This window comes from Mustela lutreola, chromosome 3 (assembly GCF_030435805.1).
Source record: "Mustela lutreola isolate mMusLut2 chromosome 3, mMusLut2.pri, whole genome shotgun sequence".
Taxonomy (NCBI): Eukaryota; Metazoa; Chordata; class Mammalia; order Carnivora; family Mustelidae; genus Mustela; species Mustela lutreola.
The window spans coordinates 194,018,577-194,267,037 of record NC_081292.1 but is presented as its reverse complement, the minus strand read 5'-3'; the positions used below and the strand labels follow the sequence as shown (position 1 = coordinate 194,267,037).

Below are 248,461 nucleotides of genomic sequence, written 5' to 3'. Positions count from 1 at the left end.
GTTTAGTCTTTTTTTTTTTTTTTTTTTTTTTTGATTTAAAATAGAGTTGCATTACCAGGAATGAAGCAACCGCTGCTTTTAGACCTAAATGGTTGTTATTTACTGGACTTTAAGAGGTATCATTTTCTAAACTGCAATTTAGTTATGGCCGTCCTAAAAACAGACTGTCAAGCGGGGTTTGGCCATCTGCCGTCTCTTGTAAGCGAGCACCTTATACTGTTTGCAGTTTGCGCAAGGAGACCGAGGGCCTTGTGCCCTGCTCCCCCAGAGGTGGAGTGCAGGGGAGCCATGGGGCTTCTCCACGAGCTAAATGACACTTTCCCCTCAAACTAAATAAACTTTCCAGAAGAAAATGATGAAGTGAGGGAAAGGTAACGTGTTGGGGAGCATTAAAAATCAGCTCTTCGATCTGTTGCATAGTTTAACCAAACTTCTCCAGGCTATTGGATGTAGTCAAGCCAGAGTCTCCTTCTGGATTAAGTCCAAGTCCACACAAGGGGCAGCCAGAGGCAGTGTGAGAAAGGGAGATTTCTGTGCATGTCGGAGCAGGGGCTGTGGTAGGAAGAATGCCCATGTTTTCACCATGTGGCCACCTTGGGAGCACAGTCCCTCCAGCTTCCAGGCTCTGGGCAAGCCACTCGAAGTGTGATTTTGTGTTTATACAAAGTCAATAGAACACTTGTCAATCCTGAGGGGCAACCAGGGATGAGAAGGTACTGTTAAAGTGAATAAAAAGTAGGTTATAACCATCTTCTTTTCTTGCTTGACGTCTATAACGCATGCCCTACTTGACCCTGCCCAAAAGAAGCTACCTTATGTGTGACAGAGGCTGTGTCAGGCCATGCTATAACTGAGAGCAGGTAAGCTTTTTAAATGCCTGTGTCCCAACCTTCCTCGGTCACCACCCAGAAGTTGCAGAACTCTTGCCCAGTCTCGAGGAGAACAGGTTGTTTAGAATATTTAGAAGACCAGGCTGGAATCAGTAGCAGGAAGTAGTTCTCCGTTAATTTATAGCCTTGGAAAGACTCAACCAGGTGTTTGCTTGTCACTCAGAATATAATAACCCTAGGGAACAGAGTGACACAGTGAGCGGCAAGCCCAACAACACACACCCACTGGCTACTGATCTGACTGCTGGGTCATCGAGGCCTTGAAATGATGTTTTGGCCTGGAGTCACTAAATATTTTAAGGAGCTCTGTTTTATACCTTTCTGCAGGAGGAGAGATAGGAAAGGGAGCAGACCATTGAAAACTTTGAGGTGCAGGAGAATTCAGTCCTCTGCCAGGGAGGAAAACTCTGCATCTTGTTAACCCCATGCGCCATTGGACTGTGGCAATATCGCTCTTGGTAGAAAATTGCTTCCCCATGATATTACATCAGTGGATAAAAGCCAATCTCAAAGACAGGTGCATCTTCTTAAGTCATAATTGAGTAACAAACAAAAATTGGAAAATAAAATTACCACGAAGTTCATTATTCTTAGATTTGTATGTCAACGTGCATTGACCCCACAGGACAGCATGGAGCAAAGATCTTATAAGCATGAGCATGGTGAGACCCACAGATCAACTGTCACCCCACAGAGCAAACTGTGCCTGCTTCCCAATAAAGGATGTGTGCAACTTCCTTGTAGCTTTGCTTGTGCCACCAACTAAATAAAATCAAAATGTGGTTCACTATTTCCTTTAAAGACTACTGAACTTGTTGAACTGTCTTTATAAGGAAATGCACCTGATAAGGTGCATAGATTCTATATGCATAAGGACCCAGCCTTTAAAAATTATTTGTTCCTGTAACCTATAACCCCAGCATTTGCTTTCTTTGGAGAAACATTTCAGCCTTTCAGGGGGATGGAGAGATCTGCAGAGTTTGGATAAGAATGTGTGTCTATAAAATTCCCATAGGCATGAAACTCTGAAATCCGCAATGAACCGCCTTCAAATTGGTGCTAAATTGGGTAGACACCCTACTGCTTTCTGAGTCCAGGAGCAACAAAAAGTCCAGATTTCATGCAATTAGGTGGGAGGGAGTTGGATCTAGAAACAGCCACAGGAGTATTTCTCTGCACTCCCAGTTTGCACGGACTTAGTGGGAAATGATGCCACAATGAGACCAGAAAGAAGAGTCTCCATAAGGCATCCCTACAAAGTCACCTCTCTGAAAAAAAAAAAAAAAAAGGAGAATAAAAGGTAGATATCTAAAATAAGCCTAGAATCTGATATGCAGCTACTACTTCTAAGGGGAACTCTCTTCTCCCTCATGTCCTTAAATAGTAATAGAATCACACAGTGCCCGACTTTTAAAGATGGGCTTAACTCACCAGCCTGGAGTGCCGAGTGAACTAACCCCAAAGACTGTCTCCTGACTCAGCTCTGGGAGAGTGTTCTCTTCCCTCGGTGTGGACTGCCGTGCTGTTTACTACTGGAACATAAAAACAAGCCCTACTGTTTATACAGTCACTTCTTCTAGTGTTTTCCTGTGCTTTTATGACACCAAGTCTGTTCATAAGTTCTGAAGATAAATTATGTGAAATCGTATTTTGGCATACGGGGGCGGAGAATGAATTTCTTACAGACTTTTTAGGATGATCCCATTTGTACCACAGAAAACATTTTGGATGTTGTTATATATGAATATATAAATTTTTCTCGTTTTATTTTGCATTAAAATAAAGCTTTATTCAGTCAGTAAGACACCAGAATGTTGGTTTTCATTCCCCACCTGTTTGTTTTAGTATGGGATGAACAAATAGGTTGGTTTGGTTCTGATCACCCTTGAACAGCAACATCGTCGGACAGAGAATATGAGGAGAAAGCCTCTAGCACATGCCAGTCTCCCAAAAAACACACTCAAGTTGGAGACAAGCACACAGGCCATTTGTTTGAGAGGGCCCTTGGGCTCAGTACCCACAGAAGGCAGAGCAAGAAAGCAGGGCGGGTATTGGCTACCCTTGAGGAGAATGTGGGACCCAGGACCGGGCAGTTCTCTTCCAGTAAGGCAATCCCCAAAGGGGGCTGACAGCTGGGGACAATCTTTGAGAAGTATTCACAGAGGTTGGGAAAATAGTCCTTATCTATCTATCTATCTATCTATCTATCTATCTTTCTTTCTTTCTTTCTTTCTCTCTTAAGATTTATTTATTATTTGCGGTAGGGGAGGAGTAGAGAATCCCAAGCAGACTCTCCACTAAGCATGGAGTCCAACCCTGGGCTTGATCCTGCAACCCTGAGATCATGACCTGAGCTGAAATTAAGAGACGGGTGCTTAATTGACTGAGCACCCTGGGCCCCCCAAATTGTCCTTCATTCTTGAAGTGCGATGTAGGCATTTCATCACAGCATCCAACCCAGCTGACCCCTCCTTCTCATGCTGGCAATGTTCTCACCTTGCCTATGGAATCATGATTCTGAGTGGGTTCCCCTTGCGACCATCCCTGTGTCCCGAGCCTCTTTATTAGCTTGTCCTCAGACCTCCCCCGACGCTTGGACAAGTTCATTCACAGCCAAGATTTCAGCTACCATCTCCGGAGAGATTTGCTCATAATCTCCAGCTCAGAGCTATCTCCCAGGCACGTGCATTTCCACTTTCCCACCGATCGTCCCCGCTTGAACTTTTTACAGACCCTTTGGACTCAACATCCTCCAACTGGAAGCAAAAGCTTTCTCCTAAGAAACCTGCTTCTCATGATTCTGTCCTGGCCAATGGCCCCACCATGTTCACAGCTACAAAACAGAAACCTGGAAATGATCCATGCCTTCCCATTTACAACTCTGCCCCTTCCTCCCACCCATCTCCATCTGATACGCTGGAAGGCTCGCCACTGAACCCGACCTGTCCCTGCTTCCTGACACCCAGCCTTGGCTCAGCCCCTTGCTTCTCATCCAGCCTGTTCACTAGCCTTCTCAATGGTCTACCTCCGACCGTGCTTCCTTCCGAACCACCTCTATACTATACAGACCCAGCACCTGCGCTGGTGAATAAAACTTGATTGGCACACATACATACCCATTTGCCTATATATTGTCTAGAACTCTTTCCCATTACCGTACCAGCTACGGCTCTATCCTCCGAAGGATTTGAGCTGGAGTGGAGATCAGACGATGTATGCTACTCTTCCAGACGCAGCATAGTCTTGTTGAAAGACACTGGTTCTGAAAACAGGCAGACCTGGACCTAAGACCAGGTTTAAGCACTAATCGGTTGTGTAAATACTGATCTCTCTAGGCCTTGGCTTCACCATTTGTGAAATGGAACCACTCCACATCTTAGGGGCTTGTCTTGAGAATTAACTCCCATGACATATACAAGGGTTCCAGAGCCAGATTAAGCCAGCTCCCGAGGGCCCACCATCCACACCTCTCCCCGACGCCATGTCCAGTGATACCACTTGGTAGTTTGACAGAGGCCATAGGGGAGGCGTTTACAACACAGAAATCAGCATGGCTTACAGACAGAGACTTCTTCTTTCCCCTCTAAAGAGGCCGTTGTTCAACATTCACCAGCACTCCACTGTAGAAAACATATCCGGCAGTCAAAGAAAATTAACCCTTGCCTCCACGTTAGCACACATACTCATGCACACATATATGTGCACACACACACAGGTACACGCACACTCTTTAAAACCTTTTCGTGGCTCCCTCTTATTTAACAGCCTAAAGTCAAAAGCCCCGAGCCCCGAGAACCAGTCCCCTGTGCCCCTCCCCCTTCATGTCTTGCTGCTCCCAGCTTTCTATCCCGTGCTACTGTTATTTCCAAATTACTTTTACTTATTTGAGCCAGGTGTGCCTTTCCCAGTTCGGTCCCATGGTAACACACAATAAACAGAGCCACTCGAAGCGCCCTTCGTCTGTGGCTCCTCGTTCGTCCCTCCAGACCCAGATCTAGCAGCTCTTTATGAAGACTCCAAGGCGGGAACTGGAGATTGGCCGCCTCACATCCATCCCACCCTCCTGCGCATGCCCTACTGCACGGCAGTGCTCGCCCTGGAGACCACACTTCCTGCCGTCCCTCACAGCCGTGGTTCCTCAGCAGTTCCAGCGCCTACTGATCAGGCAGAACATTCCGCGGGGTGGAACCGAGGACCAGGCATGCTTCTGCTGGCAAACAAGGCAGCAGAGGCATTTGATTTCCTGCAAGAATGGCCCCTCGCTTCCTGGGTATGGAAAGGCTGTGTGAGGGTCATCCGTCCTGTGACCACGCATCGCAGCTGAGGCAACGTGATTCTGTGCCACAGGCCGGAGCGTCTTCCCATCTTCGAGTTCACAACTTCTTTGGGGAGCCCGTTCTGTGGCACTGTTCAGAGATGTCCTCCAAGAAGGCCTGCCTGGAGCTGGCTTCTCTAGCCCTTCGAAGAATTCTGTAAGCCCCTAACTTTCCACATCAAGTCCCTTTCGGTCTGCTGGAAGGGTTCAAGTCCCTTTTGGTCTGCTGGAAGGGTTTCAGTTATCGGCCACCAACCTCACCAAGATGCCTGCCGCAGCCCTCCTCCCCCCGAGCCCCGCGAGGTCGTTCCAACCTGAATGTTACCAAGATGCTTTCTGCAGATCCTCAGTAAAACTTTTATTGCCTCCATTACGATGATTAGTTTCCATGTCTGTGTGGCCTTCTGAAGAGTATCGTATTTGTAACACATTGCCTGGCTCTGACTCGATGCTCAAGAAATATTTGCTGAATTCATTTGAATGAAGAAATGAGGTGTGAGGGTCCTTTTTCTGAATTGCCGTGCACTGCTAACATTCCACCTTGCAGCCCAAACCATAAATCTCCAAGTCCTGTTGTTAAAGATGGCCCGGTATGGCTCCTGAGGTAAAAGGTGTTAGCTCATGTGGGCAGGCCAGACTCTAATTTAAAACACGAAGCAGGCTAGGAAATTGTAAATGCAATGGGTAATGCATTATTTAGAGAGTAAAGAGAGACTTAAGTAAAGAGAAAATGTATTACTACAACCTACTAAGATGGAAACACTTTTAGTGACAGATGATTACTATTATTATTGTATAATTCCTTGGATTTTAGGCAAGTGCTTTGCATTACTTGTTCCTTTCAGCAACTGTAGGTGGGGAACTGGAGGGCTCCTTGACTTCCTATAAGGAAACTGAGTCCTACAAACAATGGTACTAAAATAAAAATTTAATGAATGCTCTTTAGGTATATCCAAAGAAATCGGAGATTACTTTGTAAATGTCTTGACAATTGAGATTTCTTTGTCCACGGCCATGTTTGTTTTCAGTAATCATTGTTTACCGTGCGTGTGGAATGTTTCGTGATCACAGTCATTTTCGCTTCTCACGTAGTCAAAGAACATCAGTTCATACTGATTTTACACCCAGAGAAACTGAGGCATGAAGAAGCCAATCAGGTAACTGAAGGCCACCCAAAGGAGAAAGATGACTTTCTCTTTATTCATGAAGTATTTTTTGAGAACCTCCTATGTTCCTGGCACTTGGTGGCTACCTCCTGAGTGGGCTCTCTGCTTCGCAGTGTGGGTGGGTGTCTCTCCAGCTCCTTCCTGGGCCTGTGGCCCAGTTTTGTACATCATACCTGTTCCTCTCTAATCACCAGCCTCTCAGAGGTCATCAGGCATGGCCCCTGTCCTCTGGAAGAGGAGGAGAGATGCTTCTGCCTCAATGTTTAATGTTTAATTATCATCCTTTCCACTGAAGCCTTATCTGGCTGTTTGTGACCGTCCCTCCCCAAAGCAGCCCACATACCTAAGTTTGCTGCATGTTAATCGGTGTGCGACACCATAGAAAAAGAGCTTTAACAGAAACCTAACATCCCTGGACTTCATCGCTCTTCTGCCTCATCCATGAAACAAGAAGAACAAAAGTAAAGTGCAATTCAGCTGCAGCCCAACAGCTACTTCAGGTCAAACATTACAAAACACTGCAGGGAATCCCAGATGTGGACTAGGCTTGGACTCTGCCCTTGAGGTCCTGCATGTACACAAAACTCAGGGCTGACCGTGGTACGTGCTCGCGGGAGGCATACGCTTCCAGGGAAATCTGGATTCTGACTTTGGTGTGAACAGGATCATGTCAGTTATATGGAAGACGTGACATCCGACATGGCCTAAGAGGATGAGAAGACTGTCAACAGGCCTGGCAAGGAAGGCTATCAGCTTTCCAGCTACAGAAGAGAAAGCAAGCATCCACACAGAGACAGGAACCCTCTGACTACGTATGATTTGGGGGAGAGAAGGAATATAGGTTATGTAACAGGGCTGGGAGGTTAGTGCTGATAATAGCTAATGTATTCAGTGCCTAGCAAGTGCCAGATCCTGGTCAAAAGGATTTTCATAATTTATCTCATTTAATCCTCAAACTCCATGAGAAAACAGAGCCTTAAGTAAATCAGTAAATTGCCTTTGGGATTCCAGACCCTACAAGAATAAATGACTTAAGGACTCCAGGGATGTTGGCCCTTGGTGAGGGGAGGGGGAATCATTCCACGAAAGAGTATTTACAGAAAGCCAGCGCACATGAAAGTACTATGCAGACTGAACTGGAAAAATTCATCAAATCACCAGCTCTTACCAAAGAGGGGAGAGCTAATATTTACCAAGTGTTCAGGAGCTGTGATAGTGGCTTTCCCTACATTCATCTCATTTCTTCTTCGCATCAGCAAAGTGAACACACTCACCCCATTTTACAGATGAGAAAAGTGAAGCCTCAAGAGACTAAGAAGAGCTGTGGCTAGTAACGTGGCTAGTAAAGGCAGCTCTGGGCCCATGATTCTCCTTGCTACCCCCATGGAGATGAAAAGCCAATCTCAGCACAGTTTCTTTTAATTCTCCAAAACCTCCACGGTGATTACCATCAAAAGTGTGTGCAACATCGAAGAAAATTCAGAACTTGTAAACGCAGATTCTGACATTTGAGACTCAAGAAACAGGCAGCCTTGTGTTCGTTCCACTCTATATTAAATGATAATCTATGTAGACAGCAGTTTTGAAAGGTATCCAGGCAAATAAGTTGTACTTCTGGCTGAAGTCAGACAGGTAGATGAAACTTTGATGACTTAATTCCCCCAACTAGGAAAGGTATAAACAGAGCAGGACTCTGCGGTGGAAGAGGCTGCCAGGAAATTTATTAAGAGCAGTAAAGTGCAGGGCCATAATTTCAACAGGTTATCTGGCTTCTCTGGCTAATTGTTTTCCAAGGCTTCCCAGCTCAGAACTGCTCGGTGTTCTCATCACCTGGGAAATGTGCGGGTTCCTTACGGGATTTTCCTCCCAGGCAGCCACCTCCGTTCTGCAGTCACGACTGTATTTTCACTCAAAGCGCGGTCGATTCCATTAAAGAGCCGCCCCAGCCCCACGCGCACGGTCTTGCTGATCTTCAGAGAGATCTGGGGTGTCGCCCTCTGATTGATGGAGAGTGAAGCTCCGCCCCAGCCCTGAGCTTTATTAAAGCAGTTTCTGGTCATATTATACCTTTCCCCATTCCGCGCTCCCTGTGGCTTTACCACCCCGGAGTCCAAATCCCTTTGATTGGAAAGTGGAGCCTTGGCTTTGTCTCCTCCCACCATCCCGCCTCCCGACACCGCCCCCCACCCCCCCTCTGCTCCCCCCCCCACCGCTCTCCGCTCCCCCCCACCCCGCTCTCCGCACCCCCCCACCCCGCCCCCAGGTGCGCGATGGCAGGGTGGGGAGGGGTGATGGAGACGGACCCAGCTCTGCTCTCCAGGTGGCCTTTCAATATCCGTTTTTCTTCTGACCCTCTCTTGACCTTCACAGTGTGGCAGTGTTTGGCCTGGGGCTGTGCCTCTTCATGGTGGTTTTGGGTTTTTTGCTTTGTTTTCTTTTTCTTTCTTTTTTTTTTTTTTTTTTTTTGTTGTTGTTTTTTTGTTTTGTTTTGTTTTATTCCATCCTGGCTTTAAAAGGGAAGCCTCAGAGAGCTGCGGCCACGCCGCAGTGGGACCCACGTTCAAAGTCTCCTGCTCTCTGGGCTGTGTTCTGCAAAATCACAGGATGCAGGCCCCCAGCAGAGACCCCAAGAGAGCGATGGGCCTAGGACTATCTGCAGGTGTACTGACTGTGGTGCAGTCGCCGGATGTGTGAACCCTGGTTTTGTCTGAGACACGGAATTTGTCCTCCACGCATAGATCGCCCCCCCCCCACTCCCGCGCGCCCAACACACAAGCCAGGTCTGTGCCACGAAAGGCTTGGGGGGGTGGAGAATTTGAGTATTCGCAGCTGCCAGGTCCCACCATGCTGGGCTGAGAAGCAGTGAGGTCCCTCCTGAGCACCTGGCATTGGAGCATCTCGGTCCCTCCTTAGCAGCACATCCCCCAGCTCCCGGGGCTTTCGCTAAGACCTTACTGCTGTTTGTCACTCCGATCCGCCCCATCACCCTGCCTCAGGGAACTAACTGGAGTAGGGTTGATGACAGAGTCACGCTGAGCCAAGAGTGTGCTAACTGGCAGGTGCAGCGCCCCCTCCCCAGTTTTCCGTGGGAGGATATACCCCTCCCAGGGCCGGCACTGCAGTAGGTGAGCTACAAGTGGCTCCTGGCATGGGCCACCTGGGTGACCCACCTGGCTCCTGAGTCCTCAGCGGCCGCCTCAGAAGTGTGATGATCATGCCGACCTCCCAGGTGGTGGGCAGATGACATGAAACAATGCACATCAAGCACTTATGGTATCAGCAGAAGGAGGATCCATGTTATTTACCATTACTGGTCCTGATTTGCAAAGAATCTGTCTTTAAGTGGCAAAGAGCACACAATCGCCACAAGAAAGCATTTCGTTTCTAAACCTCTGCCTCCTACAAGGAGACCTGGTGAATTGCTGGTGGGTCTTCAGCACCCCTCTACAACTTGCTAATCTCTTATCAACAGAGAGCGGACCTCAGACTTCTGCAGGCTCTAGCTTGAGTTTAATAACTCGGTTTTGCTTTCATTGAATTAATGAAATGGTATTAATTTTATAATTTTCGGGGCGCCTGGGTGGCTCAGTGGGTTAAAGCCTCTGCCTTCAGCTCAGGTCATGATCCCAGGGTCCTGGGATTGAGCCCCACATAGGCTCCCTGCTCGGCGGGGAGCCTGCCCCCCCCCCCGCCTGCCTCTCTTCCTACTTGTGATCTCTGTCAAATACATAAATAAAATCTTTTAAGAATTTTATAATTTTCTTCTATTTAGGACAAAATTATCCTGGCTTTTTTTTTTTTTTCACTTACTGTAGTGAGGTAAGTTTTCATTAAAAATAAAATTATCTAAGGGGCGCCTGGGCAGCTCAGTCGGTGGCGCATCTGACTCTTGATTTTGACGCAGGTCATGATCTCGGGGTCATGAGATCAAGCACCACATGGCGCTCTTTCCCTCTCCCTCTGCCCCCCACCCCCACTCACACACTCTCCTTCTCTAAAAATAAATAAATTGTTAAAAATAAAATAAAATTATTTAGGTAGATACTAAGTAAATAATGGTACAAATTGATATAGTAAAAGCCATGGCGTGGCCAAAACATGAAGTTGGAAACACTGTGCTAAGCCAGCGAAGAGGTATCCCACGGGTCTCTGAGGCTTCCACAAGGTAGAGTAACTTCTAGAGGATGCAAGCTATTTGTCTGAACCCTAGGGTTCCAGGGTAACCTGTAGATGAATGAAAGAAGGCCGGAATGTTCTAAGAGTAGAGACTGTGCTGACGAGGTAGGTTCCCCCAAGGAGGATCTTGCCTGGCCTTTTGCCTTGCTCTGGTTGGAGTTCTGCCATGGGTCCCTGGGTTCTTTTTTTTTTTTTTTTTTTTTGCTCTCATCCCCTAGCAGTAGGTGACTGCAGGGACATTTGGCTTGGTCTCTTGCTGGAGCCAGAGTATGACAGGCACCAAATGAAAGCTTTCCTCTTCACTTTCCCCAAAGCCTTGGAATTGCTTTCGCTTTAGTACAGGCCTCAATCTGCTTCTATCATCCCATGGCATCTTACCTGTGGGTCTCTGGGTCCAAATTTCCCTCTTAGGAGGATGCCAAGCGCTGGACTAGGATCCAACCTAATCCAGTATGACCTCATTTTCATTCGATTGTATCTGCCAAGGACCTATTTCCAAAGAAGTCGCCGCTCTCAGGTATTAGGGTTTAGGATTTGAACATATCTTCTGAGGGGGACACAGTGCATCCCATAATAATCTCCATTGTCCAAGTCTCTCCCCCATCTCTGTTCCTCTAGCCAGCCTCTCATCAAAATCTCTGCCCTGTGTGCAGCCAAGACTCCTTCACACTGACCAATGTGTACCCACGACCAACCCAAGAGTCCCCGCTAGTCCCTTCTAGCACTTCTTTTCCTTCTTTACTGAAAAGGTCACCCTTTTCTTGGGAGACTGGGAAACAGTGACCAAAGGATGGGTCACTATTTGTGACTGAATGAATGTCTGCCCAACCAGATGATTTATTATATGAAAAAAAGAAAGAAAGAAAAGAAGAGAAAAAAGCTTGCTTTCTCAGATTTTCCTTTGATATAAGGAAGGTCATAAGGCTCACTTGCCTGGCCAATGAGTGGCCGGGGATTTCTGGGAAACTTTTGGTTTCCTGATACAAACAGCACATCACATCTCTCTCTCTTTCTCACTTGTTTCTTCCTTTTCCTTCCAGTCATAGCTGGAAGTACAACAATCATCTTGCTACCAGGAGGTGTTAAGCATAAAAATATGAAGCCAAAAGCCAACATGCTAAGTAACATCCAGCATGCAGAGATAATTTAAAATAGTCAGCACTTAGTGAGTATTTAATACGCTCCAGGCTTGGTTCTGAGCACATTAAATGTATTAACTCCCTTATTCCGCCAACCGCATGGTCCCAACCCATTCGTTGAGGAGGAAGCTTGCACAAAGCCATGCAGTGGGCTGCAAGGTCCATGCTAGAAATTTCTACAGCATTCTACCTCTCAACAAAGATAGAAAGAGATCCTGAAGGCATAATTGAACTGCTAGCTCCTTTTCCTATTTTAAAACAATAAAGTAGAAGTGATTGGGGCTTCCATTCCTTGCAGCTGATTGCAATGTTACCTCTCAGGGTCACTGAAAGGATTAAATGAGGAGATCTATGTCTATGGATGGAGAAAAGCAATAACATTTAATATTGTCTACAACACAGTAGGTTCTCAGTAAATAATTGGCTTTATTGTTTAACCAGCTGGAAAGGCCAAATAATTAAATCAGTAACATGGGAGGCAGAAGAATGGGCTCCAATGATAGCCTCATCCTCATCCAAGGACACCATGACTATGTTACGTTCCTTGGCAAAAGGGAGTTTACAGGTGTGATTAAGGTTGAGGACCCGGAGATGGGGGGATTGTGTTGCACTATCCAGGTGGGTGCAATCCAATCACATGCGTCCTTAAGCAGAGGACTGGGATGAGAGAGCCAGTCCATGCCAGAAGGCCAGAGGGACGGTGGCATGAGATGGGTTCGATGCTCTGTAACTGCCCTGTGGTATGGGAATCTACGTGTTAGGACCAGAAGAGGCGTCTAGGAGCAGACAGAATGAGAAAGGGCTGGGGCGAGATCTCATTCCTGTAACAGCATGGAACTCAGCTCTGCCAACACCTGAATGAGCAAGAAAATGGATTCTCCCTTGGAGCCAATGGAAAGGAACACAGCCAGCCTACCTTTTAGCCCGGTAAGACCCATCCTGGACTTATGACCTACAGGACTAGAAGATAATACATTTTCATTAAGCTATCAAGTTTGTGATCGGTTGTTATAGCAGCAATAGAAAACTAATACAATTCATTATGGCGTTTGGGGAAGCACCCAGAGGTGTAGCCTCAAGGTTTTTTATTTTTATTTTTATTTTTTTTAAGATTTTATTTATTTATTTATTTGACAGAGAGATCACAAGTAGGCAGAGAGGCAGGCAGAGAGAGAGAGAGAAAGAGAGAGGAGGAAGCAGGCTCCCCGCCGAGCAGAGAGCCCAATTTGGGACTCGATCCCAGGACCATGGGATCATGACCTGAGCCAAAGGAAGAGGCTTAACACACTGAGCCCCCCAGGTGCCCCAGCCTCAAGGTCTTTAGAGAAGAGTTGAGGACCTCCTTACGAAAGATAGTGAAACCCACCCCCCCCATGGCATAGAACCATTAAGATTTCTGGAAAGTTATCTTTTCCGATGTTGAGACTGACTTTGTTTTAATGTGACAAGTAGCACTACTCTGATACACAACTCGGGAGGCAACACTTGCATCAGCCCAGGAGTGCTGTTCCTACAGCACGATGGGAACAGTGCCTCCTACTGTTGTGCAGTGCAATAGCCCAGCTATTTAGAGGGGTTGTGTGGGATCTGTGAGGGTAGGGGCTAGAGCTTGGCAGGGCAATGTCTGTACAAGGTATTCTACAGCTCACCTCTCTCAAAAGCACCTGGCTGGAAGTCCTGGGATTTTTTATATTTGATGAGTGCAAAATGCTACTTCCTAATGTCAAAAATTCTACTTGAAAAGACAATAAAAAGGGAAGCTTTGGGTTTCCTCCTCTCAGTAGAACCTCTACAGTCAGGTGAGCTGAGGTCAGTGTGAGCTGGTGTGGTCTGGCCACGCTCCATCATAGCTAATGGGTAACACAGCTTTATCAAGAAAACAGGTTTAAACCTGAACGCTAAGTCAAGGTCAAAGATGACCTTTAGATGACAAGGGTCTATATTTTGAGTCCAAATCTGGTGAAGGAAATATTCAAGATCTTGAGAAAACCCTGTCCATTTTACATTCTTACCTTTCTTACCTATCCTCCCAATTAGAGATTGAGAAACACTGTAGCCCACTGCTTGCAAGGACAGATTACAGGACTGGTTTGTCAAACACAGTCACATTTGCTGACAAAAAAGCCAGTTATGTAAAGAAGTGCAAAATGGAAATGCTGCACCATTTTCCAGAACAAAATCTGCCTCTAAAAAGGTGTAACTCCTTGCAAAATATGCTTCATCATTTGAATAACAAAATAAGATATGCAAAAAAAAAATCAGACTTCTCAAAAGAGAGTCTGCATTCAGGTTGCAGGGAGTACAGCAATATGATGAATATTCTTTGTGCTATAAATGTTTTGTGAGAAAATAACGTGTTTTAGAAATGGAGCGGAGATAATACTGGAGACTTTGCTTTAGCGACTCTCAAATAAGTTTCAAGGCAGGTTTTCCTGTTTCTTACGGATTCCTGGAGTTCATGGTGAAAGCTGCCATTAAAATTCATTAGATGAAAAGTAAACTTCTATTACAATTGATGACATTCTCTTCTAAATTGTTAGCCCTATTAGTGAGAAGCCTCGTCTGCCAAACTCTATCTACGGTGTGCGCTCTTCTCTTGCATTTTAATCAAAGAAATGTGCCTTAAATGTTGATTTTTTTTTTTTTTAATTCAAGCACCACATATCACACAGGGCATTCCACAAACTATCCTGAGATACTTCTCGACTTTTAGAAACAGGAGGCTGAGGTTGCAAGGAAATTCTTCTAGTCCAGGCATCAAGATTGGAAAAATTACTTAAGGATGACTGGAAAAGATTTTTTTTTTTTTTTTTTTAAATGTGCCCCATTACTAAGGCCTGAAAGAGCACTTCATTCAGCTGGAAAAAATCCCTGCGAGCTTTTCTTAGAGACCCCTAAAAAGCATCTGTGAGGCCTATCCTTGGGTTGAAAGCAATTCAAGAGCATCAAAAGTAGAGGGGAAGCTCTGTCTCTGTCTGCTTGATCTCAGGCGCCAGTCCCCTCCCTGGCCTGCCTCCCACAGATTAGATCGGGAGAACAGAAAATGGCCGACCTCCTCTCATTGATGGCAAGACTGCATCCCCGGTATAGACTGAATGTCTGTGTTCCCTCCTCCCTGATGAAGCCCTCACACTCAATGGGACTGTGCTTGAAAGTGAGCCCTTTGGGAGCTAATTAGGTTTAGATGAGGTCATGAGTTAGGCCCCTCAGATTGGGCTTAGTCCTTACTCACCCTTAAAACTGCTTGTGCTTCTGAGAAGACCAGAGCTTGCTCTCCTTCTCTCTGTCCTCTGGGGACACTATGAGGAGGCGGCCAGGAAGAAAGTTCTCACCAAGGAGCCAAATCTGCCAGTGCCTTGATCTCAGAAGCTTAGATTCCAGAACTGTGAGAAATAAATATTGGTTCTTTAAGCCACTCAGTCTGTAGTGTTTTTGTTACAGCAGCGGGAGCTAAGATATCCCTTCATCCACAAAATAAGACATGACCATTTCTTCTTTATGATTTAGCGCCTCTATGGTCATTCCTCTTGAACATTTGTGCTAAGGATGACTGGCACACCTGAGGATTGCGGTTTGGCAGAAAAAAAAAATTTTGTGGGTCAGGATTTTTTCTCTGAAACACAAACCTGGCCCACAAAAAGGCATCATTCATCTTGGCAAGCTCTACACTAACCGGCTTCCCTCATGAAAAAGCCAATTTCAAGCTCTCCTGAGAGAGGCAGGTGACATGAGCTAAACCTCACTGTACTCCCCAAACCTCACTGTACCAAGTGCTGTAAGAACAGAAATGGAACAGAAAGATTCCCTGCATCCTTTGCCACCTGCCTTCTGGCTTCTCCCCTTGCCACAGTAGCTGGAGGTGATCACCTTCACAGGTACCAGTAGACGGCAGAAACCTGGGCTGCCCAGTCTGATAGGTCTGGGTTGGAAGCTCTCTGCTACCACCAACAAATTGTATGAACTTGAGTGGATCATCGAAACTCTTTGAGACACAGGGTCTTCATTTATGAGCAGTTAGCAATAATTCCTGCCTCACAGGATGTTTAAGAAGATGGGTAAGATACCTACGTAAACATTTTTAGCACAGCACCCCACCAATGTTGTTCCCCTGCCCCTCCCTCCCAGTCTCAATAGTAGATTAGCAACTCTCAGATGTAATGGGTCATCCCCACCTATATTACCAACCTCACTCTTCCAGGCTATATCTGACTGGGTCAGAGTTTGAGGCTGTGTTGCAGAAGTTCATGGTGGCAGAGCTAAACAGCCTTGATAGCCAGCCTTCCCCGACGAGGAACCTAATGTTCATGGTGGGACTGTCATGGGAGATCTACTAGTCTCCATTGTCCTTGGGTTTAGCTCCAGAGAAAGCAGCATGAACCTATATTGATGGAACAACAGTTGGTCAAACCAAATGACAAGGAAAAATCCTCCTGGGACACCTGGCTGGCTCAGTCAGTAGTGCATGCAGCTCTTGATCTTGGGGTTGTAAGTTCAAGCCCCATGCTGGGTATAGAGCTTACTTTAAAATCTTTAAAAAGAAGAAGAAGAAAAGAAAGAAAGAAAGAAAACCTCCTAAGCTCACATTTTTTTTTTCTATCTTCAAAAAACAAAGTTGAATATGGGTGAATCATGCCTGCAAATTAGAGCTTAAAGATAGTACTTTGCTTTCTTCCCACTGAGACTATTAGAAGTTTGGGCCCTTGGTATCAACTTCATCCTGGAAATGAACCTGACTCACAATCTATGCATAACCCAGCTCTGAATCTCTTCCCCTTAGAACTTTTGGCCATAAAAAAAATAATAACAATAAAACCAGGGAGGGAAGGATGAAGCAATTCAACTTATTTCATTATCTTGGATTTTACACTTCTTGTTTGCTAGCTTGATAAGGGATGTTATAATCTTTTATGATATCAACATCCTTTTTTATTGCACTAGATGGTAGGGGAATTGCCCCCAAATTAATAAAGACCATATGTTGGATTTGATTAAAAATCACTTTGGAATAATGATTGATCTAGCTTGGGAATGAAACTAAGCTCCACCACACCCTTCTTTCTTTTTTTAATCATTGCCTTTCAGAATTCCTTGGGCTCCTTTCCTTCCCCATACTTGTCTTTATCTGCAAAACCAGGGTAATGAAAAGGTCTTATAAATCTCTGGTGTATATATTTGTTACCAAGAATTGCAGTGCAACCTGAACTGTTGGTCTATCCAATGCCATCTTTATTGCAGTGGGGACAGTTGTAACAGCATTTCATGGTTGTGTCTCGATGTGTCAGGCAACTGGTATACGTGACAGGACCGGTCCTCTGACCAGGTGATGTGTGACTTTAGTAGGGTCCCATTTTGCAAAACTCTATGGGAAGTGGGAAATTCTGCATGAAGAGCAAACTTCCCTAGTTAGTATAACCTATTCTCTGAGCAATGGAAAGCCTTCCACCTGGGTAGCCCCAGCCCATCTAGAATGCTATTCTCCACATTTGACGGTGCTTCTTTTCAACAACATGAATAATTAAAACCTACCAACAGCTCAGATGATCCATCTTTGAAAATCCTTTCTTTTACTCCTACTGCAGAACTGCTCCAAACATGGAATACATAAAAATACCTGGGAAGCTTGTTTAAAATTAATGGATCCTATGCCTGTCTTTAGAGATGCAGTTTTACTAGGTATGGGGCTGGGCCAGAAATATGCATTTTTAACATGTACAGAAGAGCATTCTGATATAGATGGCCTACAGATCACCCTTGAAGAAACATTACAGTTATAGGAACCTTCAAAAATCTTAGTTGTGTTTAAGAGCATTGTCTTTGGAAGAAAATTGCACTTGGCACAGATACCAGCTTTGCCTTTCCTACTAGCTCGGTAATCTTGGACAATTTAGTCAACCACTCTAAGGTTCTGTTTCCCCACCCAGAGAATAGAGACAATAACACCTCTATCCTAGGGTTGCCGTGGGGATTAAACAAAATACTATGTAAATGATGTTAGGCACTGTCCCTGGTAACTGTAAGCTTTCCATGTGGAGAGCTATCCCTAAGGAAAAAATACTTCAAGGAAAGACATCAACAGGTTGGTTGCTATCTTATTGTTAAGTTGGCTTTCTGTCACAGAACCAGTAGAAATGAACAAAGAGGAATATTGGCCTTGGAAAGATCAGTGGTAAGGATTTAATGGAAGTGGAGATGAGCAAATTATGAAGGAATGATAGTAAGAGCGTGTACGGTGGTAGAATGGAAAGTGGAAGACACAGTGGGGGCAAATTTCACAATTGCCTTCAGTTGTGTGCTGGATAGTGGTACCATGTTGGATGGAAGTAAGAATCCTTTTATTTGGAGACTAAGTGGTATGAGAAGATGCTCATTGTGATAGCTCTTCGATATGTCAACTTGACTAGACGACAGCCCCCCACTCATTTAATCAAACACTAATCTAGATGCTGCTGGGAGGGATCTGGCAAATGTAATGACATTCTCTAGTCAGTTGACCTTAAATTAGAGAGACTGTCCTGGTGATCCTTGATCAATCAGTTGAGGGCCTTAAAGGCAGGCTGAGACTTTCTTCAGAGAAAAAAGACATTCCCACCTATGGACAACAGCTTCAGCCAATGTCTATGAAGTTCTAGCTTACCTGTGAGCTGCCCTTCCTGAAAGCCTACCCTAAAGACTTGTTTAGTCATTCCCACTGCATAAGCTAATACCTTGTATTGAATCTGTATCTATACATGCACATATATGTATGTGTATTTATGTATAAACACATACACATATTACATATACAGAAGCCTACATAGATACAATCCATGTATGTAAATAAATCCATATATATAAAATCTGTCTACCTACATACCAACCTACCTACGTACCATTCCCTACTGCCTCTTCCTCTCTGGTTGCACCTTAGTGATACAGCTTTATATCCTGCTCATGTTTTAGGAACTGGATTCAAAATAGAATTAAATGACATGGCTTATAAATAGGCCCCCTCTGTCTCCTGCCCCTCTGCAGCTAGTGCAATGCCCATGTCCAAAAGGAGAGCTGAGAAATGTATCTTTTGCCAAAGTGAAGACCTTTAAGGTGGCTTTTTTTTTTTTTTGAAATGTTCTATAGGACATCAGCTAGTAATTCTGTGATAAGTACTCAAGAAATCACAATAGTGCTTTAGATTTTCTTATCGTCCTCTCTCTCAGTAATCCAAAGGGATTTACAGATTTTATCATAATGAAACTCTGGAAATGTATCTGTGAGTGGGTTAAGGGTAAACATTATTAGTCTTATCTTAGAGATGCAGAAACTAGAGCACAGAGAAGGGATGAGCCTTTCTTGAAGTGGCTCAGCAAGTCAGCAGGTGAGACCCCACACAACCTGGAAAATTAATTTCCCAAAACTCTCAAACCTTGTTTGTCACCTGACCTGTAAGGTAGAGTTTAAGAAAAAAGATTTTTAAAAAGGTGGTAGGAAGGAGAGAGAAGAAGGAAGGAAAGAAAGATTCTTCACTTTGCTTAAGGAAACACTGTTTAAAAGAGATCATTCGTAGGGATGCCTGGCTGGCTTAACCGGTTAAGCATCTGCCTTTGGCTCATGTCATGATCTCAGGGTCCTGGGATTGAGTCCTGCATTGGGCTCCTTGCTCAGCAGGGAGTCTGCTTCTCCCTCTGGTGCAGTTCTCTCTGCTTGTGCTCTTTTGCTCTCTCTGACAAATAAATAAACAAGATCTTTAAAAAATAAATAAATAAAACTACAAGAGGTCACTCATAGACAATTTTTTTTTAAATACTTTATTTATATGAGACAGAGAGAGAGAGCACAAGCTAGGGAAGCAGCAGGCAGAGGGAGATCGAGAAGCAGACTCCCCACAGAGCAGGGAGCCCGACTTGGGACTCGATCCCAGGACCCCCTGGGATCATGACCTGAGCTGAGGGCAGACACCCAACCAAGTGAGCCACCCAGGTGCCCCTAGACAATGGATTTTAAAGAGTTAGATCCAATAGGGTATCATTAAAATATAGGGAAGGGGCACCTGGGTGGCTCAGTTGGCTAAGCAACTGCCTTCAGCTCAGGTCATGATCCTGGAGTCCCAAAATCAAGTCCCACATCCGGCCCTCTGGTCAGCAGGGAGTCGGCTTCTCCCTCTGCCCCTCGCCCATCTCATGCTCTTTCTGTCAAATAAATAAAATCTTAAGATTATATATATATATATATATATATATATATATATATATATGGAAGAAATGCAGTGACTTGAAGAGTTTTCCAATGCATTGTGGAGTTTTAAAAAAAAGTTAACATTTTATTACAACTATATTTCCATGTTTGTTTCTACAATGCATAGGGAAAGATGTCCAGAAGATCATGTACCAAAATGTTAACTATAATGTAGATGAATTTCATCTTGTCTTTGCTTCTCTGTCTTCTCTCAATCTCTCTATTGAACATGTATGTGTTACTTGTATTTTTTAGTTTCTTAAATGTTCTATTTTTCTGTGATGCTTATTACTCTATTGAGATTAAAAGAAATATTGGACATGGGGACCTAATACTTCAACTGCTTCCGTGTGCCCAAGAATCAGCTGGCAAACTTGATAAATGTCCATTCCTGGGTCCCCCAACAGCCCAGCCTTCCAGAGCTTCTGTCTGAAGAAGTCTGGGAAAAGCCACAGAAACTATAGTTTTAAGAAGCCCTTGAGGTGTGTCTATGACAGCCAATCCAGGGACAGCACTTTGTGAAACACTGTGAGACATATACTCTTTATTGGGAAGGAATCTCTTCTAGGTTCTAAAACACCCAGTGAATTAAATACAAGTAAATGTGGGAAAGCTAAGTGCCACCTTGGCCTGCCTTAGAGAACTAAAAACATTTCCAATACTTGTGAATATCCCTTGCCCTCGCTGCTGTGGCTTCAGGCCCCAACACCCCCTTGTGCACCTCCTACATCTGTGCCAAGGACGTTGGCTCTCCAGAGTATGGCCCACAGTCAACGGCATCATCGTGACCCCACAGCTTGTTAGAAAAGCAGCATCTGGGATCCCCCCCAACCCAGACCCACCAATTCAGAACCTACATTTTAACAAGTCTCAAAAGCACTGGATTAGACACATACAGACACCAGACCTGATGCCAACCCCCAGTTACACGTTCCCCTTCTCGAAATCCCCTGTGGACAGATTCTCAGTGCGCACATCTAATGCTTCTTGATCACCAAATGGCAACTCTGCTGGACCCGTCCCTTGGTCTGGGATGCAGAGGCCAGGTCAAGGCCCTCCTTCCTCTGTGGGACGTGCCTGTCATCTTTGTCTCAGGCCAGCCAACTTCCTCCAGCAATCTCCCTCACCCAGTCCACCAAGCCCCAGAGCCTAAGGACACCCTTCAAAGCACAGTCCTGTAAGTAAGCAAGGGGTAGGCTCAGTCCATTCATTTCCCAAGCCCCATCCCTCCCGTCTTCTAGAAAAATTCAGACAGTTTAAGTCATCCTGATTATCACCCTGTTAATAAATGTGGCAGTGCGAGGGCAGAGAGACAGGAAAAGACCAAGACAAAAAAAAAAAAAAAAAAAACAGAAAACCACACACACAGAGGATATTTCTTTTTCTTGCCTTGCAGGATATGGCATCGCCGGCATATTTTTTTTTTCTCCGACTTGTGCTCTTTTCTCTTTTCCTTTTTAAATAGACACATTTCAAATGTCAGTGGGTGATAGTGGGGCCAAGTCAGATAGGATTCTGGAGACTAAATAGCTAAAAGGTTTGATCTTTGCAGCTGCTTCTTCAAGGGAGGCTCCGGGAGCCAGACCAGTGGGGGAGAGCCAACCCCTGATAAGCTCAAGTGGGCATTTATTGTGCTCACCCCCGGCTCCCTCTCCGTTTAACCTTTATTTACAGACTGGAATCCAAATGGTTACGGGCTTGAAAAGAAAGTTCTCTTTCCCTTCTCCTCCCCCCCCTCCCCTCCTCCTGTCCCCAGAGGGGATGGAAAAGAAACCGGACAGAGGTTAAGTGAGAGAGACAATGAAAAAGGAGAGAGTCCTTATCTCGATGCAGTGACTGACGTTGAATGAGGCTCCACCGCCAGGCCTTTCCTTACACCTGCCTCCGAACATCCCAAGGGACCTAGTCAAATTGGTCCCCACCTTGGCAAGCCAGCCGAATGGAAATGACACTCGAAAACATCTCCCTGCCCCCAGACGGGCCAAGGCTAATCAGGTGTCCTCTCCGTGGGGCTGAGTGTCCAGGGACAGCCCATATTTTAGCTGAGTAATTCAGACTTACTGGCCTAATGCTTTACTGAATCTTGTCATCGCGGCAGCCAAGTAAAAATTATAACTGTACGCCGTGCGGAGCAGTAAATCCTGCGGCTGTATTCTCAGTCATTCCATATTTCAAGACCGGGAAGCTTATTTCTACAAGGCTGTTAATAACCAAAGTGACTAGACAAATGAGGGGAAAGTTGGCGTCTGCCTTCGGCCCCCCTCCCATGAGCCTCCCGGAGACCAGAGAGTTTCTGCGGAGCTTGTAGCCAGCCGGTGCAGGGCTGCGCTCCCCATGAATGCCCAGGAAAACAGGTGTGAGTGTCCCTTTCTGAGTGCAAATAAGAGGCACCTCTTTGTTCTCTGGGAAAGGCTGCATGGTCCTGGAGTTGAAAAGTCACCCTAGGAATCAAGGCAAGCTGACTGCAAGGGGAGGGTGGGGTGGAGAGCTGGGCAGGAGCGTTCCCAAAGCCACAAGTGAGAGATGACTGTTGGGGGCCGAGGGAGGCAGGGATTTCTTGGGCCGAGCAGTGAGGAAGCCCAGGGGAGCTCGGACCCAGGATGGAAGGAAATGTCTGCTGGGCCCAGAGGAGGCTGGTACCCAGTGATCCAAGGTGCAGGGCGACTCTCCCAGCGACCTGATGCTAAAGAGAGCAAGGAAGACTAGAAGAAGAAAAGGAGGGATGGAGGCAGGAGAGGGAAGGAGAGAGAAGCAGAGGAGGAAAATAAGGAGAAAAATCTGTTTAGCCCTGCTTCCCTGGTATTTTCCATCTTTATTAGATCATGAGATCATTTCCCCCTTCCTGAGATCTGTACTGAATTCTGTGGGGTTCCAAAGATCAGACTTTGGGAAATTCTGCATTGTATCAATGTTCTTTCCTTTTTCTTTTCTTTTTCTTTTTTTTTTCTCCACATCTGTTCTGAAAAGCATAGTGGAGAGCACCTGGGTGGCTCAGTCAGTTAAGTGTCTGTCCTTGGCTCAGGTCATGATCTCAGGGTCCTGGGACTGAGCCCCACCTCAGGCTCCCTGCTCAGCAGGAGAATCTGTTCCTCCCTCTCCTTCTGCAGCTCTGCCTGCTTATTTTTACTCTCTCTCTCTATCAAATAAACAAATAAATAACATCTTTAAAAAAAATAAAATAAGAAGTGTAGTGGAGTATATCACATTTATCTGAAGGAGGTATGTATGCACACTTCTGTGTATAGATTTCTCTCTTTTTTAAAGATTTTTATTTATTTATTTGACAGACAGAGATCACAAGTAGGCAGAGAGGCAGGCAGAGAGAGAGGAGGAAGCAGGCTCCCCACTGAGCAGAGCCCGATGCAGGGCTGGATCCCAGGACCCTGGGATCATGACCTGAGCTGAAGGCAGAGGCTTTATTTAACCCACTGAGCCACCCAGGCACCACAATGTATACATTTCTTTAGGTCACTTAGCTCCAATATCCTCAATAGCGTGTTAAACTTTCTCATAACTGCTCAGCTAAATAACAGTACTGACCAGTTTACATTAAAGTGTGAAACCCATAATTCACATTAAGGTATAGAACATATTAATTAATGTTTCTGCATGCCCCATTTATTCAGCGTGTAAGCTATTTTTGAGGTTAAATACTTAATTAAATCCTTCTATATTGACTATAGGCATTCCTCCTGAAAACGTTTGCAGAGCCTGGGATAGCCGACCTTGGCAGCTCAGGCCTAGCTTTTCCCATTTTCAAACTGTGTGACCTTTGACAAATTCGTTAGCTTCTCTGGGCCTCTGTTCCTTCAGTGATGGGATGTGAGTGTTGAACCAGATAAACTCTGAGGCCACTTCAGCATCAACATTTATATTTCGAAACCCTTGCCATATTACTGCCTCTCTATGATCTAAATATTAGACTTGTAAAATGTGAACAGATTTAATTTACTAAAAGCCTCTAATCAAGACCAAACCTTTTACTTAAACAATTAAAAAACAATTAGCTGGGGAAATAAAAACAATTTTAATTTACTAAATGGGCTTCCTCCCTCCTAATAGATATGGACAAGACCCTAACTAATGCTTCTGACCACACGGAAACCACACAGGCTTCGCTGAGTCTCCGGGAAGAGGCATGGGGAGGCTCCGTTTTCTAATAGGGAAGTGAAAGGCATTCGCATTAACCTCAGCCTTTTTGCAGTGACTCATGTTTAAACATATGTTTGCAATGCTCAGTGCCTCCCAATCAGAGATCTAGTCTCTTGCCCAAACACAGGTGGATCCTGCAAGAGCGCCAGACCCCACACTCCTTTGTCATCACCCTGTCGGACCACCGTGGACTTACGTGTCTCTCCTTGAGACTGAGCCCCTCAAACACAGTCCTGAGCACGTGTGAGACACCCAGAAAGAGCCTTTTCTGTTAATGAAATGTGTGGGCATCTGGCCCCAAATTCTGGTAGATTCAGCTAGAAAATTGCTCGATTTTACATGACACTCAAAGAGATCAATAGGCAAACCTTCCAATCTCACCATTACTCAATTGCAGTATGGACAGCATATTTAATATACTGCTCATATTTCATAATAATTTTTCTGTCAATTTATAACGTGCAAATGGAGAAATCACCATTCTAGAAGCTCATCCAGGCTGGTTCCTCACACTCTTTTGGTTCCTTTTCCCATCTACTCTGTGAAACGCACATAGTTTAACCATGAGCGAGCCATTTCTCCCTGTGGGCCTTGGTTTTCTATACATAAAGCCATACAAAGATTTGCACCATCTCCATTTTAGAAGTTCTTTTAGTTCCCTTATCCTCTCAGAATGGGGGTATTTTCATGTTGGGCAGATTTCTCACAGCTCTGGGTCTCCGCTTTCTCTCTCATAAAGTGAAGATGGATTCTCTGAGGTCCTTCCATGCCCTTGACAACACAGTGTGATGCAGTGACTGCTCGTGTAAGTCTTGGGAACTGGAGAACCTGCTTATTCCCCCCACCATTTTCATTTCTGCTTTCCTGCCCATCTCCAACTTTCTTTAAATCTTCTTCTCCTTGTTCTCCTCCTCTCTGGTATACATCACAGACGTGGTCCAAGGAGAGCTGGGAGGGAGGGGGGGTGACTTTGAACCCCAATGGCGTATTTTTTAAGAGTGGCTCTGTATCTGACCAGGCTTGTGATGCAGGGTAAGTCTCTGAGCCCCATGGAGCTAGTTTCTGTGTCTATAAAATGTAGACGATCATAAGAGCGCCTACCTCCTCCTCAACAGAGAGGATCCAGTGCTTACTTTCTGTAGACTGGTTAGAATCGGGTCTGGCTCAGTCCATGTTGACTTGTCATTCCGTTTGTCTGGACAGGACTGTTGGATCGGCTCTTGAAATGTTGGCTTGCATGAGTAGAGGTTCATGAGAACTTTGGGTAGAGAGAGTGTGGGATGGGGAAGTTAGCCAAGGGTCCACGTCAGGAATGAGCTCCTCAGTGGGGCCCTGTGGAGACCCATGGAAAGAGAGGAGGTAGCCAGCCATTGGAATGTGAGTATACGTATAATCACTCTGGGGCTTGACCAAACAAAACCCAGAGGGAGAAAGAAAGAAGTCTTCCTGATGCTTCTGCCCAGAACATAAAATGGGTTTTGTACAGTGAGGCCTGAAGAGAACCCAGCAGAGCTTAGTCACAACAAGGATGGGACATTGAGGGACATCTGAACAGAGGACCTTGAGGTTTAAGGTTTTAAGCACAGACATTAGCTTTCCTGGAGAGGACACCAGCCAGGGGTGCTGTTGAGGAACTACATGAGCAGCAGACATCGTCAGGTGGGTGGAAGCTCTGCATTCACATACCCTGAGTAAGAGCAAAAGAGATGCCCCCTAGGTCTCCCTGACTTTCAGGGAGGAAAGTTTTGCACAGGGCTGACGTCCTTCCCACACAAGTAAGTGAGCACAAGCCCGCGAAACAGGATCATCGTATTCTGTGAGTGCATGGGTGTACACATGTCCACAAGGCCTGGGAGATTTCAGGTAACACTTTGGGGTAAGAAGTGTGCTGATCCCTATCTAGATGCACATATTAGCACATATAAACTATATCCTTCACCTTCTGAACCAGATATCAACATCCCGGGTGGAAATGTCAGTTTGATAACTAGTGAAGTCAACAAAGCACCTGGCTTGAAACTGCATCCAAGTCGGCTTGCTAACATTTCACCCCTAAATTAGGTCAACGTGACCTCTTGTGATGTCCAGTGATGGACAACCTCGGTTGTCTCCTACAGAGAGAGCCCTTCTTCCAAACTTGCCAAGTGAAGGAAAAGAGAGAGGCCAGGAGTGATACTCAAATGAAACTTTCTCTGCATAGAATCATGAAAGGGGGGGGGAAACGCAGTGCTCCACCTATCAGCCCCAGCTGGGGTCACCAACTCAAATGCTTAACGGGGGATAATGCAGCCATGTGAAGTATGCAAGAGTGTAAGAAGTCCAAGAGCAGGCGTGGGAAGATGTAGGATCTGGGAGAAGATGAGGAGGGACAGAGGCTGTGCTTGAGAAACCAAGGGACCCAGGTCCCATCCAACGTGGCAGCCTCCACTCATCTCTGACCAAGCTTCAGAATTCGAATTCTCTTTGAAACATAAAATCTGATGGTTAAGTGATGACATGGAATTTGACCTCCCACAGCTCATCCAAGACTGGCTAGTTTGTGGCCTATTTCTACAGCCACCGAGGAATGACCTGGGGTGGGGTGTACTTTAGGGAAAATGGAAAGCCAAGTCGAAGGCCTTGGACTCTCAGGTAAGAGAAGAGGAAAAAGACATGGAGAGCTCCTCAAAAATAAACAAGGGGGAGTTCAGATGCTGGGGCAGGGAAAAGGGTCTTACAGAGACCCCAAAGCCAGGAGATCTGAGAGATTGCTTCATAACCCCAAAATGGGAGATGACAGCCTTTGATCCATAAATACAGGAGGATGAAAGGGCTCCCTTCTGAGAAAGAGGGAGATCTTGCCAGAATCTGCCTTGTTCTCCAAGCTCACACCCTCTACTGTCTCGTCCATTCAAATGCCTATGGAGAGGCAAACCCAGAAGCCAATGAGTCACCCAGTCTGGGAGGACTGTCCTTCCGTCCTCGCTTCCCTTCTGCTCCCCTCCTCTCACTAATTGTTTCCAGGGCTAGAGCTGGGGGCAGACGCCATCCAAAGGCCCGCTCTGTTCCTCCCTTCTCCTCTTGAACAGGCCTCACAGGCTGCCCTGTGTTGCTAGGACCCATTCAGCTGGAACTGGCTGTTCATAGCCACAGCTAAAAAGGCCTTTCATCCGCTCATTATCCCTCCACCGAAATTTCAGACGGAAAGAGACTTTAAAGTGCCACAACCAAGTTTGATTTCCAGTCTTCGGCAGCTCTCCCACAAGCAGAGGCAGAAAGGAAATGTAGCCCCACTGTCCCCAGGTTCTACCTCTGCCGGCGAAGGTGCCATCCACCCATAGTAATTCCCAGTCTGCTCTGTTCCTTCCCTTCCTGGAGCCTTCCATTACAGTATCTATTAGAAAAAGAAGGTCTTCAAAGGAAGGCCCTTCCACGGTTCCGAATTGCCTCCTTACTCTGGTAAGAATCCCCCACTAGCAGTATAAGCCAAACCGCGCCATCTTGGAGCTCCCAGTGCTTTGGGTCTTGAAACCAAGATGCCCCTGGCACAGTTCCTGGATTTCTCCAGCTTGTTCTCCTCCTCTTATTCCTGATTAGAACCACATTTCTAAAAGTAAATCTAAAGTGAGGCTCTGTCTGAGCAGCAACCAGAGTGGCAAAGTGGCCATTTCCCCATCTTGATCTTAAGGGTCATGGTAATGCCACCTGGTCCTTTGTGTTCATCTGGTTTCTAGGCTGAGGTTGGAATGAACTTCCACAGTTTATGGATCTTTGGAAATCTATAGTGGGGTCCTCAAGTCCTATCAGAACCAAATATAAACCAGGGTTTCCTCTTTTCCCCTCACCACCATCTCATTTTCTTGAGTGAGAGATGCCCAGGTTGGTTGGACAATATTCCCAAACAGAAATACATTCTTAGCCTATCATCTGCTTAGACCAAGTGGTTAGTGAAAAGTTTTGTGATGCTTTGCACACGTGTGTACAAGGGCACAACCTCAGGACTGCTAGAAGCCTACGCAATCATTTTCTGACCTTGTTTGGAACCATGCTTCCCAGCACAGGTAAAAGAAGACTTGAAGGTAGCTGGTTACTAAGAATTTACCATCAGCCCCAAAAGCCAACCAGAGCCTGGAAAACAGACTCTTGCCTTATTATGTGTATTTGTTGCCATCCGACATACCCTCAGCTCCCCACCTCCCCAAACCCTGCCCTCAATCTGCCCCTAACAATGTCTGCTTGGGAAAACCCACTAAACTTCAACCAAAGGATCTGGCTCTCTTTTGCCATACAACAGTTGCTATTTGCTTCTAAAAACCCTTCAAGTCCTAAGGGGATTCAGCACCATTGTTCTCAGCCCATGCCGTCAACCATTAGTGCTTCTCTATTTAAAGCAGTGGTTCTGTCCCCAGGAGCCCCACCAGGCCCAAGACGAAGGGAAGTTCCCGATGTCCCCATCTACAAGCACTACTTCATCTGTCATAGCAGCTTGAATGATCTGATATGCAGTGATTCTAGAAGTAAGAGGAAGAATTCATCTCTTAACTCTAAGACTTAGATTGACAAGAACATCTCATGCATTTCATGAGCCGGCAGTTGGTGCCTTTCTGCTTCCCAGTAGATTGTGTCCAAGCCCTGTCTAAACCATCATGTGATAAGTTCAGAGCTTACTTAGACTTATGAGTAGGTGGGCTAGAGTCTATGTTATTTAAATAAGTGTGGAAATTATGTGTTCAGCTGTAAGGTGGGTCTGGGGGACACTCAGGATCACCAGCTACACGTTGCATAATATTCTGCTAATCTTATTCAAAGATTTATTTTTTGAAAAAGCAATTCATTAACAGAGACATTATAGGTTTAGAATGCAAAAACGCTTCATGAATTTTTAAGCTAGAATTTGAGACTTGAAAGCCATTTTCTTGCTTGAGGCAGGAGATCTAGGCAAAGCACTTGAACCCTCAGGCCAGCTCAGCTACTTTGCTTTGCCCCCAGGGCTGGAAGTTCAGGAAACCTTGATGAGCAGGCTGATCATCAAGGTCTGTTCCAGCTTGTGGATTCTAAAAGTACATCCTCCCCTCTTTTCTCAGGCTCCTTCTTTCCAGAGGTGAGACAAAGACATTCCACTAGATGAAAATTACTTCTGATTTTCATGTTGCACCATCTAAAGAAAAGGAGCCACCCTGATGAGCACTGAGAATTTTGGATTCAAGGATACAAGAAGCCCCGAGTGGAGAGTGTCGAAGGGTTGCTGGAACCAAGAGTTTGGCTGTTTGAGATCATTGAACACCATCTCAAGAGGAGCTGCCATTTATAGCTGTATGACCTTGGGCATATCCCTTAACTTTGACTGTAGCTCAGTTTTCTCGTCTGTAAAATGGGGATAATAATCACTGAATGTGTTTCATGGGCTTGTTAGAAGGATTGAATGACCATGAAGTCCTTTGAATAGGCATCGTGTACCTCAAGTGTTATAAAATAAGTTTTGGACCTATTCCTTTCCCAAGACATTTGAACAGTCTTAGTTCCAGCGAGAGCCTGCCCTTACTGCCCTCCCACCCAGAATTCCATAGCCATTATTATATGGATAGGATTCTCTTTTCCCCTCCCCATTGGCATTTTTCCTTTCCTTAGCCTCAGTGGAGTGGAGAATTTGCATAATAGCTTATGGTATTAGTCTGCCCATATTAGCAAGAGAAAGGTGTATTTGAATTGTAGATACTTATGATAGGCTGAATAATGAATGGCCTCCTAAAACTGTCCACATCCTAATCCCCAGAACCTGTGAATACATTACCTTGGATGGCAAATGTGACTAAGTTAGAGAACTTGAGATCGGGAGATTATCCTGGTGGGCCCAGTGTGATCACAAGGATCTTTGTAAGAGGGAGGCAGGAGATCAGAGAGGTGAGAAGATATCACACTCCCTGCCTTCAAGATAGAGAAAGAGACTGCCAGCCAAGGAATATAGGCCTTCTTTGGGAGCTGGTAAAGGCAAGGAAACAGATCCTCCCTGAAACTTCCAGAAGGGACACAACCCTGCCAGCACCTTGACCCTAGACTCCTGACTGCCCAAACTGTAAAATAATACATTTGTGTTGTTTTAAGCCACTGACTTTGTGCCAGCTGGTCACAGCAGGAACAGCAAGGTAATACAATGCTCTCTACCAAAGTCTTTCTCCAGATGGCCCTTGGAATGTTCAGAGGACTTGCTGATCTTGCAGCAAGATGTCACAGCAAACCAAAGCCTGGTTCAAGAGAGAGGACACAACACTAAATATATATTTTAAAGAAATACTTAGCATGGCAAAGGATGGCATCATCCTCTGGACTCTGCTTTATGATCAACTAAGAACAAGATCACTTGCCATCTGGCCATGAATTGCACCTGCGTGAGTTTCCAGACATAGCAGGAAAGGTGTTCCTTAGAACGTTTTGAAAGTTCTCGTTTTTGTTTTGTGCCATTTCTTCCATCATTTTTCTTGACCGTTGTGATAATCTTTTATCTGTATTTTTACATGTTTAGATAATAGTACTGACAATGAACACTTGTCACAAGCCTTCTGTTTGTTAGGCATTGTCTAAAGTATTTATGTGCACTCATTCATTTAATCTTCATGACAACCCTTTGAAGCATATGCTGCCATTATGCCCATCTTAGAGATGGGGAAACTGAGGCACTGAGCAGCTAAGGAACACCCCCAACATGATGCAGTTCAGAAGAAGTTGAGCTGGACAGTGTGACTCCAGGGTCCAGGAGCCTAACTGCTGTTCCCTTGTTCTTCAGTCCCTCATGACCATGAACCTCCTAAGGGCAAAAGACCCAGTGTTATTCTTGTGTTCAACTCCCTAACTGCCACCCTACCATGCCTCCCACATTTTTTTTTATTAACATATAATGTATTATTTGTTTCAGGGGTACAGGTCTGTGAATCAGCAGTCTTACACAATTCACAGCACTCACCATAGCACATGCCCTCCCCAGTGTCCATCGCCCAGCCCCCGCATCCCTCCCCTCCCCCTCCTCTCCAGCAGCCCTCAGTTTGTTTCCTGAGATTAAGAGTCTCTTACGGACTGTCTCCCTCTCTGGTCCCATCTTGTTTCATTTTTTCCCTCCCTTCCCCCCACAACTGCCTCTCAAATTCCTGTTATCAGAGAGATCATATGACAGCCTCCCACATTTCTTGAGCCCTTGTTCCTGCTAGGGCAGAGGCAGACATTTCCACACGTAGTATTACTTTATGTAATCTCTGCTATGACCTCCAGTGCTTCATGGAAGGTCATATGAAGCTGGAAGAACCCACACCCCAAGCTCTTTCCAAACCACCACACTGATTTACGGAAACGACAGCATTGGAGTTGGAGCCAGAAGCCCTGATCGGAGCCTTCACTCCTCCACTTATCACCAGTGGTATATCTCGTGCCAATCTCTTCATTTGGACCTATAACTTCACCTCTACAATGCCCTGTAGAGATTTCAGGCTCCTGCTATATGGAGCTGGGAGACAGAGCTGACTTCCCCCAAAGCAGCAGCAGGCATCTGAGACTGACTGTTGGAGCGGAGCTGTGGTGGGTTCTCAACCCTTCTCCCACGGAGGGCTCTCTGGTCTACTCTCCATGCCTTCTCCAAGAGGAGCCATCATCCGACTGGAGAGGCTGGAGATTATTTCCTCCCTCGAAGCAGCACTGTATCACCTGCCCCAGCTCCTTCCTTTCCAGAGGTGTCAACACTGTTCTTCCTTCTGTCCAACCCCAACTGGGGTCTCACGGCTACAGGCCTTGGCAGCAGCTTAGAAAAACCCGCTGTCAAATTGGGATGGGGCAGGGGACTGAGGCCCTACCTGACTCCTTTCCTTCATCATGTTTCCAGACACCTATCCAGGCACTGAAGGAGATTTGAAGACTAAAGCGCTATGAGACCTTGTTGCTGGGGATGAGGGAGAGGATCCCGGTCGCTGGGAAATAAGCCTACCACGGGGTTTGACAACTTTCCCAACCGGAGGATAGGGAGGAAGGAGGCAGCCCAGGGCACGCTCCAACCCCAGCTCCAGGAGCCAGGGAAGCTTCTCAGTTCCCTACCAAGTTATCCAACACATAACTCAGGATTCTAAATTGTTTTGTTCTCTGGACACTAAAATATGAAAGTCTATGGCTTGCTTTGGGGACTTTTTTTTTACTTTCAAACGCATTTGATAAGCGAATGAAAATAAAAGATTGCCTCTCCTACATCAGATAGGTGATTCATAGCTCCTCACTGACTTCTCAAGGCCAACTGTGATCCCTCAGGGACAAGCTCTGGGGCAGGAGTCATGGCGTGCGGCTCCGTGTTCCCCGGGACGGCTGCACGTTGGACTGACTAGGGGAGACCAGGGAAATAGCAAAGGCCAGATCTCACCCAAAAGAGTCAGAATCCCAGATGGGGTGGGGAGACGGAAGCTGGCTTCTCCCAAGGCCTGGCTATTTTTTTTTTTTTTTAAAAGATTTTATTTATTTATTTGACAGACAGAGATCACAAGTAGGCAGAGAGGCAGGCAGAGAGAGAGAGAGGAGGAAGCAGGCTCCCCGCGGAGCAGAGAGCCCAACGTGGGGCTCGATCCCAGGCCCCTGAGATCATGACCTGAGCCGAAGGCAGAGGCTTTAACCCACTGAGCCACCCAGGCACCCGGCCTGGCTATTTTTTAAAGCTCCTCCACGGGTATTAAAAGGCAGCCAGGATTGGGACCTAGTGGTTGACAGTTTAGTGTTTGGAATCAGACAGACCATGTGTCTTACTCACTGTATAGTGATGGGTAAGTCACTTGAACATTCCTTGGCTCCGTTCCCTCATCCAGAAATTCCAGTAAGTAACACAGTGCTTTCATGTAGCAAAACCCAGAGAATATGAAAAATACTTACAAAGTAATCCCAAAAGGGAGAAGGCAACCTTCTCAGGTGCTCAACCTTCCCAAGGGCTGAGGGGATCAGTACCTGCCCGTACCACCTGCCTTTGAAGGCATGCTGGTGTGGGGCTTTGCGGAGGCATGCAAGGTGGGGAGCATTTTACCAAGTCATCCCACCATAGAATACTAGGGCTAAAAGGGACCTCAAAAAATGGTCATCAGGATTCAGGGATTGCCTTGGTCAAAATCCAACACATGGCCAGAATGTGCTTACCCTCCCTTTGATCAGAGGGCAGCCCGGAAACAACAGTCCCATCCTTTGTTGGGGGGAGTCACCCCTACATCACGTGGGATGACACGCAGATTCATGGTCCCCTGTTTTCCTTGCAGCCCGAGAGCGTGGCCAGAAAACAACTGCCTTAAAATGGGCTGCCTGTGCAGAATGACAGCCCGCAAGGTTCTTTGCACTTTTTCTTCTCCTCTGCTATCTGAGAAGCTGCAGTTGATGACTGTGTGCAGAATTAAAGCCAGGAGTGTGGGAACACGGGCCCGCTCGGAGAAGCACTCAAGACCGACAAGTCGACCACTCCGCATGTTGAAGTCATTTGTCTAGCCGGAGGACTGTTTTTCCTCTCCGGGTTTATTTCGTTTGCGGGGTGGTTGGGGTTTGGGAGAGCTGTTCGGGTCTTGACACTTGAGCTGCTTCTGCACCACTGATTTATAACAGATTCGTGATTCTAGAAAGGCTGGTTGCCCTGTTTGCATGCCGCCCAGAGCTCCCTCCCCCTCCCAGCTCCTCAATTCCACTTCCCCCTGCTGCATGGAGATGAAAAACCAGAACGTAAAATGTAAAATGTGCTGGTGACAAAGAAAGGCCAAGAAGCCACTGGTTACATGGGCTTGAGAGTGGAAGCCAGGTGCATTCTCTCCAGCATGGCTGCAGATCGTCTTTGAAACAGATGTCACCCACTCCTCCGCCATTCTCTTTCCGTGAGGGAGGCGCAGAGCTCCAGAATGGGAGACAATAGGCATTAATATCCATTGGAATGACAGCTGTTTATGACTCGCTTTGCACGGGACACGTGTCCCCCAAGCAGAATGATTAGCGCTCCGGCAGAATACGATATTTGTGGGTAATCAAAAGCGAATGGCAAACCGTTTGGACTAATGGGAAGCAGGGTCCACACCAGCCTTTCTGGAAGTTCCCACCAAGAATAAATAATAACGTGCGCTCAGAGCAATAGAGCGGTAGCCTCCCGCCTCCTCCTAACATGGTGGATTTGCTTAGCGTATCCTGGGAAAACTTACCTGCCTCGCCAGGGTGTTACAAGGTTTAATTAATGTTTGTAAAGTGCTTGGAATTCCACTGAAGAAATGTACCTTGTCGATGCAAATTATTATCATTCTATAGTGCCTTTCATCCCAGAATCTCAAAGTGCTTTCCCAACAATTAATTAAGCCTCACTACACCCCTGTGAGAGAGGAAAGCATCATTCTGCCCGCGTTAATACAGTAGAGTTTTTGCACCTGAGTCACAGAGTCTAATGTTCAAGTCGCCCTCCAGGAGGGAGAGAGACCCCATTAACAAGCATCCCTAAGTGCTTCATAATACATGAGTCGCTAACAATGCAAGGCAAAGCACTATACCCGATACCTATGGCCATAAGGACTTGTTTAATTTTGTTTGGTCCCTAATTGTCTGGGCTGCTTGTTTTATTTTCCTCCCTCCTCTGTAAGGCAATAAGGTGCTTGTCAGATAAGAGCCCAATTAGCAGCTGTAACGAGTTACAGTGTTCTGACTGCATCCTCGAATCCTATCCCTTACCATCTGTAATGCCAGAAACAGGTTGCACCCCTCTCCCACTATGTGCATCCCCAGAGAAGTTAACTTAGCTTTCACAAAAATTTTAATGGCATTATTAACAGGATGGGCATTTCGATGCTGCGTTAGCAACTAGAAGCTGTGCACTCATCTAACATGTGAGCATCTCAAGCACGTATTGTAATTCTTTTTTCATTCCAAGTGCAATAATTCATAAGCACAAATCTCTTGTATTGGCTCCTTTTAAAAGAAGCCTGGAAATCAAGCAAGCATGTGTAGCATTCCAGTGTGTGCTGGAGACAAATCAGCCCGCAGGGTTCTCACTACGTGTATTTGGAAACGGAACTTGTTGGCATCGTTTCTGGACAGGTTTAAGACAGGCTCGGGAGGCCAACATTCTAGTCATGAACACCTGGGAGGAAGATCTCGATTTCCAAATCTAATCCTATCTTGGGGGTTGAGTCACTGCGTGACCTCGGAAACACCCCCTCACCTAAAGCTTCCGATGGCTCTTGGGTTCATCTTGGAGGTGGAAGACCCCACTTTCCAATGGGATTGGCCACTTCCCTGGACAAGCCACTCGCCATGCTGAGGCCTCATTTCCTCATCTCTAAAATGGGAATAACAATGGCTACCCTACATACTGTCCTCGTTGCCATGTGGCTGGAGTGAGATCATTTGTAGTTGGGAGTGCTTTGTCAGCCATGACAGCTAAAGTGTAAGTGACTGCTAAGAGCGAGATGAGTCATCTTAAGAACCCTGCAACTGTAGGAAGATACGCTTGTTTGTAGTCATAAATCACACAGAGGTAGCCATCTCTAGGTGCGGCCTGCTTAGTTATGCTAAGTGGCATGGGTAAGAGAAACCGAAGAGCTCTAAGATTTTGAAATTCTTAGGCAATCTCAGATGGGTTGTAGTAGTTCGAGTTCTGTGGGTCTAGCTCCTTTACCGCTCCCTCGCCCTGTCCCCATCTCCTAGTCTCCTTGTTCTGGTGACAATTCCTCCCCCAACACCTTGTAGGCACGGTGGGGTTTTCTAGTACAGAGTCTCATCTGCACCCAGCTCTGAGAGTGGGCACGTGATCCAGGTCGGTCAATCAGAATACTCCACCCCCTGACCTAAGGGGTGGGCACCAACTGAAGCCTGGTCTGTTGGAGTCTTTTCAATGATGTTCAGATGTTGGGAGAGAGAAGTCCTATTCCCACTGAAGTGACTAAGCCAGGACAATGGACGCAAGTCGTATGCCCCTTGAACAAAGCCCGCCTGGGAAGGTCAGAGACATTCTGAGGCAAGAGGGAAGTGAATATTTGGGGCACATGTGTTAACATGGGGCAATGACTTAATGTCTCGACCACATGATTTGGGTTTTGAAATCTAGCTGTTCATAGAATTCTGATTTTCTAATTATATGAGCCAATAAATTCCCATTTTACCTGAGTTAATTTGGGTTGAATACCTATTCCTTGTAATAGTAAAAGATTTGGTTAATTCAGGCATAAACTTACCAATGGAGAATAGACAAGATTTATCCGTTCATCCTGGGGGGAAGATAAGTCACAAAACTCCAAACCCCATGATTGGATGAAACAGTTATTTTGCGAATCTCTTCATAGTATCTATACCACGGAGAGATAAGATGATATGATATAACTGTTTTTTAAAGAGAATATAGTCGGCTTCCTTATAAGTCGGTTGGGTGTCATTAGATGTTTGGTGTCTATTTTCTCTACCTGCTCCTAATAACACAAGGCACGTTGTCAACCAGTGACTGTTCTCCTGATACAAAGTCCTGTGTTTGGGCTTCCCCCTCTCTTCCGCACCTGCCCCATCAGAAGCCTTCGTTCTCATCTCTTCCTCTCCATTTATATCGTATTAATCTCAGCAGGGTTAGTGCTGTCCCGTGGGGGGATTGAAAGCTTCTTGGGGACAAATTTGGAACCTCTGAAAGTATAGCACACAGCTCGATACATAGTGAGATCTTTAATTTCCTCATTGAGATCGACTGTGACATACTGCTTATTAGCTTTAAGGGAAAGCCAAGGCACAGAAAGATGATATTTTTTTATTCTGAGAACAACCTGGTCAGGCACTTGAAACATTTCAGTGTAATTGACAGGTGTGCAAGTGTGTGTGCGTGTGTGTGTGTGTGTGTGTGTGTGTGTGTTTTAACTCGCAGGATTTTTGTTGACTGGGTTGGGGTATATGCATACTTGGGACCATGACGACGAGCTCCAGCTCTGGTTCCAGATGACCTGGGTAGGAATCCTGAAACACTGTGTGACTTTGGGCTAATTATGGTCTCTCTGTGTCTCATTCTCTTTATCTGTAAAATTGGGCAAAAAATAAGGTTACCTTGTTCTTGTGAAAATTCAATTGATTTGTGCCAGGAGAGCAGATAGTATAGTGCCCAGATCATGGCAAATACTCAAAAAACATAAACTAGTATTCTTAAGGGTACAATCTGCCTCAGAGTATGCATTCAACTCTGGGTGTGCGGACACAAAATCCATCCGTTCTACAAGGCACACTTCAGAGATTTTCTGATCGCTTTGCCTGTGGAATCAGGTGTTGCTTCACCACGCTGAATCACCGTCCTGCGGGGATGGGCAGCAGGTGTCACACTCGTGAAAGACCATGACGGTGTATCGCCACCACGGTGAGTCCCAGATGTTGTTCCAAGACGCGGTTATGAAAACCAGCGAGAAGAGCCCAGGGACACCCATCCAGCTTCAGTTAAGAATCACAGAGCTCTTCTCTTCGTTCTTGTCAATGTTTTTTCTGGCTTGTTACCTTCCCAAACGTTTATTTTTCTTTATCGTGTCCCAGCGGTAGGTTTTTCGCTGTCTCTGTTCGGACATAAACCTCCATGTTTTCGCCGACTTCCTTCCCCGCCGGCCCTCATCTGATCTTTATTTGCATCCCTTTGCTTGCGTGAGAAATGTCGTCGCTCATGAGTGTCAAGTGGATGAAACCATTCTCACGGTAAGGCAAGTTTATCTGTCCTCTGGGGCTCCCAGAAGGTAACTTCTGACCTACATGCGCTGCCTTCGTGGGGCTTTGAAATGCGTTCAACTTGCTAACGAGTCAGAGAGTATTTACAGAGGAGCGATGAGTCAAATGGGGAACAGGAACAGATGGAGAAGAGCCCGTTGTCATGCTTCAAGAGTCCATTTCCCACGCTGGAATGCATCAAAGCCTGGCGGTATATGCTGCGTCAGGTCACCCACATAGTATACAACTGATTTAATTTACTACCAAACGCTTTGTTTTGCCATTACATGATCACAAATGGGCCCCCAAAGAGGCAGTATTGGAACGTAAGCCAGGGCAAGGAGCCAGCCAGACATGAGTTCTAGTCCTCATTAGAAAACTCCTTCCACGCTTTACAAATCCTCTGAGGCCGTTCTGATCTGTGACAGAGACCCTGACACCATTCTGGTCTGCGGACTTGTCTTCCGTTTACCTCGCTGTGGTGTGCCACTTCCTGGGCAGATTCTAGAGCGTGCTGAGACCATAAAGGAAATTGACCTTGTGCCTTTGGGTGCTGAAGTGATGTCAGCTCCACCGCCCCATATCCTGCCTTCTCCATTGTGAAATCTCTGCTCTGAAAACGGAACTCGGTGCAGCTACAGAAGGGCCTGGAGAGGATGGCTCTCGACACGTTTCCCCACAAGGCCTTGCTGTTAAATCTCCCGCAAGCTCTCGGAGCAAATTGTCAGCGATCCACTTAGCTGGCCCTACACACCTCAGCTGCCTCTACTGGATGAGGGAAATTGCTTTCAGGGATAGATACATCTCAAGAAAGTTGGCTACAAAATGGATTTCTATAAAGAGAATTCCATTTTCCCCTGGCTTCCATTACAAAATTGGAAAATTTGTCACACTGGGCCGGGGGGGGGTGGGGGGAATCCTCTCAGGAGACTAAAATGAACATTTGGGATGAAAAAGAAATTAACGTAAAGCCACAGCAATGGCTCATCTCTTGTTGGAATGCACCAGTGCCTGCTGGGAACCACCTAATGGTTCACTTTTCTTTTGAACCATTTCCAGCATTTTGTAGAAGGGTTGGAACTCCTGAACCTTATACACACTGCCAGTCCTTCTCCCTCCTCACTCAAATCTATTAGAATTATCCCCATGATGGAAGGTTCCATTTCCGTGGGTCTTGAACCACTGAAAACTGGCTAGTGCTCACTCCTACTGCTCGAATATGGCGTCTGGCAGCAACGTAACATTTTATTCATTCATTCACTTATTCATACCCTGCTTTACCCCTATAAAGAATTTGATGGGGCGTATACGGGTAAAGATGATAAAATGGTATGTTTGCATTTCAGATTTAGTTCTATTTGTTTGCCCTAATTAAGTCAATTTTGACATTTTAATGTCATAAGTTATAGCACTGAATAATAAATATTAATCTGTTTGAGTTGGAAGAGTTTGAGAGGTCATCTAGTCCTACCTCCCACCGAATAGAGCTTCTGTCAAATCCTGTCCAGTGAAGTAGAGAGAAATTTCTACTTCAGCTCTATCACAGATTATTAAGAAACTGCACAAAAGTCTTTCACAAAATGGTTCATGAGAAGCCTGTATTGCTGACGTGAAACTTGGCGCTTTCCACTGAGTGGAGAAAAGTTTGAGTCTCTATGGGAAGACTCTGTCATGAGGAACCTGTTAAGTTCCCACTGCCACTATCAGACAACAGGGGTTTTTTTCTCTTAATAGGAATACCTGGGACATTTCTATCTTCTTTTTCAGTTTCTCTCCCTTTTAAAATTCCTGGAAAAGCAAGAGTTTTTGTTCTCTGAACCCGAGCCCCCTCTCCACCCACGCCCACCTCCAGATTGAAACTGCTCATCTCATGATCTACCCTGACTCAGTGGAATTTTCTGTACTCTGTCCATGGAATCCCTCTGCCCCAAACTTCCCCTTTTCTGGGTCAGTTCCCCCAGTTATTTCCTCTTTAAAGACTTTGTGAATAAGGCACAGAGTCCTTTGCTTGGCCCCACAAGATGTGACTACAGCTTTCCTGTGGGGAGAGGAACTATGGGCAGGAATATTGGTCTAACAGCTTAACGAGTCAGGTGATTGCCCGAGACCTCCCCTGATCTCCCTACCCAAGGCCAAGGACACGTCCTTCAGGCAAGAACACACCTCCCTCAGAATGTCTATGTCCCATTCCATCTATCACGTTGTCCCAGGATCACAGGGAGCACCCGTACAACCTAAAGAGAGTTTGAACAATCCACGTCCAAGAGATCATGCTGTCATAACCCCAGAGTCAGCGTGACTTACACGGGAAGATGTGGGTCTCGCTCTCAACACACATCGGCACAGCTAATCTACAGCTCAGCTCTGCCCTTTGTTTCTCCTCATGCTGGGACCCAGCTTCATGGGGCAGCCCAGGGCTGACACCTGCCATTCTCTTGCCAGAGGCAAAGGGCGACGGCTGAACCTCACGAGGGCTCTCCAAGAGTCGGCTTGCAGGTTACACTAGGTCACCTCCGCTCAGTTTCCAATGGCCAAAGCACGTTCATGGCCAAGTCTGATGTCAAAGGGGCAGAGATGTGCACTCTCCCTTAGAGAAGGCACTGCACCCCGCCGGGCAAAGGAAGACCGTATCATCCTTCTGCAGTTAGTGAGCTGAATAATTGCACCAATAACACGACCTATCTCAGCGACGCTCAAGTTTGGGGGAAAGTCCACAGAGGAGCTCACCTGCTCATTCCAACCACACATTGACATGGAGTTCCACTGTCCAGATTTTGGGGGCACCCCCTTGCTGCTATTTCTTCTGGTGGCACTGGGTGTCCTTCAGGGAATTTCTTATCCCTTCTTTACACTTCACTTCTTACTACCCTCCTCATCTCTCTCTCTCTCTCTCTCTCTCTCTCTCTCTCTCTCACACACACACACACACACACACACACACGGCAACGGGGTCTTCTCCGCTCTCTCAAATTCCCTACCCCCCCTTCAGTCCCAGACTGTCGTCCTTCCCAAAGCCTCCTCTTGTGTGCCTTGGAAATCGTTAGGGGCACGAGGGACAGATGTTCTTGCCTGTTCCTGTTTCCTTTGTTGGACGGGAAAGTTTCCAGTCCTTGTGGTGAGAGAAGGAAAAAAAGATATCGCCTGGGCTTGAGTCTAACCGACAGATTTCTGTCATTTGCTCCCTGGCTTCCTTCACTTGCGGTCACATTCTGAGCAGATCAGGAATCTCACACTGCAGAGGGTATCTTCTGCCCACAGGTTTCCCTGAGTTTATAGATGAGTTTCATATTCTCCCTGCTCACGGGGCTTTTGTATCTTCTTCGGCTAAAAGGGTATCTGCCTCCTTCACAACCTTTGGTTACATACGAATTACTTTTCTGTTTGAGTCATCCTTAAAAGATGTGCCCCAGGGTGACACGTTGAGGATGTGTCAGTGTGTGTGTTTGTGTGTGTGTACTCTGGTTTTCGGCTTTTTCTTTACTTGTTTTCAGCGCTAAGTAGAGTCACTTCTGCCACCCCATCACACAGAAGCCACAGGGCACGAGTCCCATCCACTGAGTCATCACACACACACACACCCCATCACCACATTTTCCTCTCTCGTCCACCAGTCCCGTTGTTTCTTTATATTCCTCGGGACCGTCCCCCCATCCAGAAGGAGCTCTGTCCAGAGGAGCATTTTCAAAGTGCTCTGTCTGCGTGTGCTGCTCCCAGAGTTGCAGGATTTCACAGCCCTGTTTAAGGGAAATAGTTCGAGTTTGTTACCGCACACTGATACGTTCAGATGATCTCCGAAACAACGCTGATGTGCCCCAGAACCTTCACTTTTCAGTTTGCCCAACTGCCTTTCTATAGTCCAGTCTATAGAAAGGCGTCCGTGCCCAGTCTCCCCTGAGCGATGCCACCCGGGGTCCATAACAGCGTCTCTGGGGGAAAAGCACCTTGTGACTGGCCCAAAGCCAGACTCTAATGCCATGCAGGTACACAACTGTCTTGGTTTTCACCCCGAAAGGTCATGACCTTTGACCTTCACGATGCTTGCATGGCTGCCCTTGTGCCTCACTCTGCTGCTTTGGGACAAAGGGCACTAACCTATAAATGGCCAGGCTCTTTTCTCTAAAGTATGGGTGACCACTGGACATCGTGTAACGCTAACCCGCGCTGAAAGGACACACATCGAGAGAGGGCTGTTGACACAAATGTCGGGTGAACGATGCTTCATAGACCCACGGAGTAGAAGAAAGCTTCGTCTTCCAGGGAGACCTATCTATTCCAACGCCCTCATTTTCCAGAGGAAGACACAGAAACCCAGAGCGCGGAGCACAACTTGCTTGCAGAGCTGCTGAATGACAGAATGTAGACTTCCTCTCCCTTAAAAGAATGTTCTTTCTGCTTTACCATGCCCCGTTCGTGGGCTAAGCATGGTGATTTTTTTCCAAGCACCAAAAAACCAACAAAAAGATACTTGAGCTATTCCTCTTTTTGAGAACGTTACGTGACCAGGAATGGCAACTTGTCCCCATTGAGATAGGAGTTGGTTTATTTAACTTCGTTCCCGTCAGAACTCAGTGGTTCTCCCTACCAAAGCACAGCCTATCTGCCTGGTCCTGGAGAGATTTTGTCACACCAACAATCAACAAGTTATCACTCAGGTGAGGAAAACTTACTATCCAGGAACATCATACCTGGGTCTTTCCACCTCTAGGACAGTCTGCCTATGTGATCTGCACTCCCAGAGAGGCCGAAGGAAGAGCTTTCTCTAGGCACGGTCCCATCTACCCCCAAAAGCAATGAGATGCTTAATAAATACTATTGTAAGGTGATACGTTTTTACTACAGCGGTGATAGCTAGGGTTGTTCTGTTTTGTTTTTTAAAAGATTTTATTTATTTATTTGACACAGAGAGAGATCACAAGTAGGCAGAGAGGCAGGCAGGGAAAGAGGGAAGCAGGCTTTCCACTGAGCAGAGAGCCCCATCCGGGGCTTGATTCCAGGAATCTGAGATCATAACCTGAGCCAAAGGCAGAGCCTTAACCTACACTGAGCCACCCAGTCACCTCTTGTTTTGTTTTTTTAATCAACATCCTCATGACAGACCCCAGTTGGACCAGCGGATGCTGATTTGTGGTCTCTTGTAAGATTTCTCTGTGGGATCTATTACCAAGTTCTTTTGTCGGTGCATGAGTAAACAGATCGTGTGGAGAGGCGGGGAGAGCAGGAGTTTGAAGTCTGAACATTGCCCTGTGGTGAAAGGACCGTACTTGGGTTAGAGTTTAATTTCCTCCTCAGCCAGCAACTCTTTGTGTGATAAATAAGTTACCATTCCTGTAAGCCTAGGCAGAAAGACAATCTACACAACTCTGGGGCAGGGGAAACCTGTTTATTTTGCAATTAGCAAACAGTGAAGAGTCTTGTCTGGACCACGTTGTGAGGGTCCCGGACTTTGACCCTCTCCACTGACAGTGGGCATCTCCCTCCTCGTTAAATAATCCTCCCGCCACCACATTTTAAGAGTCGGAGAATTTTTTTTTTTTTTTATTAACTCTAATAAACAGCATAGCAGCATTTGTTCAAATCGACGTTTTCAAATTCCTTTCAATGGATGTGGGGTTGCTCCCACATGTTACTCTTGAAAAGAAAGGATCAAAATACAAAAGCTATCATAACAGTATTTCTGCTGGAATTGCCCTGGTGAGCATTTTAAAAATAGCAGCAGAAGATGCTTTGATTTTTTTTTTCTCATCGTGATGTTGCAAAAGAACCTAAATACAGCTTTGCATTTGTTTAACTGAAAGCTGCCATTTCTCAGTGTCAGTGAGATGTCGAGTCCCAAAATGATGAGCACAGTTAACTTCAGTTACCAAAAAAAAAAAAAAAAAAAAAATATATGAGTCTTAGCATATTTTTACCAGAGTGTCTTTGTTAAAATGATTCTACGAGAGAGTCTGCAAAAAGAAAATCTACAAAAATTGGAATTAGGGAAATACGTGGGATGGGTTTGGATTTGATATAATTTCTATTTAGCAATGCAAAATGAATAAATAAATGTCAATACATTGAATTTCTCTGGCCGGGACAAATTTATCATTAGTCACAGAAGCAATAAAAACAAAAATAATAACACCAATAAAGACCATAAAATGGTGCAAAGGCCTTTCATGAGTTTTTATACATTTTATACATCTTGTTCTAAATAGTGGCTTCAGAACTGATCCCACACAAGTATGTTTTAGTTAGTTCCAGATCAATCTACACCTACAGGACACATCCTGGGATCTTTATTCACCTCAAAATATATGCTTTCCTCAAGCAGTGCCTTCTTTTAGATTATTTATAATATATTTCAGCTCACAAAAATGTGATTTTTTATGTCTTAGCTCAAGAGCACATTTTTGCCTGAACCACGGTGTCCTCAGTGGAGGCTCAGCCATACCCACCATGTTGTCCTATGCTAGGCAAGCTGTTGCAATGTGACTGGGGTACCAGGATGCTGATATTTCTTCTGTGTCTGCTTTGCTTTAGGGAAGACAGGAGGGGATGGATTCAGAAGGTTGGGTGTAGCAATCCTAAACTCTGAGTCAATTTGCCTGGCCGTGGATTTCAGGCAATTAAGGAAATGGACTTGAAAATTAACTCATGGGTATGTGCGTTGGGCCTTGAGCGGGGTCCATTGACTCTTGCCTTCCTTAAGGATGATGTATCATTGATTCCTCAATGGGATCGCCTCGGTCTGGCTCCCCTATCCCGATGGACGTCAACAAGGGATCCAGGCAGGGAAGGATGGAGGACTTGGATCATCTATTTCTAATCAAATGTATAATTTTTAAAAATGATTCTGAGACTCAGAAACTTACTATTTAAGCCATAACTAAGGGGAAAATCTGTGTTACAATAAGAACACTATGGCTTTGAAAAAGCTGTCTTAAGAAATGAAACCTCTTGTGATGAAATATAATTTGAATGAAATATAATTTCATTCATAAAACTTCCTCCAGTTTTAGGAAGACAGAATTATCTGGATCCCCCAAGAACAAGAAATAAAAAATTTTTCCCACTAATTCTTTTCTTTCTTTACACATTCTAAAACTTTATTGAATTACATTTATAAGTGAGAAGAAAGCAGTTTACCCTACTTGGGAGAAGAACATGTTAAGCTCTTTTTTTTAAATTTTTATTTTTTTGAAATCTTAACAGAGTTTCTGAGCATTCTAAGAAAAGACAGTTCTTAGCATCACAAGGGCAACAGAATTTTGAATTTGGTTTGTAAGGCTGGCATTTGGGAATATATAATAAATTATTTTGATATTTTGGTAAGTTATTTGGTAATTCATATTAAGTTGGTATATTTAAGACCCAGTACATAAATCTCATGCTTTCATTAATTCAAAAACATTCGTCATATACCTGAAACTGGGCTAAACACTCTGATGAAAATAGACAATAAGTAGTAGCAATGCTACTGTTTACTCAATAATGAGTAAAATCAAGCAAGAACCATGCTCCACTGAGCCCCTGCTATAAAAATATAATGTTTGGCTGTTTGGCTCAGTGGGTTAAGCCTCTGCCTTCCACTCAGGTCATGATCTCAGGGTCCTGGGATTGAGCTTCACGTTGGGCTCTCTGCTCGGAGGGGAGCCTGCTTCCTCCTCTCTCTCTCTCTCTCTCTCTATCTCTCTGCCTGCCTCTCTGCCTACTTGTGATCATTCTCTGTCAAATAAATAAATAAAATCCTTTTTAAAAAATGTAATGAAATCTTAGAATTTGAGAGCTTACAAATATTTTACAGATCACAGATGACAACCCTCAGAACAAAACATATTTTCTTGTGACCCAGAACACTTGTGTCTATATGTCTATGAAACATACATAAAGGGAAACCAGTTTCATGAACAATGTGTACTCTGATCTTATTCTGATCTATTGCATTTTTTTTAAAATGTTGATCACAAACTTCTAAGTTGATTTTGTAACTCACTAAGGGAGCTCATCCTGAACTTTGAAAGACATCAATATGGTACAATCCCCTATCTTAACAATGAGAGCCTGAGTTAGGTCACTTGCTCATGGCAGAGGCTTGGTTCATGGAAGGGCTAGCCCGGATTTCCTGTCTGTTGGCATACGGGTCTCTATCACATTATCTTATTTTGTTTTCTTCTTAGAAACTCACTATCACCTTCTGAAATGATCACGCTCATTGCTGACTTGAGTGTTACCGGCCTCTCTCACTAAGAGAACACCGTCTTCATTGATGATTCACTATTACTCCCCCCATGCAAAGCTTGGCATACAGTATGTGCTCAATAAATATTTTTTCTTTGAATCAGTGAGAGCCCTAAACTGACTCTGCTTTCTCTCACATGCAGACTCAGCAGAATGGTGGGGTAGGGCCAAGGTTTTGAAATAACAACGTGCCCTGGATGAGTAAGGAAGTAGCCTCACAAAGAGAGAATGGCTTTCATGACACAAGGCATACTCAGTGCCAGGGAAAAAGCTAGAACCAGGAACTAGGTCTCTGACCCCCGTTCGGGGGGCCCGGGTTAGTTCCCTCTGACATATCTGTCCTACATTGTCAACCTAATTATTCATGTTATCAGGCTGACTTGCCCTAGAATACGCCTCACCCCCGCCGTGCAACTTTCCCATTTTCTAAGAGCTGGGGGAGCTCAGGGCTTAGGAAGCCCCAGTCTTTGTGAGAATACTGCCAGTCGGGTATGGCTACAGGCACACTTCCAGATGTGTTGAAAGGTCAGAAATTACATTTACTTCTTCTAAATTATGATCAAATCAAATGGGAAATCAAATGGGAAGTGTTTTCACATCCTAGCTCCTGGCCAAATTCTAATAAAGAGACAAACTCGCTTTGTCATTTAACTTTGGGGGACTTGTTTAAAGGAAGCAAACTGCTTCTGGTCAGAGAGGTTTTTGTTTGGCCAGATATCCTGTTTGGATTTTTTAAACTTCTTAGAAACTAAACTCCAGGACTCCACGTCAAAGAAAGGAAGAATGAGAATGGGCTACAGAGAGCTTGCGACCGGAGGCTACAGAGGAAAGTTCAGTTCCGCAAGAATGACTCGTGTTTTCGATAATGCGCAACTCAAGCACAGTCTGTCAAAACTCCAGGGCCTGCTCAAGAAAGCCCCGGCTTCATCGGGCACATGGTTTAGCGGGTCCTAATGACAAGTGCTCCGTGGGCTTTTCCTTTCATAGCCCAGCTGGCCCGAAATGTCCCCTGCCCATCCCGAGCTTTAGTAAATACGGCAATCTAACAACTGTGATGGAAGGTTGAGAGGAAGTGCCTTTGATTCTAAAACAAAAGTTTTCACTGGATTTTGCCTCAGTGACGTTGGGTATTGTGTTTGTCAGTATTCTGTCCTCTGAATCAGATTTAGCCGATAATAAATACAGGATGGCCAGCCATTCCGAGCCTTGCCTAGTGACCCTCAACCGGGGCTAACTCACGTCTCTCCTGTCTCCTTTATAGGAAGTTTGGATTACAAAGAGAAAAGGAGACTAAACTAAAAGTGATCATATTTACTGTGCTCTAGAAACAATTTTCCATTTCGTATTATCCCAGCATAAATGTTGCCCCTGCATTCCATTCACAATGCAAAACATCAGGGTACAGAACTCCCATGAGGGCTTGTTTCTGCCTAATGTACCCAGGGGGAAAGCCTAGAAAACATTAAAGCAGTAGCTAGGAGCTTTAATGAAGTTAACCTGCTGAAACCAGGGGAGGTTTGCCTGAACTACACCTGAAAGCACTTTGATTATGGCATCAGCTTCAAAAGAAACCCATTCCCTCATTTCTGAGCTCTGCTGCATTGAGAAATAGAATTGCACCTTTATATTCCAGGCTAATTTTGCTGCCTTGCTGAGGGCTGAAAGCATTCTGAAGCATTCTGAAGATGTAAGGGAGGCAGACTTCTCCTTCCAGCCACCACCCCCCCCCGCCCCCGGCCCCACATCACAAGCCCAAATGGACAGAAGGTGCTGTCAACTCTCCAGGTCCTAAGAATGTAAAGTCTAGTATGATAAATGCCTTCCGGTCAGAAAAAGATAACCTCCCACTTTCTGTTAACATTGAGCCAATACAGGCTCTACAGGTTTGCCAAAAAAAAAAAAAAAAAAAAAAAAACCACCTTTGTTAATTTCCCCTCTTTACACTTAACCTTCTTTTAGCTTTTTAATGTAACTTCCTTCTCCATTTCCTTTCACTTTGTAATGCTCTGCTGTTGTGTATTTCCGCTTTCCTTTTCCTTTTTTTTTTTTTTTTTTTTACTTTTGCTGATGTCGCGCCTTAACGTTCCTTTTTCATTTCCTTGCGCATCTCTTCCTCTTGGATTTTAGTTCAGCCTGTGCTCCTGCGGTCTTCTTTTCTGGTCCCAGCTGCCCCCTAATGGTTTTCAAGATCATTACTGCTTAGGGGTAGGGAGGGAAGAAAAGAGAGCTGGAGAAAAACATAAAAGGTGTTTTTTCTCGTAACTTGGAACATAGTATCAATAACTCTGGAAGGATATTGACCGCCAAAGGGTATCAAAGGGGAGGTGAAATGGAGAGGTAAATTATAGAATTGGGGGTTCGGGTGGGAGGGCAGCTTGGGCTTTCATTGAGTACGTTTTGTGCTGTTCAAAATTTTTTTTTAATGATCTACATGTATCGCTTATTTTCTCTTTAATTTAGAAAACAATAGAATCCCAGCCTGGAGATGCCTCTGCAAATGATCTTTCCTTGCAGAAAGCAGGAATCATTCCAAGCCTCTTCCCCACCACCGCCCCACCCCCACAGGGATCCAGTCCTGATACTAAAGCTGATTGGCAGCTCAGTAAACTGCGTAGGAGTAAATATGAAGGAGGAGAGTGGGAACTAATGACTAGGGTGGGTGTGAATTAACCCACCCTGCAGTATCCTCAATCGCAAAAGGTCAGCTCCCTGACTCTTGCCTTTCCATCACGACTTTCATGCTCAAATTAGCAGCTATCTCCGTGATAATGTAACAGCCACCTGACATGTAGATGTCTAATTAAGGCACTATAAGTCACAGGTTATAAATTCAAAAACAGCAATAACCAAAAAAAAAAAAAAGAAGAAGAAGAAGAAGAAAGAAAGAAAGAAAGAGATCCCTTGTAAATCTACAGAGGTTTGATAGGGTAGGTCTGCACAGGAACTAAGGAAAAAGCATGTGCACACATGGGTGGAAGATTCAAGGTTCTAAGAATGTTAGTCTATACGTTTAGTGAGAGACTGGGAATTTTCAGTTCAGAGTAAGATTCACCTGAATGGTAGAAAATTTCAGATCATAACCCTAAAATGTCCAATCGCATCACCTATAAATGTCATGAAGTTATAAATAAGCTCTTGGCTTTTGTTTGTGATTGTCAAGTGGAATCTCTTTCTCATTTTGTTTTGGGTTTTTTGTTTTATTTTGGTTTGGTTTTCTTGAGGATCTAGAAAAGGACCTTTTCCAAAAAAAAAAATCTCTCATTTGAAAGCCCTGTCAGGATACCTAACATACTATTACTCACTCTTTGAGAAAAGGTACTCATATAAATACTGTGATAATGGAATATACAATTAAGCCCCATCCATGCATTAATGTCTTCCTGGGGGATAAATGGCTGTTAATTTTAATTACTTAGGGTGGCTATGAAATTTGAACTAAAACAGTTTTAAATTTATGAATGAGGAGGGAGTCAGGAAATATTCCTAGCCAAAATCCAAAACTGTAAAGGGATAGAAGTCATTCAAACTAACCCCTTCACTTCTACAGGTGAGGAAACTGGTCCCAAATGAGTTAACAGAATTTCAAGGACGCTCAAGGGCAGCAGAGACCTAAGGTCCATCTGTCCTGACCTCAGGTTTCTGCTGCCCCAACCTGCTTCTCAATACCGAGGCCCAGAGCTGAGGCCAGGAGCCCGGGGAGCTCTGTGGAGTGTCTGGTTCCCAGTGAGTGCTCTGGAAAAGTCATCCAAGAGAACACAGACGGAGCACAGGATGATAGATAATAACATGATCCAGCCCTTCTCTCCTTGCCAAACAGACACCAAACATTTTCAAATGATTCTTCTGTTCATACTGGGATTCCCTTTTTGGTGAACAAGCAAAATAGCCTCAGCGACTTGCATAGAGAGACTACATGCCTGTCCATGGGCTTCTGTGGGAAATCTCCAGTTCTGGTATTCGAGTATCTAGAGCTGAGCTGTCTCACATGGGAGCTGCTAAACACAAACGGAATCTGTATTTTTTTGAGGGGATCCGAAACATATTTAAGAAAGTTAAAAACAACTTAAAATTCAGCTCCTCAGTCACATGAGGCACATTTCAAAGGCTCGTTCGCCATGGGAAAAGCACAGATCGCTCCTTCGTTGCAGAAAGTTGTATCGGAGGATTCTGTTCTGAAGAGAAGGGTCGATGGGGTTCCTGATGCCTCAAATGTACAAAAATCAGTGTGGCCGAGGGAGATCTGCCTCACTAAGCCAAGCAGACTAGAAGGAGCTATGTTCCTCCTTTAGTTTCCTTTGCCAAGGATTCCGGGATATTTGAGTGAATTTTGCACATTTTGCTTACTTTTTTGTTTTTTGTTTTTCCCACTTGTAAGGTTCTGTCCTACCTGATCTAGTGTCCGTGTCCAAAAAAGAGATGAGAGATAGACACAATTTAGAGTAAAGGAGATTTTGATATTTTATGGAAGTCTGTAAGGATTCTGGGAATCCACCAAAGGTCAGATCAAGTAGAAACTACTAAGTAGTATTCAAATGTATTGAATCAAAGAAAAACGTTGTTTAAGGGGTGAGTGGAGGAAAAAAAAACAAAAAACCCAAAACCTATTGACCAGAAAAGCCTGGACTTCACTTCAAACAAAAGAGAGGATAAAAAATGAGGACTTATTTTTAACTTAACTGAGGCTTTGCCTCTGAGACAGATGTAGCTAAATATTAACCAGGGCAACGTAGTAAATTACAGATTAAGACGCAATTATGCCTGGTATCTCCCCCTTTCAGGGTGAGAGCTTATCAGCGGCGGTGCTCAGATAAGGGGAAGCACCATGTGACAGGTGGTGTCTATTGTGGGTGGAAGCACGAAACTTCTGGAGCCTTTGGGTTCTGTGTTCCCAGAAGGCAAGACCCAAATGTCTTAGTTGCCTGCACACCTCCTGCACAGTCATGCTTCCATGAGCGTTTAATACGTACAATGTGATGAACACAGATGGAAAATCATACCTGAAGCAAACCTCTAGTAACAACCAATTGGTTGAGTGGGTTGGTGCGGCTGGATTCAGCTCCATAAACCCCAGCAGCTAGCACTTTGAACATGTTCTTGCAAACCTCCCGCCCCCGAGATGTAGAGGCTCTTGGTGCTTTCAAAAAGCTCTTTGCTTTTGCTGCTAAATAAATGTCACAAGGTAAAGCTGGGAATACCACCGCTCTGGCATTTTAAGAGACATGTTCTTGGAGGCTTTTTCCAATGTTTTCCTTGAAACATCTACCCCCTATTTGAAAAGTGCCTGGAGAAAAAAATGTAGAGAAACACTTATCCAGGTATCCTTTGCTGGGAGTACATGCATGGAAGGCTTGTGTAAATATAACACCTCAGAATAGAGGTTTCCAATGTCTGGCCAGCTGTGCATTTGCATCAGAATCACCTAAAACGTGTCTTCAAATAGAGATTCCCAGACACCACCCTAGATCCAAGGAATCTGATTTGCAGGAAGATGGTGCCCAGAGATCTGAATTTTTAACAGTTGCCCTGGGTGATTCTGATGTGCCCTGGCCCTCAGGTGTGGGGTGTCTAGCTGGGAACACCCATCTTTCCACTGGGGTGTGGCCAGGTTACAGCTTTCTCTTAGCATCTTTTACAAATCTGTTTTATGTTCCCCACATCCCTTCCTGTCAAAGGAATGGAATGTAAGATGGGATTATCTATTATTATTTCACAATTAAGGATAATGATGTGAAATGTCCCAGGTGAGTCAGAGACCCTGCCAGGGAGCTCAGACTCACTGGTTAGCCGATTTCTGGTTGGTTCAGTGTTTTCTCTCAACAAGCCCATCATTTCTATCCACGCTACTGGTCCTTTAGAAGGCAGTGTTTGCGGACTCCCAAAATAATGAATAGTACAGAGCCTAGCTCCTCACCGCTGAACCTCTGGTCAAAACTAAACCAACTACAGCCAAACCCCTGAGATTCCAAGTCTAGACAAAAATGGGCTGGCAGGTCTGAGCCAGTCCCAGGCTGGAGAATTTCCCTGGAGATTTCTTTTTCATCAGGCCCACGTGAGATTTGTGTTTAGTCCTTGGAAGTCCTGGATTAAAGAAATTCTAAGTCCTCCCTGAGCCCGTGGGCTCTTGTTCAGCGTGGTCTGGGGGGAGATCCGATCTCTCTCTCTCTTTCCTGGTCTAATAAAGGTTTTTGAGCTCCGGGGAGTAAATGCACCACGGCCAGAAGCGCTATGGCAGGTAGAATTCGCATTATTTATTGAGTGCTGCCCCCTAGAGGATTAGGAGCGATCCGGCCGCCTGGAGTCCCCAGGGTTGGGAACCAGGCTCACCCTCTACCCAACTGCAGGAAATCAGGACTTCCCTCGCGTGGATGGATGAGAAATCTTGCAGCAGTCGCGCCGAGGACTGCCAGGAAGTAAGTAAGTTAGCTCCCTCTTTAGGACACCTCTGAAAAATTAAAACCCATAATTCTGGGAATCAGGTCCAGGAAGAACAGAACACCGAAAATGACCCTTCTCCCTACCAGACCAAGGACCCTTGAAGCTGCCTGAGTGGGACCCCCAAGGGCAGGAGCCCAGAGTTGCCATTCTTATGCTTTCCCAATGGGTTTCAGTGTACCTTTTCTCTCTCTCCTCCTCCTCCTCCTCCCTGTGCCATTCACCTAAACCCTGGCTGTAATGGTCTCAGAAACAGGATTCTTCCATGTGGGGCACTTGGTAGCACAAATGGCTTGGTACCCCTGGCGAGTCGTGGGAGGAGGTGATACTAAGTGACTTTCTTTATATAGGCTGTGTCTCTAGAGATAGTAGTGTTACTTGTCCTTAGGTTAGTGTCTTGGCAAGGATAGAAGCTGGGGTCTCTGCTGAAGGTTCAAAATCCAGACTGCCTCTTTCTCCTATTAAATACTGGGGAGGGGTGGTCTTTCTTGACAGTTGATGTTTAAACAGGGGGAAAAAAAGTAAATCTGGACTTTCTAATAACGTAGATGTGCTCTCAAGCCAAGGGAATAAGGAGGGCATGAAGGAAGAGAGAGGGTTGGGGGTGGGGGATGAAAGGAATGAAAGGTAGCCTTTGGGCCAGCCAGGGGTTATGTTCCCTGGAAGAACTCACTAGGCCTCTGTTAAATACCCTTTCAAGCCAGGCATCTGAGATTAACAGTGTGATACGGGGTCCGTGGATTTACACAGCACTGTAAAATCCCTCCGTGGCTTGGCTCAACTATTGCAAATCACTTCTGATTCAATTTTGTTTTGGTTATCTCAGTGTAAATAACAGTTAAGTGGGAGTTACAGATTTTTCAAACACTAAAAGTGATAAACAAAGCTAATGGCAAGTCCAGATAAGGAGGAAAACCACCCAGAAGAATCCACAAGTACAAGCAAAGGAATAAATGGGATCTTCAGATGTGTGTGTGTGCTTCTTGTCACCGAAACTTTATTTTTCTTCATCAGCCCAGTGGCAGAGAGGGTACACGCCAGTGTTATTTAGACTGTTCTTGTTGGAGTCTTTAGGATAATGCAGTAATAGGTGCTTAGTGAAGCAAGACAGTTTGGAATCCACAAAGCCATCCTCAGAAACAAAGATACAAGTGTTTCCCCAGCTGTTAGCTTACAACTCCCTTTAAACAGTTTTCACACCTCCATTTAAAAATAGTTGGCATAATGCTGTTTTCTTTCTCGGGCGCGCTGTGACCACATTTCCCTGGGGAAAAGGTGAATAGAAGTAGCTACAGTAGCATTCGGAGGAGAAGCCTTCACGTACCCGTACTTTGGAGGACGATTGGGGGGAATCCATTTTAATTACCTGAAAAATTCTTGGCAGAAAGTCTCTCTTCTTCTGATAGTTACGAGTTAGGCGCGCAGGGAGACCTGAACCCTTACCCTGCGAGCAGAGGAGTCTGTTTGGGACACAACAAAGGACCCTAGTAGTAAACGCACGAGTGTTTGGGGTCTTATTCAGCCGGGGCCGACCGTGTGTGTCGCCGCCACGCACTGCTGCCTGTGCGAACGCATGGCTGAGCCGCCGCCTGGTTCCCAACACTAAACACCGCACGCCACCCAACTCCTCTTGTAACGCCATTGCGCGTGGCATTGTGCTGCCTCCTACGTGTGTGGCCTCGGAGCTCGGGAATTTGGGTGGGGGGCAGGGATTGCCCGCATTTCCAGCGGAGTCTCCCGCGGGCGGGGACCGCGCGGCCAAGGGCAGTGCGCCCCGGAGGTGCCCCGGGGCGGTCCCTCTCCGGGGCATTGCGCGCGGGCGGCCGGGCGCAGCCGGGCGCGGAGGTGCCCGGGGTGGGCGAGGAGCGGCTGGATGGGAGCCGCCTCAACTTTGATCGGGCCGCCGCTGGGCGGGGGGGTGGGGGTGGGGGTGAGGGGAGAGGGAGCCGCCGCCGCCCCGCCCGAGCCGGGTGCCGCGGAGCTGAGCTGTGCGCCGCGCGTCTCCGCGGCTGCCTCTTTAATCAGGAACACAGAAGGGGCGGGCCCTGAGCCGGCGCGTAATCGGATAGCTCTGCCGCGGCTCTGACATCCACATGCGGCTCGGCCTGAAAAGGCTGGGGGGAGCCGGAGGGGAAGCAGAGAAGGCGAGCGAGGCACCAGCCCGCAGCCCGCCCCCGGCACATCCTCAGACGCGCAGACCTCGGCGAGGCGCTGGGCGAGGTGGAGGTGAGGGCGGGCGCGAGCGAACTCGGAGAGGGGCTCGCGCACTCCCAGGCGATCCCAGCCGCCGCCGCCGCCGCCCCGCCAGCAGCAGCCGCAGCCGCAGCAGCCACAGCCGCCGCCGCCGCCGCCGCCGCAGCAGCAGCAGCAGCAGCAGCTTCTTTCCTCTGACTCCCCTCGTCAGGCTGGCCGAGCGGGTGTAGCCGCTGGGGAGGCTCCCGCTCGGGGAACCCGGCGACGGCAGGAGCTGGGCGGCCGCCTCCCACTCCGGCCGTCCGGCGGTGGCTGCCTCCGCCCGCGTGTCGGTCCCGGGTGCCGGGGGATGTGTGTCAGTTTACGCCTCTGAGATCGCACAGCTGCCTGGGGACCGTGGGATGCCCAAGCCAAGTCTGGGCTTTTCTTTTTATCGTCATTATTATTATATATGTATTTTTTACGCTTGGCTTTCGGGAAATCTTCGTGATGTTGTAGGATAAAGGAAATGATACTTTGAGGAACTGGAGAGGACATAGATGCGTTTTGTTTTTAAGAGAGGAAACCCGTCCCCTCTTGCCAGCTTGCTCCCGCTTTGCTGATTTCAAGAGCTACCCTCTTAGTGAGGTGAGAATCCGGCAGGAATAAGGTGAAGACGGGCCGCCAGGACCCAGGAGGGAAACACTGACCATTAGAGACCTTTGCAGAAGACACTGTAAGGAAGAAAGCAAGAGAGAGGAAAACAAAAAGACTTAAAATTATACAAGAAATCTACAAATCCAGCTCTGGAGAAAGCCTCCTTCTCCAAAATGGATATGTTTCCTCTCACCTGGGTTTTCTTAGCTCTCTACTTTTCAGGACCCGAAGTGAGAGGCCAACCAGGTAAGCCCCTGAAAGTTTTTCTGGTCATTTCAACATGCTTTTCCCTTTAAAAGTAACGGCTTATACGGGCCCCACGGAATGGCATAGAAAGAGGCTTCCTCTATTCTAAATAATTTAAAGAGAGATCCCAGCCGGCCCTTCCTACACCACCACCACCGCTCCTAAAACCCAACTTTCTTCCCCTACTAGGAGAGTGTGAGTGTGTGTGTGTGTGTGTGTGTGTGTGTTTTGAAACATGGACAGAATTTGGCGGTGTTCAGATGTCACATATGGACTGAATCAAAGATTTAAAAATACTACAAAGCCTTTGCATTACAGTTTTGGGGATTTCCCCCCCCCCCCTGTCTTGAAGCAGAACACATCTCCCTTGAGTTTCTTCAACCTAGCCAGTGAAATATAAATCATTTGCATTCTCTCCACTTAGCTACATTGAGCAATGTTAACTGAAGGGCTTGGGAAACACAAGAGTCTAGTTTTGGTTTTCCAGTGCTGTGGATTCTTTGCAGAATGTGTGGATATGCCTGGAAATCACAGGGCACAGGCTGGTGGAGCGAGTGGGCCTGCAGCTGAGCTAGGGGCCTGGGGCTGGACGCTGCTGGCAACCAAGGCGGCTGGTCTTCCCCGCTCTCCCCCCCTGCATCCATGTGTTTTCTGGGAAAGTAAATCATGTTCTTTTCAAAATTATTATTAGATAAAACAGACTGCGTCGCCTTCGAAGGTCTCTTACTCTTGTGAAGTGGTTAGAAACTTTTGAGTGGAATTTGTTCTCAACCGCTGCCAAAAAGGGTGTGTGGACAGACTGCAGAGATAAGGACTGCAAGGCCCAGAACAGTCTGGGGCCAGTATCCGGCAGCGCGCAGGAGGGCTGGCATGGGGCACACGGCCTGAGAAGGGATCGCTGAGTGCAGGGAATCCAGGGGGGCTTGCCTTTCCTTCCCCACATCACTCTCCCGCGAGTGAGTCTCTCTCCCCTCTGAAAACAATCTGGGGAATCTGACAAAACTCTTGGAAGCTGCTACAGGTGATTGAGATTGGGGACACCGTCTATGGAGGAAACAGGGAAAAGAGAACGAGAAGATAAAGCCTTGGTGAAGTGCCTTTAGCGGAAGGCACTTCCAAGGCTACGGCCGGCGGGCGGCCGGGGTAGGGCTAACCCCCTGCGGCTTCCTGGGCCCCTCCCCTCCATCACCGCGGCATAGGGGGTCTTGCGGGAGCCCAGAGGGGAAGCTGTTCGCCTGGTGCTCTGGCTCTCGCCGCCAACACACCCATTTAAGCTCGAGTGTTTAGTTGAAGGGAAGCAAGACTGAGGATCGCCTTTGCTATCCAGATCCACACGTTCGCTGCTCCTTCTCTGCCATAGAGCCGGTCTTCAGGGCAGCTGCAAATCGGATCGAAGAGATGGGCGCAGGTCTCACTTGTCTCCCCATCCCCTCTTGCCTTAATTCTAAGTTCCCAGCTTGAAGCGAAATTAAATGACCTCCCACAGACCTAGATGCTGCATAAATTATGTATGTTTGTGTGATTCGCTGTGTGTGTGTGTGTGTGTGTGTGTGTGTGTGTGTTTGCGCGCGCGCACGCGGTGAAGATGCCCACGGTATATTATGTGTTCAGGCACGGACTCTAGTAGGCCCCGGCGAGCGCGCGCACACTGGGGCACACACCGGCGCGCGCGCGCTCTCATATACACACGCGCGCGCGCGCGCGGACACACACACCCAACTTCAGGTTCCGTGTGCTTTGCGGAGCGGGAGGGGTCGTAAAGACTCAGAGGCCATCTCCTACCCCAGATGTTCGCACATCTGTCCCCGAGCGCTGCGCGGAGTGTACGTGTGCGTGCGACGCCCGCTCGAACCCACTCCCGCTCTGCCACCTGCCTTTCGCGCTCTCCGCAGAGCCCCCTCCCACCCTAGCCCCGGGCCGCGCTGCGTCACTTCTAGAAAAGCCCAGAGGCGCGGAGCGCGGGGCAGTTCACCCACTAAGACGCCGCAGGCAGCCGGGCACCCGGGGTGGGACCTCCTTGTGGAACACGGGGCTGGGACCCGCCCTGGCTGGATATTCTCCAGCCCTTCAAAAAGGCGATCGCAAGCCGCGGGGAGCTCGGGCTTCCCGTCGGAGCACCCGACTGGCACCCGAGGAGCTGGCAGCCGCTGGCAAAGGGCGAGGCCCTACTAAACCTCTGACTCACTCGGTGCGCGCCTGCCGGGAGGGGGCTGAGCCCAGCCGGCGGCAGCGGTGGCGGGAACCCGTTCGGAGAAGGAGTCAGGGGAAAGGGAGGGCGGAAGGTGCAGGAGGGGGAGCGACTGAGCAAATAACCCCGCGGCCGCGGCGGCAGCCTCTGGGACTGGCGGGCGGTGGGTCGGGAGGCCGCATGGGCTGCGCGCTCCAGGCCCCCCCCCCCCCCACTCCCTGGCCCGCCGCCTGCCTGCCTGCCTCCTTCTGCCTGGGGTCGGGGGCTCGGGGCAGCCCGGCGGGCCCTACCCCGAGCGCCCCCTCCTGTCTCCCGCGCCCTGCTCAGCGCTGAATTCCCCCGGCCTCCCCTGGAGGGCCGGCTCCGAGGGGCTGAGGTCCGGGGCGGGCGGAGCTGGGGATCCGTGCGCTGACCGAACTGGGAGGCGAGAAGTCAGGGTGCGATTTCAGAACCGAGGACGGAGAGGGGCGGAGGGGAGCCGGCTCTAGCCTCGGGGATGCGCGCAACTCGCACGGCTCCTAGCAGCGCCCAGCGCCCGCCCCGGCGCCTGAGCAGGTGAGGAGCACGCGGCGCGCGGGCATCCACGTGGCGGGGACGTGGTGGCCCTCCAGCCTGCCCCACCCCTCAGCGCCGTCTCTAACACTGCATCGATTTGTTTGGGCTACGCAGCAGAAACAGAGCCGAACGATCCATAAACATTCTATTAAGCAAAAATATTACCAGCGAAAGCAAAACCGAGGCTCGAGACTGGGAGAAGTTGGCTGCCTCCGACAACTCCAGCCCTGTCCCCTCCTCCTCCTTGACTTAGGACACCCCCAGGGAGAGGCTTGCGGCATTTCCTCCACGCTGTCCACTGCCAGAAAGTTAAGTCGCCGCTGCGGTTCTCCGCTTGGGAGAAACCTCTGCAGTCGCCGGCGTGGTCAGCTTCCCCTCCCCCGCCTTCTCGCTCCTTGCTCTTCCACGTGAGAAAGAGAAATATTCACAGCCAACGCTTCATTTTCACTGATTGATTTCTTTTTAATATCAACACAAGTTAATGGAGGCGAGGCGAGCTGTGATTAAACGGCTGCCCCCCCACCCTTTGCCTCGGGCTGACTGCACCGCAGTTTTTCCAGCCGGGTCCCAGGAGCCCGGCGGCTGGGTGGGGGGCGCCCGCAGAGCAGAGGCTGTCCAGGGGCTGGCGGGGGTGGGGTGGGGTGGGGGGGTGGGCGGGGTGGTGGAATGAACCGGCCTCTCCTCTGGGAACCGTGGGGGTGGGGTGGGAATCAGCTTTCCTGGCAAGCTTAGGGGATCCGGCTCATCCGTGTCGCAGCTTCTGCGGCTCCGGTTGAATTTCTCTGAAAGGGGAGGGAATCCACGCTCTGGTGTACTGGCGTGTGCTCAGGGCTCGCCGCCCTCCCTCCTCCTCCTTTCCTTTCGGCTACAGACAGAGAGGAGAGCCCCCTGGCGCTAGCCACTCCTCGTCAGCGCCCGGCACGACTCACCCCTTTGCTCGAGTTAATCGTCGTGGAGTGAGGTGGGGGGGGGGGGGGCTGGGAGGGGGGGAGGCGGTCTGCGGTTTGCTCAGGAAATTGTTCAGGTCCTGACAATGGGTTTCTTCAGATGGTGGCAACTCCCAGCCCCAACGTCTCCACCCCCGGGACACGTCGCTTGTGGCCAAAAGAACCCAGACCCTATAACCAGCAACCTTCCCTCTCCCGCCCCCAGAGCTTTGATCTATGCCTGGGTTTAAACACCATTGCCATGGACACGGGCAGACGCGGTCAATCAACCTTGCTTCTGGAGTGGATGATCAGATAAGAGGTGTAAACTGTCTGTGGGAGACAGGTCTGGGTTCAGACAAATCCTAAAAGAGAAGCAATGACGTTCTAGGCGCCTGATGAGGATTTCTTTTTTAGCCCCTCTCCCCAAAATGCCCAATGACTATGAGCAGGTGTAATGATTTGCAAGCAAAACTCTGAACTCCTAGATTGTACACAGACAGCCGGCTCTAGGCTCTGGGGACTGGTCTCGTGCCCACGTTCAGTGCTGCCCAGTAAACTTTACCCCATAAGCTGCCACTGGAGGTAGTGAAGTTCTTACCAGCTGCCAACAGAGTACACAGTGCAAAACTGTGGAAAGAAGAGAAGCTCCCCATGAGTGCTCCAGGCAAGCACCTTCTTGTCCAGGATGTGCCTGGTAGGGTTGCGAATGCCCAGGCAGCACTGCGGGTTCGGACTTTGGTGTCTGCCTTCAGATTAAGTCACAGAGCACCCAACTGGCAAAATGTAAGGTTGGAAGACTGCGGGGACTTGGAAACCCGGGGCTATGTAGACAGCACTCCTGCTGTCTACCAAATGGCTCTCAAGCCCTGCTGTTGACTGTAAAATCCACATTTTGCCACGGGGAGGTCAGCTCCTACCTTCCTTAGTATAGAAAAAGAGGAGTCCGAATGCCAATTCATATGCAATGAGGCATGAATGTAAACAAGACCTGGGAGGGGCCTGGGGGCATCTGTGGGGAGAAACACCATTGGCTAGATGATTTTGAGGTCCCTGCCCGGTGCTGTGTGTTCATTTCATTCAGCTGCTTCTTAAAGCAATCAAGAGAATGAGCTGACCGGGTGGTCAGAGTGTGGGGCAATTCTTGGTTGATGGAATTCAGAGCCAGGTTTATCGGTAATCTGGGGAAGAGTAGGAAATAGAGATGAGAGTTTTCTGTTTTAGAAGTTGGAGGAGAAGCATGATACCTTTTAATTTCTTGCACTGTTGAGAAAGGACTTGAAACGTGACATCTGGGCAGTAGTTTATGTTGTCATTAACGTATTTGCACTATTTTATCATGTGACCATTATTTGCCACTCTGTGATCTTTGTGGCACCCTCCTTGAGAGGAGACATGAGTTTGAGCCCCAGAAGTAAGTCTTTGTCTTTACCTTGCCTTCCAGGTAAAGAAGTCACTTTTTTTTTTTTTTTTTTTAAATTAACCCATTCCTGGAAGATCCTACCTAAGTTTGTCCTAGAGAGCCTACAGCATTTTTCAAAGCTTTATCTGCCTTGATGAGAAATGGCCCAGGGGTTTAATGGTTTCATTACCTAACAGGACTCGGTGAGGCTGGATTCCGGGACACAGTGGCCCTGTAGCATGGCTGGCCCTCCAGGAGAAAGGATCTTCTGAAGCTTTAGGAAGCTGTCAAGTTTAGATAAGGCTGAGCTCCGATCCTATGGGACCTTGGTTGTATTAATAAGAAGAAATTAATTTTTAACCACTGGGAACGTTGCCAAATTATGTGACCTTTGGCAGACCAGCTGTGCTATAAAAATAAATCCCCCATTTCTGAAAATGCTTCCCCTATCCAGTAGAACAATAACAACATGGCATTTAGGATAGGGATGAGTGGGCTTGGGGTGACAGGAGAGAAATGGGAGTTGCCAGCAAAAAACCCTCAATGTTGTGACACATGGTTTCAGACTCCAACATCCTATGCACACCACCCTCCCACCCTGAAGACACACCTTGGTTTCCGGTACACGGGAAAGAGGGCTGAGATGACAAGGAGCTGGGTGCCAGTGTGTACAGCCCTCCCCACACCCAGCCTTGAACGGAGAGATTACTGGCAGGCAGAAAGAGCAAAGGGAGTTTTCCGCCCAGGCAAAACATTTGTCTTTCCCTAAATGCCACTAAATAAGTTTGTCACATAGAAGTTTTGGGGAGCCTTGCCTTGGGCTTTCCAGCTTCCAAAGCACTGCAGCCAGACTGCCCAGGCTGAAAAGCCAGCTCAGTCATTTGCCAGCTCTGGGGTCCAGAACACTCCATCTCTCTGTACCTCAATTTCTTTATCTGTAAAGTGTGTTTAATAGTACTTCTTCCCCCCCCATCGGGTGTTTTGTGCTATGGCAGAGTGCACAGGACACTGCTTGGTCCAGCTCTGAAGGCCTTTATCCTCAGAAGAGCTTCAGGAAGGTTAACTGGAGCTCATGATCGTCAAAAGTACATTATCACCATTGTGATAAGTTTATGTTATTTTTATGAGTTTTTGCAATAAAATAATTATCAATCTCAGCTCTTACCCACTGAACGCTGGTCTGTGTTTCATAAGCTTCAGATGATCTCTCTGCACACTGTTCTTCAGAGAGCAATATTCTTTGCTGGATTTTTATCTCAGATTTACATCGCCTCGTTGCATTTGTTTTTTCTTTCTCTCTCTCCTTGTTCTTCTGCTGGCGGTGTTCTCCTCTCTACTTTTTTTTTTTTTTAATCTCTCCCCCTTGCCTTTCCTTTTCTCCTCTGCCATCCGTCATCCCTGCAAGTGTGCTCAGCAGGGAGCATGTGCGGAGGGTGCTCCCCCCCAATGTGCAATAACTTCTACTCTGGCATTAAGGCCCCTCAGCAGCTGAACTCAAGAAAGTCATCATAAAGACAAAATAGCTTTTACCCAGCAAGACTCTTAATAATCCCATTTCCCTCTGGGTCTTCATAAAAGAGTCATGATCTAATCCAGGAAAAAGCGGGGTGGGGGGGGTGGGGGGGGCTGGGAATAACAAAAGGTAAGCTCTCCCCGGTAGCCCACAGTGGATGGGGCTTCTAGCCAGCTTAATGCACATATCCAGTGAGTCCCTGCTCTGGGCCTCAGAAGATCCTGATAACCAGTGATCTGGGCTCTGGCCAGTCTTTCAGCAAAAAAGATAAAGGGAATTGCGAACTGCGGGGCTGAGCGGTAGTAATAATAATTGTTTTGATGAAGGGGAAAAATAAAACAGATGTGCCCCAAGAGGCGTCTTGGGGGGCCAAGGGCAGAGAGATAGGGGAGGCCTGGGTAGAGGGAAGAAATCATTGATTACCAGCAACCAGTTTAGCGATGAAGTAGGAGCGTGCCTCTTCCTGGTGCTATGGGTAACAACTATCTAGAACTCACCTTCAGGAGAATGAGAGAGGCAGGGTGTGAGGAAACGCTCAGATAAATTATTTTTACCATCACTAGGATTAAAATGTAAATATCCTTTGAACTGCAACATTACCATCCGGGGTTTAGAGTGTCCTTTGGAGACCGGGTTCACATAACTCAGCCTTGACTTATGACCAGGTATCATGATCCCAAACACGTTAACTGAAACTCTCAGTTCACCACTATAAAAATCTTCGCGTTTAACAGCAGCACACTGTTGGGTTGGGAAGGAAGGGTAGGACTAGAGAAGCAGAACAGTTTGGATAAAGCTTTCTCGGAGTTTGTGCTGGTTAAGTGATACTTTCGGTGCTATGTTAGTCAACTAGCAGTTGGTGAATTAATCCCTCAGAGTCTGACTTGGGCAAGGCTCTGGGTTTGATCCTATAAAGTTCACTAAAGATGAATGAAGAAGAGTCATGCTGTCAAGTTGCTGTGCTCCCGAGGAAAGGATGACGGTGTCCTGAGCCCTCGCACACCTTAGAAGATGTTAAAGAGCTTCGGTCTCGGAGGTTCTAGATATGGAGGCCAGAAGAGTACTCTTGGTGTGGGAGACCAGGGAGGGGGATGTGACATGTGAGCCTAGACTGAGAGGATGAATGGACATTAGAGCTGGGAACGGGTATCAGGGGAAGATGAGAACTGAGAAATGAGGGGTGCCTGGGTGGCTCAGTGGGTTAAGCCTCTGCCTTCAGCTCAGGTCATGATCCCAGGGTCCTGGGATCGAGCCCCACATCGGGCTCTCTGCTCAGCGGGGAGCCTGCTTCCCTTCCTCTCTCTCTGCCTGCCTCTCTGCCTACTTGTGATCTCTGTCTGTCAAATAAATAAATAAATAACATCTTTAAAAAAAAAAACAAAAGAGCTGAGAAATGGGTGCTGGGTTTATTTGGGGAACACTCAGAAGCTGCACTTTGGAATGTGTGGAGGAAAATAATTGCAATCAAGGTCAGAAATGATTCATTAGGCTAAATGCAAGGCCCCATTGCTAGGCCAGGGGGTTTGGATTTCATTCACTAACCAATGGGGAGCCCCTGATGTCTCACCATAAGCCTTTGGTTCGCTTAATCCAAATAAATGAACAAAAATTTTATTACCTTTTTTTCTCCTTTGGTTTTTGGAGAGACCTCAAAATTAGTCTTCCTCTATTTCCTTCCCCAAATGTCTATTGAAATGGGCGGGCATTGTAATCCCACATCTCTCATCAATGGCATCAAAATTGCATTTGCAATGAGGACTGGAAAAGAGTGGACATAAATAAAAACTAATGATATTATATTGGCTGCCCTATTGGAATTGCATTTGTTTATGATATAAGATGACAAATAACAAGGTTACCACAGGTGGCATGATTCGAGGTCAGAGGAGGTAATCACATCAAACTTGCGTTTTTTTAATGATTACATGAAGGCTCATTTTTAGAATCCAGATTAAAGGGAAGTGATTTTTCCAAAGGTCCCCTTTCCAGACCCAGTTCCCGGTTCTGTCCTCGGTGAATCCATTGGAGGTGTTTCCGAAGAGGGCGCTTGCCTGGTTCCTGACTCATTTCTTCTTGCCTACGTGCAGCCTTCCGCTCCCACCCTCTCGTCCCCTCCTTCCTGCCCTCCCAGAGGTTCTTTTATTCAGATTTTGAACTTTATCACTGCAAAAGTTCACAGGGATTTCCATTTGCTGTGCCTTCAGGAGTGCATCACTCACTGCCACCCGGCCCCATAAATTGAATAGATTGCATCCCTTTCCCAGTTGCCTTAGGAAGTGGTCAAACAGCCGCATTCCTGGGCTGATGGATTGGCTCATTTCTTCCCAGCTTAAGCCAAGATACAGATTTTATGAGACTGTCTTGTGACAGGCCGAAGTCGCTTTGAATAAAACAAAATCCAGCCTCGGCTCACAGAAATAACTCTTAAAAAGCAGCTTATCCAGGGTTAGTGAGCAAAATTTGGTTAAAACCCTGAGAAGGGAGCTTAGATGATTCAGCCAAGGGATTTGAAGAAACTTTTTGGTCTTCCTTTTTATGTATCGGTGTTGCTCACATGCTGACACACAGAACTGCGTATCCACAATATTTATAAATTTGCAGCTACAGACTCGGTTAAGGAAAGAAACTCACGTCAGTAGGGCTAATGTGATTAAAAGACATTTGAACTCTCCATAATGCAAGACAGGCGTGCTCATCGGAAAAATCCTAGAGGTTGTTTCAAGGCTTACCAAATGGATGAAACAGGAGTGACACCTTGAATAAAGGTCTCGTTCTCTGGGTGGGGAAACAGCCTTTCCCATTTTTGGTTCAATCTACGGGGTTATGGGATCTTCTCCCCGCCTCATTATAGGGGCTTTGAATTTAAGAACTGAAACTGACCTTTAGAATCACTCCTCTCCTTTTATGGATGAGAAAACCAAGTCTCAGAGGTGTTTCCTGGCTTACTCAAGGCCACACAGCTTGTCAGTGGTGAGACCATGTTGAAGACAAGACTTCTTGCTAATGAAGTGGCAAGGTGACAACCGGCTCTCTTTTTAAGGAGGAGAAAGGGCTGCTTCTTTGCCTTGCTGCTCATGATGAAATGAAAGCAGTGCTTTGGAAGTAGGAACAGGATGGGATTATGCTGTGGATAAAGGATAAATTATAGAGGAAATAAGTCTGTTATTGTCAGGGAAAATGAAACTGAGTGCTCCTCTCCCTATGACCCTCAGGGATATACACGCAATGGATGTCTTCTAATCCTTCTATCCCTTCTCTTGTACAAGGTGTTTTAAAGTAACAAGGGAACTGGGGTCTAGTTCAGTGAGTTTCAAACTGTGCTCCCCAAAGCCCGGCAGAGGTGACCAGGTTCTACACCCCTTCTCGCCACCCTACCTCCTGCACCCAAGAGAGCCCCACTTCCTTCTACCGGCTTTGGACATTGGAGTTCTGAGCAGACTTTTGTTCAAAGAGAAAACAAACTCTTCAAAGAAGAACTTGGAGAACTACCCACTAGGTTTAACCCTCCCACTGAATTACAGTGTAGGAAGCGGAGAGGAATCCACTGGCCTCTTCTTGCTACCATGGGACCATCCCGCTTCCCTTTCCAGTAACTCACCTCTGGCCACAGTCTGGACCCACCTCTGACCACAACCTGACTCCAGTCCCACGTACAGCCAGTCCTAAATGTCCCTGTTTGGGCCAAGGACGTTTTCCTTCCATTCAGCTAAGCCCAGGATGGGACTGTTCCTTTGCTGGGGGACTGCCAGCAGGCCGTTGCCTGGTGTCTCCTGGTGCCTCCGCCTGGCCTGGGGTGAGCCATTGTAATTCTAATTATTTAAAAGTATTCGCAGCCGACCGGGTTTCCTTAGTGAACCTTAGTGTCGAGTGCAGGCCATACAGTGTTCCTTTAGAAAAACTCCAGCTGAATTTCCTTAGAAGGCAGCCCAGATTTTTAAAAATATTTTCTTTTCCTTCTCATTACTTCCTAAAAATCAGATATTACCAAGGAACTAGTGGTTTGGCTTAAATTTAGGTTCCTCAGAAGGGTGAGTGGGTTCCTTCGGAAGCCAGCAGAGTAAGTGGCTTAGAATTGCTAGCTGGCGGGTACAAAATCTCTTTACCTGATGCAGAGCTGGGTTACCTCTAGGCAGCTTCATGGTGCCTTGGCCACCAGCAAGATGAGGGCACCTGAGGAGGACAGGAAAAAAAACAAAACAAAAAAACAGAGAGAGACTGGAGGTTATAAATGTCAGAAATCATCTGACATTGCACGTGTCAAGTAAAAACACCTAAATGCTCATCATGGGGGAAAAAAATCAGACCTTCCGGACTTCAGGACTTACTGTTCCCCTTCTTTCCAGTTAGGTCTGGAGGTGTCACCTTAATCCTTTTATTCTGGTGTCCTCCCCCCCCCCCCCACCCCTTTATCTGGCCTGAGCTAGCTAGAGCCTCAGGCTGCCCTCACAGATGGAGGAGACAACCCTCTCTGAAGCGCCCCAGCCAGGGTCTGCCTTCTCTTTGGGAAATGAATTTGCCCCAGGTGAAAGGTACTCACGAAATAGTTGAAGAAAGAAGTCCCTTGTCAACTCACCCAACAGGCCCAGTGGCTCCAACTTCCACAGGGTCAACTTCCCTTCTGTATGTGAAGATTGGCCTAAAGGGATTTGCCCTTGAGTTCAACTCTCTTTTGGCTCTGCCCGGACTCCTCTGACACAGGACAGACAGCATTTATGCTGTTCCTTCTGGGAGACAAGACCGACCCCCAGAGTAACAGGCGGTAGAGCTCTTCAGAAGAAAGTCGAGTTCATTTCTATTGGGGGTGTGTTTGTGTTCAAGAAATGAAGATCCCCAAACCTGGAAATGAGATATCAATGATCGGGAAGACATGTGGAAGGATTCAGTGTGTTTTCTTTACAAGTTTTACTGATATCTTTCCAGGATTCAGTTCTCTCCAAGAAAAACAGAGGCAAAAATGATAGTATTTATCTTAGTGGCTATGTGTCTGTGCAAACGACGTGTGATATTTTACGAGCGGGTGTGAAAGCATGTACGGGCCTGAAGTGTGACTTTCTAATAGGTGTGTGTCCCTGACTTCTGTTCGGTAGCTATGTGTGTGTGTCTGCTTCTCAGTGTGCGTGCCATCCAAACAGGAATGCGAGTTTATACAGGCTTGGGTATTGAAAGGGTTAACAGCAGATGTTGTAATGAGTGTTCAAAAATTTTAATAAAATGCCTTGATTTTCTTCAGATAAGGAAAGGACAGGAAAAAAAAAAAAAAAGAAACGAGTTACTCCTTTTTCTTTCCATTAAGTTTTTACTGTGGAAAATACAGACTATCCACTATGGGTTATATGTAATTTCAGTTTTTTCTGAGTGGGGAAGTGGTTACTCCTGGTGTGGTTGAGAAATGAAACCTTCCTATGAGGAAGTTTCCTGTCTTCATTGCTGCTTATGTGTGCCTGGTCTGATTCCTAAAAAAGCTTGAACTTGGGGGGAAGGGAGGGATTGAGGGAGAAGTTCTCCTTTTGGGAGTGGCTGGAGAGGACAGCAGGGGAGGGAGAGGGAGGGAGAGAGTGTGGGTGATGGAGAAACCATCACAGGAGCTCAGCTCCCATTCCTTCTGGAGAGTTCCAAGGCCAACGGTGTGGTTTGGGGGGGAGTGTGCTAGTCAGGGCTACAGTCTTGAGCAAAACAGCTGGCAGAGAAGCTCTACCGGGGAGAAAACCCCTCCCCTTCCCGGCCTGGTAAGAGCAGCTGGTGGTCTGTAGTCCCCACACCTCTGCTTTCTCAGAGGTTCCTTTTCAGCCCCATCGCATGTGCCTGAGCCAGCACCCACTGGCCCCAGTTTGACTTGCTGGAAGGTGCTGGAAGGGCCTGCATGGCCCGGGATCTGGGCAAGCCTGCTGGGATTGGCTGTGGAGGAATGGGCGGTCCAGGCCCAGGGTGGGGGCTCCTCTCTGTCCGCAGGAGGGCTGAGCCTATTGTCCTGCAGGACTGGGGAGGGTGCAGGGTCATTAGTTAGAGGATGGTGTGGGCTCTGCTAGCCAGAGGAAATGGCCTGCTTTTGTTTTCCACCCAGTAGGAAATGGAACCCGAATCCATTAGATTCTGGGCAGTTCAACACGGCACAGTTTGAGCTCGCAGAGGCACGATGCCTAAAAGGCTACTTGTGCGGATCTGTGTGTCCCACCGCCATTGTGCGGCCTGCCCATCTTTTATGCATTTAAAACCTGTCAGGCTGGTAATCTAAAGCAGAGGTCTGGAAGACAGTAATGCCAACAGACATGGGGAATAGTAAAGTGCACCTGTAGAGTTAAAAAATGCATGACCCTTTCCCTCAAAGAGCGAACGCAGGAGAAAGAGCCCGTCCTGTAGGGTAGATGCTGAGCCGTGATACATAATTCACGGGCCCACGCTGCTCCATGCAGATGGCGATATTAAATCCTGATTGATGCTGGGAGAGGCACACGTCGCAGGAAGGTCTCCGGGAGGCTTCTGAATATTTCCAGGTCTCTCGTGCCTTCCCGTCCTCGGTTCTAAGGTGGTATTAAGCAAAACCCCCCATTTCCCCGGAACCCCTCCTGGGGATTACAGAACTTCACTCCCAAATAGATGAGATTCTTCAAATGTCATCACCCACCTTTTCTGCCTTTGAAGTCGCCCCCTTGCCTCCTGGCCCACAGGAAGCTGTTTACCTCCAGCCAGCCGGGCACTGCTGGGAAGAGGGGCGGCTACCCCCCTGCAGTGGCCTTTCAAGTGGCTGGTGACTGGTTGGCCTGGACAAGGCAGCAGCACACTCTGGTGGTGGTGACGAGGCAGGAGGGCCGGCGGGTAGAAAGCAAGGGAAAAACACAAAGCACTTTTGTGGGAGCTCTGAGGTCAGAGCCAGTGAATTCTCTAATGCAGATTTTTTTCCACTCGGTGTATAATGAAATAATAAATCAAATTTGTGGTGTATGTGGAATTAAATGTTTGGGTTTTTTTTTTTTTTTTTTTTTTTTTTTTTTTTTTTTTTTAAAAAGAAGAAGAATTAGAAACTAAAATCACCCTCCAGGGCCTATTCTGGCCCAAAGCTGAAAGTGTTTCCTCCATATCACATGTAATTGTTACCAGGCTCGCTTGTGGGTCGGCACCACAAAACCACTATTGTCAGTTCCCGGAGCCGTTACTTCTGGCTGCCTGGGCTGGGCTGGGAGACACTGACTGAAATGAAGGATTTATGAGATCAAGATAGAGAGGAGAGGTTTGAACAAGGAGACGGGCCAAGGAGAGGAGACAAGGAAAGGCAGGAGGCAAGTTACGTTTATAGCTCTCTTGTTTGTTTCACGTCAGCGCATGTAATTGGGAATATTTACGATCATTTTCTGGAATATTTTCATTTGAGCAACGTGTGTGATTGTGCCCCTCTGGGTGTGTGTGTTTGGGGGGCGGTGAGTGGCAGGAGGATGCGTTGAAGTAATCTCTTCCACTGAGTGAGTAAGTAGGTTAGTCTTCTGGACTGCCATAAAAGGTTTGTAAAACAGTTTTAATCAGCCACTGGTAGGGAAGAGAAGGGGGGGGGGGCAAAAAAGAGGCCATAGCATATTTGAAGTTCTTTGGGTTCTTTGACTTTTCTTTCAGACTCACCCTGTGGAGGTCGTTTGAATTCCAAAGATGCTGGCTACATCACCTCCCCCGGTTACCCCCAGGATTACCCATCCCACCAGAACTGCGAGTGGATTGTTTACGCCCCTGAACCCAACCAGAAGATTGTCCTCAACTTCAACCCTCACTTCGAGATTGAGAAACACGACTGCAAGTAAGCGCCTGATTGTAGATCCGTGAGACACGCACTCCGGCCCTCCCACTGTCCCAGGCTCCCGCCACTTCTGCTGCCTAATGGCAGCCCCCTAACCCACCTGCTGAACAGGGGCCCCGGAGGGAAACCTCGAGATGACGTTGTCTTCCAGGGGAAATAAAGCCCTAGGGGATCCCCCAGTTTGGAGGAAAGAGCCTTCTTGAGTGAAGAGGGTAGAGAAAAGCACCCTGTCTTCAAAGTGGGTTCTGGAGGAGAATCCCATCTAGGGGCCAGGGCTAGACTGCACCATACCAGCTCTTGACCTTGGGGTTTACTTACGCCTTGGAGCCCTCCCCATTTCCACCACTGCCACCACATGTAGAAACCGCACAGAACTAGTAGCCAGGTCCCCGCAAGGAGACTTCCTCATCTTCCAGCCCTGGAGGATGAGGCTGTCCTGTTGTGAAGCGGCCACTGGTTTCCTTATGGAAAGAGAGTTAAAAGTCTGAGTCTATACTGGTAGGTTTAAGCTTCGCACTGATTCTTATTACGTGTGCCGCACAGGTTGGAGTCTCAAAGCTGGTTGTACGGATTTATGTCACCGACACTGTTCTAATTGCTTTACAAGTATCCCTCCATCCCGTCGTCATGGTGGCCCTGGGACACTGGTGCAGTCAGGGCTAACATTTTGCAAATGAGAAAACCGAAGCCCAGAGAACTTGTCAGTACCCCGAGGAGGCTTGCCTGGTCTCATAACACCAGTCCTGCCACCTTGGAAATGTGCAGCTTGGGAGATACGAAGCGGGCATTCAGACATCCATGAGTGCTTTAAAAATGTCTTCTCAACCCCACGGTCCCTTAAATTAAGGTGAAGGGCAGGTAGCATTGCAATGTCAAGGATATGCACGAACTTTGCACCTTCTAGTGGGCTCTATCCGAAAGTCTTTGCTCGTTGAAATGATAGTGTGAGTTTTCGGTGCAGAAAAGAACGTAGCAATGATCACATCCTGCTCCAAATATGCCTCTATGCTGTGCCACCAGGTGTTTGGGGTCCTGCTATGATTCCTAAACAGTCTGGATATTCCTTGTGACCGAGGTCTCGCAAGAATGGAAAAATTCATAAAGGGGCCAGCTGGCAAGAAAGGTGCAAGGGAGCAGGCCTACCTCCAGGCTCACGCATCCTCGTGGAGGAGACAAGGCCCGCCCTTGAACCAGGGCTAGACTGAGAGGCGGTGAATTGATGTTGTTGTTATCCTCCTAGGACTACTTCACGCCTCCATAATGGTTTTCTCCTAGCAAGAGGTAGTCTGCGCTGAAAACCGGAGGGTGTCTGGGATGACTGCCTCATGTGACGAAAAGTCATAAGACGGATTTTCTAATCCCAGATCTACTCTTGACTCAGTGGATGACATAGGGTAACTCATCAGTTCCTCTTTGTTTAAGTTAAATGCACAGCCTGATACACTCCTACAGCGTCTCAGTCCTGCTGAGTCCCGGCAGGGGACTTCAGCAAGGGTTTCTGGCAGAAGAGCTCCTGTATTGGGTGTTTTTGCTCCTGGTGCCTTTGGCTGGGCTGCAGGAGGCTGGCACAGACTGGAGCCTAATGCACAGGGAGAAATTTGACTAAGCACCTCTGTCTACCGGGGGCCAAATTCTGTTATGCTTATGCCAGCAAATCTCCCAGGGAAATTGCTAAGAGGTCATCTTATGTATATTCATAGTGGCAGGATAGGAAGGCATGGCTTTTGGAAGGAAGAACTCAGGGAGCCTAGTGAGCTTGGCTTAACACATGTTAGGGAACTGAGCAAGGCCAGGAAAACATGCTCCTGCCCTGTTTGGGGTCTCAGGGTCGGCCATCCCCCACCCAGGACTCAGCCCCCTGGGTGGGGAGAACTCGGGTTGCTGGAGTCTCCGGCAGCAAAAGGGGACAAGCTCTTGCTGGACTTGGAGTAGGGCAAGCAGAGAAGTTGCACGTTATCTTCTGGCTTATCATCCTTACTAAGCAGCTTCCTGTTTTTCTCCCCACTCCTCCATGGATGCTTCTGGCTTGAACTGAAAAGGTCAGGAAGGTCAGAAAAAAAATCTTTCTGGGGTCTCTTTTCCCCAGTGCCGAGTTGTCAGAAAGGCTCTGCTGGGGTCAGGCCTCCACTCCTTAACCTCATCCTGAATTCTCTCTCCCTCCCCCCTTTCCCCACTGTCCCCCATTTCTCTGTCATTCCTGTTGATTCTTGTATTTAGAAAGACACTTCCGGTTCTCTCAATCTCTCACTCTGCAAGGTATTTTTAACATTCTTCCCTGGCCATTTGCATTCAGAATAAATGAGCTTCGCCTCCCCCACGGCCGTGTGCCACTAGCTGGTGAGAGGAACAATTAACCTAATTGAAGTGTTCGAAGTTCTGTCTGGTGCCTTCTCTCTCCCCCTTCTGTCCTTTTCGGTCCAAGGGAGCTCCTGGGTTTGGAAAGCGCTGACTACCAGAGGAAATTAGACTCCTTTCTCCTTTCATTTCCGGTGCATGTTTTGAATTGGACTTGGCTCTCCAGGCCCCTAGCGTGGATGGATGCTTACCAAGGGAAAACCGCCTGCACTGTCCTCCTCCTGACAGGGCACAGCAGCAACAGCCCTGCAGAAAGGAAAGTGAGTAAGAGCACCAGGAAGCAGCCAGCTCCACAGTGGAGGAAGGGCCGGCCTCGGCCAGCACCATCCCCTCCTCACATCTGTGGGAGTGACGGGCAGAGGTTGCCCCGAGATCCAGGAGCAGGCCCGGCCCGGAGCTCCCTGTGCCCTTGGCTCTCTGTGTCTTGAAATCCATAACCCCAAAGGTGGAGCCCCTGAAAATAAACCCCAGACAGGCCTTTTCCCTCGAACAGCCGCTTGTTCGTTTTGTTCCACCGAAACCCGCTGTCTGCTTGGAAACTTTCCCTCACAGCCTCAGCTCTGCCTGAGTCAGCGCGGTCCCAGGCCACCACCATCTGTGGGGAGCTCTCCGACTCCTCCCTCGGGCTGGGAGCAGGAATCCAAACCCCCAGCACCCACAGGCTGCTCTCTGTGGGCAGAAACCAGAGGGCCCCGTGGCCTGGCCACGTAGATGTGGCCGAGCGACCAAAGGGCAGGACTCAGGGTCCTCTGAGGCAACAGGGAAGAACCACTCATTCCCTGTGGTGAGGAAGAGGGTACTACTGCTTTTCCCCTGAGTCAGCCAGCAGTAGGCGGGACACTAGAGGGCTTTGGGAACATATGTACACAGTCCTGAATCTTTTTCCATTTCTGAAATCTAAGATACATGCGTTTTTTAAGAAAACCCACCTGCGTATGATACACAGCTTATTCATGAGGCCTCAGACCCAACATGGCCTCCCTCCCCGGCCCAGAGGCTCAAGGAAAACCCAAATGGAGAGTCTGGGCCCTGTTAAGAATCGGTCATTTCCAGATGGGTGTCTCGGAAAACATGCTTCACCAAGTGTGCAAACCACTAGGAAGACCTAAAAGAACATTTCTTGAAAGAACAAAAAGCCCACACGAAGTTTATGCGAGTAATTTTAGGCATGCGTTCGGCATATCATTTTCCACGGGAGAGCCGCGCTCCGTCCAAGGGAAATGTTTAGATACTCAGACCTACTCATTTAGAGTTCCCCAGTCCTCTTTTGAAAGGATTTCTGCTAAAGAACATTCTAAATCCTGTGCCACACTTCCCTCTCTTCTTAAACAAAACCAGCAGTAAAGGGAGTCAGCTTCTGCATCATGAGTCAAGCCTCTAATTTCAAAATTTGCTTTTTGTGACCCAGGCCGAGGTTTTGTCCAATTTGCATCTGAGAGATTGAGAGTTGAGTTTTTGTTGACCTTCTAAAATTCCCAGGCCTCAGTTTCCTCACCTGCAAAGCTGATGATAAGTGCAATCATAAGATTGCTGTGTCTTGTTTGTGTGGATACTCAATGAATTAGCAACCGCATTAACACCGTTGTCCTTTGTCATGGGAAAGTCTGTGACTTTTTCCTGTCAGTACTCGTGCTGTCACTTCCTGTGAGGTGTACGCCTGCCTCCCGGAGCCATCTTCTTCTGACTTGTGTTACTCTTTCATTGTGTTGTACGGATATTGCTTCCGGAGATCTTGCTGTCCATTGGGAAGTTCTGGGTCTGGGGTCTCGGCTCTGCCTGAAGCCAGTGTCATCGAGGACCAGCATGTCTGCTCGGCTTCAGTCCACCAAGCTCACGGTAGAGCAGGCTCTGGGGCACACCCCCAGGGACAGAGTGTGAAAAGCATCAGTGCACGGAATCCTGGCTCCAGCTAAGGTCCGCAAGGTCGTTTCTTTCTATTTTTTGTTTTTAAAGGTTTTATTTATTTATTTGACAGAAAGAGATCACAAGCAGGCAGAGAGGCAGGCAGAGAGAGAGGAAGGGAAGCAGGCTCCCTGTTGAGCAGAGAGCCCAATGTGGAGCTCGATCCCAGGACCCTGGGATCGTGACCTGAGCCGAAGGCAGAGGCCTTAACCCACTGAGCCACCCAGATGCCCCCTCAAGGTCTTTTCTGAAATCATCCTCCCACAGCCCACCCATGTTCTGGACACTGGAGGTTTAGAGATATTTGGCTTTTAGCCAAGTGTGCTGGGTAAACAAGGAGCCTCTGTATTTTTGGCCAGAGGAGCTCTTTAAATCTTACACTTGCCTATTTCTCCCAAAGTAAGGGCTGATATCCTAGAGAGGCAGCAGCTTCCCAGGTTGATAAACTGATTATGGTCAACAGAGGAAACGGACCAGATCTCAATAATCTAGCCCCTCCCCACCCAGCCGACAGCGACTTCCTGTAGTCCATGGGCGTCCTCCATTCCAAGCAAATAGCCAAAGAGAACCTTCTATCTGCGCGAGACCCTGTGAGTGCCCAGTGCTTGGACCCTCCTCCCTCTCCCCTCCTCAGAGACCAGCCGCACACTCCCTTCGTCTTCCCTTCTGTTCCCTTGATTCTCCCAGTTCTCTTTTATGGTTCCCAAGGCCGAACTCCCAGAGCATTGCGTATTGCCTTGATTTGCTGGCTTGCCTTTAGATCATGGGTGGTCCGTGTTGTGTTCTGAGCGTGTAAATTCGCTAAGGGCATGGACTACATATTTCATTTCTGTACCCTCAGGACACCTGGTCTTAGAGTAGTAAGCAGGTGCATGCACAGGATTGTTGTGTATTTTTACATTTGAGTTGCCAGGACGTAGGTCAATGTGGCAGGAGCCCGTGCTGGAAGCAGACGGAACTGTCTGCCCTATGCGTCCATCTCGTGATGTGATATAATAAGAGCAGGAGGATGAGACACGGGCTTACAGAGGTCACTAAGTTCTCTGTGACTCAGCCTTTCACCAGTGAAATGGCCATAAACCATGCATTCACCCATAGTGACTAAACAGCTACCATGTGCCACACGTGATGATAGCATTGGGAATGCACTGATGAGTATATCATATTCTTTGTCTTCATGGAGCTAAGAGTTTGGGAGCAAGTCTGGGGTGCCTGGGTGGCTCAGTCGGTTAAGCGTCGGATTCTTGATTTTGGCTCAGATCATGCTGTCAGGGTCCTGAGTTCAAGCCCCATGTCAGGCTCTGTGCTGAATGTAGAACCTGCTTAAGATTCTTTTTCTCTCCCTCTGCTCCTCGCCCGCCGCATTCACACGCTCTCTCTTCTAAAAAATAAAATAAAATAATGTTAGGGGTGCCTGGGTGGCTCAGGGCGTTAAGCCTTTGCCTTTGGCTCAGGTCATGGTCTCAGGGTCCTGGGATCGAGCCCCGCATCGGGCTCTCTGCTCAGCCTGCTTCCCCTTCCCTCTCTGCCTGCTGCTCTGCCTACTTGAGATCTCTCTTCCCCTGTCAAATAAACAAATAAAATCTTAAAAAAAAAGAAAAAAGAATGTTAAAAATATATGGTTATTGATGATAAAGTTACCACGTCTAGAGCTTCACCTCTGAGACTAGCACTTTGCTCAGTGCTCCACGTACATCATCTCACTGATCCCTGAATCACAAAAATGTGAAGTCCTTGTTAGTCTTCCCATTCTACAGATAAAGAAACTTGGACTTAAAGATTAACTTCTGGCCCCAGGTCCCACTCACAGGAATGGTGAGGAAAGGATTTGAAGCCAGAATGTCCTCCTTTGCGACCTGTGCTCTACTCAGGCTCCACTGCGTCCCCCAGCACTGTGCACGCTGCCTGGGGATATGCAGTGGGCCTGATTATGTGAGCCCCCAGCACTGAGACCCAGTGTAGGCTGGGGAGAGCAGGGAAGGCTCCCTGGAGGAAGTGATGCCTGCACCAATCCCAAAGAAGTTAGCCAGACAGAGCAGGGGTATATATATCTGGTGGTCCAGGTAGAGAACATCACGTCAAAGACAAGACAGGGAAACAATTTGATGCCTTAGGGAACCACAGTAATCGAAAGGCCATCCTTGTGACTTATGATCAACAAAACTTGTTTTCTCTGAAGAGTGCCTGAGCAATGCTATGGAATTTTTTTCCTGGCGAGGCGACTTCTACCATCTTAGAGAAAGGCTAGGGTCAGGAAGTGGGGAAGACTAGGACTTCTAAGCACTCTCTGCTGTTCCCAACCTCCCTGACCAGGGTCTCTACAATTTCACACCTTGTGTCCTGGGACAAACTCCCTCCGACCCCCCAATTTAATGCCCGAACCTGGAAAAATCCACCTCTCCATTTACTCCTACATAGGACTCTCTGAACACTGCCCAAGTGGAGGCATGGCTTCAGCTGGAGTCTACCTGAGTCCTCAGAAATCGAAACAGAGTGTGAGTTCTCTGGTTCAAGAGAGTGCCTTGCACTCAGGAGAGAGCCTCACGTTGATTACTCATGACATTATTATAGATTTACTGCCTGCCCAACCACAGAAATATTCTGATTCCCCCAAGGAGCCAATGAGCAGCAATATTTTTCTGTGTTGCAACAACCCTACTAACGACAGAAACAGATCCCCCGGCAGGTACATGGTGCAATAAAATGGACAGCCCAGCTGACTCCGGCTCAGTCCGCCACAGACCCCGGCACACCAGCCTTGACCAAGGACTCCACCCAGCAACTCTGCTGGCTGAGAAGTGGGAAAAAAACATCACAGATTGTTCTCCTCCTCCCACCAAGGTTAAAGAGCAGTTGGGACAACGGTTATTTTTGGCAGTTTGTTTTTAAATACACGATGTTGCAATCGCGACGCTCCAAACGCAAGCTTTGCTATGGAAGTCCCTCTTAACAATGCATTTTATCTCCTGATTGAGAAAATCACTTGAGGTTTTCTAATACACAATCCCACTTGTTCTGCCTCTCAGCCCTGGCACCTTCTCTGAACCCAGCTGTCCCAGAGGGCCAGCATCTTACCCCATGTAACTGCGTGTAATTCTCCCAGCTAATTACACCGGGTGAGAGTCTTCAGAAATTCAGTGGGAGCTCAGGGTGGGGAGAGGATAAAGAGGAGGACCAAAGAGACCAAGTAAAAAAATTAGATTTTTCTTAAAAAGCGGTTTGTGTATTTTCCTAGAGTCATGAGTCCTATAGCAAATACGATGTTCTCTTTGTTTTTTCCTTTTGAATGGCAGGGGGATTGAAACCTTTGGATTAAGAGAAACTCAATAGATAATTTAATTCCATTCTTCTACTTCGGCCCGGATAAATCATCCCAGAAAAAAATATATACATGTTAGCTGCCCTTGTCTTTCCTTCCAGAAAAGAGCTTCCATAATCGACCTTCATTATAAAACCTAGGGCCTCACAACTCATCTCAGTGATTGCAGACTAGATGGTTGTATTTAATTTACATAATCAGAATTTTTTTTTTCCCTAGAAGGAAAATCCCTGAAAAATGTTAGCTGGGTCAGAATAAAATTTTTAAAAAGAAGAAAGAAAAACATGTGAACTGGGCTTAGGTTTGGGAAGCTAGCAAAGGACTTCACATGATGAAAGAAATCCACATGATTTTTTTATGCTTTTTTCCTACCTTTGTAATCAAGCATCTTGACAGTCTATCTGTATCTGTCTGTCTATCTGTATATATATGACTGGGTACTACTGTTATTCCCATTTAACAGGTGGGCACACTGTGAGAGAGATCTCGCAGACAGTAATAGTAGTGGCTGGAATTGGAAAGCCCACCACCCAAAGCTGGCTTTCTATGTCTGTGTCCTTGTACTGAGAGCTGTCACCCACTGTCCCCATCCTTAGGTATTTGAGCCCTCTCTGATTTCCTTAGACATCTCTGACAAGTCTTTTCTTTTCCTCTTCCGTCTCTTACTCTTTTCTTTGCCTCTTCCTGCCGCGGGGTCACCTCCGGATGCCAGCAGGGCAGTCAAGGAGAGAGAGCTCTTTCTGGGACGCTCTGTCGACGGTCTCCGTCTGCCTCTCTGTCATCCACCTTCTACTCCGCGGGTCCCCTCCGGCCCCCCTCATCATCCTCTTCAAATTCCCTGCCATTCCCCCACCGCCTCCCTGTGCAGCTGGAATCCGAAGATGTGAGGGCGAGTAATAGAGTGTCAGCGGAAGTAATTGATTCCTCACACACAGAGAATTCTCCTGCCTTCGGTGTCAATGGAGCTGAACCAGAGTCTTGGAGGTGAGCGAGACATGTAAACAGTCCATGGCTGAGCTGTCAGGGCGAAGCTAGACACACGGAGAGCGAGCGAGAGGGAGAGCGGTGGAACAAATAATTGTTTTATTGGGAAGGAAAGTAAATAATATTTCAGCCCAGGAATTGGCAGTTTGAAGATGGTTGAGAGAGCCAGGAGCAGAAGGAATCCTGAGGCAGGTTTTAATGGAAGAGTTTTTCTTTGTCTCAAGGTAGGAGGTTTCGTCCTCACCCCCCCCCTCCCATTATCATCATTATTATCATTAAAATAATTACCGTAACAATTACGGTTGATGAGACCTCGAGTTTATAGAGCACCTTTCATCTAAAAGTTCAAAGTGATTTATCTATGTGTCATCCCTTTGAGAGTGGTAGGAGGGTAAGAAAGTTTTTCTGGGGTTGTTGTTTTTTTTTTTTTTTTTGGTCTTATCCGCTGGGAAACTGAGGTCCAAGCAGATACCAGATTGGGTCCTGGCCTCGGGGCAGGCAGCTAGGTTAGGCGCTGAGGCTGCTCTGCTGGGGTCTCTACGGCCCTCCTGCCCACCAGGGCCCTTATACTTGTGTGGCTCTCCCAGCTTATCCCTGGCACTAGAGCTCCCTCCCTGGGTGCAGGGGGGCCCCACCGCCCCCCCCCCCAAGTCAGTAGCTCTGCAACCAAGCAGCCAACAGCTCCTTGCACAAAGCAAAGGGGCTGTGATGCTGTGGAATAAATAAAGGTCCTTCAAGGTCTGCGTCCATCCTGCTCAGAGACTTGCCGCAATCTGGTTCCCTTTCTTGTAGAAGCTGCTGTCCTTTCTAGACATAGTTCTTCCTAGTCTTAGGGAGCCCCCTGCCAAGAGAACCCAATATTCCTGAACGCTTGCTCCTTCTACCAACCTTCCATGCCCCCCCCCACCACCACCCCACCACTGCAAGAGATGCTAGCCTGTTCTTGCAGAATACAGGACCGTTTCTGTGATGGGGAGAGGCAAAAGCTTTGAAATGCACCAGGCCGGACTGGTCATGGTCAGCCTTTGCTCCCGGTGCCGCCCGGGCGCCTTCACAACCCAGCCATCGAGGAAAGCACTGGTCACCCGGTGCTGGCTGGAGATGCGGAAGCTGTCCCAGCTGACTGGCCACTAAAAGCTGTATTCAGAATGTCCACCCTGGCGTGGCAGCAACCTTCCTGCTTGGTCATTAGCACAGGTCCATCATTTCCACAACTAACATGTTTTTTGCACTATCGTGACAAGTCTGCCCTTGGCGCCAGGAGAAGCTCTGAGCCCTGTAACCTGAGGCTTGCAGTGAATGAAACCCAAGGAAAGGGCCCAGCACACCAGCCACATACTCCCAAATGGTCTCCTGCTTGGATTTCTGCAGGGTACATTTTTCAGGCAAGCTTTGTATTTTATAAAATTTTGTTATGGGGGCTGGATGCCAGCAAAGCGGGACAGAAACATGACTGGGAGCCTGAATCCTTAGAAAAACGTTTTTCCGGTGCACTGATTGATTCCCTGATGCCCAGTACGCCTCACTCCCAGCAGGCTCCCATTTTTCGGACAGATGGGAAGGTTATGATTTGCTCTCACAATTAGACCCTCTGGGAGCCAGGGTTAGCGAGCGCTTGTTCCAGAGGGAACCGTTTGCCTGGTCAAGTGTCGGGAGGCTGCTGCCAGCACACCCCGGCCCGGGGATGGTGTACTCTGATTTCCCCTTAGTGGATGCCAGTTGCTTTCTGCCCCTTCCAACCAGCCCCGGAAGGCACAGAGGCATGAGCCGTGTTCCCATTTATGAGATGAGGCAGACTGAGGCATGCAAGCTCCACTGATCCAGGCCAGTATAGACCAGTCTGGCCTTGCTGGGCAGGGTTCACCTTCACCTCTGAGCACCAGCCTGCTGGGGCACAGGCATGAATTATGGGCTACTCTTACCTACTTCCTACTCTGGTGTCCTTACAAAATGCTAACAAGGAGCCCTTTGAGCTAAACACAGAGAGTGAGGACTTTATAGGCGTGTACCGCAGATGGAAAAAAGACCCAACCGTCGTGCTGAAAACAGCCTGCCCAACAGCATTCAACTTCACATTGGCACTGGTCGCCTAGAAAATCCTTCCTTACATAAGCAAACACGTTCCATCCAAGCCGGCCTCCCAAGCGCTCACTGGTCCAGGAGTGGAACAGATCTGTGGCCTCAGGAATGCGCCTTGCTGGGGAGCCAGGTCAGTGGGGGAAGCGGTGTTCAGCCAGGGGCCTGGGGAGAGGAGCCCGAGGCTTTGTTGTGTGCCCTTCGCTCTCTGAAAGTTCACCCACAGTGAGACTTCTCAGACACCCTGTCTGCAGCGGCCTCCTTCCTCACGTCGCGAGGCGATCTTGGCAGCCTGCTCCGGCAGGAACAATGAGATCGGCAGGGCCCTCTCCATCATCCCGGGGCTTCTGCGGAAAACAACCAGCAATTATAAATAGACGTTATTTGTATTTCCATTTTCTTGCCTTCAAGGTTTTCTGGAATAATTCCTTCGGTTTGTTTTGGGTTATTTTCTTCGCATACTTCCTTTGCGGGGGGGGGGGGGGGTCAGATTTCCTCCTTTCTGAGGCGCCGTGAAGACCCTGGCTGTGCGGGGATTGTGGATAAGCCCCGAGCATCAGAGACGGGTGGTGGGAAGAAATGAGGGAAGAAAAGGCAACTGCCAGCAGTCGCCATTGAAAAGGCAGTGGCGCCAACCCTGAGAGTCAAACTGATGCCGAGTCTTGGCCCGTTGGGGTCCTTGTAGTGATTGAGCGAAGAATAACAGTAACGACAACAGTAATAGTACTAATAATGACTGGCGTTTATTTATTGAGGACTTACTATGTGCCAGGCGCTGTACTGAGCTGTTGACATGCATTAACTCACCAGTGAAGGAGGTCGACCCTTAGTTGTTCAAGACCCGCCAAGTCGGGGGCGGGGGGCTGGCGAGGGGGTTGGGGTGCAGAAGGCATGGGCTCTTCTGAATCCAGCATGGCAGGCTGGTTCTGGAGCCGGGGCTCAGAAACACGAGAGTGAAAGGCAATCTCAAAAACTCAAGCCACGAAAGCACTGTTGATGGATTTGTATAAGGGGAGGATTTTTTTAAGAAACCGCCACCCCTAGCATTGAGGCTGGGGGGCATCAGAGCCATCTCTAACTTTATGACTTTTCATTCCCTCCTCCGTTTGATTCATGTGTAGGTACCCTTTCTCTCCCCAACGTCTGCCACCCTGCTTTGTAAAAACACAAGTGACAGTAAAAATAACCAGTGTCTCCCAGGAATGTTCGCAGGTATCTAGCACCCTTCTGGGCTCGTGTGGACTTTCACAGTCCTGCCAACAGTCCCACAAGGTGGGGATCATGGTTATTTCCATTTTCTAGATGAAGAAACTGAGACTTAGAGAGGTTCAGTGCCTGCGTTTGTGCCGCTAACACGTGCTGGAAACAGCTGGGTCTGCCTACAAAGCCCGTGCCCCACACTTCTCAGAGAACACACCCGCTTATCGACGGATATGTTTCTGTATCACAGTCATTTAAGTTTTTTTGTTTTTGTTTTTGTTTTTGTTTTTTTTTGGTCACAGACCTAGGAAAATGTGCGTACACACAAACGCACAAAATTTCTGCATTTGACTCTAGGGCATCTCTCACCTACTGAAACTCTGTGGGTCCTACTAGAAATCCACGGGTTGAAGAATATGTGCTCTAGATGATACTTTAAGAGCTTATAAATACACAGGATACTGTTTTCTCACTCGATGGACCATATGTTCACATATGGGTATATATGTGCTTATAAAAATACTTCACTTGCAAAAATTAATATGTTATCCCATCTGAACACTTAAAAGCCAGATTTCAACTGGGTGAGTCTTGAAACCATAGATTCCAAATCCGCTCACTGCTTCTATCGGTGATTTGTCTATTAATTTTGGCAAGTCCTCTAGGCTTTGTTTAAACGAAACAGCTAAATAAAAAGAGCAAGATTCTGCTAAGTCTCTAACGGGAACCAAGCAGTTTCTTTATACCCCATACCTTCTGATGCTATTGTACAGGCACAATCTGATACTTTCACGGGATGGAGGTGAGGCCTGTAGGCCCAGGAGTGAGACTCCGACCTATCCTTCTCATGGGACTTTGGGCAGGTCAGTTAGACTCTCTGAACCCCAGATTCTTCATCTGTAAATGGGTGGCAACCGTGACAGCATGAGGATTAAATGAAGTAATATCTAAACAAGGGCCTAGCCCATAATAAATGCTCAGTAAATGGTTGGTATTTCTTTCCACTGATGTTCCCAGTGCTGTTCTAGCTTCTTCTTAAATGGGTGGCCCTGATGAAAGGGAAAAATTCAAGGAAATGAAATTTGCTTCTTTAAAAAAAAATCTGACCTGACCTTGACCTGATTTCTCCATAAAGGCTGGATTTCACTATTGAGCCAGAGACCAGGTGACCTGGCTGTGGGTCTGACTGGACCAGAGACTTGGGTGGGCCTCGTGCAGACCTGCCCACAGCCTCTTTGTGTCTCAGGCAGCTTCTTCCCTGCAAACTTGTATGTGACAGTGTTGTCTTTTCCTCCTCTTTTCCCTGCAGGTTTTAATGTAAGGATTAATAAGACAGTGTTTGTAGATGTCTTTGAGCTTCCCAGAAGAAAGGCACTCCAGGAGGTGGTAGATTCTCTGGCCTCCATAATCTACTCATGAAATATGGAACTTTGAAAGTGTGAGAAAAATCTCAAATCACTTTGACAGCATTTTAATTATAGTTGATTTGTTTGCCGCTAATAGTGAAAATGCTGTCAGCATGATTTGAGATGTTTCTTCCACTCAAAATGTTATATTTCATGTTTTCGAGTCATGAGGCAACATTTCGGTTTCCAGATAAAACCAGAATAGCTCAGTGAATGTGTTGGAGCACAAAGGCAAAGAGTAGAAAATGGACCAAATGTATCCGTCCCCTCGGGAAACATCGTCACAGAGTGAATTCTTCCCGAACTTACCAACGGTAGGCCCCTCGTTCATTTGCTCACACCACAAGAAATAACAAGCCCAGCTCTATGCCAGCCACCATGGAAAGAGTAGAAATTCCGCAGTAAAAAGGCAAGGTCCTCGCCCTCGTGGTGCTTACTATGTAGTGAGGACACAGATTCCAAAGAAATAAACAAGTATATTGACAAGACCTTTGCGAATAATAATAGCTATAAAGGCAGTATGAGGATGGCGAGGCAGAGAAGAAGGGTCTGAAATAGGGTGGTCAGGACAGGCTTTTCTGAGGAGGTGATTTTTGAACTGAGAAAAAGGAGAGAGCACCAACCACAGAAGAAGGGATCACAGACGGAGGGAAGAGACCGTGCAAAAGCCCAGGGGCTAGAAAGATCTTGCCATGTGCAAAGTGTGAGGTCTTAAAAATTTGTGATACAAGTAGCATAAGAGGAGACATTGACTGGTTGGCTTCCAGACATGGGTGTCGGGGAGGCATGAGTGCTGTGATGTGTAGACCCAAGTATCATAGAATGAGCACAGCCCTCTTCCCCAGAGCACCAAGCACTCCACCTGGGACAGAGAAATCTCCTCACAAGCAGCTCTAAGTGGCAGTCCTTCGGTGGCACTCCGGCAGGGTGGACATCATCTGGCCATTTGAGAAGGGCCTGGATGTCGTGAAGAATCTTCTAGCTCAGGCTCGGTTGGCTAACCCAGCCTTCGGGGGCCTGCTGGGAAGTGTCAAGCGTGGATAGAGTTATGGAAACTAGAAAGCGTCTTTTCATGTTTGCCTAGTGATGAGAGGAAGCAAGGAGTCTGTTGCTTTTTCATACCTCTCCTGTGGACTCTGAAAATTAATTCCACCGTCAAGGTTCCCACGCCCCAAATGTGGGTTTGGGGAGAGAAATTAAGACTTTGAAGTCGAGGAAGAACGTACAGAAAACGTTCTCTAGACAAACGCTCGACATGCCGATGTCAGAATCTGTGAGGAGAAAAGTAAAAAGGCACCCGGGAGCCATTTTGGAGAGAAAGGAAAAAGGTAGGAGTGAAAATGGCTACTTCAGCTTAGGAAAGTAAATAGACGGCTAAAATAATAAAAGGTAGTGTTAAAGCTTTGGAAGGAATTTTTTCATTTGAGGGAGATTATGAATAATGAAATGCAAACACAGTAGTTAATATGTCCGTTAGCTGGTTTATGTTTTCTTCTGGAAGACGAATAATGTGTTCTAAGAGGAATGGCCTTGCAGGTTGTCCTCCTTGGCTGTCGTTGGGGGTGAGCCTGGAGTTTGGACCCCAGATTCCTTTACCAGACAAATGCTGGCTATCAGCTGCTCGAGGAGGAGCCGTATTTATTCCAAGGCCACAAACTTCCTAATCCCCCACGAGCTCTTCCAAATGAACCTGACAACACTGAAATTTCTAAGGAGATTTACTCCAGCTGTAGCAAATCCCTAATAATAAAAAATTTCCCCAAATGAGTCAGTCACACAGGACATAAATGAGACGTTCTGTGTGAAGTCAGCATGTCATTCAGTGTGTGCCCTTTATACAAAAAGCCCAGCCAGGAGACTGTGTTGTCCACAGGGCAAAGCCTGGGCACTGGGGGTTGGGGGAGAGGGTGTCAGCCACCAAGTTGTCACTGGGGGTCCCTTGCCCCTCAAGCAAACCTGATAGGAAAAATGCAGTTTTTCTAAGAAGTTTAAGTAAGCCTGATTATTTGCTTCACAAAAGGATTTACCAGAGGGGTCCTTTAAATAACAAGCCCGGAAAGAAAATTTATAATTCGATTGATATGTATAAACCTTTTTCAAAAATGCATCCCTTCACTGTGTGTACGTGAATACGTAAGGATGTATTTGTAGCTGCCGGCATTACAAAAAAAGGATTTGGGTGGTACATCCACGGAGTAAATTGAGGCAGGCGTACAGCCATGGCATTTGCCATCAGCTTCGTCGCTGATTGTGTTAATCCCCTAAATTACTCCACGCGTGATTAGGCAACCAGAGAGAACCCTCCCCTCCTGGTGACCCAGCCAGTGGGATGTCTGGACCTTTCATTGTCCTTTCTGGAGAAACAGGCGACACAAAGCCTGGAGATATCTGGGTATCATTTTCAAAAAATACCTTCAAGTATTTTCTGGGTGTGGGCCACGTCCCTGTCCCGGTTCTAGGTCACCCAGCGCTGTGACTGACTTAGTCCTCCTCGCTACACTTCTGGGAGACACGGAGGGCGGGGCTAATGCTGGTGATGACGGGAATCACATTTTCATTTGCCACATCGTGAGAGCTGGTTCTTTTTCTCTGCGGTCCTACTCTGAACAAAAAATCTTCCTTATCTTATGTTTTCCTTTATTCTATCGTGTACTGCTTTATGGGTTATTGAAATCTGGTTAAATACACCATTACATGAATTTCAGGTATAGGATATAGTTATTTGACAACTGGATGCGTTCCCCGGTGCTCACCACGGTGGTGCAGTCACCATCTGTCACCGTGGAAAAAAAAAAAATTCTTAATGGAAGCAGCTTTATTGTATATATTTGTGGCTTATTAAGAAATGCAAGCTCATTGTAAGCAATTCAGATAATAGAAAAGAACAAAGAAAGAAGTAGCAATTACCGGTTTTACCATCCGTATATCTCACTACTGTTAATATTTTAGTTTATGTAGTCTTTCAGACTTTTTTCTGCTTATGTGTGCAAGATATTGTGTGTATATATATGTACACAGATATATACATAGGTATTTTAACACATTGCTTTTTAAAAATCCATTTTTTTAAACTAACAATATAGCATGGCCATTTTCCTATAAAAACAAAATATCTAGACCTAAAAAACTATCAATCCACTATAGCAGTAGAGCATTCTATTTTATAAATATACCAAAATTGATTTCCCTGCCTTCCTTTGTTGGACATTTTGATATGGTGCTGTTTATAAACGAAGCATCTTTTCACTTTTTTTATGCTTTTTTTTTGTATTATATCTACACCCACAAAGATACATATACATCTTTTTACAATTGTCTGATGATTTTCTTAGGAAAAATTCCTAGCAGTGGAATTGCTGGATTAAAAAGTTTGTCACATTTCTGCCAAAATGCTCTCCAAAATGTTATAACAGATGTTCGTTCCACTTACACTGCACTTTTACTCACTCGCTCTATTCACCTCAGAAATGGGTGTGAGGATACAACAAATCACGGCTGACTGACAACCAGGCTGAGTACTCACGCTCTATACAGATTATGTTGGTCACTTACATCTCACAACCACCCTAGGAAAAAGGTTCGAATATCCCTTTTGGCTGTCATTTTCCCCATTGCTGAGGATCAGAGAGGTTAAGTAACTTGCCTGAGGTCACCCAGCTAAGAAGGCCACATTGGGATCCAAACCTAGTTCTGTCTGCTTCTGGGATCAGCCAGGGCCTGGCAAGGGGCGGAGGTTGGGGGGTAAGGGTGAGCGGGACGATTCCATCCAGGTTCCTACATCCACTACTCACGTGAACTGGGTAATATCTGCTTCCTGAACACGGCTGGCTTCTCAACAGTGGCACACCCTGATGGGACATCACCGTTACTCAGCTGAGATTGACTGACTGATTAACAGTGCTTACCTCAGAGTGGAAATACCAAGGAGGGATTTTCCAGAAGGTTTGGGGAATTTCCTTTGAGAACAAACTATCTTTCCCCTTTTGTTTTGGAAGTGAGGAAGCACATTTTCAAACTGAGAGCCCTCTCCCAAATTGAAATCACAGATTCCCCCACCCCCACTGCCTTTCTCAGTCTGTGGCTCTCTCTCCGGAGCTGCTGAGGGGAGACCCGCCATCTTGTCTACACTAGACGCACCAGTTTCTGTGATTCTTTTGACTATAGGATTCCAGCCCTCTGGGGTCCAAGACTGAACTAATCCCAGTCCATTCCTTACACTTCCTTCACTGCCCTGTTCCTAAGTGGCTGTGCAGTCTGAAATATGGCTCCTGGGGGCTGCAGTGAGGCCTCGGGCCACTGAGACTCAAATAAGCTGCTTGTGCAGGCAGCCAGCTCCCACAGACCCTGTGTGTGTGGCAGGAGCCTGCAGGCACATCCCAGGGAGGGTCGCTTCTCCCTCTCTTTACCCAAAAGAGAGAAATCTCTTCCATGTTGTTTTAACAGTGTGCTGCAAAATAAACAAACAGGGAGAGAGAAGGAAGGGGATGGTTATCAGTAAATAGTGGGGACAGTGACCAGAAGTTTGCAGGGAGCTGGTGGGGAAGGACTCGCCCACCTCAGCTGCGGAGACAGTGGTAGTCACTGGGAGCCCAGGGAGGAGCACGGAGTCGGCACCATGAAGATGGCCAGAACACACAGCAAGGCCCTGAATGTGTGCCTGTGCGGTTAAATGGCGTCCCGCGGTGTGTGCACCATCCTGCAAACCTAGCCAAGGATGTCTGTCTTTGACGAGTCTTCCCCAAGCTGGGACCAGGTTGATTGGGTTTGAAATGAGCTCAGGCCTCCGCGCAGGGATGGCAGCCTGCTCTGCCTCTTGCTGAGGCTAATAGTTCTGTGTTCCTAGACACTGGGTCCCCAGGGATTCACCCCCTGCTTTTGGAGAAAGGTTTTTATGGCCTTCTCTAATACAATGCTGATTCCTTTTAAAAACATGTTGTTGATTAGATGCTGCAGAGGTGAAATGGGTAGAGTCATCTCAAGGAGCGAGGGGCCCACACACGGGAGTCTTTATCACGAACAAGTAAAGATAAGGGAAGAGGGAGTAACCCAGGAGGAAACTGGACCATGGGGAGAGGGCAGGAAAGTAAGCAGATCCCTCAGGAACGTCCCCAGTGTGCCTGGCTCCGTGCCCAGCACCTTCCTCATATCCTTTATTTTATCTCCAACCCAGCCCTCTGAACTGGGTATTTTTATCCCCATCTTGTACAGATGAAGAAATTGATCTCAGAGGGGTTAAGTCACTTGCAGTAATGCAGAGCTAAGAAGAAAAGACTAAGATACAGAGAGATCATGATGGAAACAAAAATGGTGCTATGGAAGGAAAGAAAAGTGCTTGCTTGGAGATATTTGATAGAAGGATGCTGTGTTCTTATGTGGGCAAGAGATAAGGCCCTAAAATCTAGCCATCCACCGAGGCACCCATTCTCTCCATGGCTTCAATAAAGCAATGCAGCTTCCTATATTGAGGTCGATCAGTCTATAGAGAGAAGCAAACCTAAGTGGCCTTTGTTTATCAATATGAAACACCCCCGGGGTCTAGAAAGGGCGAGCACAGGAGCCGGGGCGAGACAGTGGTCCCTTTCCTCTCCTGAGAGTCATCTTTGCTCATACGTGCCCCTTTGTACCCACCTCACGTAGGTATGACTTCATTGAGATTCGGGATGGAGACAGTGAATCTGCAGACCTCCTGGGAAAGCACTGTGGGAACATCGCCCCACCCACCATCATCTCCTCGGGCTCCGTGCTCTACATCAAATTCACCTCGGACTATGCCCGGCAGGGGGCAGGCTTCTCCCTGCGCTACGAGATCTTCAAGACAGGTCAGTGCGGTCACGGGTGGAGAGTGGGGTTCTGGGTGCACCCCAGAAGACACGGGGCCACCATCGGTGTCTAGTTCTGGAGCACCGTCCAAGGGAACTGTGTGATGGTTCCATGTGCGTAGTGGAAAGTTACATAAGTTTTTGGAGTTGGAAGAGGGGCTCAGGGGGACCATGGACACAGCCCCAGAAGAAAAAGCCGGTTTAACTTATCCAACTTGAGAGCGAGCCTTGCATGGTTAGCGCTGGGCATGCCCGCCAGGCAGACAAGCATTGTCTGTGGCACCAAGAGCGGAGGGAGCACCAATAAAATACACAAATGCTTTCAAAAAGAATTCAATTTTTGTGTGTGTTTAAAAATCACAGTAATCTTCATGGGAAAAAAGCAAAACTTGGTCGAACTTCCTCCTAATTACTTCATGGTTTAATGTTGCCTTTATCCAGAATTTCATGGGCAGAAGCACATAATCTTTTCAGTGTTTAGAGTCTCTAAAAGATCTTACCAGTGGGGTCATACAGTAGGACTGCATACAAATGTAGTCATACATACATACATTTACATTCGCATGTGGTTCGTCCGAATTCCCCTTGCTGACCCATTTTACATCTTGTGCCTGTTGGACCCCGACTTCCTAAATGCCAGGGTAAATACCTCCTGAAAAGCCATCAAAAAGGTAGTAGAAAGAGACAGCACACTGCACTTCCTTTAAGGTGACTGCCTGCTTTCCATTAGGCCCCCCTTCGACTAGTTTAGGCTCTGAGAACATGGGTCCCTCCTTACTTCATAACCGGACTGACCCAACTCTTACTCCCAAGTCCCAGTATCTACACTGACGCGCTCCGAGCAGCGTGCCGGGCCCTCCCGTGTGCGAGCTCGTTATCTTGAGACTGAGCAAAGTGCACCCCCCAGCCCCCCTCTCACCCCCGGCCTGTTCCCCACCTCTCAGGCTCTCGCCATCTACCAGTGTGGCCCCTCTGACCCTCTGTTTTACAACTCGTGGACGGAGTCCTGTTCAAGGGGAGGCCGTCCACTTTGTCATCAAGAGACCCAAGTCCGGCGCCTGTGGGGTTCAGTGTAAGGGGCCCTATTCATATATGTTTTCTTTTCAATAAACAGTTCTTGAAAGGAAGTGGTAGCTGCTGAAAGCACTTTTTATATCCACTCTGTCTAAATATTTGTCAGATTTGTCTGCCTGAGAGCAAGAGCGTAGAATCCAATGAAGGGGCAGGCCCGAGGGAACTGCGTCCAGCCATCATCGAGCCAGAGTGGGAGCACAGACTGTCCCGGGCACAAGTCCCAAGAAGGCCCGTCTGTCATGGGTCATCACGCTCCCAACCACATGAGATCATAGGGACCGGCAGTCTGTGTCCACTGTCCCAGGAGGCTGGTGAGAGGCTCCTGAATGCCTCCATCCGTATTGCCGAGAGTCCTATATAAGATTCCGATGGGTCATCCACCAGCTCAGCTGGAACCTTCATCGTCCCCTCTTCTGCAGCGGGGAGAGAGAAGATAGAAAGGAATAAAAACGGGATGTTTGCCCTCTTCTCGTGGGCAAACAGGTGTGCAAACCCTCCTATGTAACAGACGTGCAGTGGATGTTGTTGGATGAACGTAGGTAAATAGTTATGTAAACCGAGAAGAAAACTATAATACGAGGCTATAGGAATCCGCACCGAGTAGTAGAATGAACATGATCGGGTTATGAGAATGAGGGCTCCATTGAGTGGCTTAGCAAGCGGGGGACCTGGGAAGTCAACTCCATAGCCAGGGTCCCCAGGGCTAACGCCGTCACTCCGCTCCCCTGTGCGGACAGGGAACGGAAAGCAGCTGCAAGCAGGGTCTTCTGGGGAGCTGGCCCAGGGACATCACAGGAAGGGTGAGCAGGACCCTTGAGCTCATCTCTGTTTCATGCTTCCTGACTTAGTATTTCCCAAAGGATGGTGCCATATTCTCCGGAAAGTCGCAGAAGGAGTGAATGCTAACCCTCTCCACGATGCACATTTGCAGGATGAGGGTAAAAGTTAAAACGCACGAGAGGGTAGCGTAACAGAGCGCTGCTGTGTTGAGGACTGCTAGTCTGTGGATGCCTAGACGCAGGAACTCCAGCCATGGCAGGCGGCTTGGCGTGGAGCAGTGGGGCAGCCTGCTTCAAGGACTAGGACGGCCTAAAGAAGGAGAGAGATTCCTGCAGTGGGACACAGCCCCACCCACAGCGGCCACATTTCTGGGGGAACCTAAGAGAGAATACGAGAACCCAGTGCTCTTCTTGGGGTCCACTGTCTCCTGCCACCATGCCTGCCTGCTGCGAGAGCAGCTCTCGGCATGAAAATCGGCCCTGTATACCGTGCGTAGGTGCGTGGGCTACACGGTTCAAAGCTGAGACGTCTCGAAGGATGAGCATTCCTCCAGGTGCCATGCCCTCCCTGCCCCCACATTTCCACTGTCGGAGTCCTGGAAGAAAATACACAAAGTTGACGTCACCCACAGAACATGAAAGAAATGTGTGAACATGCCGCGGAAATCCAAACAAACACCGCTATGTTTGCTAGTCAGATTCATAGAGAAAGAAGGGGGACTGCAAACACAGATACACAAGATAACCCTCCTGAGGACCAGGGAAGCCTGACGGCGCATCGCCCTGGCCAGCGTCAGCTGCAGAATTCTCCTGACAGACGCAAACCCCCAGCTCGGGTCTAGACGGGGGGGGGGGGGGGCATGTGGCTGGAGTGGGAGGTTCCTGTCTGCCCTGAGTGAAGTGGTTTATAAAAGAGTCAACATAATACCAGACTGTCCACGTGTAAAAGAGCAAACCGAAACGGCTCGCAAACTTAAAGGATCTCAGATTGCCCAATCCTAAGCAGAACGGAGAAAGGAATTTTAAAATGACTTTAAAAGTAACGCTGGATGCTGCATCACTGGAAAACATGGGTTTTTTGGTTTGTTCGTTTTCTGATACTCGTTTGACCAAAGTTCAAGCTCAAGTTTTCTTTCCTGGTGTCCAGTGACATTTCAGAAACTGAAAGCCCTGGGGTCATTCACAGACAGAAAAACCTTAGCAAGGGCCCTCTAGTCCTACTTCTTGAATTGAATTCACCTTTCAAGGTCAAGCAGAGTCCCAATGGGATAAATCCACCACGTTTTAAATAGCTTTATGCAGATTCGCCTTTCGCTCGCAGAGTTATTGTAACATTGACAGTGGGAAAACACGGAGGGGGCGTTTTTCACACCAGAGTCCTTTGGTATGAAATCATCCACTACAGCCGAAATCCCCCAGCTTGCGTGGACAGCCTTAGCATGGAGTGAACTGGAGTGTTTGTTGACTGAGCTATTTTTTTTAATCTTTAGTTCCTTTTTTTTTTTTTTTTTTAAGATTTTATTCATTTATTTTACAGAGATCACAAGTAGGCAGAGAGACAGGCAGGTGGGGAGAGGGAGAAGCAGGCTCCCTGCTGAGCAGAGAGCCCGATGCAGGGCTCCATCCCAGGACCCTGGGATCATGACTCGAGCCGAAGGCAGAGGCTTTAACCCACTGAGCCACCCAGGCGCCCCTGATCTTTAATTCTTTTACTGCATGGCAGAAAAGAATCTTGGATGAACTAGATGTCTACAAGATTCCACTTTTGTCCCAAGATGGTCCTGAGACCTCCTCTCCAGTCACTCTTCAGCTCCTGCTTTCCGACACTTTACCCACAGTCCAGACTCTGAGTGGCACAATTAGAGATGAAGGTACCCCTGCAATGGACGAGTGTGATTGTTCTGCATAGAAAGGATAAAACTGGTTTTTTTTCCTTGTTTAAAATAAGCCAGAGGATATACCCATGTATAGCCATGTGTCAGAGAGAGATACACACTCTTTTTGGTGGTTTTTATTTGTTCGTTTCGCCTTATAAAGATATCATATGGAAAAATTCTGACCACCCAAATTCAGGACTCTAACCCTGAACCCTGGAAACAGGCTCCTCTGGGGTCTCTCTCGGGCTCACTAGGTGTCCAGTGTGGAAGATTTGGTCCCTTAGGGATGGGAGGAACCAAAGAAAGATTCCACCGAAAATTCCCCACTCCCAGGGAGATGGGGATTCCCCTGGCCTTGAAAAGGAATGACAAGAGAGCAAACCCAAAGAGGGAACGTCAGGATGCCTTTTCTAGCTCCGAAAGCAAGTCGTGGAGAGAGAGTTAATTTCCTCTGGCTAAGTGACCCACATGGAGAAGGCCGCACAATAGCAATGAACACTAACCTTTTCAAGATTCCTCGCAGCCCTTCCAAAGGCCTGCCAGCTGGCTTGGCTTTGCCCAAGCGCCTCATCCCAGACCATTGAGGAGGCCCTTCAGAGTGTGAGGCTTGACAGTAAACAAAGCTGGAGGCTCGGCAGTAAACACACAGGGGAAAGACCGGCCCCGCTCAGCCCTGCGGACCTGGTTGCCCACGGGGCCGCCCTGCCCTTGACAGAGCACAGAGCCTCCGAGGGGCAGATGTGTCACTTAGGGAGCGTTTAGAACCCTGGAAAGGTTAGCTCTTGCCCCAGCGGGCACGGGGTACCCCCCTGCCAGGGCAGAGCGCTGGTCGGAAGGGCGGAGGGCAAGGAGGGGCTGGTCGCGATGTCGGGATTTCCGTCTGAAACGGAAGGAAGTTGCGGTCCCCCTTCGCCCACTTCTTTGCACGGCCCCTGTGCCAAGTCCGACCCTCGCGCCTCCCCGAGAGCTGTTGTCGATACGGAGCCCTGCGGAGGGGCCTGCCGCGGGAGCCGAGGATGAAGACATCGCTGCGGGCGAAGATCCGTGTATTGACATCACACAGTTCTGTTGCAGTGGGATCCCCAGAGGACACCTCCTGCCAGTAAACACCTGGTTTATCGAGTATTTCTGTATTTTTCCTTCATACTTCAAGTGCCTGTTATCCTCCTCATAAACCCTGCTACCTTTTTTTTTTTTTTTTTTTTTAATTTTAAAATCAGAATACAGTGAAATCGATTGTGACCGTCCAGCCTTCCAGTGGTACCATGGATTGGTACCGCTTCTGGCCCCGGCTGCTCCGTGGGCCGGTGGCCTGGGCTGCAGTGTCCCGGGACCCGCCAGAGGCCCGTCCTGGCTGAAAACCCATGAGGCGCCTTTTAATGGGACTCTACCTAGAGGCATTCCCAGATCTGGTGGCTCTAATCCTCTTAGAGCTCCCACTGCCATGCAAGCCTGCACCGGGACGCGAATGTGTGCCGCATTTAATAAGAAGGCCTCCCGGAGTCCCAAGGAAACAGCCCCAAGAGCTTCGGAGACAAACAAGGCCCTCCCCACCACAAAGGGACCAGAAGCCTTCCAAATGTCAATACACTGGCACATTTTTCCAAACTTGCTGCTAGAGCGGCCTTTAACATCCCCGACGCCCTGCTGTGATCCACCAGCTACAAAAGTCGATTGTTAATTGTCTGACCACTACAGAGCAGCTCGTTTTAATATAGTCATGACATGAATGAGACCCGAGCTCCCCTTTGCCCCTCCCCTGAGGCACCTTGGATCTTGGAGGGAGAAGGGGGCACTTCGTTGGCTCTGGTACAATAGGGGCTAGTGTTGAGGTCAGCAATAAATAAAGGGTGACATTGTTTTCCTTGCTGGCAATCAGCAAGCCTTCCTTAAGGATTGAAATAACTTACATTTCTGGAGCAAGCAGCTGAGTAATTGAGAAAGAAGACTCTGTTCCTCTTTCCAAGAGACTCTCTCTCTCTCTCTCTCTTTCTCTCTCTCTCTGTATCTCACACACACACTTCTTTCTGACCACCCCCCACCACTCCCCAACGCCTCAACTGGTGCTCTCGCTCTGTTACGTAGAGCACGCCAGCACTCCTCCCCTAATTTCTCTCCTCGAGAGAGTCTGGCTTAGAGGCTTGAGACGTGGATGTGAAGAGTATGTTTCTTCAAGGGCCACTCCAGTAGAAACAAAAACCGTATGAGGAGGGGGATGGGGGCTCAAACACTGAACTAGCCCATGTGGCCTTGAAGGAGGGCCTCTTCTTTTCTTCCCTTAATGCTCCAGTTCTCTTTTACATGCAGGCTCCGAAGACTGTTCCAAAAACTTCACAAGCCCCAACGGGACCATCGAATCCCCCGGGTTTCCCGAGAAGTACCCGCACAACTTGGACTGCACCTTTACCATCCTGGCCAAACCCAAGATGGAGATCATCCTGCAGTTCCTGACCTTTGACCTGGAGCACGACCCGTTGCAGGTGGGAGAGGGAGACTGCAAATACGACTGGCTGGACATCTGGGACGGCATTCCGCATGGTGAGTGATGCCGCCGTCACGAGACGTTTCTCTGTAGCTTCGCCTTTGCCTGTGAATGGCTTTGGTGACAATAAAAAGAGAGAACAAAGGCTTCAAAAGCTCCTTAGGGTTTGTGTATGACCCATGATGACTTTCTTTCTTGTTTTTCACCAAGGATGATTTCAGAGAAATTGCAGAAAGGCAGTTTCCTTTCTTGGAAATATTTCTTCGGAGAAGGATAGGCGGAGACTGAGTGGCCTGGAGAGGATGAGAAAGCCTATCCGTAATGTCCTCTTCTGCCCCAGGGTGTCAGGATTTCCATAGAAAGTGACTCTGTGACCACCCTTTCTGCCCAAGTAGGATGCTAGAGCCACACGGACTAGATCTGGATCCTGGCTCTGCTCTGAGGCAGCTCTGTAAGCCTGGGCAGCTCACTTAAACCCGGCGTCCTACCTGTATAAATAAGCTGCTTTCATCATCATCATTATTATTACTATGATTTTACTACTATTAATTAAAACAGTCATAGATGTCAAAAAGCTGTATCACCCACGGCCAGAAGGAACCGGTACTTCTCAGCTGGCATCCAACATAGGTCTTCATAGTCCGTCTCGGACGAGACGAGAAAGCCACTCGTTCACTTCTGTAGTGAGCCTCAGTGTTTTACACTGAGAGGGAGGCGTGATGACTGAGCAGTTTCATTTCCTGAGAAGAGCATAACACTAAGTCAGAAAACTTGGGTTCTGAATCTCAGCTCTTATTTCTAAAGTCACGTGACCTCTCGAGCCTCAGTTTGTTCTTCTGTAAGTTGGGCGCTATAATGATAGCTCTCTGGCCTGTCCCCAGAACAGAGTGAGAGAAGAGAATGAGGCCAAGTCAGGGAAAACACAGTTGCACCTTGAACAGAGAAAAAAAGTACAGCTGCCTCTTGAACAACGCAGGGATTCAGAGGGCCGGTCGACCATATAGCCAAAAATCCACACATGCCTTCTGACTCTCCAAAACTTAACTGCTAAGAACTTACTATTGACTGAAGGCCTGACCAATAACATAAATAGTCCATGAACACATATTCCGTATGTTATATATATTATATATTGTATTCTTACAATAAAATAACCTAAAGAGAAGAAAATGGTATTAAGAAAGTCATAAGGAAGAGAAAACGCATTTACAGTACTGTATTTGTCAAAAAAGAAAAATCCATGTTTAAGTAGGTCCTTGCGCTTCAAACCCATGTTGTTTAAAGGTCAACTGTATTTTTTAACGTACAGCAAAAATCTGAGACAGTGTCCTTAGAACCTATCTTTGGTCATTCTTCTATACCCAAAGAGTGCTCTGTGGAGTGACTTCAATTGTGGCAAGGGTGACTCCATTGAAAATGGAGTTTGACATTTCCATTTCTACTGACCTGTTTTTGTCCTGCCTGTCTAGTTGGCCCTCTGATTGGCAAGTACTGTGGGACCAAAACCCCCTCGGAACTACGCTCGTCCACAGGGATCCTCTCCCTGACTTTCCACACGGACATGGCGGTGGCCAAGGATGGCTTCTCTGCACGCTATTACCTGATCCACCAGGACCCACCAGAGAGTGAGTTGGCCGGTTGAGAACTTCTGTCCTCTCCTTCCATCAGGGCTGTGAGATGTACAGTGAAGAGAGGGAAATTCTCCAGAATTGATAGCAGCCTCTGAATTCAGGGAACGGGGAGGTTTTTTTCCTCTTGCTAGACAGAGATTTGTAAGAGTCGAACAAATGTCGGCCGGGTACTCATTTCTTTAGAAAGTAGGTATGTGTACCAAGAATGAGTTATTCCCAGCGTAAGTCACGGGACCATCTCCCACTTCAGTTTTCTCATCTGTGAATGCAAGGGAGGTGAGTTAGGATATCTACATAGGGTCCCCTCCCGGGCTAACATTTTTTGAGCTTTTTACCCTCTGTCAGCCTCCGTGGCCATGGTCAGAAAACTGAGCAATTTGTAAACCTTCTTCATCTATGTATTTTACATTGAACATCACTGGCCCTGGGTAGAGTTTGTTTCACTAGACTGATACATGCTTGGACTTTGGCTTCATGCTTCATTGTACACACCTTCCAAGCTTCTGCCTTGTGCCAGGTATGTTGCAAAGCCTCGAGTGTAGCTCCGACCCCAGCTGTCCTTGAAATACCCATCTAGACCTTGAGTCTCCTGCCTCCCTCCACATCTACTCTGAACTCCACCTTCAGATCAGCTCCTCTAGGACACGTGCTTCAGACGCGCTGCCTTTAGCCCCCTAGAAACCCAAGTGATAACTCTTGAGTCCTAAAGACATACTTTAAGGATTGGAGCTGGGCAAATCCTGTCCCGGCTGTAGAAGCTTACCCTGTGCATACCCACAGACACGGCAGCCCGGCCAACTGGAAAGGCGATGGATTTTGTTCTGGGTTTTGCTTTCGTTCTTCCAAGAGCTCATGAAGATTGAGGGACAGGGAAACAGTATGGCACCAAGAGCTGCCCATGGCCAGCACCGTCACAGAGTGACTCGGGAATGGGTTTGATACCTGAAAAAATTGCTGGGCTTTATCGGACACCTGCACACGCAGATACTGACCAGTGTCTGCAGTGTCCCTGGGAAGGACGGCCATTGCACTAATGGCGCGGAGCCAGAGTCTGGACTTCTGGGTCCATGTGCCCAGGTGGGAGGCATAGGGGAAAAGAGGGGCGTGGCTGTGCTCCTGGAGAAATGTCCCGAAGTTGGGTATTCACTGCTTTGCAATGCCGGTCTTCTGTGCCAGAATGCAAGACATTTGAGTGAAAGAGAGAAGCGGAAGGGCCTCCTGGGTGTTTGTGAAGAAAGCAGGCTTCCCACGATGTATCAGCCCACCCAGATTGCCACGAGTCTATCACACGTTTACCTGTATTTCAGTTACGGTGCATCTGGCGTCTGCGAGCGTCTGTAGCCTGAAGCACCAACAGTTCTTATACTTGAGACTGTATTTTTAATTTGTATGATGATTCTTATTTACCCACAGCCTGACTTCTTTTAGGCCCAATTTAGTTTCTTTTTAGGCCCAGAGGGGTTGTCAAGCTCCCTGAGTTGGCAGAGTTATTTTCAAAAGGCGGGTGTGTAATTAGGTCTTTAAGATGAGGGAGTTCCTGCAAGGACTTGTCCCTAGAAGGGAGCAAAATTTGGGGGATCCCAGGAGTTTGCGGTTGAGAGACGTAATCCTACCCTTGACCCTCTCCCTTTCCCAGACTTCCAGTGCAACGTCCCTCTGGGAATGGAATCCGGCCGGATTGCTAATGAGCAGATCAGTGCCTCCTCTACCTACTCGGACGAAAGGTGGACGCCTCAGCAAAGCCGGCTCCATGGCGAGGACAATGGCTGGACCCCCAACTTGGATTCCAGCAAGGAGTACCTCCAGGTATGTACTCCGATACCGCACGGTGTGCCGAGTGTGGGTGGACTGGTGGGCGCGGGAGGTGGCTCGGCTGGCGTGGACGGGGGACACAAGGGAAACACACACAGCCCATCCTCGAGAGCTCCCTTCATTCGTCCATCCAGACACACGCATGTTCCAGGCACGGAGAGACTCAGCCAGGCGCTGTGCTAACTGCTGGGATCAAAGGATGATAAGGCAGACCCTGCCACCACCCTTGTGAAGATTACCGGGCTTTGGGGAAGTTGTTTGGCCTGGGCGCTGTTTGCCTCTTCGAATAGCTATCCAAGGAACATTCTATAAACAGTTCCAGATCTTCCTCATTCTTGGCACAGGGAGGCATCAGAGACTCGGTCGGGGGAGGGCGTTTTCCTGAGGGCAGACTTGTTGAGTCGCCAGCTGAGCATGGCAGCTCCTCATGATCTTTGCTGTTCAGAGGGAGCCCTGCCAGGAAGGTTTTGCACATAGCGATCAGAAGAACACACGGGAAAATGTCACCACCGGGAATGCGGCTCTGGTTGCCCAGATGCTTTGCACCGTCTTCTCAAACTATTGGTCGCTTTCCTTCTGAGTGAGCCTTGCAGTGTATGTTGAATCCTCCCCACCCTGAAACCGTAGACCGGTCTGGTTCGCATCCCCCAGCAACAGTGGGCTGCTAGGTCCATGCTAGAGCCATGACTGCTTTTATGACACACACCAGACAGCCTTGTGACCCACTGACAAGCGGTCCTAGCTCTGATGTGACCCGGTGGCCTCTGCTCTGCGAAGGACGTGGTAGAGCAGACAACAGGACAGGGAGAAGTACCCCTTAGAAACTTCCAGGCAGTCCGCAGAGGTTCAAACAGGGCAATCCTAAGGCCATTTGTCACTATCTCTTCTCTGCCTCTCCAAAAACCCTTCTCATCCTGCAGAGCTTCCAGAACGTTCTCTACATAATCAATGTTCCATTGATTTCAATCCTTATTTTTGGTCCTCAATCATAAGCTTTCCCTTGTTGCCCTCCAGCTGTTTATAGTACACATACACAGCACGGCCTACCTCTTTTAAATTCACTATTATGCTGAGCACATATTAAGTACCAATAAATGCTTCCTGAATCAAATTTTACCAGGGAGTGCTGGCTCAGTTAGGATCAAGGGGGGTTGTCATTAAGAAACACTGCGGCCTGCAAAGGAATGACATCCAGCAATTTCCAAATGGGTTAAGTGTTGTGGGAAGAGAGGTGCCTCAAAATGTGGGCCATCTTCCTCACTGAGCAAAAGGTCAGGACTTGGTGCATAAGCCTAATTGCTTGGGCAGACTCTGAATGCCCTTTGACCCTTCGGTGACCTGAGTGACTGACTACACAATGGAATGAGGGACCGAGGGAGGGAGGCGGAGGCGGAGGCGAGGCAGCCCCAAGCTGAGACGTGGCAACCAGAGTGTCATAAGTGGGTTGGATTGGACCGGACTGCAGTGGGGTGGAGTGGACCGGATTTAACCATTGTTCCTTTAAATAGCATCTGATTTTACGATGCAGGTAAGGCTGTAGTTCCGTAAGAAGAGGTCACAGTTCTAGATGTTCGAGGATCCCTTTAAGGTAAACTGAATAGGGTCGGTTCAGATTTGCAAAAAAAAAAAAAAAAAAAAAAAAAAGGGAAAAAAAGAAAAACCATCCAGTTACCATTTCAAAGGGATCCAATGTTGGGCTAGAGAAGTGGAGTCTGACCCTCCGGGCTGGAATTGCGGACCCGTACCGATCCCTCTGATTCTGGTAGATCACACAGGCACGAGTTGCAAGCTAAGTAGGACAGTTTTGTCCTTTGAAGGACCATGCCTCCTGTCGGGAGCCATGGGTCCCTTATCCCTCCTCTCCTCTTCCTCAGGTGGACCTGCGCTTTCTGACCATCCTCACAGCCATTGCCACGCAGGGCGCCATTTCCAGGGAGACGCAGACTGGCTACTATGTCAAATCCTACAAGCTGGAAGTCAGCACGAACGGCGAGGACTGGATGGTCTACAGGCACGGCAAAAACCACAAGGTAACCCCATTTCCTCTCCCCCGCCCGCACTGAAAGACATGCTGGGGTATGCAGGAGGCTGGGGACGCGAGGAGCTGCCAGGTGACCCCCCAGGGGGAGGAGGCCCTGCTTGGTGAGACTCAAGTAATTGACGGAGGCACGGGAGGCGGTGGCCCTGAAAATATTCTTTCTTATCCTAAAGTGATTGGAAAACACTGTTTCTCCAACAGCCTGGCTGCTGTGGTGTGTCGCACCGCAGAGAGCGAGAGAGAGAGTGTGTGTGTGTGTGCATGAGCTCGCACAGTGCTCTCTGACTGCAAATGAAGGAGAAAATGTGTCCCCCGTCCGCGCCTTCCCACGCAGGATTCACTGAGCATTTATGGCCTGAGTCCCTTCCCCATGCTGGGTTAACAATCACAAAACCACATGAAACTGTGCTTCAGGAGTTACCGAGGTCTAGAAATGAAAGGGCACAAATCCAGAGAGGGAATCACAATGTCCCGAAGAAGAAAGAGGACCATAAATAATGAGGAGAAATTCAGTTTGTCGGAGATGGGATCTGAACTGGCAGGCACGCTAGGCAGCGACGCATTGAATTCTCCCGGCTGGTGCCTTCAGTGTCCGTGGCTCCCGGAGGTGTGTCCGCGCGGGAGATGTGGCGCTTTTGTCGTGCACACGAATGGATGTGGGGCGCTCGGCTTCCCGAAGGCAGGCGGCTTCCTGGCGGCGAGCAGGCCTGCAGCCGGCGCCGCCAACCCTGGTTATCAGGGGCGCTCGGCACATGGCGGGGCGCTCATCGGGAACGGCTGGTGGTCTAGCCCGGGCCAGGGGCAAACTCTGTCACATGCCGGCTCCTAGCTCTGCGAGGACAGTGCCCGTCCTTCCGCAAAAGGAAGCAGGGACAGGCAAAGGGACCCTCCCCTTTCGTGCTCCTGTTCTGCCGGGCCCCTGGCCTGTTGTGTCGGGAGGGAGCAAAGTGGGACGCGTGTGACCAAACCAAGAGAGGCCAGAGATCCTTTCCATACACAGCCTCCTCGGCTCCTGCCACGGTCCCCAGGTGGCTTGCCCTCGCTGGCGCGACTGGAAACGTTGGACGGAGAAAAAGCAGAACTGTGGTGTCGACACTGATTCACTCAGGAAGTGTGAGTTTTTAAAGCAGTGGGGTTTTTTTTATTATTATTAAAATCGCCATAGTAACATGGCACCATTCATCTGAAAATCACGGCTTCTAGATATTACCAGGTATCTCCCTCTCTCGCCCACGTGCGCACACACACACAGTTTCTTCATTTCACAGATGAAAAAGGGAGGTATTTCGCAAGTGAAAGCCCTCCACACCTTGACGTGGTCGGCCAGGCCTGGCTTCTCGTTGACTTCTTGTGTTTCGGTTGCAAATACCACTTGGCAAGGGCGAGGCTGAGGTGGCACTGGCTGTTAGGGGCAAGGGACCAGGCCCTCGTCCCCCTGGCGCTTTCCCGTGCCTTCTCTTCCCACCCACCCTTTTCTGTAAGAAACCGGTAGACGATGCTGGAAAGAACGTCTGCCAGGCAGGCGAGGGCCAGGGCTGAGGAGGGTTGGTGGGTCCTGGGGGAGAAGGAGGCGGCTCACCTGACTGCCTCCCTGGCCAGGCTCAATGACTAAGCAGTGCTGGCCAGAGGGATACTGTAGCATAAGCTGATTTTAAAAGCACGCAGATGGACTGAGATGCTATTTAAAACACTATTTGTAGGAAATCTGCTTTTGGAAATACCTTAGCACTGCACATTTTGACAGAATGCTGTCTTCCCTGGCTCTATCCCTGGTGTTCGTTCTGCGGAGAAGATATTCCTGAGAATTGGATTTAGCTTGCTGGTCTCCTTTGGAATCATTCTCAACTTTTTCATGTTAGATAGATCATTCTTTCTCTCTCTCACCTCCCCTTCTCACCCTCAGCTAGATTTCTCTCCCCAGGTGCCAAGGGGTAATTCCGTTTTTGTTTTATGGTTGTTTGGCTTTTTAGTGATCAGTCCTGCCCACGTGAAAAAAACACTGAGGCCGAGGAAAAACCCTTTTCTGTCCCCCATTAGATATTCATTCTCTGGCTACCTAGAAGGAGGCAGGAGAACCGAAAGCCTGCCAGTTAGGCGTTGCCCCCTCCCCTCGCTCCCCTGCCCCACTGCAGGTGCGTGGGCCATGAGGGAGACCCGCCCCTCCGCCCCTGCAGCGGTGATCTCTGCGGCTCCTTCATTAGCAGATCGCTCTCCCAGATGTCTGTATCTGATGTGCAGATCCCGCACCGCGCCGTTCGTGGAGCGTCAGCGCAGCTCTCCGGTCTGTTCGGGTTGAAATAGTTGAGTGAACCGTGCCAAATAGATTTGTCAAGTCTGCTGCAGTTTGATTTGATGCCATGAAGGGGAGGCGGCTGAGGAGGGGAGCTGGGGGCCGGGGAGGGGAGTGGCTTCGTCTGTGCCATCTATGCTGGCCGCTACCACTGAGCTTCTCTTTGTAGCCACTGGCTGGTGGGCACCGTGCCAAGCTAACTGGTGCTAGGTGGTGGGTTAGAAAGCACAATTCCGACAGCAGGACCTGTGAGCAAAGCAGAGTGGAGGTAGAGGCGGCAGCGGGCTCCGTTCCACCATGCAGGGGGAAGGTTTGCAGGGGGAGGGTTTGCAGGCGCAGGGTGTGAGGAGGGGATGGTAATGTTTGGGGCAGAGATGCAGGAACTTGATTTCAATTCCCTGGTCACTGTCAACACCAGTGCTATGTACCAAAGACCAGGGAATTGGGGAAATCGGAGAAAAACAAGATTAATGAGTGCTGATGGTGGTGGGGAACGGCTATGCTATTTCCTTGCAATACACGATTTACAATGTGGACCCAGGCTGGGCTGCGGCAAAGCCTGGGCCAAGGTCGGGGGGTGGGGGGAACAGCTTCCTACTTGTGACCAGAAAGTAAAGAAGACTAAGGAGCTCTTTTCCAGCTTCCCGCCAACCTGTGAGCAGCCTTGTCTGTCTCTCTCTACCCAGCAGGTCACAGTGAGGTTACCTCTGAAGAAGGCATTGAGTATCACAGCGGGGGTGGGGGGATGGGCGGGTGCAGATTGCAAGCATCCTCCTGGCAAAACACGGCCCATTTACGCAGACCACATGTACAGCACATCCCCAAACCCTTATCCAATTACACACGCCATAAATATGGAACCTATGATTTTCCTATAGGGTGGGCCCTCCTTATGCATATTTATGTCGTAACCACAAGGCAGAGAGCTCGTCCGCCTGATGGAGCCCATATCCAGCCCATGTGCTCCCCTAGATTATACAAATGGCTTCCCATATATTTCTTTAGAAACCACAAGCAGAAAACTACTGCTTTTGATTTCACCAGCTACATTAACAACACCCCAAACATAGACATAGTGTTGTAAATACAGTATTAGAAGGTTCACGTATGTGTCTGTAATTATGGGCATAGTTATGTACACACAAGGGTTGGGAAGGGCAGAGAGAAAAACGGGAGTAGCTGGAGGCTGGAGGCCTTGGCCAGGACCCTGCTCACCTCTGAATGGCTCGTTCTCTGTGTGTGCACCGGACAGAACGAGGCCAAGAACAAGGTCAGGACCGGGGACAGAGGCCATTGCCCTTCTCTGTCGAGGCAAGAGGCCTTGTCTTCATTTCTCCCTTATTTGGTGAAAGCGGCCTCTCATTGTTGACATAGTGCTGGTTACCTTGCTGTTAGTCACAGTGCTGCTGGCTGTTCTGATGTGTTAGGAAAAAATTTGGGCTCAAAGAGAGAGTCTGCGGGGGTGCTAAATATATCTTGATGGCCAGATTGAGGATGGGAGGGTGAGCACAGGGATGAGGTCCAAGAGTTTTCAGAATTACCCAGTAATGAGTGGCAGAAATGTGCTAAGTGAGCGCACCCTGTTTGTGCACTGATGGCTTCCAAGGGATCAGAGAACCTCCAGGTACCACCTCACTGCTTCAGAATGGAACAGAGTTTCAAAGACTGGGGTTGTGGGGACGCCTGGGTGGCTCAAAAGCCTCTGCTTTTGGCTCAGGTCATGATCCCAGGATCCTGGGATCAAGCCCCATAACAGGCTCTCTGCTCAGCAGGGAGCCAGCTTCCTCCTCTGTCTCTCTCTGCCTACTTATGATCTCTGACTGTCAAATAAATAAATAAAATCTTAAAAAAAAAAAAAAAAAAAGACTGGAGTTGAAGCTCTTAGAGACAGAGTAATTTGCCCCAGGGACATGGGGAACTGTGGAGTCCCCATGAAAGGCTCCCAGTCACAGGGCTTTGATCTCTAGGAAGATGCTCCCCAATCTGACCCAGGCCTTGTTGTTATCTTGACCCAGAGGGAAACTGGCTTCCTAAATGTTCAGTGTAGGGGTCTACAGGTGTACATTCCCTTGGAGAGCCTCTATCGTTGTGGAGATCCGAAAGCAAGCAGCACTCGGGGAATGTGGCTCAGCGTGCTCGGCTGATCGGTCCGGAGTCTGGGCGATGTCCTAGAATCCCGAGGACGCGGAGCTGAGAGAAGTTGCTTTGTGTTTGATTTGGCCACATCCCTTCACAGTACATCCACATCCAACTTCAAAATATTCTCTGTCCTGTATTTATTTTCTAAATTAAAACAAATCACTTTGAAAACCATCAGAGATTCTAAGACCCTCTGCGAAATTATCAGAGACTTAGGAAGAGAGAGAGTGGCGTCAGAAAACCAAACCCCCAAGTCAGTCGGCTAACAGAACCATGTGGCATCTATTTTCAGATCTTAGATGATGCATCGTGTGACCCTGGAAATTTCTCCTAATAGCCCCAGGCCTCAGTGTTTCCGCCTGCCCGAACGGAATGGTGCCGTAGCTTGGGTTGGCAGGGTACCTTGGGATCTGTAGATGGAAGGCTCTCTGCAGATATAATTAATGTATTAGACCCACAAAGCTCTTCTCGAGCAGAGCAAGTTATCAATTTAAAAAGTAACAAGGCCCCATGGGATATTTATCTGCCTCTTTTAAAATCATAGGTCTGGAAGGGACCTGATAAGTCCTCCAGACCTCTCCCTGCATCTGATGGGCCCTGCACTTGAGCTGCTCAGATAAACATTACCCTTCTCGGTTTCATGCTTCTGTTAGGGATGCAATTATTCCTCCAATTAATAACTTGGAATTTTCTAAAAGAGATTTATATTTATATTTATTTTTATTTTTATTTTTATTTTTATTTTTATTTTTTACCTCCTGCTGGATGACTGGCTTCCCCTTACCCTTTTCATTGCAATTTTGTTAAGTGTAATAAGATTCTGACAGGGACTCAAGCCATCAGCTGGGAATGGGCATCAGACTTCAGAAGTCATGCATCTGATCGCATCGTCAAAGCAGGGTTCTATGTATTCCAAAAAGGACTGATGCCCTTTTGAAATTCATATCCCCCCATTTTTCTGCCCCCTCAGTCATAACAGAAGAATCCAGGGCCCTAGGTAATTAAGTTTGTCCCTTATCCATTTGCCGTGGGATGAGCTCAGACCTTTAGCCTCTCCACTTAGGAGGCCCAAGGGAAAATGTCATTATACATAAGCTTGGAACCTTTTCTCTATCAGGCTCCCGTGGCTGGCTTCACCCAACTCCCATGGGTGCTGAATTGTCTCTGGGAGCTGAGGCCAGCCTCCATGGCGTTTATGGCCTTGATGCCGAATTCCCAGGGCTTTCCATCTCACAACTGTGCACTGCGGCCAGTAGGGCAGAGCAAGCGAGCAGGGGTGTCGAAGGGCACAGTGAACCTGCTTGGGCTGGAAACACCCTCTTTGCCTCACTCCAGCGTCCCTCGAGGAGCAGTGGTGTGAACACCTCACCTGGTGGAAATACCGCCCTTTCCCTGCCCCGTGATTGGCTGAGATTGCACCAGGAGAGGAATGCTGCTGGCAGATGGGCTCAGGAACCTTACTCCCTGTCCCCTTCTGCCCACTTTCAAGTTAAAAGTGCCTTCTCAAAAGAATGTGATGATGTCACAAGAGGTTTTCAGTATGGAGAACTCTGCCGACCCGGAGAGAACATCCCACTCCTACCCCCTTAGATAGAAAAGGACACTGGCCATTCGCTTCCATGACTCTGACGACCCCTCTCTCCTCCAGCCCTGGATCCCTGCGCTTCCCTCTCCTCCCCGCCTCTGCTCTCCTCCCGGGTGCTTTCCTGTCTCCAGTCCCGAAACCCTAATCCTGTTAGTATGCTGTGTTCCAGGGCTTTACGTCTCGATGGGGGTGACATAATCCTGCGGTACATCTAACGGGACCCACAAGGCACACACAGATGGGATGCGCACATCCCGCCCATCTCCACCCCCCACCGCCAGGAAGAAACCGGGCCCCCCACCCCCTTGACCCGCTCCTACTCCTCAGTCTCCTCCTCCCTCATCAGCAGAACCGGTTGATGACAAAAACAGCCCTCAGTAAAGGAACAGGAGACAGGAGGGTATCATGGTCATAAGTGAGCCTGTGGTGCTTAGGGAACCTTCCCCGCCCTCCCCCATCCTCCCCCTCCCTTAAATTCTCCCCGCCCCTCTCTCTCACACATGTATATGTACACACATCTATATATGAGACACATCCCTTCTGACTCGGTTTCTGGCTAAGTTCCCACATCCACTAGTATGAAAGCAGCTTAAAAAAAAATTTTTTTTATGGTCTTTAAGGAGGAGTTTTAAGGGAGAAATGTCAGGGCCGTGATTTACAAAAAAGAAACCAAAAATAGCCATTACCTTCACATCGTTTTCCCCGTGTGCCACAGCACCCCTCCCCGGCGCCCCTTGCCTGTTGGGTGCAACAGATTAATTAAACAGGATGGCAACCATTGATGAACAATTTTTGTTTAGGTGTGGACCCAGCGGCTGGTTTCAGAGGACATGCAAGGGTGGGGGAGAGAGGACAGGCATTTGGTTCTGCAGTTAGGATGAGTCAGGTCAATTGTTAGTGAGAGACATTTTTAAAACATGCCACTGGTTTCCCCAGTTTCTGCCCTCCGTTCCTGCCTCCTCTCTTTTCCGCCTGCTTTATTCTCCTCCTCCTTGAGCGTCTGTGCCAAGTAGATTGAAAAGGAGAACTTTGGATGCGATGAAACATTTATTAGTGGAGAGAAATATTTATTTAAAAAAAAAAAAAAAGGAAAAAGACCATCTCCTGCACAATTTCTACCTCAGGGCTCCAGCGCTATATCGTCTTTGAAAAATTTCCTGCTTTCTTTGCAGTCCCTGGAGCTGGCCATGTTCAGATATTTACAGCAAAATAGGAATAAACAGTAGGTCACACCATAGGTAATGAAGAGACTGGTGTGCGCGGACTGCATGCTGAAACCCTCCTCAGACGGGAGGTGGTGCATGTAATGAGTGCTTACATCTGTTGGTTGAAGGACCTGCCTGGTGCCGAAAGGTTCCAGCAGCTCCCACCATGAGCCCACGCTGTAGCTCCGCGTCCAGGAGCTCAAAGACTGTGATGGCCGTGGAGCGTCCACACTATCTTGGACACCTGGATGCTGATGGCGGAGATTACCGGGGTACAGGAGAGGGACTTGGGCCTGGCAATGAGCCCCTTTGCCCAGAGGCCTCTGAGGAAGGCAGGCCAACCCTCAGTGCTAAAGTCACTGCATATTCTTATAAGAAGAGTTAAGGGCAGGGCGGCAGGGACAGGTAGGTCGATGTGACAAGAAATGGGGTGGGAAAATAGAGAAAAGATGACCTCAGAACCATCAGGGATGCTTCTGGCTGGATGTTTCCTATTCGATCTGAGCCGGTGGCTGAGAAGTTCGTAGGCATGGTCAAAACATGTTGATTTTTTTTTTCCTTTTCCTGGGTGGGGTATATAGATAGTCACCACACTGGGATGTTGGATAGCCGCCAAGTTAATTGGCAGATGTCCCCTCCCCTCCAGAGGTGCAAATCAGAAAATCTTTGAAGTGCTGCTGGTTTCAGATTCTGTCTTTCTGAAAATAAACCAAAGGTCTCAAGAATCAATTGGAAAGTGTTGGATTATGTTCAGAATTCAGCAAGGCACCAAATGGATTATCCAAACCACTTTGTGCCCTGAACTGCTTCTTAAACTTGGTTTGCAGAGATGCATTTGAAGAAATCTATGTGTTCAACATAAACACACACACACATACACACACACACACACACACACACACACACACACACACAATCTAATAATTACATCTACCAAGGCGCTCCTTACCTCTTAAGAAGGCTAGAGACACCTTAACACACTTCTGGTTTTCTTTTGGGTGATAAAGCAACCATATCAGCATTTTGCTTTTAAAAATTAACAAACGTGCCTACCATCTGTGACATCACGTTTGGTATATGCTTATCAGGGGCGTCCCATACACTGACGATCCACTGAATTTTCTTAGCATCACGGACACCTTCCTGTCAAGTCACGGCCTGAAAATTTTGAGCCCCAAGGTGGGACTTGGGAGTCAGTGGCTTTCAGACCTTGAACCCTCCCCATCGAACAGAGAGACCCATGTGTTAGGTATGACATAGCTTCAACTCTAACATTGGTCCTGCGGGCTGTGCAGGCATTGAAGCCAGCAGGGAGGGCTGGTAGACCTTAGCGTCTATCGGCAAACCTCCTATCAACTTCATTTTCCTGAAGGAGAAACCAAGGTATCTAAGGATTATTGATTGGCCTATAGTGATTCAGGGAGTCGGCAGGGAATAGGGAATAAAACCAATTTCCTGGCATCATTTCCCATGCATACAACCCCTTACCTTGCAATGCCTAGACCAGAAGCCAAGAATCCATCTCTGAGAATTTGATCAGAAAACATATGAAGGGTGATTCTGAAACCACAGAAGCATTGAGAAAGTCATAAAGATGTATAATATATGATAGCATTTCCCGGCTATAAATAGGAAGATGCAGGGAGAAAAATAGGGACCTTGTAAATCCATTGGGTCAGGAGAAATAGAAACTGCTTAATATTTCATTAAAAATGGATTTTCCTAAATTGCACTTTGGTATCTTTGGGTGAAAGTCAGTATGTAAAGACTAAGGTGTTGTTATTCATTACTTTTCATTATTTAATAATTGGGGCTGTTATTGAGCGAAAACATCAACAAGGTGTACTCTCCCTCTGAGTGGGGCACTCACCGTGTGTCCCGGGCACTCACCGTGTGTCCCGGGCACTCTTTGAAGCGTATTAAAACCCACAGCCCTCGTCCACCAAAGCACTTAGGTGTTAAGGGACACTGAACAACTAAAATACCCTTCCAGAATGGGCACTGCTGGGACAGTTCTACTTGGAAACTCTTATGCAGAAAGCCTTAGAATCTGGGGGCCAGAAAGGAGCTGGCAAATCAACTCATTTCATGGAGGAGGAGACTGGGGCTTGGGGGAGGTAGAGACATTTGCCCACACTGATGAGCTCAGCAGCAACAGCCTGTCTCCCCTGGCACCACGTTGGTGGTGTTTGGGGGGTTTCCCCCCGACTCTGCCACACTCAGAGAAGTGTATAAAGAGTTTAGTTAAATAAGCTGATATTCCTTCCGCAAAGGGTCCGGAGAGCAGGGGCAGATCTGAGTGCAAAGTCAAGGGCACACAAGAAACCAAGGAGGAGGCAGGCTCAGAAATCCAAAGGGCGATCTGAGGCCACGTTGAACGAGCATTCGTGTGGTTTTGGGCGGGAGTAGGAGCAGAGTGAGCGCAACAGGAGGCAGAATGACACGCCGTGGGAGCAGCCGGGTAGGTGGTCTAAGCAGAGGGGCCGTGTGCCCGCTTCCCTTTCTGACGGGTGTCACTATACGCAGAGGTCCGGGGGGGGCTCACCCAAAGCTGTGACGACGTGCGTGCCTCTGCGGGAAGACCAGCCCCCGTGCCGGGCAGGTACACACGCACGTGGGTGCACGCCCCTGCCCAGGTGCAGCCACACTCCCAAACGTGCCAGCCTCCCAGAGGCCATGCAGAGACATAGTCGTTTCCTTACTGGGGTGGGGGGAGGGGGCAGGGGAAGGAAAGGTTTCTTAGCGTTGCCTGCCAAGCCTGAGAAATGAAAGGGTCAGATAAGATAAAATCAGATATTAAAAACGCATAAGACGTGCTGTGTCTCTAACGGTGCCAGCGTGGTGTGTACGCTGTGGGTTAGCAGCTGTGTTAAAGTTCAAATCCACTCAACGCTCCAGTTATGTATCCACATGCCAAACCCGGCTCCCCTCCCCAGATGAACTCCTTAGCATCTCCTGATGGAGGCCACACACAGTCTCCCTCACCGTCCTCAGGGAGCACGCCTGCGTGGCCCCCCACAGCTCACAGCACCCTCCCAAAATAACCAAAGTGCTGCATTTGCTTCTTGCTTGCCAAAACAAAACAAAAAACAAAAGCCTCTGCCTCGTGCTGAATTCTCGGAGAACTGATTAATCTCTTTCCCTTGGATTCGGTGCCTTCATTCCTTTCCTTAGAGCTGCAGAGCTCTTTATAAGCTCCTGGGAAGCCACGGAGTGGGCACGGCCAGACCGGGGCCTCCCTGGGCCCTGTATCCTCCCTTGGCCCGTCCTTCTCCAAGATGAAGATCACAGAGTCTTGGGCCCCTCTCTCCCCGTCTCTCCACCAGCCTTCCCCCAGGTGTCTGACTCTAACCCTCTTTCCTCCTGCTCGCCTGGTCTTTCTTCCCTTGTTTTGTCTTCTGGCCCCTCTTTGTCCTCCGTCACTGTCAAGGAAGGAGCAAATCAGACCTGGGAGCGATGGGTGGCCAGGCAGTTCTGGGTCTTGTTCCCTGCAGTTAGCAAGGCAGCAAAGGAAGAAACTTGGTTTTTGGGTGGAATGGGAGGCTCCCTAGTGGGGACAGGGGGCAGCGAGCGGGGCAGGCGCCAGCAACGAGGGGTTGAACCTGAATATGGTGGGCCGGAGAAAACCGGCTTCCTCCTCCCCTTTTCTCTGTCTGTCTGAAGCAAGCCACTTCCCCTGATCTGGCTGCAGAAGGTGTGATGTCTCTTACCCTTCACCCCCACCATCAGTCGTGTGCTTTTAAGGGCTCTAACTTTTGACCTCAGCAAGTGGGAAATATGGAAGGTTCAAGGTTGCCAAATGGCAGAGTTCCTAGTTACAGTTCATGGGAAAGAAAGGCCCACGTTGTTAATTAGCTCTAAGCTTCCATGCAGCTCCTTGCTGTAATTCAGAGCTTTCAAAGTCAGGATTAGAAACACACACCCCTGAAGAGCAACCCTACCTCCATTCAACCCAGGCTCAGAGACTTTAAGGACTCCAAGACTCCTAGCCACCAGGATAAATGTTGCAAATTTGTTCCAGGAATTGAGAGCCAACGTAGGAAACCATAATCCTACAGCCCAAAAACACGGCAGGGGCTTTGGATCCAAACAGAAATCTCTGAACCTCTATTTTCTCATCAGTAAAGCAGAAATAATAATACTTTTAAGGCATTATGGTTGTAATTGTGTTTATACGGCGTCTATCTCAGGGGTACTGGAACAGACCGGTTTCCCCGTCCTCTGGTCCCAGCCCTGTCCATGTCCACACACCAGACCTGTTCCGGGTATCATAGTGTCTGGTCCGAGTCGACTTGCAGTCTCTTGGTCGTTAGAGCTGTGATATGTATGATTTAGAAGTGCTGCTTGGTTAGTGGGTCCTTCCCTCTGCCCTTAGCCAAGAAAACCAACAGAAACTCACATATACTTGCTCCGGCTACTTTTTTCTTTCTTTCTTTCTTTTTTTTTTTTAATGGAGAGCACAGAAAAGCATAAGGCCCATATGGCAGTTATTGATTTGGGCCATCTGGTAAACTAGGACTTGCTCCTACCATGTTGGCTTGGAAGCTACTCCGAAAAGCCTTTTCTCCCCTAAGAGAGGCACTGGTCAGATGGGGACAGGGATGGATTTCATTACAGGGTGGGACCACAATGAGAGGAAGCCAGGGCAGGATTCTGAGAGACTGTCTGCAACCCTGACCCTCCAACAAAGACCAGAGGGAACCAAGAAAGTGTTGATTGACATAGAGCCCCGAGGAGTAGATGGTACCCTCCGCCATGCTCTCTTCTGTTTGTGGAGCAGGGAGACCTCTAAGTAACTAAGAAAACAACCGTGAAGCACTTTAAAAATACCCTGCAAATATGCCTATATGCCTGCACTGTGAGGGAGGGGCAGAATCAAATTCAAGCTAATGAGGTCCACCAGCCCTAAAAGATGACCGTTCTGCTCCATCTTTTAAGGTGCCTTCTTCTGCTTGCTCTCAGCCCAGAAGCAAAGTTTTCCTTTCCTCTAAAAGTTTTTATGAAGACCAGTTATTGTTTTCAAGTAGAGCAATGTGAGAAATTACGTTTGTTTGTTTTTTTCCCCATGGTGCTTCTAATAAAACCCCAAACAACAAACACACTGATTAACAGAAGCTTGAGGGAAATAAGGCTCAACAGAACTTTTGCAGCCCCTTCAAAGGCCAGGTGAGCGGGCACACCACAGACGGATTTTGACCGTGGTTTCCCATCTGACCCTACAGGTATTCCAAGCCAACAACGACGCATCCGAGGTGGTTCTTAACAAGCTGCACATGCCCCTCCTGACCAGGTTCGTCAGGATCCGGCCCCAGACCTGGCACTCAGGCATTGCCCTGCGGCTGGAGCTCTTTGGCTGCCGGGTCACAGGTGAGGGGGACCCCCCTGAGGCTGTGGAGCTGGTTGTGTCCTGGGCTCGGCTCCCGCTTTCAGCCCAGTAGCGTGATTGCACCCCGTGAGCTTTCCAGAAGGCTCATTTTCACCTGGGGCTCTGTTCAGCAGTATCTAATGTACCCCGACTCCAGACCTTGTCCTGCCGGTTACCATGTATCTGTGCATCTGCCACTCGCTCATTGGCTGCACCAGTGTTCTCGGAGGCCTGCTGTGCAACAGGCCCCACCCTAGGGAAGTGGACAGGGGAAGTGAACGAGCCGGGGGGATCTCTAGCCACACGAAACTTTGGCTGGTGGGCGGCATGGATCATAACCAGATTGTGTACTGGATAGTTATTAACTAAGATGTGTGTATGAAGGAGAAAGACCAGGTGCTCGGAGAAATGATAGCAAAGGGGACCCCACTAGCCATTGACTGGAAGTTTGGGGACAGCCTTTCTGAGGGTGTGATACTTAGGTAAAGTTTAGCCTGATGAAGACAGAGGGGAAAAGCATTTGGAACAGCAGGAACAGCATATGCGAAGGTAGTAAAAAGCTATGATAACACACGTGGAAGCAAAGACCAGATCCCAGAAAAGTGTCCATCCAGTTAGGAAAATAATCATCCAGGAAACAACTCGGGGCTCAGCTGAGCTCCCCTGGGCTTACCACCCTGGGAGGCTCAGGGGGGCCTGGTGTCACCACAAGGATATTCATGTCCTTGGCTCACAGTGTGAGATGCTTAGACACGCCAGGCACTATGCCGTGACCATTTATGTGGTGACTGGTGGAATCCTTGCGACAGCCCCTACCAGGTAAGTTCTGGTGCTCGCCTTCCTTCACACCTGGATACACTGAGGTATGGAGCAGCTGAATCACTTGCCTGACGTCAGACGGGTAGTGAGGGACACAGCAGACACGGACCCAGCTAGACTGGACCCCAGGCTGGGCTCATAACCGCAGTGCTCAAAATGCGAAGACGTCAGTTCTGACTTGCACGTGTGGTCGCTGGGTTCTTGCCCAGCTCCCTGCTAAGGGGAGATGGTGGCCGGCAAGCAGGGCAACAGCCACGAGCCCTTGCGTCTCCCTCCGCTCCACAGATGCACCCTGCTCCAACATGCTGGGGATGCTGTCGGGTCTCATCCCCGACTCCCAGATCTCGGCCTCCTCCACCCGCGAGTACCTGTGGAGCCCCAGCGCCGCCCGCCTGGTCAGCAGCCGCTCGGGTTGGTTCCCCCGGATCCCTCAGGCCCAGCCAGGCGAGGAGTGGCTCCAGGTAGACCTGGGAGTGCCCAAGACGGTGAAGGGCGTCATCATCCAGGGGGCCCGCGGGGGAGACAGCATCACTGCTGTGGAAGCCAGGGCGTTTGTGCGCAAGTTCAAAGTCTCCTACAGCCTGAACGGCAGAGACTGGGAATACATCCAGGACCCGAGGACCCAGCAGCCGAAGGTAGGCCATTCCCTGGAGACTCCCTAACCCTATCCCAAACAGGGAAGCTTAGTTTTGGGATGCTCACTTCCTAACCAGATAGTTGTCACCAGACTCCCTGTGTTCTAATAAGCAAACGTTAACTGAGAGATTACTTTGTTCCACGCTGCTAAACGCCATATTTTAATCCTTCCAACATCTCTGGAAGAAGGCTCCTCTGTCGCTCCCATGTTAGAGATGACAAAAGTGAGGCTCGGCGTCACCCCTGGGGTCACAGTGTGTGACTGTGGAGAACCACGATTCAGTCTGACTCCAGAGCCCAGACACCCACCCACCACCCTGCACTGCCTTTCTGTCAGGCTTGACACCCTTTGCACGCTCTTTCAGAGGATGTTTCCTTGGAGTTGGCCAGACGTCCAAAAGGGGATGTCGTTTTTGAAGGCTTCAGTATAGAACCTAGAGGATTGCTTCCAAAAACGACTATTTTTTTTAACGCCACGGCGCTCCTTTGTATTTTCCTAGTCTGGTCTCTGCTTAGACCTTTCCCACCTCTCATAGGGAGGCTGGGAGAGGCTGGAGAAACTTCCCAGGTCAGCAGAGCCCACTCCTGCCACCGTCAGGAAGTACGGGTCAGCCCTCGACCCTGGGTATGGAGGAGCCCCCAGAAGGGCAAAAGATATCATGCCTCTCCAGGCCAATCTCGGCGGGGGAGCCAGACATTCTGATCCTAACCGCTAAGTTACCCTCATTTTCCTCAGAAGAGCAGGCCTCTTTTACCAAGGAAGGAGGAATTTCATGTCTCTGTTTGGTCCCCTTTGCTCAGCAAATGTTTCCGTTCTTAATGCAGAGGCATGGGCTGGGTTGGAGGCTTTGCAGTGCTGATGTAAACACCCAGCTCACACTTTAGGGGCCTGGAAAGGCTCAGGACTTGGTAACTGGAAACCACAAGGGATAGAGCACAAACTGGACCATGGGTTTTCCCTGGCAAGAACAGACCCTGGCTCTTCTCGGTCATTCTGGGAGCCTGGGAAAGGAGAGATGATCTTAGCCAGGATTGGGGCCTTCCCTCCCCATAATAGTGCCCCCTTTTGGAATTGTGGGGATCCTGCAAAATAGGTAGCATCCCTAGGTTCCGCTCAGCCCATCCCTGGCATGTCTCCACACCAACATCGCCCTAAGTCAGTGGCTCCCACATGTGCTCTGGGTTGGGTCCCCCACCTGGCTTGGACCAGGACAGCCGCACTGTCCTCAGCTCATGTCCTGGGGCTCGACATGAGCTTTGTTTTGACCTGGGAGCTGTCAGTCAGCTGGGACTTTCTGCATCTAGACTTTCAATCATTATAAGATTTTTTTTTTTTCTTTTAAGATTTTATTTATTTGAGAGAGAGGGAGTATGAGCAGGGTGAGGGGCAGAGGGTAAGGGATGAGCAGACTCCCCGAAGAGCAAGGAGCCTGACGTGGAGCTCCGTCCCATGACCCTGGGATCATGACCTGAGCTGAAGGCAGACCCTTAATCCCCTGAGCCACCTGGCGCCCCTACAACAAGAACTTCTAAGACAATAGGCAAAGCAGCCTCAAATTCACTTCTCTTCTTTCCAGCCAAGTCCTTTCAGACACTAAGTCTTTCCCCCAAGTCCACAATCTCGAGTCCCAGCGTAGAAGACAGAACGTAGCAATTGCCTCTTTGATCTGCTCCCTCTTCTCTGTGTTCCTGGAACCCTAACTATCTTCCAAATGAATCAAAACTTTGGTCTGAGGATGGGGCTCCTATGGGTGGTAATGTCCAGTGAGTCAACTCTGAAGCTGCCTTCTGGGTGGGGCTGAGGGGCAGGGAGGAGACGGGAAGGATCGGGAAGAAGGGGAGGAGTGGGGAGGGGGTCCCACAGAAGAAGGGCTGAGTGGCCCGTCTCCCTTGCAGCTGTTTGAAGGCAACATGCACTATGACACCCCGGACATCCGAAGATTCGACCCCGTTCCTGCGCAGTACGTGCGCGTGTACCCCGAGCGGTGGTCTCCGGCCGGGATTGGGATGCGGCTGGAGGTGCTGGGCTGTGACTGGACAGGTAAGGCCTGCTTTCCCTCTCCGGGTCCCGCTCACATGCTCGTGTGACCCTGGCTTCCCGGGATGCCCTGGGAGGAGGTCAGACCATGAGGCTGTGGATGGGCCGAGGGGACAGCCCTCCCCGGTGAGGCTCTGTCAGCTCAAACCCCGCCCCAGCCCGGGCTCTGCTGTGTTCTCCTGCCTCCAGCCATGGGCACTACAGCCTCTGGAGGGGGGACAGTTTCTCAAAGGGATGTGCTTTGTCTTTTTTAAAGGATCATTTCAGTTGCCCAGCCCCCGTCTCTCAAAAACAAATCATAACCACACACCACCCACCCAAATTCAATTAGACCCTGACTCTTCAGGCCGGGAGGCTGTGGCTGTTGATTTAGGGAAGGAAAAAAAAAAAAACCCTCATGATAATAAAGTAATCGGTTTAATGTCTGAATCTGGCCTCCAGATGTCAGTGGCTAAGAGACTTCATTTTCATTTCGAAGCCACATCTGTAAAAGGCATTTATTTGCTCAGGAGGGACCTGTTGTAGGGAAGCTGACGGGAGTAGGACTTCTTCCCCCTGCGCAGCGGGAGTCTTGCTCATTCCTTCCCGCCCCCTCCCTGCCAACCTCACCCCTGCCACCCTCGGTGGCCCAGGCCCGGGAAGACCTCGAACTCTCCCCATAAGGCAGCTCAGGCCCCCTGCGCAAGCCCACCATCCCCGTTTCCGGGAAGCTCCCTTTGCTTTGGAGCCAGACCCCACCCTTCCTCCTGGCACCTCCTTGGGCAGAGCTGGTGCAAGACGTCACCTGGTGCTGGCTCCCTGCTCTCCAGAAGGAGCTCAGAGGAGCCCCCTGAACCCAGGGCCAGCAGGAGCAGCGGACAAGCCGAGCTGCCCTGCCTCTCCGTCCACCAGGTAGCTCCGTTTTCCCATCTGTGCCGCACCCTTCTCCGGCTCCCCCGACGGGGTATCCGGCGGGATAATAAGGGCACGTCGGAGAAGCACCGCTTGGCGCCCGGGGAGGAGCCTGCTGCCGGTGTGCTGTCTCCGATGGCTCAGAGGAGGAGCCCTGTTGAGGCACGCGGGCTAGAAATCGGGCCCAAATTAGCCTCTCTCACCTTTGGATTGAAGGCAGGCCCAGCGGACATATTTCAGTAGGAAGATTCTTTACTCACCATCACGTGGGGGAAAGGCCAAGTTTCCCTCTAGCCTGCTGAATGCGAGTCACCTGTTTGCTTGCAGGTGCCGAAAACTGTCCCTCCAGCAGTGATACAAGCTGGCTCCGTTTGTGGCCTTTCTGAAATCAAAGGGTTGGAGCCGCAGGGGACCCAGGAGCTTCTAGGCCGGGGGCTTTCAAACAGTTTTGACCGTGATCCACAATTTAAAAGAAATTTTTATCGCAATCCACTTGGCTTGCAAGCACGTGATGCATGCATACAAGTTAGGGCGTCTTGTTAAGTGCTGGACCCTGGGGACAGACGGCCAAGTACGAGACCTTCCTCTGCTGCACTCCGGCCCCATGGCCTCAGACAAGTTCCTTAGGCTCTCAGCATTTTGGTTATCTCAGCTGCAAAATCGGGACAATAATAGTGTATCTGCACCCCCTAGGATTGTTAGGATTCAATGAAATAATGGATATAAAGTACTTAGACTGCAGCTTGACAGCTAATAAGCCTGTGATAATAAGTAAACGCAGCTGGAACAAAAGGTTCCAGATCAGTGTTCCTTTTCCCCACGTGAGCACACTCTGACATGTCGCAGTCCAATTCAAAAATGCTGGTCATGACCCATCGCAATGATCCCACATCCTACTAACCAGTGTGGCATACACTTTGGGGGGAAAAAAAAAAATCACAGATCTAGGCCAATGTCTCTATCACAGATGGGGAAACTGAGCCCCAGAGAGAGGAAGCTACTTGTCAGAGGTGTGCCCTTCTGTGCCATGCCTCTCCCGGCCTGGCCCTGCTTTACGACCGGCTGGACCGTTGCTAATGTCCTTTCGCTCTTCCTGCTCCCCCTCCCCAAGCTGGCCCAAATTACCCTGGCGATGGTCAGCAACAGGTTTCTCATTTCAAATTCCTGCCTGGCCATTCCTTGGAAGATCAGAGTTGGGGCTTCTTAGCCTCCGCCCAACCTCCTTCCTTTTGAAGTCGCTGACATCTGGTTTCAATTGCGAGGGGCGCGTTGTAGTTTGACGGGCAGTTACCCCCAAGCTCCCAGGAAAGCGCAGCGGACACGGGCTGCCTTCTCACTATCTTTCATATCCCTGCCTCGTCAGCCCCCTGCGCCCCTGGATTTAACGTGATCTTTACCAACCTGCTACCTGACCCCCCGAGAAACTGCTTCCATGGACCACACGGCTTTTTTGCTTTTAAAATTCCCATTCCTCTTTGCGACGCATCCCCCCCCCCTCCGCCCCCATCTTCGCTTCATTCCTACCCCAAAAGGAGAGCAGGAAAAGTAATGGGGCTGGCCCGAGTCACTGCAGCTGGTTTGTTTGTGTTCCAAATGATTACTTCTTGCTTTGCTGCCCACAGTTTGCTTTACAATTGAGTTTGAGATTCTGTGACACAGTGACAAATTTGAACTTACAAATTAGGACGCTTCGAGGTTATTTGCTATTTACCGTGAGCAAGAGGCAGACACGGCGAAGGAACGTATGAAAGGTTATGTGCGTCGTATTTAATAGCAGGAAGATGGGAAGTCGACCGTGAAAAAGCTTTTCAACGTTATTTAGCCATGTCCTTCAGCTCCTGGCTTTATTAAACGGCATCCCAAAGTGTGCCTGACAAAGCGCCTCTCCACGCACAATAGTGCAAAGGAACATGTATAGAAATGGGCGGAACAATGCACGAGCTTATCCGGGGAGTCTCCCATTGGAGGGCAGCCCTGGGATGAAGACCCCACCCCCAGGCGCAGACGTGACGCCAGGTACTGGAGCCTCTCCTGGCCCCACCCAGGGGCGAGGCCCCACCGTTTCATTGATCTCATAAATAGTTGCCGGATGAATGACTGGCAGAAGCAAGTCGACAAATGAAGGGATGGGCGAGGGCATCTCCTGAGCCCAGGTCAGAACTGCCTGCCTGCGGCCACGTGTAGCCCAACTCCGTGCTGCGGCGAGCTCCTGGGGACCGTACTTTGAATAAGCTGCCAATATGGGCGAGCCTAGAGCTCTTCCATGGGAAAGGAATTGGCTTCGTGTTGGGGAAAAAAAAATTTTATTGTTTTTTGCAAGAGCCGGCCACCTTGGGCCCCCTCCCCTCAGGCCTTTCGTGTGCTGGGGCCAGTCTTGGTGGCCTCCCTTGAATCAGGGCACGCAGGCTGCCCTCTGCCACCTTCAATCCGGCCCTGAACTCTCCCCAGCCCCCGCCGCCCCTGGCTTACAGTAGCTGCTTGCATGCGGAAAGCATTTGAATCTGCCACACCCTGACCTAAAGGCACAGCTGCAATTACTTCCACCAACTGGAGTCTGAGTCCCTTTGAGTTCGTATTCCTTTCTGTGCAGTTTTGTGCAAACACGAACCACAATGGCTGGGGTCGCACCTCCCCAGCTGGGTCTGGCTTCGCTCGTGGCTTTGGCTGCTGCGCTTCTGATGATCTCGTTAGAGGTGGGCCCCCTAGGTCAGTTAGCTTTGGTTCAAAAAAGTGCTGTCTGAGTCAGGGAAGGCTGAAAAGAGAACGTCTCTTCCACGTAAGAGCAGGGTGAACCGGCCGGCAAGGCACGTCAGCAGCCCCCCAAGGGGCAGTGCACGGGAAGCTCAGTTCATTAAGCAGTGGGAGTTTTTCACTGTGTTGGAGGGGCACCACTCACTGTGCGTGGGGGAGAGGGGTAGGGAGGAGGGGGGTGTGTGGTGTACGCACATGTGCATCACACACGCTTCTGTCTTAAACAGAACACCCAGAGCACGGGTTAGCCTGCCTTGGGGTCAGCTTCACCTGCATCCATCCTGGTCCCACCTGGCCTTCTGTGCTGGCCCCAGGACCTTTGCTGTCGAGTTTGCTGCAGGGACATGAGTTTGTGTCCCTGCCTCTGTAGAGGCTGTTCTGTAGCTTGGGACTATTTTCCTTCAACTCGGGCAATGCTTTTGACTTCACACAGAGGTGACTCCAGGGATGTGTGTGAGAGTGTGTGTGTGTGTGTGTGTGTCCATCTTCCTCCTTTAAAAGCCTACACTTAGAAAGGAAACAGCATTTGGGGCATCTTCCTTCTGCTGGGTTTCAGTGCAGGCTGCCGCGTGCAGCACTCACTTCCCCTTTCTTTGCCTTTCCGCAGACTCGAAGCCCACAGTAGAGACCCTGGGACCCACTGTGAAGAGCGAGGAGACCACCACCCCATACCCCATCGAGGAGGAGGCCACAGAGTGTGGGGAGAACTGTAGCTTTGAGGATGGTGAGTCCCCGTCCGTCCGGGATAGTGCAGGGCTGACCATCAGAGGAGGCTGGCCTTTGGCTGGGGCAGGGACCTGGCTGTCCCCTGATCAGAGGTCAGGGAGGTGCGGGTAGTCAGGGGCTTGAGGCAGTGGCTGTTTACAACCGATCTAGAAGCATTCAGTTATTGGAACAACCAACCAGGATGGCCTCTAGGCATGAACCTGCTGGTCATCAGCTGAGATAAGTGCCCATCCGGAGAGGACCCCTCGTTTGAGAAGTCTCCTTTTCAGCCTTCACTTTGAATCATTAAAATCCTCAGCCTTTTTGGGTTGAGCTGTGTCTCCACTGTACAGTCCGGTGAAGGTCTGGCAGTCATCCGGATGACTAGGCCCAGGGAGCGTGGCAATCCAGGTTAACTCAGCAGGTAACCATGCTGTGACCACATTTCTCGGGGTCTTTGCCCACTGCTGGTTGAGAACATGTACTAGTCATGGCTCCAGAAAATGGCCCATCCCCTCCTTCCTGGGAGGTGAGCACAGGTCAGTGACAAAGGCAGGGAGGTGCAAAGGCACCTCAACCCTTCTTTGAGATCCCTGGGTCCCCTCGTTCTGAATCAGCCTCTTCACAGGGAGCTCTGTGTCACCTTCCCTTCATCTTCTGAGCGCATCTGAGTAAGATAAAAACAATCGGCAGAGCCCGAAAGTACGTCACCTCACCAAGTAGGAGGACATTCCTAGCAAACCGCAGATTTTGGAACACCTGGCATTTTTGGCTAGAATTTAAGGCTTGACAGTCTCCACTTACAGTAAATTACTGATCCTTATTAAACGTTCATTAGACAACACGAGGGAAGATTGGTGGAGAGACTTGGGGAGACTTAGAGAGACTTGGAGGAGACGCAGCTTAGCGTCGTCTCAGTGGGTAGATGGCACAGTCTTGTGAGAGCCTGCGGCTCGCTGACACCACCCGCTCCGCCGGCGGACTGGCCAGCTCCAGAAAATGGCGACAGAGGAGAATGGGAGGGAAGCCAAAAATAAACGCTCAAGTCGTGTGACTGAAAAACGATAATTTAATGCATATGCTTTTAGGAATGTTCTTTTGTATATTGTGTGGGTGAGGGGGACACTGTTGGTCAGGGTTAGTTGAATACAGGATTCTGACATTTTAATGAACTTGGTTTTTGTTTTATGAAGAGGAGAAGGAGACTTGGAGAATCCTCCAAGACGCGTTTAAGATAGTTCGCGAGCTCACGGTGGAATGCACACGGAGTTAATATATGGTATGGGATTAGCAGAGTTAGCCCGGTGGAGGGCAGGAGGAGGGGGTTCTATCTAAATGGTAATCCAGAGGAAAATTTAAGAGTTCTGCTGTAAGCTTTCAGAAGTTTAATGTAATTTTCCCATTTATAGTGGTTTGTTTCCTTTGAGGTTTCTTGGGTGGTTCCTCCCAACTTTTTTTTTTTTTTTTTTTTTCAAAAGGTTTCTTTGTGGAATTTGGTTTCTGAGATAGAGTTTGAGTGTAAACATGAGAGAGGAATTATGGTATATTGAATTACTCCATATTTTTTAACGGAAAAATAGAAATTCAGAAATTGGCGGGAGAAGGGGGGGTTAGGACTAAGGGCCGACTTTTCCAAGCCACAGGTTGATGCTTCTGTAATAGATTCCATGTGTTACTTCTGGACTCGAGCTGACGTTGGCCAAGGGCGGGCAAACATGAAATGCTCTCTCTGGGGAAGGGGAGGCACAGCCAAGGCCCGGTGGCAGTCTGCCTCCGCGGCCGGCGCTGCCCTTCCCCTCGCCCCCATGGTGTGAGCCATTTGTTTCCACCAGTCTGTTGTTCCCTTTAGATTTCCTAACCTGCCTTCTAGACCTTCCCCACGGAAATTCCTCTCTGGGAACCCTGAGAAGGGAAGTGAGAAGGCCAAAGACCCCACTTCCTCCCCGCTACTAGCACTGGCCAGCACTTTTCCGCTGTCTCTGAGGCCGCTGCGGGCAAGCTTCCAAATTTGGATTCCCGTTTCCTCTTTCCCCCACCTCCACACCCGTCCCTACTTCATTCCATCTTTGGCACCAGCTCCTACTGGGTTTTTAGAGCTCAGTGGAGCCTCCGAAGAAAGTCTCTGGGTTCAGTCCTCCAGCTTAGACAGGTGAACAACCAAGCGGAAGGCGCGAGCCATGGTGCAGGCCCTTCTGACATTTCCACGAGGAAGGCGTTCGCTGCTGTCCCTGGGATCTTGGCCCACGGGCACTCGGTGCCATGCAGAATTATTCTTTTCTCCTGGTCGGTGCTGAGCCAGGCGGCCGGCTGCTCTGGCCCCTCGCGTTGCCCTGCCGTGCCAAATCGCCCACCTGGCAGTGCTGTCCCACAGGGATGCCGAGCCGACCTCGTGTCGCGGAACAAAAGACCTATCCCAGGAGGTGAAGGGGCACAAACAAGCCTTCCTTGTTTTGGAGCTCACTCTCTCCTCCCTGGCCCAGCACCTGCCCGGCACATCAGCCTCTCTGGATGCTAATGGGCTTCCCCATCCCTTGTGAGAGCCCGGTTGGCAGGAGCCGGCCTTGCACTGAGGCACTGGGGAGACATTCTTCTCTGGCACTCAGGGAACAGCCATTTTCCCATTTGTCTGCTCTCTGAGGTGGACAGAAGAGCCTGGAGAGAGCCTGAAGCCATTTGGTGGCCTCATTTATAATTGCTTACTATGGGAACCACTGGCAGACTTGGCTTTCGTGCCTGGGAAGGATGAGACCAAAGGCTGACCCGAAAGCCAACGATCGCCAAGATGAGTTAAATGAATAAGCAAAGGGAGCCACTTCGCTTAGGCCTTGCCAGGGTTCTCAATAGCACCACTGTGGCTGTCGTCCGAACCCGTTTCATTTGCCTTCTTTGGGTTATTTTCCCCCACTTTCAGACAAAGATCTGCAGCTCCCTTCGGGATTCAACTGCAACTTTGATTTCCCCGAGGAGCCCTGTGGTTGGATGTACGACCACGCCAAGTGGCTCAGAAGTACCTGGCCCGGCAGCTCCAGCCCAAACGACCGGACGTTTCCAGGTAAGCCCATGGCAGGTCCAGAGTGGAAAGCCCGCTGCAGGGCTCCTGGTCCCAGGTTCCCTGACAAGCATCATAACTTCCCACCACAAGGCAGTCCTCTCTCTGCGCCCACAAACCACCAGTCTTTGCTCACAGCGTCACCCTACGAAACAGCGCGGTCGTGGTTCCTAGCCCTGTCTTGGGATTAACGGTGCAGCCCGGAAGCCGGGAGGGAGCACGAGAGGCCAAGAGGAAAGAAAGGAAAGGCAGAAAGGAAGCAGTTGGGAGGCTTCAGGAGACAGGATGAGTCAGCATCCCCTTGTCGCCATAGCTAAGCACTCTGGGCCGAGCCACAGGGCCTGTTGTCGACTCCAGGCTGGCCGCTCTTCCTAAAATGCCTCCTTAGGAGACCACTGGCCTGCAGCCCGACGGGTACTTCTCGCAGAGGGTCATCCCGTCGGTAGCGAACCAAGCTGAGGGTCCAAAATGCTGCCGCGCCCGTGGGGTCTAGCAGAGCCACCTGGCATGCGGCTTCTGGAAGAGTGTTGCTAGAAGACAGCCCTTGACGTATTGCTCAGCTGCCCTTTTTGAGTGCCAGGTCTGGGCAGCCTCTGTGGACACTGCTGATGGAGAGGGGCTTGCCTTGAGCCCTCCTCAACCTGCGGAAGCAAGAGGCCGGTCCTCTCTCCACCGCAGCGTGTGTTTAGAGCAGGTTCTGGTCCGCGCCGAACCCCCAGCTCTCCGGGGATGGGAGAGAAAGAGAAACCCAGCCTGTCATGTTTGCCACTTTCAGGGGCATCACCGTCCCCCTGTGATTAAGCTACCGCTGGGACGTGAGCAGAGACAGAGGTGGGTGTATGAAGACCATTAGATGGTTTTCGGCCATCAGACAGCTCCGAGAGCTGGGAGTGACCTCAGGAGCATAGAGACTGGCAAGGTGGATCCAAATCCTGAGCAAGTGCTGAGTTTTGAGGATTTATGACCTCTCGTTTTTAATGTAACTTATTTAATGGTAACTTTGTGTCATTTAATGTTTAATAATGACTGTGCTTCACAATGGCCTCATAAAATTCCAGAAAATTTAGCAGCCGGCTCTCGCAAGCCAGCGCACGTTGGCTCTAGCACCGGGCATTAGGTTTTCCTTTTTCTGCACCCCTGGCCTGGACCCCGGAACCCCATAAGCATTGGAGAGGAAAGGGGTCCATTCTGGGAATTAGTCAATCAGATGTTGCCTCACTAGAGAATAAAAGGGGGATGAGCCCCCCCTTCTGCAGGGTTCCCCAGAGCTGCTCTGTTGCCCCTCAACCCCAGGGACTGGGGGTGTCCCCTGCCCCCTAGGGGATGGCAGTGGGACAGATGCCAAGAGAGCTTTGCGGGCCGGCCTCCTGACACAGCCTGCACTTGCTTTCCTGGAGGGTCACAGTGTCTGCTCTGGAGAAAAACATTTTCATATTTCAAGTGTTTATCTCTTCAGCATTTGAGTGCTCAGAGAGATTAATATCTGAAGATCACCGTGGCCTCGGGCAACAGGAGAGAACACTTACCCTCATCCTAGCCTTAATCACCCTCCCCCTCTCGTTCACTGCAATAATGCTTAATTAATATAATGAGCCTCCTGCACGTTGGAAAAAAAAATACTTATTTTTATAACCCAGCCTGGATTTTTCATTTCATTTCCTCTCCTTTGAGACCTGCCCCAATTAATTGGTTGTTTTTCCCAACCTCCACTTTGTATCCGAACCTAAAGAAGGTGTGCGGGGTGTGCATCCGCGTGTATAGGCCTAGTGTGTGGGGTTACGGGTGTGTGTGTGTCTACATTAGCGTAGGTGTTTCTTTCTCAAGGTGTTTGTGGGTTCTGTGTGTGTGTGTGCACAGGTGTCAGTGAATATGTGTGCGTTTATGTGTGTGTGTGTACATGTTTTCCTTGGGAACCTCTGAGTGTGTGTGTGTGTGTACATGTTTTCCATGGGAACACACATTATGTACACACATATATGTACACACGTACATATATGTGTGTTTGTGTACGTGTTTTCCATGGGAACCTCTGAGTGTGTGTGTGTGGTTGAGTGTGACTGAGGTGTGTACCGGAAGTGTCATGCACGCACCTGTGCATTGCGTGAGGGGGGTCTGAGGGGGCAGCTCGGCGGAGATACTTTGAACGAAGGGATTGAGACGACAGCATGGGGAGGGTTACTGGCTCTTACTCAGGTTGTCCCTAAAAATTTGGCCTTCTCCCTCACACTCTCCTGAGCAGATTTTCTCTCAGAGGCCAGCCCTGTCCGGGCTACCAGGCCACCAGTGAGCCGCTGACACTCCCCAGAGAGCTCCCATCCCTGTCCATGTGAGCCCGGCCTTCACCTCGGCCCCGCTGCCCGTTCGCCCCCGCCGCCCCCTGGCGCAGGCCTCGCCCTCACCTGAGTGGCCCTCCCGCCGCCCTGGCTACCGGCTGGAAATTCTAGCTCTTGTCCTCACTCCAGCTGATTCATGACACCCTGCGGTTTGGGAGGGCTTTCCAGAGCAAGCTCGCGGAGCGGGCAGAGTTCCAGCCGGGGGCTGGCTGGATGGGGACAGAGAGAAAATGAGGGCCATACGGAACTGCGCCATCGAATGCTGTTTCTCCCTGAAGATGCTGAGGAGGAAGATAATTATTTTCCTCTTCCAGAGGAATCCCTGAAATTTGAAAAAGTGGCCCTTGTCACCTGTTTCCAGAAAACACAATTCGTACTGTTGGTTTCGGAACCCTTCCTTCCAGCCTCTGGTGATTTTAAAAAGTCACTTGCTGTATTTGCCGCTTTCCTTCTCCTGGCAAAGCTCAATAGGGGGCTTTTAGCAGGGGAGGATAGAAAGCCCTTTCTGTTCAGGGTGGTCCCTTCTTTAAAAGAAAGGGGGGTTGCCTGAGGGGAGCAGTCAGGAGAGAGGAAACAGCTGTGCCTGATCAGGGGCAGGCAGATGCTGGACCTTCCCAGTCAAAGCCAAAAGCCCTGTGTCCCCCACACTTCGACACTCCACAAAGAGGAGACACTCTTTAAGAGAAGTGTGCCATATGTTTCACCCCCTTACGGGATAGCCAAGCAAAAGTAATTGCCTGTAGGAAAGGCGGTGTCTCCATGGAGCGTGGAGGGCATCGGGAGAGCCGGGGGTGGGGGGAGCACAGCAGAAGAGCCATGTTGAAATATCCTACACAGCCTATTTGCTTGGAAGTGTCTGTGGAAACAACTTACATTCCTCAGATATTTTCTGATTTAGTTCTTTTCTCATGTTTTGTTTTGTCTTTTTTTTTTTTTTTTTCCTTTCAAGTCAGCAATTAGTTCTGTTCTTTTGGCCAATGGGGAGAATTGCTTAAGGCTGACAAGACACCCACTGGTTTCTTGCCACTGTTTTTGTTTTTCAAGATAGTCTTTCAAGCCACTCAGAATCCCTTCTTTTAGCTCTTTGCTTGTGGCTTAGAAGCCAGGAGTGCGCTCACACCCGCCCCTGGGAACTCTGTCCTGAATTCAGTAACCCCTGGTGATTGCAGAAGAGCCAGACCCATGTCCTCTGAGAAGCCGCTGTGCCTTTTCTGTGCAGCTACAGCCTCACAGAAAATGTCTTCCCTTGTGGGAACTGTAGTATTTTCCAGAGACAGTCTCAAGTGCGATGGTCGTAAACCCAGTTTTGAGGATGATCAGATTCACATATTTCAGGGACAAGGTAAAAACTCTGAGATGCCGTGGTGAGTCTGTGTGTCTAGAGCATGTTTAATGTGGTAGCCGCTAGCTCTTTTCATTTTACTTAATTACAATCAAATAGAGCTATAATTTTAGTTCCTCATTTCAGGGGCTTGGTGGCCATGATGTGTCAGACAGCACCGTTGTAGACCAGGGTCATCAGCACAGGATTGTCTTGGTCAGACTGCGTAGACGTCTTTTAGCATTGAGGTGTGCGTGATCTCTGGGGTCCTTGCTGATGCTGCTTCCCCACAGAGGGGCCGATGGCAGTGGAAACCAAGAAGCAAGTGATTAGGTGGGTGTACCTTCTCTGGAGTCCCTTGGTGGGAGTGTCCGGTGTGGCTACTTTTGTCATCGGGTCATTCAACCTCAGTGAGCCACCACAGTAAGGGAAGCAAGTAGCATAGCGTTAGGTGGGGTAGGAGCTCTTTCATCTGACCAAAAGAAAGTAAAGACTAAGTAATATCAATAATAGTAATAATAGTAGTCGTACTAACAGTAATAGTTATGGTTACTATTATTATCATTATTATCAGGATTGAGACAAGAAGACTAGAGAAAGAGCGCACCATGGCAGGTCCGCTTCAGAATCCTCAAGTGTGTGGGCTCCCTACATGTGTGCTCTCTTACACGTCCGTTGACCTCATGAAGTACGGTGACAGGATTCCTTCACTTCAATCACTCCAAATGGTGGACGTGAAATACAGGAAACGGGCAGGGTGCCGGCCGGCTCCGCCTACAGATAACGCAACACGTGGTCTCAGAGTTGTGGGTTCATGCCCCACATTGGGCTTGGAACCTCCTTAAAATTAAATAAATAATAAATAATTAAAAAATAAAGCGGGCAGTGCCTGTTTGGATCAGTCCACCATTACAAAAAAACAGAGCTTTGGCAGCTCAGCACTTCTGTGTTTATTGGCTTGAGAAAGCAAAACCTTTACTCTGGATTCAGAAACAAGCTCAAGACAGACTAAGAATACAATGTTCCGAAATACTGGAATTTTGCTAAGGGTCGCTATTCCCCCAGATGTCAGTGGGAGAGTTATTAACGTTATCGCGGGGCTGTTTTGATGCACATCAGGCCATTTATAAACTCCATGGGAGTAGAGGACTGTGATTCACGGGGGCACAGGTGCCTAAGACTCTGTGTGTGTGTGTGTGTGTGTGTGTGTGTGTGTGTGTGTGTGTGGTAGGGTCAGGGGAGGTAGATGGTTGCAGAGAAATGACAGAGGGGAACTGAGGAGTGAACTTGCTCACGATAGGCTTGTTATTTGGCAGGGAGCTAGTTATGACTCTGAATGAAAAAGCAAATTCTCTGAACTCAAAAGACCTCCCCTGTAGGCAGCAAAGGATCCGGACTCTGCGTTGGCATTAGCTTGAGTTGCCGTTGGAAAGAGGATGAGGTGGCTTGGAGCGGGCAGAGCCACTGCTCATACACAGACGAGACCTTCTGGGGCTCAGACTGTGGGAGGCAATTAAAGACCAGGAGCAGCTTGGCTACGGGAAAGCCGACATTCAAAGAACACCTTCAGCTGGAGAAGAGAAGCACAGAGGCCCTTTTTTAAGGAAAATAGGAAGGCAAATCTCTCTGACTTTATGGAAAGACAGCAGTGAAGAGAAGCTATTATTCCTTTTTTGAATTTTTTTAATTTGAATTCAATTTAATTAACACACGGTGTACTATTAGTTTCCGAGGTAGAAGTAGGTGATTCATCAGTTGCACGGGACACCCCATTTCAAGTGCCCTCCTTAACGCCTGTCACTCAGCTGCCCCATCCCCCCACCTCCCTTCCGGCAACCATCAGTTTGTTCCCGGTAGTTCAGAGTCTCTTACAGTTTGCCTCCCTCCCTATTTGCCTATTATTTTATTTTTCCTTCCTCTGTGTTCATCGGCTTTGTTTCCTTTTTTTCTGAAAGTCCTGATTGGCTGAGTTCCCCGGCAGTGTGCAGATTGATAATGAAAGGGCAGAATGATGACAAGACTGCCACCACTGCAAAACCTTCATGAAAGTGGACACACAAAAAAATTTTAAAAAATAAGTTAAAAAAAAAAAAAAAGCCAGCTCTGGGAAGACTCCTGCAAAGACCAGACCTGACACCTCAAACATCCACAAAACGGTCAATTGTAAACCCTGAGAACATCCTGCTGAGTTCATCCAAAGTCAATGTTTCCCTTAACAGGTTGTTAATTTGAGGACCTTAGCAGAGATAGACTGACCTTGGGAGGCCAGCCGAGGGGCTGACTCATGTTTTAAGCATGACCTATACAAAGAGATTACATCTCCTGCAGCACTAAATATTCTCTCAGATGGTTGTTCTAGTAGGAGGGCAAGATGCTAGCCAGGAGATGTGTGTGTCGGACAGATGGTGCGTTTGGCTTTGCGATAGCCAGGATGATCGGGCTGGTGATTTACTTCAGGGTTTGGTAAGGTGTGCACACGGCCGAGTCCATGTTGTTGGGCCGAACAGTCACGTGCTCACACAGCACTGCTGCAGCTGAAGCCAGATGCGGCCATAAATCGCCAGGTAAGACATCAGGAGATCCTTTCTAGAGACAGCGGCAGGTTAAAATGGCTAAACGGCCCTGTCCTCTGCACGGCCCCGCTGCTCTTTTGAACTCCTATTGTTAGTTCCCATATGATTATTTTTCCTGTGTCATGGGCAACGACAGATGTTTTGAGTCAAAACCTAGCAAAATGCCTCCCAAATACGTCAGGTCCAGGAGGAGAGGGATTGTATCTCTGGGACGTTAGTTCTTCATTCTCTTTCAGCAACTAAACGTATTTCCTTCCTATTGTCTTTTTGTTGGAAGCTCTCCATGGCCGGCAACACTGCCATCAGCTATGAGTATAAGAAGACAGTCTCCAGCAGGCGAGCTGGTTGCCATCAGCTATGAGTATAAGAAGACAGTCTCCAGCAGGCGAGCTGGTTCTCAGCTGGTCAATTGTCATGTTTGGGCACCTCTTAACAACCCAGAGGGCTTTTTCCCTGAAGTCCAAGTCAGTGGCTAAAGGGGCCCCCCTGTGCCATCGCAGCCCGTTAGTTGATCAAGTAATCAGCAGCCGTTGCGTGCTTACAACTTCCTCTGTGTTCGGCAGTGATAGGCCATAAACTAGAATGTTCTACGGGAACAGACTTCACTCACAGCACATATATGGGTGCCATGACTTCAAAGAATGGAAGCACTTAGCTTAGAGGAGCATTAGTATAGACCTACCCCCATAACTAAAGCCCCCCCAGTGTGGGCATTTAAAGAGGCAAGCATTGAGTTTCCTGAGAAAATGAAGACCCGGGGTCTGAATTCTTCACTAGTGAAAAATGTTTCCAAGTCAGAGGACAGAAATTGGCTGTGCTCCATCAGGGGTAGACGGAGGACGTGTGTCTCAATGACAGCAGGAAAACTTAAAACTGAATTTAAGAAGTTCCTGACAGTTAGGGTTGTGACCCAGAAAACACATTGCCGATGTGACCTATGGAAACTTCTTCTCTGGAGGATTGAAAGCAGAGGGTGGACAGCTGTTCTGGGGACATTTTCAGCATGGTTCCTCTGGGCAGCCGGGCTGACCTGATCTAAATGGTCTCTTGAGGTCCCACTCTCATTCCAGAATCATGTTGTATTTTATTTCATCTACTATATAGTGGTAGGAAATACATGTGGTCAACAGCGCATTACGCACAAGTGGGAGCTGTCTGGTTGCAGGGGTTGGAGCGTCTTCACTGACCTCCAGCCAAACCATACTTCCTCGTTAGTCTAGGACTTGTCTTCCCAGGTGACTGGTGCTTTTCTGACCCTTTTTCTTTTCTTTAAAAACAAAACAAAACAAAAACAAAAACAAAAAAACAAAGGCAAGCATAGAAGTCAGTGTGTGTAGCAATAGTAGTAGTAGTAATAAAGACCAGAGGTTTTAATGAGCACTTACTATGTCCCAGTTACTGTGTCAAGCATTTAGCATGGCCTGTTCCATCTCCTTCTCCTCACAGCCCTCTCCAGCAATGTTCTTATTATACCCATTTTACAGACGGGGGAAACTGAGGCTTTAAATGATGGGTGAGCATCAGACAAGGGGTCCAGCCCAGATGAGCGGCCACGCTCTTGGCAATCCTCCTTACTTGGGTGCCGTTCGCTCCCTAGCCGCCGTCTGAGACACATGGCTTCAAGCCTCCGCACCTCCACCTCCGTTTCCTCTCCAGTAAAATCAGGGAAAGCGGTGCTTGCTTCCCCGACCTAGATTTCCCAGGGACGATCACGGAAGAGAAAGCAGGCGGCGCTTCTGGTGCCAACGCTGGCCCACAGGAGGCGCTCAGCCAACACCAGTACTCTTGCCCCCGCGTTTCCGGTCCCCTCCCTGGGGGCCCTGCCTGGTCAGAGCCATTCCTCCCTACGTCCTGCCTCCAATCAGGCCCCTCTCGGCGACAGGCGGGGAGGTTTTGCGGCTCAGCGTCCCTCTGACTGATGTCTACTGCTAATTCCTTAAATTTACATATCATCTTTCTTCCCTCAAGCTCCTAGCACTTAGCAGACAAGTGGGGCACAAATGATTTAACTGAGTGAAATTCAGAGGCCCGCTTGTCTTGAGATTCTGCAAACTAGTGGATTAGCTTGGATGTCAGCACTGACTTATGATCCTTCAGCTGCTCGTGCTTAGCACGCCACCAGCATTAACTCCCCAGTCTTCCCGGGGTCCTTTAAATCATGCGGAGCGATTATGGTCTTATTGGGAGAGCGAGAGCAGGGGTGGGGCGAGAAGGGGGCCGGCTGGGGTCTGGGTGCAGCAGCCTGGGAGACCTCTGGCCTGATGGGGCCCGAAGTTTTAGCCACAGGATGATTAAACGGAACAGACCCGGATAAGATCCAGCCAGCGCGGCTCTCTCCACCTCCACACACATTCTACTTACTAAATTCTAACCATTATGCTATGAATCCCCTGCCGCTTAAGAATGTAAATTCACACAAGTGACAGTATTTCTGCCAAGCAATTTTCAAGCAGCAAGTGGGTCTTATTTGTGAAACTGTGAAGGAAGAAGGCTGAATAATAAGTCTCTGAAATCTGGTTTCCTTTCGATCTGAGGTGAAAGCAGTCAGGGCTTGGAAATTACTGGAGCACGGGAGCTTCGGGGGGGATGGGGGTTCTCACTGGTGGCCCCACGTGTGTCCCCAGGTCACCCTGTTATTATCAGCTCACCTCACCTTTGAAAGGGCTGTTGGTTCAGGACGGTGGGAGGGAATTGTGAAGAGATTATCTGAATCTGGGATTACCAAAGGCTAGCTGACTCTCCCTCTGTTCGTGGGTCTTGAGAGAATATCGAGCCTCATATCGTTCCTTCATCCATGGGTTTGCCAGTCATTCATCGGTGGGATCAAAATTTCCTTGAGTTGTGACATATACAGGGAGAAGCAGCAGAGTATTAACCCTTAGATGCGTAAGCCTGGGATTCTGTCATCTACCTGGAGCCATGGGAGAGGCACCCACGAAACGGTTAAATTACAGTGCAGGGCCGTGGGTGGTTACCTTCTGAAACGCATGAGAAATGGCCTCAATCTTTTTAAAAATAAGGTATGATCAGTGGTGCAGTCGGTAAATGCTTGAGTTGTGGAGAGGAAAGAGGCGGAATATGCCAGAATGGGTAGGAGAAGAATTGCTCAAAGAGGTGGGAGAGGTGGAGTTGGTAAGGGGTGGGGGGGTGGCAGGAAGGAGACGTGAAAGTGGGGGGTAGGTGTCGGGGGTGACGCCCAGTTTGCCTTGAATAGACAGGGACCGATTGCCCACACGCTGGGCGGGCACCTGGGCATAGCTGAAGTGAAGACCCCACTTCTGGGAGGCGGAAAACCCGACGTCAGGTCTGGCTGTGCACCTGACTGCCCTCTCCACGTTGGATGAGCCCCCTTGAACTTTACTGACCTCCGTCTCTCCGTCTTGTGCAAATAACATTCAGAAGATAGGGCTCTCAAAGGCATTTGGGAAGAATTAGACGAAACGATGCTCGTGAATGTGCTTTGGAAACCTGCAGAGCATTCTGCAAATATGACGTATAATTATTATCATTAATAACGGTAGTAATAGGATCTGATAGGAGAAGGCGTAGGTTTGGAAGATCTTGGAGCTGTCTGGTTGCGGCCCCCATGTCTCCTCCCTTGGCAGATCACCACCTTCGAGATTTCTGCTGTGGACCGCTGCCTAGTTATCTGCGCTGACTCTGGCCTTGAAGGGCTCTCCTGTGCTGGGGTATTAGACATGTGGTTCTGGATGGTTAAGGAGACAAACCGAAATCCCAACTATGCATCCTGAACTGGTCCGATTTGACTGCAAGGGAGGGTAGCTTTTGGTGCAGTAATTCTAGGGAATCTAACTGGAGAGGCTTGGCGGGGAGGCAGGCAGGAAGGAGAGAGATGGGCTGTGGGAAGGAAGGAAGGAGCGGTTTGGGGGCCAGTGATGGGAGGACTGTGACCTGTTCCTTCTTGCTTGAACAATGATGTCCGCTGGAGTGGCAACAGCGAACCACTGGTCTAGAGAATAACCCTGTTGATTCAGGGCTCTGGAGTTCTTTTTTTTTTTTTTTTTTTTTTTTAAATTTTATTTATTTATTTATTTATTTGACAGAGAGAGATTACAAGTAGGCAGAGAGGCTGGCAGAGAGAGAGAGGAGGAAGCAGGCTCCCTGCTGAGCAGAGAGCCCGATGCGGGACTCGATCCCAGGACCCTGAGATCATGACCTGAGCCGAAGGCAGCGGCTTAACCCACTGAGCTACCCAGGCGCCCAGGGCTCTGGAGTTCTTGCCTAACAAGTTCTCCCCTAACAAGCCCAGGATGTTAACAGTCCCTGGTGAATAAGAAAGCTGGGTGCACACCTCTCAGATTAAGGGGATTCTAAAGTGTTTGAGGGGCTGGCTATGTGGTGTGAACGTGCCCCCACCACTTTGGCAGAAGAGTTCAGCCCAAAGGAGGCGGTGAGATCGTCAAACGCCTCCCTGTGTTCTGCACAAGAGGCCGGAATGCTCCTGTGCCTGTTGGGTTTGCAGGGGCAGGCCCCCATAGCCTGGTCTGCAGGGGACGCGGTCTGCAAATGGCAACAAGACCTCCGTCGTCTGCGCAGTGTCTGATGTATTTACAAAGTAATCCGCCAAAAGGCCCATCCTCGCAGCATTGGGGGTGTGAGACCTTGATCCGGCCCGGTGTATATTGTCTATGAAACACATAGCCTTCGTTAGTGATGATGCCCGTGCCCGTTCTCGGCGGAGCTCTGTTTGCCTGGCTTTCTGAAAAGGGCCAGTTCTGGCCTCCTTGGCCCAGACAGGGAAGGAAGTAGGGCGTCCGGCCACCCTGGCTTTCACCCCACCCCACCGCAGCCAGCATCCCTTCTTCCGCTTCAGGTTGATGCTGGCTTCTGACAGTCACTAGAGCCCAGGTACCTCCTAGTGGCACGGGTGGAGACAGACGGTTTTAAATGTCTTCCGTCTGGACAGTGCCCAGCCAAGACGACAAGGGCTTGAAGCACAAGCTGCCTGGCCGGGATCTTCCGCCCGTCTCGCAGCCGCCTCGCCCCCTAATAATCTAGTCCATTAGGCGGCATCGGTCCTTTGGGTGAGCCAATGGCGAATAAGACGTGGGTCTGGCGTCTTCGAATCTGGGGGGGAAGACAGACACAGACACTGCGAGCCAAGACGGAAGGCCAACCGCACCAAGTGCCATCTGCAGACAAGACAGAGAAAGTGATATGGAGAAATGGGCAGGAAAGACCAACCCGACATAAAGGCTCCCAAAGAGGCTTCAAAAGGAAGCCGCTTTTGAGCCAAGCTCGGAAAGAGCCTTGAGAAGGAAGCACGGGGCCTGGAGAACAAGGACATGAATAAACAAGACTTCAACCCCCCAAACTCCGGTTCTGGCTTTCCCGGGGCGGGAGGGCACAGCCTCAAACTGGTCTCTCTCCCCAGTGTTCACCGGGACCCTCTGGGTTTCTTTCCTCCAGATGACAGGAATTTCTTGCGGCTGCAGAGCGACGGCCGGAGAGAGGGCCAGTATGCACGGCTCATCAGCCCTCCGGTGCACCTGCCCCGAAGCCCCGTGTGCATGGAGTTCCAGTACCAAGCCACCGGCGGCCGCGGGGTGGCGCTGCAGGTGGTGCGCGAGGCCAGCCAGGAGAGCAAGCTCCTCTGGGTCATCCGCGAGGACCAGGGTGACGAGTGGAAACACGGGCGGATCATCTTGCCCAGCTATGACATGGAGTATCAGGTAGGGTGGTGATGGGCGGGGGCGCAGGTACAGAGGTCCAGGGGAATCTTTGTGATCCGGATTTCAAGATTTCCGAGGGCCATGCCCATTCATCATTAGGGAATGTGGTTAAGCGCCGCTGTTTTCATTGTGTTTCTCACATTGCCATGGCAACTAAATGACACTCTTATTTGTTATTCAAAATGTGCCTATCTCTACACCCAGACTTGGTTCTTTGTTCCTCCTATTGCCTTTTATATTGCTGAAATCTTCCCAACAAATGTTTCTTCTCTCCAGTTTAGTTTCGATTGCTATCAGGTAGCCTGACAAAGGGACCCAGAAGCCAGGGAAATAAACACACACCAGCCTCCACATACAAGGCAGGAAGCCTGCCGAGCCCCCTCCAGCTCCAAGGAGAGGACAAAATCCTGCCAGACCCGCCCTGGGGCAGGTGGGCACGTAGAAGGGGCAGCCGCTGTTTGCACTCAGTGGCCCACAGACCCGAAAGGCTCCTCAACGAGGGGTTCCTCTCCCCAAAGCTGCAGGAGCTGGGCTCTATTATCTCTGCCCCACAGAGCGAAAGACTGAGGCACAGATGGGTTTGCACAGCTGTGGCTGAGGCTTGGGTAGGAGTAGGCACACTGTGGAAGAGGTGACTGAGAACCAGCCAAGGCATTAACCTGCTCCTCCCCAGACGAGAAGCAGCAACAGATGGCTGGTGAGGCAGCCAACTGCTCGCTCAGCTTGCCAGAGGACATGTGCTCGTCTGCAGAGAGAACCCGGGGAGGGTGAGCGTGAGGAATGATTGAAGACCACGGAGCCGAGGGCCTTCCGTGTGCAGCCTGCACTCGCACTGGAGGTTGTGAGGGGTCCTGGGCTCCGCCCCACCCCGCCTGCATTCCCATTTATAAACCGTAATGCGCTGTATTGCAAGGACCTGTTTGCATTTTTGTCTCCCCCGCCAGATGGTAAGGTTCCCTGGGCAGAGGGTCCGGATGCTCGATTTTGTAACTGTCCTTGTTCCTGGCACATAGTAGGTGTTCAGGCAAGTATTGGTGAAGGAGAAAGTCCTTTCCCTCCTCGTTGTAATAATGGAGGTATAAGACAACATTATGCCAAAGGCAGTCCAAACCCATCACACCGTGTATCTCACCTTACTCCCATCTGTTATGTCCTCTGAGTTTCCAAATACCTGGATTGGGCATTTTGAAAGATTTATGGGAAAGAAAACTCAGACATGGCTAGGGACATTTCAACTCTCCTTTAAACATGTCTTGATTCTGGTCCTTTTAATCAGTACCTTCCAGTTACTGGACAACAATATCCACACCTTGTTATATATATTTTTAATCCCTTTAGATATGCATTTGATTCTTTTTAAATTAAGATTTCAAGTACTCTAGCCATGTGGTCAACAGATGTGTACCAGGTATAGTAACATACACACACACACACACACACACACACACACACACACACTTTAAGCTGCGTTTAACAGAAAATTGGAAATCTTTGCATGGTTTGAACCAGGGAGCTCGGTTAACCATGGCTCTTGTTCTCCCGGCTTCTAGATTGTGTTTGAGGGAGTCATAGGAAAAGGACGTTCAGGAGAAATTGCCATTGACGACATTCGGATAAGCACTGATGTCCCACTGGAGAACTGTATGGGTACGTGAATATTTGTCTCTTTGTGGTTCTTCCAAATAAGACACCGGGGGCGGGGATATACAAGAGGAGGCAACACGCCATTTTCAAACCCAGTAGAACCCAGTGGGAGAACAGCTACAGTCCATGCAGGAGGTGGGCTATGAATATCGTTGTGTCTTAGGCTGCATTGGGGATGAGATGGGAGGGGTGTGAAGCGAGGTGAAGTCTTCTATCTCCTGTTCCCATTCAGAAATCGACAAGCATTAAGTATACGGAGACTCAGGGTGCCAACACCCCATCATCAGACTCCAGCTTTTAGCAAAGAAAATGCTAGAGAATGAGAGCAGCTGCCAGTCAGAATTACATGCTGCACGGGTTTGATGTTTTTAATGGAAGCCTTCACTGGAGAGCTAAAATAGTACATATGTTATATCAGACTGATAACACGATTACCCACGTTGCTCCTGTACATGAATGAATTGCAGGAGAAATGACAGCAGGGGAGGTAGAATTTTAGTTTTCTTTGAAGCTAGTAGCTTCAGTGCCCCGGATCCCAGAGCTGTAAGATTAAGCACCGCAGGCCAAGTGACCAGCACAGGAAGGACACCGTGATTGTCTCTTTGGACAGAAGTGCTGAGCAGACAGCCCACTGAAGATGCACACATCCGCCCATCCCGACACCGTCTCCCTTGCGCGCCATGGGCATTTCCAAAAGCAAGAGGGAATTCTGAGAAGGAACGGGACCTGCTTTACTCGGCAGAGGGACTGGGATCCCTTACTGAGTGCTTCTCTTGGCACACGGGTCCTGGATGTGTGTGTGCCCGATGATGTCAGAAGCAGCAGGGACCACCCCAGCCCCTCAGGCCCTGGGCATCTACGTGTAATCCAGGCTCCGAGAAAGTAATCAGTGGTAAATGACTGATTACAATGCTTCAGAGACCCATTGCTCTATAAAGTCCTTTTTGTTCCAAAGCAACTTTAGGGCTCTCCTCCTCCCTCCCCACCCCGCCAGCCCCTGGGATGCTGATGTGTTAGACACGGTCTCGAGCATGAGGAGACGTGGGGACACTTTCCATGGGGTATTACAAAAAATCATCTTCATTACACCTTAAACCTGCCCCATTACTTCTACCCCTTATCTAACTCAATATTTTTTTTTTTCCTCCAGAACCCATCTCAGCTTTTGCAGGTGAGAATTTTAAAGGTAAAAAAAAAATTTTTTTTTTTTGCATGTCTTTTTCTTCCACCCATGTGATGTGAATTTGGTGTTGGGGGAGGCACCTCCAAACTTGACAGATCTCTTAAGAGAAAACAGACGCCACACCTTCCCGCCACTAGATGGCACCAACAACACCTGTAGATTCCCGGAGAGAGGATTGAGATCTTTACCGCCTCTTGTTTAATTAAAGTTTAGAAACCTATAATAGAGACAAATAGGTTACAGATAAACCTTTCAGCCTTGCATTGTCCAACGGGGAGCAATGAGGCTGAAAATGCATGAGCGGTGAGAAAGGAGAGGCTGTGGGAGAGACTGAACAACAACAAAAATCAGTAGTAAATTAAAAGTGAAATGAGGTGGCAATGATTGATTTTCGCCTGACGATGGTTTCTTCCCAGCCGCAGGGCACCAAGGCAGCAGTCTCAATGAATCCGCAGGGAGGGACAGTGCGGGCAGTTTGGCGAGGGTAGAACGTTAGGGAAAAGACACGAGGAGCGATGATCCTGGGGAGAAAAAGTTGCAGAATTCTGGAGCCGGTGTCCGGTGAAGGGAACAAGGAGGCACATTTGCCAGCTGGAGTTAGAGCATTTCAATACAGGAGTGAAAACCAGAACAGGACATTGGCTCCCTAGTAAAGAGCAGAGCAGAGAGAGAAGAACTGGGGATGCTGGCGTCACAGTCCGGCCGTGGGTGGTGGTTCCCCTCCTGCCCTCCTTGCTCTCCAGTGACTTGGCGCCAGTGCGGTTCCCACCCAGCGGGCCAGTGCCGAGTGTCTAGAAGCCTGTCCGAGGGCTTCAGTTCTGTTGGCCGGGCTGGCAGACCACACGCCCACACTGCCCCTCACCTGACGCCTGGGGTTTTTCATACAAACAGTTGCGAGACCTGCTGTGCCCTCTTGGCCCGGGCTGGCCTTTACCCCAGAGGTGACAGCATTCCAGAGATAAGGGAAGTCATTTTTATATCTCCAGTCTAGACTCGTTATCTTCACTCTCATTAATCTGTCCAGCTCCTGGCTAGAAAGAGATGAATTCCTGGTTTGCCACCTAGATGCGCTTTTGACTCCAAATCATCGGGCCTAATTTTCCACTCATCACCCTCTAACACAATAGCCGGGGGGTGGGGGGGGGGGGGGGAGAGTGGCTAGAAAGAGAGTGACAGACTGACACAGAATACTGAGTTCTTGCTTTCTCCCCCACCTTGGCTCCCCAGCGGCCCCCCCTGCTCCCCCCGCCCCACCCCCAGCATCCTGGAAAGTAAGGAGTGTGTTCCTGGGCGTGGGCTGATGCTCTCGGTGCGTGAGATTTCTGTTCATGCGGGTCTGCGTGTGGGCAGGGCAGCTGAGTCGGAAGTGACTCACTTGGATCACAGTTATTTTCAAGTTCTTGGAATTCCAGGACCCAAGGTAATGTCTCTGTGGGGCCAGTCAAGGCTGCTCACTAAGACTCCAAGCCCCCGGGAAGGCTGGCCAAAGACATCCAGGAGTGGTACAGACACTGTCGCATGCGAGCCGGCGTGTCTCGGTCCATGACTGACAAGTACAGGGGCTAAGTGCTTTGCTTCTTAAGAGAATCAACAAAGCAGGGCACATGTGCTCTCCTTGAGGCTGTGTTTACCGTGAGGCTTCACAGTCCAGTCATGTTCTCGTGCACAAAATATATAAATAAAATATCATCAGAGCCGCAGCGCTCACTTAGCCAAAATAAACACGGGGCTTAGTGACTGGAAGGTAAGCATCTCCGGCGGGCTCCCGGTGGGCTGATTCGGGGGTTAAGCAAAAGCAGCTCCCGGTGGCACCGTCTGGCCCCTGGCTATTGCCTCTGGAGAGAGCAAGCATTCTGGAAGCAGGAAACCAAGTCCTGAGGGGCAGACACTTGACCGAGGAACATGAAGTCAAGGGCAGGATTGGGGAATTAAAAATAGGCAATTTCTATCACATTGGCAAGTTGTACTTGGAACTCAGAGGCGGTAGCCAGGTGAACTCAGGGCCCGTCTTCTGTGGGGCCGAGGCCGCTTTGACCTCAGCATGCAGCTCTGTGTTTTGAATTCAAGCAAAGCCTTCTATCCGGGGTGACCATTTGCTAACCTTGTCGGTGACTGGCACAGCGTTCCTCTCCTGGTCAAGGGCAGCCCTGGTGGGGCGTGGGTGTCCTGGGATGAAATCAGCCTTTTCACTCAAAAAGGGAAACAAAGAGAAACCAGGTTTGGGCAGGCAGGATGTGGAAAGTTGATGGTGTAACAGTAGTAACAATAGGCGGTTACATTGTTAGCACGGCTTTTTTTGAATCCAGGTTGTTTTTCTTTTCCATTATAAATTAAGCATGAGACAGAAGCAATTTCATTCTTTAGGAGAGACTGATGTGTACTAGGTAAATCTTTAAGGAAACGTAATAAAAGTGGCCTCTGGGCTGGGTCTTATGAGGGGTATCTTGATCTTTTCTATTTGAAAGTGTCTTTCATTCTCTGCCTCTTACTCATTTCTTGCCATGAAACATTTTCTTTTTATTCCAATCACCTTGTGTTTTCTGCTTAGTGCGTATACTTTGATTGTAAACCAGGGTGTGAGTCCCTAACGATGAGAAACAAGCCTTAGAGAAAAAGAGAATGTGTAGGGAAGGAACAGGGAGGCTGGAGAGTGAATAAGCTTCGTTGTCATGTGATTTGTAAGAAGACTTTTGTTGTTGTTATGAGTCACATTTTAAACAATGTAGCCTGGATGTGCATTTTTTTCTTCCTTTTTTTTTTTTTAAGCAGCGGCTATAAACATAGTGCCGTCCGTCATGTATCTTTTTCTAAAATTTGAGCTTTAACAAATGAAAAAGAAAAGAAAAAAAAAGAAAGAACCCAAAAATGGTATAATTAAGATGATGGATTATTTCCTCTTAACCAGTACTTTCTTTTTTCAATGAGAGAAAAAGGAAGAATAAAGAAGCCAGTAAAAATATGGCAAGCCTGTGGTCAGAGCTCTGTGGTTGTTGACCAGGTGGCTATTCTTAGCCGCTCACAGTAGAAGCCAGAGGTTTCGTTCACATTAGAGGCTGGGGACGTTGAACAACACAGGAGCAGAGAGAGCGGGTTTGGTACCCTCCCCGTTAGAGACCCGTGGAAATCCCAGGCACAGGTGTACTCAGGACAGGCGGTTGTTATCGTGAAGGATTCCGAACCCGTGTGTCTACCACTGATGGATGCTAAAAGGGACCTCAGTATCTCTTATTAATGACTGTGAGTCTGGGTTTTATGTCTCAGACCAGTTCCGAGAGCCGTAGGGCCCACCTCCGGGTTTCATTCTCCACAGTCCTGCTCCATTTTCCTCCAGGTGAAACCAGGAGGAAGGGAACATCTCAGTGTGGCTCCTGGGCAAAGAGGGGAGCCGTCTTACGAGAGACCCGTTCTGGGGTAGCGACAGAGCTGGCCGGGGTTTGCGTCGGGTTTTAGGTTCTGTTTCTTTGGTGCCAGCTGGTCCGTCTCTGCCAATTTCCATCACTCTCTCTCCTCTTTTACCCCCATCCTCACTCCCCACGACCACCCCCCGGGGGCATCGCCAGCTGACGTAGTGCCCCCCATCCTAGGGCACAGGACCCGGGATTGGCCTCAAATCCCCACTCTCCTTGGTTTCCCGCTCTTCTCTCCTAGAAGCACTTCCAAGACGGGGTGCGGGATGAAAGGCAGAGAAGCATTCCTAGAGGCTGCCAGGGTTGCAGATAGGCAGCTGTGGTGTGTGATTCCTTCTCGTCGTCTCCCTCCCCTGACATCTCCAGCTGCCAGATTAAGGCTAGGTGTTGCTGAGCAAGGAAGCATGGAGATCAGATGTGTGTAAACCGCCTCGCTGCTTGGCTGCCATTGCTTGCCTGAGGGGACACTGAGGCATTCTCTGTGAGGTTCGCTCGTGCAAGCTGCCTCTCCTGTCACAGAGGGGCCTGACGCGCCCCTCCCCGCAAGCTTGCCGGGCATCAAACAGCTGCCAACGTCAGTTTCTCTAAGGGGAGAAGAACCACTTTTTTTTCACCGACTTTTCCTCTCTCAAGGAGAGAGTGCCACCAAAGAGAAGTGTCTGAAACTCCAGGCAGCCACAGATCTGAATTCAAGGCATTTTGGAGAGACGCTCCCGCTCAGTGCAGTGTCTGCTAGCCTCGTGGAAGCCTCCCGAGGACCCCCTGCACCTCTCGGAAAGCAAACCGAGGAGTCCTTCCTCAGGGAAATTTTGTACTTTAGCATTCTTCTTCCAAACAGATCCCCTTGGGGTGACCAGATTCTTCTACTGCCTTCTGTAAACCCTTCTAGAGCAGACAACCCTTTTCTGTTTGTTTGTTTGTTTGTTTAATCTCACAAATGAAACAAGCCTTTTATCTGAAATACTCCTTCCCCAGCACCTCATTTTGAGCCTGGACAGAAAGGGCTCCGCAGAGAGGCCAGGGCCTGAGTCGTTCTTAATCACTGAGCCTTTTTGTCCTTCTTCGGAGAGGGATGCCTCACCGTCCGTGTCCTTTGGAACGTTTCTTTGGGAGACCCGGGTGACTCCTCCAGGTCCAGAGGACATTCTGTAAACGTAGCTTGGAGAGATGCTTTCTCTTTATCATGATTCAGTGGGAACTTGACCGAGACCGTCCTCAGGCAGGTTCGGGCGGAAGTCCGGGACAGAGAGTGAGGGGACTACTTCTGTCCCGGCCCCAGGGCTCAGGACAGGGGTCTGCGGAATTCTTCGGTAGGAGAGACACTCAGTGTGTTGGGCTCTGGGAGACTCTATCCGAGTAGCCACAAACACTATGTAATAAGGGTGGCTTTGGCCACAAAATTAAGCGATGGGCCAGAGAGGTTACGGGACCCCTGGGTTCCCGTACAGGCTGGGGCTCCGCTGCACGTGCCTCTGCTCCTGACCCTGCTACATGTCAGCGCAGTGAACTTCCTCCAAGGACTCCGCACCCTCTCCAGGTGCTCTTCTGTCCTCCCCCTCAATTTCCCTGCAGATGAAATCTGGGGAAAATCACTTTCCTCTCCGATCCTCAGGTGTCCCCTGTGAGGGTCGGGAGGAATAAGCAAGGTGATCCGTGGGAGGCCCGCAGCCCCACGCCCAGCCCCCAGGAAACGACCGCTCACTCTGGCTCCTCCTCCGGCACATTTCCGGCACATTTCCCCGTGGTTCCTAATTCCGTCAACCCTGTTCTGCACAGTAAGAATGGAAGGAGCACTACCTACTGGGTCCTTTTTCCACCTTGGTCTCCCCCTATGCATGGCTTCCTCGAATGTACTCTTTGTCACAATTCAAATTCTGTGCCTTTGTGCCTCCTCTCCAGGGGGCTTAGGACTTCCGCAGATGGAAGCTTCCCCAACCTTGCCAGTACACTGGGCATTACTGACTGTTTATGTATCTGCTTCTCATTATCTCACACAATGAGAAAGCTTTGTGGAGAATTAGAGGATGGTCATTCATGAAAAACAGTTCGCAGTTGAAAGCATGTTCCAGTGTTGGGCGTGTTATGAGTAAGTGGGAAGAGTTGGTGCAATCAAAAGGAACATTCAGGTCAGCACGTGGCCAGCTCTGGACAAGGCTAAAGTCTTACCCGCACTCTGTCTCCTATGTTGGGGGACCAGTCCAGGCCCCTTTGTTGCAGAGCAATGGCCCAGTCACCCCATGTGACTGAGGGGACAAGGGCGGCCGAAATAGAGCCCCTCACCAACCTGGGGACCTGGTACGGGTGACATCTGTCTGAATGGGACACCTTTTTTGCAACTTCACTAGAGGTGTAGTAGGAACCAGACAAATCTCTAGCACTTTCCAAGGATAACTGTTACGTGAAGTACCAGTGAGGATTTGGGAATCTAGATGTTGTTGCAGATACATCCCCCCCATCTGTTCACCCCTCCATGCATCCATCCATCCGTCCCTCTGTCCCACATTCGTTGGAATGCTGCTTTGTCAGGACATTTAACCCCTACTGAGCTATCACCTTTCTTTCCTCTCTTTGGCCAAGCAGAGCCTTAGTATACAGCCCTCGGAGGCTGCCGCAAAACCAGACTCCAAACCCGCGATCCCCCTGCCTGTGCGAGCTGAGACCCTTTAGCTGGAGAATGTTCTGAGAAACTCTGGCTCCCACTGCCGGCCACCCAGAGTCGCCTGGGGAGGGATGAGGGAGAATTGTGAAAGGGACCCTCTCTGTTTTCTAACTTCCTTAACACTAAAAACACGTGAGTTCGTCCCGTAGCATGTTCTCTCATTTCTCCAAACAAATGTCCAAGGAAAACATCCATTGCTGTCCATAAAATGGCTTTTGTCCTGAAAATTGTCTTCATGTTGATAATCTGGGGGGAGGGAGCATTGGTAGGAAAGGGGAAGCGGGTCTCCTACCAAAAGTGGAGCGTGTCTTCCGGAGCAGAGCAGAACCCAGGCCAGAGGTCTAGCTCCGACCGACTGTGTAATCCCCATACTGGAAGGGATTGCCCCTTCCTCCAGTGGGCCCCCAGCTCCTCCCCACTGGGCCCCAACATTGTCTCTATCACAAGAACCACTTTAGGAAGAGCATTAAGGCCCAGCCCTGGCACTCTGAGTCTTGGGGGCAGGGGGTGTATTCAATGTCGGAAACCAGCATTTGGGCGGAAGGAAAGCAAGCCTTCGAACCCGAGACGGTGTGATCTGGAAGGAAGGTGGGACAGTTGCGACTGTTTTCCGCTGGACAAAAATGTGTGCTCCTACCTTTGTGGTCTGGTCAGGTGCTTCAGGCGGGGAGTCAGTCCCTGTGGGCGAATCACCTTCCTCTCCTCTCATTAGAGGAGGGCTCTCTCTTTGGCACAAAATCGAAATCAGAAACAAACCCAGGATGCCCTTTGGGGAGAAGGGGTTGACACTGGGGAACGTTGGCCTGTCCCCACGTACTTTGTTGTTTCTCGTGCATTCTTCTGAGCCCAGTGAAAATCCAACGGCAGGATGGTTGCCAGGCAGCCGATACTCTTGGTGACCTGAATAATGAGTTGACACCAGTTCACTGTGGCTCACAAGCTGGCCATTTCAAGGAGCTGTTTTCAGCGCCTTGCTTTCTCTTTCTGTTTCTACGCATAATTTTCAATATGGTCATAAAGATTGACAGAAGGGAGGGGAGGAGGGGAACGGAGGGGGAGAAGGAGCTTTCTCAGCTGCAGTCGTGAAATTATTAGAAGTGATTTGGGAATAAGGAAAAACAGCAGGTGGTCATGAAGAAGACAAGGTAGAAAAAGGGAGAGTGGGGCTGTCAATGCGGCCACCGGTGTGTCTATAGCGTGACCCATCCCCGTCAAAGCTCTTCCAGTACTGGGTCATTCCTGAGGTCCCACCGACAGAGCCCACACCTTCGCACGAGGGGAGCCCTCCCACTGGGGGAGCCAGGGGTTAAAGGCTGAGAGGGTGGGCAGGCTCCAAAAGATATTCTAAGCAAAATGTTCTCATTTCTGTCCCACTTCTGAGAAGACATCAGAAGGTCTGACCCACCCCTTAGCCATTTCCCAAATCAAAGAGAGGCGTTCTGGGGTTCAGGCTGAGGACTTGGCGACACTGACCCCCACATAAGAGTCCTCCTCTCAGAAAGTCTTTCAGTCCCATGCGTTTGTAGAGGGCCTTTTTTGTGCACACCTTGATGGTAGAATTCAGTGGGAGAGTGAGATCTGCTTGAGGGGCTCCAGGTCTGGCAGGGGAGGCATGGAAATATAAATCCAGCTGGGCTGCATCTTGAGCAGAGAGACCCCCCCACGGCACGGGACCAAGGATGGATGAAGAAAGCAGCAGCCCCTCCCAGTAAGTGGCTCTCCCTGGGCGGGGGAATCCCAAGGATAGAGAGGATGCTTCTTTGTGGCTCCCACCGGTTGATGTAAGCAACGAGGGATGCAAGCTTTCACAGGTTAAGCATGCATCATTTTTCAGAAGTAAAGATCATGTCTGGTTTTGGCAAGCTCCAAAGCTCCTAGTCCCCTTCTGGGCCAGATTCTCATCTGATGTAAATCTTTGGGAGAATCAAGTTGTAGGACTGTTTTGCATCAAGTGGGACCCTAGCCAGTCTTTCCCCAGAGTTACCCTGGGCTTAAATCTGCTACATCATCTCCATGGCAACCAGAGGCCGGCCAGCGAATGTGGTTGCCTTCGAAATCCTCCTCTAGTTTCTCTTCCCTCCTGTCTTTTCCATGATTAAGAATGATTTCCCTCCCTTCGCTCTCGCTCTCTCTCTCTCTCTCTCTCTCTCTCTCATACCCACTATCATTTGTGCCCACATTTTGTTGTTGTTGTTGTTGCAACGTCTTTCTAAGCAGGTTCTAAGATCCTCTATCCAATTAAAAAAAAAGAAAAAAAATGAAGATGCGTTAGTCATGGCCTGACAGTGATCACTGACCTGTTTAGACAAGACCAGGCTGATTTCGATGGGCATGGAAGCTTTGGCAAGCCAAAGTGGAATTCACCTTTAAGTCTAGCCAGCCTAATTAGGACATTGTCTAAGAATGCTGGCCAACCGGACCAAAGATTCCCACTCGTTCAGAGAATCAGCCTTATGGAATCCTGGAGCTCGTTTCAGCATCACTTACTTGCGTGCGTTCACGTGTGGATGTATGTGTGTGAATTAGAACGCTTCTGGCCATGGGAGAGTAACTGTGGCTTAACAGAAAGAAGTAAAGAGCCTTATACTCACGTAGCTCGTGGTTGACCCCCATACTTACCTACTTACTTGCTGTATGACCACTGTTCATTTAACCTCTCCGAGCCTCTGTTTAGACTTCATCTGCGAAATGGGTCTGACAGTACCTACCTCCTACGGTTGCGAGAACGAAATAATGTCAATCATTGGAAAGTGCTTGGCACGAGTGAAATGCTCAGTACCATCTTATTCCCTTGCCCCCTTCCCTATCCACTCCAAAGCATGTATGTGTTTCTTTTTTCTTTTTTTTTTTAATTAATTTTTGATCCGTCTGCATGCTCTCAGCCTAGCAACACTCTTCTGTGTCTCTCCACCAGGGGGCACCCTCCTACCAGGGACCGAGCCCACAGTGGACACGGTGCCCGTGCAGCCCATCCCAGCCTACTGGTATTACGTAATGGCCGCCGGGGGCGCCGTGCTGGTGCTGGTCTCCGTCGCCCTGGCCCTGGTGCTCCACTACCACCGGTTCCGCTATGCGGCCAAGAAGACCGATCACTCCATCACCTACAAAACCTCCCACTACACCAACGGGGCCCCTCTGGCGGTGGAGCCCACCTTAACCATTAAACTAGAGCAAGACCGCGGCTCGCACTGCTGAGGGCCGAAGCCAAGGACAGCACCCAAAACAAACGGGAAAGACTGCAAACACTTTGCCTCGATTTTGCACTTTTTTCTCCTCGCCTAGTCTCTGTGTGAACTCTCAGACATCTCTCTCTCTCTCTCTCTGTCTTTCTCTCTCTCTTGGGGCCCAAACCCTGTGAGCTTTTTTTTTTTTTTCATCCTGACCATTGTCCTCGGGTTCTTTTTTTTTTTTTTTTTTTTTCCTTTTCGTTGTTTCCAAACCAACCACCCCCAACTCTAATGCTGCATCTTGGACTATGAGAAGAGACGCACCCCTCAGCCCTTCACCACTGAAGGCTCAGCTGGTTTTCTTCCCGAGACTGGTTCCTCGTTTCTTCCCCTTGCCTTATCCCCTACCTCCTCTCGGTGGGCAGCCTGCCAGGAGACTCGAGAGGAAACCTGGCTGGGTGTGTTTGTACATAGTATACATTTGCGTGTGAATAGCTGTGTGTGGGGGGGGGGGGGGGTGTGGGTGTGAGAGAGAGACTGGTTCATTGTGGGGGGTATTGTGTGGGTGTGTTCAGAGAGGACCCCCTTTAACTCTTGTGTTATTTCTCCGGGGGGTACATGTTACAAGAAAATAATATACTGTACTAGTTTTGTTTACTTGGAGAAGAGACTGAAGCTTTTTGTTGCCTTATCTAGCTCTGGCTGGGTTTCTGTTGGCTACCATTGTCATCTCCGGGTACCTAAAAAGCTAGAGACCGCATGAGATGAAATGTGGCCCCTCCCATCCCTGTCCCCTTCCCAACCCATCTGACCCAAGAGGAAAGTTCCCCCAACGCACTTAGACATGACCCCTGGTCGTGTCTCCTGGAGTCTTTGAAGTAGCAAGAGAGCAGCCATTGGGGGTGTGCGGAACCATCTCTGCTTCCAGCCCTGAAGCAAATCTGTCTCATGTTGCCTTATGAAAGAGAAGCTCATAATGAATGTTTAGCTTTTATCAGTTAAGTCCAATCTTGGAATAAGTCATAAAGAATAACAAATCGGAGACTGGCGTAGGGAAAGCAGTAGTCTGTTTGATGTTGGGAGCAGGAGGTGGCGGAGAGACCACCAGAAGTGTGGTCTCTTAAAAGTCTCCTCACCCCAGAGACGGGGGAGGGGTTATCGTGCCCGAGACTCGGGATGGAATTGAGGAAGAAGGTGAAAAACCATATTCTTTGGTGTTCTGTTGGTCCTTGTAACAGCCTTTGTAAAATATGGGGGGAAAGGGATCCTTTGATTTCCTTTCGTGGTGTTAACGTGTGCCTGAATCTAGAGCCACTAAAACGTAAGACTGTCCACCTGACGTATTTGAATATTTTGAGATTATTAAAAAGTAATCTTTTTTTTTTCATGTGTCAATATGCTGCCCCTTAAAGTGTTCGTAGCATCTGGCAAATACACCCTCGTAGGCTGGCCTGGCATTTCCAGATGTTGCTGCATCGGGAGAGGATATAATGAAAATAAATCTGTTGCTGCCCATGTGTCTTCTCTAAGCCACGCAGGGGGAGGGATGTTGGAGATGAATTGCCTAGTGATACTGTGCAAAGGATAGACTGGATCATAAAATCCATTTCATTGATAGAAAATGCATACTGTAACGAGACGCTCAGCCCTGGGGGTGTTGATTTCTCCCCTTCCTGCTAGGAATCCACCAGGGAAGGATAAGATTCTCTCCAAAGATGGTTGCCTGGGCTGAAAGCCTCCAGGTACCTTCTGAGAACAAAATATTAATTTTTTTGGCTGCTTGGTAGAGAGAGAGACTTTTAGCATTCTTTCAGAATATACTGGCAGACCTCTCCAGCACACACTCACTTTCGCATCTGGTTTGTTTCATCCTCCCGAAAGAAAGGTGCTCTCCCACTCTTATTCTATTTCAAAGAGCTACTCTGTCTCAACCACAGCAGCCCTGCCAAGAAAAGAAAAGATGAAAGGCTAGAGCCTGAGCTACCTTGAGATTTCAAGTGTCCTACCCCAGCCGAAGATGGAAAAAGAAGCCAGGAGAAAGGGGAGGGGCAAGGGCCCCGCACACCGGGTGATGGATTCCATGCCAGTCACTAAGGGCTTTTTATCTCAGGTGTCCATATCCAGTTGTGCGTTTGGGGCCAGGCATTCCCTTGAAATGATTGACATCCCTATAGGCACCCCAAGGAGGCACGGTGTCGGGAAATGACACCTGGAAAATCCAGCCAGTGTAGCAACTGTCTGAGTTATTATATACCCTTGAGGATTTCCCTTCTTTAAAAGAAGATGACAACAGCTTTGTGCATTTGCTGTGTGTTTATCTGATGCCCCATGTGGCATCATCTTTATGTACACGCCATAGTTGAAAACACGAGACTGCTCAAGTCTGTGACTCCCATGATGCAGTTCAGCTGGGGACGTCACCTCTCTCTATCTCTCTCTCCCCTTCTCTCTCTCTCTCTGGCCCAGCAACTTCCATAGTATTATCCAGGTACTATGCTCCAAGGGCAGCTCTTCTATAAAATCACGCTTCGCAGCTTTAGAAAGCAAAATTCTGTATTTCATAGAGGGAGAAAGGATCACTCTCTTCTAAGAAAAATTGGACAGGTGAATGCATGCTTGCATGTGATTAGAGTTGCTTCTCAGAAGACAAAGAGGTGATAGCAACTATTAAAATATGAATGAATGAATGAATGAATGAATTGAAGGTCTAGCTTGGGCTGGTAATGTTTTTGCCTTAGTAGAGGTTCCCTATCAACAGCTCCAGGAGGGAAACGCTTATCTCTGGGGTAAAAAATAAAAAATAAAATAAAATAAAAAGCCTTCCTTGGTATGCTAATAATTGCTATCCCCCTAATACCTGGTGAAGGCATCAAAAAGAAAAGAAAATCATAGCATTGGCATTGGCAAAACAGGACACTGAAAATAAAGTGAAATTGTCTTTTCCCTTATCCCACATTTTTGGGATTAAAGCCAGAATAAGATAGGAAATCCAATAGTATTTCCAACATTGATACCCCATCTTTAAAAGACCCTGTCTTGAAAAATGAAACTAGCAGGCAAGCAAACACCTGAATAATCGAAAATTACCAAAGAACAACGACAAAACAAGAAAACTTAAAGATTTTTACTTCCTATTCTTATTCCCTCTTCCTAGAACTGTGACATCTCCCGCATTGCTCAGTTGCCTGTGTGTCAAAATAACTTGTGGACATTGGAAACTATTTGAAAATGTATTGTGTGGAATGTAATAAAATGATGATATTTTTATACAAACATCTGGGCTTTTTTTTCCCCTTTTGCCTCGGAGAACAAAGTTGAAATGTAGGCTTTGAACAAACTGATGTTTCCCAAGTTTGCATATCGCCTCCTGAGCTACAGGGCATTGCTGTGGGAGGTAGGTGGGTTTTCTCCTTGAGGCTGAATGCCAGCTTTTTTCTTCTTTCATTTTTATTACTGCTTGTTAGGAGTTTTATCCAATTTGTGCAGCTGAGCCAACTTTTATGATTGGTGTGGGATTTTGCAAAAGTTGCTAAGTGCTAAATTGCTCAGCGTGATTCCACAGAATTTCTCTTGATGGCAAATCCCTGGGGATTGGACTCTCCTTTCAAGGGACCCCAGGGGGAATGGGACCAGGGATGCTGAATCATGTACTCGGCCCTACGGAGACAGATAGCTTCCTTTGGAGAAGAAGCGGCAACATCATAGCGCTCGCCTACCAATTTATTTCTTCCGTGGGGACATGGATCTCCGGTTTATGAGCACTTTCCCAGACAAAATGGGAACGTGTGGCACGTTCAAGGCTCCAAAATCTTCCAGACTTCCTTTTGGAGCAAGTAATAAAGAGAATGACATGATGACTATGAACCTGGAACCATGAAGCTGGGACAGTTTGTAAGAGGAACTTTCTCTAAAAACTTTGAGAGGGGCTTGGGGGGAAACTTACTCAAAAATCCAGATTGTGTTGACATGTATTTTTCTTTAGTTCTCCTTTCTGCGAAGTTAATGATTAGTTATATAAAATATTTCTATCAGTAGGGGTTGAGGGCGGGAAATGTAGGAAATACCACCTCCTGGCTCTTTAATGCTTCTAAATGGTGATCCAGAAGAAGCCCTAGAAGGCTTTTCCACCAGCCCTGATTTGTGGGGTGTATTAAGAGCATTCTATCAACCCAGGAGCCTTCCTTGGGGGTCCAAGAATGATCCTTAAATGTCCTAAGGAAAGAGACATGTCCAGAAGACCCTATTTCCAACAGAGTCCTGTTTTTCCGCCTCAAAACCTAGATCCAGGAAGGAGTTGTTTTTTGGGGTTTTTTTGTTTTTGTTTTTTTTAAAAACTGTAAGCCTGTCCAAGTGGTAGGGAAAGGAAGCAGGATTTGGGTTTTCAAATCTTACAGGAAGCTCCGTTCGCACAGATGGCTCAGTATAAATGTCGCTATCTGTCCTCTGCAGGAGGAAAGAGTAGAATGCCCAAGCATTGTTTGTTACTCTAATGACAAGGCATAATTACCTTTTTATCTAAAAAAAGCCTTAAAGCCATTTGTTCCCATTAGTAAAAGATCAACAGAAAGCATCTCAAAAGTGCTTATTTCAGGCAAAGACCCAGGCTCAGTCGACGTTTTCCAGAGCTCCGGGACCAAATTTGCCAGCCTAAATTAAACTAGCCATCACTTACGCTTCATTAGCGTTACCTATTTGGGAATCACCTTTGAGCATTTCATCGTTGCTCTTCCTGTTTTGGTACTAGTCCCAAGGCTTATTCTAGAAGTATTCTCTCTTCCCCAAAAGGGCAAAAGACCATTAGGACTCTAATCTCGGGCGTCAAACACAGCGCTGTTATCACTGTGGTATTTCAGACCGAGCCCAAGCATAAACGTTACAGAAATTGTGTTTCCATGGATCATAAATACCAGATGTCAAGGCCCAGTATGTCTCTTCTGGCTCCTACCTGGCCCTTTATGATGGTTTAAATGTGTGGTCTCGCTGTTGAAGCAAGACATCAGCCTCCCAGCCCAGATCACCCAAGCCTGGCCGATCTGTGGGGGCCCTTTCCCACACCTCTGCTCACAGCCTTTGCAGCTGCTTTACACAAACACTGTGGCCTTTCTATAATCTTCGGTGAAAAGAGTTTCATTTTTAAGTTTTGATTTGTCTGCGTGGCGGGCTACCCATCCGAGCCGGACTGCAGGTCCGTAGGTGCGGCTTCCTTTCTCTCTGTAGTTGTGCACGTCGCTGGGCTCTCACAGCGTAATCTGCCTTTCATCCACTTCAGTGATGGCCCAAAGAAAACACAGAACAAATCCACCCAGAGCAAAAGGAGGGGAGAGAGAGGGGGACGCCAGCCGATGGTCTTACAATTGGCAGGAAAAAGAATCGCCTTACATAAATAAATTAAAAGCTAGAATAGTGTAGGATTTAATTAAGCCTGACAGAGATCAGGCACACTGCAGTACGTCTAGAGGTGAGATCGAATCAGAAACCTGCGCCCTTAAAAGGTGTCAAGCCACATGCCTCAGCCACAGCACGTTTGCCCTAACTGTCGGGGGTGGGGGTCCGTTTGGCCCCAGACCCAAGCCCTGGAGAGACATGAAATCTAGAGAATCACCAAAAAACAAAACCCCACTTAACAGCGTACAACCCCATGGAGAATCTAGGTGCTTCCGGGCCCTAGCCCAGTGGGCAGAAGACCCAGAATCATCCAACTGTCTTCCGGGTAAAGTGATGGTTCTTAGGCTTTGCTATCACTGACCTCCAAGAGCCCCCAAAAAACTAAAGGCGCACAGGTGTTGGACCAAGAAATAGGAAAGACTGAAAAGTCAGCAACGGACATTCTAGAAGCAGACTGGGTGTTGAGTAGGGAAACATCTTGTTTTGGAGGCTTATGACCAGAGTGGTTATTGGTCCTGAAAGAAGTTGCTGGGGAGATTTTAGTGCAATAACTAGCTGGGTTTCTCTCTCTGTGTGTCTTTTTTTAACTTATGAGTTATATACAGCTACATCCTGGAAACATGCTAATAACACAGAAGCAGAAGTCCCTTTCTCTGCTAACCAGTCTCTCTCTCTTCTCCAGAGAGAGTAATCACAATAAACAATTTGAGGGATCTCTTCCCAGGCCTTATTTTGTACCGTCACAGACGTGTATGTTTGTGTCCAGCTATGGGGTTTGGTTGGGTTGGGGTCTGGTTTGTTCTTGCATAAATGGTACCGCAGCATTTCCTCCTTTGTCTGACAGCCTTCTTCCTTTCCTTTAACAAAATCTTGACAATACTTCAGTCTACACGGCCGCACTTACCCCGTCCTTCTTAGCTCTTACGCAACATCCCATATTGTGTCAATGTACCATAGTTTATTAACTGCTCCCCTACTGGTGGGCTGTGTCTAGTTCACTTTTTTCCTATTATAAACAACACCGCGATGAACATCTTTGAGGTTGTCTCTTGGTGCACGCTTCTCTCCGACAGAATTTCTGGGTCAGATGGTGTGCCTAGGTTCGTTTTAAGGGGTGCCGCAAATGGTCAAGGCTTACCTTTTATGGTGCACCCATCCCCATGTGCGAGATCGTGGATCTCTAGTGGACATCCTGGGCTCTGTCCCCTGCCACGTCTGCACAGACTGTGGAATCGCTGTGACTATCTCTCTCCTCAGAATTGGGTGGAGGGTTTGCAAAGGAAGACTTGACATAGTTTTAACTGCAGGGAATTTTAATTATGGGGTTTTTGTTTTCATTTTTCTCAAAACCTGTCCATCTGCGGAGAGCGTGGGCCTGGCTACGGGTGGCAGCTCTCTGGCGCTGCGGCCGCCGGGGCACAGGCGTTCATCCCTTCCCTGGCTCCCGTAGCCAGAGCCCTGTTCTCCATGATTAATGAGTTCCCCTTGGTTTCTTCAAAGAGGGACTGTGCTGTGCCTTGCTCTTATTTATTTATGTTTTCTACTAAAAAATTCATGTAAAAAACATCCTTTAAGGTCAGTGCACCGTATTGTGCTGCAGACTAAAACATTCCAGCCGCCACAAGCAGGCCCACGTGCCAACAGAGAGCCTCCTGGCCTTGGGGCCATAGGACCAAAGCCCCCGCCCTCGCCCTGAGTGGAGCAGGCATTCTGGGCCAAAAGGTGGTGTCTGCCTTTCTTCCACGGAGGTTTGGGGCTGATGTGACCCAAGGAAAGTCACCAGGAGGGAAGTGATTCTCCAGTAGGAGGTTTATATAGGCAGGCAAGCTGCTGACCCCAAATGGCTCCAGCAAGGAGGGACAAGTGGAAGAGAAGCCAAGGGGTCTGTTTGTTCAAAACACCATTTCTTCCAAGAGTGCCACCCTGATTTCTACTAGGCACTAAGACAAAGGGTTTTCATAATAGGGCTTTGCCTCTGAGCATATCGGACACTGTCTACTGCCATATATGGTTTTATGGGCTTTTTTTCTCTGACCTGCCAAAAAATCCAGGACTTTTGCCTCTGGGCATGGGGTTCATGTGAATAACTCAGGGTGGCTAGGGAAAGAGAGCTGCGTGAGCAGGAGGTATGGCTGAGCTAGAGATGCGTCACTGCAAACACACGCGCGTGCACACACGCCTTGTTTTGTCGTCTGATTGTGCAGAATTAAACTCTTCAAGATCATCAACTAACATACCCCTAAGCAAGGGCTCCCATCCAGAACGGGAATGATAGGATACCATGTCTCGGCTTTCAGCAAGCACACTTTGTCAGGCAGCGGGACTCCATTACCATGACGCCTGGACCGGAGTTCTCGGACTTGGTAGAGAGCAGCCAGCTGCAGTAATGATGAGGGAGAGAAAGCTTTGAGCCAGAGGTGGCCTTGACCAAAGTTCTATTCTCAGCCAGGCTGCTGGTTACTGAGGCTGCATTTCAGCAGACGGTTAAAGAGCCATTTTGTCCCTTGGTGTTTCCTCACTGCCACCAAGGGGCTGGGACAAGGGGTATGAGGACCTCAGGGGCCCGTGTGGACATCCCCATGGCTCACTGCTCCTCATGGGCCGTTCTGGCAACTGGCCCTGGGGGGGGGGGGGGGAGCATTAGGACCTAGACAGGGGCTGATATGGGTTTCAAAGCAGCTCCCCCCTCTACCCCCCACCCCAGGGAACCTCATCAGCCTTGGCCAACTGTAGGCCACGAGGGTAAGCTCAATAATGGTGTTCATGGGAAGTCCAGGCCCACAGCGCTGTGATCACTGTCTGGCTTGGCAACTCCCGACAGGGCCTCTTTCCCCGACCAGGACCTGTCTCCCCCCGTCCCCCGCCTTTGTGCCAGATATTGGTCGTCGTCCACTTCCACCTCCCCTCTCTCCATCGTCCCCCTCTCTTGGGGGCCCCTTCTCCTCTCCTCTGTCAGTCTCATACCATTACCAAGCCCCTTCCCAGAAAAGCATGGGGCAGATTCCCTCAAACAAAAGCTCGAGGGGCAGCTTTCCTCCAAGGAGTTGCGTTCTTACTGGAGACCAAATTATTCTCTTACGTGATAATTACAGTCCCTGGTCACCCGCAGGCTGCTGGGGGCGATCACCCCCTGAATGGGTAGAGAGAGGTGATTTTATGGAACCGCTAATATCTGCTCACAGAGTTGTTCATTCTTATGTTCTGAGGAAGAGCCCAGCTTTTACGTATAGCAAACTGCCCTGGTGGGATACATAAGGTGTTCTTTTCCGGGACTTACAAAATACGAAGGGAAGCTTTAAGAAGACATCTTCTGTCACACGGGGAGTGAATGCAGCTTTGTTTCTTCAGTTCCATGCTTTCACTCACCCAGGTCATAGGGAACTACGCCCCCTGAGGGCTGTTCCCAGGATGCACCTCTCCTGAGGGTCAGGACAGGAGGACAGGAGAAATGTCAAAGCCCACTGGGGGAGCTCTTTGAAAGGTAAAAATGTAAGACTTTTTTTTTTTTTTTAAAGATTTTATTTATTTATTTGACAGAGAGAGAGATCACAAATAGGCAGAGAGACAGACAGAGAGAGAGAGATGAGGAGAAGCAGGCTCCCTGCTGAGCAGAGAGCCCCATGCGGGACTCGATCCCAGGCCCCTGACATCATGACCTGAGCCGAAGGCAGAGGCTTAACCCACTGAACCACCCAGGCGCCCCAAAAATGTAAGACTTTTATCTCAGGGGAAAAAAAAAAAAAAAAGACTGGGGAGGAACGTCTCTACCTTGAAGTTTTATGGTTTCCTCGCCTTCCCACTCTAAGAAGGTCACCAACAAAAGAAGAACCTCTTTCTTGTTGATGTATCTGCTTAGAGTCATGAAGAATATCTCTGATTTTTCCAAGACCTAGGGTGGAGAGGTTCCAGAATTTTCCTCTGTCCCCATAGCCGGGTTTTTCCGGCCTGCACAATGGTGAATCCCATCTTCATTGCTAAATATTTCTCTGGCTGCATTTTTCTTATTTTCACACCACTGTTGGGGCTCAGTGGAGCCACTCTGGCCTCAGCTGCTCATCCGCCTCCACACTTGAAAATATTATTAGGTCATTTCACAGCCTTCTCATGTGCAGTTGGTATTTCAGTCCTTTTTAGTGTTTTCTCCTAGTTATTCGACTAAAAATAATTTTTAAAAAAATGGCTAAAGTCAAATTCAGACTCTGGATATCTCAAAGCGAGGCCCCCGTGTTTTCCAGCTTGAAACCATTTGAAAACTCCAAAAGATATTTTTTTCCATGACTTTGCATATAGTTGGCTATCAGCCCAAGAGAGATAAAAACCCATGATAAAGGATCTTCTGGTGATGTTTCTAAACTGAAGCCAAACCCAGCAAGGGATAAATGGCTCTCGAGTACCCTGACTCCCTAATGGAGGAGCTTTGGCAAAGTTTTCATCAACATCTGAACCCCTGGCTCCTTGGAGCAACTGGGGATGAACAACTGAATTAGGGAAATTAAGTGCGGTGGGGTGAAGGGAGCAGCAGCCAATACCAAATGTTAAACTGAATTAAGCACTTCGAAAGGCCAAGAAATATCTCCTAGTCCTTCATGGCTTCTCATTTATTTCAGTCTCCGTGTTATATCTCCTGCTGGGATCAAAACAAAATGGCTGAGAGAATTTTCCGAGGACAACTCCCATCGGAACAGCCCAGTGATTTAGCTGGCTCGGGGGCTTCAAGAACTTGGAATCAAATTCAGCAAGGGTTCTAAGTAGCCAAGAGCTTATCCCCCATAAATCACAGCCCCAAACAAGGTGTCGAAAATGTGGCTTGCTCACTTCACTGCTGATTTGTTCAGTGACTTACTGCATTTTTCGGCCCGCCTTCCTCAATTTCTTCCTCTTTAAAGTGGGGGCGATGACACCTGTACCTGTGAAAATGAATGATTTCGATGATCTCTTGTGTGTAAGAGATTCTTCCATCCTTGCTTTAAAGGCCGGGTGCAGTTTGGTGGGTTAAGCGGCCCTGTGAAGGCTGGTTTTATCAGTCTGGTGTCAGTTGAGGTGGAGGCTTAATACTTGGCGCACAGTTTACCCTCTTACTTCTTGATTGCCTGTTAGCAGGGCTGGTTTCTAGGGCAAATGAGCAAGTATCGAAAACGGGACCTTATGGCTTCCCCTTTACCTGTCCTTTTCGTGGTCTTCTCTTTCCACACACATCTAAGATGGCTGCCTTCAGGGAGCAAGGACCCAGGAGAAGGCAGACCTGGGGGGAAGACTGGGGCAGTGAGTAATGTGGGACCCTTTTCTGTGGAGTCACGTGGTCTAGTTCAACCAGCAGCCTCTTGAGAGAGCCCTCATCTGAAAGGCCCGCTGACCTTTCTCATTTTCTTCTCATAAGTCATAGAATTCTAGAACAGGGGAGAACGCCAATGGTTACTTGACGGAGGAGCAAACTGAGACTCAGAGGGTCTCACCCAGGCTCTCACACCTGGGGCGGGTCACCGAACTCAGACGAGAAGTAGGCAGCCTGTTCCCAGTGCAGTCAGTGCTCCTCCATAGCCCATGGGGCTTCCCCTCAGATACAGAGCAGAGCTGACCCCCCGCCAGGCAGACCTGTCATCGGCTTCAACCAGGCCTCTTGATCCACGGCTTGGAGTTGGCGTGGAAGGGACTCTTCATAGAAAACCAGCGTGTTGGTATCCTGAAGTGATCTACATTCAAGCGACCCGGGAATGGGCTGTCATAGATCATTTATCTGAAAAGAAACAGTGGTTTGGGGTCGACTTATCCCTCCCCTAGCTATCTCGTGAAGCTCCTTTTACGATGCAGAAAGTGAACAGAACAACATCAATGCCAATACCCTGGCAGGAGACCATAGCTTAGCAGAAGTGGTGAAAGTGAAGGTGGAAAACAGTCTCTGACCCCAAAAAACCTTCATTTAAGAGGGAAAAAAAATGGAAGAAAGTGAGGGAAAGAGGAAGATAAATAAAGCGTGTGTCCGTGTACATATGTGCACACAAGACGGGGAAGGAAGACCGAGAGAGAGCGCCCTGGTGGGGAATTCCCCGACAGCAGGTTGGCGTGTTGGTGTTTCCCTGCATAGCGTGTGTGGTCTGACCAGGCAGCATTCCAGACCCCACAGGGAAAAACACATCTCCTTAGAGTGGGTTCGGTTTGTGACCAGGTATGGCTGTTCAACCCTTCGTGCCATAATGTTGCAGTTTACTGACAAGGGCACTTGAAAATCTGTGACTCTTCTAGGGCGGAGGGAGTTTCTGAAACAGTGAGTGGATGTTCTCGTAACAAGCCCCTGCAGACCTCTTGCCCTGAAAAATAAGAACCAGAGGAGATGGGGGAGACCTTGAATCACTCTTCACTGTACACCTAACCCACTTCTTGGTGGTGCTAAGGAAAGGGGCTCCTGGGGAAGTGGGATTCTGCAGCCAAGGCTTCCATCACAATATGAAAACAACCAGATTTTGTTGCATTGCATTGTTTTTTAAGGGATGGCTACTCTGATCACTTGATTACTTAAACTCTTAATGGAACTCCGTTCCAGCCCTGCATGAGTTCACTTCTTCCTTTCCATGTGCTGGTTCACAGCAGCTGGTCAGGAGGAAGAGCAGAGACCTGACTCTCGAGAAGGGAAATCCAGGTGGAAGATTTGTAGCCAGACATGGCAATCTCTTTGAATTCCTTAATGGATCAGATAATAGTGAATTCAAGCCCAAACCAGGGGATCTGTATAGGAGTGAAAAGGCTCAGGCACCATGTTTGAAACCATCCCTATACATCCGATAAAGGAGCTAGAACTCCCCAGATCCTACCTCGCAGCAGCCTCAGTTCCAAAGCATCCTCCTCTCCGCTCGCATGTTTTCCTTCCAGGCAGTGGTCCAGCCTCATGTGTCTGACCCCCACCCCTGACGCCAGCAGCACTTGGAGTCCCCTCTACAATGCCCCGATTTCTTTTCTGCTGTTCTGGCATGGATGGGTTTTTTCTTCCCAACCATGCTAAAGGGTCTTGATTGTAGACACGTCCCATACTTCTTCATTCTTCAAAGTCCTTGGTGCAGTTCCTCGGCACCTTGTAAATCCTTTTTATAAGTGATGCTTGGTTGATTGGTTGGTGAATGAAGACCGCCCTTGGAAGAACGAGGTAAATCAGCCTTCCTCCTCTGAGTAATGCCTATCAGGGAAGACATGAGCCTCAAATTTCAAATCCTATTTTCACATTCAGGAGAAGTCCTCCTGGGTTCCCATAAGGTAGTGAGCCGATGATGCAGGCCAACAGTCAGAGAGTGTAGCCAGTCAACTAGGGTCCGTTACTACCCTGCTAGAATAGGGTAGTGATGATATGGTGGTAATCGCACTGTCCTGCCTATGCCCAAAGAACTCGCGGGCAGACCTGGGTGGGGGTGGGAGGCCTCCACTGTCCCCAACACCGTACTGAGAGTCCGAATTCAGGCTTTGGAGTCAAACTGGCCTGAGAATGAGTCCACAAGGGGTCCCAGAGGAAATAAGGTTATGGGAGAACAAAGGTTGAAAGTTGAAGTCGTGTGGGTGGTAAGATTCATTCCTGATCTGTGTTAGCCTATAGGCGTGGCCCATTCCCCTCTCCCTCACCCATCTCCTGCCCACAGACACACCCACCCATTGAACCAGAGTCCTGGAAGGTCCTCTCCAAGTTTGTCCTTTACAAAAAAGAAAAATACAATTCAATTCTGAGTCCTGGCTCCTACATGCTTTGGCTGTCTTTTGCTCTCAGGACAGGGCTGCCTCCCCTCTGGGCCTTGAGCTCACCATTTCTCCCTCTTCTCTATCCCTGCCTTTTCTAGCTAGAACTACAGGGACCTGGTGGGACGGGCACACTTCTTGCTGCCAACATCCTGAGGAATCGGGCTCAGTTTTACCTACTGGGCTTAACAGAAAAGGAAAGTGGCCTGTGAAGAGCAAAGGGGATTTTAAGAAAGAAAGCCCTTAATCAAACACAGATATCAAGAATAATAGCAAGGGGACTAGAGAAAATTGCTATCGAAGTAAATTGCTTTTTGTACAAATGTTCCCTTTATTTGGATTTTCCCCAGTGTGCCATTCTTTCTTGAAGGCTTGGTGAACAGATGCGCTTTTGAAAATGTTGATTAACTTATCCTTTTGTCGACCCCTTCCAACTCACCTAAGCTCCTGGGAACAGTGATTATACAAAAAGCCAAGTCAAGCCTCTACAGTGTTCTTCTTCACCTTGAGTAGCCTTTGATTCTCCAGATGCAGAAATCTCGGCCACATCTGGGCAATCAATTTCAGAGAACCTTAGAAATGGACCAGTTCTTGCGAGGTCATCTCATCCAGTCCTCTTGTCTCCAGAGACGAGAGGCTGTGATCTCCTAGGGTGAAATGTTCTCATACGCATTATCATCCTTTTACCCTTTTTCCTTCAAGATCAATGCCACACACACCCCTTTCCAGCCATGATCAATAGTGTCCTAAGAGTTCTTCCCTGAGGGTGTGCCGTGGAGGAAAATGGCATTCTAGCCTCCAAGAATCTGTCACTTCTTTGGCAAAGACCAAATCCCTAAAAGCAAGAACAGGCTTTGGCCCAAAAGTCACTGGCAAGAGCCCCACAGTTTTTGTGCTAGGCTGATTCCCATATTCTTATCCAGTGTTCTGCATCTTTTAACCGTGAAGGTGTTGAGATGTGAGCATCCCGTCAAAACAATTAATTGTTGGAAATGTGATGGGTTTTGTCCATGTGTGTTTGTTTGTTTCATAAGGTTAAAAAAAAAAAATCTCTAGGTTGACTTTCACAAGCTCGGTTTGGTCCGTATGACAGACGCCACCTGCCTCTTGTTGATTCATACTCACATCTTCATTCCAAGGAAACAGCCTGTGTCATAGGGGTCTGGAGAATAATGCAGGGGATGGGCATTGAGGTGGGGAAGCTGGCGTGACCCGCAGGTGCCAATTGCTGTGTGTAAACATGCCAGAAATCGGCTGGATTTATGGCGAATCAGTGCCACGTGGCGTTGATCCTTTCAAGCGGGGTCTTGGCAAGTTGTTTTGTTGCGTCCCTTGCTGGCAACCAGGGGGATCAAAATGTGCTTTAGCACTTTGGCCAGGAATGAGGAAGACTTCTATCTAAAAACATGTTAAAAAACACAGCCTCAGGGAAAAGACTGAACTTTGAGAGTGGCAGTGATAGATCAATCCTCTTTTCAGGTCAATGTCAGGTAGATCTTCTCTGAGAAGTGCTGATGAGGGAAAAGTTCAGGCAGGTCTGAAGTTCTTCTCCCCTCCTCCTCTTGTTGATAGTTTTAGCTGTCTGGGATTTGGTTTGGCTTAAGCCTGGATTTTGGGATATCAGTTTATAGTGCTGACCTCAAGGTTGCTCACCTGACTTGGGGTTCAGTCAAACTCCTAAATGACCCGCACACTCACTGGCACCATCTTGAGCGGACAGCCAGAGCAGACATAATTAACTAGTGAGAAAGAAATGAAAAATCAGCACATACCTAATTCTCTTTTTTTGATGTTTTACCATTTTAGACAGGTAATTTTCATTGGCTCTGATTTCTATAAGATGGACAGCATACTGAACAGAGAGACTGTCTTTCTCACCTCCCCCCCCAAAAAAAAATTATCATAAAAAAAGAAAAGATAGACAGCAATAATACTGGAGAAAATTCACAGTAAATTAACTTAGCTCTATTCAAGCCCAGGTTAGTCAGATTGGATGGCCATGTTTGACCTATTCTAAGCCATAAAGAAAGCCAGTGGGAAAAGGAGACGGAGATGGAAAGACAAGAGAGATCAGCGCAGGTACGTGGAGGTGGTTAGGCACCGGGACATTCTTTTCAATTCTACTTCTGCCTTAAAACATAAGATGATGAAATGTGACTTTGTTAAATTACCATACGTTTATTTGACATCCAGGAGAGAAAGACCCTCATCATATATGTCTACTTAATGCATGCATATGAGAAGGGTCAGTTAGACTAAATAAACATTACAGTAATGGCCAGGGATGATGGGCATGCTGTCCAGGCCGCCTTGGATAAATGCAGACCTATACTGGCAATGCAGTCATTACAATACAAGTGAGAACTTTCTTGGCGCTAAAGACCTTTTTTGTTTCTGTTCTTCTGGTTGCTGCTGGAAATAAAGACAAATCTTTTGAAGGGGAAAGAATCCCAGCAATGTACATACTCAATGTTCTAGAAGCAGATGTGACTGTTTAGCTGCCTACTGTACAGGCAGTCATTCTGAGAAAGGTTGCATCTCTGTCTGTTGGCCATGGTGATAGAACTCATTATAACTTGATTTGTTTGTTTTCTTTTTCATTATAGTGGACATTCCAGAAATACACGGGAGAGAAGGCTATGAAGATGAAATTGATGGTGAGTATTGCTATGATTTAGCAGATATCGTGAAATTCAAGTTTGGTTATAAAGACGTCAACAAAAGTAATGCCCGGGTTATTGGAAGGCCAGAATTTAGAACTACCAGTTAGAAATATAAGTGAAAAGAATCCAGAGAGGAATGAAGAAACCATCAATTGCTTTGTCAAGGTCAAATTTAGAAATTTAGAAAGTTTATTGAGTTCCCTCCCTCTGTCTAATCTGAAACAGGTCCCCTACTTAAGGCAACTTTCGACACTGATGGACTTCAAATCTGGATAAACCCTGTAGAAGTAAAAGCCAGGTTTCCCTATATGTGTTGCTGCTTGAACCCATTGACCTCTTCCCAAAAAAGGACTTGAGTAAATGAGTATACATGTGAATATTCTCCTAGGCTTTCTGTGGTTTCCTGTTCCCTGGCTTGAGGGGAGCCTTTCTCACACTATCCAAGACTCCAAGTAGGGCCCACTGCAAGATTTAGGTTTCCTTTCTGCAATGCCCATCCTGTGTTTTCATACTTATTAGGAGCTCTACTCTCCCACTTCAAATGCTCATACTTCAGGGAGCTGAAGCAAGGCCCCTGACTGGACAGCCGCCGAGCAAACATGCAGATATCATTTCTCCCCTCGACTCAGAGCAGCATGGGTCTCTCTGGGTGCCAGAGCTGATCTCCAAGAGAGATCACCACGGTTTCCCTCAAAGAACAGCTTTAGACCAAGATTGATGCTTTTAAGAAGAGCAGTTTATAGAACAGCTGCTTTTAACCCAACCTTAATCAAACACTTCAAGTGTAGTTATAGAAACAGCGTGACTAACCCAAACAGCACCTTGTTAACTCAATGCAGATTCTCCCTGCAAAACCCATCAAGCACTCCTTTTATGGGCAAAGCTGGGGAACTGGCCTGGAAGGAGAGGCTGCAGCCGGTCAAACAGCCGAGGCTCTATGATGGGTACAGAGAGTAGGGCCCAAGGGTGCAGAAAGCCCAAGTCCTATTCCTAGTTTCACTGCCTTCTAAATCCGAGACCTTGAGGGAGTTACCTGGCCACCTAATTTCTTTCTTTTTTTTTTTTTTAAGATTTATTTATTTATTTATTTGACAGACAGAGATTACAAGTAGACAGACAGACAGGCAGAGAGAGAGAGGAAGGGAAGCAAGCTCCCTGTTGAGCAGAGAGCCCGATGGGGGGCTCGATCCCAGGACCCTGGGATCATGACCTGAGCTGAAGGCAGAGGCTTTAACCCACTGAGCCACCCAGGCACCCCAGCCACCTAATTTCTTTAAAAAAAAAAAAAAAAACCCTGAGTTTCTTCATCTATTAAAAAAAAAGATTATAATAGTACCCTGCCTTCTTCATGGGATTATTAGGAAATGAGCTGTGGATGTGGTCATGCATTGGCCATGTGATGGAAACCTAAGTATATTCGTCTGCTAGGGCTGCCATGTAAAGTGCCGCAAACTGGGTGTCATAAACAACAGAAACATATTTTCTCACCATTCTGGAGACTAGAAGTCCCAGATCAAGGTGTCAGTAGGGTGGTTTCCTTGTGAGGACTGTGAGGCTTGTAGATGGTTATCCCCGTGTTTTCAAGGTAATCTCCCATCTGTGTCTGTCTCCAGATTTCCCGTTTTAATACAGACACATCCTTATGGGGTTAGGGTCCACCTGAATGAGCTCACTCTAAGTTGATTATTTCTATAAAGATCCTATCTCCAAATCAGGTCACATTCTGAGGTCCTAGGGTCTAGAACTGCAACCTAGGAACCTCGGGGTTCATAATTCAACCCACAACAGTTAGGTAAGGTGTATGCCAAGTGAGGTGTGGTGGTTGGAAAAATTTTGCCGCTTGGACAGCCGGGAAGGCTACCTTGGGAAACTCGCATGTAAAAATAGTCTCAGCCTGTCCTTCGGTTTCAGTCGATACCAGTGGAAGTGGGAGGTGAGGTAGCAAAGAAAGAAGTGTACCCAGAACGCAGGATCACCCCAGAGCTCCAAAGGCCCCCCGAAGTTTCTGTCCATATCCCGAACTTACCTAGTAGGAGTCAAATTATTTAAATATCAAATATTTAGGTCACACTAGGTATGTGCTGGACACCAAGGACTTTACCGATATTAATTCATTTAATTCTCCTAGCAACCCAGTGATGTAGACTTAACAGTACCCCCGGTTTATAGAGGAGAGGACAGAGGCAGAGAGGGGTTAAGTAACGTGCCCAAAGCCTCGCAGGCAGGATATGATGATCCTGGGCTCTGACACCAGGCAGCGTAGTTCTGGAGTCCCCTTGCTCGTCCTCGTGCTCCGAAGACCCTGTGAACGGGGCTGGGGAGGCTCCGTTACTGAAGGGGCAGCTCCCGCAATCTCCCGTGTGCTTTATGTCACAGATGAGTACGAGGTGGACTGGAGCAACTCTTCTTCCCCGACCTCAGGGTCCGGCGCCCCTTCGGCCGACAAAGAGAAGAGCTGGCTTTACACGCTGGATCCTATCCTCATCACCATCATCGCCATGAGCTCCCTGGGCGTCCTCCTGGGGGCCACGTGTGCAGGGCTTCTGCTCTACTGCACCTGCTCCTACTCGGGGCTCAGCTCCCGCAGCTGCACCACCCTGGAGAACTACAACTTCGAGCTCTACGACGGCCTCAAGCACAAGGTCAAGATGAACCACCAGAAGTGCTGCTCCGAAGCGTGACGGATTGCACCCAAATCACATCTGACGTTTCATTCCAGCAAGAGGGGCTAGCGGAGATTACATTTTTTTTGTCCTTTCGGAAACTGAATGCCATAATCTCGATCAAACCGATCCAGAATACCGAAGGTGTGGACAGAACAGACAGACCAGTCGATGGGGGCGGGGAGATTGCGGCCGCGCAGGGGGGCCAGGACCCACCTGAGAGCGCCGTGGCGGAGTCGCGTTGCTGGGACTAAGACGGGAGCTCATCTCTTTGGGGTCACAGTTGTATTTCGTTTGTGAGTTTGTTATGATTATTATATTTTATTTCTTTGGTCTGTGAGCAACTCCAAGAGGCAGAAAAGGAGGACTTTTCTAGGATGGAAGCAGAATAGTGGTCAGTGGTACTCTGTTCTCTCGTTCTAATCAGCACTTGAAAAGCAAAAGGTCTTTTCAGACTGTTCATCTTTAGGGGAAAAAAAAAAAAAGCCGTCCAACTTACCCTGTCCTCTGATCGTCTTATGACTTCCGGGATTTGCTGTGGTGTAGGTCCTGCCAGCCAACCCTACAGGCTGCCATTTCCAGTCCTAGCATTTAAGTAGGATGTTGTTGCCTTTAACTTTTTTTATCCAGGGGAAAATTGCCATTTTAGGGTCAGCGTGAATAGCTCTTTCTTATATGAGATTTAAAACAAGCCGGAAAGGAAACTTCACACGTCAAAATCCACAGAAGCATCTCCATGTTAGAAGCGGACAAGCCTTAACGTGCTTCGTGACTAGGAGCCATTCATTAAATCTAGACCCAGAATTTGTGGCTGTGAGGCTACTTCGAGGGGCCTCTGGTGGTGGTTTTGCGTTTTTCTTTTGCGTCCTCCTTGTTCTTCAAAAACATCCACGTATACACACACATGCACGCGTGCGCGCACACATCGTCAGGTGTCTACTCCCCAAGGCATAGCACTGGTCGCTGTCCTCAGAGATGGAGGCTGGAGGCAAACACGGGCTGTTAGGACGTTTTCTCCACTGGTGAGATGTCACGAGACGGAAAGGAGAACAGTGGAGAAGGAAAAAAGAGTCCAGCCTCTGTGATGGTGTCATGGCAAAGCCTAAACAGGCTCTACGGAGGCATTTGGATGAATTCGTCTCTTTGATAGGCTAGTAAACACTGAGTTCTCCTCGGGGTTATAGCCCCACGTCAGCGTTTCAGGAGAGTCAGGTAGGATGTATGCGAGCTGATCTGAACCAGAAATGCGCAAGTACTATGGACCAAAACACTAACAACACGGCTTCTACTCCAGAGAGACCTGTGTTCTTACACACACACACACGCACATACACACACACACACACACACACACACACAATTTATGTGTTTTTTATTAAGTGCCTTGAAACAATGAAAAAAAAAAACCTGTATTTTCCCTCTATGTAGAAATCAGTGAATATCATAAAAGTAAGGCATTCCTTCTTTCCGAACCCCCGTGACTCCACTGCCAGTTCCCCCGGCTCACTGCTGATCCTACGAGTGGATTGAGCCCTGCTGCCTGAGAGGTAGTCATGGCCCTCGATGACTCTCACCTACTCTAGGAGGGGAGGCATCAAACTGTGAAGGATAAGATTGTCCGCGCCAAGATCCAAATCTCGATTTTGTAGTCATGCCTCAAGATCGCCTGTGTGCTGGAAATACATTTGAAACCCAGCCAGTATGCCCAGCCCATTGCTTATCAGTGGTAAACGGTCAGACCATTTTTGCTGCTATGGTCACCCACGATTTCATTTGTCTCGTACCCATGTGAAAGGAAAAGGGTGAGTGGGACCGGCGGGTTCCTTCAATGCGAACATATGGAAATGCTAGTTCAAATGGTAACGTCACAGTGTTTTGTTTGCGGAGAGGGAGAGTCCGAACCGACAGCTATTTATTCATATGTGTGTGTGTCTTTGCAAGCCTTTGAGTTCTCTGTATCTACTGTGTATGTGAATGGTCACGTGGGACTCCGTGATGTTGTTGTGACTTTGACCTAGGGCCCGAGTGTAACTGCTGATCTCGGCACTTGTTGGCACAGTGGTAGTTAGAGTGAAAAGTAAAGCTGTCAAGCCCACGGGCTTAGCTCTAGGACCCCCCCAAGCTGGGCATGCAGCAGAAAGCAGTTCTTAACGCTTTGTCGAAAGCAAGTTTTTTATTAGCCTACCTTCCTCTTCGCCTTCCCACGTAGCTCAGTGTTCAGGAAGCTAGCAAGTCCTAGGGATTTCCAGAAGTTGCCTGCAGAAGAAGAGAAGTTCAAAAGCCTACCTTGGGGGTCCTGGCCCTCTCAGGCTCTGTGGGTCCTTATACAGTGCCCCCAAAGACCAGCCCTGTCTTCAGCCTGCAGCTGGCCTCTAAGTTACGCACAAGCCAACCTACATCCCCCCGACGGTCCGCCATCCATTCTCACCATTGGCTTGTTTGGGGCCCCGGGTGGGCCCTGCTACACAAAAGCAAGCCACCCAGGGCTACGTGTAGATACCTCACCAACACTGGAGGCTGGTCCTTTGTAAGACAGAACGACAGTGGGGTCTGGTCCCAACTCGGGTGCCCTGGTGCATTTGTTGTCTCTCTCTGCAGGTAAACTAGCTGACCCGTCCCCTTGAGTCATTCCCTTTGGGAAACCCAATTCACAGTATTGATCTCCTTTTTTGCCTTGTACTGAATGACACATTACCTCCAGGCTCTCCCGGACTAGGCAGTCCACAAGGCCACGGGGTTGCTTTCTCTCTTCGGTGGGGATGGGCCGTTGACAGGGATGAGGGTCCGAGGAGTGAGCACGAATGCAAGAAAGCAAGGGGGAAAGTTAAACGGTCACGCAGAAGATGAACTTTTCCAGGGTTTGCAGTTAAAGGTGTTCGACCATTCGCCGGCTGAGCCAGATCGCGGGAACTTGAGAGCTTTTACTGTGATTCTTCAATGTAAAACATAAAACAACAAGGTCAAACTGTGTTTATATGATTTGTATAAAGTCTTTTTAAGATTGCTATTTAAATAAACATTATACCAGAGATATGTATCTGCATGTTTTTTGTTGGAGGCAGAGAGTCTTGGGTTTAGGGTGACCGTCCCAGTTTGCCTTGGGTGTTCGCTCTGAAAATCCCTGGAAACCCCTCCAGCCCAGCCAAACCAGGATGGTTGGTCATTCTCCTGGGACAATGTTTCTTAACCTTTCTTACGAAGTTAGGTTGATTGGTTGGCTGGCTTCTTATAAAATGAAAATAGGGTGGGCTGGGGGATTGGGCCATCCGACCAAGGGGGCTCCTTTAACTCAAAGACTTGCCGACAGATTTCGGAGACCGTCATCCTTGTAAACCCTCTTCCTCCCAAGACGCCGCCAATATCCTGCAACTTCTGACTCTTCGCTGCTTCCTTCCTGTGCAAACATGTAGCTATCGATATCTATGGTGATTCTAAGGTCTGTGGCGGTGCTTCTCGAAGTGTGCTCCCGGGACCAGTGGCTTAGCATCACTTGGGAACTTGTCTGAGGTGTACATTCTTGGGCTCTGCTCCAGATCTACTGAATCAAAAACTCTGGGAGGAGGACCTAGTGATCTGTGTTTTAACCAGTCTTCCCGGGGCTTCTGGTATTCTTTCAAGTTCAAGAACCTGTGGTCTGGGAGAAAGGAAAAGTAGCCCGGCCTCGAGAAACCGTTAGGGGTCTTTTCACCTGTGGGTTTTTGGATTTGAAACAAACTAGACTTTTTTTTTTTTAAATATTTTATTTATTTATTTGACAGAGAGAGATTACAAGTAGGTAGAGAGGCAGGCAGAGATAGAGGGGGAAGCAGGCTCCCTGCTGAGCAGAGAGCCTAATGCGGGACTCGATCCCAGGACCCTGACATCATGACCTGAGCCGAAGGCAGAGGCTTAACCCACTGAGCCACCCAGGCACCTGAAACAAACTAGACTTTGGCCAGGGAAAGCTAAAGGAGGTTGAGTTCCATTCTAGGGAGTACAAGTTCCCAAGGGAGGAGGGGGGAAAAGCTTTATTATGAACTCCCCCACAACACACATGAATGGGAGTCTCAAAAAAGCAAATTTGTCCTGTGGTTCTGTTCCCCACGGAAAGGAAACTGGGTTCACCCATTTACTCAGGAAATGTTTTTGAGCGCTTCCTGATTCCGTAAACTCTTGGATCTTACACTCCGATGAAGGGGACCACCAGCAAATAGCCACACACATCAAATAAAGACTGGTTACATAAATGTGGTGAAGGCGGCAAACAGGTAGCTCTGATGGAAAATTACTAGACAGTAAAGGTGTAATATTTGTGTTACTTGAGTTCGTATTTGCAAAACACAGCTCTTTATTACTGATGTTATGGGATTTGCAGTAATTAAATACATTGCTCTTATAGTCAACAACACTCACTATAATGAAAGCTAACGAATCTGAAATCCAATACAATATGGCTCTTTAACTCCTTTTCAAACGAATGACTTGGGTCACTCCCACTAAATGGTTGGCCAGAGAAGGCCTCTCTGAGGAGGTAATATTTAAGCTAAAATCTGAAGAGATAAGGAGGAGTCGACTCAGCCAAGTGCCCGGGAGAAATTTTCCAAACCGAAGGAACAGCATTGAGAGGTCCCTGCTGTGGGGAAGAGTCTGCTGTGCCCCCCAGGAACTCCAAGCAGTGGGAAAAGTACGGAGAAGAAGCTGGAGAGCAGGGTAAGACCCTTCCAGGCACAGTCAGGGGTGGGGGTGGGGGGCACAGTCTGTTCCATATCACTCTTCGGCCTTCCTTAGTTTATAGAAAAGAGAGCTCCCCACCCCCCCCCCCCAGTCCTCCCCCCGACCCCCACTGCCTTCCCACTCCTCACTTACTGGCCAGTAAGGTCACCGCAGTCAGATTTTTGCAATTTCCCTCTCTGCCCCTCTGTGATCTTTATGATATCATGTGTCTCCTGAGATGCCTGCTTCTCTCCTATTACTGACCCTAGCAGCAATAACAAAGGTTACAATGAAAGCAAATTTTTACTTTCCTTTAGTTGAGCTTTTGGGGATTTTTAGAGCCCTCATAAACTAATAATATCTCCTGGTTCCTAGCCATCTAGTATTTACATAAGGTCTTTTTTTCGCCCCCCATATCTGCATCCTTCTGGAAATGTTTATACAATCCTCAGGGGAGGGAGTGAAATGAAGTTGGAACAGGCCCATCCTTGAGGGAAACAGGACCCATCTGGAGGCTGAGGTGCCCCTGTCTCTGCAACGTTGGTGGTAGTGATGGGGGAGGGAGGGGGCCTGAAGAAAAAGTGGAAAGATGAGTCTGTTCCAGATCTCACAGGCTTCCGTCTCTAATCCCAGGCTGAGCTAAACAAATTCCTGGGGAAATGCTCCCCCCTCCCCCACCCCACTACCCACCACCCACCAGGAGACTGGGTGTGAGGTGAGGAGGTGCTGGTCAGACTAGGAAACGCTACCTGCGTGGGTCCCCAGAAACTCCTCCCGCCCGCCCATGGGCTTCCCGGGAGCTCTACCTCTCTGCTCCCATCCACAAAATGGGAAGCGTCCTGAGTAGCCCGGGGACGGGGACGGAGAGGCGGAGGCCTGGCTTGCTTCTGAATCTCCACCTCTCAGAATATCCCAGGCCTCGCAGCCTGCAAGGCTGCGCCTCCCCATTCCTTGACCCCAGAAGAGCTCCTGGAGGAAGGGCATGCTTTCTGGGTTCCCCCAGAAGACTGAGGTGAGAGGCCTGGGAGGGAGGCTCTGCAGTTGTTTCTGCCGCTTATTCAGAGAATGACACCTGTTTCCTCTCTCTTCCCTGCCAGAAACCCCATCCCACACCCGTGTGCAGGAGCACAGTTCCGGCGCCGCTGGCTTTCCAGGGCTCGGAGAAGAGACCCCCTCCACTGAGGCCTCAGGCCCCATCTGGTCGCGGGGGTCTGAGCTTTTTCCCTCACGCCCCCTCCCCTCCCGGGGCACCAGGTAGCAGGGCCTCCCCCCACCACCTTCTCCACGGAGGATCCGGCCCAAGCAGGTCCCACACAGGGTGCAAAGGACCTGAGGGCCAGAGGCACACAGAGGGGCCCAAAGAGCCCTCCACCAGCAGGGAGGTAAAACCCCGGGCCACGGACCTGGGACATGAGGATTTGGGGCGCTCTCCTCTGGGCCCCTCCCCAAACCAGCAGGTCAGGGCAGCTGTGGTCAGGCGCCCACCCTCCTCCACTCCCCCCTCCCCCCATTCAAACCAAGTCCCCAGCCCCATGCAGTACCGCTTGCAAACTGCAGGCGGCAGCTCCACGCCCCCCCACTCCCCCACCCCCGGGTCGCTCTGCACGGTCGGCCTGGCCAGGCTGCCGGGCTCCGGAGCACAGCTCAGCTAATAAATCTCCTTCCTGAAGCCCTTGACTGCCTCCGCTGGGAATCGAAGCGCAGCCTTTCCAAGCGCCCGCCGGCCGCCCCACCGCCTGCCAAGCTTCTCGCATAACCACACAACCGTCCTGGCAGCGCCTTGACTCTGCGGCCCTCGCAGGCAGCCTTTCAGGCTTTGCCCTTCTTCTCGACTTTTCCCCCCGCCCTGCCCTCACCTCACACCTCCTGAGCCCGCCCATTTCTATTCCCAGCCAATCAGGTTGCAGTCCTGCGTGAGCGCAAAGAAACCTTGCGACGGTTCTGAACTTGGCGGTGCTCTTCCCCCCCCCCCCCCCTCGAAGGCGGACTCGCGGAGGAGGTGGGTGAGCTCTGGTCCCCGCGCTGGGCGGACCAGGGTTCTCAGTCCCACCTCCAGCTCTGTGACCCTGGGGAGATCGGACACATTTCGGCTTTCCCACCTGGGAACAGGGCATTGAGCTAAACACACTCGGAGCCCTGCACGGACCCCCTCGCCAGCAGAAGGTTCCGTCCGTCTGTCTGAATGTGTGTCGTGCAGCGAGGCCAAAGTGCACCCGAGCCTCCGGTCCCCACCTTCTCGCCGACTCCCGTCTGCAGAGGCGCCGGTTCCCTTTTCCTCAGCTTGATTCCTCTGGAGCTGGCCCCAATCCAAGCCCATCTCAGCAGAAGTGCTCTCCCTCACTCACAGCCCCTCACTCACGGCAATTTACCGAGACGTGACTGTGCTTACTTGTCTCCCGTTAGCTCTTGGGAAAAAGAATTTCTGCACGACTCCATTTATATGGTCAACACATTTTATAGTAAACGCCTGTAGGTACCTTGCTAGATGCTAGGGATGGTGATACGCATAACAGACATGGTCCCAGCCTTCAGGGAGCTTACAGTCTAGAGAGACATGAGCAAATCAGATAACCACACAAGTCCAGCGGAACAGCCGTGGCAGGAGCTATGAAGTGATGTGTGGAGAGCTGTGAGTGTGTGACGGGTCAGAGAAGCCTGAGCTCCATGGCCCAGGGGGGCTGAAATCCCAAAGTGATTCAGGTGAATGGGAAGCGCTGGGAGAGAGCTTGTCAGACAGAAGGCCAGCATGGACAGAGATTCGGAGCCCACGGGAAACCCGGATGAAGCAAAAGTGGAGGGTTAGGAGAAGCATCTCGTTCTCCTTTGTGAATCAGGACCATCCACACACAAGAAATGTTTGTTGAATGAATGAATGACTTATAGAAATTCTCCTGACAGGCATCAAGCCCCCCACTTTGCACAGACGAGAGAAGCTAAGTATTTCATTCCCCCTCGTTGCTACCTGGCCTTCAGCGTAGAGGAAACCGTGGAAGTAGGTTTCCTAGAGTCTGCCCTGAGAAGTTATGCCCACAAGTCCCAACATGGAGATAGGCATTCTCTGTTTGAAGATGATGATTTAGGTGAAATATATTCAGGTTAAAACACTGTTGAAAAAGCTGGAGGCTTGCCGGAGTTTGCAAATTAAAATATCCCAAGCGGCTACTGTGGGAAACGGTATGGTGTTTCCTCAAAATGTCACACAGCAGTTACCGTGTGATCCAGCAAGCCCACTTCTAGGTACATATACCCAAAAAAACTGAAAGCAGCGCATCAAACAGATATTTGAGATATTTGTGTACCAACATGCACAGCAGTGTTATTCATTCTAGTCAAAGGGTGGAAACAATCCCGATATCTATCAAGGCAAGAAAATAAATTTGGTAAGATCACACAGTGGAATATTATTCAGCCTTAAGAAGGAATGACATTCTGATACATGTTACAACATGGGTGAGATTTGAAAATATTATGCTAAATCAGACATGGAAAGGCACTTCATATGATTCCACTAGTAGGAGATACCTAAGAACTGGCAAATTCAAAGAGACAGAAAGTAGATCAGAAGTTACCAAGGGCTGGAGGGAGGAAGAATAGGGAATTACTATTTAATGGATACAGAATTGGGGATGATGAAAAAGTTCTGGAGACAGATAGCAGAGACAGTCGTATGATGATGTGAATGGACTTAATTCCAGAAAATCGTGCACCTAAAGATGGTTAAAACTACAAATTTCATGTTCTGTATATTTCACTACAATTTAAAGAAGCAACTTGTCTTTTTTAAAAGTCCCATTTTTTTTTAATGTCTAATACTTGGGACATACTTAAACTAAAAAGTTACTGATCATTTATCTGAAATTCCACTGTAACTGGGTATCCTGTGTTCTAGCTGGCAACCCTAATTGAGGGCTTCCTCTTCACCATTAGCTTCCTAGAACCTTCCCAGGATTCAGAGACCATCGTTTCAAAACCAAACTCAGTGCTTGTGGGCTGATAAGAATGAGCGTACGAGATAGGCACAGGAAATCAGGAGGGGGCCTGCCCTAATTACAGACTCAGCCCTAGACAGAGGCCACGAAGTGACTCCCTCAGCCCTCACTGGCTCCATCAATGAAGAGGTAGAGATTAAAAATCTTGGTTGGGTTTCCCATCTGTTGTTTAATCATCATGATCCCCAAATGCAGTAAAAGCTGGTTGTAAACCCCTTCTTATGATTGACCACGTGGCTAGAATTGCAGTTGCAGATGGCGACGCTCCTGCGGATGACTCAGACGATGGCCTTGTCCCCCGCCATCAGTGCGTCTTCACACCAGAGTTGGGAAGAACCCATGGGGTGCCCAGATGCCTAATTGTACCACCGCTTGCACCCATGTCTTCTCAATGAAAGAAATTGCCTGCACAGCTCATCATGCAGCAAGAAACAACAGGTGCAAAAGGCAAAGGCCACTTTGGAACCATTTGGACCAGAGAACATGGCTCCGTCTAACAAGACCGCCCACGGACTTGGCACGCCCGCCTTCATCTGCCTGTGAGCCGGGCCTGGAACCAGACCACAGCCCTGGAGTCCACGGCGGCCGTTCCAGGTGGTCCCACCTACCCCTTCTCTCAACCGAGGCGAACGGCAGCTGGGGAGGGCATTTCACAGAGATGGGTCGTGTCCAATTCATTTTTACTAGGTGCTGACAAGTCACTGCGAAAGCTTGGAAATGTGTAGCACAGCAAAAACACACGGGTCACAATGCACTGGTGAATGATTACCAGAGGAGAAATTCATTACAGGCTGCTCTCAGCTCCCATCACATACGGAAGCGTTACATTAACAAGATGGAAGGTCCCTGGGCTTCCCCTCCTGACCGCAGCCCCCACCGCCACTGCCTGCCACCCCACTATTTCAATTTGTGTTGCATGGTGGGAGCGGAGCCCAAAGGCGGGGAAGTTAATTCAGCTATACTAATCAAAAAGGGGGCCACGGTGGCAGCCAAAGCCAATGGAAGCAGACTCGACCTGCACGCTGCACGAAATTCTTTATGCCCAGCCTACACCAGCCCTGACCGCTGTAGTCTGGCATTTATCTATGGCATTAAAACAGGGTGAGGATTTGGGGCAGGGCGTGGTTATATAGTTTGCTTTTCATCCTGGGTGTACCTGTGTCCCTGTTGTTGGGCCTGGCCATCATCCCTGTTGGACCCAGGTCCCCTTTGCATTTCTAACCTTTCCTGACATAGCCACGGTCAGATGGAGGACCTAGCAGGTGTCAGCACAGGGCCTGTGCTGGAAACAGCTGAGTGACCAAGACGGATAAGACACGCTCAGTGTGGCACCGTCTGGACCAACAAGTTCTGGGGCAACAGGAGCAGGGAGTCTCCGTTTTGTGGTGGCCAGGAGGACGTGACCGATCAAGTGGCCTTCAAGTCCTTGCTGTCCAGTGTCGCAAGCAGTCACCGTCTAATTCCTCTTTCTCATCTCTCTTCTCCAATTAGCACCCCCCCCCCCACGAAAGAATCACAGGCCACAAATGGAAGGTTAGCGGAGAGTCAACAGCTCGCAGACGGATGGGTCAACAGTTCTTCCTTAATGGGATTTCTGCTCCTTCAAGATGCCACTCACATGCCGAGGGGCCAGACGGCTGAATCTGCTTTCAAAGTCAACTGCGCAGCCAGACCCAGGACAGACGGGCTCTGCCTGGGAAGTGGGGGAGGGTGCTCTCCGCAGGTGCCTTCTGCAGAAGACCAGAAGCTCAGCCCTCTGGCCTCACTCCTGCGCCAAGCTCCTCACCACCGGTGGAGCTCCTGTTGCCAGTGTCTCCCTAAAGTGGCTGAGCGAACCCCAGTGCTCGCCAGCCAATCCATGGCCGCCCATTCCCTCTCCTGTGCCGCGGTCCTGGGCTAAAAACTGCCATTTCCTGACATGGCATTCCCTGGGCTGAAGCGAAGGGAGTGCCCCTGTCCCAGGAGCGCACCGTGGAGACGTGCCCTCAGCTCTCCCTGCCCCGGGGAAACCTTCAGAACTGTTCCATTTGTCTAAGTCCCGTCCATCCTTCATGCCAGAGTCTGCCTTTTCTCCTCACCTCCTTTTTCAGAGCAGCCAAGAAAGAAAATGTCACCGCATTGGGGGCTGATTCAAAAGCCTGGCTTAGACGGGTGTTCGGTTTCGTCCTCCTGGCCCCATGTTTTTATCTCCCCCTCCCCCACTCCTGGGTTCATGGGCATCGTTTGGCCTCCCCTCTGGGGCTCGTGCCTCACTTATGTTCTTCTAGAGCATCGGCCTTAGAACCCACAGAGCTGTCGTGGGCTGCAGCCACTGCTCAGGGGACATGATGCTGATTTTTAGGAGGGGGAAAGGGCTTGCCAGGTGAAGACGTCGCCACCGCCATCAACACCCTAGCAGGGATTCGGAGGGCAAATGGCTGATGCGAGTAGATGTCCCCTGTATTGCCTTATAGAAACCCTATTCCCCACGTTTGTCCGAAACACACGGACTCGTCCCCAGGCGTGGCAGGTTGGTTGGGGAGAGCGTACGTACCTGCTCTCCCCTGTATGCCTCAAACAGACTTTAAGCCGTGAAGGGCAGGTGGCAGTTCGGACGAAGATGACAGAATGCATCCTTGACAGCCGAGGCTCCCCCAGAAGGAGGGAGCTGATGCCCTGATGGATGCCCGAGGGGGAGGCTGTCAGCAGGGAGGACAGGAGGGAGATAAGGGTCTCAGTCAGCGTCACAGCCATCCTGACACACACGGCTGTAAGTCACCTTGGGTAAGGAGTCCCGCTACTAGAGTGGAGAAGGGCGAGCAGGTAATAGAAAAACAAGCAAACAGGCACCTCTGTGGGCCCTAGGCTCTGGGATAAAGACGCTTGGCTTGGTCCTAGATAGAGATGCACAAACCTCAGGACTCTGTCTGTCCCTCCTCAGCCCCAGCAGAGGTACAGCACTTTCTGAAGTGCTTCAGTCAATGCCAGAGGGTTCAACACAACCGAGGGTGAACTTTAGAGCATGTAAATTAGGTCTCCAGCGCACTGTTACAAACACATATATTCCAGCCAGCTGCCCAGGACGACTGACGTGGAAAGCCTCCTCCTCCTTCTACCTGCGAAGAGACCCTTGCTGACGTCCAAGCCTGTCCTTGCCCACTGGCACCTGCGGTGAGAAGCGGCACATGGTCAGGAAGAGGCCTCAAAGGCTCAGTGTTTTGACGAGAAAAGATTGCTCCGATTCCAGAAAGCCCTGAGACTGCAGTTCCACAACCTTGAACCCTCCTGCAGATGGGATCAACGTTGGCCAAACCCATTTCAGAGATTGTCTTTCAACATGTTTTAATTAGATATTTAAAAAATAATAAGCTTTTTTTTTTATTTTTTTTTGTCCAGGGGACCGGGATTTCTAAGTTGGAAATAATGGAAGGATTAGCGATTAATTAATTGCTGGCAGGTGTGGAGAGAAGCCATCTATGGCTTCTTAGTGTATTTTCCCCTTTCTCTCTTAAGATCATTTTTTCTTATTCTAATTAATTTTTTGCCACCCCAGCACTCCTCTTGTCAAATACTCAAATAAACTAAGCAAATAGAGTGTGCCGAGACCTTCGCACTCGATATGGTGTTTAATTGGAATTGTAGCCTTGTTTTCTCCCGGTGGAGTCTTGGGGTACCTGGAAGCTTTCCCTGGCAGGAGAGTTGGGCTCCAAAAGTGCATTTTTAGCAACTAGTTAATCTTCCTTTCAGGTGCCCAGGGGAGGGTATGGCTTGACGGAAACAAGGAGCAGGAAGCCACCGAGTGGTTTTGTGGTTTCTCTTCCTTGGTAAGGAACAGAGGCGGTGACAAGACGAGGCTACGGGCTTTGTCCCTCCCGCCTGTTCCATGCTCACTTCTGTGGGTCTACCCGGCCCAAATGCATGTCAGCTGTTGTGCCAGCCAAGGCCTTGTGGCCACTGAGGGCCTTGGGGGACCCACACCCCGTGCATCTCTGCGGGAGGGCGCCATCTCCGTTGTACACCTGAACAGCTCAGTCTGGCACAACGATCCAAATCCACATCCTCAAACCCAAAATGTGGCCAGAGGAGGAGTGACAGGCAAGGCATGTGCTCAGGCACAAAGCCCAGGCACTAGCCTCCCAGGGAATGGGGACTTGACATGGAGCTCTATTCTTTCCGGAAGGACAGCCGCTCCGAAGGGCTGGGGCACAGTACGCTTCCCACTACGGGTTTCCTATCTAACTCCGAGAGAGAGCTTCAACGACATAGAGCTATTGGCTGTTTCAAAATGAGTTATGGGCTTCAGGGCATTATTCTGGTGCCTTGCAACAGTTGGGGGACTCCTTAGGAGGGAAGGCTTAGGCTGTCTTCTGAATAGCAGCCATGGTGTTGGGCCATGACCATAGATTTCTCCAGAAATAATGATTAGGAAGAATAAAGAAGGAACGGAAGGCGAGCTTTAAAAGTGTGTCTCTGGTGACCACTATGTCCTTCAGCCCAGAATATTCGTCTCCAGATCGAGGCAGAGACAGAAGCAGTTTGCTGTGACGGATGGAGCCCAGATGATTCCTTGTCAAGCATTTCAGAAACCGTGAATTGAAAGGTAAAGCGGGGCTGGGGGTGGCAGAGAAGGAGCCCCGGGGAATGGGGGGACTGCTGCTCAGGAAGCTAGGAAGGAAATGAGAGTTGCTTCTGAGGGCTTCTAAGATCATGCGGGCGGAACAAGGGATCCAGCCAGAGGGAAGATTTTCTGGTTCTCTTCTCAATCCATCTTCTGCTCGCTCCCGAGTTTGGAAGTACTGAGGGACTGGAGTGCAGGGATTCTAAAGCAGCCCTGTATATAGTTAGTTTTTTGTTTTTTGTTGTTGTTTTTTTTTTAATCCTCAGGGATAGACTATTGGGCAGCTGTAAAAAAAAAAAAAAATCATAAGAGCAAGACAGTGCTTTATGTATAAATATGAAAAGATCTTGAAGACCTATAGTTAAGCCAAAAAAAAAACCCGAGGTACCACATCAAGCGTACAGCACAGACTGAATAAATTGCAGGGCCCTGCGGAAAATGAAATGGGGGGGCGGGGGAGTCAACGATGATTACGAACTACAAGCCAGCAATTGCAACCGTGCAATCAGAGGCAGGGCCCTCCTGAACGCACGGCCCCGGGGGACTGCACTGCGCTCTCCACAGCCGCAGAGCCAGTGCGGCTGGTAGGCTCACTTACGGAGGGCTGGATGAGAACTAGGGAAAGAAGAAGGCCCGCGATATGCCTATTGCGACTTTTCAGTGTTTGAGCTATGTGGAGGAGTTACTTGGTCAAAAGTTAAAATAGTTAAGAAAAGGTTTTCAGGGCTCTAGAAAAAGTCCACAGAGACTATAAACAATACGTAGGTTTCCACTTGTGTTTCTCAGTGATTCCATGTTGCTCTGTGGACGTCCTAGGAGTGGGAAGACGCTCAGAGACAGCCGCACCTGACTGAAATGACTGAAGCCACCATCGTCCTCTCTCACCACTCACTCACTTGCCACTGGACTCGGACTTCCGGAAGCAAAATAAAATAAAAATGTCTCTCTCTCTTTCTGTCTCTCTGTGATCTCTGTGAAGATCTCTTTGGCCTCCGAACTTGGGCACAGGGGCCAGTGTCTACTTTTGAGGCCATCCTCTGGCTAATCAGCATCCCCCCTGTGATCAGAGGGACTCAAAATCTCATTAAATGCATGGGCTGGATGAATGAATGAATCAGTAATAACAGTAATAATCCCCAATAACAAGATGTTTCAAATTTAACTAAAATGACACATCCATGTGTCTCCAGAAGGGTGCAACCCAAAGACATGGAAGCAGACCCTGCGATGCTCCTGAGCTACAAACACTCACCATAGTTTACACATATCGAGGACCGACCATGCGCTAAGTGAATGATTCCTTCCATCCTCACGATTCCCTTGCAAGGCACATTCCACTGCTTTTCTCATTTGGTGGATAAGGAAACGGAAGTCCAAAGAGGAAAAGTAACTGGACTGATATTACCCTGGGAGTGAAGGATAGAGCCAGGTTGGAACAAAGACCTGGCTCCAAAGCCCACACTCTTGACCATGAACCATATGTTAACGTAAATGACCTATATGAGGTCGAACTAAAATGCAATAATACTTCTCAGCTGTTCCAATTAACAGACTCTTCCATCCAGACACAATAGGGCTAATTTGGAAGCAAGGGCTGCCAACTTCCATTTGGATAGGTCTAACTATGAATTCTTTGGTGCCATCAAGTCAAATGAACACTTGGCTCACCATTCATTGTTTGAGGCCCACATTGACATTTAGTATGGCCCTGAACGCCCCCCCCACCCTCTTTGGGGGGTATGGGGGGAAATAGTTCTTAGATTTTGACAATGTGGCACCTCTTGGGAGCAACTTTCTTAAGACTTACCCTTAAACTCTCCAAGTGACGTAAGCGGTAAGGCAGTTAAAAAGAGTGAGGAGGAATTACTTCCAAGAGTACAGATAAATCAGTAAAATAATCAAAAGTCATTGAGGGTGAAGATCAGAGTCAGATGTTCGCATCCCTTAGCTGAGGAAAAGAAGACTCTAGGACTCAATTCAAACTGGCTGTAAAAATATTCTACAGGTTGGACCAAACTACAACATTCCCTTGAGAATGTTTCCCTTTCTGAACTGCCTGCGACACCAGGAGCAAGCGTGTATGTGAGAAAACCGTGCGTATACCTACCTGTATCGTCTATACTGTCTCGCATTTCTCCTCCAATAAGTTGTCATGACTACTCTAATGGAAAAGCCAATTTCAGAGAGCATTTTAGCACCAGAACACTACAAGGCACAAGATAGGTTCTTGATATGTTTGTGGAAATGGTAATGAATGAATGACTCATCACCAAGTGAAACACTCTCACACCCTAAAATGGGTTAGACAAGAAATATCTCATAACAATCCAAACCCTCTCTGCAGCCAGCCAATGAAATATTCAAATGATTTTTATTCCATTTCCATTGACACTTGGCGATAATTGCTAGAAATTCTATTCCCAGTAGGCAGAAGCTGGAGATGAAACAGAACTGTTGTCAAATTTCTTCGTCAAGAACTGGAAAGTGAAAACAAAATGTCTTGAATGTAGTAAGAGAGGAACATTTTGCAGATCAGCTTAATATATTGCCCTGGAGTGCCTAAATGTATTTGTGTGATACTGTCAAGTAACGACTCGATCAATGCTTTAAAGCTTGTCTGGCTTGTTCAAATGTAAAATACTAAGACAGAAAAGAGGTTTGGCTGAGTTTTACAAATTCAATACCCAAGGTAGTGTGGAAGGAAATAAAAACAGCTGGAATTTGCTAGTTGCTAATTTAGTTGAAGAATAATCACCCATCTAAGGAAAAAAAATCCCTGTACCATATCTGGAGGGACCAGTTATGGATGGGAAGGTGTAGTTTGTTTGCCAAAAGGTCATTTTCCTTATTTTTAAAACAAAAAATCTTAATTTTATGCAAATTGCTCTGTAGTCTTTTTTTTTTTTTTTTCTTTTCCAGATCCAGAGCAGTGAAACACAGGAAGCAGGCAGGTGGTTTGGGGACATTTATAAGACTAACAAAGCCAGGCGTTCTTGGGAAAGATGCTAGTTGAACTTCTTAGCCAGGTGATGAGGCCAAAGTGCTAAAGGTATCCAGGAACAGCTGTGGGAGGAGGAAGACCGCCAGCAGCTTGTGAGGACAGATCAAAGAACGGGTCCAACGCCCTGAGAATAATTGAAAATAGGGAAGTTTTACTTAGAGGGAAGAAGGGAAAAGTAGAGACACAAATAAGCCCTGTTTGATCATCAAAGTCTAGGCAGACAAAGAACGTAAGCGGCATGTAGGTTTTTGTACACTAGTTCTTGGTATTTATTTTGAACATCACTTTCTATACTATTCTTACTATTTAAGAAACGATAATGATATTATCTTATTTTTCTCAAAATGAGTGATTCTCAAAACTTATCTGCATCCGAGTCACCAAGGAAGATTTTGACAAATGATGATTCCTGAAGATTTTGAAAAATGATGATTCTTGAACTCAAGGCCCCAGAAAGTCTAATTAAGTACATGAGGGGTTGGGGTTCAGGAATCTGTTTTAACAAGGGACAGGAAACAAGTCCTAGGTAATTTGATGCAAGGGATTTACATCCCACTACTGAGAAGCTACTCTTATGATTTATGTACCAGGTAATGTTCTGGATCTATGCAGCTGGAGCAGGGAATCACCACCAGGTGGGAATTTATCACAATTACAGGCATAATGGAGAGGAGAGCTCTGAGAGGTCAGAAGGTGGTAATTTTGTCACCGGAATGCGTAGTAGTCAAATAACGACTCAATAAATGTTACAAAGCTTACTTGGTTTGTTCAAATTTAAAATATCAAGAGAATGGTAAGAAGTTCAGATGATATTTAAACGTTCAATACCAAAAGTAATGTGTAAGAAAAGCAAGTCCTGGCTTGGTAAATGGCTGATATGTAGAGTTTCAGAGTCCAGGACACAGGGACGCAGGAACCGGGGGAGAGGTTGGAGAGCCACAGACAAAAGTTCTATCTACTCTTCAGTTCCACCTGCCTGGCTCTGGAAGTAATGACCTGATAATACACTTCACGCTAAGCTGTTGACGTCTGCATTACAACGTCACCATTTGGTGGCCAATCTCTGCTTTGACCTACTCACCTACCTCTCCAGGTGAGGCATGTCTGAAACTGCCTTCCCAGTACAAAACATGCTCTTCTGATTTAATTGCAACCTTTCCTTCAACTGAGGGGATGTGGGGGTAAAACTAAACCGAGTGGTAAAGACCCCTGCCCAGAACAGCATTTTGCTCCCTCCCGAGTATGCACATACCTCCTTCTCTCTCTCTCTCTCCTTCCATCACTATGAGAGTTCCATGGAACAGCGTGACCCTAATACCAGGAACCTTTGTAACTTCCCTTTGTGGGAAGCCTGTGGCCACCATAAGTCAATAGAAAAGTAGGAAGAATGGCTTCTTACCTGGATTCTGCCAAGGGAGATCTGTTTTTCATTGACCCATCATGGCCCTCATTCACCCAGAGAAGAAATATGAGCTGAGACATACTAAGACACATTTTCTCTTAGAGCAGTTCAGCCCATACTGGCTCAGGAGAGCTGAAAATTTGTCAGAAAGCGTATCTCTTAAAGCTTTCATCATTTCAGAGGCTCTTCTGGCCCTTCCCTCAAAGTCCCTACCTCAGTTACCCGGTTATTAGCACCACGACAACCATCAAGGACTACAAGCTTTGGGCAATGCGGCCTCCTCCAATGGGGACCCATTCGACTCACAAAGTCACAGTCTTCCATACCAATATCTCTTCCCTTTCATCGGTAACGGCAGCTTGCACGAGACATCGGGTCTACGCAGGAAGCCACTGGCCTGCAGTGGGGTAGGAAACAGCACTGAGTATTTGGCATCAGATAGTAATTTGCAGGACCAACAGCAAATGACTTGGCCTCTCCAGGCATCCTTTTCCTCCTCCATCAAAGGGCTATTCCTACCTTCTGGGTTTGTGAGAATTTGAGCTAATGTATTCAAAATGCCTGGGACATAATAGGTGTTCAATAAATGGTAGTTATTGTCTTATGCGTGAGCCTCAGGCTAATGTATGTGCAAACATTTAGTTATTAATTAGAAGGTAAATGAAAGCTGGCTGGAGGGAATTGCATTTGACCTTTAGCAAATTATTTCATTTAGATGCGCTGATGCAAAGCTATCACATCGTATGAAGAAAGACGAAAATAAATCAGGCTGACAAAAGATATTTTAATAAATAATCTTTCTCCAACATCCTCTCCATCTACGACCACCCCACTATAATTTGTATGCCATTTGGGAAAGCTTTGTGCCTTTCCCTCTCTTGTCATAGTCAATCACTAAGCAATCAGAGGCCAGATTCAACTCAGAAAAACCCTTCTTGAGCCCTTGTCATCTAGTGATTGCTCCAAAAAAGAGGAATTCTTAATGCTGTTCTCCCTCCAAAGAAGCCTGCTACCAGTCAGGGTGAGTGTACGGGGGTCGGTACAGTCTCTCGAAATTATTCCTTGGCTGAGATCAAATCATCTGGTAACTGGGACGCAGTGAGCTAAAGCATCCGTCCTCCTCTGTGCCCCGCGTCCCTGACCGGCAAACAGCACCTGCTGCACGAAGCACCTCGTAACACGGAGGACACGGCCATTACACGAAGAGCAGGGTAGGTGTTCCAGCTGATGAGAGAAAGGGGAAAGGGGGCAAGACCAGGGCTCACTGCAAACCAGGCAGAGAAGGGACGCATAGAGGCACCGTGACCTTATCTTGGAGATCCGTGAAGACTCCACCAATGAATAGGAAAAGAAGGAAAGAGTGTTAAGGGGGAAGGGTGAGCATCCGTAAGGGCATTTCTGGGGTGAAGAGCAATGCACCAAAGAAGGTAGGCGGCAGGAGGTTAAGAAGGATGAAGAAGCTAGAGTAGCTATTTTTTGCAGAAGAGTCCGTGACAAAGAACGGGCTGGCTCCGGGAAGAAGGGAACTAAGACTACCAGGCTTTAAAAAAAATAGAAGAACTAGAAAAGAAAAGGGAAGAGAACCCTAAGAGGAAGTCAGTTGCTGATGCTATCCTGTTGGAAGAGATTTCAGATTCCACGACTGAAAGAGATGCGTGTTTATCCTGTGCGATTCTGTTCTGTTGCCTCACTCGCAAGTCAATGGTGATCTCAGGGGCCTCCTCTGGAGTTTCTCCGCCGCTCAGCCTACCTGGGATTAAGGATGTGTTAGAGAGTACACCGCGGTGAGCTTTGCAAAAGAGTACACCGCGGTGAGCTTTGCAAAAGAGTACACCGCGGTGAACTTTGCCAAAAAGCTGTGATTAGTTTCGGGAGACTCCAGCTGTGCAAGCAGCCAATATAATAAGCTCGCCTGTTGTGACTGATTACGCCCATTATCATTCCTGCGTATTCCTGCCTTGGAAAGCCCAGGGAGGAGCAGAGGAGCGGGAAGGGGAGTTAGGCAAACATCTCCGGGGGCTGGTTTTATTAGGGGAATGTGCCGGCCATTGCCCTTTTTGCATCCTGACAAGCTATCAAGCCCTTTGAACTTAACCATTTTCATCAGGAATCATCTATTTTAAATAATGATACGGCAAATCTTTGGAGTGCTTTTTATCCAAGGACCTCAAATACAATGCATTACTATTACTGCTGATTCTCGGCATTTGGTAGCTAGTGTTATATTAGTTTTCTAGATGGTTAAGCTAAAGCATTTAATGGCAAAAGGCAAAATCACCTGCGAACGTAGGAAAAGAGTTTAGGGTACACTAGATCAAGCTGTGACAGCGTATCTCCCTAACTATGCTTATTGGTAAATGCCAACATCCAGATGCACAATTACGAGCTAGGAGCAGGTAAAGACTTTTTATTTTATGACTGTCCATTTGTAGAGGACAGTGGTCATGTTGATGACTGCCTGACGTCTTTTACATATACTTCTTCTTTTAAAGATTTTATTTATTATAAGACGGAGGACATTGGGTGAAGGAGAGGAGAAGTGAGTTGGGAGAAATTGGTGGGGGTGACGAACCTTGAGAGACTGTGGACTCTGAGAAACAACCTAGGGGGTTGGAGGGGAGAGAGGTAAGGGGTTGGGAGAGCCTGGTGGTGGGTAGCAAGGAGGGCCCCGTACTGCATGGAGCACAGGGTGTGGTGCATAAACAATGAATCTTGGAACACTGAAAAAATAAAATTTTTTTAAAAGATTTTATTTATTTATTTGAGAGAGAGAGAGACAGCACGTGCACTAGTGCATGAGTTGGGGGAGGGGCGGAGAGAGGGAATAGGAGAAGCAGGCTCCCCACTGAGCAGGGAGCCCCAACATGGGGCTGGATCCCAGGACCCTGAGATCATGACCTGAGCCAAAGGTAGATACTTAATCCACTGAGCCACCCAGGTGCCCCACATATGCTTCTTATGTTTGGGGAAGATCTCACTTCCCTATCTCCCTTGTAGCCTCAGTGCAGACATGTGCAGACATGTGCAGACATGTGGCCCGGGGTTCCGCCACTCCGATGCAATGGTGGGAGCAGCAAGGCTAGTTCCTGGTGCAGAGTTTGCAACAGAGCAATTTATAGTGTTAAGTGCTTGGCGGTGGCAACAGTGGCTTCCCCATCAGACCGGTTTGACAGCATAGTTGTAGGCATCTTTCTAGAGGTTTAGCCTTTAGCCTGGTTCTTCAGCTCTCTCGTGACTTTAATGAACTCCTCTGTCCCCTTTGAACAAATCCTTCTCTACCCAATCAGGCAGATGCAGCTTCGGTCACTTGCAGCTAAAATCCATGACAAGTTATTCCTTTACATCCCATGGAAAATAGAGCTTCACGGACCCCCGTTTATAATCTTAGATAGGTTGATAACTGCTTCTCAATCCATTTTGGAAACTAAAAGTCAGTTTGCTCAATTGGTACCTGGTATTTATAAATATCTAGTATTTATCGAGCATTGGCTAAGTACAAAACTCTGGGCTAAGTATTATGGAAAATATGTCTGGGTTCCTGCTATGTGGTATGTATCACACTGAGGGCTGGGGTATCGAAAAAGTTAAGGGAAAACCGACCGGCCACCACCCTCCGAGAGCTGACAGTCCACCGGGAAAGGCAGGCCGTAATTGAGGAACCACACTCGGAACTGTAAAATTGCCACTGTGATAAGTGACGTGAAGGGCAGAGAAAGCATCCCTGAGGGAAAAATATGTTCGCATGAGATATGCCTTTGAAAAGAGCACACGAGAGTCAGTTGGAAAATTAACTGGAGGGAAATCAAAATAGATGGAGACAGACCAGTGAGGAGGCAATTTGAGTTATTCAGGAGGGAGTTGATGGTAGCTTAGTCTAGGATGGGAGGGACACGTAGAGAGAAAAGGACTGACTTGGGGGATATTTAGGAGATAAAATCAAGAGGACTTCGCAATGAATTAGATGTAGGGAAATGAGGTAAGGTCATAGATGACTCCCAGGTTTCTGACTTAAGGCACCGGGTAGACGGTGATGCCTGTCTCTGGGAGAACACCGGGAGAAAATCACATTTTGTAGGGACATGGCGAGCTCAGTCTCACACGTGCCAAAGGAGTTGACCTTGAAGTAACCATGAGGACTGGAGCTCAAACAGAAGATTGTACCAGAGACACAAAATAGTCCTTGTACAGTTGAAGCCATCCTATGAATGGGATTTCTTTGGGACAAGTAGCCTCAGAAGAAGAGAAGGCTTTCGTCTATTCTTAAGGCATGTAAAGTAGAGGTCTAAAAATTCAGGGACCCACCTACCAATAGCTGTCAAAAGGTAGTGCTAGTCTGCCTATAAACCATCAACAAAGCAAAATGCTTTAATCCAAGAAACAGATCTCAATTCCTTTGCTACAAACTCCTCTACAATCAGGATCACACACTCAGGGGTCTAGCCAGCCTATACTCAGTTAATGGGCCAAGCAGGGACTATGGTATGCAGCAGAGTACATGTCCTATCTAAAGGCTATAGCTGGGGGCTCCTGAATGGCTCTGTCAGTTGAGCTTCTGACTCTTGATTTCAACTCTGGCCTTGATCGCAGGGTCATGAGTTCAAGCCCCACCTTGGGCCCCACATTGGGCATGGAAACTATTTTTGAAAAATAAATAAGTAAAAATGTTAAAATAAAGGGTATAGTTGATTCCAAGCTCAGGCAAGTTATTCCCAGATATGGCACTTAGATCCATGTCTCCCTATTAAGACTCCCACTGTTTGAAATAACTACTGACATTTACATTAACTTGAATGGGCCTTGACCGCAATGGTCTTCAACCCAGATTTCTGGAGTCAGAACCTAATCCTCAGCTTCTGACTTGGAAATGATCTTCAACTACTGTAAATTATTTTCTTACTAAATCCCCTGTTTTTCTATTTCCCAATAGCAGTGATACTGCCAAAAGACTGCTCTTCTATCCCAAACAATTTCCCTAGCCATAAATACTATCTCTGAGATGCCTAGGTGGCTCAGTTGGTTGGGCATCTCCATTCGGCTTGGGTCATGATCTCCAGGTCCTAGAATGGAGGAGCCCCACCTCGGGCTTCCCGCATGGTGGGGAGTCTGCTTCTCTCTCTCCCTTTGCCCCTCCCCACCACTTGTCCTCTCTCTCTCTCTCTCTCTCTCTCAAATAAATAAATAAATAAATAGAATCTTAAAAATATAATAATATGTAAATACATACATACTGTCCCTAAAACTATTTTCCAATGTTTAACACTCTAACTATAGTTGACCCACCCTAAAACCCCTCTATTATTCAAATCCACCCTGAAGACAAGGGAAACACTGGCATTAGAGGACCACAGTGTGCAAACGGAGGCTAAATCATCTCCTGGCACTATAAAATAGTTTGGGTTGGGAACCAGGAAGGTAGACCCGCCGAGGCAAAGGGACAATCTCTGGCTGCCAGTGGCAGGAGAGAAGACAACAGGGTTCTGGAGTAGTCTTGAAGATGGCCTAGGGCAGAGAAGAGAAAGTGAGAAAAACTAGAAAATAAAGAGAGGCTCCAGCTCACAATGTTCATCAAATCTGACCTCCAATTCTTTTTTCCTTTGCCACTCAGTACCAGTATATTTGCCTGTAGGTCTGGAAGATATTTTCCATTTATATGCATTCAGATTTTTTTTTTGCCTTCTCCATATTCCTCTGAAGCAATACATTGCGTGTACTAATCATAACTGCCAGCTATTGACTAACTGATATGTGGTCGAACTGGATTTATTTCTTAGTTTAGTATTACAACACATACAAGTACTCACTTACTCACTCACACAAAACCAAATTCTTCCTCCCCCTTCCTATTCATCCAATCCCAAACCATAATTATTAAACAGAGGCATGAAACAAAGCAGACCATCAGTGCACGTCGTCGTAAAGCAACTACTGGAATTTGCTCGGCCTCAGCTTACACCAGGTGAGTCAACCACACAGCTCGCCTGGATTGCAGCTTCCAAGGCAAACATCCTTTGGGAGACAATGCACAGCACCCAAAACGAGACTGCTGTTAGTAGTTTCCACACAATCTTGGTTGGTGTTGGTAAGAGCTTGGCCCAAAATTCCCTTTCTGTTGACATTTGGCAGGAATTCTGTCAACAAACATGACATCAACCAACACCTAGCAGTACGTCTCACACAAGGTAAATACTCAATACTTGTTTAAAAAAAAAAAATCAGAAGAAAATCAAATGAAAATGAACCATCCTAATCTAATGAGTGAACATAGTAAAGCCCTTAATATCATAGCAATCATATAAATATGAACAATCAGTGTTGTTATTATCTGGATTCCCAGTTGCTCTTTGCTCACATTCTGGGAACCCAGAAGAACTTCTCCCACTTCCTTCTCTCACTCCACCCTTCTTACTTAAATACTGTCACAACTTTCAAAGAAATTTAAACCACACCTCTACTCACCACACACACACACACACACACATGCACACACACACAGTATGGTCTCTCAAGCATCACTGATGGGAATGTAAGCAAAACAGCTCCTACAGAAGACAAGTTGAACACATCTATCAAAATTACAAATACTTTCCAACCCATCCGGTCACACTGGAGAATTTATCCTACAGAACTCACAACCATGTGGCATACAATAGGTACAAGTTTGTTCATTGCAGATTTTTTTGAAATGGCAAAATGGAAACAAGCTAAGCATCCACCCATGGGAAACTCATTAAATAAACCTTGGCAGAAGCATAACATTTGAATACTATACAGTAATGAAGACATTTTCAAAAAGGACATTTTCTGCATACTTTTACATCAAGATCTCCAAGATGTCTTGCCAAGGGTTGGTTTTGGGTTTTTTTAAGGCACAGAATAACAGTGTATAAAACATTCCAAATTTTGTATAAAAGTGGTGATGGGGAGGGGATAAGAATAGATTATTGTATTTGTTCTACATTAAGAAACTCTGGAAGGAAATGAAGGAAACTAAGTATAACTGCCATGGCCGGGAATGGGGAATGTGGGGGTAGGGAGAGGGTAAAGATCGAAGGGAAAACTTTTTACTGTGAAATGTTAAATTATCCATTCAAGAAAGATCAATAAACCCACCTTGCTTTTAAGTAAAAAGAAAACCTAGCCTTATAACAATCTAAGGAGCATGTTCACCTGCCAGCACTCTATAGTTGAAGGTGATGCCCTGGAAGGTCAATGTTTTGCGCAGTCTGTTCCCTATCCTCCAGGCTCTTCCCTCACCCACTGGGAGATGATGCAGCCTTTGAGATGAGCCACTGTGCCTGGAAAGCTGGACACCTGTGTCGGCTAGCTTAACATGGTCTCCTGGGCTATGGTCCTATTCTTACATCTATGTATTCCTTCTGGGACACAAGAGTATAAACTAAGAAAAATCTCTTTGGTCATGGACTCAATATTATAACTCTTTATTTCTTTGCTTTCATCAGGTTAAATCCAGACTTTTAATGTGATTTGCAAATAGCTTTGTGTGATATGATATTAGAGGTCAGAGGACTTCTTAATCCATCTAAAAATATATAAACACACTGCAACAAAAATCCATTAAAAGTAGAAATAGCTAATCCTTTACATGAGGAGAATAAATAATTCACCTCCGGGTTTTCCCACCATAAATCAGTTCTGCCATAATCAGATGCCAGCCTGGAATAGGAAAGCAAAGCAGCTGTATTAAACTTTGACAATTAAAAAAAAAAAAGAAAGGAATGGAAAAAGTGGGGATGAACCATTTATTTTCTTTCCATGTAGTTCTCTAAACAGACTGCATAATGAATGAGCTGGGGAGAAACTAGTGTCTTAATTCTATTTCTAAAGTAAACCTTTCCTTTGTTTTTCCCCTCAGGTAAAGATATATCTGACTCAATTTATCGGTTCCAAAAATGCGACATGACAACCCTCTGATGTGATTTAGGCACCTGCGTGGGCTCATCCCAACTCCAGTGAAAGAAGAACCTGCCATCTTGGCTCCAAGCTCAGTTGGAGGAGAAAGGGAAGGCTCAGGTCTCACTCCACAAAAGGCCATAAAGAAAAGAACTTCCCCAATGCCTCCTGGAGTCAGGAAGAACCAGGAAGGCTATGGAAGAAGTTTAAGGAGAAGAAGTCCCAGTCAGGAAATGAAGCTCAAGCCAAACTAGCCACTTCAATGCAGATGACTCCTTATCGCAAGACTTTTTCAAACTTAGCTAACAAACATTTGCATGGGTGTTTCTCTATGCCGGGCACAGGCTAAGTGCTTCAAATAGCAACTCCTTAAATCCTCACAACGCCCTCTTGAGGTAGGTTCTTTTGTGCTCTCCATTCTATAGGTGAAGAGTTAAAGTGCAGAATCATTAAGAAATTTGTCCGATTTTATGCCCAAAGGATGCCCCAAGATGCTTCAGTTAGTCACCAGTGCTACCAAGGGCTGGCACCAGCACCTTCAATTCTGTTCCGGGTTCTGGGCTACATATGGAGACGGTATAGGATACAAGTGGCCAGAGATAGGTTGCAAATTAACCTGAAGGTTAGCAAAGTTGTTTTTGCATCCTAATAATTGTTGAAGTTTTTAATAGGCTTACTTATCATAGCATTCTCAAACCTCATCCATATCCAGTTGAGAATCACAGTGAGAAACAGTTATGGGTCAGCTCTTCTCAAATATCATTAACAACATATATGTGGAGGGATGTGGGGGAATTCTCAAGATAACTACACATCACTTCCTCATCTGAAAGTAGCCCCCAAAATATGGACTCCGCATAGTACCTCAGAATGTGGTGTATGTTGGCAGTAAGAATGTACTTAAAATGTGCAGCAGAAAAGATGAACTTTGTATCAGCTAGCTATTGCTATGACAAAGCTGTGTGATAAATAACCCCAAGACCTAATGGCTTTTTCTGAGACAACTGGGTATCAGCATGGGAAAAAAAAATTATTTGGACCTTTACCTCATATCATATATAAAAATTAATCAAAATGGATCAAAGACACACCTATAACAACAAAAACTATGAAACTTTTAGAGAAAACAGGATTGAATTTTCATGACCTTGGATTTTTTCAGGTATGACACCCAAAAGTACAAGTGACAGAAGAAAAAATCAATAAATTGGATTTTATCAAAACTAAAAACTTTTGCGCAACAAAAGACACTATCAAGAAAGTGAAAACACAGCTCACAGAAGGAGAGAAAATACTTACTAATCACATATCTAATAGAGGTCTAGTGTCCAGAACATATAAAGAACTCTTAAAATTCAACAACACACAAAAACAACAAACTTAATTTAAAAATAGGCATAGGACTTAAACAGACATTTCTCAACAGATATACAAGTGACCAACAAGCACATGAAAAGATGTACAACATCATTGTCATTAGGGAAATGCAAATCAAAACCACAATGAGATACCACTTTATACCCACCAGGAGGTCTATTTATTAAAAAAAATTTTTTTTTAAGAGAAAGAGGAAGAGGAAGAAAGAAAGGGAAAAAAAAGGAATAAGAAGAAGATAAGTGTTTGTGAGGATGTAAAGAAATTAGAACCCTTCTGGGGCACCTGCCTGGCTCAGTGAGTAGACTGTGCAAATCTTGATCTTGGGATTATAAGTTTGAGCCTCATGTTGGGTGTAGAGACTACTTAAAAAAAATAAAATAAAATCTTTGTTTAACAAATCATTTACACTCAGTCATTCGTCTGTAGGTCATCTGTGGGTAAGATGATCGAGTGTGAGCTAGGCTCGGCTTTGTTCTGGGCTACAGGTTGGAGCCAAGTCTTCCTCCCATGTCTCTCATCGCCCTCACACTGGTAAGCTAGGCAGAGCATCTTCTCATAGTGACAACAGAAGCACAAGAGGGCAGACCCAATCTCTAATGTATCGAAAGCCTTGGTCTGCATAATGCCTATTAACATCTCATTGACCAAAGCATGTCACACAGCTAAGTCAAGGACAAAGGCCAGGGAAGCCTGGCCAGTACTGGTGAAAGGTGATGCAAAGTTAAGTGATGACATGGATGAACCTGGAGAACATTATGCCAAATTTAGAAGCCAAACACAAAAAGACAAATACTGTATGATCTTACTTGGATGTGGAGTCCAATTCATAGAACCAAAGACTAGAATGGTGGTTACCAGGGGTTAGGGAGGAGGAAATGTGGAGATGGTGATCAAATGGACAAGCCTTCAGTGATCCGATGAATGAGTTCTGGGGACTATAGTTAATAATACTGTATTGTATATTTGAAATTTCCAAGAGAATAGATCTTAACTGTTTTTAACACAGACACACAAATGTGAATATGTCAGGTGACAAATGTGTTAATTCACTTGATTGTGGTAATCATTTCATAATGTATACCTGCATTAAATCATCACATTGTACACCTTTTAAAAATCATATTGTACAACTCAAATATATACGATTTGATTTGTTAATCATACCTTGATAAAAAAAATGGAAATACATAAATGCATAAGAATACCTTTAAAAGTTGAATAATGAGGGGCGCCTGGGTGGCTCAGTGGGTTAAGCCGCTGCCTTCGGCTCAGGTCATGATCTCAGGGTCCTGGGATCGAGTCCCGCATCGGGCTCTCTGCTCAGCAGGGAGCCTGCTTCCCTCTCTCTCTCTCTGCCTGCCTCTCCATCTACTTGTGATTTCTCTCTGTCAAATAAATAAATAAAATCTTTAAAAAAAAAAAAAGTTGAATAATGAAACACAATGACAAAGAAAGGAGGAAAGAATTGGGAGCTACAATCCAATCTATCACAGCCCTTTCTCCACACAGACCTTTTCCTTCTTTTCTCCTAAATGGCAAGAATTGCTCCATATCTTTTCCACCAGCTTTTATAACTCTTTAAAGCAAAGGGCCTCCTTCCAAGGAATGTGACCCAATTTACTCAAGGTAACCCTTATTAAATTGTAGAAAACACAAAGTGAATGTTTATAAACTTAGCTGGGCTTTGGTAATGGGTAGCAGGTGGCATCGATGCGTTCTGAGGCCATTACAAGGTCTGTGCTATCAGATTACACAGTTTCAGGTGTGTAGGTCTTCCAACAAACTCAGTGGCAGGTTTTAAATCTGACCATCATTCACGGAAAGAGAGAGGACCTGAAGGACCCGGTAGGAAATTCACGGGCCAGTCCTGAAAGTAGCAGGCACCACTTCTACCTTCTGTTGGCCAGAACGGAGTCATGTGGTTGCAAATGTCACAGCTGCAAAGGAGACTGGGAAATGCAATGGAGCTGTGTGCCCAAGAGGAAAAGTGTACCCAGGAACTGAATGGTTAGCTAGTCTCTGCCACATTCTATATCAAGTTGCCTTTACTTGAATGTTAAGCCATCTAAAACTGGCTTTAAGAAGTGCAAATCTTTTGTTGGTGGGAATTTAGGGGACCACTTCTTCCTGGCTGGAAGAGTAGAATTCTGGCACTAGATTTGAGGACATTGCACAGCTGGAAAAGTAGCAACAGCCAAAAAAAGAAAGGACACAAATCAGCTCGAAGAAATGGAAAACAACACCAAAACTTAAAGAAAAAGCATGCGAGTGACCCACAGGATTCCTTCCAATGCCTGGAATCCAAACAAGAAAAGGTAGTGAGTTCTTAGACACCATCAAATGACAAAAGCCTTGACTCCACTTAAGCCTGGTCTGGGGAAGCAGGACCTCCATGTAAGTTACATGATTCACCGCTCCATTAATGGTTCGCTCCCTAGACTTTTACTGTCACCTCGAATAAATTTAAGATCGAACCAGCAATGCAACCAAAGTGATTTGGACACAAAGTCTTACTCTCCCACTCTTTCTCCAACCTTCTCCCTCATTACAGCCGCCCCGAATGGGAGAAAAGGAAAAGTGAGGCCCGCAAGGCTGTTAACACCTCCAAGACCAAGAAAAAGACAAAATGAATTCGAACATCCTACTTCCAAAATACTCATTGTGTTTCGTGGAGCTGGCAAGCTCTTTCTTTCTCTGCAGTGACCTAGTCTTCTCCCCTGAAATTTCAAGCCAGTTGCCATTTCCACCTCTCTCAACTGGGGACTTTATTATCTTAAGGTGAGAAAAGTTTCTTCAGCAGAAGTCTCCCTGGGAGAGAAATCAGAGTGATTTAAGCAGTGCCCATGCATGTTGGAGATGGAAGAGAATCTCCAGCTGACACATCAGAGAGGAAAAATGTAAGCTCAGATGCATTTATTAAAGGAGGTTGGATATCTGTTCAGCCAACCCTCCTTTTTTTTTTTTTAACTCTCAGATACTATTTTAATGAAACGCCACCACAAGTCCTCAGCAAATCACAGCTTTGAAGGAAAATGTCAATCCCTATCAAACCCCGAAGAATTGTTGGAGCTGATGGAAATCTAAATTCATGGGCTCTGTTTCCCCATTTCCCCCTCCATGGGTTCCAGCGGGCACCCCCCTCCTCCAGCTCTCCCCGGGGAGTGGAGAAATGGGGCTGCAAATCAGCGCCCGGGGGACATCCCATCAGACAATGGGAAGGTCTAAAGAAAGGTTAAAGCAGAAAGGAAACGAAATTTATAGACTTAGCATTAAAATCTTAAAGGACCTTAGGAACAGCAATGAATCTGATGTTAGGAAAGGCAGGCGCTGTCAGAGGCCACGGCGGGAAGGCCTGACAAGGGCCATAAATCTAAACTGGGAGCAGAAAAAATAGGCGTCTTTTCAGGCTGAGGCAGCGTGATGAAAAGAGTCCAACCTGCACTTAAAAGAGAGACGAGAGGCAAGGCCGGCCGCAGAGGCATGGTGGGGAAGGAGCGCGCTGGGGACTGCAAAGAAGGAAGGCAGCGCGCGGGCAGATTGTGGGGGCGGGAGAGGGGGCAGCGCGCTGCAGAGGCGACCAACAAAGGCACCAGCGACACGCCTTGGGCTGTGGGGGGACCTTTGAAACTGATGCCCAAAGAAAGGAAACAGCAAAGAGGTGGATGTTCCCGGCCCGCATAGAGGAGATGGGAGGTGTGGGGCCTAAGAAGTTCGTGGAGGGGGAGCTGGGGAGGGGCGGACGTTTCCACGGGTCACGACCCAGGCTGGGAAGCCAAGAACTCCCAGGATTGTCTTTAATTTTCACTCACTCATTCTGTCATATTTTGGGGGTTTGGGGCTTTGTGTGTTTGGATTATTCCTTCTGGGGCCCAAGTGGAGTATGTGAAGACACTAATTAAAATTCATGAAGCCACTGCAACTGAAAATAACATACCATGAATTATCATTAAAATGCCAAGCTCCGTGGTCTTTCCCCGGGGGGTAGGCCTGACTGGAAAAGCAGGACCAGCACCCTGCCCGGTGGGGTTTGGGTGGGGTGGCCAAGGGCTTGTGCCAGCTTCCCCCGTGTCCCAGAATGAAGCACTGTTGTTTCTCCCTTGTCCCCGCTACCCGCCTCAAAATCGCAGGAGAGGATTATCGGCATCAGTAGCTCCACAGTCTACTTCAAACCTTTGAGATTACGTTTAATTGGGCTGTGTATGTATACATACACAGGTGTTTATGAGATGCAACTTTTTCAGTTTTTTAAAAATACAAAAATCAATACACCTTCTCCATGCTAAACATTCTTCTCTATCCCGTTCATTTTCTACATTCTGCGCTTCTTTTCTTTTTCCTGGCTGCTTTTGCCTTCTTATCAAATTTCTGTCCAATTTTCTCTCCTGGTTTCCATCTTTTCTCTTGTCCGCCATTTTGACTCTCTTCAGTTTCCCACGCCTCCCATTTGTCTCAGAAACTAGAGTGCATCTCAGATGCAATGTCATTTCACAGGTGAATACATATGGTCATTAATATTCATCAGTTTTCTTAATCTCTAGTAAAGATAGAAAAAAAAAAATGTTACCTTGCCATGTGTCAGACTGTTGATTAGCAGACTGTACTGTTAATATGAAACTCTCATTCCATGGAGAACCTGAAGGCCTGAAAGCTCAGAGGTGGAGGGGAGGTGGAGGTTGAGACTTTCCTTGGACCAACCAAGGAAAGGGGAGATCAGCAAAGTTAAGAAATAATCTTGGGGGAGAAATTTAAGCTTCAAAATGGTAAGCAATATAAACTTTAGGAGTGAATTCACGTAAGTGCATGCTGAACTCACCAGCAGATTAAAGGGATTTCCACAAAAAGTTAAGACTCTTACACTCTAGAACTTAATTAAGGCCCTAAGGTGTTATGAACTCAACACAGATCACCAAAAAACTGGTTGCTGTGACTCAGACCTAGCACGTACTACCTTAAAACACAGAAAGAAACCAAAAATGTCTGTGCGGAAGATAAAGGATGTGTAAAAAGTTAAAAATAAATAAATAAATAATGGAAAAGTAAACACCACCTCATATGTAAGGAAATTTTGATAGTAGGACCTCCCATAAGAAATAACTTTTTTTTTTTTTTTTTGCTTAAGTCAATGGATCCATAAATAAATGAACTTAATCTGACTTCTGACTAACTCATTTGGTAAAAAGCTGGTAGATTAGAAGTTTATTTGCAGAACTGGGGTCTTTCAGCAGCTCAATAACAGGCTTCCTGTTTGACTTTGGGCAAGTTATTTAACTACTTGATATCTAAAGTTACCCATCTGTAACATGAGTAAAACAATATGATATGTTATTTTTGGCTCTTGGGCTGCTCCCAACTTTGAATGTGTAACTAAATCTCACAGAGGAATTTCACAGAATTAATGAAGATCTGCAAATCCCAAAGGGCCTCAGGTTGAATGTTGACTTCATGGTATTATCATTATAGAGTAACTGTTAATAGCCCCTGTACTATTGCCCCCTCTCTGAAGTCATTGCTCTCTTGTGTCTGGTGTGACCCTTCTGTGCTTAAGAACACAACTAATCATCTGCTCCTAGAAGGCCATCTTGTCATTCCATCATCCATTAGAATCCCTACCATATTATTCCTCCAGAAGGCATAGAAAGTCTTGTTGACTTTGTCTCTTCTTCCTCCCTCCTTAACACCTTATAATCTGGTTCCCGTCCATCACCACATCTAACTCTTTGTGTCACACTCAGTAGTTTCTCTATATACAAGTCTTCTTAAAAATTGAGTTCTTCCTACCACTTTTTCTAGTACTGTGATAGTTTATGTTTAAACTTCAGAGATGCGTCCCTGTAGCAGATCACTTCCAACATTTCTGATAACTCCTTGGCAGATTCTTATTTCTCCTCCTGCCCAATGACCATCCCTTCCAACTTTTCTCCATGTAGCATTTCCATCAAGTATTTCATCTAATTGTGTAAATTTCCTATCAACTACATGCATGATCTCCAGCTCTGATTCCTTATCATTTAGCTCTGCAATATAAATTCTGTCCAAGATACATGTGTCTCTTATCCATTATCACAGTAATAGTGCATAACAAACTACTTTAAAATTTAGTGGCTTAAAACAGTAACCAATTTTTGTTGCTCATGAGTATAGGAGAGCTCTGGATAGTTTTGTGAGGTGGGTCTGACTTGTTTGATCTCAGCTGGCTGTGTTCATATACCTGCCATTTTCCCAATCAGTTTATTATACCATAATTGTCCTGCCATCATATAAGGCTAAGCAAAGAAAAAGCTGACCTTTGTGCCTGGCTTTGTTGGCAATAGTTGGCAATGGTAACAGCATCCCTAAGTTCCCTAAGCTTAGACATTTAAACCATCATTCAGCTTACTTCAAGATTCCAGCATTTTCTGTCTCTTTTTTCCTTCATATCACATCCCACCCAGGCTCTTAAAGTCATTTCCTCACAAACTTCCACATTTCTAGGGTTCCATCACTCCCTACAAGTCATCGTAAATGATTACATTCCCCTTCTATGAACGTCACTTTGACCCTCTCAGCCTCTGATAAAAATCTCTACTCCTGGTCAAGTTCCTCCACAAACATTTGCGTATCTATGCACAGGTTGGTGCACCACATCTTAAAAATTAAAAAAAGAAAAGAATCAGTAGCGGAATGATTTTTTTTAATAGAAAAAGGAAGAAATGAAACAACTAAATTAAATGGCACAAAAGTTGAAATCAGTTTATCTATTTCATCTAATCAAGCCAAATCCTGGAAAACTCTGAAAATGACATATCAACATCCCCAGTCCAGTCATTCATGCTGTATATCCATCTCTGACTACTTAAAACAAACAGAGGTGATTGTTGGAAAACTCATTAGTTCAGATCTTACTGATATAGCTACTGTCAAAATTAATCATCTCTTCCTAAGCAAGATGGTTTGCCTTTGTTAAACTCATTGGCACCCATGAGGAAAATAAAATGGGCCTGGATTTTCAAAAGTATGTTTGAAAAGATCCAAACACAGTGAATAATTTCTAGAACTAAAAGCTATAGTTGGAGTATAATGTCCTATTTGGGCTAAAAAATGGAAACGTCTTTCATTTGTTTGCTCATTTTTATTCACAATCCTTGTTGTTCTTCCAAAAAGGCCCATGTCTTTAGCTTATCTCTTATTAAATCTATTTCTAGATGCAAAGGTCTTGGTCTCCACCACTGTTCTGTTCTCCAAGCTTCCCAACATTGCTTGTCCTATAGCTGGAACTTAATAAGTACTTATTTATCCTTTATGGTGGTGGTAGGGGACCCATTTCAATTGGACCACCTCTTTGTCAGTGGACTTCAGAAAGACAAGCTTTAATGAAAATGTGCAGTCTTTTGAACATCTGGAATACATGCCAAGACTGGTCTGATCACTCTTCCCTGGAGATTTCAGATTTGTCTTTCTTTTGAGTTCGAATATGTGTGGTTAGAGCTATTGTTCTCGAAAAACCAATGTCTGGTGCTTTTTCTTTGGATTAGTTTAGACTGTTAGCTTTAAACTAACTTTAATCCATTAACAGTTACTCTCCATTATTTTTTTTAATTTGGTTCTCTTTATATTCTCCTCACCCTGTGTCTTTTATTTATTTTTTTTAAATATTTTATTTATTCATTTGACAGAGAGAGAGATCACAAGGAGGCAGAGAAACAGGCAGAGAGAGAGGAGGAAGCAGGCTCCCCACTGAGCAGATAGCCGACTCGGGCGATCCCAGAACCCTGGGATCATGACCTGAGCCGAAGGCAGAGGCTTTAACCCACTGATCCACCCAGGTGCCTCACCCTGTGTCTTTTAGAGCCTCAACTTCTAGGTCTCAGGACCAACAATGAAGACCCTTGGAAGGAAGACTAATCCTTCTGATTTTGTTTAGCATAAGTCTAGGTTTTTGCCCTCATGGTTTTCCATGGCTCAGCAATTATTAACAGCCATATATAATCTCGAACACTGTTTCCATTAATCTATGTTCAGGTATCATCATCCTATGCTCAGTTGTGGGATACTACAAGGTCCTTTTTGGTTTTCTTCAGTTTTAATTTTCCCTCCTATCTTCAGTATACAACCAATCAGACCAGAGACTCACAGTAACCAAACTAGAAGGTAGGACTAGGGTTAGATAGGGCTAAAGTTCCCAGTTGTTTTTCTTGAAACCTTCCCATTTTTGAAGGATTTTTTTCCCTGTAAGTTGACTTTAAGCTTCATATTTTATGAAGCTCCCTCTCACAGAGTTCACCTCAGCTCTTTCCTCTTCTCTCTCCCACAAACTCCTGATGCCCTAGAAAGTCTTCTTTCAATCCACACAGCCAAACAGTTCCACTTATTAGTTTGATTCAATGCCAAGTTACTTTTCTGAAACACTTTCAGTCTGCATTATAAGCCAACACTCCCACGAGAGCTGGCTTGCTTCCTTCCCACACTGATGGTGTGAGAGGGGAAAACAACACTCCACACATCAAAGAGCAATCCTACTCAGGTCTGTGATTGGTTGAGAGACAATGCAGGGCGTGGTTCTGGGTCAACTGTTCAGCTCTTCTACTCATCCTCTTTAACTTACAAAATGGAATAAATGATGAATGGGAAAATTAAGCAAATCAAACAAGATTAATTAAGTGAGCTTCTCTTTCCACATGCTAATCTGCATAGTGATGGGGAGCAATTTCGAATCAAGATGTGAGCAGTAGCCAAAACTATTAGTAGGTTGGGAAATGGAGTGCATCAAGGGTCAGATTTATAAAACAGTGCTCTTTCGCCAAACCTCTGAAATTCTAAACAAAAACAACACTCGGATACATTGAAAAGACCAACCCGAAGCATCTGGTTTCCTTAGCTGGTACACATAGCAGGAGAAATGTTGGCAGAACATTTGATTACCATAAAAGAGAGAGCTATGCAGAAACCACATTAGAGTAAACTCAACCAAAACAAAGTCAAATGTTTGAACTGTTTTGAATAGATTATGGTGGAGACTTGAAAAGGGTCTAGCCTGGATTAATGAGAAATGCAAATGAACTGGCTCAGAAGCAAACCGGCTTCCCCTGTGTTGTGATCCTTTGCCCCACAGATTTGGGGGTGAAGTAAATACCTGTCATCTACAGAAATGCTCAGGGGCCCATAACAGCCACATGACGGGTGGTTTGAGCCAGGCATGCTAACCATTTCCAGAGAGGTGATAAGTCAGCCTGATGCTAAAGTGTGCCTGCGGATCCCCTGAACGGCCAGGTCCACCCCTCTATTCCCTGCAATGAAGAACTATATAGAGCAGCTGGTTTTGATCAACTCAGCCATGGCAAAGACTGTGAGAAACACATTTATTGTGGTAACACACAGCAACACATATACACTTACAAATACATAATTGCACATGCTTTTTCTCTGGGATATATATACTATTGTCTAGGGTTGGCAATAACCTTCAATCAGTCTTTCAAAATGTCCTCTTATGAGCTGTCAACAAAACCTTCCCTAATTTGGGTTCTTGGCAGCTGTCTCCAACCACCATTGGAAACCAAACTGCTGGGCTTTGGAAAGCCCAGCTCATCCATCTGGGCAGCCCATTTTCTAAGGGACTCTGACCTCCCCTGGAGACCCTTTCCTCTAAGCCCGTTTTAGCATTATTACACTAAAAGGGACTATTAAGAAACCAAGACTATTTTGAGACTATGTGAACGGTTCTCATCATACTCTCCAGATCCTGTCTAGAGGGGGAACAAATACTCAATGATTTGTGGACCTGGAGATTCAATGAATTAGGAAAATCTTCCCTAAACTAATGTTAACAAAATGAGTAGAGGGGAAGTATACAATTAGGTTGACAAAACGACTGGAGTATTGGTTATGGTTCTGCTTTGCTGTCAGGGGAAAGAGTGCGCGTAATAATTGCTGATAGTGACTCTTTTCATGAGGGCACTTTAAGGGAGCTGCTCCCTCTCCCTAGAAAACCAGACTGCCTCATGCCAGAGAGCTAACACCACTCCTGCTACTTTGGCTGCTCAGTGCCTGGAGTTGAAAAATGTGAGGCACCTGTGGAGATGAGAGCCAGGCATCTTTCTATTTATTTAACTACTCCTCTGGCCTGAGTACAAGCATGTGGGTTTCCATTTACACAATCTGCTAATTGGATATCCATACCTGCCCAGCCTTGATCCACGGTTAGGGGTCCTAGATGCTAACCCTGGCTATTTCATTCCAAATATGCCCTGGATGCCAAGAGTGGCCAGGAAAAAGTCTTGAGAAAAACATGTTGAGAAAGTGTTCTCAACCCTGACCACGCATGAGAACCAACTGATAAATTCTAAAGTATACATCGTCAGGCCCACCTGAAAAGACTCTGACTCAGCAAATTTAGGATAAGGTCTAAGAATCTACATTTCTGAAAAGAAGTTGCATATCTAACAAGGTAATGCTATTGTTGTCGGTCTGTAGATTACACTTTGAGTAAGACACTGTCTTTAAGAAAACTGCTGTCAGGAGAGGTCAAGTCATTACTCTCTCTTCAATCAAGTCAACCATAGATGTTAACTGAAAACCAATTTTTCCCAGGTGAGAAGAAAGGGATCCGTGGTCCTTCATATACAGTTATTTATTTCTCCCTCTCACTGCTGAGCCAATCCTACTCATTCTCCAAGGCCTGGCTTGAATCCTTCTGAAGCCTCTACCAGATTCTCCAACCTACACTAACACCTCCTTTATCTGACCTTCTACTGCACTTTGACATAGGATTGCCACTTTTGTTCTTGATAGCTCACTAGCTATTCCTGACATGTGAATTCTGTCATAGATCTAAACACTAATGCAACTGGACAAGACCCTCTCAACACTCACAGAGTGAGGAGTAGACACAGAATGCTCTTTAAAATGATTTTCAAAGATCAAAGCAGAAATGAATTTGGGTGACTCTAAACGTAAGAACAGGTAACATTGGAGAACTGTGATCATAAAGGAATCATCAGATTAATCCATCACCATGGCATTTTGGCTGTGGCTTTAAATTTTTTTGTCTGAAGTGACTGGCACAAGATAAAGAGAGACTCTACTGTGTGGAACAGTAAATGACTTAACCTTTTCTGGTATTTTTTCTAGACAGGAATTAGTTCAAATTGTGGCCAAGATGTTTTCAGATTGGATGTTGCTGCATGAAACAGATTTAAAAGTAGTATGGTGGGGACTGATTGTGCAAAGGCAGTGTTAAGGAGTGCTGAAGAACCTCTCCCCAGATAAATGCCATTTAAGTACTAAAAATGATAAAAGAAAAACCATTTAAAGTCTCTGTAAACTTTCCTAAGAGATACATCCATGAAGAAGGATTCATTTAAGAAAATCTACTAAATCTTAATATATGATAATGTGTATACTGAAAGCCCTAGGACTACCACTAAGAAAATTTTAACAATTAGTTTAAAAATATAAAATATAAAAATATATATAAATATAGTTTAAAATCATTAAAAGAATTAAAATATTACACTAGAAAATATTCCACTAATGTAAAATAAGGCAGCAAAAGAGGAACAGAATAAAAAAGATATGAAACATATAGAAAAAAAGACAAAATGTTAGACATAAATCTCACCACATCAATAGAAACACTAAGTATCAATGGAATATACAATCCAATCAAAAGGCAGAGATTGTCAGACTGGGTAAAAAACAAGACTCAACTATATGGTGTCTACAGGAAACACATTAGATTCAAAGATACACAAAGGTTGAAAGTAAAACAGTAGAAATAGATATATTATGCAACCAGAAACCAAAAAAGACCAGCAATGCCTATACTAATATCAGACAAAATAGACATTAAAACAAATAATGTCCTAGATTATAAAACAAAAAATACATTTTAAAAATTTATTTATTTATTTGACAGACAGAGATCATAAGTAGGCAGAGAGGCAGGCAGAGAGAGAGGGGAACAGGCCCCCACTGAGCAGTGAGCCTGATGTGGGGCCCAATCCCAGGACCCTGAGACCATGACCAGAGCTGAAGGCAGAGGCCCAACCCACTGAACCACCCAGGTGTCCCTAAAAAATAATTTTGTAATATCTATGATTTATAAAATAAATTAGATATTTTATAATGATAAAATTATCAATTCATCAGGAAGATATGGCTATTATAAACTCATATGCACCTAACAACAGAACCTCAAAATACAGGAAGCAAAAGTTAGCAGAACTGAAGGGAAAAAGATCAGTCAACAATAAGAGTTGGAACTTCAATACCCCAGTTTTTTTGAGGGGGTATATTGTAGACTTTATTGTGATCCCACATTAAGATACTGTTTTTAAAAACTTTGCATATGGAGATGCCTGGTGACTCAGTCAGTTAAGTGTCTGCCTTTGGCTCATGTCATGATCCCAGAGTCCTGATATCAAGTCTTCCATCAGGCTCCTTGCTCAGGAGGAAGCCTACTTCTCCCTCTGCCTGCCACTCTCACTGCTTGTGTTCTCTTTCTCTCTGACAAATAAATAAATAAAATCTTTAAAAATATATTTTTTTGCATATATATACTCCAAATTTAGGCTATGAGTAAACTCTTACAAAATTACTGTTTTTTTTAGTTATACTTTTTATTTTATTTTTTAGAAGATTTTTAAATTTAAATTCATTTGATTAACATATGATGTAATATTGGTTTCAGAGGAAGAGGACAGTGATTCCTCAGTCATATACAATACCCAGTGTTCATTACATCACGTGCCCTCCTTAATATCCATCACCAGGTTACCCATGCCCATACGCCACTTCCCTCCCCTCCAACAACCTTCAGTTTGTTTCCTATGATTAAGAATCTCTTAGGATTTGTCTCCCTCTCTGATTTCATCTTGCTTTATTTTTTCCTCTCTACCCCTATGATCCTCTGTTTTGTTTCTTAAAGTCCACATATGAGTGAGATCATATGATGACTGCCTTTCTCTGATTGACTTATTTCGCTTAGCATAATACCCTCTAGATCCATCTACATCATTGCAAATGCAAGATTTTTTTTTTATAATACCCCAATTTTGATAATGGATATACCAGCTAGAAAGGAGACTAACAAGGATATATAAGACTTGAACAACAGCATAAACCAGCTAAATGTAACAGACATATAAAGAACACTTTACCCAAAAACAGAATATTTATTCATTACTGAATCAATCACAGTGGACAGGAGAACAGACTCATTGACTGATCTGACCTGGGTCCCACACTCATCTCTAGGTGGTTGATGGGGAGCGTCACCTGAAACATGGACTATCATGTGCTGTGGTCCCCCTAAGGAATTTTGAAATGCTGATACAGAAGTAGGTATGGGTTTTGGGATTCACCACAGTGGTAAAAAATATAATTAGAAGCAGGTTATTGTTAAAATTTCCACGCTTAGGAAAGGAAAGCTCTATTATGATCACTGGGAATTATTTTAAACCAATCTGAAAAAAAGGTGTACCCAAGGTTGAATAATGACCTTTAATGAAATATCCAACCACACAGATGGTGCCTTTTGAAAAGTTTCTCAAATGATAGCAAACAGCTGAAGCTTTTTATGGTTTTGATGACTCTAGTCCTTATGATTACATAGCTGGATTTGGCACAGTTTTGACATATAGTTCCTATTGCAAGCTCTGCATTTCATCATAGTATACACATACACCTGACTTCTAATGGTAGGACCAGTGAGGTAGAGCAGTCCAGTCTCCGCCCTAAATGGAATGCAAGGGAGGAAGACTGCAGATACAAATGTTTTAAAGGATATTGTGTTATGGTTTTTCCTACTATGTGGCCCTTAGAGTGAAGGAGGCTCATGTCTTTATCTGCATCATACTGAAAAGGTTGCAGCTCAGAACCAGTCTGGAACCATTTTCAGGGTGGTTGAATTTCAGTCTGGCTTCTGTGATCTTATATCTGTGATCTTTGTTATCTTAGTATAAGATTATCAGGAAAGTTGTTTAAATTAATATTTTATTAAAAACATACACACAGGCCCTTAAATAGCCTACTACTGGTCGACATGGGCTTTCCCCTAGCTTCACATTTTACATGTATTAATTTTTCTTTGCAAATGGAGGCCAAATGCTGTCCTTCAGCTTTTGTAGCTTTAATAGCAACTCTGCTGAGTATATATAAGAGAATATTTTAAAAATAATACCAGTTTGATTACTGAGAATGTGATCTTGCTTGGGGATGTAATTACTAAGAAGAATAGCACTTATTGTATTAAATATAATAGCATTTATTAGACACTCACATGTACTAATTTAATTTTCACAAGACTTTAAGGAGATCCTATTATTTAAACAATAAGGATGCTCAGAGAGGTACAGTAACTTACCCAACACCACACAGCTAGTAAGGAATGGAGCCAGAACTTAAACTCATATTCTAGTCAGTGCTTTTAACCACCCTGTTGACATTTTGAAGGTGGCCTCTAAATTATTACACCCATCAAAAACCCTGGTGACTCCATCATGAGGCCTACATACAGCAATGACCAGAAGGACACACACATGAGATAACATAGACAACCATACACACACACATACACACGCATGCACATGTACCTAACATGTGTACCCACAACCCTCACACACACACACACACACACACACACACACACAGACTGCTTCTTTCCTGCCAATCTTACCTCCCTCTCTCACCTCCTTACTTCCTCAGAGAGATAGCCAGCAGTATCGGATGTGAAGCCAGAAACTCCAAGCCATTTTCTTATTGGGCGACCATTGGTAGAACACATCAGCACTCTGACCTTCATTATTTGTGAAATATCCTGTCTCTCTCAGAGTATCCTGTGAGGATCAAATAAGCTTTGGGGCAGGTGCTTTTGACACACAGCAGTAGAATTTGTGTTAAAGGAAGATGTGACATGTATTTGCCTTTCTCCGGGTAACTAAAGACTAGTCCCCAGGAGCTCACTCATTACCCTTAGGAGCCCTGGATGTCCAGAAGGTTAGCCACACCATTCATCCATTCTCCTTCTCTCTGAGGGGGAAAAATGTAAAGAGGTTTAAAAAAAATGTCCAGAGCTGTGTTCCCTTCATCCCTTCTATGCCAGCCTGGAGGGGCATATCCCAGGTTCTTTCTACTCCTTCATGGGTATTCTGGATCTAAATTTAAAATGATCACCAAAATTCCATGGCAGCCAGCTATCTGAAAAGAATATAGTCCCCTACAGCAAGCTGGTGTGAGACACTGACTGGGGTCTTCGCTCAACTGGAAATGACCCCAGACATAGAGAAATCCCTCTGAGGGAAAAAGTTTCACATTTTTCAGAGTCTCTGGTGCTCAGGAGCAAAACCATACATCTGGATTTTCATCCAGTTTGAATCATAAAGAGATGAAAGAGAAGGCATGGGAACTCAAAAGGCTGTTAGAAGAAGAGACAGGGTTCCCTCTCAGGGCCAGGGAAGTGGGTGCCTTCAGAGAGTCACTCATCACATTTAGGGGTATGTGTAAGAAAAGGAGGCTGGTATTTTGATTGGTTGACTTCTTAGGTCACAAACCCCCTAACTAGTCCTGGTAGTTCTCAGGAACTGAGAACAGATGGCCAGACTCAAAGAGCCAGTTTCCAAAAGAACTGAAGGTGGATTTACTCTGTCCACAGGCCCCACAATGAGGCCATGGAGTGTAGACACTAGGCTGCAGGCTTACCTGAGACCACTAAGGCTTGGGCCAGATTAGGACTGCATCAGGGGAATGTGGCTCCAGGGTACTACCTGGAGGATGTCTAAAAGATAGAGTCCAGGATTCTAAAGCTCAGTGGCTGCTGAGCTCCATCAACAGGTCCTTGAGGTGGGGTGCCTGGGTGGCTCAGTGGGTTAAAGCCTCTGCCTTTGGCTCAGGTCATGTTCCCAAGGTCCTGGGATCGAGTCCCGAAATGGGCTCTCTGCTCCACAGGGAGCCTGCTTTCTCCCCTCTCTCTCTGCCTGCCTCTCTGCCTACTTGTGATTTCTCTTTGTCAAATAAATAAATAAAAATCTTAAAAAAAAAAAAAAAAAGGTTCTTGAGGGCTTGTTGGGGTTTCCACCTCTCCATTCCAAACCCAAAATCAATACGCTGCACCAGTGTAATGATCTCCTAAAAGGGGAAAAAACAAGCTCCCTGTGGGCCATCAGGTGGAAAGTGCCTGCTCTCTACCCTCCCACCCCCACCTCCCACCACAGAGGGAAGAGCATGGGGTAGGGGTGTATACAAGACAGCCAACCACACCTTTACCTTCTCTCTGGCCATGAGCGCAATCAGCACTGGGAGGAAGGCAGAGAGCTATGAATAGAATCTGAGGTTGAAGTTGAAACTGCAAAATGAATGAGGGCAAATTCTAACAACCAGAAGAAGACTGTTCTAATAAGCAGAGGTGAGTGAAAAATTATGGAATCCAACTGAGAAGTTGCTAAGGGAACCTGCTGCTCCAGCAGGTAGGGAGGAACTCATGGTCGACAGAGCACAGCTGGCAGGAGTTATTGGAAGAAAAAAGCTGTTTTCGGGTATATTTGCCAATAAGGTGAGACCTCTCAATCTGAGCTCTGATACATCAACGGTGAGTTTAAAGCACATCCATCTTCATCCATATGGGCTGAGAGTCAAGGCAGCGAGGGTAGAGATTAGTTGTAGATCCTCTGGAGTCAACAAGAACCAGGTGTGAGACCTGGCTCCACTGCTTACTAGCTCCTCTGGAAATGACCCCAGACATAGAGAAAGTTCAGCTCCTCTGTACCTCAGTTTCCTCCTTTACAAAAAGAAGACATCATAGCGTTCTTGATTCACCAAGAGAAGTTTAGCCCAGTGTCTAGCAGACTATGAATCTTTAAATGTCATTGTAAGGGCCTGGTTGACCAGAGGGAGCCATTTCCTTGTGAGCTTGGGTTGACCCTGCCCCTCCCGGAGAAACTTGCTTGCAGGCCGCGGATATGGGGGCGGGTCAGGCCGGATGGAGACATCCAATCAGTGGGGAGCATATATATTTGCTGTGGTGAATTGGAATTCAATTGGCCACCTGTACTGCTGACTGGGTATGACTGTGCAATTTTCCCTGTGTGTTGCAATCTCATTGGCCACCTGTGTATGGGCCAGGCTCAACCACCTCTATAAAGATTAATCTGTGAGGCAGGGGAGGAGTACTGATAGCATCGGGGTCCTTGGGGTCGTTGGGAGCAGCATCGTGGGGAGCATCATTGTCACTAGGAGCGTCAGGAGCGTTGCTGGGGAGCGGCCTTGCCATGAAGGGGAGTCGTTGGATAAAGGGAATCGTTGGTGTTGGTGTCCTGGTCCTTGTCCTCACCTCTTTGTAAGAGATGGCCCCGACTGGTCATTTTGATTTTCGATGCGTGACTCAAAATAGTCAAGCTTTGCTTGACTTTCACTTTGTGTCAGTCTCATTCTTTTGATCACAGACCCTAACGGTCATTATTTTAAATTACTTTAAATAATTACTTTAATAAATAAATTACTTTAAATGTCATTATTGTCCTTACTGTTATTCTCTGCTCAAAAGCCCATAGTAAGTTCCAGATGCTGCCATCTTCCTCTTCATCAAGCATTCCTGCTCTCTTTTCTCTTGACTTTCTTCCCACCATCCTCGCTGTCTCCTTTCTGAATCCCCTTGTTAGCACCTCCTCATCCACTGAACTCTCTGGGGTTGGTCCTGGCCCTCTCCTCTCTCACCTGCACTGTCTCCCTTCAAACCCAGGTCCATTTCCTGAGCCCCCTGACAGGCGCACAGACTCACAGCTGACTGGACATCTCTCTTAGTTGTCCCATTAGAACCCCAAACTTAACTAATCCAAATGTGGGCTCTGGATCTGCCTTCTCCCTCCACTCCGTACACTGTCCTTCCCTCCCAACCCAGCTCCAGACCAGCTAGTTGTGTTCAAACCAGAAACGTGGAGGTGGTCTTTTAAACCTCTCTCTCCATCGCTCTACACTACCAATCCATCACCAAGCCCTCTTAGTTCGCTCTCCAAAATAGTAATCCATTCACTTCTCTCTCATGTCTACTCCCACCACCACGGTCCAAGCCACCCTTGCTTTCACAAGACAAAGGCAATGGATTCCCGATTTCCTTATTTTCATTCTTTTTTTTAACCTTTATTTCATGATAAAAGTCACCATTTTAACCATTGTAAAATGCCCAACTGAGTGGTATTAAGTATATTCAAAATGTTGTGCAACCCTCACCACTCCAACTGCAGAAATTTTCATGACCCCAGGAGGAAAGCTCATCTCCATTCAGCAGTTACCTCCCCTCAGCCCAGGCAACCACTCATCTGCTTTCTGTCTCCATAGATTTATCTATCTGGACAGTTCATATAAATGCAATCATACAATATGTGACCTTTTGTGTCCGGCTGCTTTCATTTAGCAGAATGTTTTGAAGGTTCATCTGTGTTGCAGCACGGATCAGCGTTCCACTCCTTTCACTCCTTGCTTCCACTCTTGCCCCCTATTTATTTTCACAAAGATGCCAAAATATTCTTTTAAAAGTGTAACATCCCCTTGCCTAAAACTTTTCATCAGCTGTCTGTTGTGCTTAGGATAAAGTACAAAATCCGTAACATGACCTTCAAGGACCTGCATCATCTGGCCTTTGCCTATTGCCTCACCCTTATCTTGCTCATCATCGCCTCCTACCTCACTTTTTCCAGGTTCAATGCTCTTTCCTGGCTCCTCTGAGGCTGTACCGTGCACGTGTTTCTTCTGCCCAAGATGCTCTCTCCTACCCCTCTTTGCCTTCTCAGAGAAGCCTTTCCTGACCTGAAGTACATTGCCCCACTTTTCTCAGGGCCCCCTGTTATTTTGCTTTATAGCACCCATTTCAATTTGTAAGTAAGCAGTTGAGTCTTTTTCTGGCTGACATTCACCTTCCCTGTTAGACTGTAGGTTCTATGAAGTCAGGAGCCAAGTCTGGTTTTTTTGTTTTGTTTTGTTTTGTTTTGTTTTTTACGAGGGTTATCTCAGAGTCGAGCTCTAGACTTCCTACATAATAGTTTCTCAAAAAAAAATCAATGACTAAGTGAACGAATGAGTGGTCTTCTAGAGCAGAAGGGGTGGGAGAGAGTAACTGGACCCTTCTGCTCTCAGAGAGCCTCGTCTGAAATTGCACAGATGAGCAGAAGCACTCATTTACCCTTATCATCCCCACTATCATCAGCGGCGGCTTCCTGCTGACCTAATGGGGGCTGCACCATGGCAGTCTCAGGAAAAAACACGCTTTCTGGGTAATTCCAGTTTCTCCTCCTCCAATTTTCACTCCAGGCAGCTCGAAGCTAGAGGCTAGCAGCCAGCCCCATGAAGAATGACTGCAGGGCAACAGAGAGAGACGTGGGATGATTTCCTGGCTTTTAGCCCTTTGCTGGCCAAACCACCGCTCAGAACCGTGCTTCTCAGACTTGCCTGCTCATAGCGAGACAAAGATGCCACCCTCGAAGTTCCTACTCACCATCTGAAGAGAAGTAGGGAATTCAAGAGAAGAATGGTGGTGCTTTAACTGAAACACTAAAGGAGGACCATCATAAATACTTACTAATTTATACCAGCAACAAAACCGAACATTAACATTCACCCGACAGGAGACCAGCCTTGTGGACCACCAGGGAACCTGGACCACACTTCGAGAACTTCTCTCTAAGAGGATTTGAGAATTTCCTGCTAACTTCCCTGACTCTATTATTGTGGTCCCAGATGAAACCCAGTCCAGTTAAGTTAGCATCACTTTTAACCAACAGCAGAGCCAGCCCTGTATGGGTAACTCACCGCTCCCTATACTCAGTCACTCCACCATCCCTGCCATTGGTGCCTCTGCCATCTTCCTCTTCTTTTGATGTGGTTCTCCCTTTGCACATGTGTTGGTCTGAATACATCTGGAGCTAACCAACTAGGTCCATTAGTTCTAACGCTTTGGGGCTTTAAACCAGTCAGAGACCTCAAGTGGCCTTTAAAAACAATGAGACCACAAACAGACCTTTTAACATTCTTCCCTCTGGTCCAGCCCTGCAAAGGAGCCCCAAGTCCCAAAAGAAAATTGGGTAATACATCCAACCAGTCCATCAACAAATATTTGCAGAGCATTTCCAAGTGCCAAGTTCTGGGTTCCGGACCAAAGTTAAAATGGTGAACAAGACTGATATAGTCTTTGTCCTAATAGAGTTTACAGACCAGTTGGGAATAAATAACTCAAGCACTATCCCAGTTTAGTAATTCTTACCATGAGGGAGAGAAGGGTTGCTTAGGAGCCCATAGGAGGGACCACTCCCTCTTATGAGGGTTAGTCAGAGAAGGGTGTCTGGTAGAAGTGACATCTAAGCAGAAATGGGAAGGATTAATAGAAATTAACAGATGGAAGTGCAACAGCAGTTAAAAAAAAAAAAAAGTGAGGAACCAACTAAAGTTTAAGCCGGGTTGTGGGGAAAAGAGTGTCAGGGAGATGATGCTGGAAAGATACGTGGCAAAAAAAAAAAAAAAAAAAACCTCATAGGGCCATGTAAGCTACTTCACAGAGTTTGATGTTTATTCTAAGGGCATTGAGAAGCCAGAATAAGATCTGAAACAGGAGAAAGGGAAATTTGCATTTTCAAAGATCTCTTTGACTGCAGTGTGAGCGGTGTGCTACAGAAGAGAAATACCAGAGTTAGAAACCAGCTAGAGGCCATTTCAAAAAACCAGATGGGTGATCACCAATCATTCCTCAACTGGAATAATGAATGGCAGTGGGTATGGGGAAAGAGGACAGAGTTCCCTTGGAGAAAAGCGACTTGATAGTAGGATGGATGGGAACCTAGGGGAGAGAGGTATCAATAACATTCCAATTCAAGCAAGCAAGTAAATGATCATGTAATCCATGCACACAAAGAAGCCCAGAAAAGGAGCAGACTTGGAAGAAAGACAAGTTCAGTTTTGCACAGGTTGGTTTATAGGTGTCAGAAGGAAATTCCCATATTTATAGGTAGTTGATCGTGTAGGTCCAAAGCTTAGGAAGGAAATCTGGGCTCTAGAACCACATTTGGGAGTCAAGAACATATATGTGCTTTTTGAAGCCATTGTATCTAATAAATTCTCTTAGAGAAACCACTTCCTGCTGCAAGTTAGAAGTAAGCAGAAGCTCAAGAATGGAGAGAATTGCCAAATGAAGTAGAAGCGTGGAGAGGAGGAGCACTCAAGACAAAAGGAGCTGCACATCTAAAGGACCAGAACCAAGAGAATTGGAGGATCTAACATTTGTCTAGGGCAGTGGGATGATTAGAGGACCCCTAGGACGGACTTCACAGGAACACCAATGTTTTAAGTGTGGACAGAAGAAAGTCTGAAAAAAACAAAGACTAAAGACTAACTAAAAACTAAGAGAAAAACTGTGCAGTGTAACTCAATCACATGGTCCTCTCTCCAGTCCCATTCCAAAATCTGAGTCAATCACCCACTCTAGTTCGTCTGTCTAAAGATAATTCTTCCTTCTACCCAATCCCAGTCACCAGATCAGCCAATTCTACTCATCCCTCAAGGCTCAGCTTAAATGGCATGTCCTCCACGAAGGCTTCCTGATGCCCCACCTTTTCCTCGAATCCCCCATGAGGTTATGTTTCATTATCATACTCTCATTGCCCACTACACTTGTCCTCCGTATCACTTAACACAGTGCAATGAATTACTTGTGTGGCTATGTAAGGTTGATCTCCCCAGCTAGACTAGAAACTCCCCAACTAAGCTAAAAGCGCCCTGAGAGCAAGGACTGAGCCCCTGGGCCTGAAACAGTGCCTGACACATAGTAAGCGCTCAACAAATACTGAGTGAAGAAATAAATAAATGGGAAAGTAAAGAAGAACAATAGTAGCTTGAAGGAGCTGAGACATCAAGGAAGGGCTTTTAAAAAAAAAAAATGGGAGAGGCAAAGTTCTGTTGAAATGGTCATATGAAAAGGTCAGAGGAGAGGAGATCAAAAAAAAAAAAAAAAAAAAAAGAAAGTGGAGGGCCCCTGGGTGGCTCAGTGGGTTAAAGCCGCTGCCTTCGGCTCAGGTCATGATCTCAGGGTCCTGGGATCGAGCCCCACATCGGGCTCTCTGCTCAGCAGGGAGCCTGCTTCCTCCTCTCTCTCTCCTGTCTCTCTGCCTACTTGTGCTCTCTCTGTCAAATAAATAAATAAAATCTTTAAAAAAAAAAAAAAAGAAAGTGGAATAAATACCTGAGGTGTTTAAGAGGGTGATAGCAGAAGAAGAAATGGGAGGAGAAGCAACCTCTTCACTGAAGTAGGGAAGGACGGAGGATGGAGGCAGGAAATTGACAGGTGCCTGTCTATGGCTTGTTCTCCTTCTGAAATCTAATCGGATTTTTATTTATTTCTTTGAGAGAGAGAGCACAAGCAGGAGGAAGGGGGAAGGGCAGAGGCAGAGGGAGAAGCTGACTCCTCCCTGAGCAGGGAGCCCAATGTGGGACTCCATGTGGGTCAATCCCAGGACTCTGGGATCTTGACCTGAGCTGAAGGCAGACCCTTAACCAGCTGAGCCACCCAGGGACACCTGAAATCGAATTTGAAACTTTGGTTTCTCTTGATTTTAAATAGTCATGTACTTCTTTGTATAGTCCCTTCAACTTCCCTTTGAAATACACACGAGTTAAAAGAGCCACATGAACAAAAGAGATGGAAGAAGAGAATGGATTTGAAGTACATTCTGGAGATACCTGGTGACTGATTGGATATGAGGATGACAGAGAAGAAAGTGTTCCATTCCTTTTCTAATTATGTTAAAAGATTTTATTTATTTATTTGACAGAGAGAGAGGGACCGTGAGAGAGGGAACACTAGCAGGGGAAGTGGGAGAGGGAGAAGCAGGCTTCCCACTGAACAGTGAGCCCAATGCAGGGCATGGTCCCAAGACACTGGAATCATGACCTGAGCCAAAGGCATATGCTTAATGACTGAGCCACCCAGCTGCCCCGAAAGTGTTCCATTTCTTTTTAATTAGTTTTTGTCAAGGTTATACAGGCATAAAATTTAGAGAGTCAAATTGTTTTGCAACACTTTCTGTTGTCACAAATACCAGTCACTGCCCCCTTTTATCCCTTCCCTAGAAGCAACTAATGTCAATTCTTTCCATGAGTTCTCTGGGCATTTCTGTCCATATCAGCAAACATCATGTTTGTATTTCTAATTCTTGATTGTTCTTTTCGAGGCATTACGCACGGACTTCCCACTGTGGAACCTGAGGATCTAGTTCTTTTATGTCACATGTCTTCATCCCTCCCACACACATGCACTCTTCCTTCACCAACCCTCAATTCTCTAAGACGTTACATCACATTTTTAGATACATGAATATTCTGTGTTTATATCTTTAAGCAAATTCTCTTTACAGATGAGCCATAAACTACCCTATGATTACTTTTTCTTTCCTGTGCACATTTTTTTCTTTTGTCTGATGTTAATATTTTGCTTTCTTATTATTAGCATTGTTACCTCTAATTCAACTCCAGTCTCCTCTTTTCCATTTGTTGGAATGCAACAGAGAGACATTTCATTTCATCTTAATGAATAAACCCCTGTTGGGTCCTCCTGACCTGTTCAAGTTTGCCCTCAGCACCTCCATTCTGGTGCGTGGTTGTCACCAGGCTCCTCCTCTTTCCTTTGTTGAGTCTTCTGTTTCCCACCTCCCATCTTCCTCTCTCTTGGTTTACACCCTCAGTTTGTTGGAGCATATCCTCTATCAGCTTCCTGAGAAAGGGCTGATGGCAAGTAAAGTGATTGAGACCCTGAATGACTTGAACTGTCACTCACACAATACCAGAGCAAAAGGCAATACATACACCCGATCTTTTCAGATGCAAACAAAGCATTTATAAAATTCAACATAAATTTGTGATTTAAAAAGAAACTCTTATTAAATGATTATTTACAATAGCCAAAAAGTAGAAAGAATCCAAGTGTCCATCAACAGATGAATGGATTAACAAAATATAGTTTAGACATGGAGTGGAATATTATTCACCCACAAAAAAGACTGAAATTCTGATACATGCTATGTATCAGATGTGGGACTTGATTCCACAACCCTGAGATCATGACCTGAGCCTAAATCAAAAGTGGATGCTTATCCAACTGAGCCACCCAGGGGCCCTCATTATTTTTAGTAGCTTTAATTACATATAACAATTAGAATTCTTAACCCTTAGAAACTTTACTTTCTGGTGAAAACTAAGGAGCAAGAATCTTGACCTCTTTGTTATGCTAGTGTACTTTTTTTTTTTTTAAGATTTTACTTATTTATTTGACAGACAGAGATCACAAGTAGGCAGAGAGGCAGGCAGAGAGAGAGGAAGGGAAGCAGGCTCTCCACTGAGCAGAAAGCCCGATGCGGGGCTCCATCCCAGGACGCTGGGATCAAGACCTGAGTCGAAAAGAAAGGCTTTCATCCACTGAGCCACCCAGGTGCCCCAATGCTAGTGTACTTTAAATTAGCAAATTTATGGATACATTTAAAAAATTTTTGGAAATACACGCCTTTTTAATTTTCTAGTAGAGCATTAATATATCCACCTATCTTTAGTTTTTCTGTAATAAGAACCAAAAGGAGATAAAACTATGCTTAGTTATTAATGATTTAATATTTTGTCTCAGTTGGAAATGATTTAGATATTTAATGAATTTAACTCATCATTTAACTTAACAAAACTTTAAGGTTTTAAGCTATCAAAAAGACCTAAGAAAGCTATTTTAAAATTTTACCCAAAACTTTTTATTTAATCTATTTGTTTTTAGTACTTAGGTTCTCACTACCTATAAAAACTTTATTATACATTAGACAAAGTCAGTCATTATCCTAATACATTATTTTTTTGTTGACAGAGCTTGTGAGAACATGAATTTAATTGGCTAGTAAACTAAGATAGAATAAAAGTTTTATATTTAGTGTTGTTAACTCTAAGGACATGTCTGTTTTAATTAAACCATTAACCTTAAACTAGCTCTCATAATGTTGCAGGATCTTTTTCTCCATCGGTGCCCACAGTTCTTGGTACCAGACAGAGTGATGGGCAGCAAAGCAAGGTTTATTGAGTGATAGCAAAGTGAGATACAAAGATACAAAGAGATACAAAGCTCTCAAGGAGGGAGGGGATTGGAAGGGGTTACATAGGCATCTGAGTCTTGATCTTAGCTCAGGTCTTGAACTCAAGGTCATGAGTTCAAGCCTTACCTGAAGCACATACAATACACACACACACACACACACTCACACAAAGAGAAAACATGATAATAGCCAAAAGGATCCAGACACAAAAGAATAAATATAATATCATTTCACGTAAATGAAATATCTAGAAAAAGCACATTTATAGAGACAGAAAGTAGATGAGAGGTTATCAAGGCCTGGGGCAGAGGAGCCGAAGGAGTGTTGTTGCTCTGTGGTTACGGTTACAGTTTCTTTCTGGAGCGGTGAAAAGGCTTTGGGAAAACTCTGTGGTGATGGTTGTGTAACGATGTGAAGGTGATGTCACCGAATTGTACATTCAAAAGGGTTAAAATGGCAAATTTTATGTTACATATATTTTACCATAATAAAAAATTTTCAAAACAAAACCTCAGCAAATGAAGACTAGAAAAAACTTCCTTAGCCTTCTAAGGAGTATGTACAAAATAACTTTATAACATCATCCTGAATGGGAAAATATTAGGATAACTCTCTCTAAAATCAGAAATGAGTCAATACAATCTGGTCTTATCATTTATGTTCTGCATGATATTTAAGGCCTCAACCAGAAAAAAAAAAAAAAGAGAGAGAGAGAGAGAGAAGAAAAAGAAAGAAGGAAAGAATGGGGGCATTTGGGTGGCTCAGTGGGTTAAGCCTCTGCCTTTGGCTCAGGGGCTCAGGTCATGATCTCAGGGTCCTGGGATTGAGCAGTGCACCAGGCTCTCTGCTCACTGGGGAGCCTGCTTCCTCCCTGCCACGTCTGCCTCTCTGTCTTCTTGTGATCTCTCTCTCTCTATCAAATAAATAAATAAAATCTTAAAAAAAAAAAAGAAGAAGAAGAAAGAATGGAAAGGAAGAAATAGAACTGCCATTGTTTTCAGGTGACATAATTATCCACCTGGAAAAGCAAAAAAGATCTATGAGCAAATTATTAGAAATAGTAACCCAGTTTAGTGAAAATCAATTGCATTTTTGTACCCTTGAAATAAATGACCAGAAAATGTAATTAAAGAGAAGACAAAATTTACAATAGTTTCAAAGTTATACCAAGAACCTAGAAATAAATCTAAATATAAATGTAAAACCTCTACAGGGAGAATTATAAAACTTTATTAGTAGACAAAAAGATGATCCAAACAAATTAAAGGATAAGTCACATTATGAATAAAAAGACAATAGCACAGTGTTGTTCATCTATCTAATTCAAGAAAGTTCCAATAAAAATGCAAATATCCACTTCGTAGAACTTGATAAGCTGACTTTGAAATTTGAATGGAGGAGTAAAAGGGGAAAAAAAAAAATACCCTGGGCTTTTATGAAGAAAAGAGCATGCAAGGAAGAATTGCTCCACCAGATGTCATGCTTTTTTGTGAAACTACGATAATTAAGACAGGATGATACTGGTACTGGGTCAGACAAACAAAGGATGGAGTAGAATCTGGAGCTCACAAAATGTTCATCAACAGATGAATGGATAAGGAAGATGTGGTATATATATATATACAATGGAATATTACTCAGCCATCAGAAAGTATGAATACTTATCATCCATATCGACATGGATAGAACTGGAGGGTATTATGCTGAGCAAAATAAGTCAGTCAGGGAAAGACAATTATCATATGGTTTCCTTCATATGTGAAACATAAAAAACAGGGCAGGGACCATATGGGAAGGGAGGGAAAACAGAATGGGAAGTCATCAGAGAGGGAGAAAAATCATGAGAGACTTAACTATAAGAAACAAACTGAGCGTTGCTGGAGGGGAGGTGGGTGGATGGATGGATAATTAGGTGATGGGCATTAAGGAGGGCCCGTGATGCAATGAGCACTGGGTGTTATGTGCAACCAATAAACTACCGAACACTACATCTGAAACTAATGATGTACTAGAAGTTCACTAATTGAATTTAAATTTTAAAAATATAGAGAGAGCTCAAATATAGAGCCACACATGTATGAAACCGGTATCTGACAGAGGCGGTCTGCCAGGTCAGTGGGAAAATAAATATAGCAAGATAAAAAAGGTTATGCATACATAGAAATATGAAATTAGATCCCTCTATGACACCATATACAAAAATTAATTCCAGATGGATTAAGGGCTAACCTTGTAAAACTCTGCACAACAATCACAGGTAAATATCTTTTTGACTTTGAGATAGAGAAGAATTTCTTAAACAATACTCCAAAAAATGCTAACTCTAAAAAAATTATAAATTTGGCGATACTAAAATTTAAAATTTCTGTTTGTCAAAAGAAAGTGAGAACAAGCTGTAAATAGGGAAAAGAAAAGTGCAATATATAATAATTATTCTTGGACTATTAATAAGCATAACTGGTCTTGTCCCAGGAAAACCAGGATGCAAGGTCATTCCCAACCCATGTCAGGCTGGTGTGAAGCTGTAAGAGACTTCTACCCATGAACACCTGGAGAGATACAAGCATGTTCAGAGGAAGGTGGTTTGCAATAGCAAAACCTGGTGTTACAGACTGAATGTCTGTGTCTGTCCAAAACTCGTTATATTGAAGCTGTAACCCCCAATGCAATAGTGGGCAGTAAGGTCTTTGGGAGGTTTTTAGGTTAGATCATGAGGTCATAAGGGTGGGACCCTCATGATGGGGTTAATATCACAAGAAAAAGAGAAATCAGAGCTTTCTCTTTCTCTACCATGTGAGAACAAGTAAGAAGGTGGCATCCGCAAACTACCAAGAGAAACCTCACTGGGAACTGCATCGGCCACCACCTTGATCTTGGACTTCCCAGCTTCTGAAACTGGGAGAAACAGGTGTCTGTTGTTGAAGCCACCCAGACCATGATATTCTGTTATAGCAGCCCAAGCTAACTAAAACACCTGGAAACAATCCAAATGCCCATTAACAGAGAGTAGATGAACAAACTATGATATATTCACATCATAGAATATAACAGAGCAGAGGTACCTGGGTGGCTCAGTCAGTTAAGCATCTGACTCTTGATTTCGCCTCAGGTTATGATCCCATGGTAGTGAGATCGAGCCCTGGGGTGGGCTTCATGCTGGGTGTGGAGCCTGCTTAAGATTCCCTCTCTCCCTCTCCATCTCCCTATCCCCCTCTCCCTCAAAAAGAAAAAAAGAAAGAAACAAGAATATAACAGAGAAGTCAACAAGATTAAGCTAAAGCTATACACAGCAATATGAATAAATTCTAAAAATACAATGTTGCATTTTAGAAAAAATAGGTTCTAAATGAATATATACAGCATAATATGCTTTTATCAAATTAAAAGCGATTTTTTAAAAAACATACTTTGTACATATGATTGAATGACTGTGGATAAATTTATGCTATGTCAACTTAGCTAAGCTAGAACTACATTTCCCAGAATTACCCTTTCTGCACAGTTCTGAGCTAGCAAGTTCCTCAAAAGATATTGTGAACAATATTTAGAACAATATTATGAATTATATTGGACTTATTTGGGGTGCCTGGGTGGCTTTGTTGGTTAAGCATCTAACTCCTACTTTCAGTTCAGGTCATGATTTCATGGGTTGTGAGATCGAGCCCCAAGTGGGACTCTGAGCTCAGTGAGGAGTCTACTTAAAGATTCTCTCCCTCTATCCCTCTCCCTACTCACATGCACATCTCTCTTTATTTCTCTCAAATAAATAAATCTGAAGAAGAAGAAAAAGAAGAAGGAAAAGGAGGCTCTTCCTTAAGTTCAGAAGGTTGGTATAAGGTACCAGGCACTGCTGCAACTCACACACATTGTCACGGACCTGCTGGCTCATCACATTGGCATGGGCAGCAGGTGGGTCCAGAGCAACTCCACCTTCCCCTCCAGCCTCTGAATCCTGGCCCAGTGAGTGCAGCTCCTGGGGTAGCCGCTGAAGCCATGACTCCTGAACTCCTGCTGGGTCTTCTCCTTTAGCTTCCCCAACTCCTCGTCTAGACCCAGTAGCAGATATAGAACGATAACGATACAGCAATAATTTAACTAGATCTGGCACTACATAGAGTTGAATCTCTTTAATAAGTTCCATATTCAGTATCATTCCTATGTTTCTGTTTCTATGATCAACCCTTAATATACACGAGATAATACAATCTAAGCAAGTAAAGGAATAGTGAATACGGGATTCAGAATGCTGGTTACTTAGGTTGAGAGAAGACAAGAGGTAAGACTGGAGAAGAACCATAGATGTAACTTATTTTCATAATTCTAGTTTTTGTGCTGAGCCGTATGTTCATAGGGGTCTATCACATGAAAAATAAATACAGTTGGATGTATGAATGGATGGAAGGGCCTGGTTGGACCAGTGGAGGATCATGAATACTGTAATTATGTTAACCTAAGATAGAAGAAAGGGAGAGAGAGAGGACAAGCCATTTCTTTTGAAAGAAGATGACCTGGATACTGTATCATCTCTTTAACTTACCTCTTGTTCATTTAAACTCGGTCCCCTGGGCACATCTAATTGCAAAGCAGGATGGGAAATATCTTCAGTTAGGCAGGCCATGTTATCTGGATGAATTTCAAGGTGGTCTATGTCTACAGGGAAGAAGAAGACAAGGGCTCCTCAGAGATAATAAATAGGCTCTGCTCCAGGGGAAGGCTATAGAGACAATGAATTTATGAGGTATTTTGGAGAAAGAATTGGTAAAGTCTATAATGAACATAGATGTCCAAAAGCACTCCATGAACCAATGTATGAAACCAAGAGATTGGTGAGGGAATGTTGAGGATATTTGCTTTGAAATCCTCCCAAAGGACCTTCCTAAAGGCATTAAAATTTTCCTTAGGAGACTCATTTCCTCTTCATTGGATATGCTCTCTAGGACTCCTATCAGGCACCATGTTTTCCTCTAGCCAAGGTGCTAACAAGAGACCTGTCTTAATTTAGCTCATGCAAAAATAAACTGAAAAGTCAGTAGACTTACATGAGACTGAAAAAGTTGAGGCCTCTTTCCGCCCTGACCAGATTGCTCCTAACAGCATATGCTCCGTAGATGTTTGCCTTCCTCGCCTTCTAGAGGAAGGCTTGTTTTGAATCCATTCCCAAATCTGGTTCTCTAGGTTCCTTTATTTATTCCAAATAAACTTTCAATACACTTCCAGTAAATTTCCAGAGTTGGTTTCCATTGTCTGCAGCCAGAAGGTATAATTGGTACACCTGGAGACTTCATACACCTGGATACCTGATACACCTGGACGTCGCTGCCCCTGATCTGGGTCTTTATAAATATAAGTCCTCTCTCTGCCCTTTGGGGTTCTCATCCATAACATGAAAGGGTAGAAACAGATTTGTTTCCAAGTTTCCATTTAGTGGAAAGATTCTATGACTTGATGTAAGCTAATTGATGATCAAATGGGGAAACTATAAACTCTTTCCTATAATCTGACTTCCAGACTCCACTCTGTACAAGTGTTGCAGCCTCCTATAAATAGTAATATGCTCCAGGATCATTGTGGGTTTAGTCTTACAAAAGATAGAAAGACCACAACAAAGGTCAGTTCCCAGATTTTACTCTTACCCTACAAAAAAAGTGACCAAAAAGAGTGATTCATAAAAAAAAAAGTGTTTTGGTTTTACCCAAACGAATTCCGGGCAAATAAAGCCAGGCTGCCCACGGAATTCCTATTATATCAAATTCCTAGTACAGTGTAATTGAATTTCTCTTTCTCACTGCCATCACCACTACTTCTGGAAGAAAGCATGTTGAGGCATGGAAAGAGTGCTGTATGTAGTCCATTGTTCCACATGGATTCCATAAACAAATGCCCAAGTTGGAAAAATGATGAAGCTGCAGTAGGCTATCACCTTCCAGCTAATAATACAGTTGAGCAAATGTAATGATATTGCACAAAACAAACACATTCAGAACTCTACCTATGAAGTCATGAGGATTTCCCAAGATGTCCAGGGAAGAGAAGGGATGCAGCTGGCAAAATGCATGGCATGGATTGAACAGCATGAAGAAAGCAACTGACTACAGCTGTCTGTGCAATTTGGCAACCTGCAACTATTCAGACAAATCTAAGCAAATCACTACCCCTGACTTCCTGATGCCTCCAGGAAAGTCCTGTAATGACTGCTCTGTGCTGGCCTCCTAGGTAGGGGTGAGGGAAATATGCAGATTCCACAACTTTAGGGCTTTCCTAGGACTTTAGCTCAATAGAGCAGCTGCCACCCTTCCACAGATTTGGCTGTTTTCTGCAAAATCCAAGTTTTCATTAACTAATCATATGTTTTCAGGCCTTCCCACTGTGGTGTGGTGTCCATAGCTAGCAGGCTAGGCATCGAAGCTCCATTCCCCCCATAACCCAGCTATATGGAATCCCAACACCCATCACGTAGCCCCAGCTGGGGAAAGTTGAGGTTTGCCCTCTGCCCACCTGGCCATACCTTTCTAAATCTATTTCTAAGGTTTAAGTAGGAGCAGTCGTAACTGGGTCCTTGCACATGGCGGTCACCTGGAGGCACATGTCCAGCCTGAGTCCTGGCAGCTGCCTCCCCACCCCCAGTCTTTCCTGCAGCTGCCAGGATGGCTGCTGCTCTGCTTGGCAGCCATGGTCATCTAGTTAAACACATTTCACTGGTGGGAAAGTGATTTTTCAGCTCTGACCAGTCTAGAACATGATGTAGAATGGTTAAGTGGGAAAAAGTCCTACCAATGAAGTCTCTTCCCCTCAAAAAAAAAAAAAAAAAAAAAAAAAGAGAGAGACAAAGAGAATCTTTTAAACTTGCTCTTTTTGCCCCAGTAACACTTTAGTGAAGCTGCCTGAAAGGAGATTGTGACCAAAAAAAGTCTTAGGAGCCACTGGCAGAGACTGCTGGGTCCCAGCAGGGAGACTTGTAGCTCCTTCAGAAATCAATGGCTTAGCAATATTGAGGAGGGGGAGGGTAGAGAAAGCCTGTCTTACAGTCAACACAGTGAGGAAGAAGTGCTCCCTTCACTCAGCATGCTTGGGGAAGGGCAGTAAGAGGATTCTGAACGCAGTCAAAACAGCCCAGGTGGTGTAGACAGCAGAACAAGAAGGTTCCTCCAGGAAGTCAGCTCCCCAGAGGAAGAGAGACACAGAGAGAACACAGTTACTCTACATGATGATTATAAATCAACATAATCACAGAAGAAACATCTAAGTACCTAGTTTGTTGCCACGTATACGTCAGGTGCTTAATAAAAACTTGCTGGGGATGGAGTTAAGTGTGACTTGCTAGACCAAGCCTGTTTTAATGTCAATGAAATAAATACAGTACCTACTGAAGTGAAGTGAGGTGACGTGACGCGATGTGATGCGACGTGATGTGATGTGAAAGGTGGTAGGTTTGTGCTATAATTTGAGGAGCAATGGAAAAATGGTCCCTGTCCCAAATATCTCTTCTACTGGAGTGCCAGTGTGATAGAAATTTTCACATTCCTCTACCAGATTAACGGAGTCAAGAGAAGTGTTGGAAGGCAAATGTTGTCCCTTCAGTTCCTGCGATCTCCCAACTCAAGACTCAGCACTGAGAGATTCACAGGTGCTGCCTGGACTCTGGCCTGAGAGGGCTCTGAGGCCCCACCTGGTCAGCAGAAAGGAGTATGGGCCCAAATCACTGATATCCACAGGGACACGGAAAGAAGCTTTGTATGTAAAATGCCAATATTTGCCATACCTGTCACCTGGCCTGAATTCTTTGGACCTATTAGCCTCACCTTACAGGCTCCTAAGGGAATATAAACTGGAATGAACATTCACAAGTTAGGAAGGGTCCAAAACATGAAGATATTGTCTCAAAAGCAGGCCAGGATATAAACCACTGAAAAGCAATATGAGCCACGTGAGTTTGGGGGTAAAAGATGGAGAAAGTTTACTTGAAATCTACCTTTGCCTACTTCAGTCTTGCCTTGAATCAGTGTGTACTGGAGACTCCACAGTCTGGAGAACAACCACAGCTTTTACTCCCCCATTACATGAATTTGTCTGGCCCTTGTCAAACTTTCCCATCAAGTTCATCCAACTGCAGAGGAAAGTGAATATGTCACTCTGTAGGCACCAAGAGCCAACAGCCTGCCATGAGCAAAATAGGTCTTTGAAGCCTTAGTTTTAACTTGAGAATTCACATAAAGTTTATATTCTATTACATGACTCTTCACTTTCATGTAGAAATCACTGATCAGTTCTATGAAAGCAATGCTGTCTGCTGTGACAAATAAAGAGCTCACTCAATGGTTTAATGCTCTAGACCTGTATTACTTTGCATGAAGTCCATGTGAATGTGGCTGGCGAGTGGACAGCCTGCCCCTTGGTCTTGTGACCCTAGCCTCCTTCAGGGCCTCTGCAATCTCTCCATTCAACTATGAGGTGTGGAAAGGAATGCTTTTTTAATTGCTTGAGCCCAGAATTCATAGTCATTTTCCCCACTTCGCTTGAACAAGAAGTCATCACATGCAATAGAACCTGGGAAATATAATCCCTGATCACCCAGCACCAACTCCGGATAGCTATACCTCATTTGCTAATATCTTAAATTCTCTATCTCCCTAAATCAGGAAGAAAAGTTAATCTTCTAGAAAGTTCTGCTGAGTTTCATTCCCTACCTTTACTGCTGCATATTCTCAGAAAGGTATCTATCCCCATTTAAGAAACACATAAGTAGTCTATTTTCAATAAGATTCCATTTTCATCTGTAGCCTCGATGGAAACCAATTTGAATGAACTACCCCACCTCCTCTTCTCTCTCTCTCTCTCTGTTCCCTTCTGATCCTCTCAATCCAGTTAGGTACCATCAGGATTTTTGAAAGTGGGCCCAAAGCCATGTTGAATATTACCAGGAAATGGCTGGCTGGCTGTCTACCAAGAGGCCTTCCGAAGTGGCATTATCTTAATGAATTTTTCACGGTCCAAGGTCTGGCCAGAAGACTTACAGGTCCAAAAATTCAATCTTGTTAGTGTTCCAAGATGTGCCTGACTTGGGAGGGCTGACTTATGTGAACGATACTCAAAAAACACCAAAACTTCTCACCAAAATGTCAATGCTTCCATTGACAAGGGAATGTGCAGCTGTCAGGAAGAACAAATACTCACACTCCTCTCCCCAGCACTTTCTCTCCTTGAAGAAAATCTACACAGGAAGTCAATTATAATCAGAAAGCTCCTTAGTAGTCTGGAATCAGAGCAAGGGCAGTTTAGTTAGATGACTTGAAAGCTTAATGGCATCACACGGCCGGGACCTGATGAAGCCATCACCCCTGGAACATTCATACCAGCTTTTCAGGGCTCCTCTGGCCTGTCCTCTGAGTTCTATGCCCACCAACTCCCTTTCTGATTGACACGTTCTCTCTTCAGACACAGCCAGACCATCAGTGGAGATATTGTCACATCCATCCTCTTTTCGTCTCTAAGGTGCATTTGTGTATATCTGGTCACTTTCATCCTAGCTCTCAGATCTCAGAAGAGGAGAAAATGGGAAAGAGCAGGTAGTTCATGCTCCTCTCTGCCTACAACAGCTGATATTTTCCTAAAATGGAATGTAGGAACTTACCTGAACATAGAGAGATTGCGTATGTGTAGACCTTTGACTGAAAAAAAAAAAAAAAATGCTTCTCTCCTCTTCTGCAGAGACTGCAGCAGACCCAGCTACGGAAGACTTGGAGACTTTGTATCAAGGTCGTAACCCAGAGCTACTTGCGGCAAATACACATCAAAACATGAGTCCTAATCAAAGCCAAGAAAGTTCACCAAGTTCAGTGCCAGGGAAGGGGATTGATTTTCAGTTGCACTGGGTGAGAACCAGACTGTGGATAGAGCAGGGTCAGATAAAGATCGCTAGCCATGGTGCGAGAAACACGCCCGGAAACAGATAACAAAGGATTCCAGTGAACTAGAACAAGGTGGGAGCTTGAAAACACACCAAGAGGCTCCTTCTTGTTGGATATTGGCCAGTTAAAAGCCCAAGACGAAGCCAGGCACTAGGCAATCTGGGAAAGTAATCTTCAACTTAGTTTGTGACATCAATATACAGTGGTAAGGAAAGGGACTCAAGCATAGAGAACCATGAAAGACAGTCCACAGCCATTCTGCACTCACATCTAACCAGCACATACAAGAGACCTGCTTTGCGATTTCTGCTCTGGCAGTAACTGGAAGCTTGATTTCTGTAACTCCCTCTACCTCTCTGAGCCTTTCTGCAACCCCGTTTGCCTCTTCTGTTAAATGAGGCATTTCAAATCAGTGCTCTCCTTTCCTGATATACGGTGACACTGTGTCTGTAAAGATATCACACCCCTCTGAGCACACATTTATTAATATCATGTGCTGAAAAGATCACCTGCTAGAAAAAAGGGGGCTTTTTAAAAACTTTTTAATTTATAACATATTTACATACATACATAAAAGTGTGTTAAACGGTCCTGTAACCAGCTCCCAGATGAAGAAACAGGACATTTATCAGCTCCTCGAAAGCTTCCCTTCCCTGTCACTACCTAACCCCAAAAGCAACCACCATCCTAAGTTTCAAACGGGATGATAGATTAGTTTTGCCTATTTTAGAACTTTACGTAAATTGAATCATACAGCAGTACTCTTTAGTGTCTGGCTTTTTCCGCTCAATTATTTGTGAGTCTCACCCATGTTGCTGCAGATAGCTGGAGCTGGTTATTTTTGCATTGCTTATAGTTCCACTATATAAATATACGGTAATTTATTTATCCACCTTATCATCCACACACTTTTGAGTTGTTTTTTATTTTGGTATTATGAATAATGCTGCTATGAAAATTTTTACACATGTCTTTGGGTGCACGTTGGTAAACATTTCTGAATTTGTTATCTATTGCTGTGTAACCAATTACCACACAATCCAAGCAACACACATTATCATACAGCTTCTGTGGGTCAGGAGTCTAAACATGGCTTAGCCAGATCCTCTGCTTCAGGGTCCCTCACAAGGCAGAATCAAGGTGTCAGCCAGGGCTGGGGTCTCATCTGACATCCCAACTGGGGAGGGATTTACTTCCAAGTCCCACTGTGGTTGGCATAATTCAATTTCTGGAAGGCTGTTGAACTGAGGCCTTCAGGTCTTAGCTGGCTATTGGCCAAAGTCCAATTTAGTTCCTCCCCATGGAAGACTCTCTAACATCAAAGCATGGAAGCCAAGAAGGCAGTAGAGAGAGTCTGCTAGCAAGACAGAAGTTACAATTTTAGGAAATGTAATCATGGAGGTCATATCCCATCATAATTGTTGTATTTTTTTAGTCAGAAGAAGGTCATAGGTCCCATTCACACTCAAGTGGGGGGAAGATCTCACAAGGGCATGAATCTCAGGAGGAGGAGTTCATTGGAAGCCATCTTAGTATCTGCCTACCGCAATTTCTGTTGGGATTAGAGTTGTCTGCTCACAAGTCCAGCTTCAGTTATGGAAATCCACTGGTTTTCTGGTGTAATTTTACCAACTGACACCTTCACCAACATGTGCTCCACATCTGGGATTGGTTTTTACTTAGGTTTCTTTCTGGTGTGAATTATCAAATTGGTTCGGGTAAAATTTAAAAAATGGTTTTCTGCACTATAAGGTATGGTATATTTAGGAAGGTACCTTACTCTGTGACTGAATTGAGAGGCAGAATTCTAAAGTCCTTGCCTCAGACCTACTCACCCCTTATCTCCACTGACTACAAAGGCAATGAATCTCTGTTAAATGCAAAGTCAGAGAAAGGCCAGCTGGTAGTGTTGGTGGCACCATACTATAGAGTGAGGGGTCTGGACAGTCTGCCACCAACTCATCTACCAGAGTCCCCTGGTAATTAGTCAGCTTCCACAGAGCCTGGGGTGAGCCACAGGAGTGACTCTGATTGGGTCCTAAGCTGTTAACCAATCCTGCATTGATTCCCTGCACAGAAAAGTTGTCCCTGTCATTTCTCTCTTCCTAACAGTGCACACTGTGGACATTCCATAACTGATTAGAACAACACAATAGAAATAATAACACTACTAGGCATTGACTCCCAAGAAGTGCTTTCTAGATTTCTCTGTTTCAAACAGGGCATGGACCTCGAATGTAAACTAATCGGGGGGGCAATGAATGGGCCAAAAGCATTTTTAGAATTTATGTAAGTGTGATTAATATTTCTGCCCATGCGTGTCTAGCAGGGTCAAATCCTCAAAGCCATTAAATAGTGGTAGTAACAGTAATATGAGCAAGCTGCCTGAATTTGAAAAACTTCAAAATGTCTTCAAAGAAGTTCTTAAGAGACAATTGACTTGAGTATATTCTGCATAAAATACCCTCCTGTGGACACCTGTGAAATGTTGAGGCTAATTGGGGCTTCTGATGCTGATTGTGAAGGAGTCTTGGGGTTGCTGTTTTTCCTCCACCAAATTCCATCTCTTTTTCTACTACTCCCTTTCATTGGGACTGTTAGTGTATCAGATGTAAAGAGTATTAAATGGAAGTGTGCTTTTGTGTGGAAGTCATTACAGTGAACACCTGTTCACTGTTGAGTTTAATTGGACTACAGCTGGTGCTGATTGTGTGTGAAGGGGGGCTGCTCCTCTCGCCTGCCGAGGCGTTCACCATCGGTGGTAACAGTGGGGAAGTCAACGCTAGGAAGCTGAATGTGCACATGCCACAGTCAAGTACTCTATGTCCTGTATGGCTGGTTGCCTCTGCGGTATCCTATGGCACACTTAGCCAGACAAGAAGTAAAAAAGGTACCTGTTTCTCTTGTCTACTTCCTTATATCAGCTCAGCTCTATACAAGAAAATTCAGGGATCTGTAGGAGAGATAATTGATATAAATTTAGCATAATTATTTCCAAAAGAAACTCTGGCAAGTTTGTTCAGAGTGATAGTCTCAGCAACATTAGCTGCTCACTTGTGTCCAGAGATGACAGGCACTGAACACACATACAAATAAGAAGCCAATATCAGGTCATAGGAAGGCAAATAGTGCCAAATTCAGATTACATTCCTGACTGAAGCACAGAAAAACACCATGTCTGTAGCCTTTAATAGTCATCTTAAGCTCAAATTGTTGACTTTAAAAAAAAAAAAAAAAAAGATGCTGACTTGCAGATTTGGGTGGTTTAGATGTAATTCACATTACTTATTCATTTAATATCAAAATGCATTGAAACAACAAAATATTTGGTCTACTTTATAAAGGCCCTTCCTTCATATTCATGTCTATATTCATATTATTAACTTCCATGTTTCTGAGGATGACCTCTGTGCCCCAGGGATGGCAATTATCTCCTAGAAACTGTGAAGTGTCCATGCTGAATCTATACAATCAGTACAACCCTTACCTAAATACCAGCAACATTTTTCACAGAAATAGAATAAATAATTCTAAAATTTGTATGGAACCACAAAAGACCCTGAATAGCCAAAGCAATCTTGAAAAATGAAAGTGAAGTTAGAGGCATCATAATTCCAGACTTCAAGTTATATTACAAAGCTGAAGTAATCAAAACAGTATGGTACTGGCACAAAAACAAACACATAGATCAATGAACCAAATGCAAAACCCAGAAATAAACCCACCATTATATGGTCAATTAATCTCCAACAAAGCAGATTTCCCAGATCCAATGAGAAAAAGACAATCTCTTTAGCAAATGGTGTTGGGAAAACTGGCCAGCAACATGCAGAAGAATGAAACTGGACCACTTTCTTACACCAGACACAAAAATAAACTCAAATAAACTCAAAATGGATTAAAGACCTAAGTGTGAGACTTGAAACCATAAAAGTCCCAGAAGAGAGCCCAAGCAATAACTTGTCTGACATAGGATGTAGCAAATTTTTTCTAGATAGGTCCCCTATCTAGCAAAAATAAACTATTAGGACCACATCAAAATAAGTATCTTCTGCACAATGAAGGAAACAATCAGCAAAACTAAAAGGCAACCTTCAGAATGGAAGAAGATATTTGTAAATGACATATCTGATAAAAGGTTAGTATCCAAAATATATAAAGAACTTATAAAACTCAATACCCCCCAAAAATCCAATTAAAAGATGGGCAGAAGATGTGACTAGACATTTTTCCACAGAAGACGTCCAGGTGACCAACAGACACATGAAAAAATGCAAACATCACTGATCCTCAGTGAAACGTAAATCAAAAATACAATGAGATACGACATCACACCTGTCAGAATGGCTAAAATCGATGACATAAGAAACAACAGTGTTGACAAGAATGTGGAGAAAGGGGAGTCCTCCTTCTGTTGGTAGGAATGCAAATTGATGCAGCCATTCTGGAAAACAGTATGGAGTTTCCTCAAGAAGTTAAAAATAGAGTTGCCTGGGGTGCCTGGGTGACTCAGTGTGTTAGGCCACTGCCTTCGGCTTGGGTCATGATCTTGGGGTCCTGGGATCGAGCCTCGAATCAGGCTCTTTGCTTAGCGGGGAGCCTGCTTCTCTCTCTCTCTCTGCCTGCCTCTCTGCCTACTTGTGATCCTTCTCTGTCAAATAAATAAATAAAATCTTTAAAAAAAAATAGAGCTGCCCTATAGTCCAGCAATCTCACTACTAGGTATTTAGCCAAAGGATACAAAAATATTAATTCAAAGGGATACACGCACCCCTATGTTTATAGCAGCACTATTTAAATCAGCCAAATTTAAAAAACAGCTCGTTTCCATTGACTACTGAATGGCTAGAGAAGATGTGGTGTCTATCTACTATGGAATATTACGCAACCATTAAAAAGAGTGAAATCCTGCCATTTGCAATGACATGGATGGAGCTACAGAGTATGATGCTCAGCGAAATAAGTCAGTCAGAGAAAGAAATGCCATATCGTTTACTTATATGTGGAATTTAAGAAATGAAACAAATGAACAAAGGGGGGGAAAAGAGAGAGACAAACCAAGAAACAAACTCTTAACAGTTGAGAGCAAACTAATGGTTAGCAGAGGGAAGGTGGGTTGGGGAGAGGGTGAATAAAATAAGTGAAGAGGCTTAAGAATTGTACTTATCATGATGAGCACCGTGTGATGTACAAAATTGTTGAATCACTCTGCCTGGAACTAATATATATGTTAACTAATTGGAATTAAAATAAAAACGTTTCAAAAACGAAACATCCATGCTAAAGCAAATCTGCTGAGAGTTGGTTTGTGCCGGTCGGTGGGGCTCATCCCATCCCTCTCTGTGTGAGCTATCAGGTCTGGGGGGGGGGGGGTAACCCACCTTTGGGGAGGGGAAGCAGAATTGCTCCTGAAAGCAATGAGTTAGATGAGTGGTTGTATCTAAAAACAATTCCGGGAATCCATTTTTTTCTTCTTTTGGTATTTACACAATCCCTTTCCCTGTAGGGTAAGAAAACCCACTTGATCCTTTCTGCTTGCTAAGACGGATCCATGCCGCCACCCTCAGCCTGGGAGGTAAAATGAGGCTGAGAATCTCCCCAGACCCCAAATCAGGGCAAGATGTAGAACACGTAAAATATAAACATCTCTTACGTCGAGTTCAACAGCCCCTCCGCAATCGCAGCTGCCTTGGGCTTTGAGATCCAGCTTCCCCGTGAACTTAATGAGCCTCATTGGAGTCAGAACCCAGCCCCACTGTGCCATTCTCTATCTGTGCGGTCTTGGATTAGTCACTCCACCCCTGTGGGTAGGATCAAATGGAAAAAAACTTTGCAAAAATGCTTTGTCAACTGTGAAGAGCCTTACAAATATAGAGACGTTTATGACTCACGGGGCAGTTTTTCAGTCCAACTGAAAACAGATTTTTCTGCGTGAGAAACTGTTCCTGTGAAAGGCAACAGTGAGAGATTTAAGGGTGGGAAGTGTTTGCTCTCTCTTCTGTTCTCTTTTTGATGACTTATGATGAATGATTCTTTTCAAGCCGACACCAAATACAGCATTGCGGCTGATCAATAGATGGTCTTCCCCAACTGTTTGCTTTTGTACTCTACTCTTCCACCAAATACTACAGCTGTGCTCTCGACAAAACACGCACGCACACGTGCACGCATGCGCATCTGTCCGATTTCCCAGCACAGATGGTAAGCAGTTTGAGCTCCTATAAATGAGGTCACAGAGTCTTCCTTGCATTTCGGTGTGGTCTTTCTATAGCAACGCTACTCCCCATCAACATCCTGAGTCCTGGAAAACACGAGATGTCCTCCATCCAGTGATGCGATATCCTCCATCCAGGGCTCGGTAGAAAGGTCTTGAGGGCTTATTCACTGAACACCTTCAACCCTGAGCTGACTCACTCAGAAGCCACTTTGGCATCATCCAAAGACTGACCTGTGCTGGCTCAACTCTTTTTGCCTTTATGGGATCAGGCCAGAAAAAAAAGTGATCAAGGGACATTTTTCTGAATTAAGAAATAGAGTCACACTGGGAGCATTCCCAAATAGGGACTTGAACTACGACGCATGCAGTGACTCAGGCCTTAATGAAAATGTACATTCAACTGACCACTGCTCGGAGCAAGGGCAGGAACCTGGCTTGAGGTTTGTGCATAGAGAGTACATCAGCATAGGCCAAAGGCAACACAATAAGGCCCCAGCCTACTTTTGATTTGGGGGAACATGCCTGCACCACCTTCAGGAGACTGTCCCAAATAGGGAACCAAATAAGAGCTGAGACCCCCAGGGGGCCCAGGGCCACCCCACAATGGCCGCACCCAAGAAAATGCTTGAGGAATGTTGGACATTTAGACCCACGCTGTGTGCCATGGGAGACACCAAGTCTCCAGGCTGGTATATTATGTCGGAGGTCCACCCTATCCCCAGAAAGGACAAAGGACACCTTGCTTCGGACCACTAGACATCACAAGCCTGGGGGAGTTCTTGGGGCCACACACTTGACACTTGCACGTTTCTATCTCCTCTGTCCCAGAACCACCCCCTGCAGTCAGACCTCCCGTCCTGCTCTGTGGTCTGCACAGCTGGTCCCGGCCCTCTGCCTCCACCTCCCCACAACCACACCCTTCCCTGACTTGGCAGAGCAGCCCAATGTCCCTCAGCCGGCGCTGTCCGTCTCTCTCTCTGTCCCTACCAGCACAGCGATCTTTCTGGACAAGCTGACTTGTCTGCTCTGCACGCCTGGGAGGATTGTTCACGGGTAAGGGGCGAGCACGCATGCCTCCCATGGCTCCTTCCCAGAGCAGAACCACATGCTCCCTCCCCAGCTGCTTGGCTTCACTCAACGAATTTGCAACAGTGATCTCGACACCAGAAAATGCTCTAATTCTGCTCTGTGGCCCAGGCTGCTCCACCCGTGGGAGGGAACTGCTCAGCTGCAGCAAAAAATTATCTACTTGATTTGCTCATTAGTCACAGCCTATCCTGGGTTCGGTGGCTTGGTCTGTATCCCGAGGGAGGTGACATTTTGGCAAGAAGACCTGCACCCTTCTGTCATCTCCCTGCTTCGGCTGGCCCATCATGCCAGTCTCCCACACTCCTTCCCGGGTTCTTCATGTTTCCTTCTAAGCAAAAATGAACTTACACTCCTTCTCCAAGATCAGTGGGGCTCACATGTGATGTGCATTGGGAGAATTCACTGGAAATGCAGGAACCGGGGTGGGGGCTGGACCTAAAGATTCTAATTCAGTAGTTGGGAGCGAGTCCGAGGGGTCTGCATTTGTAATAAGCACCCGCCCCAGGTAATTCCAGGACCTGTGTGTGGTCCATTCCAAGGTGATGATCCAAGACCACACCTTGAGAAGCCACAGAAACTGGGAGCGCCATGAGGCCAGGGACCAGGGCCTGTGACTTGTTGGCTACCACTTCTCCAGCGCCTGGCACGGTGGTGCGCCCGGCAGGTGCACAGCAAACACCCATGCCAGATGAATGATGGAGTAATGGCCACAAAAGAAATATCCTGCTTCCCTGAGAGCAGTGAGTATTGGGTCTATCATCCTGAAATAATCTAGGAGCATGTAAACAGAGCCACAGAGTTCATAACCTTGAACTTGGCAATTCCTTTTGGGAGGAATATCCGTAAAAAGTATGATAGAGAAGGTTAAAAACTTGTTATTTATGTGAAAGGAAATTTGGTATCTCTAGGCAGCATGCAATACATGAATGGCCGGGTTGTGATGTTTTCTCATGAAAGAGCCCTACCTGGGCGCCAAGATGCAAGTGCGCAAGCCAGGTGTACATGAAATGATGCAAAATGAATGAAGCAGAACCCCACACAGTCTGTTCCCACAGCACGAGCGTGTGCGCAGACGAAGCTCGAACGTGCACATGGAGGGTTATGAGTGGTTAGCAGTTAATGTTCCTTTGGTTCTTTTTATGTGCAAAACAGCTCAAATTCATATGAACTAAATAAAAGCAAATGAGGCTGCTGCCACGTGGCTGGCCTAGAGCTCCTGGTAAACATCTGAAGAGACTGATGGCAAGAGGCAGAAAGCTGCGCTCGGAGTAAAAACATCTGAGACATGCATTGATTCTGACAGACGGAGGAAATCATTCCCAGATGTCTCGAAGTGGTCCTCCTCAGGTTCCTCCATCATGCTGCACCAGCAGGATCTGGGCTGGGCTGGGGTCCTCCATCCCTACTGTCCTCTCCCGACTGCATGCTCTCCACAAGCCAGGGTCCCCTTGATCTGGTCCCAAGGAAACAACACAAGGCTCCTGTCCTCCAGAGATGCTCCTGTGCCCAGCCCTTCCCAGCCTGGCCCTTCCCAGGGCCCCTCGGACAAACAGCTGGACAAAGGAACTGGGGGAGAGAGCTCTTAAGGGTGTACCCTAACCTGACCACTTAGACCCTCCATGTTCCCGGCTGTTCTCTGCCCCAAATATCTGTGTCTAAATAAGGTGACATTACCAGAGCCGAATTGTCAGTAGGCTGCCTCGCCGTTGACCCCAGAGAAAGGCTAGCCAAAAGGTACACTCAGGGGAGTAAAGCAGGAAAAGCAAAGAGCAAGTGGTTTCTAGAAGACCAGGCGGCCAGATCAAGCCAAACAGCATTAGCATCAGCATCTCTCCCCAGAGCCAAAGAGAAACGGAGCCAAAGAAACTGGATTCAAGCACCATGGCTTTGGCACTAGGGCTTTTGAAAATAAAATCAAAATGTAACAACATCGCAAAGCCAAAGGTCTACTCACAGCACTAAGATTGTCAGCACAGGAATAAAGCACAAGGCTTTCTCTTTTAGAATGAGGAGAGGATATAATGTTTCTAACATTGTCCCCCGGGGTCTCATGGTGGTTCCTTTTAAGCATTCCTGGAACAAGACAGTGAGGCAGCACGTAAGCATTGGACACAGAGACCTGGCAGGTGCATCCCGGACTGCGGAAGGACAAAGACAGAGGACACTCTCGCTCACCGCTGGGCCTCGGGCCTCAGCTTTCCCTCCCCCTGGGTGGTGCATGCCAGAAACGTGTGAGGTTGCTTTGGGGATGTGGACTCTAGACATTCTGCCGTGGAAGGGGTTGTCCTGCGCAACAACATCCTATCCAGCTTTTGAATATCTCTCCACATAATCGTGTAGGAGAAAAACCTATTTATAATGTAGCTGAGTCTGGATCCTAACTTGGATTTACATATAGACCTCAAGCATTTTTTGCATGGTTTTAATATTCACTGAATTCTGAAAATGCACTTAGTGTGTAAACCTAGGGGAGATTGTACTATTTTATTTGTTGTTTATTGAGCGGAAATTCATATAACATAAATCAGCCGTCTTCCAGTGTACAAATCAGCACCCTAAATGGTATAAATGTGGGTTTACATTGTTGTCCTCCAGACTTGTGTGATACTGTGATTTGTAGTGAGAAATATGTATGTGTTTTTGGTCTTCCTGCCCACAGAGCTCCCAAAACCACTGGAATTTCCTAAGCGATTGAGAGCAACAGTAGTGTTATGTTAATGAGGCGACTTTGGGGCTGCACCTAGGTTAAGGGCAGGTTACCAGGAGAACCAGCCACGTGATTAGAGAGTTGGAACTTTCAGTCCCACCCTCGACCTCCAGGGAGGGGAAAGAGGCTTCAGGTTAAAACAGTTGCCAATGACCAAAGATTTAATCAAAGCGTGCTTCTGAAATGAAGCCTCGGTAAGAACCCAAAAGGATGGGGTTCAGAGAGCTTCTTGGCTGGTAAGCACGTGGAGATTCGGGGAGAATGGCACACTTTTTCAGAGGACAGGAAACTCCACACCCTGTGCCTTTGCTTGCCCTTTATATCTCTTCCAGCTGGCTATTTCTGAGTTACATCCTTTTATAAGAGTCCAGTCATATCGTAAGTACAACATTTCTCTGAATTCTGTGAGCTGCTCCAGCAAATTAATTGAACCCAAGGAGGGGGTCAAGGAAGCTGCAGATTCATAGCCAGTCTGTCAGATGTACCGAGAGCAACCTGGATTGGAACGAGCATCTGACGTACAAGGACGGAGTCATTGGAACCTCCAGTCTCTAGCCAGTTGGCTTGAAACACAAGTGATAACCTGGACGTGTGCCAAGGTTCAGAAGGTGGGAGGCAGCGGGAGGGTGCTGCGTGGATAATCTTGTAGGACTGAACCCTTAACCTGTGGTATCTGAGACTGTCTTAGGTAGATAGGCGTCAGAGCAGAGTTGACTTTCAGACCCTGGTAGGTGTTGGAGAATTCTTTATTGGTGTGGGGAAGCACACACACACACACACACACACACACACACACACACAGAGTCTCACACACACTGAATTGGGTCCAGGAACCCGAAAAGAAGTTCTTAAAGATTTTGGTCACTTCAAAAGAGAACCCTGTATGCATTAAGCAGTCAGTTTCTAACTAGAACAAAGACAGAGAACCTGAACAGACATCTTCTCAAAGAAGACATATTGATGGCCAACAAACACATGAAACAGGCACTCATCAAGAGGAAAATGCTGGGACGCCTGGGTGGCTCAGTGGGTTAAGCCACTGCCTTCGGCTCAGGTCATGATCCCAGCGTCCTGGGATCGAGTCCCACATCGGGCTCCTTGCTTGGCAGGGAGCCTGCTTCTCCCTCTGCCTCTGTCTGCCATTCTGTCCGCCTGTGCTCGCTCTCTCTCCCTCTCTCTCTGACAAATTAAAAAAAAAAAAAAAAAAAAGAGGAAAATGCTAATTGAAACCACAATGAAATATCATTTCAGACCAGGCAGAATATCTATTATCAAAAGACCAGACATAATAAGCATGAGAGATAAGGGAACCCTCATGCAGTGTTGGTGGGAATGTAAATTGGTACAGCTCCTGTGGAAATCATTTTGGAGGTTCCTCAAAAAGTTAAAAGGAGAAATATCATATGATCCTGTAATTCTACTTCTGGGTACTCACCTGAAGAAAATGAAAACATTAATTGGAAGAGATATTGAAGAGATGCTTCCCCATGTTTATTGCAGCATTGTTTACAAGAGCCAAGATATGCAACAACCCAATGTCCATCAATAGGTGAATGGGTGAAGAAGATGGGTATGTACACTTACTCAATGGAATATTACTCAGCCATAAAAAAGAATGAACTCTTGCCATTTGTGACAACATGAATGGACCTACAGGGTATTATGCTAAGTGGTTAAGTCAGACAGAGAAAGACAAACACCATAGGATTTCACATGTATGTGGAATCTAAAAAAAGAAAGAAAGGAAGAAAAAGAAACTCATAAATACGAAGAACAAACTACTGATGCCAGAGGGGAATTACTGGGGGGAGGATGGGTGAAATTGGTGAATGGATTACAAGATACAAACTTCCAGTTATAAAATACATAAGTCACAGAAAGGAAAAGTACAGCATCAAAAATACAGTCAATAATATCATAAAAACTCTGCATGGTGACAAATGTTAACCACACTCAATGTGATAAGCATTCGGTATCATTGAGTCACATCAGTGAAAGGCCATCACTCAGCAACTGTGGAAACAAGATGACATTTGATACAAGAAGTACTGGTCAGGACCGAGTTGTTTATACCTGTTGTCTGATAGGGCTCTGTGGTTTCCATACCTGTAGCTTCACACTTACATGTTTAGTGTCCTTGAAATAATTGAGTATGAAATTCCAGCTGATAACATCCACGGTGAGGGTACTGGTCCACACAGAATGGGACAAAACATTATTTTTGCTCAGTCTGGGGGATACGTGCAGGGGGCCTCCTCCTAGAATTAGTTCTCATCCACCAAAGCCTAGGGGAGAACCCTCTCACTGGCACACTATCTGGAGAGAAGCTAGTCACAAATAATAAAGCAACAGAGAATTTTGAATTAAATTTCAGCTACATATCTGCAGAGCAGTAAATTAGAAACAGGGAACAATGGATGGAACTGTACAACAGCTAATGAAAACACTGTTCTCAAAATACCATCCCACTCACTAAATTCATAATAATAGTTGCCTCTGGGAGGCAGGGGAGGAAAATTTGACCAAAAGACACTTCAACGTTCTCTCTAATTGCTTTTTCCTTTATTTCAGACAAAAATCACAGAAAATTGATTAGCATGTTGATATTTGTAAATTTAGGAAGTGAGAATAGGGATGTTGGTTATATATTCTCTGTAAATTTCTGTATTCCTTTTCCCTCAAAAAAAAAAAAATACCCATTCTAGGCAAAAACTGAGAACTCTCAGAAGTTTATATAAAACCCTTAAATGTGACCAAACTAGCCCAAACTCACGAAGATCACAGCGAAAAAGATAGATGAGAGCAGCACGTTAGGATGGTCGAGAAGGTCCATCATACGGGATGATGGCGTTAACACCAGAGGGATGTGCAACAGCAGTTTGGTCTGTTGTGTTTATAACATTTAAACTACTGTTTTTCATTCTGTGTCTAGATGGGTTGGTCATCTCCTTTTCCTAAGTTCTCTAATTGGCATCCTGAACTAAAAGAATTTTCCAGACATTGCTTAATATAAATCTGAGCCCAGGTGGAACCCTACTGACCTCTCAGCTGTCTGATGCCCCAGAGAGCCAACCAGTATGACGCCTGCGGTAAATTAAAGATAACCACAAGTCCTCTGCTTCTGCTCCCATCAAGAATGGGGAGGGTAGCTCCTGTCCCCTGGAACCTGAGCTGGCCATCACTTGCGTGGCCAATAGAATTCAGAGGTAGTGACACTCTAGAACTTCCAACACTAGGTCATCGAGCAGCCTCGCAGCCTCCACCATGACTCTTAGAACACTGGATCCAAGAGCAGTCAGCCACCATGACAGTCTGCCTCCTCTGGGACGGCCGTCCTGGGAGGTTGCACAGCTAGATGAACAAAGATGGCACCACACCTGGCCAGCCCAGCACGTTCCAGTCATTCCAGCTTGGGCACTAGACAGACGTGGAAGGGAAGAAGCCATCTTGGACATTTCATCCCCAGCAGATGTGACATGGAGAAAACCTGAGAAGCCAGCTGACAGCGGAAATAAGAGCCTCAGATACATGAACCCAGCTGAATGGGTCAAACAGTCCCCAGCCATGTGAACCATCCCAGTCATCATGACACAGAGATGTGCTGTTCTCACTGAGCCCTATCCTAGTCCCCAACTGCCCCCAAATCCTAAGCATTATAACATCATTTACTGCCACTTTGCTCTGGGGTTATTTGTTCCTCAGAAATGGATAACCAGAGCACTGCCTCTAGCTGAACAGTCAAGGTGCTGGTTGGGCAGGAAATTATGGGGACCTTAAATACACAACCCAAATCCAGTGTGAAAATAGATGTTTTCTTGACTTGCAGTTGGTTACGGACTTCTGCTATTTATTTATATCTTGTCTTATTGCTTTTATTTTATTTATGTATCTGAGGACAGCGGCCAAAGTTTGTTCCAAGGACAGATGTTCTTTGAGGGTGAAGGAGAGCAGGAAAACTCCATGATTTAAGAAAGAAAGAGAGAAAGAGGAAGGAAGAAAGGGAGGGAGAGAGAGAGAGAGAAAGAGTGGGAAATGCTGGTAAATCGAAGTTGAAGAAGTTTTATTCTTGTGAGACTTCTCAAATCTATTAGCCCCTAAATGTTCATGGTGGATCACCCAGACAAAACAGAAGATGAGGCATTTCCCCAAGTCTGTTTGATCATGAAAAAGGGTTTTGGCCTCTCACACCACCTGGCAGGGTTCATGGTTCACAGGACACCCCTTAGACATAGCGACCGAGCCACCTGCCCGCACCACGGGTTCTGTCTTGGTTTACAGCTGTTTAGTAGGCAGCGGGCATGTGTCCTGGAAACATGGCACACGGCCGTGTGCTCTGGGAGTCACACACACACCACGAGCCCTTAAGGAAGAAGCCCAAAGACAACGCAGAGATGGCCTGCAGGGAGGCCCGTCCACGGCACACCCCACCTCTCTTCGGATTTGGCCCCACTGCCATGCTGAGGGTTATATATATTCCAAGCTCCCCTCTGGGAACTGAGAACGGGAGGAAAAAAGAAACGAACAGTGGTGAAAATGATCACGCAGCCCACCTTGTCATTGCTTTAAAAAATAAATAAATAAAGTCATTTTGCTTTTGATTCTGGGAAGCACATGCCTGGGAATATTCCCCAGGCTCCCCACTTGACCTTAATGGAACTGTCCCTTTTATGCCACCAAATGAGCTTCGTGATTAGTCATGCCCGCTTCAGCTGGCAAGTGCCCAAGCAGGGCCTGGGGCTGGTCCAACTGTTTCTTGCACCAATTTGAGCTGTCAAATCCACTCATTTTCCTAGGTGAGTATAGCAGTTCAATCATTCTCAAAAGAGACATTTCCTAAGGGCCAAGGCTCACATGCTCCCTAGAACCACATCCAAGCTGAGCTCAGCGCAGTTCTGACACACGCAGGAACCTCGATTAGTATTTTGAAGAAGCAAATCCAGCTGCCCCACACTTGGGCCTTTTCCCCCTGAATGCTTATTCTCAGTCACAAAGGACTGCCTGGCCATGTTTCTCCAGGTTCCTCTTTCCCAGGATTGATTGATTGATTTATTTATTTATTTATTTAAAATTATTTATTTATTTATTTGACAGAGAGAGATGACAAGCAGGCAGAGAGGCAGGCAGAGAGAGGGGAGGAAGCAGGCTCCCTGCTGAGCAGAGAGCCTGATGCGGGGCTCGATCCCAGGACCCTGAGATCATGACCTGAGCCGAAGGCAGCGGCTTAACTCACTGAGCCACCCAGGCGCCCCTCCCAGGATTTAGATAAGCGTGAGGAATGATGTTCTAACCCTAGTCATCAACTTTATAATCTGGGGGTTTCCATGTAAATTTGGAATGTTTTTTTTTTGTTGTTGTTTTGTTTGTTTGTTTGTTTGTTTTATGGTTCAAACCTCATATTTCACATGCCCCTTTCCTGTTCTAGGACTCAGGACATTGGATTGTGACCTCCCATCTACACACCCCCAGTGAAGTGCCACACTAGAAACCCTCTTCTTTACCCTGATATGCCCAGCACCCAGCAGAGCACTACCATTTGGCTGCCTCACCCTGGGTATCTCACATGTTTTCAGGCATGATGAGGAAAAAGGAGCAAAGATAAGGAGAAAAAAAGGTATGTGCTAGCTAAATTCACCCCCTTTTATCAGGGGGGAAAAAAAATCTGTCAAGTCTAAAATATCCACCCAATAAGCTACCCTTACAGCAGTTTGTTGGCCAAAGCTGAGTTACTTAGCCAACCTCTGAGGAATGGAATCCATGTGGGAAAGGCAGAGATTTTTAACTAGGCACATGGTTGCCCCAAACAAAGTAGGGTCCCTTGATAAGGAGGAAGGACAGAATAGACGTTGGATTATTAGCCACATTGCTTGACATTGATCAAAATTAGAAGACCAGCCTGTTCTTATTCATAAAAATAAATGAAGTTTTAAAAAGATATGTTTGGGCTTTTCTATCCATAGGTAGAGACATGACTTAATCTTATTTACCTAAGAACCTATGGAGAAACTCTCCTACTCCTCTGGCCAGTGAAAGTAGCCAGTGGGGGAGGGAGAGTCCTTTTTCCATAAATCACTCAGCTGTCGGAAACTGAGCACAGCCCCTCCTGCTTTGGGTTCCTTCATGAATCACCAGACCACATCTCTTTCCATTTATTTGTCTGTGTTGTGTTGCAAATTAACTTTTAAAAGACATTTTTTTTTCCCAAAGAAAATTTAAAGAATAGAGTCCCCCCAGAGCCACCACCCAGGATGAAGAACTATAGCTGCTGTCATCCCAGGAGGGCTTAATGACAGTGTTCAATGTGTGTGTGGACAGCCGAGGCGCCCTTCAAAGTTGTCTCCCTGAATGGGCTTCAAGATGTTTTGACTATTATCTGTTACAAAGAAACTCACTATTAATTGCATATTGTCATAGCGCTTAGTCCAACATAACTGTTAGCCCAACAAAGCATTCTCTTCTGAGGAGAAGGGCATGGGGACCCTGCCTAATCCTTTCCCACTGGGTAAGTGGTTTCTCTAAGTCCCTCTCAGCTCCCTGCCTTTAGTTTTCTTGGAGAAAATCAAAGGAAGGCTCCATTCATCTCTGTGCATAACCTCAACTCTCTTCCACCCGGGTGTCAGGACGACTCTCCATCATCTCAGAATCCACCGGGAAAATGCAACCATGGGAGCAGCATCTCTCAACAAGGTTTGTGAAGGAAACCAGGGACACGGGGGCATTAGGGCTGCAGAAGCCTCGAGTAGCTCAGGTGGTGGGCGTGGCTGCTTCCTGGTACCTCTCTCATATTTCCATCCACCCCCTTCTGTGTGATCTAATGCTGGAGAAAATGTAGGTTAGTAGGAGACTGACGGGTATGGGGGCAAATGTAGGGTGGAAATGTTGAAAATTCTTAGTTGGAAGAATGTTAACCATTATTTAACCCCAAGAAGAGAGCAGCAGTATCATTACTCTGCTAGGTTCGAGAACTTCACTCCACCTTGGACAAGTCCAGAGAGCTGGAAAAACTGAACCCATAATCCATTCCCTACATGCTCCCATGGATTGATCTTTTAAAAACACAGATCCAGTCATATCCTGCCCTTCCTTAGCCACCTCCAAAGGCCTCCATTGTCTGCTAGACAAAGCCCATCCCTCTCTGCCTGACATGCAAGTTCTTATTAAAGATGGGCCCAGCCTACTCATCCAACCTTGCCTCCTGCCATGGCTCCCACAGCCACACTGGAAGCACAAAAGTCTACTCACCACGCCCAAGGTCAGTGCACTTTATGCCTTCATACCATGGCACATGCTCTTTCCTTTTTCTAGAATGTCTTCTCCTCCTCCTTGCCAGATAAATTCTTGTTATCCTTTGGGACCCAATTTAAATGTCACCTCCTATGTAATGCTTATCCCAAGCCTTCTGGAAGAATTCATCCTACCTCCTCTGGGCTCTGTACACCTGACTCCTACTCCACTGTAGCACTAACCGTGTTGCATCATCATGTTTTCATCTCCTCTGCTAAGTTGTAAAATGACCTTCTCAGCAGGATCTGTGTCCTACTGATTGCTATAGATTCAGCAACCAGTACAGGCAGAAGAAGAAGTAGAGTATGTTGGAGGATAGGAGGAGAAATGGACAGATGGATGGATGGATGGATAATTTGTATTATATTAGGTGTCTTGGGCTATTTAAGAGGCTCTCACAAGCCTATGAACTATAAGAAATCTGTAGGGGCGTCTGGGTGGCTCAGTGGGTTAAAGCCTCTGCCTTCGGCTCAGGTCATGATCTCAGGGTCCTGGGATTAAGCCCCGCATCGGGCTCTCTGCTCAGCAGGGAGCTTGCTTCCTCCTCTCTCTCTCTCTCTCTGCCTGCCTCTCTGCCTACTTGCGATCTCTGTCTGTCAAATAAACAAATAAAATCTAAAAAAAAAAAAGAAAGAAATCTGTAAACAAAGAATCATTGGACTGAGACTCAGGTGATCCCAGACCTGGTAGCTTTATAGGTCCCAGTGTCCCTATCTAATAAATAAGAAAAGCAATTTCTGCTCTAATGTTCTGTAAGTCAGCGATAGTCTAAACCATTGCCATCCAGTTGAATTTTCTGTAGGAATGGAAATGTTCTAAAATTGGTTCTACCCGATAGAGTAACGATTAGTCACATACCACTATTAAGTACTTGAAATGTGATTAGTGCAACTGAGGAACTAAATTTATAATTTTATTTAGTTTTAAATTAATTTTAATTTTATATTTACATAGCTACATGCAGCTAGTGGCCACTGTATTAGCACAGGTGTAAACCTTTATGCACAACCCTATATTATACCTCAGTATGCTGCTACTTAATACCATCAAAGACATTACTATGCAGGCTTGAACTGTACACATTCTTCTTGTCTAGCCCATCACACCTACCTGGCCTGAATTCACTCAGTTAGAATTATAAGAATCAGCCCAGAGTTACCCAGTCAAAGATCAAAACCTACCAATGAATCTGAAAGTATGACATCATAGATCTCCAATCCCCTTTTGCCGAAGTCATCACCCCATTGAGGGCGGGAATGATGTCATGTTCATCATTTTATCTCTCATAACATCTAGAATCATGCCTGGCATTGAGCAAATGCTCATTAACATTTGTGGAATTAATTTACCAGGATTGCCAATGGGAAAGAGTATTTTAGCTATAGACTTGAACTCTAATAACTAACAACTTCACTTCCAAAAGCCTAGTAGCCCATACAACGTGATCAGTCATAAACCTTCAGTCAATATTCAATAACAAAAATGTCTTAAATGCCTGCTATGTGTCTAAACCTAGGCCTTTTGCCATTTACTCAAGACCCAAGATACAGAATACAGAAGACAGAATTCCTCCCTTCAAAGAATTCAGTTTAGTGGTAAACAGAGAAACACACAATCAATTCTAATTCTAGAAGCCACTGACTCCAATTGAAGTGCATGAAAGAAGGCATACAATATCTCTTCATTTTTACAAGTTTAAGAATCTCTGTTCTTACCACAAGAAAAAAAATTGTAACTATGTACAGTGACAGATATTTGCTAGACTGTGGTGATCACCTAACAATGCATACAAATATTGAGTCATTATGTTGTATACTTGAAACTAGTTTAATGTTATACGCCAATCATACCTCAATAAAGAAAAAGATTCTCTGGATTGGACATCATGGTGGACATAGGTTACACCACCCAGATCCTCCATCAGTGCAGGACTTTTTGCCCCAGTACTAAGTACCACTGCAGACAGTCTCCATGTACCAGTCCCTTCTCATAATCCTCATCAAATGACTGGGCAGTGAACAAGTATAGAGGCCCAGCAGCCACCACGTACCAGTTCTAGTTAAGTCTAAGAGCCGCTTAGATGCAGAGATTACCAAAAGTTCAGCTGTGACTGTGCTAGACCTACATGGAAGCTTGATTTCTCCCTGCATACACATCTTCATTCCACTCCCCTCCCAAGGGTCTTCCTTAATAAACCTCTTGAATGCCAAACTCAACCTCAGAGCCTCCCTTCCAAGGAACCCAACCTACAACAATTAGCAGAACAAGTGGTAAGAGAAAGGAGGGGATTCATTAGGGGCCAGGGTAGTACCTCATTTCCATTCTGGCTGGCAAAGAGACCCCATCACTCACTGGTAGAACTGGGAGCACTGCTATCCCCTGGCAAAGCAGAGCAGTCCAGTCCTGTTATAAAAATAGCTACGGGGTGGGGGGGGGGGGCGCCTGGGTGGCTCAGTGGGTTAAAGCCTCTGCTTTCTGCTCAAGTCATGGTCTCAGGGTCCTGGGATCAAGCCCCATCGGGCTCTCTGCTCAGCGGGGACCCTGCTTCCCCCTCTCTCTCTGCCTGCCTCTCTGCCTACTTGTAATCTCTGTCTGTCAAATAAATAAATAAAATCTTAAAAAAAAAATAGCTACTAGGGGTGTATTGAGATGAAAACCAGTGGAAGGGGATACATTAGCTTGCAGTGTAGCAGGCGTTTGAGAACTATGGTGGTAATAGTAATTATAAAACCAATGTTGGTGGTGGCGTTATGGACATCGGGAAGGGTATATGATACGGTGAGTGCT

The 248,461-nt window shown here is 47.0% G+C and overlaps 1 protein-coding gene across 4 annotated transcripts; it reads left to right on the top strand.

The window, feature by feature from the left end:
* Positions 1 to 54,422: 54,422 nt before the first annotated feature.
* NRP2 (neuropilin 2) lies at positions 54,423 to 169,462 on the top strand. 4 transcript variants are annotated; one of them, XM_059168297.1, is made up of 17 exons: positions 54,425 to 55,438; positions 69,625 to 69,802; positions 88,682 to 88,863; positions 94,901 to 95,131; positions 96,545 to 96,700; positions 98,343 to 98,512; positions 100,393 to 100,548; positions 112,998 to 113,142; positions 114,245 to 114,594; positions 116,492 to 116,636; positions 120,883 to 120,999; positions 123,892 to 124,032; positions 135,687 to 135,949; positions 137,500 to 137,596; positions 138,744 to 138,779; positions 163,714 to 163,764; positions 166,147 to 169,462. In XM_059168297.1, the coding sequence occupies exons 1-17, from the start codon at positions 55,366 to 55,368 to the stop codon at positions 166,449 to 166,451; spliced, it is 2,796 nt and encodes a 931-aa protein (XP_059024280.1). In that variant the 5' UTR covers positions 54,425 to 55,365; the 3' UTR covers positions 166,452 to 169,462. The 4 variants fall into 4 exon arrangements, with proteins under 4 accessions (XP_059024282.1, XP_059024283.1, XP_059024280.1 ...); XM_059168298.1 differs by having other exon boundaries at positions 54,426 to 55,438; positions 138,744 to 138,764; XM_059168299.1 differs by lacking the exons at positions 163,714 to 163,764; positions 166,147 to 169,462 and adding an exon at positions 147,757 to 151,282 and having other exon boundaries at positions 54,423 to 55,438.
* The last annotated feature ends 78,999 nt before the right edge of the window (positions 169,463 to 248,461 follow it).

What these genes read in the sequence shown, in the direction of transcription:
- NRP2 (XM_059168297.1), top strand. Translation starts at nt 55,366, where the DNA reads ATGGATATGTTTCCTCTCACCTGGGTTTTCTTAGCTCTCTACTTTTCA. An exon ending in ATTGAGAAACACGACTGCAA is followed by an intron (nt 69,803 to 88,681) that starts GTAAGCGCCTGA and finishes CACCTCACGTAG; the next exon opens with GTATGACTTCATTGAGATTC. An exon ending in GAACTGTAGCTTTGAGGATG is followed by an intron (nt 121,000 to 123,891) that starts GTGAGTCCCCGT and finishes CCCCACTTTCAG; the next exon opens with ACAAAGATCTGCAGCTCCCT.